The sequence below is a fragment of the Pseudophryne corroboree genome, chromosome 2 (assembly GCF_028390025.1).
Source record: "Pseudophryne corroboree isolate aPseCor3 chromosome 2, aPseCor3.hap2, whole genome shotgun sequence".
Classification (NCBI taxonomy): Eukaryota; Metazoa; Chordata; class Amphibia; order Anura; family Myobatrachidae; genus Pseudophryne; species Pseudophryne corroboree.
The window spans coordinates 558,897,895-559,167,248 of record NC_086445.1 but is presented as its reverse complement, the minus strand read 5'-3'; the positions used below and the strand labels follow the sequence as shown (position 1 = coordinate 559,167,248).

Below are 269,354 nucleotides of genomic sequence, written 5' to 3'. Positions count from 1 at the left end.
TTTTTGTCATGTATTGTACTGTCTATGTATAATGGTATTAGGACCAATAAGCATTATATAAACCATATAAACTATAACTAATATCAAGTTTTTATGCTTTATATCCTAATAAATTGGATTATACCAGATTTTAAAAGCAAACTGCGTCTGTGTGTATATGCTGTGGTGGGGGAGTTTGTGTGTATTTTATGTGTGTGTGTGTGTGTGTGTGTGTGTGTGTGTGTGTGTGTGTGTGTGTGTGTGTGTGTATGTGTGTGTGTAATGTGAACTGTGTTTGTGTATATGTGGTGGTGGGTGGGTACTTTATATGTGTATAGTGTGTACTGTGTGTGTATATGTGGTGGTGGGTGGGTGTATTTTGTGTGTCTAGTGTGTACTGTGTGTGTGTGTAGTGTGTGTGTGTGTGTGTGTGTGTGTGTGTGTGTGTGTGTGTGTGTGTGTGTGTGTGTGTGTGTACTGTGTGTGTGTATATATGTGGTGGTGGGTGGGTGTATTTTGTGTGTCTAGTGTGTACTGTGTGTGTGTGTGTGTGTGTGTGTGTGTGTGTGTGTGTGTGTGTGTGTGTGTGTGTGTGTGTGTGTGTGTGTGTGTGTGTGTGTGTGTGTGTAGGTGAATGTGTTAGTGGTCACTGGGATATTGAAATTGATCAATGAATGGCTTAAGAATGCTAGGTGGGGGTAGTTAACGGGTGCTGCTGGTGTGTGTGTGTGTGTGTGTGTGTGTGTGTGTGTGTGTGTGTGTGTGTGTGTGTGTGTGTAGTAAGGGGTTCTGCCGTGTTTGTGTAGTAAGGAGTGTTGCTGTGTGTGTAGTAAGGAGCACTGCTGTGTGTGTAGTAAAGGGTGCTGCTGTGTATGTAGTAAAAGGTGCTGCTGTAGGTTTGTAGTAAGGGGTGCTCCGGTGTGTGTGTGTGTGTAGTAAGGGCTGCTGTTGTGTGAGTGCCGTAGCGGGTTCTGCTGTATGAGTGCAGAAATGAGTTATGTGGTGTCAGTGTAGACTTTGGTGCTGCAGTGTGAGTGTAGTAATGGGTGCAGCTGTGTGAGTATAGTAACGGGTGCTGTGGTGTGAGTATAGTGATGGGTGCTGTGGTGTGAGTATAGTAATGGGTGCTCCTGTGAATGTAGTGATGGGTGCTACTGGTCATGCCCCTCCACATCACTAGTCACACCCTCGGCGGCCGCATATAATAGGCCCTTTGTAAATTTCAGCTCCAGGCCCATGTAGACCTTAATCTGGCACTGACTGCCTGGAGTGTCCTAAGGACAAAGACTGCAGTTTGCCTGCCTGGAACATCTAAATGACGCTCCAGGCGGTACTGCAGCAGAAATTCTTGTTGCAGTGTGCCATTCTAGGCACTCTGCTGGCCAGGTGCAGGTACTGTGGGGGTAACAATAGTGCCACGCCTAGGTCTATTGGCATTTCTATCATGGGTGCAATGTGTGCGGTGTACATGGGACCCTGGGTTCGGGGGGGCCCACACTGCACAAACTGCACCCATATTTTCAAACTCACATCTCTGAAGTCCACCGCTGGGCGCTACAGCAGCACCCGTCGCAGCAAAGAAACACCTCAAAAATGGCCACTGTGCATGCGCAGTACGACTTTTGTCTCTGAAACATGGCAGACGCTATGTTTCGGGAGTCCTGCGCATGCGCAGTAGACTCCAGCATATTGCCGGAGCCTACGGCGCCATGGTGACGAGGGGGCCCACCCGGAGTGTGCACACGGGACCCCTCCTCTCTTAAGTCGCCCCTGCCTAGGGCCCTGCATTCTGTGCAATGGAACCTCTTGCACACCCCTATTTATGGCACTGTGAAATTAGTATGAATAGATTCAAAACTGACTGTAAAGTTTCTCACATTATTATCTGTTTGTGTTCTAAATAGTCACACTTGCTATCCAGTTTCATTGTGAGTCCCCCAGACTGAGAATGTAATACTATTTTCATGATAAAACACAGTACAGTACTCTATAATGCCTTTTTACTCCATTGTTTGGCAAGACTTCTGGAACTTTTTCAGGCACAGTTAAGACCTCATGCCTCTGCATTCAATAAACACCTATTGATTGTTGTCTTACAACCCTGTAAATCTCAGGCAGCTGCAGTTTCCCACTGATTTTTTATTTTATTTTAATGTTTTTGTTCCATTTGTAGATTAAAGGTGTCACACTTTGAAGTAGGAAGAGGGCTAGCTGCATGTCTTTCTGTATGTCCAGAATATAAGAACTATACAATACTGTATCTCTGGATTGATAACTAGGGTTTTCACCATTAGATGACTTTAATATGCTTGAAAATGCACTCTTGTAACTTTTACCAAATACATGGGCCAGTATTTACTAAAAATCCGAGTTTGGCCGATTTGTGTTTTCTTTTTCTAAGTCCCAATCCGGGAATTCACTAAGCACCAATCTCGGCAGTGTCTGGTCTATTCGTAATGGTTTGAATGACAACGTTCCGAAATACGAATGAATAGACCATCAGTCAAACGCGGCTGTTATTTCATAGAATACGGGAATTCACTATTCATTCGTATTTGGGTGTTAGTCTCTGAGTGCTCAAATGCGGTCGTATTTTTTTGCGATTCGTTAAAAAAAGCGGCAAAAAAATAGACCTGCTTTTTTCAGTCGTGTTGCAAATAAAAAAATCACTCACACCTGAATTAGGATGCCTATAAAAGGATGTTAGGCCCATTTCAATACACCTACACTCAGAAATGGCAGCAGGACTGTGGGCCAGTGATCTTTTGTGTGCTGTGGGATTCCTCAGACTCAGACATCAGCCTGTAAGTACCCAGGACCAAGAAACTGAACATGGTCAGCAGGTTGTACAGGTTCCGCGGAGGCTGCGCAGGCCTCGTTTTTTTAGGGGGCGTTTAAACTTGAACGCATTAGACTGTGTCCTAGGCGCTTAAAAGATAAGTGATGTATACAATACGTTCCTTCTAGAGAGGGATGACCTCGGAATTGGTTCACTCCATAAGGAAGAATCGTAATCTCATCCAGTTATGTTGTGTCGTAGTTATTCGTACATGTAGAATGGAAAATAATAACATACAATGTGTAATATTGCTTATAGTCCAATATTAACAAAAAGTCATAAACAGCTGGTGTATTTAGTGGATAATGATGATTTTATAACATCTTGCGTACCCCACTCACACTAAGATAAATATTGGTGTGCCCATAAAGGTCATAAAGATGTCTTGACAAAGGTCCAATGACCGAAACGCGTCGACATTATCTGGACTGTGAGTAGCAAGATTCCACATTCATTTTTTTGCTAGAACTTTTTTCTTAACAGAAAATAATTTTTTATGTTGCTCAGATTTTTTATGCACTTTTTTTATGTACTTTTTAAATTTATTGTCAAACTCCTTTTTGTTGGAATGGATTAAAAAAACTTTTTGTCTTACGAATGCCATTGCCTACACCTGAATCTTTTTGGGAAAAACCACACATCATCAACAGTGAATATTAGACTTTAACAGATTATTTTCGCTATTATACACTGATTGGTGAATTCTTGGAAGACCGGATAGATAGAATAATCATTCGAGTCCAAAAAGATACCCTGATAGGATTCAGCTATGCCACTTCAACGTGAGTCTGGGTACGCCTATATCTGAGAATCATGGTGTAAAGATACCGTTATAGGAGTATCTGTTATATATCCTGTGTGAGTTCGGGTATGCCTGTGTGTATCAATATATTTCGGATAAACTTCAGTTTATGAGCTGTGAGAGTCTCCATATAAAAGATACCTTTACGGGCATATTACCACCTATCTGTTGATGTGAGTGGGGTACGTGAGACATTAGTTATCTACCACTTCTCACCAAAATATCAATGCCCTATAATTTGTGCACATTCTATTGCCCAAAAACAATACTACACATTGTTTGTTATTGTTCTTCTTTTTCTACACATTTATGAGCTACTGAATCAAACCATCAAAGTCTGCCAACAGCACCACCATAAAGATACCTTGATAGGAGCAGAATATCCAGTTCCAGTGTGAGTTGGGGTACGCCTCATTTATATGAAGAATACTAAGTTTAAAGATACCTTTTAAGGAGTGCCCTCTATATCCTTCGTGTGAGTCTTGGGTACGCCTGTGTATGATTAACCCATTACAATTGGATGTCTGGTTACCTGGATGCTGCTAATACCACTGCATAAAAGATACCTTTATGGGCACACCAATATTTATCTTAGTGTGAGTGGGGTACGCAAGATGTTATAAAATCATCATTATCCACTAAATACACCAGCTGTTTATTACTTTTTGTTAATATTGGACTATAAGCAATATTACACATTGTATGTTATTATTTTCCATTCTACATGTACGAATAACTACAACACAACATAACTGGATGAGATTACGATTCTTCCTTATGGAGTGAACCAATTCCGAGGTCATCCCTCTCTAGAAGGAACGTATTGTATACATCACTTATCTTTTAAGATGCCTAGGACACTGTCTAGTGTCTACTTTTTGTGTATATTTGTGTTCTATAAATGTGGTGACATTTATTTTGACATTAGAAGTGTACAGGCAGCTTTGCGCCTAAAGAACTCGCTTGACGGTTTTTTACACTTTGTTAAACTTGAACGCATTGTCCGATGATAAGGTCATACAGATGTTCCATCTAAATCGTAACAACATTTTCCGTCTGTATGACCTTGTCAAACTGGGCCTAGACCCTGAGACAGCACGCTCTTGCCCTGTCTCAGGCCTGCACAAACTCCTGGCTGTGTTGCACTTTATGGCTACTGGCAGCTTTCAGGCTGTGTCTGGGGATGTCATAGGAATCTCACAGCCCTCATTTTCCAGAATCTTAACACAGGTGATGTATACCTAACGACCTCTTCTGTTTTGTGTTTGTTTTAATTTCTTGGTGGCCAGTTCTGTCCTAAAATCTCATGTTTATTGTTCTTTAAAATGTTCACACAGGTGTTGGCTGTTTTGCAGCCCCACATCGAGAACTCAATCTGCTTCCCTACCCAGGAGTCTCAGTGGCATGCCGTCAGGGTAGATTTCTATGAGCTGGCTGGCATGCCCAATGTGCTTGGAGCCATAGATTGCACACACATTAAGCTGAGACCACCTAGGGGCAGGCAGCACATATATACAAACCGCCATTTCGAACACTCCACAAATGTGCAGGTGGTTTGTGATGCAAATCTCAAAATAATGAGTGTTGTTGCTGGTTACCCTGGAGGCTGCCATGACTCCTTCATCCTCAGTCAGTCATCCCTCTTTGATAAGTTTGAGGACGGACAAATGCCAGATGGATGGCTGCTGGGTATGTAATTTGATATGTGTAGGCCTGCGTATACAGGTGCAGATGTATTAACCTGTAGAAGGCATAAGAAAGTGAGAAACCAGTGATCTATGCAAGGTGATAAAGGCACCAGCCAATCTGCTCCAATATGTAAATTAACATTTAGGAACAGATTGTCTGCTGCCTTTATTACCTTGCACATATCACTGGTTTTTCACTTCCTTATGCCTTCTACGGGTTAATACATCTGCCCCACAGTGTGTTACTTATATGTTGCTGTATCTTAACATGAATCACGTTACTATATCTGTCTTTTAGGTGATGGAGGATATGGCTGTTTCTCTTGGCTTCTAACTCCATTGTCCCGACCAGATACCCCTGCTGAACACAATTACAGTAATGCACATAAGTCCATGCGGAATGTGATAGAAAGATGTTTTGGTGTGCTGAAATCTAGGTTTCGGTGTCTGGATAAGTCTGGTGGCCTTTGGTTGTATAGTCCCTCCAAGGTGACTCAAATTGTGTTCTGCTGCTGCTTTCTTCATAACATGTGTTTGCAACAACATCTGCCACATGTTGAGGAGGAGGAGGAGGAGGAAGAAAGCAGCCAGCAAGCAGAGGAATTAGAGACATCTGGTGATACTTGGAGTACTGATATAGGGAGGCAGGTTAGGCAACAGATCATCAATCGCTATTTCTAAGGTAAGCTTGGTTTGCTTTTTTCATTTGTTGTGTATTCATAAATAGATGTTTTGCCTTTTTTACCAAAATCCATTACTCTGAATGTGTCTGTCTCCTTGACACATACAAACATACCCTCGCTATATGAAAAACAAATGTCGCATGTGTATTGTGTGTATTTTTAATCTCAAAACAACAGATTATGAGTGGCATGCATTAAGTCTGGATAAGTGATCGAAAACTTGCAGTGCTAATTTCTTACAAGCCCACATCATCCATTTAGTATTTCACTTTATCATTGTGTGTAACGTCCTAATGCACAGGTTCACAAACTCGGCCCTCAGGACCACACACAGTGCATGTTTTTCTCTTAACCCAGTAGAAGCACAGGTGTATGAATTACTCACAGACATATGTTAAAAGGTTCACAGGTGGAGCTAATTATGTCACTTGTGATTCTGTGAGTAGACCTGCAAAACATGCACTGTGTGGGTTCCTGAGGGCCGAGTTTGAGAACCTGTGTTCCCAAAAAACACTCCTCAACATATAATATGTTAGCCTTGAGGAATACATGTGTCCCTATGTGTGATGCACCATCATATTTAAGACTCACAAACTTACTGTAATCAGGAAAATTTATTTCCTAATGTTTGATGCTGTAAACTTGATGATGTGTAAGTAAATACACAGTTTGCCACACATATACATTATTATACACAGTTTTTGTTTTTTGTTGTAAAAGTACATATTTGTTTGTTTCAGCATCATGTGTAAAAACATGCTTAATAATTTTTAACACACACAAACATGTCCCAACAATACTGACATTCATTTGGACAATGTTTTTCAAACAAAACAAAGACAACATATTACAAGCTTTTTACGCAACTCAATTGTGTTCTTCTTGTAATGTTGTATAGATAAGATAGCTAAGATATGTATCACTAACATTGTAATTTGGATTGTCTGCAGGCAAAGAGAATGTTTGGAATCTAGAAAGAGTAATGATTAGAAAAAAATCAAGTGGTCAGTTTACTACCTGCTAAAGACATTCTGCCTGGCTGGCAATTATTGTATCTGCAGGCAAAAAGAATGATTGGAATCTAGAAAGAGTAATGATTAGAAAAAAATCAAGTGGTCAGTTTACTTCCTGCTAACATGTATGTGTGGCTCCATCAACATTTCCCTCCTCTGATACCAAAAAAAATGTTAATGAATAAATGTGCGTACTAAATTTATGTTTTTTCTTGGCCCACTTATAATTAATGATGTTGAAAAAAGGGTCAAGGTGCTAAGTGTTATATTTTTTAAGCAACAAAAACACTTGCTAACTATTTTGAGTTACTTATCACAAATGTCTAACTTGTTTTTTTTCACGTTTTTTTTGGGTGGCTGCTTGTCCTGCCCTTTGCCTTTAGCACTGTCATGTTGTCGTGCTCTGGTGGACCGTCTTGGTGGTGATGAGACTGGCGTGATATTTGGAGTAGTCGTACCAGAACTGCTGCTTGTTTGCTGTTGGTGCATGCATCTGAGTGTTTCATGCAGGTTAGTGAGGGTGGCATTGAGTTCACGTGTAGCAGCATTTTGTTTGTCTACTATTCGGAATAAACTTTCATTAATCTTTTGATTGTTTTGAAAAATGCTCATATAACTTTGCTGTTGTCTGTGCTGTTCTTCCATTATGCGCTGTAAGTTGCCCATGACCTGTGTAATGTCTGTACGCATGAGTTCCATGGTATTGCCTATTCTGGTTGTTTGCTTATTTTGTCTACTCAGATTTCTTGATATTCTTCTGAGGTGAGATGGTAGGCTTGCAAACATTTGTGTCTGCTTACACAGGCAATCTTCATTAGTGGCCTGCTGTCTAGCCCAAATAGTCCAAAACACCTGATCAGGGCCTTGTGTTCCTGGTGTTGTTGGGCTGTGTTGTTGTGGTGGTGGTGGTGTGCTTTGCTGTGGTGGTGTACTCACAGGTGCTGGGGGGCTCATTCCTTGCATTAATGGCTGCATTTCTAAGATGTTTGTCTCCTCCATGTCACTGTGTTGGTGTTGTTGCGGAGGGATGCTGTTCCCAGGACTCGAAGCTGAAATGTTAAACAAATCTCCGTTAGCTATCCATATCTTTGTGAAATGTTAAAAAATCACTACACATGGAACACATGTCATTCACTGTTGCTTTCAACTATTCTGGCTAGCAACATCATCACTCATAGCTTAAATACATACATATGCCTGTTTGAGGCAAATGTGTCTGGTTACTTAATTTTGAAAGCAAACACTTTAGTTTTATTGTAGCTCACACATACTCCACCATAAAAACACATTGGAATACATAATGTGTTACCTTATAGCTTTGTTCAAACAAACATAGTAATGTTTTTATATGTATTTTGCAATGTTACCTCAAGCACACATGTGATTTTTGGAAAAACAACCTTGATTTTTGCAAACAAACCAACATGCTTTTTTGTTGCAGCATCTTATACTCAATGTCATACTGTATGGCTCAAGTGGACATACATATCTTTACTGGATGTGGACAAGGCCATTTAGTTTGGATTCCATTTCAGCTTTTACTTACTGCGGTAAGTATTTTAGTTTTGGATGTGTTTTGACTTAATGCGGTTATGACTGATTTTGATTATGTTCTGACATTTTACACATTTTTTTCAGTTTGATACTCACAATAAAGATATGGGGAGTGTGGATGATGTCTTGGAGGTGTGTCCAAAATTTGGAGTGGGGGTACAGAACATACGGACGATAATCTTCGTGGCGGGGTAGCCTGCTGTGTTTGTGCCGGGACATACGACCTTGCTTTCTTTTCGGCCACAGGTTTTTTGTGGTGATGTCTTACAGAAGTGCCACTTCTGCTGCTCCATACTTCTTTTGATGGATCTTTTAATGAAAGTGCAATTTTGTTATGCCCATTCCTTAATAAGCATACCCTATACTACAATGGACACTTTACCTGCTTCCGCAGCGTCATCATCATCAGATGTGATAGGAGTTACTGGCCGACGAGTAGTACTGCTTTTTTCAGACACTGTATAAAATGAATTATATTAAAAAATCATGCTATTGTGTATACATCCACCCATTATGCTTATAAACATTTATTCTTTTAGAAATGCTTGGTTTTTATTTAAAACAAACATAAGGACCAGAAATAAAAAAATAAACAAAAACAATGACCAAAACACATATGCACTATGGCAACATCAACACAGGAAAACATGTACAGGACACTGACATAGGCCACAAGTTCAAGGAAAGGTTTTAAAAAAAAAACACACAACTTCATTTTGTATTGGAAGGAAAAATATTACAGATGCAATATCTAATTTGCTCTGTGATGTGGCACTCCAAAGACACATTACCACTATATGAGCAAAAACAAAATGCAGCAATTTATAAAAAAATTACACTGCAGTGTGGTGTCACGGTACAAATACAAGCAACAAAAAAAAAAATACAAAATATTGTTTTTTTAAATAAAATAATTAACATTATCTAAAGATGACATTACACTTGTAAGTGGTTTCCAAACCACTTTCCAGTACTCCAGCCTCTAACATGACAACCACTTTTTTTTATAAATTCCACATGGATCACTTAAATATAAAACATAGTCACAATTTTTTTTTTAAAAACGCACAAAAGGAAAACATTATTGCAGGACAATTCAGAGACACACCAAGTCCAAACTACACATGCAAAATATCTGTCTGAAAAACACATGACATACAATAAAATAAGATGTTACATTGGCTTTTATATAAAACATTAACCAAAACAATGTATTTGCTGACACACACTTGAAGATGGGAGTAATATGCAACGTCACATGACACACATTACAAAAAAAAAAATTAAATGCAAATACACATGCTCACCATTCTTCCTGGGCCTATCTGAATCCCGGACATGGGTTGCAGAGACAACTTCTGGAGGTATTACACTCCGCATGGGCTCCTCATACTCCAGATAACTTGCAATATAGGGCTGCCCACCACCGGTTTTCTGAGCCGACTTGGCCTTCTTGGCCATTTTTGACTTGACACGTCACTTTATGTCATAGTACCGTTTGCGGCACGTGTCCTCCGTCCGCCTGACCACCCCCTCACTATTGACAGCAGCAACTACTTTCGCCCACAACACCGTCTTCCTCCGTGTTGGCACCTTGGCGGACTCAGGGCCAAATAGCTGCCTCTGATACTTCATCAGCTCACGCACCAATGCCACATTTTCAGCAAAACTAAACTTAACATTCCGCCCAGTCTTAGTAGTGGTGTGTGGTTGCGGAGCACTCTGACTGTCACGATCACTTGAGGCTGCTGCAGCAACCTCACCCACCTCCTCCACCTCACTAACCTCACTAACACTCACCTCCTCCACCTGACCAACCTCCTCCCCCTCACTCACACCCTCCACCTCTGAGTCACACATAATTGTGTGTCTAAACAGTTAACACAGGGAAAAAAAGACAAACAACACACTCCTCCACTACCACTACACAACTCACACACACACACACACACACACACTGACAAGGGACTATAAAGACAAATAACTTGGACTAAAAATGAGACAAAACCACAAAATACAAGACAACAAGAATGATAAGACGACTTTCAAACACAATACCACACTCAGAAATCGCTACCACCACTCCTCTTCAAACCACAAATTCACCTACCTCCACAGCACAACCTACCTCCTCCTCACCACTAACTAAACCCACGAGGTGCGGACGGTTTGGGGCGTATTTATATGGTTGCGCACAGACACTCCTACCATCTGAAACACAACCAATCACGAACGGGGATGAAAATCGAAACTGAAAGTGAAAATGCGGCCGCGGGAAAAAAAAACCCTGCCACGTTTAACTTAGGAAAAAAAACAGCAAATACAACAAAAACACGTACGCAAACGACAATGACGGCCGTAAATGTGCCAAAAAAAAAACGACTGGCATCGACATCGGAAAACACGAAAACAATAAAGTCGACTGCTTCGTAACTTTGCGTATATGGATTCAAAAAGTTGCATGAAAATGCACCCGATACAAAACGAGTTTAAACACTACACAAACCGACTCAAACACGAATATTAGTAAATATTGCCCATAGTGTTTCACGTCTAGCTTCCTTCTGTGATCTTCAGACTTTTCTTTTTAATATAAGGCTTTGTTGAGAGGAGTAAATTCTTGTTGAATCACAGGAAATCAAAAATAAACAATTATGCTGATATAAATACATTATGTAAACTCACAGTACTACTTATGTAAAATTTCTTAAAACCTTAATTACTACTTTTCACTTATGTAACACTCTAGCACTCAGTTGCTATTTCTTATTAATGTAACACTTCCTAACACATAAACTGCCACTTCATGCTAGTGTGATACCTTATGGTGGTTGGGTTGTGCTGATATTGGGGGTCCCACCCTCTAGACTTTAACCGTAGGAAGGTTAGGAACCCACCTGATGGGGTAATGTGTTCTGATTAGCAGTGTTAGTATTTGAAGTGTACACCTGCACTTTCTCTTTTTTTAGCTATTTAAATTGGGCAGGACAGGGCTAGCTGGGACCTGTAGTGCACCAGTAAATACCAATATTATTGCTATATATAAAAAAAAGTATTTAATAAGCCTACATCAAACATACCAGGAATAAGGGGAATCTCATTAGTGCTATCATGGTAAGGTTAGTTCTACTGTACCTAAGGATTCCAGACCTGTGCTAACCAGTATAAGGCTATTTGGCACTATGTTGGGAGACCCCATGCCATGTGTGCAGAATGCTGAGGTCCCACCAGCCGTGCCTAACAAAACCTTGTGCTGCTTAGTGGAGAATTCAGGGTAACCTTACACTCTTTGTCATCCTGATTTTCCACATTTAATCTAAACTTAAAGGTATAGTGCTGTGCAGGGTACCCATTTGTGTTTGTTTTTAATTTCTATCTTTTTAATAAAATCATATAGAGAAGCAGGGCCGTCATCAGGGGGTATTGTCACGACTTTTGTCCAGGGCAGATAGGGGTCCTGAGTGGCGGTGGTGTGCTGCATGGCGCTTAGACAAAAGCAGCCATGTAGCGACAGCGCTGGAGGCATTTCAAATAAGACACTGGCCACCAGCCAATCAGAGCTTGTGGACCGGCAGCCAATCAAGACCTGTGAAATATTTCATATACAGTATATACCTTCACCAACTGATACCCCATATCCACTGTAGCTCCACCTACAATGTCAACACCTTTGCCCATCGGGGCCCTGCCTATTGTGTCAGTCCCTGTCCCCACAATTTCTGATGGCAGCCCTGAAGGGTCTTAGGGATCTGTGAAGCATTTAACACAAAACCCTTCTCAGATGCAACTCATCATTTGTGTGAGTGTTCTGTGCTGCTGTCTGTTTCTAGTGACTTTTTTGTCTGTATTAATTGTTGTGGGGTTTTTTTTGTTTTTTTTGCTTTTAATGGCACATGGGAGGAAAAGGGATGCTGAATTTAGTGAAGCAGAAGATTTGGGGGGACCCCAAGAGTTAGTGGAGAAGAATGGAGAGGTGGCTGAGGAGGTAGTGTGTGAAGAGGAGGGGCAAAGTCAGTGTGCACCTGGCAAAACAGAGCCATAGTGCAATGTTAGATTCAGTCATGTTAGATTTCAGAAGAAAAATTGTGCACTGGTCACTGGTATTGTGCCAGTCTATGAGTGGATCCTGTGCACTCTGGCACATAAAACATCCTTGCTCATGAAGTGAGTAAATGAAGGAGAAGGGACTGGTAGAGGCCAAATTGATTTCTGCTCTTATGTCCTCTGAAGCTGCTCCAGATCATCCCACCAGATACCCTCCCTGCCCTTCATGTGCAGGACACTGATACAACACTGTCAGTGTAAAACACAGCCTGTAACATGGAAGTCAGAAGCTGAGAGCCTGATATTTTATCTCTCTCCACTTTATCTGTCTCCAAGTTTTGATAAATCTCTCCTATAACAAGTTGAGTTTGAGTAATAAACTTTTTTCACATCAAAACATGTTTTTTTACTTTATATTTTGCAAAGGACAATTACTAATGTATATATATATATATATATTAGAGATGTGCACCGGAAATTTTTCGGGGTTTGTGTTTTGGTTTTGGATTCGGTTCCTCGGCCGTGTTTTATATTCGGACGCGTTTTGGCAAAACCTCCCTGAAATTTTTTTGGCGGATTCGGGTGTGTTTTGGATTCGGGTGTTTTTTAAGAAAAAACCCCTCAAAAACAGCTTAAATCATAGAATTTGGGGGTAATTTTGATCCTATAGTATTATTAACCTCAATAACCATAATTTCCACTCATTTCCAGTCTATTCTGAACACCTCACACCTCACAATATTATTTTTAGTCCTAAAATTTGCACCGAGGTCGCTGTATGACTAAGCTAAGCGACCCAAGTGGGCGGCACAAACACCTGCCCAATCTAGGAGTGGCACTGCAGTGTCAGACAGGATGGCACTTTAAAAATTAGCCCCAAACATCACATGATGCAAAGATAAATAATAAAAAAAGAGGTGCAAGATGAAATTGTCCTTGGGGGTATCCGGACTCCAGGTCGACAGCACAAAGGTCGACACACTTTAGGTCGACGTCAATTGGTCGACACACCTTAGGTCGACGTGGACAAAAAGGTCGACAGGAACAAGGTCGACATGGAAAAAGGTCGACATGAGTTTTTCACGATTTTTTTCTTTTTTTGAACCTTTTCATACTTAACGATCCACGTGGACTACGATTGGAACGGTAAAGTGTGCCGAGCGAAGCGGTAGCGGAGCGAAGGCACCATGCCCGAAGCATGGCGAGCAAAGCGAGCCATGCGAGGGGACGTGGTGCACTAATTGGGGTTCCCGGTCACTCTACGAAGAAAACGACACCAAAAAAGCATAAAAAACTCATGTCGACCTTTTTCCATGTCGACCTTGTTCCTGTCGACCTTTTGTCCATGTCGACCTTTTGTCCATGTCGACCTAAGGTGTGTCGACCAATTGGCGTCAACCTAAAGTGTGTCGACCTTTGTGCTGTCGACCCTGAGTCCCAGTCCCGTCCTTGGGCCCTCCCACCCACCCTTATGTTGTATAAACAGGACATGCATACTTTAACAAACCCATCATTTCAGCGACAGGGTCTGCCACACGACTGTGGCTGAAATGACTGGTTGGTTTGGGCGCCCACCAAAAAAGAAGCAATCAATCTCTCCTTGCACAAACTGGCTCTACAGAGGCAAGATGTCCACCTCCTCCTCATCGTCCGATTCATCACCCCTTTCACTGTGTACATCCCCCTCCTCACAGAGTATTAATTCGTCCCCACTGGAATCCACCATCTCAGGTCCCTGTGTACTTTCTGGAGGCAATTGCTGGTGAATGTCTCCACGGAGGAATTGATTATAATTCATTTTGATGAACATCATCTTCTCCACATTTTGTGGAAGTAACCTTGTACGCCGATCGATGACAAGGTGACCGGCTGCACTAAACACTCTTTCAAAGTATACACTGGAGGGGGGGGGGGCAACTTAGGTAAAATAAAGCCAGTTTGTGCAAGGGCCTCCAAATTGCCTCTTTTTCCTGCCAGTATACGTACGGACTGTCTGACGTGCCTACTTGAATGCTGTCACTCATATAATCCTCCACCATTCTTTCAATGGCGAGAGAATCATATGCAGTGACAGTAGACGACATGTCAGTAATCGTTGGCAGGTCCTTCAGTCCGGACCAGATGTCAGCACTCACTCCAGACTGCCCTGCATCCCCGCCAGCGGGTGGGCTCAGAATTCTTAGCCTTTTCCTCGCAGCCCCAGTTGCGGGAGAATGTGAAGGAGGAGCTGTTGACAGGTCACGTTCCGCTTGACTTAACAAGTGTCTCACCAGCAGGTCTTTGAACCTCTGCAGACTTGTGTCTGCCGGAAAGGGAGATACAACGTAGGCTTTAAACCTAGTATCGAGCACGGTGGCCAAGATGTACTGCTCTGATTTCAACAGATTGACCACCCGTGAATCCTGGTTAAGCGAATGAAGGGCTCCATCCACAAGTCGCACATGCCTAGCGGATTCGCTCCGTTTTTGCTCCTCCTTCAATCTCTCCAGCTGCTTCTGCAAAAGCCTGATGAGGGGAATGACCTGACTCAGGCTGGCAGTGTCTGAACTGACTTCACGTGTGGCAAGTTCAAAGGGTTGCAGAACCTTGCACAACATTGAAATCATTCTCCACTGCGCTTGAGTCAGGTGCATTCCCCCTCCTTTGCCTATATCGTAGGCAGATGTATAGGCTTGAATGGCCTTTTGCTGCTCCTCCATCCTCTGAAGCATATAGATGGTTGAATTCCACCTCGTTACCACCTCTTGCTTCAGCTGATGGCGGGGCAGGTTCAGGAGTGTTTGCTGGTGCTCCAGTCTTCGGCATGCGGTGGCTGAATGCCGAAAGTGGCCCGCAATTCTTCAGGCCACCGACAGCATCTCTTGCACGCCCCTGTCATTTTTTAAATAATTCTGAACCACCAAATTCAAGGTTTGTGCAAAACATGGGACGTGCTGGAATTTGCCCAGATGTAATGCACACACAATATTGGTGGCGTTGTCCGATGTCACAAATCCCCAGGAGAGTCCAATTGGGGTAAGGCATTCTGCGATGATGTTCCTCAGTTTCCGTAAGAGGTTGTCAGCTGTGTGCCTCTTATGGAAAGTGGTGATACAAAGCGTAGCCTGCCTAGGAATGAGTTGGCGTTTGCGAGATGCTGCTACTGGTGCCGCTGCTGCTGTTCTTGCTGCGGGAGGCAATACATCTACCCAGTGGGCTGTCACAGTCATATAGTCCTGAGTCTGCCCTGCTTCACTTGTCCACATGTCCGTGGTTAAGTGGACATTGGGTACAACTGCATTTTTTAGGACACTGGTGACTCTTTTTTCAAGGTTTTTGTACTGCCTAGAGAAGTGGAATCTAGATGGTATTTGGTACCGGGGACACACTACCTCAAGAAATTCTCTAATTGCCTGAGAACTAACGCCGGATACCAGATACACGTCTAACACCAACACAGCTGCCAAGGCCTGAGTTATCCACTTTGCAACAAGATGACTGCTGTGATATTTCATCTTCCTTGCAAAGGACTGTTGTACAGTCAATTGCTTACTGGAAATAGTACAAGTGGTCTTCCGACTTCCCCTCTGGGATGATGATTGACTCCCAGCAGCAACAACAGCAGAGCCAGGAGCAGTAGGCATTACACTCAAGGATCCATTGGAAGAATCCCAGGCAGGAGAGGACTTGTCAGACTTGCCAGTGACATGGCCTGCAGGACTATTGGCTTTCGTGTCTAAGGAGGAAATTGACAGTGAGGGAGTTGGTGGTGTGGTTTGCAGGAGCTTGGGTACAAGAGGAACGGATTTAATTTTCAGTGGACTGCTTCCGCTGTCACCCAAAGTTTTTGAACTTGTCAATGACTTCTGATGAATGCACTCCAGGTGACGTATAAGGGAGGATGTTCCTAGGTGGTTAACGTCCTTACCCCTACTTATTACAGCTTGACAAAGGCAACACACGGCTTGACACCTGTTGTCCGCATTTCTGTTAAAATAATTCCACACCGAAGAGGTGATTTTTTTTGTAATTTGACCAGGCATGTCAATGGCCATATTCATCCCATGGACAACAGGTGTCTCCCTGGGTGCCTGACTTAAACAAACCACCTCACCATCAGAATCCTCCTTGTCAATTTCCTCCTCAGCGCCAGCAACACCCATATCCTCTTCCTGGTGTACTTCAACAGTGACATCTTCAATTTGACTATCAGGAACTGGACTGTGGGTGCTCCTTCCAGCACTTGCAGGGGGAGTGAAAATGGTGAAAGACGCCACCTCTTCCCGTCCAGTGTTGGGAAGGTCAGGTATCGCAACTGACACAATTGGACTCTCCTTGGGGATTTGTGATTTAGAAGAACGCACAGTTCTTTGCTGTGCTTTTGCCAGCTTAAGTCTTTTCATTTTTCTAGTGGGAGGATGAGTGCTTCCATCCTCATGTGAAGCTGAACCACTAGCCATGAACAAAGGCCAGGGCCTCATCCGTTCCTTGCCACTCCGTGTCGTAAATGGCATATTGGCAAGTTTACACTTCTCCTCAGACGCTTTTAATTTAGATTTTTGGGTCATTTTACTGAACTTTTGTTTTTTGGATTTTACATGCTCTCTACTATGACATTGGGCATCGGCCTTGGCAGACGACGTTGATGGCATTTCATCGTCTCAGCCATGACTAGTGGCAGCAGCTTCAGCACGAGGTGGAAGTGGATCTTGATCTTTCCCTATTTTACCCTCCACATTTTTGTTCTCCATTTTTTAATGTGTGGAATTATATGCCAGTAATATATCAATAGCAATGGCCTACTGTACTGTCTGTACTACTACTGCTGGTCACCAAAATGCTGCACTGTCCTACTATATACTGTTCACAACAATGCAGCACAGATTATGGATACTTGAAGTGATACGGAGCTGCAAGATACAGCAATGGCCTACTGTACTGTACTACTGTATATGTATACTGCTGGTCACCAAAATGCTGCACTGTCCTACTATATACTGCTCACAACAATGCAGCACATATATGGATACTTGAAGTGATACGGAGCTGCAATATACAGCAATGGCCTACTGTACTGTACTACTGTATATGTATACTGCTGGTCGCCAAAATGCTGCACTGTCTTACTATTATATACTGCTCACAACAACAATGCAGCACAGATATGGATAGTATACTTGACACAGAGCTGCAAGATACAGCAATGGCCTACTGTACTGTACTATATGTATACTGCTGGTCACCAAAATGCTGCACTGTCCTACTATATACTGCTCACAATAATGCAGCACAGATATGGATAGTATACTTGACACAGAGCTGCAAGATACAGCAATGGCCTACTGTACTGTACTATATGTATACTGCTGGTCACCAAAATGCTGCACTGTCCTACTATATACTGCTCACAATAATGCAGCACAGATATGGATAGTATACTTGACACAGAGCTGCAAGATACAGCAATGGCCTACGGTACTGTACTATATGTATACTGCTGGTCACCAACATGCTGCACTGTCCTACTATATACTGCTCACAATAATGCAGCACAGATATGGATAGTATACTTGACACAGAGCTGCAAGATACAGCAATGGCCTACTGTATTGTACTATATGTATACTGCTGGTCACCAAAATGATGCACTGTCCTACTATATACTGCTCACAATAATGCAGCACAGATATGGATAGTATACTTGACACAGAGCTGCAAGATACAGCAATGGCCTACTGTACTGTACTATATGTATACTGCTGGTCACCAAAATGCTGCACTGTCCTACTATATACTGCTCACAATAATGCAGCACACATATGGATAGTATACTTGACACAGAGCTACAAGATACAGCAATGGCCTACTGTACTGTACTATATGTATACTGCTGGTCACCAAAATGCTGCACTGTCCTACTATATACTGCTCACAATAATGCAGTACAGATATATAGTATACTTGACATAGAGCTGCAAGATACAGCAATAGCCTACTGTACTGTACTACTATAATTATAAACTGGTGGTCCCCACAATGCAGCAAACTGAGCACAGATATTTGCAGCACACTGAGCACAGATATGGAGCGTTTTCAGGCAAAGAATGTAGATATTTGCAGCACACTGAGCACAGATATTTGCAGCAGACTGAGCACAGATATTTGCACCACACTGAGCACAGATACGGAGCTTTTAAGGCAGAGAATGCAGTGTCAAAGTCGAAAAATATCATGATGCATATGCCTTGTACTAACCCCTCATGCACATGCCCGCTGCGCGTTCGCACACTCTGCCGTGCGTGCACATATCTGCAATTTGCGTAAAGATCGCTCCGGCGATCACGCGCGTGGTATGCGCATTTACGGTAGAGTTTGTAAGCGTCTAGCGTGTGACTCGATCGTAGCATATTTAACCCATATAGTGTGTTTTGTAGTAAATATTCCCCTAGACAATGTCAGCGAGTATGTTTAGTTTAAACTGTTCCTGGACAGAGGGATTCCTCTTTACATGATAGGAAGGGTCAGACAAAGGTTGAAAGGTGGTGTCTAGTATCCAGCTGTAGGGTATTTTAAGGGTAACATTCCGATGCTAGTTAGGAAAGGATCGCTCGCTCCTGCGTATAGTTATGTACAAATGTAGTTTATGAACATTAACTGTATTTGCTGTAAATTACACATGCGGTGGGAATCCTGAGGATACCTCCCACCAGAGCAGTTGGGGAAAGACACAGCCCACCTGTTCAAATCCACCTATGACCTTTGCTATAATGTAGAGACACATCCCTGTGTCCAATGAACAATGAGATACAGGTACCATTGTATTGTGAATGTATGTTGTGCTATATAAAGACCACCATTGCCTGGCCAGCCTCACTCTCTCTGAAGGCTTTCTCCCTGAATGCTGAGGACTGGATCCAGGTCGCGCATGCGAATCATCCCCACGTATGTATTATTCTCTGTAGCCATTTTGTTCGCCATTTATGTTCTCATTTGTTCGCTCTTGTTTGCAATTATTCGCCATTGTTCACATTATTTTCTGTTATTCTGTTTAGATTTTTCTATGTTAGTTTGTAGTGTATAACTTGTATTGTGTTTCCCTTTTTCTCTAAACCATCCACGGCGGTGTTAGAGCTGCTGTGGTTTTTAAATCCAAACAGGTCTTGTGTTTTCACTGTTTACTGCAAAGGGCTCTCTTAGCGTCTCAATCGCTCAAACAGCATACACATTGTTAAGGTTTTTAAACGTTACATCATTACAGTACTTGGTTATTAAGGTTTAGAGTATAAGTATATTCTCACTGTGTTTTATTAGCAAGGTAAAGGTTATCAACTGTGTGTGCGCCCGCTGTGTGTAATCCATACACTCAGCGCAGCGTGTGTACGCCAAGTGCGTACCACGTGCGGGACTCTGTATGCAAATAGCGTACAAAGTGCGTAGCACGTGCACGTGGTCTAGTGGCCATAGCGGCTCCACGGTAATAGTGTATAGCTTTATGTTTAAAGATAATAATTGACATTATCAGCAGCCACATCCTCTCCGTTCAATCTCCAATGCACGAGTGAAAATGGCAGCGACGCGCGGCTCTTTATAGAGAATACGAATCTCGCGAGAATACGACAGCGGGATGATGATGTCCGGCCGCGTTCGGGTTAACCGAGCAAGGCGGGAAGATCCGAGGCTGCCTCGGACCCATGTAAAATAGGTGAAGTTCGGGGGGGGGTTCGGATCTCGATGAACCGAACCCACTCATCTCTAATATATATATATATATATATATATATATACACTGCTCAAAAAAATAAAGGGAACACTAAAATAACACATCCTAGATCTGAATGAATGAAATATTCTTATTAAATACTTTGTTATTTACATAGTTGAATGTGCTGACAACAAAATCACACAAAAATTATCAATGGAAATCAAATTTATTGACCCATGGAGGTCTGGATTTGGAGTCACACTCACAATTAAAGTGGAAAAACACACTACAGGCTGATCCAACTTTGATGTAATGTCCTTAAAACAAGTCAAAATGAGGCTCAGTAGTGTGTGTGGCCTCCATGTGCCTATATGACTTCCCTACAATGCCTGGGCATGCTCCTGATGAGGCGGCAGATGGTCTCCTGAGGGATCTCCTCCCAGACCTGGACTAAAGCATCCAAATCCTGGACAGTCTGTGGTGCAACGTGGCGTTGGTGGATGGAGCGAGACATGATGTCCCAGATGTGCTCAATTGGATTCAGGTCTGGGGAATGGGCCGGCCAGTCCATAGCATCAATGCCTTCGTCTTGCAGGAACTGCTGACACACTCCAGCCACATGAGGTCTAGCATTGTCTTGCATTAGGAGGAACCCAGGGCCAACCGCACAAGCATATAGTCTCACAAGGGGTCTGAGGATCTCCTCTCGGTACCTAATGGCAGTCAGGCTACCTCTGGCGAGCACATGGAGGGCTGTGCGGCCCCCCAAAGAAATGCCACCCCACACCATTACTGACCCACTGCCAAACCGGTCATGCTGGAGGATGTTGCAGGCAGCAGAATGTTCTCCCTGGCGTCTCCAGACTCTGTCACGTCTGTCACATGTGCTCAGTGAGAACCTGCTTTCATCTGTGAAAAGCACAGGGCGCCAGTGGCGAATTTTCCAATCTTGGTGTTCCCTGGCAAATGCCAAACGTCCTGCACAGTTTTGGGCTGTAAGCACAACCCCCACCTGTGGACGTCGGGCCCTCATACCACCCTCATGGAGTCTGTTTCTGATCGTTTGAGTAGACACATGCACATTTGTAGATTGCTGGAGGTCATTTTGCAGGGCTCTGGTAGTGCTCCTCCTGTTCCTCCTTGCACAAAGGCGGAGGTAGTGGTCCTGCTACTGGGTTGTTGCCCTCCTACGGCCTCCTCCACGTCTTGCCACAGCTCACATTGATGTGCCATCCTGGATGAGCTGCACTACCTGAGCCACTTGTGTGGGTTGTAGGGAGGTCATACATGCACGTGGACACCACACACACTACTGAGCCTCATTTTGACTTGTTTTAAGGACATTACATCAAAGTTGGATCAGCCTGTAGTGTGTTTTTCCACTTTAATTATGAGTGTGACTCCAAATCCAGACCTCCATGGGTTAATAAATTTGATTTCCATTGATAACTATTGTGTGATTTTGTTGTCAGCACATTCAACTATGTAAAGAACAAAGTATTTAATTAGAATATTTCATTCATTCAGATCTAGGATGTGTTATTTTAGTGTTCCCTTTATTTATATAAAATTAATCTCGATTGAGAAAGTTTCTTAGCAAGTTCCATTAAATTAATGTAACTAAATTAAAAATAATGTTGAATTTGTTCCCAAAACACAAAAACACTAGTAATTTCTATGTTGTTTTTTTGTCCCACTGTCCTATCCGTATTGGTTTTGTGGTATGCAATTGTCTAGCATGGTCTTTTAATGATATGTTTCTTCTTTTCACCATCAAAGTGCAAGGTCTCATCTAAATGACCACAACCTCCTCAGGATAATGAGCAAATAGCTGGTGAGTAGTTCTAAAATGAAAATGTGCAAAATATATTGTATAATGTTGCTAAAAAGTTGTGTCATGGCAAATTTTATTCAGATGTATTTCTGCCTAAGTTGCCTTATTCTTTTACATTCCGCGATATGAATCTCGCTGGAAATATGCAGGATTCATTGCAGTTTTCCAAAATCGCAACCTATTACAGAACATCTCCCATATGACATTCCTGTAATTACCCTGCACCTTAAGGAGGGGAAGCCAAGCCACCCCTCCCTACTCTAGCTCCACTTGTTACTCAATTTATTATGCACCCTTATCATTTTACCAAGAAAATAGCAGCTTCTATCACTTTAATTTTTTAAGCTTTCTCTATATGTAGTGTAAATCATTTGCGATGCTCAAGTGAAGACTGCAAAGCTAATATTTTGTGTTCTGTAGAGCAAAGCAGTAACACATGGTGCAGTTTACACTTTTGTACTGTGGTTTTTGTTTTATTTTCTTTTTTTCAATAGAAATCTTTATATCCCTCTAACACTTCTGGGCATATAATCTTCTCACAGCAATTCCTGTTTTACTGGAGGGGTGGGGGCCTGTGAGGGTTGCTGTCATTTGAATATAAAAAAAATGATAGTATAAAAACAGCAAAAACAAAATTGTTAAAAAGTTGGCAAAAGTCAGAAAAAACTAAAACACTTCTATTATGGGAGCATGTGAACAAATATGAACCTCAATTAAAGATGACAGAGCTCACACAAAATGCATCTTCAGCCCTGATTATAATGCCTTCAAGGAAAAAAATAATCCTAAATGCTAACTTCCACCTTTGCATTTTTAATAAGGTCTGTTTTACTAAGGGACTTTGAGATGCGATCAGTGAGAGACCTTCCTGGAAACACCAGCTGTTCTATGTATGAATCTGCACTTCCAAAGCACAACTGGGAATAACTTTCATAAGAAAGATGTGATGCAACAGAAAGGGTGTCTCTATCTCAAGTCATTTATCTCTCTCACATATTCTGACACTCCTGGGGTACCTGATCTTCTCACAGCAATCTGTTGTAGTGTCATTTCTCAATGGCCTGCAGGCATTGTGTCAATGTGTTAATGACAGTAAGTTCAGAATGTGTTAATTCTCATTATCATGTGTTTATTGGGAGAAGGGGAAGGATAGAATGAAAACTATTTTTATTGCACACTATTTCGGATCTTAGATATAGTGTGAGAATTCTAACATGCAGGAGGGAATGTGATTAGTCTAGGACCGTGAAATCCCTTCAACTTCATTGCAGTGGGTGCCCACTGTATAAATGACAGACTGGGAATTTGCACACTGGGGAGTACATTTTCATTGTGCGCAAGTGCAAACAAAATGTACAGATATCTATGCAAACTGGGATGCATCGTCCACTCCTTGTGCCTAGAGAGACAGTTGAAAAGTTTATCCGCACTTGAAAAGGACATTATTGTATGAAACACGTCATACGGACGCCACGCAATATGATAACAGGAGAAATCCGACCCCTAAAAGGACTCTGTTTTATCTGATGGACTGATGGGCTGCTAGGTGAACTAGGTATCCGGAACTTGTTTGCTTTTTGTTGCGCACATTACATCGGTATGAACCTGGGGGTAACCGCTAATTGTTTTATGCTTATATGAATATGTCTCCATACTTCCAGTCTATGTTTTTAAAGTGTAATAAATCTCCATAAAACCCAGTACTTACCTCTACTCAGCCTTATATGTCTATCCCATAATTGGGTAAAAGGTTTAAGGGGGTTGGTTTTAACTGAGAGTAAGTTACAGTATTGTGAGTAATCTATGATGCACTGAGACAAATATGGTTGCATATTGGAAAATTGTATGAGCTCATACTTAGAACCCATACACTCAGTATATATGTACCCACACTAGCTAATAATTGTATATGGCTTAAAGTGACATACCGGTATATTAACTATATTGGAAGCGTCCTTCAGAAAGGAGAGCCAAATAATACCACTCATTTGTGTTTGACATTCTGTTGTGTATCAAGTAAGGTGTTACTTGGATAATGGAAATATAGGCTGCTGGGTTTCCGTTAACTGCGCAAGTTTAGTTTTTGCCAAACAATTCTCACAAATTAGAGAGGCAAAACAAGGTTGGGAAGGTGCAATATGTAATGTCATGCTTATTATATAATTGTGGCAGTCAGAAGGGAGAGCAGCCACAGATAGGCCTACAGGAAGGGGGACCAACTACTGCTGCCAGAGAATGACAATAATTAGCAATGAGCTGACTATTGTTTAAGAATATATATATATATATATATATTCATTGAAATATGTCTTTCCATCTCCTCTTAGGTGCTTTCAGCAACAACCCTCAAAGTCTGGGCTAGCAGCTGATTTGGGAAAAGAAATAAATAGCATGTGGTAGAAAGAGCAATTATGAGGCATTTCCAGCACCAAACTATGACAGTTATCATGAATTTAGCATTTCTACTGCACGATGATATGTGTATTATACTCTTTAAATGTATCATCATTGAGCAGATGCATTTAGGTTTTGGTTCTAATTCATCATCGTATTTTGTTTTGGTTTTGTCAAAATCACCCTCAAAGAGCGATAAAAATAGCTAAAATCATGTAATTTTTGCAATCCATAACACAAAATTTGAATTCTAAAGCTGAAATCCAAACCGTGGAAAGATCTGATACAGGACTCCTCTGCAGATTCGAACTGGGTTTTAGTTCTGTTCAGATCCACAAAATTTGGGTGGATTTGGATTTCTGGAGAACCAAAACCGCACAGCTCTAGTCTGTAGTAGAGAAATATAGTGGAGAGAGAGAAAATACCAGCCAACTGTCATTTTACAGGCTGTGTTTGACAGTTGACAGGAGCTGCTTGGTCTGTACTTTATCTCTTTCCATGTTTTGTCTCTCTCCAAGCTTTGATAAATCTTCCCTTTGTACTGCATGTTTATTGTTGAGTTTATCAAAATAATTTTGACTATCAGTATTTCTAGTGCTTAGAGTATGCACCTGCATTTTCTTTTCCCTGCATGGTACTGCAAGTCTCAACATGGCAGCACCTCTTATTATGTTAAAAATTACGAGGTGTAGTTCAAGCCCCAACCTCTTTTTCAACAGTTCAAATTATGCCTTTTGGTTCACCATCACAGTATGACCAATGGCCTGATTTTATATGGAATGTCTTTTTAAAGCTCCACTGTCCGATCTATTTATGTACTGTATGATGCTCAATGAATGACTTGTCACTGTAACAATAACAGTGTTGGATTTGAATGCATGCAATGTACAGTGTCACATTACACAGAGCCACTACTTCTCTAAGTGATGTAATGTTGCTGAGGCAAAACACTTGTCTGCACTTTAGTAGTTAAGTTGATAAGTAATTAAAATGTCATATGTACTGAATAATACCGCCAAAGTGTCAGTAGGTACATAACAATTCCCTCATCCAGCATTACCTTTCGCGACCTGCTCCTAAGCCATGATTTAACAATTGGACTTCTTTTGTGCTTTGCATAACGTAGTTGTCTCCCTCAATTCTTTTCTTGGACAGCCTACAAAAAAATCTAATGTCTTCCAGATCTAATGGGAACATTCTTTTTTTTTTTTATTCTACGTTCTTAAAAAAAAAACCTATGCATTTAATTCAGAGCTCATTTTCAATCTTTTTCATTTTTCTACTTTATTGTAAACTGTGTAAGTTTTTAATTTAATGTAAAGTTAATACTTTAGTCTAAACCATTTAAGGAAATGATCGACTTACTTTTCTACATAAAGCTAGTGGAAATTAAAATACTGACATTCGGTATAGCAAGCCCTTAGTTACCTGTTCTGTCTTTAGCCTCACTGACCAATGATATAATGTAAAGAACCAAAAGGGTTAACATCTTTGCCACCCCTTAAGGGAGGTGGCACTTGCATGCAACAGATATCTGGCTTAACTTAGGAGGAAAAAAAATCTGGATGCTTTGGTCATTTAAACAAAAGTGAGAGGGAAAGTGAGAGTCAGTCGACTGCATGAAAGTGGTTGGAGCCAGTGTAGCAAACACGCTGGGTTTTTTCACTGCGTGAACACTTGGTTTTGCTGATGGACTACAATGCAGACACAGCCAAACCTCTCTCTCTCTCTTTTTCTCTCTCTCTCTGAAAATCATTTGGAGTTATCACTAGAAGTGTTTTGAGAGCTGAAGTTTTCCTGCCCTTATTTTGTGTATACTTTATTTTTTACTTTGATTAAATAAGAAGAAGCTAATCCACACTTCTGGAGCATTTTATCATTTTTAATTTGCTTGCTTTGGTTGATGCTTTGGGGACTGTTTCTGGAAAGAGAAGCTTGCTTATAGAAAAACCAAATATTCACTCTGTCAAGTGGAATTTATATTGAAGGTAAGAGTTTCTAACATTTCTAATGATCTTTAAAAAAAAAAACAGCATTTCAGATGAATTCTGTACTGATAGTGTGAATTTACATTTTGATTTGGATTAAAGTCTTTCTGTCAGTACTTTAAGATAAAACCACAGGTTTTGGAATTAGGAACATGAAAATAAATTAGTATCTTATTGTTTGTATAAATATTATGTATATATGTACAATGATATGTTATATCCTGATGGTTAAACGAAAACAGTTTAGATAAGCTCCAGAAACAGCGATCTTTAAATGCCAGAAGCAATTGATTTACTGACAACCACTTTTTGAAAAGCATGTGTATAATGAAATGTCATTTACATGGTGCGTAGATACATACCTGAGTGGAGGGTGATAGTAGCTACTTATAAATTACCAAATTGTAAAAGCAAAATATTTTTCTAAAGGTTTCATTTTTGCTGTTGTTCCAAGACTTGTTTAAATGGTTTAGTGCCAGGAAGATCCTACAGTTATCAGATTTGGAAATAAACATTTGTGGGCGTGATTAGAATCAAATTTGTTATTTTTTTTTAACTTTTTTTAAGATTTGTATCACGCAATAGAGAGCATGAGGTCTGCTTTGAGATATGTGCATGCTTTTAGAAAAAGTAGTTTCTGCAAGGTCAAATTTACAATTCCTTTTTAATTTAAAACAGACAATTGTAAGTTATAGTTAGTTATTCCACAATGCAGAACAGAGAGCATGTATGGATTTTTCATTTTAAACATTTTCTTTTCCAGAAACTGTTTCCTTTCTTGCTAGTGGGTTATGAGAAACACTTAGGATTCTTACAAATGAAATATTTTTTTCTGACATTTAGCCTTCACTAACAGTGAGGGATTTCTGACACCTTTTCTGCACAGTTGCCTCTAATTGAAAACAAAGTTTAATGACTAAGTTATGCACCTTTGATTTTGTATGTTTTGTATGTTAGCCAATGATAAAACAGCAGAAAATAAAATAATGCCTCTTATTGGCTAACTATATAGATGTTAGTCACAAGTCCATTCTCAAATGCTTGTAACTAAGACCTATTCAGAAAATTCAACAAAATCATTTTCCATTGGGGTTTAGTAGAGAATTTGCAAAATAAGTAAAGCCATCCAGAACTCATCAATATGGCTGTCATGAATAATGCTGAAAGCTAAACTGATTTTTTTAATTTTATTTTTGAAGAAAGGGTGGAAAATCCATTGATGACCCAGTGTATATGAGGAAGGTCTTAGAAACTTTACCAACAATTAAAAAAATTAACGATCTATAAAAAAAAAACCACAAATTTGGATGTAAAACATCAAAATTTTAAATAGTTTATGAAAAGTGTTTTTTGTGCTTCATTTTTTTTAATTCCAATTTCAACCTTTAATATTCCTTAGAGTACATGTACAAGTTGATGACAGTGGCATATATGCATAAATTGTAAATACGGTTTGCTCAGTGTTTTCTTCTTAACCAATCATTTTGAATATTGTGCCAGTAACATGTGGCTTCACTCCTTGACACACCCACTGATTAAAGGTTTAATTTATGAGCTAACAAATCTGCTAACACCTGATACCTCTGTAGCTCCTGCTGTGAGTTTGCAATAGGAAGGGCCTGACATAGTGTTACAGTGAAAAGTATCATATTCAGCTTTTCAGAGCATCTACAAAGCTCTGATGACTGAGCTGATTAAATCTTTCCTAGCTTAATGGGATGATATTATATAAGGATGGCCTGTTTAACAATAGCATAGGTGTCAATAAAGAAACATTTTCTGGCTTCTAAGAGGACACAGTTGATCTCTTGGTCAACTCAAAGCATGATAGAGAAATAGAAGCCAACATTACACCATACACAAAAATCTTCAACTTTATATACTTCAAATTGCATGTTTAACCACATTCATGGGTAAAAGGCATGTCATTACACCACCAACATGGGATGTTTCTATTCTCTCTTTTTGGATAATATCTGTACATGACAATGGATGAATACTTTCTCAGAGTCTTTAAAGGGGAGCGATAATCTAAGCCAGGGCTGGCCAAACCAGTCCTCGAGATCTACCAACAGTACACATTTTCCAGACCACCTAGCTGGTGCACAGGTGTAGTCATTACTAATTAAGATGTGCTGCATTCATTCCTAACTGACAATTCTACAGATCTCCAGGAGGCCTGGAAAACATGAACTGTTGGTAGATCTCGAGGACCGGTTTGGCCAGCCCTGATCTAAGCAATCTGACTAGATTGCTTAGATTTTCAGCAAGATCGCTCCGTGTGTACCCCCTACAGCGATAGCGATGCACAGCCCCGTGCATCGCTATCGCTGGTGCTAGATTGGCCTGCATGCAGGCCAATCTAGCGGGTCGCTCACTTCACCCGCTGGGTGAAATGAACGGCCCCCCCGTCTCCCCCCGCACGCTCAGCACACATCGCGCTATGCTGAGTGGCGGGAGAGATGTGTGCTGAGAGGTTCGCTCAGAACACATCTCTCCTGCATCGACCCGTCTATATGGGCCATAACACATCAACTTACTGCATACTTTATCTCTTATTCATTATTTTGTCTTGGAATTAGGAATGTACGTAAAAGCAGTCACACACAAATCGCTAGAAATACTATATAGCATAATAAAAATGCTGGACAGCATACATACTCAATACATTTAACTGATAGAACAATAATTCCCACTACTTAAAATGTAATGAGTGATATTAATCTACATATGTATATTTTATCTTTGCTGTTAAGTTTGCCAGGCTAATTTTAGAATAATGATTTTCTTTTAGTCCTTTGGGGAATGGTCCCTTGTAAGATCATGTCAATGACGTGTCCATTTTCAATGGTTTATAAGGAAGCATATACTAATTGTAAAATAAGAACTTGAAACTAAGAGTGCTCTGTAATCTTGAAATATTAAAGCTATCAGTGTTTTTGAATAATAAACAGAACATTACAGCTTCGCAGCAATAAGATAATATTCACAATCATATAGCACTGTTTTTTTCTCTAGAATGCTAAGAAAGTTTTATTACAGTGTTTCTTTAGAAAGAAAAATATTAAAGGTAGTTTTGGGCTGTCCAAGTGCTGCTCAAATTAACTATTAATGGGTTTTCTGTGAAATTGCACAGAATTACTCATAATGTTAGCACAACTTTGAAACATGGAAAAATCCAATAGCCAATCATAAACTCTTAATTAATAACTTATTATATTCTAAACTGCACACAAAAATAATATCTGATTGTGTAGAAGCAGCACAATCTTTTGTCTTGTTGTCTCCCAAAGTTGTTTCATAACCCATAACAGTTCATCAACTTTTACCATTCTAGTATACTCAGACCAATGAAAGTTATGACTGATTGGTTGAAATAGGTAATAGCACATATTTTATTAAATATGTAAAACATAGAAACAGAGAATTGGCAGATAAGAATCAACTGACCCATCTAGTCTGCCCATGTACATTCACACACATACTAGGGTTCATTTTTGTCGGGAGCCAATTAACCTACCAATATATTTTTGGATTGTGGGAGAAAACCAGTTTCTTATATAGTGCAATGGAATATACAGCACTATATAAGAAACGGTTAATAAATAAAAAAATAAAATGGGAACCCGGCAGTCAGGATGCTGGCGGTCAAAATACCCACACCGGCATCCTGACAGCCTGAAATCCTGATGGGGCGCTGGAGAACTTTAACTCTAATCCTAACCTCCCTCCCCGTAGCCTAACCGTAACCCTCTCTCCGTGCAGCCTAACACTGACTTCCCCCACAGCCTAACCCTAATCCTCCCGAGATACTTACATTCAGTATTCTGGATGTAGGGATTCCGGTGTCGGCATTGTGGCAGCTGTTTAAATTCCAGCTCCAGTATTCTGACTGCTGGGATCCTGTATGCCGGGATATCAACTACATCCCAACCCGGAGAAAACCCATGCAAGTATGGGGAGAATATACAAACACCACACAGTTAGGGAAGTGGTGGGAATTGAACCCATGACCTCAGTGCTCGGAGGCAGTAATGCTAACCATTACACCTTCCATACTATTCTTTTCTGGCCTAGTCAGTCATTAGACCACATATATTCCTGACCACACCAAAAGTTATAGAGAATTGAATATATACCCATGTATAGACAGAATTAGGATTAGTGTCTGTCTCCTTAACCAAACATCATTTTACAATTTCTTGTTTTCAGTAATCTGTCTAATCTGCAGCAGTAGGTGTCTGGCAATGGGTGATAAATTATTCACTTAACACAACCAACTGGAAAAATGTGTGTCAAAGAATGGGAATTAAATTAAACACTCAAAACAACAGAAATTACAGCACAGTGAACTAAATAATATCATCCCCTATTGGTACAATTCCAGAATGCATGCTATAGATTAGCCTATGGGTTTAAATGTGCCAATTATGGGACTCATGCCAACTTGAACATAAATGCATCTTCTTGGGGGGGGGGGCTTACCCATAAAATGTGTTTTTTCATACTCTCTAAGTGCAGAAAGGTACGACTTGGAGGTATGTCTCAAAATATCTCCCAGTTGTACCTCTCTGCACTTAGAGAGTAGGAATGAGGTAGTGAAGGTGGGCTGATGTAGCAGGAATATACTGTAGCAAGGGCATGTTAACGCACCTTACACCCAATGTTGGATTGAGAAAACCGCATACAGTATATGGCTCTTAAGGTATGTATCAGTTGCAACAACTTCTCCCTGGGCTAGTGCAAGATCCGTGCTGCTGATTATGATGTTGCAATACCTGTAAAGAAAAAAAATAACTAAAGGAAAGAAACAGTGAAGTACCCACCCTTAAAAGTAAAATCAGGACTACAATTACAGATCACAGTAAGCCACAGCTGCCAGCAAATGCCCATCCTTGTGATGTGTAAAAGCAAAGTGATCGCATTAAAAATCGCTTTACTCTCCACTTTCCGGTGACTTCCAAGCTATTGCGCCTGTGCATACTGCTGAGTGAGCTTGCCCGACTGGAGAGTGCCAGGGAGGGATCCTTAGGATCCCTCTCCCACTGCTTTTTACAGAGTATTGCCTATAGACTACAATAGACATAATTCATGGCTATCGTTTGTAGGTACTTTATGTTGTGATATACCAATAAATTAGAAACTGTGCGCCTACAGGTATTTAAATATATTTTTTTAAATATTCATTAGCAAAATGTTATTTTACCAAGTTTTTGTTTAAGGACTTTAGAACTGCAAAGCTATAATAATCCTTGAAAAGTGATAAAGTGGAGAGTGATAAACTGCAAGACAACAGGTACTAAGGCCCACATTCATCAAGCCTCGGAAAGTGATAAATAGCACGTTGATAAAGTACCAACCAATCAGCTCCTAACTGTCATTTTTTCAATCACAGCCTGCAACATGTCAGTTAGGAGCTGATTGGCTGGGACTTTATCACCATGCTATTTATCACTCTCCACAGCTTGATAAATGGGGGCCTAAATGTCATTTTTCAAACACAGTCGGTAACATGGCGGTTAGGAGCTGACTGGCTGGTACTTTATCACTCTCCACTATATCACTTTTTGAGGCTTAGTACATCTGGCCCTATACCTTAGCTCATAGGTTCTCAAACTCGGTCCTCAGGACCCCACACAGTGCATGTTTTCCAGGTAACCCAGCAGGTGCACAGGTGTATTAATTACTCGCTGACACATTTTAAAAGGTCCACTGGTGGAGCTAATTATTTCACTTGTGATTCTGTGAGGAGACCTGCAAAACATGCACTGTGTGGGGTCCTGAGGACCGAGTTTGAGAACCTGTGCTTTAGCCATTGGCTGCTGTGACATTGGAGCATCTCACAGTTAACATGAAGGCAGAAAACACGCTCAGATGTCAACATATGGAGCTGTATAGAGAAACTAGCCTTTAAACATTAACAAATGGAAGAACAGTTACACTGCAAACAATTGAAAGCACTAAGCTGGATTCATATACAGTTGTTTTATAAGCAGTTGTAGAAATATATTTGTAGAAGCATTGTGATTGTTTAAAAGTGGCTGTCACAAAAAATACAAAAACACAATGCTAGTCTAAAATTACACCCCCCCCCCCTTAACAACCCCTTCCCTCACATACAGACACACACACACACACACACACACACACACACACACACACACACACACATGAACACACAAACACACACACATAAACACACACACATGAACACACACACATGAACACACACACACACACACACACACACACACACACACACACTGGGGAATTTGACTTTTCATGATTGCAAACAAAACATTGTCAAGTAAAAAGATGGGATTCAAGGAACTTTGTCTTTATGTAACTGGCCCACTCGGAGTAATATCTAAATGTCTTTTGTAATTCTGTAGTGATTAGGGAGGCAGAAGTCGCAACTGCTCAGTGTCTAGTGTTTACTGCTCGTCTAGTTCTACATAACAAATGATACCACCCGGAACTGCTTATCAATTGAAGTCTGGTAAAATAATTAGTGTCATCATGTCTGCTTACCAAGTGAGGTCATTTCAGCTTATGATATCCATAGCTGTTTCCAAGTTATGTGATGCTTAGAAATGTCACCCCTAATTGCTTACCAACTAATATAATAAAGGAATGGAAAATGATATCACAGGCAGTGGCTTACAGAGTGATATCATACACAGTTTGAAACACAGTGGGAGTAATATAATATGTTTGTTTGTTTATTTATATAGCACCAAACCTATTACATACATATCTCTGCACAGCACAGATAATATGTAATCATTCACTGAGGCTTATGTTTTGAATTAAATGCTGCAGACACACACTAGAGACCATTTTGTCAGAAGCCAATTTATCTACTAGTATATTTTTAACTGTGGAAGGAAACTGAAGCACTTGAATGAACCCCTTACAAATATGGTGAACACATACAAACTCTACACATAAAGGAACCTGGTTGGAATAAAGCTTATGACCTCAGAACTGTAATGCATTCTTGCTAGTCATTTATGAAGCAAAAAACGAAAACTGTCAGGGAGATTTATCAACTCTTGGAGAGAGATAAAGTACCAACCAATCAGCTATCATCAATTTCTCCACTTTATCTCTCTCCAGATTTGATACATCTTCACCAGTAGCGGATTTCCCACTAGGCACGTGGCTAGGGGCGGCGCTTGCTGGGGGGCAGCACAACTTTATATATATATATCTATATATATATATAGATATATATATATATATAGATATATATAGTATGTATATATATATATATATATATATATATATATGTTGTTTTTTATTTATTTAGCAATAAGACAAATTACAGCAAATTGTGGTCCAGGAGTTGGTAGTAGGGTGAGGTTGGGGCAGCTTTGGATGTCTACAGGCATCAAGCCTGGCACCTGAAATAAAGGGGGCAATGACGTACTGCAAAAAGGGGCAGACAATAATGTGCCTAGGGACGGCCTGACCCCTAAATTCGGCCCTGATCTTCACCTGTATATGCTACAGTATTGTTGTATCACATAACTGTTTTTTTGCTTGTACATGTATTAGTACATACACTAAGATAGTGTTTCAGCAAGAGACTTCTGGACCTGTGTGGAACTGGGCAAATAAAGGCAATCCTTATGGATACTGTAACTATCAATTTGTAATAATCTGCGTCTAAATTGCTAATATTAGGTTTTGTTATACCTACAAGTTAATGAAATGGGCTCAACCTCAAGATGCAAAGAGTCTCTAATCTTTGATATACTGTAGAGATATATTTTATTTATTAATACAAGTCAATTTTGATATTTAACATGCAGGTATTATCTTGCATTCTGAGCTATTTGAAACAATGGCCCTCATTCTGAGTTGATATTTGAAACAATGGCCCTCATTCTGAGTTGATCGCTCGCTAGCTGCTTTTAGCAGCCGTGCAAACGCTAAGCTGCCTCCCTCTGGGAGTGTATCTTAGCTTAGCAGAAGTGTGAACGAAAGGTTAGCATAACAGTGCTGACATTTTTTCTAGCAGTTTCAGAGTGGCTTCAGACCTACTCCTTCCTTGCGATCACTTCAGTCTGTTTAGTTCCTGCTTTGACGTCACAAACACGCCCTGCATTCAGCCAGCCACTCCCCCCGATTCCCCAGGCACGCATGCGTTTTCACCTGACACACCTGCGTTTTTTAGCACACTACCGGAAAACGGTCAATTACCACCCAGAAACACCCACTTCCTGTCAATCACTCACCGATTAACAGAGCGACGGGAAAGAGTCGTTAGACCTTGTGTAAAACTGCATAGTTTTGTGTGAAAGTACGTCACGCGTGCACACTGCGGATAAATTGTAAATAGATTGATAATAGTTGATAAATTGTCTTTCAAGGAGTGACTAAAGAAACTTGCAAACCTCACATATCCAGCAACAATGGCTATAAATGATATATGCAGGATTGCGCTCTTGGCCTGTTTCATGTTTGTAAGTAAAGCAAAAAAGCCAGCAACTAGGAAAACCATGTTGCACTGCAGGTGACGCAGAGGGGTGGGTTATATTGTTTCTATACAGGGTAAATACTGCATGCTTCTGCATGAAGCACACAAACGGTAGGCAGCTTTATTTTTACACTGCAGTTTGGATTTCAGTTTGAACACACCCCACCCAAATCTTCTTCTCTCTGCACATGATTCATCTGCCACACCTGCAGTGCACATGGGCCCTCATTCCGAGTTGTTCGCTCGTTGACGAATTTCGCTATATTGCGATTAGTCGCTTACTGCGCATGCGCAATGTTCGCAGAGCACATGCGCTTAGTTATTTTACTCAAAAGTTAGGTATTTTACTCACGGCATTACAAGGATTTTTCTTCGTTCTGGTGATCGGAGTGTGATTGACAGGAAGTGGGTGTACCTGGGCGGAAACAGGCCGTTTTATGGGTGTGTGTGAAAAAACGCTGCCGTTTCTGGGAAAAACGCGGGAGTGGCTGGAGAAACGGGGGAGTGACTGGGCGAACGCTGGGTGTGTTTGTGACGTCAAACCAGGAACGAAACTGACTGAACTGATCGCAGTGGCAGAGTAAGTGTCGAGCTACTCAGAAACTGCTAAGAAATTTCTATTCGCAATTTTGCGAATCTTTCGCTCGCAATTCTGCTAAGCTAAGATACACTCCCAGAGGGCGGCGGCTTAGTGTGTGCAATGCTGCTAACAGCAGCTAGCGAGCGAACAGCTCGGAATGAGGGCCCTGGTTGTGCCCAGTTGCTTGCTTTTTTGCTTTACTTACAAACCTGAATAAGGACCTGTCATCCAGATTCACTATGCCAACACCAATTAATTACTGCGTGACAGTACAAATTTGTGAAATTATGAATTAAGCTTTCTTGGATTTATGTAACTATGCAAAAAAAATTATACATTTTCATATATAAGCCACGGAGTACATTGCTCAGTTTTAATCTTAATTCCATGGGATCTCATACAAGTTAAAAATCTGAAATTGCATATTGCGGCAATAAATTAATTATTGGCGCAATATATAAAAACACACATGCCTGCCTATGAAAAATGTAAACCGTAAAGCTTATGCAATCACTTTACTTCAGGGCTATGACCCAGCTTTTTCACTGCATGCGCCTTGCGTAACCATTGCATGTGCAGGCAAAAGTTAAACTTTACTGGCTTATAATAAGTACACAGTTAATACAAAGGCTAGATTTAGTAAGTGTCACCTATTGCAAGCCCCAGATAATAAGAACTTGGCACGTTTTACACTTAATATTAGCCCTGTTTAAAAATTCATGGTCAAACCTACCAAAAAGTGGCTCATAAAAGCTGCTGCTCATTAATCTAGGTCAAAATGCAAAAAATAAAATTGATGTGCAAAGTGAGCATCCCTTAGGGTTTGTACAAAATAAGCAACAATTGTTTGTGGTTCCCCATACGTTTGTTATAATCACAGCAGAGCTCAGGAGAACTCAAATCATCCAGTTTAGATAATCAGAAAGGGTAAGATGTATCAAACCTTGGAGTGAGATACAGTACTAACCAATCAGCTGCTAAATGTCATTTTTTTTTCCAAAACATGGCCTGTAAAATGACAGAAGCTGATTGGTAGTTAATTTATCTCTGTCCAAGTCTTGATATATAAGCCCATTAATATTAATTAAATTGTGAGGATTGTCACAACTACCATGTCCCCTTTTCCACATAACTACAAAACTGCAAAATCTGATCCTGTAATGGCAGTCATGACTTTCATCTTTAGTGTTACAGAAAAAGAATAGCTCTCTGCTGCATGAAAGAACAATCTGCTAACTAGATGAGTTGTTTTCTTAGGATGGCTTAGACTGAGCTGACAGAAAGCCCTGCTATGCCTGGTCTACAGTAAAACACTCCCTGGACACAACAGTTTGCAATACAAAATGAAGCATCTGCTAAACATAAACTGGTTACATTAATCCACACTGCAACCATTTTACAGTGTCATCCTGTTTTCCTTTGGAAATTTGAATCTGGCAAGAAGATGCATTCCGGGCACTGTTTTAAAGCAACTTTACTCGGTTGGGAATATAATTTGACCTTACTTTGTTGCACTATACATTGAGACGGTTGGAAAAAAACAACAAATAGAAATGTTTTAGAGGACCTAGCGGTTCGGCCCTGTCCATTTAGACACGATGAGTATGAGTTGAGGACTATTGTTCTGAGCTGCGTGCTTGTTTAGATGAAAAGGGAAGCTTTTCATAGGAAAAATAAAGCAAATATGTGTTGGATTACAGGGAATGAATGCTTTGGATGTATGTCCAAAGGGTGGGGTAAAGTGAAACAGAGATTTGTTTTGCTGACAAATTAGACTGGAGTTCTATAGAAATCATCAAAATATATCATAAGACACTGTGGAAACTTGAACTTACACCAATATGTAACTACATAACTACTGCATATTAGTACTGGTGTGACATTGTGGGTGGGATGTATCACGCATCTCATTTTAAATGTGTTGCATCCCGCCGCTGATCACATGAATAGTGATGTTTAGTAATACTGTATGCATGTACAGTTATGATAAGAGCCGTCCTTTGTGATTATAGGACTTCTGGGTTTAAGACCCAGGAGTTCTTCTGCACATGGGTGGCCATCGGCAAGCTCATGCACGAGCCGCGTGGGACATTCGGAGGGATTACTTTGGATCCCTCTTAGGGAGTAATGTGGAAAGAAGCCCATAGGCTTCTAATAGGCAATGCAATCTACATATGGCTTTGCCTTTCGGGAACAAGCTACGGGAAGATTTTTCACCACATATGGTGAATGCAGTCAAACCTCTGAAAACAGCAGCTTTCAGAGTTTAGACCGCAGTTTGCCGTTGCCCTGTAGGAACTAAACCTGGTTTTGGGTTGTTTTAGGAACAGGGGTGACATTTATCTTTACTTAAAGTACTGATGTTACTGCTAGTCAGTGGTATACCTATAATAGGTGCAGAGGGGGTCACTGCTAACGCATCCACCACCTCCCTGTTCATTAATATGCCTCCACTGTCAGTGCTGTATGATTCAATAGAATAACAATAGAAAGATGACAGGCGTCTCAAGGGGTTCACTATGGTATGCCGGCGGACGGGCTCCCGGCGACCAGCATACCTGCGCCGGGAGCCCGACCGCCGGCTTACTGACAGTGTGGCGAGCGCAAATGAGCCCCTTGCAGGCACGCTATTTTATTCTCCCTCCAGGGGGGTCGTGGACCCCCACGAGGGAGAACAACTGTCAGTATACCGGCTGTCGGGATCCCGGCGCCGGTATACTGTGCGCCGGGATCCCATCAGTCGGCATACTGAAGACCACCCGTCTCAAGGAAGGAGCATATTCACAAAACTACTCTGTTCCTTCTGAGCTAGGTAATGTGGAAAAGAAAGAGCTAAACACTTAATCTATCATAGCCAAAGTAATATACTAATAATCCGCTGTTTAGTGTAACCCTGCACAACATTTTTTTTTCGAACACATTTATGGGCTTGCTTTTTATCATTAATGAACCCATTACACATTTTCTGGTTTCTGCATGTTTTCAGTAATGAGCCCTTTCATTAGTAGAGGCCTGATGTGGCTGCCTAATATTCAGCAAAGTCTGAAAACTCCAGCAGTAGCGCACATGCGGAGAACTCAGGTCACGTATGTGCAAGATCACTGCCAAGTTGTCCCGGAAGTGTAACACCCCTCCAGTCCTAATTAGTTATGGAATAATCTGTGGTAAGTATCACATGATGAGCACCATCCCCACATCAGAGCAATATTGAATAGCTCTGGTATTTTAGCATCCATTGCCACAACCAACAGCGATAATGAATAGGCCTCTAAGTCTTTAAAACTATAGTACATTTTCCATATTAGTAAGCCAAATGATCTCTAAGCTGTACTAAAGCAAGTTATGTGAAGCCATTCTTTTTTTCCCCCTTGATATGTTTTGAATCTTTTGCGGTATGTAAACAAACAAGTGCTATGGACAAAACTAGATATTATGCGCGGAGCCCCGTGTTTTGGTTTTGAATCTAATCCATCATCCTGTTTTGGTTTTGGCAAAACCACCCTCAAGTGTTATGGTTCAGATTCAGATTTTGGTTCGGTTTAAAATCGATAAAAATTTGAGAATCATTGATAAAAATCGATAAAAACAGCTAAAATCATGTCATTTTGTAATTTTAAAATAAGAATTTAGAAGCGTGGGAAGAATCTAACCAGGACTCGGTTCAGATAGGATCTCCACTGGAGATCCAGACAGTGGTTTTGATTCAAATACACAAAATTCCATTGGATTCAGATTTCTGAATCGATCTAAATAGATGTTGTGTTTCAGAGGCTAAAACACACATTTACTAGCATTAAAAAAATCAATATAAAAAATTGTCTGTTAGTCAGTGTTTTGTCTAGCCCCTGAAACACAACATTGATTTAGATTGATTTAAAATCAATTAAAATTGACCTTTAGTAAATATACCCCTTACTGCTACAGTGAATCTCTGAGATGTGCTAATGAACAAACTTCTAACACTCTTTAAGCAAGGTTCTACAAATTCAACTAGTTATGGGGTTCAATAGCCATGTGTTTCTATCATTCTAAACTCTGTGTTTGTTATAGTGCAATTACAGAAAAAAATCAGTAAATTGTTGTAGTATGTTAGAATGTAAAAATAAGGGGCTGGATGTAATGAAGTCTGAGTTGGCCGGATAGTCGGGTTTCCATCCGAACTCGGATGTTTTTTTAAGGCGGCACTCATTTACAAGGCATGGTTTTGCCTTGTACATGACTGCTACTTGAAAAAAACGTCCGAGTTCGGCCGTTAACCTGACCCTCCGGCCAACTTGGACTTCATTACATCCAGCCCAAAATAGCTACGGTGCAAGCAGAAAGATGGGTAGATGCATAAGGAGAAGGAGATGATGAAGTGGATGAGTTTATTTAGAATTAAAGAGGGGTCTAGGAGAGGCGTCACCAGGTGTGGTGACACCCGGTGTGCACTCTGCATTACTACACCCCCGTCCACTCACCCTGCTGGTGCAGCGGCCACCTGAAAAAGAGGTATGGCCTAATTTAAAGGGGTGTGGCCTCACAGGTGGCCTCTTCTTCACTCGAGGGGCATGTCCAGCTTCCCCGGAGATGCTGGCTGCCCCCGGAGACTGGGCAGTGTGCAGTGCCGGATCCTTATCTGTGACAGGAGCCGAGTGCTGGAGAGGATTATCACAATGCAGCACTCGGCTCCTGTCACTGCAGGAGAGTCGGCACTTTGGTGTCACCTGGATGCGGGCCATACCCCCCGCACCTGCCTTCTGAAACCTCTGGGTCTAATCTAACTCTGCTACCCATGATGAAGCTGATCTGTTAATGAAACAACTGGGGTTACGCTGTAGCACTACTGGGGTCAGTGACACCTGGTGCTCAAAAGTCGCCCCCTTGCATGCTGCAGGCGCACGTGACTGGAAAGGGGCGTGGTCTCTCTGCACTGTCCTGTTTGCATCAGTCCAGGCATGTGCCTAGCATTCCTAGAGATACTGGGCTCCCCCTGGAGACTCTGCCTGTGCTGGCGGGTCATTCTCAGTGACAGGAACCAGGCAGCACTCAGCTTCCTGTCACTGAGTAGGATCCAGCATATTGGTGTCACCCCACATATTTGTAGCATGATTGGTTGATTTCAGTGAATAACAGTGACTTTCATGTTTGTGTTTTGGTGTAGTACGTAGGGGTTAGTGTTACTATGCCGGGATATATTTGCCTAAAACTGACGTCAGTGCTTTGAAAAGCAGTTGGTATTGTTTGCCTTTGTTCTTTCTCGTATTAGTGCCTGAAGTGTATATTACACTATGTATCCTGGCTTTGCAGTCTCCTGATTGGCTGTAAAACCCACATGTTTGCACTTAGAAAATAATTTGCATATCTTACATGATACATTTGGCCTATATTAATATACATAATTTCCTAGTCCTAAATGTGGCAAAGATCACTCATTGCTAAAACATAACACCACTGGTAATTATTTCCATGTGTCAACGAGAACATGCATCTTCAGTATGAAACCAGAGTCAGAAAATGACTTACATATTCCTAGTAGAGTTGTAATTCATTATCTGCATGATCATTTTGATGTAAGCCATACAGATGTTATAAAACATAAATACTATTTATACTATTCTGTCTCACACTGTCCATTAATACAACTGCTTATTCTGCGAGGCTATAGATCTCATGTACCTTTCCCTACAACATGACCCCTGTCCTCTAAAACTATATTACTGTACTTTGCTCCTCTTCTATCTTCCTCTTTCCATTTCATTGTTTAGTATAAAGAAGATAAAAAGTCAATGTATAGATATTGATAGACCTGACAGAATATGTACTGTTCTTTACCTTAATTCTGTCTTATATGTATATGAAAAAAGATTCACAATTTTATTTTGTTATATTATACAGCCTATTTAGCTCTGCACATTTGGAAGCTATGAAAGGTTCTACTATGCCATATGATGGCTTCAGGAATAACTTATGTAGAGTACAACTTCCTCACATCTCCCCTGAGCTGTCCACTCAGTGCATGACCTCTTGTTCAAACACATTTCTACAATCTAATTCCTCCTGTGTGTATTTTATTGGTCTCTCACGGATTATAAATTCTATTAAGTGAGGGGGTAATGTGTCTGAATTGTAGAGCGATACTGACCACCAACCATTAACTAACCGCACTCGGTATGACTACTGTATGTCTTCTTTCTTATTTATGTGCATGAATAATTCTGCAGTAATAAACAACATTTGCAGCTCGTCATCAGTTTTTAAAATACCTCTACCGATTTGACATTATTTGGCACATGGTCAGAGTTGTAGTTTGTGCTGTTAGCTCTAGGGAGAATATTTTGGATAATCAATGTAATTTGATAGACCTCAACAATAAAAGATTTCTTACACTAATTATAGTTATTAAGGCCCCTATTTACTACAAACGGCATTTCAAATGTAGTTGTAGTGAAATATTTATGACAAAATTCGCATTTATCACAGGAATTTATTATGATTTGCAAGGTACAGAGCTTGCCAGAAAGCCTTGTCTCTGTGAATCCTCTTCAGACACTTCTCACTGCATTTTTCTCCAAAAATATAGCTTGAAGGTGTCCATACATGCACCACCACCAGTTGAAGCTACCCCCCCCCCCCCCAGCTCCTCCACTTTCACTTACCAGCCCTGTGATCAGTGATCAGTAAGCTCTCTCCTCCAGTCAGCTTGTCGCTGGGCGCCTCCTCTGTGACCCCAGTCAGCTGACCTGAGGGGAGAGCTCACTGGTCACCGAAACCCTGGATGCAGGTACTATAAGTATTTGTTTCAGTTTCTTTAAAACGTAAAAAATGTTTTACAGTGAGTAACTTGTGGTCTATTTAGGGGCCAGGTCTCAGCTCTGTCAGCAGTGTGTGTGGGGGGGGGGGAGCAGGTACTAATTACCCTGGCCTGGGCTTGCTGGAGGGGCCTGGATCTGCTGCCTCTCTCCCTCAGATATGCTTACCTCTGTCTAAGAAACAGGCTCCTCCTCCACAGCCGGTGCCATCTTCCAAGTGACATCTTTGGGAAGATGGCGCCGCACATTGAAAGCAAAGACTGGTACTTTGCTCTCTAGTGCACATGCACCATCTACAAGATGTAGTGCTCCCTCACCCCTCCCCTGCCCCCCCCCCCCCCCCTTTCTCCCCCAGATCCCCCTTGTGGAACATGAAGCATCTCCACAATTGATGTTTGTCAATTATTATTTTTTTCTGGAGGGGGAACAACAACATGGGAACCTCGTGTTTAGGTCATACCCCCTCTGTGGTAGTACCTGGGCCTGTGCTGCTCTCTATGGCCTTACCTGCCAGAGCAGGAGTCAGAGAACCGAGGAGGTAACCCTGCTTAACGCCAACTCCAGATAGCATTGTTATTGCAGGGTACCCTCCCCCCCCATTATATTTTGACAATTCCCCTTAGTACACTTCAAGTACATCACAATTCCCATTACAAGAATGGAAAATATTACAGGGCTTTAGTTAAAATATGCAAATTAAACGGCTTGGAGTAGTTTTTCACAAAAACTGCTCAAAAAGCCCTTTAATACATTCAGGTGATACTAAAATAAAATGCAAGGTGATAATCTGTATTTTATAATTTGTTTGTTGAAAAACAGGATTGATGGGCCCAGAATGTAGAATAGTGTACTTTATGCATTTTCTTTACTAGGTAACAAATAAATAAATAAATAAATAAATAACATTCAGTAAATTATTACACTCTACACTCATACACTCTCATGTCGGTAATAATTTCCCCAATGTTCAGCTGTACTGTAATCCATGAGCGTCTCACGTAAAAGGGAAAATATGGTCACCCTAAGGCCCTCATTCCGAGTTGTTCGCTCGCTAGCTGCTTTTAGCAGAATTGCAAATAGAAATTTTTTAGGAGTTTCTGAGTAGCTCCAGACTTACTCCTACACTGCGATCCGTTCAGTCAGTTTCGTTCCTGGTTTGACGTCACAAACACACCCAGCGTTCGCCAAGACACTCCCCCATTTCTTCAGCCACTCCCGCGTTTTTCCCAGAAACGCCAGCGTTTTTCCGCACACTCCCATCAAACGGCAAGTATCCGCCCAGAAACACCCACTTCCTGTCAATCACACTCCGATCACCAGAACGATGAAAAATCTTCATTAGGCCGTGAGTAAAATACCAAACTTTTGTGCTAATTTACTTGGCGCAGGCGCACTGCGAACATTGCGCATGCGCAGTTTGCGACTAATCGCTCCGTAGCGAAAAAAAATAACGAGCGAACAACTCGGACTGACCCCCTATGTTAGGCCACTTACTTAAGGTAAAGACTGGTTGCATTGTCAGGACTATTATGCTAATAACTTTTTTGTTTATATGCATAACTCATGTTACCACAAAATGGACATAGAAACTGAGGGGAATTAGACCTGCTCTCCTAATTATTTTTGCAATATGATTGTTATACTGGCCCTCATTCCGAGTTGATCGGTCGCAAGGCGAATTTAGCAGAGTTACACACGCTTAGTCTACGCCTACTGGGAGTGTATCTTAGCATCTTAAAAGTGCGAACGAAGTTTACGCAATATTGCGAACAAAAAAAAACTTAGCAGTTTTAGAGTAGCTCCAGACTTACTCTGCCTGTGCGATCAGTTCAGTGCTTGTCGTTCCTGGTTTGACGTCACAAACACTCCCAGCGTTCGCCCAGACACTCCCCCGTTTCTCCGGCCACTCCTGCGTTTTTTCCGGAAACGGTAGCGTTTTCAGCCACACGCCCATAAAACGCCGTGTTTCCGCCCAGTAACACCCATTTCCTGTCAATCACACTACGTTCGCCGGTGCGAACAAAAAGCCGTGAGTAAAAATCCTTTCTTCATAGCAGAATTACTTAGCGCAGTCGCAGTGCGAACATTGCGCATGCGCTCTAAGCTGATTTTCACTGCGATGCGAAAAAAAAGAACGAGCGAACGACTCGGAATGAGGGCCACTATACACGTATAAGATCCTAAACCTATAATTGGCACACAAACAAAAAACTGAATGTTAACCAAACTATACTTAAAATCAATTTTGACATGTGACTCGTGTTACATTTCTGTCCCCAGTCAAAGCGCTCTGATACAAATTACTCAAACCTGTAGAATCCACATGAATTAATCAATGTAGGCCTGTTTTCCTTCCTTCAGAATGGAGTCAGTGGGGACTACGTTAGAACGGGAGGAAAATGTTGAACGATTCTTTGGTGTGTAGGAAAGCTACATAGCTGTGTTTTCTGCTGCCATTAAATCCCAGATCCATAGTTCTCTTTCAAACAGTACATGGTATACAGCATGACCCATATGGTGGATAATGATCTGTGACTGCCACTTTATCTATATGAAAGATGGTGCAGGAGAGAGAGGTTGGTTCAGGCAGGGGGTGGAGGGAGGGAGGCAACTAAGTTTTTAATTTATTTTTAATCTTTGTCTTTAGCTTTGACACAGACAGGAATTCCTACTGTCATATATAGTACTTAACAATGTTTTTTTTAAACAAATATGTGCAATGTCTTATTCAATATGGATTGCATCGGCGTTGCAATCGCATACTGCCGTTTTCCAGCCCAGTGCACACGAACAGGGCCCATTCTGCGCGTGCGCGGACCTGACAATGTGGTCACATCGCATTGATGCGAACACCTCTGTCTGATTGACATGCAGAGGCATTCGCTGTGAGTTGCATTTGCATGGCTGCAACATGCAAATTCACGTGCGTGGTGTCAGAAATGAGGGCGGGTAACATCACAGGCGGCCGCTGCGATGAGGAAAATGGTGGCGGCTCAACTGTCTTCGCAGGCAGGCTGCTCAGGCAGGGGGGCTTACCTTATTCAGCGATGTGATCGCAACTGAATTGCGATCGCATTGTTGGCCACCATTAGTTTGGTGGTGCTAGCAGTTGCAGTTTTGCTAAATTAGCAAAATTGCAACTGAAGCTGAATGGGGTCCAATGTCAAATGTCTATTCTGTGCTCTTTTGAATTTGTGAAAATCTGTGCTGTGTCTTATACAAACTTTATTGTATTGTATATATGATGGCTTTCAAAGCTACTACTTGTCTTTATAAATGATATGGACTACCAGACATTCTGTTGATTCGATTTTGCTCTTTTTTGTAACGCTCGTCGCTTTAATAAAAACATTTATTAAAAAAATAAAGATCCTAATAACGTACATCTAATGCCATCTAATGCCAGTTTATAATTCAACACTAATATTATTATTATTATTATTATTATTATTATTAGTGTTGTCTAATGATGGCGCACCCTAAGTCCTCTATGTCATCATGAGGTACCCAGCACCCAGCTCTGGGAAGTGGAGACTCTCCTTTGGGCATGGCCACAACTATGGGGAGGCTAAGGGGTTATGTGCCCTGGGTGCAGAATCTGAGAGGGCGCAGAGATGGGTACTCAGCCCTAAGTGGCTACCTTCTGCCTGGTCCAAGAACCCTCACTGCAGGTACCAGCACCCCAATGAAACTCCCCCCTCTCCAGTAACTAGAACGCTAATGAATGGGGCAGGATCAGTGTCCAAGGACTCTCCAGCTGCCCCCTTTCATTTCCCAAGCGCTGGTCCATGGCCGCTCACACACTCCTGTGCCTGTGTAAGCAATGTCTGCCCCCCGGCCTGTTCCCCAGCGCCTCTCCCTTCCTGCATGCAGCTCCACCAGAGGAGGACAGGGCCATAAGGGGCTACCTACTGCTCCCCAGTACCACCAATATGGACACCTGGGAAATCAACACCCCCCCCCCCTCCCTCCAGCAACTATAACACTTATGAATGGGGCAGGGGTGGCCGTTCACACTCTCCTGTGCCTGTGTGAACTATGTCTGCCACTGGCCTTTCTGGCATATGCCAGAAATGCCAGTTGGGCTGTCCGGCCCTGACCGTCAGTGTTACTGTCCTTCAGTCCTGCTTGTGTCTTTGTCTGACATGTCAGAGTGCCTGTCTCTTGTGCCAAAGAAAACATGGCTAAAGCAGATTGCCTAAGACTTTCAACCATTGCACTTCCATATTGATGATGCCAAGCAAGCTGCCCTAAACCGATCCCAAGGGCAGGCCCGGCGCTACCCGCTCAGCGAAGGGATGCAGTGCAGGGAGGCGCTGGGAGGGAGAGGTGCTCCCCCTGCTTTGCATCCCTTCCCTGCTGCGCCGTCCTGACCCCACTGCTGCTGCTGTCAGCGGCTGTGCGGCGCTGGCAGCATGAAAAGCCCACTCCCCCCCCTCCCCTCACCCCTCCCCTCACCTGTGTGTCAGTGGCTCGGTACATATCAAAGGAGGGGCGGAGCTACACGGACCGGAATGGGCGGAGCTAAATGGGACAGAAAGGGCGGAGCTACACGGACCAGGCTGCTGCAGTGCTGTACTGAGGGAGACAGTGGCTTATGTAAGTGGAGGGTGACTGAGAAATGTGTGTGTGTGTATATATATGGTGGGTGTGTATGTGTGCGTCTATATGTGTGAATTGTGTGTGTGCGCACGTGCTTTATGGACGCTACTACTGTGCATTACATGTAAGGACGCATTACTGTGCATTACGTGTAAGGCCGCAACTACAGGTGGGGCATTACATATAATGACGCTACTACTACAGGGGCGGCATTACGTATAAGGACGCCACTACAGGGGGGGCATTACGTATAACGACGCTACTACTACTGGGGGGCATTACATATAACAACGCTACTACTAGTGGGGGGGGGCATTACGTATAAGGACGCCACTACAGGGGGGGCATTACGTATAACAACGCTAATACAACTGGGGGGGCATCACATGTAAGGACGCTACTACTACTGGGGGGGCCATTACGTGTAAGGACGCTACTACTACTGGGGGGGCATTATGTATAACGCTACTACTACGGGGGGGCGTTACATGTAAGGACGCTACTACTACTTGGAGTGCACTACGTATAAGGCCGATACTACTACTGGGGGGCATTATGTATAAGGACGCTACTACTGGGGGGGGGGTGCATTACGTGTAAGGACGCTACTACAGGGGGGGGTATTACGTATAAGAACGCAACTACAGGGGGGGCATTACGTATAACGACGCTACTACTACTGGGGGGGCATTACGTATAAGGATGCAACTACAGGGGGGGCATTACGTATAACGACGCTACTACTACTGGGGGGGCATTACGTATAAGGATGCAACTACAGGGGGGGCATTACGTATAACGACGCTACTACTACTGGGGGGGCATTATTACGTATAACGACGCTACTACCACTGGGGGGGGCATTACGTATAACGACGCTACTACTACTGGGGGGGCATCACTTGTAAGGATGCTACTACTACTGGGGGGCATTATGTATAAGGATGTTACTACTACTGGGGGGGCCATTACGTGTAAGGACGCTACTACTACTACTGGGGGGGGCATTACGTATAAGGACGCTAATACTACTGGGGGTGCACTACGTATAAGCACGCTGCTACTACTTGGAGTGCACTACGTATAAGGACGCTACTACTACTGGGGGGCATTACGTATAAGGATGCTACTACTACTGGGGGGCATTACGTATAAGGATGCTACTACTACTTGGAGTGCACTACATATAAGGACGCTACTACTACTGGGGGGCATTACGTATAAGGATGCTACTACTACTGGGGGGGCCATTACGTGTAAGGACGCTACTACTACTGGAAGGGGCATTATGTATAAGGGCGCTACTACTACTTGGAGTGCACTATGTATAAGGACGCTACTACTACTGGTGGAGGCATTACGTATAAGGACGCTACTACTACTGGGGAGGCATTATGTATAAGGACGCTAATACTACTGGGGGGGGGCATTATGCATAAGGACGCTACTACTACTGGTGGGGCATCACGTATAAGATAAATAAGATTGTGCTACATTTTGGCGTAATTTTAAATGGGTGTACTATTGTGTTGCCATGCCCCTTGTGAGACCACACCCCTTTTCCTGGCGCGCGCCAAAGGAATATGGGAGGGCGCAAATTTATAGTTTGCAGGGGGGCGCCGAACACCCTAGCACCGGCCCTGCCCAAGGGCATGCTGGTTATTAGATATTCCCTGCCTTTATCTGTCACAGAAAAATTTGTGGCAGAGTGGCATCACAGGGACAGAGAATTCTAGCAAGCTCTGCCCCTGCATTAGAATATTTATACAGCCATGCAATGTAATCAATAATCGCATTGCAAATTGAATTGATTTTATCACATCACATCCAGATCCTCAGATGTGGATGGTGATAAATCAGCCCCTAAGTATAAAGTCTGTCCCTTAGTCCTTGCTGTGTTTTTGTCCTGAAAGTGTGTATGTATCTCTGACCTGTCAGCCTGTCCTGCCTGTGTTTCTGTCTGTTCTGTCAGTGAGTCTGTGTCTCAGACCTGTTTGTTCTCCTCCAGTCCTATCAGTAGCCCCTGCACATAAACATGGGTATGTTTAATATACTGACACATGTACATGTCTAATTTCACAATATTTTTTTAATGTCTGAAATACACTCAGTAACCAGAAACACATAACAAATAACATTTTAATTGCAGTCCAATCAGCAGCATTGACCACATGGTGGATGCAGCAAATACTATACTGTCTTTATGGTAAGTTAATTTTGCTGTATTTTTACTGCTGTCCTGAACATAATTAAAACACACACTGTGGGGTTTATGTTATAGCTTGCTGGCGAGATTCCAGTGTATTTGGCAGTACATATTTTAAAGCATCAACCAGACAAAAACAACCTGGTGTGTCCTTTTAATATATTGCTGATTTAAAAATAGGCCCAGGCTCGCAGGAATTGCGCCAGTGCCGGTATCTTGCAAGCTACTGTATTACATACGGTAAACTTCTGTGTGTTGGTTGCACCTAACTTCACTGCAGGTAAAATGTTACTTTAAGGTGGGGAAAAAATATGGTACCCTCTTCAATATACTATTACTCTCCCTAAATAAGACTCTGAATAAAGTGTTGGCTGTGTGTATATCCAGTGGTAAAGGTAGAGTAGTGTACACACCAGCTGTATGTTCCTGCCCAAAGAGCAGTCCAGTGACTTAACCAGTAGTATGGTTTATTGAGAGTTGGAGGTACAGCAGTACTCACAGTGGTTTCACTGGATAAGACATGAAGCGGAGCTTGTAGCAGAGTGTTGTAGTAGTTCACCAGCCAGTGACTGTACACAAGGGGCCTATTTCCTATTTGCATACAAATACAAAGTTTTTGTGACTGCGCAGGCGCAAGACCAGTTCTGTGCATGGGCATAACAGATCTTGCAATGTTGCTTGCTGCCCCCTGTTTGGGGGTGGAGCGGGAGTGGCACCCAGCACCATTCTTCAAACAGGGGCATGTTGCCTCCACTTTGAAGGCATGACGGGTCCAGACTCTGCATTTTCAGACATAGACTTCCTGGAACTGGGTGCCCAGATCTGCCGGCCAGCCTGAGTAAGCTTCAGCTTACGCACACTGGCTGGTACCTAAAACCATCACCAATCTCGACCGATGGTCACGATGGTGATCCAAGGCTGCGTCCTTAGACACAGCACTCAGATCCTTGCTAATGCAAGCAGGTGGCATCTATCTCTTACAGAAACCTCCTGCTACATTCTAATTTCAGTGACACGGAATTGCACAGCCACATCCTTGCTGAAGCAGCAGTAACATGGGTAAATCTGGCAGTCCTCTTGAAGCTAAGGGGCTGGAGTCTGTCTCCCATTATGTCACTCTATACAGTAAAAATATGGCACTGCGCATGTGCAGTGGTAAATCTGGTGGTCATCTTGGTCAGGGAACTAAGCATCCTTGGGGGAACCATGGTGAAGTATGCACAGTATCGCTCTCCCTTTATAACATGAGCTTCTTATCCTCTGACATCCTTACCATCATTATGGGCGATTTCAATATCTCTACTGACAGTCCACAATCTCCCCATGCCTCCAAACTACTCTCTCTAATCTCCTCTCATGGCCTCTCCCAATGGACTGACTCCCCTACTCATCAGGAGGGCCACTGCCTTGATCTTGTATTCACCAGACTATGCTCTGTTTCCGAACTCATTAACACTCCTTTCCCTCTCTCAGATCACAACCTTATCACCTGCATGCTCTCCTCCATTACTTCAAACTCAATGTCCATGAAGTCTACCAAGCCTCCTCTAACCCACAGAAATATTAACACTATTAATTTTCAACAACTGTCTACCTCTCTGCAACCACTGCTCTCACCAATTTTTACATTCACCTCTCCTGAGACTGCTGTGTCACACCTTAGCCAAACTCTAGTAACAGCACTTGATGAAATGGCTCCAGCTACCCATTACACTCCACGTAGACTTAGACGTCAACCGTGGCACAAAATACCTACAAATACTCTCATGTAAAGTAGAACGCCAGTGGCATAAATCTCGTAGTTCAAGTGACTTTCTCACATATAAGACCATGTACCACTCTTATCGTAGTGCTCTGGACACTACCAAACAAACATATTTCCAATCTCCCATCTCTGCTCAAGCCTCTAACCCCAAGTGACTTTTTAATACATTTAAATCACTTCTTGTCCCTCCCACACCCAACCCACCAGCCACTATCAGTGCGCAAGATCTTGCATCCTATTTCAAGGACAAGATTGATAAGATCCAAAATAAAATGGTATGCTCTTCCACAGCCAGTGATCTGCTCAATTCCCTTCCTGAATCCTCTAACACTTCTCTTCATTTGATCCCACAAAAGAAGATGAAGTTTCTGCACTCTTTTCATCTGCCTACTCTACTACCTCTCCTCTTGATTCTATACCCTCACAAATTAGTAAAGCTCTGTCTGCTGTGCTCATCCAAACCTTAATTATATCTGTAGTCTCTCTCTGTTTACTGGTTTCTTTCCTTCTCTGTAAAAGCATGCAGTGATTACTCCCATTCTTAAAAACACAATTCTGACCCAAACACTCTCTCAAACTACCATCCCATCTCTCAGCTCCCATGCCCCTCCAAGCTACTTGAGAGACTTGCCTACACTCGCCTCACACACTTTCTTAACTCAAACAGATTACTGGACCCACTTCAGTCAGGATTTCGTGCCCAACACTCCACAGAGGCGGCACTGACTAAGGTAGTGAATGAACTGGTCACTGCAAAATCTAAAGGCCATTACTCACTACTTATTCTCCTTGATCTCTCTGCTGCTTTTGACACCGTTGACCACTCTTTTCTCAAACAAACACTACAATCCCTAGGTCTTCAAGACACAGTCCTTTCTTGGTTCTCATCCCGTTTATCTAATAGCTCCTTCAGTGTTCATTTCTCTGATTTCATCTCCTCTTCGATACCTTTCTCAGTTGGAGTTCCACAAGGCCCAGGCTTAGGTCCTCTGCTTTTCTCTATCTATACCACATCTCTTGGAAAACTAATTAGCTCTTTCGGATTTCAGTACCATCTGTATGCGGATGATACTCAAATCTACCTATCCTCCCCTGATTTGTCACCATCTGTATTGGACCGTGTCACTGAATGCCTTTTTGCCATTTCATCTTGGATGACATCTCGCCACCTCAAACTTAATATTTCCAAAACAGAATTAATTCTATTTCCACCAGCCAACAGTAATTTCCAATCTGATATCTCTATCACTGTTGATAACTCAGCAGTCATCCCTACCTCACAAGCTCGCTGCCTAGGTGTTATTCTTGACTCCGAACTGTCCTGTGTTCCCCACATTCAATCTATCTCAAAATCATGTTACATACATCTAAGAAACATATCCAAAATACGACCATATCTTACACAAGACACAGCAAAAACTCTGATCATTGCTCTCATTATCTCCAGCATTGATTATTGTAATAGCCTCCTGACTGGTCTTCCCAAACATAGGCTCTCACCACTACAATCCATTTTAAATGCAGCTGCGAGGCTAATCTTCCTTGCTAGACGTTCATCGTCTGCAGATCCGCTCTGTCAGTCCCTCCATTGGTTATCGGTATTCTACCTTATTAAATATAAAATACTTTTACTTACATACAAGGCTATTAACCAAACTGCACAAACATACATCTCTTCACTCATCTCAAGATATCTTTCTAACCTACCTCTTCACTCTGCACAAGATCTGCGTCTCTCATCCACACGTATTACTTGTTCCCACTCAAAATTACAAGACTTTATCCAGGCTTCGCCCACTGTGTAATGCCCTCCCACGCACAATAAGAATCACCTCTAGTCTCCAAACCTTTAAACGTTCCCTGAAAACTTACCTCTTCAGACAAGCCTATCAAATTCCAGACCCACCCACATAACCTTCAATGCTTCCCTATCTAATTAGATCCTCTCTATACAGTATGCATAAACTCACATATATTTTGTCTTTCTTTACTATCACACCCTCCTGACCCTTTGCCAACATTGCTGGGTGATCATATCATACAACCCATTAAGAACCTAGCAATCTGGGGGACAATTATGCAATAGGTAGCATCTATCCTTGTGTATCAATGCCTATTTCCCTATAGATTGTAACCTTTTTAGCAAGGCCTTCCTACTTCTATGTCTGTCTGTTTTTACCCAGTTTTGTTCTATTACTGTTCTAATTGTAAAGCGCAATGGAATATGCTGCTCTATATAAGAATAAATAAATAAGCAATACTTTGTGACTCAACCATATATAGTTAAAACAATTTTACAAAGTGTCAGCTTTAGGCTTACTGTGGCAGTTTTTCTTTACTTTGTTCCTAAACCAAGCATTTGTAAACTTCCCTATAGAAATCCTATGTTAGCTCTAGAAATAATTATTATTGCTTGTATTTCAGTGGATTCTCTATATTGTTTGTACTTTTCTGTAGCTCTGGGTTAGCTATTCCTGTTCTTCTCTCGCAATGCTCATGTCACTAGACTGTTTTTTTTAGCTTAGTTTTAGTAGCTCTCAGTGAATGCAAGCTAAATCCAATTCAAAGCCCTATTTTCCGTTTTATTGGCACCATAGGACCCATTACTCCACTATTTTATTTAAGTCTTTAACGTCATGTGCAGGAAACCATTCTAAGTCAGCCATGAACCGTGTGATGCAGCAGTGTTGTTTTTGTAGAGGTCCGATTAGCAATATAAGACATTTAAGTCTCATTTTACACTACATAGCCTCCAGTTGGCCAGACTAATAGGCACAGTGAAATAATCAATTCCTGCCACGCTATTCAGTACACTAGAGTCTGGATGTGGTGCTGTCATAAAACTTCCTTTTTTTATATCCTAATTAAAACTAACAGAAACTTAACAGGAGTAATTGAATTTATTTGGACTCACTCCATACTACCAATACTGTCTTTGATTTGGGGATATATTTACTAAACAATGTTTATTCAAAGCCGCCGATTCTCAGCAGCTTTGAGAGCTGGCTTTTAAAGGGCAATAGTACAATGGTAAAACTCACAAAATCAGGCTTTCCTGTGGAATTTCACTGGCAGAATTTGGACATAAGTGTTCCACGGATAAAGGATTATACAGGGCACATTTGCAGGGGCATCCTTTGATGTGTATTGTCACTCTAAAGGGTTGTGCACAACTATATCAATTCTGCATCAGTTCCCTGCTGGAGATCAGGTAAAGTCATTACATGTTCATCACATTCTCCTCTCCCTTTACTGCTCTTGGAAGTAAAGGGACTCCCATCTGGTACTTCTGGCAAGTGCCAGAAAGGGTCAATGGCTTGATGTTTCAGTACAGCCACACACAGAAATTTGGGCTTTAGCATGCAGCCTCCCGGCACTCTGCTTGGCCGCCCGCATGGTGGCATGCCTTGAGGCCAGGCACCCTTGACTCGTGGTTCAACCCCTTAAGCCATGACCCCATTCCCTTTTTTGTGCATATGAAGTATGCTGCCCAGGCAGATTAAGAGGTCCAGTCCATCCCTGTTTGGGAGCCAGGGTAATAAACAACATTATGACCCCAGCTTGCTAATTTGTAGAGTACTCGCAGTATACTTGATCCCAAACAGTTGTGGCCCCTGAGGTGGAGCTGCAGTGCAGGCAGCAGTGATTGCTGGCAGTGTTTGAGGTGGCAGTTGGTGTGGCTCACCTATTTGAATTTTGGACTGCCCTGCACGCCCACCTCTGTAATTGCCACTGATTCCAAAGATATCTGCCAATAATACAGTAATAATAGAACATTTTCAAATGAACTCCCCCACTGCAGTCCAACTAAGAAATAAAAAATCTTTTTAGCATCATAACTATTCTTCTGGTTGTATTTTTCCATTTGTAAATGGATCAAAGAAAAGAAAAGAGGATTTGTTCTTCTAGTTAATAAAGTAGTGAATAGCGGTTTTGGAGAGTTGTTCATATAATTATTGTTTATTTAAAAATTGTGTTTATTTTTTTGTACACATACAAATGAGTATAATGGAAGGGGGTTGGCACTCCAAATGTTCCCACTATTATTAAATGCCCCAACAGCTCACAAGAGTCCAGTAGAATGTCCACAGCTTTACCCCAGAAGCAGTATATTTTTATTGCCCCCACACAGAGGTACCAGCCCTATGCTGAGTAGTCTTGGGCTGGATTTTTCTATAGCACGGGGGTCCACTCAACCTTTTGTAATGGTATCAACCATGGGGTATCTAACAATGGTCATGGGCTGAATAAAGTGGACAAACTGCCCATTTTTAATGTATGTATTTTTATTATACTGCTCTGTGGGCATATGCATCAAGTGTTTGTAAAGTGATAAAGAGGAGAGAGATGAACTATCAACCAATCAGCTCCTGTCATTTTTCAAACATAACCTGTAACATGGCAGTTAGGAGCTGATTGACTGGTACTTTATCTCTCTTCACTTTATCTCTCTCCATGCGTTGATGTATATGCCCCCTGCTTTGATACTGGCAAAGCAAAAGTGACAGTGTAACACTGTATTGCTGAGACTTCATACATTTGTGAAGTATCCTTTTAAGTCACAAAACTAAAATGTTGCTACTAGGTCACTCACATATAAATCCTCCCATTCACTCTACATAATGTGATACCACATAAGCACTTTTCCTTTCCCTGATCAATCTCCCAACTACGGGGCTGATGCAGAGTCAGCACTACACCAGGTTGGGTAGGGTATGGGTTTTCAGTGGTTTGAAACCATGTTAATGCTTAGTAAATTATGTTCCATGAAAAAGGGGAGTCTCATATGAAAATGTGTGGGCTAGGGTCCATAGATATTTTAAAATAATTGGATTTGAGCAAATAGACGCAATTTACAAAACAAAATCTCAGCTCAGTTATATTATTTGTATGTTTATAATCTGCTACCAGACTGTTATACTGTTTCCTGAAATATTATGGAGAATAATACCAGATTTTTGTTGTTGATTCATGTGGTTATATTTGTAAAGGCAACATAGCCGCCTTTTCTAGCTGAGTTATATCTAATTCAATCAACTTGGAACAAACTTAATTGGATACAACACATTTTAGCAGAACTAAGAAACTCTTGCTTCGTTCATAGTCCTGGGTCATTTTGAGGGGAAAATAATGAAAGATTTTCAAAACAATAAGACAGATTTGGGATAAAGTCAAACATCTGTAATTTTTGGGAAGCCATCCTAGGCTGGCAATGAAACCTGGGATGTAAACAGTGGTACGGCTAGAATCATACATCAGTGAAGTCATACAAATCTAATTATACACACAATAGCTTTCCAATAGTAAGATTTAATAGGTATTCCTGTACAAATCCTTTCTGGTGTTCCATTATAAATCATACAGGCTTTATTACTAGTGCCACCTTTATTCAAAACGTGTTTCTGAAATCCACGTATATTCTAACATTTCCAGACCAGCCACTTGTTAGAACACATTATTTTCTTGAGAAATAGGATGACCAAAGTATCAAATTGTTAATGATGAAGGTTGATGCTTAAGTGAGTTTATCTCCAAAGTACTGTATTTGCTTCTGCAATGCATCTTCTGGATGATTGCAGCACAAGTTCAGACTCCTTACGATATCTCAGAACTATACCATATGTTTCTGTGCTAATAACAGCTGGGCTGATTGATTAATGAGGTGCTAATTATAGTACGTTCAACCCTTTGGATTCATTCTTTTGATAAATATCTGAAATCATCTTTTTGGGATGCCTACTTTTTAAAATTTCACATTTGCTAATTCTGAAGTCTAATTGTCATTATGAGTTAAGTGTAGACCAACTGGCATGAGGACTGAAGGAAGAAAGAATATGTTATTTTGAAGACGACTATGGGAAGATTTATCAAAGCTTGGAGATAGATAAAGTGGAGGGAGATAAAGTACCAACCAATAAGCTTCTGTCATTTTATAGGCTGCGTTTGAAAAATGACAGTAAGGAGCTCATTGGTTGGTACTTTATCTCTCTCCACTTTATCTCTCCAAACTTTCCTAAATTTATTCCTCTATTTACCTTTAGTAACTACTGTTACTTCTAAACTGTACAGTCAGAAAAGGAAAGATCTTTGTAATGTTATTGTTTCCAGATTACTCCTCGGAGAGAGAACTACAAGATGCCTAATAGCTTGCATTGACCACACAGAGAATCTGTCACCTGACAGCTAACATAGATAACTACAGCATTACTCTATACATTTTGTATTAGGGGTGATTCAGAATTGATCGCTGTGGTGATACTTTTGCTGTCCTGCGATCAGGTAGTCGCTGCCCAAGGGGAGTGTAAATTCACCCATGCAAGTGTGCGATTGCATGTGTATGCCGTGCTACAAATATCCCTCAGTCAGAGGACAGCTGCAAATCCGTTCGCACCTCACTCACCATCAGATGTCTTTACCAGTGTGTGCAATGTGTGCTCAGCCCAGGACTTACTCCTACAGTGCAATGAGACCAGGCTGATCAGGTCCGGAGCTGACGTCACACACTCTCCCTGAAAAAGCTTGGGAACGCCTGCGTTTTTCCTGACACTCCCAGAAAGGGGTCATTTGCCACCCACAAACGGCCTGTTTCCTGTCAATCAGCATGCAAATGGCTGTGCGACTGAAATTTTTACACCAGCCTGATGCTGTTCGGCGATCTCCGTTGTTGTTTGGCGATGCACGTGCACATTGCGGAGCATACACATGCGCAGTCTATCAATAATCACCCGCTGTGCAAAAATGCACAGCAGCGATCAGGTCTGAATCGGGCCCATTGTGCATGAGAAATAAATGTGATTATAGCGGGTCATTCCGAGTTGATCGCTCGCTGCCGATTTTCGCAGCGCAGTGATCAGGTGAAAAAAACAGGATTTTAATACCTACCGGTAAATCCTTTTCTCCTAGTCCAAAGAGGATGCTGGGATCTACTTCAGTACCATGGGGTATAGACGGTTCCGCAGGAGCCATGGGCACTTTAAGACTTTTCCAGAGTGTGAACTGGCTCCTCCCTCTATGCCCCTCCTCCAGACCTCAGTATAGGAACTGTGCCCAGGGAAACGGACATTTCGAGAAAAGGATTTACTTTTAAGTTAACGGTGAGATTCGTACCAGCTCACACTTCAACCATGCCGCACAACATGGCATTCAACAGAACACATGCTAATGGGCCTGAACTATTATAGCAACATGCTGAAAAGAATTTGAACACAACACTTGTGTACTATAACAAAATAACAACTGCAGGCAAATTTACGCACTGTGTTGGGTGCCCAGCATCCTCTACGGACTAGGAGAAAAGGATTTACCGGTAGGTATTAAAATCCTGTTTTCTCATACATCCTAGAGGATGATGGGGTCCACTTCAGTACCATGGGGTTATACCAAAGCTCCAGTATGGGTGGGAGAGTGCGGATGACCCTGCAGCACTGATTGACAAAACTGTAGGTCCTCATCGGCCAAGGTGTCAAACTTGTAAAACTTAGCAAACCTGTTTGCCCCTGACCAAGTAGCTGCTCGGCAAAGCTGTAATGCTGAGACCCCCCGGGCAGCCGCCCAGGGTGAGCCCACCTTCTTAGTAGAATGGGCAGTCACCGAATTCGGTACCGGCAATACTGCCATGGAATGAGCGTGCTGAATCGTACCTCTGATCCAGCGCGCAATCGTCTGCTTAGAAGCAGGACACCCAATCTTGTTGGGAGTATACAGGACAAACAGAGCCTCTGTTTTCCGTATCCGAGCTGTTTTTGCGACATAGATTCTCAAAGCCCTGACCACATCCAGAGACTTTGAAGCAGCGAAGGTGTCAGTAGCCACTGGCACCACAATAGGTTGGTTTATATGGAAAGAAGAAATCACCTTTGGAAGAAATTGCTGACGAGTTCTTAACTCAGCCGTATCTTCATGGAAAACCAAGTAAGGGCTCTTGTGCGACAAGGCCCCCAACTCAGACACCCGCCTTGCGGATGCCAAGGCCAACAACATAACCACTTTCCAAGTGAGAAACTTCAACTCTATCTCGTGTAGAGGTTCAAACCAATCCAATTGAAGGAACTACAACACCACGTTAAGATCCCATGGTGCCACAAGAGGCACAAATGGAGGTTGGATGTGCAGAACCCCTTTCACGAATGTCTGAACTTCTGGAAGGAAGGCCAATTGTTTCTGAAAGAAAATGGACAAGGCCGAAATCTGGACCTTGATTGAATCCAATCATAGGCCCGCATCCACACCCGCCTGGAGAAAATGGAGAAAACATCCTAACTGAAACTCTTCCGTTGGAGCCTTCTTGGTTTCACACGAAGATACATATTTTCTCCAAATACGGTGGTAATGTCTAGACGTTACTCCCTTCCTGGCCTGAATAAGAGTGGGAATGACTTCTTTGGGAATACCCTTTCAGGCTAGGATCCGGCGCTCAACAGCCATGCCGTCAAACGTAGCCGCAGTAAGGCTTGATACACGCACGGCCCCTGCTGCAACAGGTCCTCGCGAAGAGGAAGAGGCCAAGGATCTTCTATGAGTAACTCCTAAAGATCTGGATGCCAAGCCCTCCTTGGCCAGTCTGGGACAATGAGGATCACTCGAACGCCTGTTCTTCTTATGAGCTTGAGAACTTTCAGAATGAGTGGAAGTGGAGGGAAGACATATACCGACCGAAACACCCATTGGGTCACTAGTGCATCCACTGCTATTGCTTCAGGGTCTCTCAACCTGGAACAATATCTCTGAAGCTTCTTGTTGAGACAAGATGCCATCATGTCTACTTGAGGAACTCCCCAAACACCTGTCACCTCTGCGAAGACTTCTTGGTGGAGGCCCCATTCTCCTGGATGGAGATCGTATCTGCTGAGGAAGACTGCTTCCCAGTTGTCCACTCCCGGAATGAAAATTGCCGACAGAGCTCTTGCATGCCTTTCTGCCCAGAGGAGGATCTTTGTCACCTCTGCCATTGCCGCTCTGCTTTTCGTTCCACCCTTACGTTTTATGTACGCGACTGCTGTTACATTGTCCAACTGGATCTGTATGGGTTGATCTTGAAGAAGATGGACCGCTTGTAGAAGGCCGTTGTAAATAGCTCTCAATTCCAGAACGTTTATGTGGAGACAAGCTTCTTGACTTGACCACCTTCCTTGGAAGCTTTCCCTCTGTGTGACTGCTCCCCAGCCTCAGAGACTTGCAACCGTGGTCACCAGGATCCAGTCTTGAATCCCGAACCTGCATCCCTCTAGGAGGTGAGAACCGTGTAGCCACCATAGGAGCGAAATCCTGGCTTTGGATGACAGGATTATCCTCTGATGCATGTGTAGATGTGATCCGGACCACTTGTCCAACAGGTCCCACTGGAATACTCTGGCATGGAATCGGCCAAACTGTATGGCCGCGTAGGCCGCAACCATCTTTCCCAACTTCCGAATGCGTTGATAAATCAACACTCTTTTTGGTTTCAGAATTTGTTTGACCATTCTCTGGACTTCCAGAGTCTTTCTACTGGAAGAAATACCCTCTGTACTTCTGTGTCCAGTATCATCCCCAGAAAGGACAATCTTGTCGTCGGTTCCAATTGTGACTTTGGAAAATTTATGATCCAACCGTGGTGTTGAAGTACTGTCAGGGACAGTGCAATGTTCTGCACCAACCTTTTCCTGGACCTTGCCTTTATCAGGAGATCATCCAGGTAAGGAATTATATTGACTCCTTGCTGTCGAAGGAGTACCATCATCTCCGCCATCACCTTGGTGAACACCCTCGGGGCCGTGGAGAGTCTGAATGGCAACTTCTGAAATTGGAAATGACAATCCTGTACTGCAAATCTCAGATAAGCTTTATGCTGAGGATAAATGGGAATATGTAAGTAGGCATCTTTTATGTCCACTGACACCATGAATTCCCCCTCCTCCAGACTGGAAATCACTGCCCTCAGAGATTCCATCTTGAACTTGAAACTTTGCAGGTAGAGATTCAGATTTTTCAGGTTTAGAATCGGTCTGACCGAGCCGTCCGGCTTCGGAACTACAAATAGGCTTGAATAAAACCCATCTCCTTGTTGTAACAAGGGAACCAGGACAATGACTTGATCCTGACAGAATTTTTGTATTGCTGCTGCAACCACTTCCCTGTCCGGGATAGAAGCTGGTAAGGCTGATTTGAAAAATCGGCATGGGGGAATGTCTTGAAACTCCCGTTTCTACCCTTGGGACACTATTTGCACTTCCCACGGGTCCAGGCCAGATTGAACCCAGAAGTGACTGAAGAGTTTCAGATGTGCCCCCACCTGAGCGGACTCCCGCAAGGGAGCCCCAGCATCATGCTGAAGCTTTGGCAGGAACAGAGGTTGATTTCTGCTCCTGTGATCCTGGAGACACTGTGGACTTTTTTCCTTTTCCCCATCCTCTACCCGCAAAGAAAGGGGAACCTTTACCCTTTTTGTATTTATTGGGCCGAAAGGACTGTATCTGAGAGTGATTTGTCTTTTTCGCCAGTGCAGGAGCATAAGGCAAGAATGTCGACTTACCTGCGGTAGCCGCAGAAGCTAAAGCATCCAGCCCATCTCCAAACAAGGCCTCACCTTTGTACGGGAGAGCCCCCATATTCCTTTTGGAATCTGCGTCAGCATTCCATTGGCGAATCCACAATGCCCTCCATGCTGAGATTGCCATGGTAGCGGCTCTTGATCCCAAGAGACCAATATCTTTCATGGCTTCTAGCATATACGCAGCAGCGTCTTTGATATGACCTAACGTTAGGAGTATCTCGTCTCTATCTATTGTGTCAATTTCTGATGACAAGTTTTCTGACCACTTTTCAATAGCACTACTCACACACGCACAGGCAATAGTAGGCCTGAGAAGTGTCCCATTTGCCACATAAATAGATTTCAACGTAATCTCTAACTTGCGGTCTGCCGGCTCTTTTAGTGAAGCCGTTCCAGGTGCAGGGAGAATCACCTTTTTTGTTAACCGTGACAGGGCACTGTCTAAAATGGGTGGGGGGGGGGGTGACTCCCACCTTTTCCTGTCCTCTGTAGGGAAAGGGTAAGCTACCTGAATTCTTTTAGGAATCTGAAATTTCTTTTCAGGGTTTGCCCAGACCCTCAAAGAGACTGTTCAGCTCCTGAGATGGAGGTAAAATTACATTAATCTTTTTTTCTTTATAAAAGTAAGCCTTCTCCTGTGGTAAAGGAGGGGGCTCTGTAACTTCTAACACCTCCTTTGTAGCAATAATCATGTATTGTATGTTTTTTGCTAACTTTGGATCTATTCCCCTGGAATCACTAGTGTCGACACAGGAGTCAGAGTCTATGTCGGTATCAGTTTGTACAATTTGTGCAAATGACCTTTTGTGACCCAGAGGGGTCCCCTTTGGATGAAAAAGCAGAACTCTGAAAAATCACATCTTCGACAGATTTTCTCCAACTTTCTGCATGAGACTCAGACTTATCCAATCTCTTACTGATATGATTCACACTATCACGTAATTCTTTCACCCATTCAGGCTCATGGTGTGCCGGCAGCGCCACCACATTACAACTCTGTGTCCTTAAAATGGCTCCCTCAGGGGAAGAGCTCCCTGTCTCAGACATGTCACACACGTGCACAACCACACCACAGACACTTCGGGGCTTATAGGGGACAGACCCACAGTAAATCTGTCAGAAGGACACAGAAGGGACTTGCCAGTTCACAACTCAGCGCCAATGTAAAAAATCGCTGTGTATCTACAGAGACCTTTTAGCTCTTTTATATGCCAATTTAAGCACCACTTTTCACTCTGCCCCACCTAATATACACCCTGATACTTGATTCAGACGTGGAGGAGGGCCAGCGTGTCTTCCCATGCAGCTTGCCTGGAGAAAATGGTGCTTTTCGCCTCAGAAAACATGAGGTAATATTTATACTGGCGGGGGTGTAGGATTGTGCCACGGCCCAATATGCTACCTTTTTGCCAGTCAGAGTAGGTTTTCATGCTGCCCAGGGTGCCCCTGCCCCCGCGCCCTGCACCCTGCTGTACGCTGTGTATGGATAGCATGTTCGCGCAGCGTTCCCACTCGCTGCGCGGTACCTTGAGCCGTCACGATGACCGGAGGTCCCTCTTGCAGACTTCTGGCTCTGTTAGGGGGGTGACGGCGTGCTGTGGGAGTGAGCGCATAGCCACAGCTAGTGTTCAGTACCCTTCAGGAGCTAATGGTGTCCTGTCAGCAAGAAGTAGAGCCATGAAACTCTTTAGGAAGTTGGTTCCTACTTCTTCCCCCTAAGTCCCACGAAGCAGGGAGACTGTTGCCAGCAGTCTCCCTGAAAATAAAAAACCTAACATAAAGTCTTTTAGTGAAACTCAGTAGAGCTCCACTAGAGTGCGACCAGTCTGCCTGGGCACATTTTCTAAACTGAGGTCTGGAGGAGGGGCATAGAGGGAGGAGCCAGTTCATACTCTGGAAAAGTCTTAAAGTGCCCATGGCTCCTGCGGAACTGTCTATACCCCATGGTACTGAAGTGGACCCCATCATCCTCTAGGACGTATGAGAAATGACATTTATGTGTATGCGTATGGCCCGCAATGCCCGCAATGGGTACAAAGCTCTTTGTGGTTGTGCTCAGGTTCTAGCGAAGTTTTCAGACGCACTGACGGCCGCAAGAAGATTGACAGGAAGGGGACGTTTCTGGGTGTCAACTGACCATTTTCAGGGAGTGTTTGCAAAAATGCAGGCATGTCAGAAAAAATGCAGGCGTGGCTGGGCGTTCGCTGGGCGGGGTGTATGACGACAAATCCAGACACAAATAGGCTGAAGTGATCGCAAGCGCTGAGTAGGTTCAGAGCAACTCAGAAACTGCACAAACTTTGCAGAGTTCGGCTGCACATGCGTTCGCACTTCTGCTAAGCTAAAATACACTCCCCAGTGGGCGGCGGCATAGTGTTTGCACGGCTGGTAAAAACTGCTAGCGAGCGAACAACTCGGAATGAACCCCATAAAGAGATAAAGATGGTCTGATGGCTAGTGCCAGATTAAAGGCATCATTGATTTATTCTACTGGTTTTACTGATAATACTTCATATCATTTATTCCATCTGACTAATATTTTATTTTCCTCCAAAAAATGATCGCATATTCATCTTTTAACAATTATCACATGCAGCCATCCAGGAAAATCATCAGCTTTGCTTTGCTTGATCATTCTGCTGTATGAACTGAAAAACTGAAAGATCCAACTAGTGGTTTTTCTAGTGTCAAGCAATGTGCGAGGTGACTGAGATAATCCCATTACACCATATCATTGATAATGAATAAAGTAAAAAAGGGCAATTTAAATTCATCCATTACAATTGCATATAACTAACCATTTTGGAGAGGGAAAAAACAAAAACAGCATGCAATTATTTGTTAAAATGTAATCTCATTCTTTTATAGTCTTGACTACTTATCAGTAACAATTATAATCTAACTAAATTGCAACATGCAGCAATATGTCAGATTGTTATGCAGCAGTCTATACACTTTATAGATTGTCAACTATCATCGAACTTTCATCCAACCATCTAGTGTGGAATTATTTAGTTGGTCATATACTAGACCAACTTTCATCCTACCATCAAATGAGTTGGTTAGTTGGAATGAATATCTGGTAATGTATGAGCCATCTACTCCTAAACCGAGGAAAATGGACAAAAACCAAACATATTTAACCAACTTGTCTGAATGATGGTTTTCATCTGTTTTCTGATGTTTGGGAGCAAATTGCTGATTGACAATTGCTGCCATACATTACCAGAGTTTCATTCCACCCGAATAACTAGTTGGATGGTTGGATGAAAGTTGGTCTAGTGCAGTGGTTCCCAAAGTCGGTCCTCAAGTCCTCTAATGGTTCACGTTTTCCAGGTCACCCAGCAGTTGCACTGTGTATCCACAAGCCCTGAAAAATGTGAACTGAGGACCGAGTTTGGGAACCACTAGTGTAGTGTATGACCAGGTCAACAATTACACACTTAAATCCAATAAAAGCTATTTAATATAAACCATGTAATTTGCTTTAAGATGTTGGCAAACTGAGTGAATGGTGCATTGGTTCCAACTGAACTTCACTATTAGGACACCAGCATGGTTACCACTGTCAGTAAATTTACTTGAAAAAATATGCATGAATATTATTGTGTCAGTAAATATTTTAGTGCATTTATTTTTACAAAATTGTCAGTCAAAAGTATTTTCAAGAAATCGTAACCCTAGACCTTACAAATTCTGGCTATACTTGAAACTAGTATCAGTCTACTCAAAATGTGATCAATGAATCATGTTGCCTTATGATGATAAACATGGATGCCAGGGAGTGGTCCTAAACTCCAGGCGCTTCAGATCATTCTGCCCCCTCTGGCAATATTGGTTCATACACCCCTGTGATCTAGCAAGTGATTAAAACCAGACTGAACTGGGTAGTTTTATTCAAGTGGAAGTCATTATTTGAAACTTCTAGGCAATCCAATTATATTTTTGTTGACTTTGTTGCTACAATAAACTGTTCTTTTCCCCTTTCTGTACTCTAACTCTGGGAAAAGCAGTTAGCATTGAGGAAACTGGCCAAGCTTATGGTGTTCTGGGTGTGAAGTATTATCATTTCAAATGTACTTGCACTAAACCTTAAAAAGTTTACAAGTTGTAGAAAAATAAGACATACTGTAATTGCAGTAGTAATATCCTGAAGATACGAAGCTAGTGCAGCCATTATTTGTCAGTCATTACAGTGACCCATGCTGTTAAGGGAATATATTTTATAATTGTCATAATTTTACACCATAAACATTGAAAGAATGAATGCTAAACACATTCTTTCAACCAGTGAAATCGAAACCATGTAAAAAATGTGTACAAGACATAATTTGTTCACAAGGTATTATGTGTAAAGCTATTTCATTATACTTTGGTCACAAGGACACTATTTTATAAGACTCTCCAGCTGGTGTGCCATTTGACCTGACCGAGAATGACTGCTCACATTGTTTTTAATAAATTAAATGTGCAAGACTTATACCTATATCGTTCACTGAATATTTACAAAAAATAAAACTCTAAAAAAGTCTATACACCCTTATTGAAATTGCAGGTTTTATGAAAAGCTTGAAAAGCAAGATAAATCTCCCCCTTTAATGTGACCTTGCAACCAACAAAATGCAAGAAATAACAAATAGATAATTTGTAGGAAAAAGAAGTAAAAAAACAAAAACAAAACCTCATTATTCTATATGTGTGTATACTCCTACACTAAGACTTACTGTATAGAAACACGTTTGTTGTTTTTTTTTTTTATTCATTTTTAAAGATAGATAGTGAAACAGAAATTAAAAGGAATGGAAAAATAAGGAATATAGGGGTATATTGACATTATAATAGCAATGCAACTTTTTGAATAAGACTCTATTAAGTTCTTCCATGGGTTTCAAATCTGGGCTCAGACTGGGCCATTCCGAGACTTCAATCTTCCTTTTTAATGCCATCCTTGGTTGGATTGGATGTGTGCTTATAATTATCATACTGAAAGGTGAAGATGAGCAAGTGACATTTCAGGAGGTGACCCATAGGTTGCATGCCAAAATATCTAAATTGAAGCTATTTATTATACTATCCTACTGTAACTGTAGTTCCTGTCCACGCTGAAGAAAAAATGCACCAAAGCATGTATGGAAAGGCATGGTGGTCTTTGGGTGATGAGCTGAGTTGTCTTTGGGCCAAACATGTCTTTAAGATAAAAGGCGAAAAATGTTTGGTCTCATCAGGCCATAACACATTAACACATTATCCCATATGGTTTAATGTATGGTTTTTGTGACAAATAGCTTTAGCATTGCTATATTAGCCCATAGCCCTCACTTGCAGAATATGGGAGATTGTTGCAGGCAGTGACTAGACCTTTCTATGAATTATTTCAAGTTTTCTCTTTGTCTTGTCATCGCGTTTGTATGCCTTGATTTTGGTTTTGTAGCTTTGTCATTAGATGGGCTCTGCATTATATAATGGTTGACACACAGGCTTTTGCATTATACATTTCCAACTTTTTGTTCCGTGACCTTACTATGATCCCGCACACTATAAACAATTTGTCTCCCTAATACTTTTATCTAAATAATAATGTTCAATATAATAATAATATAATAGCAATCTAAACATAAAAATTACTAAGCCATAAATTTACAATCTTACTCTGTAGTTGTGTAGCAAACAACTTTAATCACAAATGGTGACCTAATATTTTATTTCACTAAAAAGTTTGCTGAAGTAAAATACATAAAAAATTAAATGAATACAAATGGGAAAAAAAAGATTAAAACTCCCATAATCTTTTTTTTATTATTATTAATTTGTTCACTTTTGTTGCCTAAAGTCCTTCAGTAAATCAGACTCTATATATGGCCGGTTCTAGACCTTACGGCACCCAGTGCGGAAGTTTTCTTTGGCGCTCCCTCCCCCTCCCCATAGGAAAAAAAAGGTTTAGTGAGTGCCGTAGACGTGCGTTAAAAATAGGGGCGTGGCTTCATAGGGAAGTGGCGTGGTCACAGTTATGCCTAGGGTTGCCACCACATCCCTTTTATCCTGGAGACCTATGAATAATACAGGTTCTGTAGCTGATTAAATTCAAGCCTGCATTCCAACTGATTTTAATCAGCCCCAAAAAACCCTGTGTAAATAATGGGTCTCCAGGATTAAAGGGATGAGGTGGCAACCCTAGTTATGCCCCCTGTAGTTCTGCCCCCAGTAGCTGTGCCCCTGTAGAGTTGTGCACCCTGTAGATGTGCCCCCTGTAGAGTTGTGCCCCCAGTAGCTGTGACCTCAGTAGTTTTGCCCTTGTAGCTGTGCCCCCAGTAGTTTTGCCCGTGTAGCTATGCCCCCAGTAGTTGTGCCCCCTGTAGTTTTGCCCCCTGTAGCTGTACCCTCAGTAGTTATGCCCCCTGTAGCTGTGCCCCCAGTAGTTTTGTCCCAGTAGGTGTGCCCTCAGTAGCTGTGCCCCCAGTAGTTTTGCCCCAGTAGCTGTGCCCACAGTAGTTTTGCCCCTGTAGTTGTATCCCCAGTAGTTTTGCCCCCTGTAGCTGTGCCCCCAGTAGTTTTGCCCCCTGTAGCTGTGCCCCCAGTAGTTTTGCCCCCAGAAGCTGTGCCCCAGTAGTTTTGTCCACAGTAGTTGTGCCCCCTGTAGCTGTGCCCTCAATAGTTGTGCCCCCTGTAGCTGTGCCCCCAGTAGTTTTGCCTGCAGTAGCTGTGCCCCCCCGTAGTTTTGCCCCCAGTAGCTGTGCCCCCAGTAGTTTTGCCCCCAGTAGCTGTGCCCTCAGTAGTTATGCCCCCAGTAGTAGTTTTGCCCCCTGTAGCTGTGCCCCCAGTAGGTTTGCCCCAGTAGCTGTGCACTCCCAGTAGTTGTGCCCTCTGTAGCTGTGCCCTCAGTAGCTGTGCCCCCTGTAGCTGTGCCCCCAGTAGTTTTGCCCCCAGTAGCTGTGCCCCCAGTAGTTTTGCCCCTGTAGCTATGCCCCCAGTAGTTGTGCCCCCTGTAGTTTTGCCCCCTGTAGCTGTACCCTCAGTAGTTATGCCCCCTGTAGCTGTGCCCCCAGTAGTTTTGTCCCAGTAGGTGTGCCCTCAGTAGCTGTGCCCCCAGTAGTTTTGCCCCAGTAGCTGTGCCCACAGTAGTTTTGCCCCTGTAGTTGTATCCCCAGTAGTTTTGCCCCCTGTAGCTGTGCCCCCAGTGGTTTTGCCCCCTGTAGCTGTGCCCCCAGTAGTTTTGCCCCCAGAAGCTGTGCCCCAGTAGTTTTGTCCACAGTAGTTGTGCCCCCTGTAGCTGTGCCCTCAATAGTTGTGCCCCCTGTAGCTGTGCCCCCAGTAGTTTTGCCTGCAGTAGCTGTGCCCCCCCATAGTTTTGCCCCCAGTAGCTGTGCCACCAGTAGTTTTGCCCCCAGTAGCTGTGCCCTCAGTAGTTATGCCCCCAGTAGTAGTTTTGCCCCCTGTAGCTGTGCCCCCAGTAGTAGTTTTGCCCCCTGTAGCTGTGCCCCCAGTAGGTTTGCCCCAGTAGCTGTGCACTCCCAGTAGTTGTGCCCTCTGTAGCTGTGCCCTCAGTAGCTGTGCCCCCTGTAGCTGTGCCCCCAGTAGTTTTGCCCCCAGTAGCTGAGCCCCCAGTAGTTTTGCCCACAGTAGCTGTAACCCCAGTAATTTTGCCTCCTGTAGCTATGCCCCCAGTAGTTTTGCCCCCAGTAGCTGTGTCCCCAGTAGTTTTGCCCCCAGTAGTTTTGCCCCCTGCAGCTGTGCCCTCAGTAGATGTGTCCCCAGTAGTTTTACCCCCTGTAGCTGTGCCCTCAGTAGTTGTGCCCCCTGTAGCTGTGACCCCAGTAGATTTACCCTCAGTAGCTGTGCCCCCAGTAGCTGTGCCCCTAGTAGTTTTGCCCCCTGTAGCTGTGCCCTCAGTAGTTTTGCCTCTGTAGTTTTGCCCCCTGTAGCTCTGCCTCCAGTAGTTTTGCCCCAGTAGCTGTGCCCCCAGTAGTTGTGCCCCCTGTATCTGTGCCCTCAGTAGTTGTGCCCCCTGTAGCTGTGTGCCCAGTAGATTTCCCCCCAGTAGATGTGCCCCCAGTAGTTTTGCCCCAGTAGCTGTGCCCTCAGTAGTTGTGCCCCCAGTAGTTTTGCCCCCTGTAGCTGTGCCCCCAGTAGTTTTGACCTCAGTAGCTGAGCCCTCAGTAGTTGTGCCCCCAGTAGCTGTGCCTCCAGTAGCTGTGCCCCCAGTAGTTTTGCTCCAGTAGCTGTGCCCCCAGTAGTTTTGCCCTCTGTAGCTGTTCCCTCAGTAGCTGTGCCCTCAGTAGTTGTGCCCCCTGTAGCTGTGGCCTTAGTACATGTGTCCCAAGTAGTTATGCCCCCTGTAGCTGTGTCCCTAGTAGATGCTTACTTAATAAAAAAATAATTTAAAAAAATACTCACCAGCCCCGCTCCTGCTTCCCGAACGCTGCTGTCCTCCGTCTCCGGCCGCCACTCCTCGGATTTATGGGAGAGACGTCATGACTTCATAGTGCCGCACAGTGCACAGACACTAGAGGTCAATTATGACCTCTAGCATCTGCTCCCACAATGCCGTGTGGTGCACGATGATGTCAGGCGCACAGCACGGCAACAGTAGCTGCTCTTGCCACGGCGGCGGCGCCCTCCGGACAGTGGCGCCCCGGGCAAAAAGCCTGCATGCCTGTGGCAAGAGCCGCTACTCACTTTATACTTTAATACTATAGGGGGAGATGTACTAAGTCTTGGAGAGAGATAGGGGCATATTCATTATCCTTAAAATGTCACAATTCCTACACTCCCCAGGGGATGTAGAAATTGTGACATTCATCAAACTCCGGAAAATAATTTTATTTGGAGTTTGATCGTGAAACTGTTCACCATCCTGATATGGTGAACAGCCCCCGAAACTCAGCACATGGCAGCTTGTGCAGCAGAGCTAGGAGGGAGGAGGGGGGCACGGCTGCAGAGCGATCTCTGCAGCCAGGCAGCCCAGAGGGTGGGTCGCGGCTGAGCGCTCACCTCCCAGTGCAGTCAGGCAGATACAAACTTGAATGTCCTGGCAGGGAGTGAGTGGGCCGCTGCTTCAGCTGTCCTCTGCTGGGGAAGGGGGCATCCAGGGCCGGCACAAATAACATGCCTGACCGGGAAGGGGGGAGTTGGGAGCAGGGCCGGCAACAGAAATTTTGGGGCCCGGTACACTGATATCTCTGCGGGCCCCCCACCCCCAGGAAACAGGACAGGGACCCATATTATCTACAGGACACAAGTATATTAAAAACAAAATTATAGACTCTCTAACGTCTAGAAAACAAAACTTTAATGGAACAATACAATACCGATATAATGGGATCATCCCTTTCCAAAATTAAGATTCACAGACCCACAATGGTCAGGAATTTTGGAGTCTGTGCTGAGCAGCAACTGAGCCTGAATGACCAGTCACCACTACAGCACGGACATTCTGCTCTGATGAGTCTGATCTCATCTGACACGCACATGCATGCATGCAGATGCATCTATGTGCAGAATGCAGATGCATGCATAATGTGCCTGCCTGCATCCCACCCCAAACTAATCCTAAAGCCCTAAACCAAACCCAAATCCCTTTCCCTATACATAAACATGTATTATGATTTATGAAATGCAAAAGCCTTACCCTGCTGGCTGCTGCAGCAACACACTGACACAGCCGCGCTAATTCACCAGGCTCGCCTCCCCAATTCCCACAGGCCGCAGTACTCTGTCTGTCCTGTGACTGTCTGTCCTGGCAGCTCCTGCTCTGCGCTCCGTGCCTCAGTCCGGCTCCTCACTCACCCAGCAGAGAGAGACAGGGAGGAAGCGTGCGGTGAGGACGCTGGAGGGGCGGTCCTGGCTGGGGACTGGCTGGCAGGATAACAGGTGACCTGTCCGGCCGAGCTTCCTGGCTGGGGACTGGTTGGCAGGATAACAGGTGACCTGGGGGCACTGAGGGGTGAACAGGGCACTGAGGGGTGAGCAGCACACAGGTTCAATCACAGGGCACTGAGGGGTTGAACAGCACACGGGACTCGGGGGGGGGGGGGGGCGCACGCAAACAAACACACACACTTAAATCACAGCGCAGCGGCCGGCTCGCGAATCCGCGATGCCGGGAGCAAACTGTTTTTTTTGACAGTTGTGATGAACTGCAGCCGCTGCTGCCCGCTGCCTGGACCTTGGGGCCCCTAACAACGGCGGGGCCCGGGACGGGTGTCCCCTTTGACCCCCCCTGTCGCCGGGCCTGGTTGGGAGGTGCTGGCCGTAGCTGCACAGCAAATCATGTCACCCAGCAATATGATGCCAAAGAGGGGGGTGCCACAGCGGGTCTGAGCAGAGGAGCAGTTTTCTTTTCTGCAGCTGGGCACCCTGGCAGCCAGAGGGGAGAATTATCACTGAAAGTGATCGTTGTCTCAATGGGGCATAATGGATCATGAAAAAAATAGAGAGAATACAATGGGAATTGAAAACTAAAACTAAAAATTTTAATGATGAATATGCCCCATAAAATACCAGCCAATCAGCACCCAACTGCCATGTTACAAGCTGTGTTTTAAAAATGACAGGAGCTGACTGGTTGGTACTTTATCTCTCTCCACTTTATCACTCTTGAGGGCTTAGTACATCTCCCTCAAAATTCTTAAACATTAGCAGCAACCTACAGTATGACATCACTACTCAGCTAGCCAGGCCATAAACACTGATCCCTAGACATCCTAGAACACTTCTACTACTCTGTACTGCTTTGCTTAAGTCACTTAAAATAATGACAAACAGATTGCTCTTTCCTGTAGGAATTGAAAATCTTTACAATGTACAAGATAATGTGCATATGTAGGCTATGGAACTACAGTTTGTTTTAAACCAGGAAGATTTGACACAGTGTGATTTTTCAATTAACATTACAAGTGTTCTAGGTCGATCTTTTGTATTGCATTATATTATAGATTTACATCTTCTACCTCTCTACTCTGGATTTGTTACTATTCACAGAAAGTTTAATCTTTAACATATTAACCCCTGGAAGCATCATTACATATCATTTATATTATGTGTGTGTGTGTCAAGCAATCTCTTCTTTCTTTTCATTTGTCTTCCACCTCTTCCATCTGGATCTTGTCTTTCCTTTCCACTAATCCTGTGAGATCTGTTTACATTACAGAATACCTTGATATGTCCTAAAAAGTGCAGCACTAGTATATTAGTGCTGTATTTAAAAATAGCTGGGATGCCAGATCTGTATATTTCACAAGCTTGGAACAGGGGATGGGGCAATAATATCTGGTTCACATTACTTCTGCTCAATACTCTTGTGTGTTTGAAATGACTGAAGACAAGACTGTATGTGGTTTGAAAACTGGGATGTTTTAATAAATGCAACTCACAATACAAATCTCCATGGTGCACAAAAGGCTTGTGGTGTTATTAGTGTCATTTTGAGAGATAGTGTGGTTTGTCCTGATATCTCAATTTGACAAGGAAAGTCAACAGAATAGGGAGACACTTCCAACTTTCTGTAGATATTAAATGCTCAGTCAGACACACAGACAGCTGTACAGTCACCAGTGTTATACAGTATAGCTCTGTTCTATTGATGTAACAGTGCTGCAAGCTCTCATGATTTTGCAGCAAATTATATGATATGGGAGAATAGAAACGCACAGGACCTTTACCAGGTATGGAGACTATAGGTCAACCATGAAAAGGTCAACAGTCATTAGGTCGACCACCAATGGCTGACAAGCATATGGTCAAAATGGTCAGTAGGTTCACATAGTCAATAGGCCGCCATGTAAAAGTTCGACAATGCATATGGTCAACAGGTACAAAATGTCAACATGTTCAAATGGTCGACACACATACGGTTGACACAGCTTTTTAGGGTTTTTAGCAATTTAATCAACTTTTTCATACTTACCATCCACATGGACTAATTGGAAATAGTAACCTGTCTGAAGCATGGCGAGTGAGGAGATGCAGTACACTAATTGGGGTTCCATGTGCTTTCACAGTGAAAATGACACCAAAAAAACTTACAAATGTTGTGGCTAACTTTTTTTGTGTCCACTTTTGTCATGATGACCTTTCCTACTGTCTACCTTTTTTCATGTCGACCTAATGACCCTGTCGATCTTTTGACTATCTCGACCTAATGCATTTCGACCATTAGTGGTTGACCTAATGACTGTAGATCTTTTGCTTGTAGTTCTAATGATCCACACCCCTTTCCCATTGGTCTCTTTCCCATTTCCACTCTTTCCCATTGGTCTCATTTGGACTCTAATGACATATACTAATATTCATCATATGAGGGACCTGGCATATGCTGGGTCACCTCAGTGTCTGCCTGGTGCTCTGCCTCCCCCTTTCTATCAGATGTTCCACTCCCCTCTCTGCCTGCTTCTCCCATCCCACCCCGCCCCCTTCTCTGCCTGCTATTTTGTTCTGCAGCACCCCCCTACTTACGGGTTTCCAGCGGCACAGGATTTTCAGGTTGATTCATGACGCAGTGTAAAGAGAGGAGAAGTGAGCTAGTGGAGAAGTTGCCTATGGCAACCAATCAGCTACTACTGTATGTATATTTTTTTAAAGGAACTTGATAAATGTTACTTCAAAGCTGACTGGTTGCCATGGGCAACTTCTCCACTGGCTCACTTCTCAACTCTTTTCACTGATTCATAAATATACAGTATCTTCCTCCTTTACTGTTAATGGTAGGGTCAGTCCTGTCTACCTAGCAGTGGGAGTCATTAGGGTGCAATCCCGTCACCAACTGAACATTCATGATGAAGATGAGACATACTTAGATGATTATCATATAGATCTTACAAGTAACCACATATCTAGTATCTGTTGTAGTCCTGACAGCGACATCATTACTTTTTTTAGACATGAGAGCTACTTTACATTTTTCTTGTTCACAATTGTAAATTCTAATTATGTAAAAAGAAATGCTGATTTACAGTGAAAACTATTTTGTACAAATTTCGCATTTAGAACAAGGAACTTGATCCTAGTTCAAATCAACTTGGTGCCAAAATATAAATTAAAATTTTGCTGACTTATTGCAGCATGATGAGTCAAAACACATTGAAACTCATACATTGTAAAATGTCTGGTACAAATTCTTTGGCTCACTTCACTTCATCAGCTAGCATAAGCACCACATACCTTTTTTCAGGAAGTAGTATGCAGTATACAGAGTTATGTGAGTTGTCACCATGGCCACCAAGAGATTGGTTGGGCTGTGTACTAGAGGGAGTGGGATCAAGCCTGAACTGTTGTGAATAATGGGGCCTTCTGAAGACCCAGTGCACCGTGATGGGGCATAACCATGTCATCTACTCACTGGCATTATGATGATATAACAATACCTGTGCTATCACCAGTTGAAGGGTTATGTACAGTGGCAAATATCCCATTAGGCACGTGAGGCAGATGCCTAGGGGCAGCACTTCTTGGTGGGGGACAGCACTTGGGCTCAGTCTGAAATTACCAGTAACTACAAAAAATGTCCACTCAAATGCACTGTACACTATCTTTAGTTGAATTTGAATGGGCAGGAAATTCATGGTATGGCAACCAAAGCATTCATGCTATTCACAGAAGTTCACTGAAATTATCGCTATACACTTCAACTGGAATGTGTTTAGCATCCCGATGGATGGGATGACGGTGGTCATACCGAACCCTTCATCTACCTGCATTATGTGATTGGTTGAGCTCTATTAAGCCTCTGATCCCGTACTTATCCTACTAACAGTTTCTAAGGGACATTACTATGAAATAATGTAGTCTATGCGCTGATTGCATTGTTATCCACCAACAAAAACTTTTATATGTTAATGTGAAATAAAAAATAATGATAATAATTCTCCAACAGATCGCTGTATTATATTACACTCTCCTATTGGATAGAACTACATTGTAATTAGTTGTAAACAGAATTTAAAGTTCAGTAAAATACTACAATTAGTACATTTAATGGTGTGTTTATTATTATTATTATTATTATTATTATTATTATTATTACAGGTTGAGTATCCCATATCCAAATATTCCGAAATACGGAATATTCTGAAATACGGACTTTTTTGAGTGAGACTGAGATAGTGAAACCTTTGTTTTTTGATGGCTCAATGTACACAAACTTTGTTTAATACTCAAAGTTATTAAAAATATTGTATTAAATGACCTTCAGGCTGTCTGTATAAGGTGTATATGAAACATAAATGAATTGTGGGAATGTACACACACTTTGTTTAATGCACAAAGTTATAAAAAATATTGGCTAAAATTACCTTCAGGCTGTGTGTATAAGCTGTATATGTAACATAAATGCATTCTGTGCTTAGATTTAGGTCCCATCACCATAATATCTCATTATGGTATGCAATTATTCCAAAATACGGAAAAATCCCATATCCAAAATACCTCTGGTCCCATGCATTTTGGATAAGGGATACTCAACCTGTATTATTATTATTATTATTATTATTATTATTTTTTTTGTCCTGATAAGAATTGCATTAATGTACTGACAAACAGTAGACAAAGTGTAAGACCTATATAAGTTCACCAAGTGGATGCTGCATTTGGTATGTACGAAACAGTGACGTATGGTGGGGTGAGGCAGGTGGGCAGAGCCTTTCCTTTCATACTTACGTACACACCAGAGTTTTGACTATATAAAGTATATGAAAAATTCAAAGAATATATAAGAAATATCTTCATTGCATTATTCTAATCATTTTTATAGTCAAAACTCTGAAATAAAAGTATATGACAAGTGAGGCCCTTTGGCTCATATATTGTGTGTAAATATTGCTCTGGTACTAGCCAGTGCCTCCGAAGAAATTTATCTCCCTGCACGTCCCTGATATGAAATCACTAAGAACATAGGGGGTAATTCAGACCTGATCGCACGCTAGCTTTTCTCGCTGCGCTTCGATCAGGTCAGAACTGCGCATGCATATGCACCGCAATGCGCAGGCACGTTACTCGGGTACAAAGCGGATCGTTGCTGTGCGATGGGTTTTACGAAGAATTCATTTGCACAGCCGATCGCAAGAAGATTGACAGAAAGAAGGCGTTTGTGGGTGTCAACTGACCATTTTCTGGGAGTGGTTGGAAAAATGCAGACGTGTCCAAGCGTTTGCAGGGCCGTGTCTGAACTCTGAAATCAATTCCCGTCCCGGACAGGCTGAAGTGATCGCAGCGGCTGAGTAAGTCCTGGGCTACTCAGAAACTGCAAAAGATCTTTTTGTACTGCTCGGCTGCACATGCGTTCGCACACTTGCACAGCTAAAATACACTCCCCTGTAGGCAGCGACTATCTAATCGCAGCGCTGCAAAAACCAGCTAGCGAGCGATCAGGTCTGAATTAGGCCCATAATCAGAAAGAACTAGATTCACCTGATCATTTTCAGTTTAACATCTGCATGAACACTCATTTCCAAAACTCTTCAGATTGCTATGGAAACTTCATATGATTTGCCAAGCTGTTTGAGATGCAATCATTTGTATATTGAATTCTTTTACATAGTTTATCTTTAGAAAAATGTGTTTGGTTTATCCAGCTAAAAATATGGAGAGAAAAAAAAACAACAACAACGGGAATGCTGTGCATGGAATGGAGAAATTTCAAAGTGCAAATAGAATAAGGTGATCAAGAAAAGTTCTTGGAAGCACATTCCCACTTTAGGCAAAATGTCTGCTGAAATCAATCGTCAAAATGTACACTAAGGGGCATATTTTTCACAATCTGCATTTTTAATGTGGATGTGACAAATGTTTTTCGTCCTAATTTGCAATGTGAAAATTAATATGTTCACACAGAATTACTAAAAACATCTTGACAGGATATGGACTCCGATAAGAGCCCCTCCTGGCGAAGAGCTGGAAGCAGTATGATAACATAGTACTATTACACTACTTTCTGTCTTAGAACCCTGCAACCAATGCGCATTAGTGTATGCGTCACCAGGGACAGAGGTATCCTTCTCCGGAAGATTTAGCAGAATAGTAGCCAGTAGGCTTCTATAGGATACCACCATCAGAAGATGGCGTTACCTATTGGGGTCAATCTTGGTAAATCCAGCAGCACAGCAACTCCCATAGAAACCTGTGGAGGGACTGAGGCAGATAACGAAGATATCTGCTGAGATCCCTGCATAGTACATCTGCGGGACCCTTAATACCCCCCGAAAACATCTGTTTTAGCACTATATTCCACAAATATTTAAATATAAATGACCCCTAAAAATATGTGTATTGCCCACAAATTGTTGAATACTAGCAGAGCTTAGCACTTTATTTGCTTAAAGTACTACATCAATATAAAAGTGTGTTTAACATAGAGAGGTGTGCGGACCTCCGTGTTTTGGTTTTGTCAAGTTCACCCTCACTGTTGTGTTTTTGATTTTCAGTTTGTAGCAAAACCTTCCTCGTATGCTTTGATTCAGATTTGAATTTCTTAAAACAGTAATAAAGACACCTAAAATTGTGTAATGTGGACCTGTTTTTGTTCGATAACATCAATAACATTAGTTTTCAGTTATTTCCAGTCAATTTTTACCACCTCACCATACATTCTCCTGTAGGAAATGGCACCTGAAATGCAATCCAAAACACGAGATTCATGTCAGGATGTAATGGCATCCGAGTTTGCCGGAGGTGCGGGATGCCGGGCAGCCATTTACAAGGCAAAACCATATCTTCTAAATGACTGCCGCTTTAAAAAAAGTTGAGTTTGGCCGGCATCCTGCACCTCTGGCAAGCACAGACGCCATAACTTGACACCGCTGGTTTTAAGATCCAAGATCCAACCTTTCTTGATTTTACACCAGAATACCAAGTGATCCAAATTGGGACTCAATTCGAGTCCTCGGGTGTGTTTGGTTGTCAGTAAAACCAAACTGCTCATCTCTAATTTAATATCTGTTCTGACATTAGATACAACTTAGTTATAATCACTGGCCCTGATTCAGAGTTTGCACACAGGTTTGATTCTTAGAACCCCGCTCATGCATCTCAGCACCATCTCCACTTGTGTCTAAGTGGCTGTAACTGTGCCACAACTAGGCATTAGTGTGCCATGGGCATGTTGTGGGTATGTAAATTAAATTGTGGGTGCTGATAGATTAGATGATGTGGTTGCATAAATGCAGCCAACTCTGAATACAGCAATGAAGTACATCAATTGGGAAAATATATTTCACGGTAAGAATACAGCTGAAATGTGGGATGTTTTTACAATTGCGCTCCATAAGTACACTAAAATGTATATTCTCAAGTTCAACAAAAACAGGAGTAGTAAATTTAAACTGATGTGGCTTAATAAGAAGTTCAAGGAACAAATAGATAAAAAAAGGCGTGCTTTCAAGCTTTCAAGTATGACGGGATAGTGGAATCATTCCAGTTCTACAAGGAATGTAACAAAAAAAGCAAAAAAGAAATCAGAGCAGCTAAAATAGAAAACAAAAAACAATCGCAAAGAAGAGTAAAACAAACCCCAAAAAGTTATTTTAAGTATATAAATGGTAAAAGGTTAAAAAAGGAGAATATTGGGCCTTTAATCGGAGAGTTGGATGACTTGATTAATGATGATAGGGAAAAAGCAGATTTATTGAATAAATTCTTTGCATCAGTATTCACAAGAGAGGACAGGTTGACAAGAGTAGAGCACAACATAAGCTATAATAATGACCTATTGCTAGGTACTTGGTTAAATGAGGCAGTAGTCCGGGAGAGACTAAGTAAAATTAAGATAAATAAATCTCCTGGGCCGGAAGGACTTCTTATGGAACTTAACGAAGAGATATCGAGACCCCTGTATCTGATTTTCAGAGAGTAAATTACATCAGGAATGATACCAAAGGACTGGCATATAGCAGAGGTAGTCCCAATATTTAAAAGGGGTATTAAAACTCATCCCAGTAACTATAGACTGGTAAGTTTGACATCTGCAGTGGGGAAAATACTGGAGGGTAAATTAAGGGATACCATACTAGAGTACTTGGCTACATCCAAGGTTATTACAAGTTATCAGCATGGTTTTGTGAAGGACAGGTCATGTCAAACTAACTTAATAAGCTTCTACGAGAAAGTGAGCGATAATATTGATCAGGTTAAAGCAGTGGATGTGGTCTTTCAGGACTTCGCTAAGGCCTTTGACAAAGTCCCACATAAGAGACTAATTTTCAAATTAAGAGAGCTTGGGGTAGGAAACACTATTTGTACTTGGGTGAGTAATTGGCTGTACAATAGGGAACAGCGAGTGGGGATTAATGGGATGTTCTCCGAATGGGCCTCAGTACTCACTGCAATACCGCAGGGATCAGTACTTTGGCCATTGATGGTTAACATATTCATTAATGACCTAGGAGAGGGACTAGAAAGCACAGTGTCAATTTTCGCAGGTACTAAATTATGTAGAATAATTAATTCAGACAAGGATGTTGAATCTCTACAGAATGACTTATCTAGACTTGAGTTCTGGGCAGATAAATGGAGAATAAGGTTCAATATAGACAAATGTAAAGTTATGCACTTTGGGACGAAAAAAAATCAGGCAGCATATAAACTAAATGGGGAAAATGTAGGGATAATGGTAGTAGAAAAAGATTTGGGGTTGCTCATCGATAATAAACTTAGTAGCAGTACGCAATGTCAAAATGCAGCAACAAAAGCAAATAAGGTGTTAGCATGCATAAAACGGGGAATGGAGACAAGGGATGAGAGTGTAATCCTGCCACTGTATAAATCATTGGTGCGGCCACACCTGGAATATTGTGTACAGTTCTGGGCACCTCACTATAAAAAAGATATCTTGGAACTCGAAAGGGTTCAGAGGCGAGCCGCCAAACTGGTTAAGGGGTTAGAGGCACTGAATTATGAGTAAAGACTTAAAAAGTTAGATATGTTTACACTGGAAAAGAGGCGATTGAGAGGGGACATTATTAATATTTATAAATACATAAAGGAACAATACTTTTAAATACTTTTAATACTTATTAAATGATTTGTTTATTAAAAAATCGCTACATAGGACACAAGGACACCCCCTGAGGTTAGAAGAAACAAAATGTCATACACAACAGAGAAAAAGGTTCTTCACAGTAAGAGCAGTAAGGATTTGGAATTCTCTGCCAGAGAAGGTAGTATTGGTGGATTCAATAAATAAGTTTAAAAATGGATTAGATAGATTCCTTCCTAGCTGAAAAAAATATCCAAGGATACAGCATTTAATTATTCTAAAATTATAATACAGCTTGAACTTGATGGACATTTGTCTTTTTTCAACCTCAACAACTATGTAACTATGGTGGTGCAGGCCGTACCCGGGTGTCACCTGCTTTCCATCCTGCTTTCCATCCTGCGGTGCAGCCTGACTTTGCAATCCTCTGTGGCTGATCCAGCTTTCAGCTATTACTTCGTTTGCTTCCAGCTTCCAAGCTTTCAGCTATTAACCCATCTGTTTCCAGCAACCTGCTTCCAACAGAATTCAGCCTCCTTAAAGAGCCGGTGTTCTCCCAGCGGATTTCTACTTACCAGCAGTATCCACTACCACCGGTAACCACTCTTCATTTCATCTGTTTCCACGCACCCTAGCATCTTTCAGTTTTAACTCCGTGTCTCCACCATCTGGCTGGTTCCGTCCAGTGACTCCTACAGTGCATTCCAGTTACCAGCATCATCTCATACACCTACTGGCGTGTTCCTCGGTTGTCTCCACTACTACAGCCTGGCCTGGTAAGATTATTCTACCCAAGGACTATAACATCCGTTCTGCAACCTACCAGTGCCCTGTTATACCTTTTTATGGTTTAGTGATCCAGGAACTGTATTATCTGCCACTGCTAATACTGACTGTGAACGCTGTTGTGATTATACGGAGTCTGTTTAATAAACTTTCATTTGACTTTTAACTTGCTTGTCATGGTCACACCTTCGGGTTTCCTTCCACACTTACATGTCCAGGGGTCTGATTAAACCATCTAAGTTTAACTTCATTCCAGCCCCTACAACTGAGGCTTCCTCCCGTCAGCCTAACCCTCAGTTGTGACAGTAAGCACTGACCCTATGAATCCAGCCGGAGACCAGGATCAAGCGGCTAGACCTATGCAAGAACTGGCAGCCAGACTCGAACATCAGGAGGCTGCACAAGGTCACATCATCCGCTGTCTCCAGGATCTCTCTACTCGGCTGGATGGGATTCAGACGACCCTCCGTGGACCTGGCACGTCTGGTGCGTCCACCACAGTGACTCCAGCTGTAACCCCACCCACCTTGCCCATTTCCATACCACGTCTTCATCTTCCAACGCCAGCAAAATTTGACGGATCTCCAAGGTTCTGCACGGGATTTCTTAACCAATGCGAAATCCATTTTGAGCTTCAATCTGGCAACTTCCCCAGTGACCGTACCAAAGTTGCTTATATTATTTCTCTCCTCAGTGGCTCAGCCCTTGATTGGGCATCACCGTTATGGGAGAAGTCTGATCCCCTGCTGTCCTCCTATACTGACTTTGTAGCATCATTCAGGCGCATCTTCGACGAGCCGGGCCGGGTTTCCTCTGCTTCATCTGAGATTCTCCGTCTACGCCAGGGAACACGTACTGTGGGACAGTATCTTATACAGTTCAAAATCCTGGCATCTGAACTGGCCTGGAACGACGAGGCCCTGTATGCTGCATTCTGGCATGGCTTGTCAGAACGCATTAAAGATGAGTTAGCTACCAGAGACTTGCCTTCTAAGTTGGATGAGCTAATTTCACTATGCACGAAGGTTGATCTACGGTTCAGAGAGAGAGCAACCGAGCGAGGAAGATCATCCGTTCCTAAATATTCTGCTCCTCCTCCTCGTCAACCATCTCCATCCAAGGATGAGCCTATGCAAATTGGTCGTTCCCGTCTATCTCCCGCTGAGCGCCGAAGACGCCTCTCCGAGTCTCTATGTCTCTACTGTGCAGCTCCGTCGCACACTATCAACGCCTGTCCCAAACGTTCGGGACTCCAGATCCTAGCTCGCCAAGGAGAGGGCCGGCTAGGAGTAATGATCTCCTCTCCATCTCCTCATGATTGTAACCTCCCAGTGTCGCTCCAAATTGCTCAACGTTACAGGAACGTCATTGCCCTCCTTGATTCCGGAGCAGCTGGGAATTTCATAACCGAAGCTTATGTTAAATGGTGGTCCCTACCCACCGAGAGACTGTCCTCGTCCATCTCTTTGACTGCCGTGGATGGCAGCAAGATTTTTGACGCAGTCATTTCCTTAAGGACTCTTCCAGTTCGTCTGAGAGTGGGAGTTCTTCATTCTGAGTATATTTCTTTTTTAGTGATTCCAAGAGCCACACATCCAGTGGTTTTAGGCCTTCCATGGCTCCGTCTCCAAAACCCATCGATTGACTGGACGACTACGCAAATACTGGCATGGGGTTCCTCCTGTGCTGAGACTTGTTTAGCCAAAGTTCTTCCTGTTTGTTCTTCCTTCCCCAGATCATCTGATGTTCCGCCTCCTCCATATCAAGACTTCACGGACGTGTTCAGTAAAGCCTCTGCTGATATCCTTCCTCCTCATAGAGAATGGGACTGCCCAATCGACCTCATTCCAGGGAAGGTTCCACCGCGAGGCCGAACTTATCCGTTGTCTCTGCCTGAGACACACTCCATGGAAGAGTACATCAAAGAGAACCTGGCGACGGGTTTCATCCGACCATCTTCTTCTCCAGCCGGCGCAGGCTTCTTCTTCGTTAAGAAGAAAGACGGTGGTCTGCGTCCGTGCATCGACTACAGAGGTCTGAACGACATTACCGTCAAGAACCGATACCCTTTACCCCTAATTACCGAGCTCTTTGATAGAGTTAGTGGTGCAACCATTTTCACAAAGTTGGACTTGAGGGGTGCCTACAATCTCATCCGAATCCGTGAGGGTGACGAGTGGAAGACCGCCTTTAACACCCGTGACGGACATTATGAGTACCTCGTCATGCCCTTCGGATTGAGCAATGCTCCAGCAGTCTTCCAGCACTTCATGAATGAGATCTTCAGGGACATCTTGTACCGCCATGTCGTGGTTTATCTAGATGACATCCTCATCTTTGCTAATAATCTCGAAGATCATCGTTTCTGGGTAAAAGAGGTTCTTTCCCGTCTCCGTGTCAATCACCTCTATTGTAAATTGGAGAAGTGTGTGTTTGAAGTTAAAACCATTCCGTTTCTAGGTTACATTGTGTCCGGTTCCGGACTAGAGATGGATCCTGAGAAACTCCAAGCAATCCAGAATTGGCCTATACCCTTAACCCTCAAAGGGGTCCAGAGGTTCTTAGGGTTCGCCAATTATTATAGAAAATTTATACGAGACTTTTCCACCATTGTGGCACCTATCACTGCATTAACCAAGAAAGGTGCTAATCCGTCCAAGTGGTCCGAGGAAGCTACGCAGGCCTTTCACCTTCTGAAGCAACGGTTCATCTCTGCACCAGTTCTGAAACAGCCCGACACCGACTCTCCTTTTATCTTAGAGGTAGATGCCTCCTCCGTTGGAGTAGGAGCAGTGTTATCCCAGAGGGCCAAAGATGGACATCTACATCCTTGCAGTTTCTTCTCCCGGAAGTTCTCCCCAGCTGAGCGCAACTATGCCATTGGCGATCAGGAGTTGCTGGCCATCAAGCTCGCTCTGGAGGAGTGGAGATACCTGTTGGAGGGAGCTTCCCACTCAATCACCATACTTACCGACCACAAAAATCTTTTATATCTCAAAGGCGCACAATGTCTGAATCCTCGTCAGGCCAGATGGGCACTTTTCTTCTCTAGGTTTGACTTTAAACTCCAGTTCTGTCCGGGTTCTCAGAATCGTAAGGCCGATGCCCTTTCCCGCTCATGGGAGCAAGAAAATGAGTCCGAGTCTGCAGACAAGCATCCTATTATTAATCCGTTGGCATTCTCCACGGTAGGGATGGACTCTACGCCTCCACCAGGGAAAAGTTTTGTTAAGCCAGTTCTAAGGAAGAAGCTCATGCATTGGGCCCATGCTTCCCGTTTTGCTGGACATACAGGCATTCAGAAAACCCTTGAATTTATTTCTAGGTCCTACTGGTGGCCAACTCTGAAGAAGGACGTTATGGAATTTATTGCCTCCTGCCCAAAGTGTGCCCAACACAAAGTCTCCCGCCAGTCGCCTGCGAGGCAACTGGTTCCATTATCTGTTCCCCGTCGACCATGGACCCATTTGTCGATGGACTTTGTTTCCGATCTACCTATCTGCAACAAGTTTAATACCATCTGGGTGGTAGTTGACCGGTTCACCAAGATGGCACATTTCATCCCTCTCACCGGTCTTCCGTCAGCTTCCAAGTTGGCTCAAGTATTTATACAAGAGATCTTCCGACTTCACGGTCTTCCTGAAGAGATCATCTCGGATCGTGGAGTACAATTTGTAGCCAAATTTTGGCGAAGTTTGTGTCAAGGCCTCCAAGTCAAGTTAAAGTTTTCCACGGCTTACCATCCTCAGACCAATGGTCAAACCGAGAGGGTGAATCAGGACTTGGAGGCCTTCCTCCGTATATATGTGTCTTCCTCTCAAGATGACTGGGTTCAACTCCTTCCTTGGGCCGAGTTAAGCCACAACAATCAATACCATTCCTCATCTTCTTCTACACCATTCTTCATTAATTATGGATTCCACCCTAAAGTCCCAGAATTCCAACCGCTTCCCGCAACTTCTGTTCCAGCAGTGGATGTCACCTTGCGTCAGTTTTCAAATAACTGGAGGAACGTCCGCGCAGCCCTGCTTAAAGCCTCATCCAGGTATAAGAAGTTTGCCGATAGGAAGCGTAGAGCGGTTCCTGCTCTCAAGGTGGGTGATCGTGTGTGGTTGTCCACGAAGAATTTGAGGTTGAGAGTTCCCAGCATGAAATTTGCACCTCGCTACATCGGTCCCTTCAAGATTGAACAAGTCATCAATCCTGTTGCCTACAGATTACAGTTACCACCCTTCTTGAAAATACCCAGGACATTTCATGTTTCTTTGTTGAAACCGCTGATCCTAAATCGGTTTCATTCCGCACTTCCTCCAGCTCCCAAAGTTCAGACTCAACGGGGAGTCGAGTACGAGGTGGCCAAGATTTTGGACTCACGTTTCCGTTACGGTCAGCTACAGTATCTCATTGACTGGAAGGGCTATGGTCCTGAAGAACGCTCTTGGACCAATGCCTCAGACGTCCATGCTCCTGCCTTGGTCCGAAATTTCCACTCAAAGTTTCCTTTAAAGCCTAAGAAGTGTCCTGGGGCCACTCCTAAAGGGGGGGGTGCTGTCACGATCCGGGTATCTGGACGCCATTACCTGCCATTTAGGTGTCTTCTGAGACTGGCCCAGCGTTCCAAATCCGGATCTCATCTGTGTCAACACTCTGCACATCCCTCCTGTCATTCTGAGACACTACCACAGCGGAGCCATGTTTGAATCCAACATGGCGTCTCCCATCCTCCGCGGCCTCCGCCTCCGTTACTGTGTTATTGCTGCAGGTTCTCAGAATCATGTATCATGCCTGCCGCGGTCTCTGCTGCCCTCCAAGTGTCTCAGCAGATAACTGTCATCTGGCGTCTCCTGTCCTCCGCGGCCGGCGCCGCCATTATCACTATGTTTGCACATTTCATTCCAAACCAGGTTTTCCCTCCAGGTTCCAGCATGGGCGCAGCCATGTTGGATTTGATCACATGCTCCAATTCCTCCAATCCACCATCTCTGGAATCTGCATAATTGCCCAGCCAATGCCTGCATAGCAGCAGGTATAAGTATCCTGTGTCTGGGCCAGATAGATGTCAGTGCTTTGAATGTCATACCTTGTTCCAGTCTCTCTCTCCTGTGGTTTGTTTCTCCAGGTTCCAGCTCCTGTCTCCAGCATCCACAAAGAGACCCGCACCTGCTTTCCATCCTGCGGTGCAGCCTGACTTTGCAATCCTCTGTGACTGATCCAGCTTTCAGCTATTACTTCGTTTGCTTCCAGCTTCCAAGCTTTCAGCTATTAACCCATCTGTTTCCAGCAACCTGCTTCCAACAGAATTCAGCCTCCTTAAAGAGCCGGTGTTCTCCCAGCGGATTTCTACTTACCAGCAGTATCCACTACCACCGGTAACCACTCTTCATTTCATCTGTTTCCACGCACCCTAGCATCTTTCAGTTTTAACTCCGTGTCTCCACCATCTGGCTGGTTCCGTCCAGTGACTCCTACAGTGCATTCCAGTTACCAGCATCATCTCATACACCTACTGGCGTGTTCCTCGGTTGTCTCCACTACTACAGCCTGGCCTGGTAAGATTATTCTACCCAAGGACTATAACATCCGTTCTGCAACCTACCAGTGCCCTGTTATACCTTTTTATGGTTTAGTGATCCAGGAACTGTATTATCTGCCACTGCTAATACTGACTGTGAACGCTGTTGTGATTATACGGAGTCTGTTTAATAAACTTTCATTTGACTTTTAACTTGCTTGTCATGGTCACACCTTCGGGTTTCCTTCCACACTTACATGTCCAGGGGTCTGATTAAACCATCTAAGTTTAACTTCATTCCAGCCCCTACAACTGAGGCTTCCTCCCGTCAGCCTAAACCCTCAGTTGTGACACCTTTCTGGTTACTCACAGGAGGGGGAGATTGTCAGCGCACCGGGTGTTATTGACTTTAATGATGCCCCTATTTGCTCTCACTTGTAAAGCATTATATGCTGGTGTTATATAAATGAAAGGTAATACAGGGGCGTTTTAAGAGAGGAGGAGACCCTTGTGCACACTCCGTGTGGGCCTCCTCCTCTCCACCGCGCAGTAGGCTCCAGTATTGTGCCGAAGTCTACTGTGCATGCGGAGGTCTCCGGAAACATGGCGTCCATGTGCACGGCACACATTGCACCCATGATAGAAATGCCAATGTGGTAATATTGTAAATAATAATATTACCAAAACTTTGTACTTTTCTATTTATTTCGGGATTTTGGCATATGCCCTCATTGTCAACTCACACAGTTCACTTCATTCTACATACATTGCATCATTTTAAGAAACCCTAAGAAGCACGCAGGCTACTCTCTATATCAGTGGCGTAAGTTCGTCCCAGTTGCTCGGAGGCAAGATAAATATTGGTGCCCTCCTATTTCCTATATCAAGATAAGTGGGTGTGTGTGTAACAGCAGACACTTTACTGATGGAGCTATTTGCTCCTGTAGAGGAAGCATGAGACTGCTAACTATATGAGTTACGTGTAATTGTCAGAGAAGTATCTTCATATAGTTAAAATTCTCATATTTCCTATACAGGAGCAAATAGCTCTATCAGTAAGGTGTCTGCTTCCAGTGTAATAGGTTGTGGTTTCTAATCCTGGGTGTGACACTTGTAAAATGTGTATAATAAAGAGGGTGTGATTTGTAAGGTGCAGGGACCATTGAAGAAGTCGGCCACTGAAAAGATAGTGGCAGCTATCAATTAACTCAATTCACTGGTGTCACAGAATGGGAGGAGAGGTGCCCCCCTTCAGAGCAGGAGCCCGTCAGCAGATGACTCCGTTGCCTCCCAGAGTTCTGCCTCTGCTCTATATACAGTTCATCCAGTGCTATAGTCTGCATAATACCAGCACCTGACAATGGCAGCTTTCAGTGTTTTAAGATCTGTCCTCAGATGATCTTAACAAAGCTTGTGATCCAAAGTGTAAATGCTTAAAAATGTCAGATGATAGTAAACAGTTTAACAATGAAGATGATTCCCTCCAGTTCCCAGAGAACAATAGTTTTAGCTGACTATGGGGGTAATTCCAAGTTGATCGCAGCAGGAATTTGGTTAGCAGTTGGGCAAAACCATGTGCACTGCAGGGGAGGCAGATATAACATGTGCAGAGAGAGTTAGATTTGGGTGTGGTGTGTTCAATTTGCAATCTAAATTGCAGTGTAAAAATAAAGCAGCCAGTATTTACCCTGCACAGAAACAAAATAACCCACCCAAATCTAACTCTCTCTGCACATGTTATATCTGCCTCCCCTACAGTGCACATGGTTTTGCCCAACTGCTAAAAAATTTCCTGCTGCGATCAGCTTGGAATTACCCCCAATGTTCAGAGCTATGGAATAGAGAGAGAGGAAAAGTGGGTAGAAGCACACTTACGTACTTTTTCAACTTTTCCCTCAGAAGACCCTAAAGGGGAGGTTCCAGGGACAAGTTTGTTGGCATGATAACATGAATCATGTCATCATGGCGCCACCCTGTACTGCAATAAGCCACAATCTGCATCATCACTTGTGTCATCAACACCCATCCCACTTCACTAAGGAAGAGGGTGGGATCTGGGAAGGTGGATGCTCTGATGGGTCTGAACTGAAATTCTGTGCCTTCCAGACATTCTGGGAGAATAGACAAGTTGTGGTATATAGCTGTAGTGCTATATAGCTGCCCTTTTTAATTTGTATGCTTATCTGTCATTTAGCTTCATAGAGAAATACACTGAAAGTTAAGCTTGCAAGAAGGTCCCTCTTACTTGTCTGTCTGTCTGTCTATTACCCATAAAATGTCTATCGCTGACTGACTTCATTCATTTGCATACCCATGCATACTCTCATGAAATAAAAGACACAGATAATCAGGTAAATTTGCAAAATAATAATTGTCAGCTTTTATTTAAAACCATAAATAGGTATGGTGGCAAGGAGGGACGACCTATTTATAACCATGTCCTTATTTAATGCAATGCATATGTGTGTGGCTGTAAAACTCCAACCAGTAAACTGAACCACAACAAAGAGGTAAGGGCCCAACTCCAGCCCCGCCTCCATCGCTTACACAAAGGGCAATATAAGGCCATATGCCACCCTTGTGGTAACAAAGTTTATGGAAGACCATGGCCAACTCTCCACTTCTTGTCTTCCCTTCACTCAAACAAGGTGCTCAGGTATCACAAGTCTACACAGGAGGCCAGAGCCCATCTGGTCTGATGGCACTCCCACGTATCCAACGCCTCCATCTTCATTACCCTGAGCACCTATCAACACTATTACCCACAGCCACAGTTCTCAGGCTATCCCAACCCTCCAAGCCGAGACCAAGCATACAGGGCGGTTGGGTGGGTCAACGTCCAAATATGAAAAGAGGGAAAACCAAATCATCCTCCCCACTATACCAACTTAACCATGCCCCTCACCTGATCTACATAAGACCTCATAGGATGACTTGTTGCCATGGAGGTGTAACTCCTCCCATACCCTTTTCCTTCAGTTATTCAGTCATCACATTCAGAATTTTATGACACTATGGACACTTTCTCATTTTATTACTGTTTGTTCCCATCTGTAAAGCACAAAGGAATATGCTGGTAATATATAATAAAGTGTCAATAAATAAACAAAGTTCTCCTGATAATATATTTCTACTCTGGTCTGTCACCCAGTTACAGACTGTTATTTTTGTTAGCATGATGTGCCATGAACCCCAATAATTATTTAGCGGTCGGAACAAATACAGCTAACTGCAAATTTGTACCCGGACAAACTATACTGACATACTGTACAGAGAACGTTTTTTTGTTTTAGTTTTTTTTTTTCATACAGGCAAAAACTGCTGTCTGCTTTTTTATGAGCACACAAATGTTTTTTTTTTTCCTACACTGAATTTTATTGCTGGTCTGTGAAGCATTACCCACCTAAATGTACATCTTTCTTTTTAAATCTGCCCCCAAGCAGAGCCACAGACAGGTTGGGTTTGAAATGCCTGCTGTCGGGAGGCTGGTAGTCATCCAGCAGACCTGCACAGGGGGGTGATATGCAACCCTTAGCCAGGATCAGATTCAGTAGGGGGAAGAATCAGTGCGATCGCTAACCCCCCACTGCAGGAAGAGGATACTGATGCACTCAGTGGCAGCAGCCTCTTTGGACCCACCACAGCCTGGCACACAGGAATGTGTGCTGGGCTGGGATGGGAGGCTATAGTGCTACAGCCTGACAGATAAGAAGGGGGTGTCACAGACACAGGCCCCTCCAACAGGCCTGTACCCGGGTAATTAGTACCCCCTCTCGTCTCGACGCCAATGGCCCCCAGCAGTTCCCCACTCAGTGCAGCATGGTTTGTCAAAGTGCAAAATTGCACCTTCTAGTTAGATCTACTGTTATTGTTAAATTAGTCCCACAATGAAATGAAAGTAGTATTGCCTAATGCTTTTATACCAGTTGGGAACCCAATCATTTAGTGACAGGCTGTCTGACTGACGACCAATCTGTATCATACTCTATAGGCTCTGTTGATATATTGGTAGTAGTGCTCTTGCCAGGTACTTATCAGTTGTGACTCCTCAGTTTCTATCACTAACTTCAAGACAGAAAGATGATTATGACTAGATCCAGGTTTATTCATTTTTAATAGGATGGTTTGAATAGCAAGATCAGGAAAAGGAATTTGAATAGGATTAATGTGAGTACAATCAAAGGCAATCAATAACTAAAAAAAGAACAACAGCAATATCAGCAACAATTCTGCAAGAAATATTTGTATTATGAATGATTATAAAAATTACTTTATTTTAGTGTAGGACCTGCATGAAGGTGGGGTACCTTGGCGAGCGGTATGCAGGCTTCCGTGCATTGGCCAATTCACTAACTAAACCCCCATCATTTATTTATTGATGTTGTGAGGACAAGTGAGCTTGCTATGGTGAGTGCTGAACTTTCTGTTTGTATATATTTGGGTTGGTGGCCATGGGCTGCATGCACCCCACCCTATGAGTGGTGAGTGCAGATATTGCACCCCGCTTCTGCGGTGGCGAGTGCTGTGGTTTTCTAGATTTGTTTATATATATATATATATATATATATATTTATATAAATCACACTTCTGCGGCACTCAGAGTGCTGCAGAAGTGTGATTTTTGTGTAAGTAACACTGCCGCCGTGCAGTATGATACTGAGGCCACCGGAGGTAGTATCTTATTGTGATTCATGCAGAGGGTGAGTGGCGGAATCCAGACTGATATATATATATATATATATATATATATATATATACAGATATATATAGTTCGCAGTAGTGGCACTCAGCGACGATTTCTTTAGAAGATTAAAACACCATCACACTGGATTGTTTCAGTGTTTCAGGATCATTTATTTCGACCCTTTCGTCAGGATACAAAAAAATTAGTATCCTGACGAAAGGGTCGAAATGTGATGGTGTTTTAATCTTCTAAAGAAGTCGTCGCTGAGTGCCGCTACTGCGAACCATATTTGATTTATCCCTTAGGGGATTAGATGGCACCTGGACGCAGATATTAAACATAGCAGAGAAGTGTCGGTCTTTGGAACAATATATATATATATATATATATATATATATATATATACACACACACACAGAAACCCCCCAGGAAAAATCCTGCGTTTGCCCTTGACCCACATATACTACAGACAGCATCCGTGACCCACATATATTACAGACAGCATCAGTGACCCCGTACAGACCAGACAACATCAGTGACCTCCGTACTGTACAGACAGCATTAGTGACCCCCGTACAGTACAGACAGCATCAGTGACCCCCATACAGAACAAACAACATCAGTGACCCCCATATACTACAGACAGCATCAGTGAACCCCGTACAGTACAGGCAGCATCAGTGACACCCGTGCAGTACAGACAACATCGGTGACCCTCATATACTACAGACATCATCAGTGACCTTGTACAGTCCAGGCAACATCAGTGACCCGGGTACAATACAGACAGCATCGGTGACCCTATAAACTATAGAAAACATCAGTGACCCATATATTACAGACAGCATCAGTGACCGCCAGATGCCAGTGACACTCCCATCCTAAATACTGCTGGTGATCACAGGTCATGTATTAATTTCCCATTGTTAATCTGGCCGTACAGCTGCGGCTCCCCCACTGGTACCCCACTCCTGTTGTTGGGCCCCGGCTCCTCTCCTCCAGCATCCTTATACTTTGCAGCCCAGTTTGACTCATTATAATGTTGCCAGCTGTAGGTCCCTTAATTGTGTTGGGCCCCAGTGCAATGCACCAGCTGCTAGTTCTACCTATGATGCGCATGTTTTGTAGTGGATTATCAATGAAAAAAATATATAGCAGGGATTCAGTGTACTGTATATGTCTGGGATTCACAATGTAGACATAAGAATGTCAACATGGTTGTAAAGTTGACATTGACCATGTCAACACTGATCATGTCAACACTGCTATGTCGATATTGTTAGAATGTTGATTTTCTGGGGGGTTTCGTCATTCTGTCCCTAAGATGACTCAGAGACTCAGGACACCTCCTGCATTATCTGCTGTTTAGCACCCCCATTGTTCACTTGGCATCGGCACTTATAGTCCACCCAGCAGCTGCACAGCTACCATCCTCTGTACCTGGAATAAGCAAACACCAAGTTTTCTGCAGCAGGTCTCGTAACCTCTTCAGTGAGCTCCCAGTTACATCCGGAGTTGCTGCTTTTGTGACACACATGAGGTCCTTACCTCAGGAGTTTGCATTCAATGCCAGACTTTCTGCTCGTAATTAATACTTCTCATTAAGGTTGGATTATAAAAATTGCTCACATGCATCCACAGGTGTCAGAATGGGGGGAGGAGTAAGGGGGCACCTCGCTCCCTCCCCCCCCCCAATCATTTGAGAGGCATCAGTCAATGTACTGGGTCATGGGTGCAGTGCAGCCCCCATCTAGGGTTTCCATGACAGGCACTCACACGTTCTTGATAAAAGTCGTGACAACTAAAATGAAGGACAAGTGGACACAGTTTGTCACTTGAATTCTTTCACCGTGGCCACCGTGCACACATGATATATGGGCATTTATTTATCTAGCAAGGCACCAAGTGCCAGCAATTTTGGACTTTACTTGCCAGTACAATTGAACTGGTAGCTGCTATTGACCTTATACGCTTTTTTATGTACAGATATTCAGATCAATTTGATGTTTTATATATGTGGGTACAATGATCTTTTATATTCATTACTAACTTGTTAGGTTTTATTTAATGTATCATATACTGCGAATTAATAAATATTTCATATTGTATCACATTTCTAGTGTCTTGATTGTTCTTTATGCCAAGTCAAAAACTAATTTCGAGCCCAGTATCTTCATTTGTTTCATATTTTTTCTTTCTTTAGTGAACAGGTCAGTGGGCATCCACTAGCCGTATTAGGTTACTGGAGTTATTGGTATTTATTAACACATATTCCATATATCTACTATATAAGTCAGCGCCTGATTATTATTTTTTTCATTCTGTCCCTCACACCAACACTTACCCTAATGGCAACCTTAACCCTAACACTAACCCTCATGAAAATGTTGACATTATGATTATGTTGACATTTTCGATGTTTACATTCTGTTAATTTCGACATTTTGCCGATGTCATAATGTTAATGATGCCAATATTTTAATCCATGTCAAAATCATCAATGTTGGCCTTCTGCTGAGAAGGAGGCCCGTGTGCAGCCTTCTGCTTCAGGGGCCCCCTCCTCTCTGACTGATGCACAGCATTTAATACTTACCTCTCTGGAGTCCCCCGGCGGTGCCATCCTTCTCTGCGGCAGCGGCAATAGAGTCTGTGAGCAGACTCTATTGCACATGCGCAAACCTCCGGGAACACGGCTCGGTGGCCATTTTCCCAAAGATTTTGCAAATGCGCATGCGCAAAACTCCAGAAAAATGGCCGCCGTGCCATCTTTCTGGAGTTTTCAGTAGACGCAATAGAGTTTGTTCCCCCTAGTGTTCAAACTGTATTGTGCTGCCGAAAAGGGATGGCTTCGACGGGGGACTTCAGAGAGGTAAGTATTAAGCAAATGGGTGCAGTGTGTGCGGGGTGGGCCCACCTGGACCTGGGGGCCCGTGTGCCTCGCACACACTGCACCCATTATAGAAACGCCAATGCATAGGGGTAAATGTATGACGCAGTGATAAGAGTGGAGTAATAAGCCAGTGGAGAAGTTGCCCATGGCAACCAATCAGCATTGCAGTAACATTTATAATTTTAATATTATAAAATTATTTGGAGCAGCTGATTGGTTGACATGGACAACTTCTCCACTGGCTCACTTCTCCACTCTTTTCACTGCTTCATACATTTACCCCATAGTGACAGAATAATATTGTTAATATAAACTCCATTCACCCTCCCAATCATTATAACAGTGGCATCACCCTGAAGATAACAAGTGAGCAAGTTTGAACACTATGTAAAGAGGCAGCTACAGTAACTAGTGAAATCACAACTGGCAATTTGCCTTAATCCTGCTCTCTTTCATAATCCTCTGGGCATCAGAAACAGAAATCGTTAGCAAGGAAACTGGGGGATGAGGACGATTAATTAGATCTGTAATGGCAGAAGTCCCAAAGGTGGTTGCTTATGTCTAATGGATTGTAGGTCAGTGATTCGAGGACTCATTTTAATCAGATTATCTTCTGCTTTGCCAATTGTTCAGGTCAGACAGCAGTATCAGACCAATTAGATGATATCAGTACCATTAGCACTGCATAAAAGCTTATTGCAGTACTCACTGAACTAACATGCTCACATTGTTAGATAATTAGTGATACCTGTCATTTTGTAATACAATATACAATTACATATCTTGATAACGTAGGACTGTAAAATAGGAATATTTTTTCTTTTAATAAAGATGGCCACACATGTTGAGATTCATCTGTCTGGCTTGGTTGTCGCATAGGCATCTCTGTATCCAGTTTGGCTGTACACTTGGGTGGCCAAAGTAGACAGATACACTCATTTGAATGATACAATGGAGATCCATTAGCCTGCACAGCAACTGTTCTCCTTGTTGGAAATATTGCTGGATGTTTTACTTCTTGCATTTTACATTTACTGGTTCCAACAACTTTATACAGTAGTCATGAGGGATTAAAAGTGAGTAAGTTTAGATGGCAGAAGAAAAGAGAAATCCCTAGAGTCTGTGTTATACAGTTGCATATTATTGAGAAAATGTTTTACTTAAATGCAACTGGTTTTACTCAGTTCATGGTCAGTGACAGCAGAAAATCATTCTGTTCTGCACTGTTAAATCGCATTTAAAACTTTATTTTACTTGTGCATGCATGCAGAGATAAATTGAGATTTGTGTCTCAGTTTTAAGGCACAATATTGAGACAGAAAACAGTAGCATAGTGTAAAGTGCTATATGCTTTGTCTTGACCTCCAAGATCATACTACTGAGTAGAACAACCAATTTCTGGTCTTTAGAAATATTGTTAAAATATTAATCTTTGCTCAACTTTGCAAGTTAGCAATAGCTGCATAAAATGCGACAAATAAAACAATTAAAACAATAAAAATAGCAAATATATTGAGGCTTAATTTACTGCAACTTTAGCATCACTCCCTCTTTTAAACTTTTTTTTACTTTTTATGAATTTATGTCTTTCATATATCATGAAATTAAGGAAACTTTGTATTGTATTTATTACATGTCTTTTTTGTTTTTGTTAAGCCTAGGAATGCAGCAACAGAATTTTGCAAAACTATAATGATGAAACTCAACCATTGGCACTAGTTTACATTCTTAAGATCTTTTGCATGTAGGAAAAGTCTGTATGCACTCATGCGAAGAAAGGAATGGCGCTATAAATGCACTCTCGCCAACCCTATTTCTTCTATAATTGACCCCTAATGTGTATAAAGAAGCTCTGATGAGGCTTACATTTCTGTGCTGAGTTCCATGATTAGTGAAAAAAAGAAATTAAACAAAAGTACATAAAATATAGTGTTAATAGTACGGTATACACTACAGTTGTTAGAGCTACAGTAAAAAGATAGACAGTCAATAGGCAGTGTCGGACTGGGACATGAAGGGCCTACCGGGGGAATGCAGTGGTAGGGGCCCATGCATAGGGGTGTGGCCAACCACTACATTGGTTTACCTAACCATTAGAGACTGCATGGGCTGGGGCCCTTGATAGATATATATATATATATATATATATATATATATATACAGTCAATATTGCCAGTGCATGCATGATAATATAGCAGATTAATAATAGCAATGCATGATAGAAAATACACCATAGTCCTGTACATTATAATGGAACATATGCATAATGTATAATTTAAGTGCACGGTCTGGAACCTCTTCCCTAGAAAAGGAGGTTGGGCCCCACCAGGCAGTAGGGCCCACCGGTGGTTTCCCCTGTACCCCTGTGGGCCAGTCCAACCCTGTCAATAGGTCAATCACAAATGGTCGTCATGCAAAAGGTAACCTGTGCCGTGCACTGCAGCAATGGAGCAAGGCATCTTGCCTGAAGCGTAGCACGTGAAGCAGGCCCTGTGGGTATGTTTCCGCTAATTTGGCTCAGATATGGTGAAACATACAAAATGGCAAAATAAAACTCGTGTCCACCATTTTTGTGTTGACGATTTTCATGTCAACCTTATGATCCTGTCAACTTTTTGTACCTGTCGGCCTTTTCTACAGTCTACCATTTTTCAAGTTGACCTTTTGACTCTGTCGACCTTTCGAACATCAACCATTTGGAGTCGAACAATTGACTGTCAGTTTAATGTAGATCTATTGAACCACACCCAAACAATACCCAATATATTTTCTAGATATGAAAAGTAAACAACCATAAATATGCGTGTAAAAATGCCATAGCAAATTATTTGCAATTACATATATTTGTTAGCGCGCAAAGTACAACTGTATTTCTTGTAAGTTATTTTATTGGATTCCAAAGCTAGATTCTAAATTTCAGTACAGTAAGCAAAAAGTGATTGTTAAAAATAAATCCCCATAAAAACAAATTTTCAAACAATTTTAGTTCATAGATGTTTTCTAGATATACTGTATATGCACGCTACAAGTAATTTTCTATGCAAATATGTTTTGTTTTTGATATGGGTGTCATCTGGGTTAATGAAAACCAAGATGAAAAGTAGAAACCAAGGGTTAGGTGCCATTTTATGGAGTATGGAGTAGAAAATAGTTTAAGTAAGAGAAGGAAAAGCATATGATGGGATAGGGCCCTGCTTGTGACAGCTTACATTGCAAGGGGATGGGGCAGATAGACAGATAGGGGTAATATAGATGGGATAAACAGTGAGCGTGGAACAGAGGGTTAGGATGAGAGATGGCTACGTTTGAAGAAGTGTGTCTTGAGAGCCTCTTTGAAGTTTTGTGGAGAGTCTGATAGGGAGAGATAGAGAATTCTAGAGATAGGAAGCAGCACATGCATAATCTTGGAGGTGGAAGTGGGAATCAGTAATCAGTCAGTAGGAGTGGCGGTATGTATTTAAGGAGCAAAGAGGGTGAGTGGGAATGTAAAGGGAGAGAAGCTCAGATATGTAAATGGGATAGGAATGGGTGATGGCTTTGTAAGTGAGTGTGAGAAGTTTGAATTGGATTCTGAAAGGAAAGTTAACCAGTGTAGGGCTTTTAAGAGAGGGAAGGTGGATGTATTATGTTCAGAGAGGAAGATAAGCCAGGCAGCAGCATTAAGGATAGAATGGAGTGGAGAGAGGCAGTAGTCAAGGAGGCCAAGTAGCAGGTGATTACAGTAGTCCAATCTGGAGATGACCAGTGAGTGGATGAGTGTCTTACTCGCATTCAATTTTGAAAAGGATCTGGAAATATTTTTTAGATGGAAATGGCAGGAATACAAGAGAAACAGAATGTGTGGTTTGAAGGAGAGGGAGGAGTCAATCACAGAGTACTTGGGTGCTAGAGGAGATAGTAGTGCCATCAACATATATCGAAATTGTGGGAGCTGAGGTTATACGGGAGGGTGGGAAGATGATCAGCTCAGTCTTAAGGTGCATACACATGCTGCGATGTGTGCTTACATTTTTGACTATATAGTTAAAATCGTAAGAAAAGTTAGCACATATTGCACTGTGTGTACACACCTTGCAATATCCATGCACGCTTCCGAGGTCTCGGTATCGAAAAAAAGTAAACTGTGCAGGTAATAATAATAATAATAACAATAATAATATGTGTTTGTGTTATTATTATTATTATTATTAAATTTTATATATATATATATATATATATAAAATACAGGATAGATATATATATATATATATATATATATATGTATATATATGTATATGAATATATATATATATATATATATACAGTATATATACAATTCGTAGTTGGTAGCACTGTTGTGACATTTTTGTTAGGGCATATATACTGTATATAGTAGCAAATCTCTAATTGTAATCCTTAGGAGTGTTTTTTATTTAATTCCATAGCCAGAAAACTATATTCAGAGTGACAAAAAACATATTTTCAAAAAACCTTGGTTCTTAGACATTTTTGAAATGTACATTTTTTAAAGTATATATTTTCTGTGAAAAAGTTTTAGGGCCGGATGTAATGGAGTGCGAGACAGCCGGAGCGCCAGAGATTCCAGCCGAACTCATATGTTTTTTAAATCAGCAACATTAACAAGGTAAAACCAGGTTGGTATTTGTAAATGTTTGCTGCTTTTAAAAAACGTACAAGTTTGTCTGGACTCTAGGAGCTTCTGTTGTTTCGCACTCCATTACATCCGAGTGAGGTTGCAGTGGAATTTCACAGTAAAATAGGCTATCTGTAGATGTACAGTGCTAACAATACAATCTTCCATGCTTCTCTTTGATTCACCGTACCAAACAGTGATTTTGAAATGTTAAAATTATATGGAATGGGCCAATAGATGGGCCAAGTGGTTAATATCTGCCATGAAATTAAATGTTTCTATGTTTCAGTGACGATAGTGCAATCTTGTTTAGCTCTGTGGCATGGTGAAGTTCCAAGTGAAAGAAAATAAAAAGGGGGAATAATATATAAATATATATATATCTATATATGTACAGTACATATAAACATGTATACAGTAATTAAAACAATAAACAAGCAGACAACTTTTCAGCCCTTTTTGTGAGTCCAGTATTAAAATGCCTAGAATAATCCACCGATCTGGGATGGCCAGCTCCTTGTTCGACAGTGCACCAATTCTGTAAACTCTGTAACAAAAGATAAACAAGAGCACCTCCTAGTGCAAATAACGTAATATAAATCACCACAAGTGTGAAAGAGGATATAGATGAACCTGTACCATATAATCAATCCAAAACAGCTTATCTCCCACTCTTTATCTTGAGATCCCCACAGTGTTGCTGACACCATCAGGACTTTCCATGAGTTTAATGAAGATCCAAAAAACATAAAAAACACACACACATAGTGTAAAACCGTATGACAAACTTAGAGCACTACAAGACTGCCAGCAGTTACTCGTACATCAGTTAGAAAATTTATATCGTTTATCTGAATCTTAGCATCCAGCCATGAGCATCCAACGTGTTTCATCCAGGTGGAGCAAGTGTCCTCACCTCCAGACTTCCTCAGGGGTAATGACTGGCCTAATGTCAGACAGCATTTATATAAGGCTAGCAATCAGCATAATTAATTATTCCAATATGGCCGACACAGGATATCCTTTACTGTTGATAAGGTATATTCCTCCTATCATCGTGTTCCTAAACCCAGTCTAAAAACAATTTAACCAACTCTTTCAAGGCTACATATGTATATATATAAGCCTCTTTAACATGATAACGGTATCCACTGCACACAATAATCATATTTTATAGTGGTAATCTGAATCACAGTGAAAACAGGAAGCGGAAGTGATGCTCCGTTATTAGGAGCATGTGATGGTCTAAAATCCAAAGTGAACATGGCCGCCAACCTGGAAGCAAGCGGCCCGGGAGGTCACCACACATGCCTTCTAAGTTAATGTACCACCTCATGTGTGCCGGATGTGATGTGCACATCAGGCGGTGACACGACGCCTCACCAGCCCCGGATGTGACATGCACATGCGACGGTGAGGTGCACCTAGGAGTATGCCTGTGTGTACAGTATGTTTAAGGTGTTTACTGTACACACAGTAAAAAGTACTCTCACCAGCACAATGGTCATCCGCTGGGGTGCACTTTTAAGGGAAATCCCAAAGGAAGTCCACATCAATATAGCTATTGTTCCACAACATGGAATAAAATGCACTCACCAGTCTTGTCCAATTTAGTTCAACAAAAGTCACTGGGTTTGGTGTAAGTCCAGAATATACCAATATTTTGGTCCCTCTAGGGACCTTTCTCAAGGCTGTCACAATTGTAGAGTATATACAACAGGTCAGTGCTGGCAGGATCAAAAAAGTCCACCCCTTTCAGGGCCAACGCAAGGTGGTACCGTTGAATTCTGGCTAGGTTTTAGGGAGGATTAGGGTCCCGGCTGAACCTCACAGTGGAATGTGCCAGGCAGACCTTTAACTCAGAGAGACTGTTCCTTCCACTGTATGGATTTGGAAGAAAAATTCAGAAAGTGGTAACATTGGATACCTGAAGACAGTCTAGGGGGTTAGGGTCCCAGTACGACATCCTGTTGGTGTACACTGGCCAGAACTTTGAACCGGGGAGCCAGTTCTGAGTCTGCCACTAGATGTATTTGGAATAAAACTTCACAGAGTGGAAACATTGTATCCCAGAAGACATACTAGGGGGTTGAGATTGGTCGGACCTCACGGCAGAATGTGCGAGGGAGATCTGTGACCAAGATAGCATGTTCTGGGCCTTCTACTGGATGGATTTGGAAGAAAACTTCACAAAGGTGTAAAATTGGATCACAGAAGACATATTAGGGTGTTGGTGTCCCAGTCAGACCTCCCATTGGTTTATGCTGGTCAGAACTTTGACCCAGAGAGCCTGTTTTGGGCCTTCCAATGTATGGATTTGGATGAAAATACCACAGAGTGGTAACACTGGTCCCATAAAACATATTCTGGGGTTGGGGTCTTGGTCAGGCCTCCCATTGGTGTATGCTTGGGACAACTTTGACACAGGGAGCCTGTTGCGGGCTTTTAACTGAATGGATTAGAAGAAAACTTCACAGAGTGGTAACTATGGGGTCGATTCAATTCAGCAACAGTTGAATAGCGCCGGGAATTAGCTCCCGACGCTATTCAATTCAGCTCCAGTTAAGTCGGCGATGGCCCGTTCTCGCCGACTTAACAGGTCGTTTTGTCGGGAGAACGGGCATTCTCCGACTTAACTACCCACGGCGATGCTGATTCCCGACAGAATCAGCCTCGCGCCGGCCGCGCGGTAGCACTTTTGTCGGGTTTCTTCTCTCATCCCCCGGGGATGAGAGAAGAATTCCCAACAATTGAGGGTCAGTCGTCGCTGTATTGAATAGCGCCGGGAGCAAACTGCCGGCGCTATTCAACTGTTGCCGAATTGAATCGACCCCATTGGATCTCAGAAGACATACTAGGGGTTGGGGTCCCAATCAGACCTCCCGTTGGTGTATGCTGGGCAGAACGTTGACCTGGAGAGCCAGTTCTGGGCCTTTCATTGGATGGATTTTGAGGAAAATTTCCCAGAGTGGTAACGATGGATGCCATAAGACATACTAAGGGATTGTTGTCCCAGTCAGACCTCCTGTTGGTGTATGCTAGGCAGAACTTTGAAACAGGGAGCCTGTTTTAGGTGCTTCAATGGATGGATTTGAATGAAAACTGTAATAACCAACAGAAATATCCATAATTCAATGACCTGACATAACTGACTGAAATAGCAATAAATCAACTAAAATAACTGACAGAAATAGTGGTGGGAAGACATAAATGTTGTGTACCCAAAAGCCTTGGAATAGCAACATTGATAACAGAAGGAAAACTTTAAACCCATCTTGCAATGGAAAAGTGATTATAAAATTAAACAGACAAAAAAGCTGGGGATCAGAGCTACTGGTGATGCCCCAAAATTAAAAACAACACTGGGCAGCCACCTCAAGGGTGTATTGGAAGAGCTACTTAACTACTAATTATTTTTAATATGTTGACAGTTACAACCAACTTAATACGCCAGGTACTTCAGCTAGTAATTTTATAATAATTATTATAATAATATAAAATGTATATACAGTTAGGTCCATATATACTGTATTTGGACACTGACATAATTTTTGTTATTTTAGCCATTTACTAAAACATATTTAACTGATAGATAGATAGATAGATAGATAGATAGATAGATAGATAGATAGATAGATAGATAGATATGTAGTTTTAAAGTGTAGAGAGTACACACATCCAGATTGGAGGAAGAGTTTAGGAATTACACCTGTTTAATATGTAGCCCCATCTTATTCAAGGGACCAAAAGTAATTGGACACTTGATTCATAGCTTTTCTTGGACAGATCTGGACTATTCTTTTATCAATTAAGCAGGCAAAAGGTATTGAGTTTTGGCATTTGCCTTTGGAAGTTGTTGCTGTGAACCCACAACATGCAGTCAAAGGAGCTCTCAATGCAAGTGAACCAAGCCATCCATATGCTGCAAAAACTATTCCACCCTGGGTAATCCTACGCAGTGCGCCTAAGATGGCTGCCGCACCTGGTGCCTTGTGATGGTGGAATACACAACCCCTGGAGGTTATTACTCAAAATGCCTACACCAATCATGCATTATTCTTTCTGTGTCTTTGTCTGTGTGGTTTATCTTTTGATGTAATACTTAAATCTTCTGTATTATGTGCATTGTGTGAGTTCTAGTTGGCGCCGCGGATGGCTGCCTCGGTGCTGCTCTGCCAAGCAGCCTTAGTTTTTAGTCTTAAATGTATAATATGTCTACTGTACAGTTGCATATGTGCAGTATGAACTCATATGTGTAATGTTTGTAATGTATGCTACGTTTTTTCCTCCATGTTGCTGCTTGGCGATGCATTGTACCACAAAGAATTCCTAGTGTACGTGAGTACACCTGGCCAATAAAGCTGATTCTGATTCAGATCAGATAGAAAGTGTGAACCTTAGAAGTGGCCAAATAAACAGTATAGTACATTCTGAAATAAAAGAACGCAACATAAAAAGTCTCGGCTGTCCATAGAAGACAAAAGTGGTAGATGATCGTAGGATCCTTTCCACAGTAACGAAGTCCCCTCTACAACATCCAGCCAAGTGAAGACCACTTTCCAGGAGATAGGCATATCACTATCCAAGTATACTATAAAGATAATATTTCATGAGAGCAAATACAGAGGGTTCCCCACAAGGTTCAAACCATTCATAAGCCTCAAGAGTAGAAAGGTCAGATTTGATTTTGACCAAGACATTTTTTTCAAACACCAACCAAGCTCTGGAACAGTATTCTTTGGACAGATACTAAGATCAACCTGTATAATAATGATGGCAAGAAAAAGTATGGGCTGGGCTTGGAATGGCTCATAATCCAAAGCATATGTAAAACACGGTGAGGGCAGTGTTAGGGCATGAGCTTGCATGGCAGCCAATGGCACTGGGTCACTAGTGTTTATTGATGATGTGACAGAAGCAGGCAGATGAATTCTGAAGTTTATAGGGATATACTCTCTTCACAGATCCAGCCACATTCAACAAAAATGATTGGACGGTGCTTCACAGTACAGTTGGACAATGACCTAAAACTTACTGCGAAAGCAACACAGGAGTTTTTTAAGGCAAAGACTTTGAATATTCTGCAATGGGCGAGTCAATCAGCTAATCTCAATCTGATCAATCATGCATATCACTTGCTGAAGTCAAAGCTGTAAAGGCAAAAATACCCATGAACAAACAAAAATTGAAGACAGCTGCATTAAAGGCCTGGCAAAGCATAACAAAGGAGGAAACCCAGTATTTAGTAATGTCCATCTGTTCTAGACTTACGGTAGGGCAGTTACCGCTGGCAAAAGATTCTCAACAAAGAATTAAAAATTAAAATTTTATTTATGATTATGTTAATTTGTCCAATGACATTTGAGCCCCTTAAAATAGGGGTATGTGTATCAAAAAGTGTGCCCTTTTTACATGTGTCTATCATGATCTTGATAAGAGGCCTCAAACAACCATATTCATTTCATATATCTTTAGGAAGTATTCCATTTATTATCACTATCTTTACTTTTAAAATGCACTTCTGCAATACAGTATACTTTTGTAAAATCTCATATAGGTCTACTATCTTAGAGGTAAAAAACTATAAAATTAATCTCACAAGTAGCCCACTTGGAGAGCTATGTGTACTTCTTAAGCAGGCACAGAGTGTGCTTTTGCAGGGACTTCTGAGCTTTTAAGAATTAAGAGCTGGAGACAAGACACTCGTAAGTCCATTTCTCACAAAGCCTTTCCTAAACATTTAATTGTTCTAGCAGAACACCAGCGTTGTTATGACATCTTAGTCAAACATGTTCGGCATCCCTACTTGCCAAGGCGCTAAGATCATATTCCCTTTTCTATATAATCATTCATTGAGTTTGGTTTAGCTCTTAGACTGGTACTTTTAATAAAACAATAGTGCTAAGAATAGGTTTGAACTTGTGAAGAAATACAGTTCATGCAGGGATGTACATGTAACTTGAAACTACTGGGCCACTAACTAGATCATCCCCCTAAAAGAAAGTTCACCTTCATTGCTTGACCCATCCATACAATTCACAGCTGTACAAAGACAGTAGCTTTATCTTTTGGAATTCTTTTTGATATTTAAAAATATGTTGAAAATTCATTTTATAGTTATGTTACGGTTATGCTTTTCTAAGTACTCACCCCACTCCCCAGCTAAAACCCCACAGTGCTAACACCTAGGGGCGGATTTAGGGGTTAGGGTGCCCCTAGGCACAACAGCAATGCAACCCCCACCCCCACCCACCTTGCCTAACTTTTTATTATTTTCATTGATTGGTTATAAGCTCTCATTTGATGATAGCTAATTTAATAGAATAATAAAAACCCATTATGACATTTGTTTTTAATTTTTAATTACTGTAGGTATACATATTTACTAAGTAGGACAGCTTACAGGGGCAGTATGTGCATGTTCTACCCATTTACACTCCATTCAAGATGGCATATAGTACAGCAGAAATATTTTACAGTTACTGGTACATTTTGGGCTGACAGTGCCAACACAAGCATCCAAGTGCCACCCCTAGGCATGTGCCTCACGTGCCTAATAGGAAATTTGCCACTGTCAACACCATTCATTTCATGAGATTTTACATAATTACCAATATTTTTAATTAACATAAATTATTATATAATAATGCAGCTTTGAAAATACAAATTCGCATTTAACATGGCTCACTATACTAAACACTAAAACATGTAATAGTATACATAGCAAAAACTATTAAACATTTAGGAGTCAAACATAAACTTGTTTGAGTCAGCGAGAAGTAGAAGTATACAGTACATCAGACGAATCATAAAGTAAGAGGTATAAGGATAATTGTTTCTAGGATGTAGTGATATGCTGTTTATTAAACATTTCTAACAATTTTTCTCATGCTTCCCTACCTGACATTTTTCCAACTCTTCTCCCACTGTATATTCACTTTTTAGTTTATCTCATATATATATATATATATATATATATCTCTACTATATAAAAATGAAAATCAGTCATTCTGTCCTTCTATCTTTCTATACAAATCCACAGTTTACAAGTGAAGATCATGAAATTTCACATACAATTTGAAATCCCTAGCACCCCTAGGGGGACAGACAGCAGCACAGAGTATATCAGGAGACAGCATAACTCCAGAATTGCTGGAGCAATGTACTCAAAAATTGGTACACATATGCCTTACAATCTGGCAACAAACACTGTGGGAGGAAGTCACCCCTAGCACCCTTAGGGGTGAAGCAGCAGCACAGAGTATTTCAGGAGACAGAAAAACTATGGAAGGCCTGGAGCAATTTACACCAAACTTGGTACACATTTCACTTACAATCTGGGAATAAACTCTGTGGGGTTTAGACACCCATAGCACCCCTAGGGGTGGGACAGCAGCACAGAGTATTTCAGGAGACAGCATACATCCCGAACGGCTAGACCAATTTACAACAAGCTGGGTACACATATGACTTACACTCGGGAAACAAACAATGTGGGGTTCAGACACCCCTAGCACCCCTAGGGGTTGGACAGCAGCACAGAGTATGTCAGCAGACAACATAACTGTGGAAGGCCTGGAGCAATTTACAACAAACTTGGTACACATCTGACTTACAATCTTGAAAACACCCCTACCACCCCTAGGGGTGGGACAGCGGCACAGAGTATTTCAGGAGACAGCATAACTGCCGAATGGCTAAACCATTTTGCAACAAACTGGGTACACATCTGACTTACAATCTGGGAACAAACTCTGTGGGGGTTAGACACCCCTAGCACCCCTAGGGGTGGGACAGCAGCATAGAGAATTTCAGGAGACAGCATAACTCCAGAATGCCTAGACCAATTTACAACAAACTTGGTACACATATGCCTTACAAGCTAGGAACAAACACTGTGGGGGTAAGGCAGCCCTAGCACCAGCACAGAGTTTTTCAGCAGTCAGCATAACTCTGGAATGCCTGGAGCAATTTACACCAAACTTGCTACACATATGACTTACACTCTGGGAACAAACATTGTGGGGGTAACACACCATTAGCACCCCTAGGGGTGGGCCAGCAGCACAGACTATATCAGGACATGCATGATATGTCAGTGATGACAGGGCTGCATGTATCAGCCTCAGTGACATGATGTTAGGAGGGGAATGGAGGAAGCACAAAGCCACAAACTTAGAGTTATATAGTGGAAGTAGCATGGTCCCCCAGCAGCACATTGGGTTTTCATTTTATTGATGTGTATAACATTTTTACATGCTTTTTTATACTATGTTATTGATACTGTGTGTTTAATATTGAAATACATTTTTGTAAACAAACATTCTTAAAATCCTGGGCAACACCGGGTACTTCAGCTAGTGTATATATAAAACTCACTTCCCTGCACAGTGCGAGAGGCCTTAACTATAGAATTCTTCAAAAGTAAACTCAAGACTTTCCAGTTTATTCAAGCATTTCCATAATGTCCCTTTAGTATCTTCATGCTTCTGATCATTATTTTCTGTACTATAGTATGCTATGTGTCTGTTAAGCGCCTTGAGTCCTATTGGAGAAAGAGCACTATATAAATAAAATTATTATTATTATATTAGCTTATGTACAATTAATTTATAACATGTAACAATAAGTCCATTAGTGTGTCATTTTTATATTACAGGTTGAGTATCCCATATCCAAAATGCTTGGGACCAGAAGTATTTTGGATATCGGATTTTTCCGTATTTTGGAATAATTGTATACCATAAGGTGCTATCATGGCGATGGGACCCAAGTCTAAGCACATTTATGTTTCATATACACCTTATACACACAGCCTGAAGGTAATTTTAGCCAATATTTGTAATAACTTTGTGCATTAAACAAAGTTTGTGTACATACACACAATTCATTTATGTTTCATATACACCTTATACACACAGCCTGAAGGTCATTTAATATAATATTTTTAATAACTTTGTGTATTAAACAAAGTTTGTGTACATTGAACCTTCAGAAAACAAAGGTTTCACTATCTCACTCTCAGAAAATTCCGTATTTTGGAATATTTGGATATGGGATACTCAACCTGTATTATAATTAAACTTGTCTACAGTGTCTGCATCCCAGCAGAAGAATATGCTAATCTGACACCATAGGTACAGTATAGATGGCAAAAACACCATCTTGCTAAAAGAAGCAATATTTAAAAATTGCCACCATAAAAGTATGGGAGGAATCCAATTAACCATGGTTCAAACCATGCCTTCTGTTCAAACTGTTTGGAAAGCCTGGTTGCTTTATTATTAATAATTCTGGATTTTACTCCTATTCCAAGTCCTGATATCCTGTTTTGTTGCATAACTACTGCTGTTCTTATATCACCGTTACCCTCCTGAAATACTCAAATATATTTTTTTATATAGATTTTGTGTGCTCTGTCTGTGATACTCAGCCCGACCTGCCTCTCCCTCTGGGACTACCCCATATATTTTGGTACTGTGCTTTGTGTTTTATAATTAAGCTAGACCATGGTGAAAGGAGGTCAAGCTGCGGGGGCTGCAGAAAAATTGGAAATGTTTGCTAGGTCCTCGCAAACTTCACAATCTGCCAGGCAGGGGGACTCCAACCCATCCTCGCCTGCAATGGAGGGAGACTCCTCTGAGTCTGTTGACCCTGTACATTCTACTCAGCAAATATTGCAGGCTATTTCTGCGTCGGAGCAGAGAGTTGCTGACAAGACTGGACAAGTGCAGGTGGATGTTTCCCTGCTTCGCAAGATTTACAGAAAATTCGGGAGAGAGTGGGTGAGACTGAACCCGGGATCTCGGCAGTTGAGGATGCAGCATCTCCTATGCAAACCAAAGTGGCAGACTTGTCGACTCAGATGGTTACTATGCAAGCTAAACTGTCTGATATTGAAGGGAGACTGCGACGTAATAATGTCAGATTTGTTGGGCTCCCCCAGAAAGGGCGGAAGGATCCTCTCTTGAGACTTAACTCGAAAAATGCCTTATTCAGATGTTTGATAAAGCAGTGTTTACCCCTCAGTTTGCTGTGGAGCGTGCTCACAGACTTCCACCCTGTTCACCTCTGCCTGGTGCTCACGCCAGGACATTTATTGCAGGTCTCTTGCACTCAGGGCTGCCACCAGAAATTGTGGGGCCAGGGACTGAAAAAATAGGCAGCCCCCAGGCCCCCCTCAATTTAGGCAGATATTTTGGCCAATACCTGGTTTGATACCTGTTAATTGCTTGATATAGAAAACAATAATGCGGGCGTTTATTAAGTAAATGTACTGTTGCAGGAGATACTTATATTACCGCTCCGCTGTTACAGTTTTGTGTTTTGATTCATCACATTCACATGACAGCTGAGCCAGCCGCGGGCCCCCTTCTCAGAATCACAAACAAACACACAAAAAACACATACTTACCTTTCCAAATCCGTCTTGAGAGTCCTCCTCTCTTCTCTCTCTCTCTCTCTCTCTCTCTCTCTCTCTCCCATGCTGTTCCTGGCTGTCCTAGCTCTTCACCACCGCGGCTCCTGTTCAATGACGCGGCGTGACGTCATGACGTCACGCTGCGCCGCATCCAGATGAAAAAAAGCTTTATTAAACAGCAAGCTGCTGCTTGCTGATTGTGATCAGTGGCGGGCGGCGGGTGGCAGCAGTGGGTGGGCAGGCAGGCAGCCCGCCACGATGATAGCTGCACAGTGACAGTACACTCTCAGTCTCAGCAGAAGGGGAGTGGCGGGCGGCGGCTGTCTCAATGACAGCGGCCGCCGGGATATGAAGGGCAGTGTAATTAGTAGCACTAGCAGCCGGCCAGCCGTGGTCAGAGCCACCAGCGGCAGCCGGAAATATCCATGGCTGGCTGTTTGAGCAGCCTGGGCCCTCCACTCTGTCAGAGTGGCCGGGCCCGGGACAACTGTACACAGGGCACCCCCTTGATGGCGACCCTGCTTTCACTATAAAGACCGCGATGCTATACTTCAGCTGGCTTGAACAAAGGGCCCCCTGCAGTTTGATGGGCACAATATCTTTTTTGCTGCCAAGGCCTTCGACTCGGTAGAATGGGTGTATCTTTGGGGTGTCCTTCGGAAGTTTGCTTTTGTGCCACGGTTTATTAGCCTTCTTCAAATTTTATACTTCTCCACTATGGCCCGAGTGATTGTGAATGGTTTTACATTAGATATGTTTCCATTGGAGAGGGGAACCCGGCAGGGATGCCCCCTTTCTCCCGAATTGTTTGTAATTGCTATCGAACCCCTAGCTAGCATATTACGTGTCTCTGATAAGTTTCGGGGAATTAAAGTTGGGGAGGTGGTGGATGTGGTGGCACTTTATGCTGACAATATGCTCCTTTTTTTGCAAGACACAATGGGCTCCCTTCAAGTCATGTTTCAAATAATTGAGCGGTTTGGTATTTTTTCTGGGTTATTAATTAATTGGGGGAAGTCACATATTTTCCCTATCTCTGGTCAGATTCCCGAAGCTGAGTATACGGCCCATCCTCTACAGTGGACACTACAATTCAAATACCTTGGTATTTGGATCACGCTCCTAGCCACTGAGTATGTAGTTCAGAATATAGACCCCATTGTTCAGAATTTTAAAGAGAAAGCTCATGCCTGGAGAAAACTGTCATTGTCTGTACTAAGCCGCATTCATTTATTTAAAATTGCCACTCAGCCTAAATTTTTATATGTCCTACAAAATTCCCCGGTTTACATTCCAAAAAAGGTATTTACTGGTATTGAGAGTGTTTTGTCATTGTTTATTTGGGGTAATAAACCGGCTAGGGTTTCCATTAAAACCTTATATAAGTCCCAGTTATCAGGGAGATTGGGCTTTCCTAATCTTAGATTCTATTATATGGCAGTACAGCTGACACACTTATCTGCCTGGAATATGGGCACGGTGGACCTGACTATGGAAGGTTTCTTGGTGGAGCGGGCGGAGTGCTCCTCTACCTTTTCTTTTTCTCCTCTTCAATTTCTACTCTCTGGCCTATCAGTCGCTGGATTATCTCATCTGCTTCGTCAGGCCCTGCTGGTCTGGCGCTTTGTTCATACTCTCTATGATTGGTCAGATCCGGATAGTTGTGCTCCGCTATGGTTTAATAATGCATATTCTGAGATGTATAAACTGTCTGTAGATAATATTTGGATTACCCGGGAAATGCTATCTATGAGTCAACTGTATCATGAAGGGGTGTTTAAGTCCTTCCAACAGGTGAAGGAGGACTCTGGTATCCCTAATACTGCTCTGTTTCGCTACTTCCAACTACAACATGCTGCGACAGCCCAATTTCCCCACGGTCCCCCGGTGATCTCAGATTCACCTGTCAAAGTGTTGTTACTTAATTTAGGCCTGAAGTGGAAAATCTCTTCTATTTATGCTGCTACTAATGATAGATTGACTCCGGAGCAACTGAATAGCCTTCGACTAAAATGGGAATCAGATTTGGGACCTCTATCTAATGAACATTGGATTCAGATTCTGAGGTCCCTTAAATACACCACCCCTTGTATTAGATTTCGACAGGTTTTTTTTAATGTTCTTTATAGGGTCTATCGTACACCTGTGTCCTTACAGAGAGCTGGCCTTAGAGATAATTCCTTTTGCCCTATGTGTTGAGCTGATAAAACTGGGTTTTGGCATATGATTTGGGACTGCCCTTGGATTTGTGGATTTTGGGAAGCTGTATGGAGGGATATATTACTCACTACTGCTTCACTTCCTGCTATTAATCCGAGACTATGCGTGTTCGGCTTAGATCTCGAAGAGACACATTCAATCACAATTTATTTACTATGCTGGCCAAGGTAGTTTTAGCTAGGGTTTGGTTTTCTGCTGATCCACCCAGTATATATAAATGGAAGGCACTGGTTAATGATGTGGCCGGACATGAACGTCATATGTTCAAAATACGTGGCTCTATTTCTACATTTTCTGAGAAGTGGGATGGCTGGTGTAACTCTAGATTGGGCAGCAACGAAGGGATTCTATCAGACATCGAGCCTGCATAATGTGCTACTATGTGATTTTTGTGATATTATTCCACTGTTGCTTCTATTTTTAGCATGTTCTTATTCGCTCTCATGGACACTGTATTTCTATTTGTGAGGGCTTCATGTAGTCTTACTATATTTGCAATGGAAGAAAAACACTCAGACCAACTTCTGTTTATTGCAACTTTTTTTATTGATGCAACTTTTTATTTTTCTTGTTAATGGTATCGCTATATACGGTACTGTTTCTGTTATTATTATGTATTGTACTTTGAAAAACTCAATAAAGAATACATGATTTAAAAAAATACAAAAATTAATTGTATTATTTTCTTTATTATTATTATTATTATTATTATTATTATGCTTGTTAAAAATAATAATAAACTTTATTTATAGGGTGCCACAAGTGTTCTGCAGTGCCATACCTAGGGAAAACAATCATACTGCACCAGGGTGAAACGGTACAAAACAGTAAACAGTACAAACAGATAACAGAAAACGTTACAGTTCTCAATATACAATATAGCTGCAGAGGCAAGAGGTGCAAGGATACTATTTAGGATAGGCAGAAACCTGTTCCCATTAGAAAGGGTGCAACTAATACAGTAGCCACTGACAGAGGTGCAAACAGGATGAAGGAGTGGAGTATGGGGGCCAGAGCCCAAGAAGGATGCATAGAGCATAGCTAGGGTGCAGGAGTAGTTGGCTGTGAGAACAGGAGGGAGAAGGACACTACTCCTTGTGGCTTAAAATCTAAGGGAAGAAGGAGACAAACGGATGATACAAGGCATGAGCTAGTATAAGGGGACCTGAGTGTAAAAAGCTAGGGTGGTAGAAATGGATATACAGGAGGGTTAAGTACTATAAGCTAACTTTAGGAGTGACCAAATCAACAGTTTGGTACATTCTGAGAAAAAAGAATGTACTGGTGAGACCAGCAACACAAAAATGCATGGACATCCATGGAAAACATTATCCCTGGATGATCACAGGATCCTTTCCAGTATAAAGAATTTTTTGTTTTTAACATACAGCCAAGTGAAGAATACTATCCAGGAGGTAGGGATATTATTACCAAGTCTGCCATAAGGAGAAGACTTCACAAGAGCAAATACATAGAGTATACCACCACAAGGCGCAAACCATTCATAAGCCTCAAAAATAGAAAGGACTAATTAAATTTTGCCAAAAAAACATCTAAAATGGCCAGCACCATTCTGGAACAGCATTCTTTGGACAGAAGAAACTAAGCTCAACCTGTACCAGAATGATGGTACGAAAAAAGTATGTAGAATGCTTGGAATGGCTCATGATCACATCTTCTGTAAAACACGGCGGAGGCAGTATTATGGAATGTTTCTGCATGACTTCCACTGGCACTTGGTCAGTAGTGTTTATTGATAATATGACAGAAGAAGACAGAAGCAGCTGGATGAATTGTGAAGTGTATATACTCTCTGCTTAGATTAAGTAAAATTCAACAAAGTTGATTAGACAGTGCTTTACAGAACAGATGGACAATGACCCAAAACATACTCCGAAAGCAACACAGGAGTTTTTAAGACAAAGAAGTTGAATATTCTGCAGTGACCAATAGAGATGAGCGGGTTCGGTTCCTCGGAATCCGAACCCGCCCGAACTTCAGTTTTTTTTACACGGGGCCGAGCGACTCGGATCTTCCCGCCTTGCTCGGTTAACCCGAGCGCGCCCGAACGTCATCATCCCGCTGTCGGATTCTCGCGAGGCTCGGATTCTATCGCGAGACTCGGATTCTATATAAGGAGCCGCGCGTCGCCGCCATTTTCACACGTGCATTGAGATTGATATGGAGAGGACGTGGCTGGCGTCCTCTCCGTTTATAGAGAAGAGAGTGAGACTAGAGTAGAGAGAGACACAGTATTTACTTTAGTAATTTTGGGGAGCATTAGGAGGAGTACTACTACTTGCTGAAGTGATAGTGTGACTGTATATCTGACTTGTGGGGGAGACAGTGGGGAGCAAGTAGAGTCTGAGAGCAGGAGTACATATTTTAACGTACAGTGCACACTTTTGCTGCCAGAGTGCCACACTGCCATTGTGACCACACTGACCACCAGTATATATTGTGATTGTCTGCTTAGGAGTACTACTTCCAAGTTGCTGATAGTGTGACCAGTGACCTGACCACCAGTTTAATTAATCACCACCAGTTTAATATATATATATATATATATATATATATATAATTGTATATAATATATATATAATTGTAAACCACCTACCCGTGTTTTTTTTTTCTTTCTTCTTGATACATACTACTATAGTAGCTTACTGTAGCAGTCTGCGGTGCTGCTGAGCTGACAGTGTCCAGCAGGTCCGTCATCAGTCATTACATAATAAATATATATACCTGTCCGGCTGCAGTACTAGTGATATTATATATATATATATATATATATATATATATATATTAATTTCATCTCATTATCATCCAGTCTATATTAGCAGCAGACACAGTACGGTAGTCCACGGCTGTAGCTACCTCTGTGTCGGCAGTCGCTCGTCCATCCATAATTGTATACCACCTACCCGTGTTTTTTTTTTTTCTTTCTTCTTGATACATACTACTATAGTAGCTTACTGTAGCAGTCTGCGGTGCTGCTGAGCTGACAGTGTCCAGCGGGTCCGTCATCAGTCATTACATAATAAATATATATACCTGTCCGGCTGCAGTACTAGTGATATTATATATATATATATATATATATATATTAATTTCATCTCATTATCATCCAGTCTATATTAGCAGCAGACACAGTACGGTAGTCCACGGCTGTAGCTACCTCTGTGTCGGCAGTCGCTCGTCCATCCATAATTGTATACCACCTACCCGTGGTTTTTTTTTTTCTTTCTTCTTGATACATACTACTATAGTAGCTTACTGTAGCAGTCTGCGGTGCTGCTGAGCTGACAGTGTCCAGCAGGTCCGTCATCAGTCATTACATAATAAATATATATACCTGTCCGGCTGCAGTACTAGTGATATTATATATATATATATATTAATTTCATCTCATTATCATCCAGTCTATATTAGCAGCAGACACAGTACGGTAGTCCACGGCTGTAGCTACCTCTGTGTCGGCAGTCGCTCGTCCATCCATAATTGTATACCACCTACCCGTGGTTTTTTTTTTTCTTTCTTCTTGATACATACTACTATAGTAGCTTACTGTAGCAGTCTGCGGTGCTGCTGAGCTGACAGTGTCCAGCAGGTCCGTCATCAGTCATTACATAATAAATATATATACCTGTCCGGCTGCAGTACTAGTGATATTATATATATATATATATTAATTTCATCTCATTATCATCCAGTCTATATTAGCAGCAGACACAGTACGGTAGTCCACGGCTGTAGCTACCTCTGTGTCGGCAGTCGCTCGTCCATCCATAATTGTATACCACCTACCCGTGGTTTTTTTTTTCTTTTCTTCTTGATACATACTACTATAGTAGCTTACTGTAGCAGTCTGCGGTGCTGCTGAGCTGACAGTGTCCAGCAGGTCCGTCATCAGTCATTACATAATAAATATATATACCTGTCCGGCTGCAGTACTAGTGATATTATATATATATATATTAATTTCATCTCATTATCATCCAGTCTATATTAGCAGCAGACACAGTACGGTAGTCCACGGCTGTAGCTACCTCTGTGTTGGCAGTCGCTCGTCCATCCATAATTGTATACCACCTACCCGTGGTTTTTTTTTTTTCTTTCTTCTTGATACATACTACTATAGTAGCTTACTGTAGCAGTCTGCGGTGCTGCTGAGCTGACAGTGTCCAGCAGGTCCGTCATCAGTCATTACATAATAAATATATATACCTGTCCGGCTGCAGTACTAGTGATATTATATATATATATATATTAATTTCATCTCATTATCATCCAGTCTATATTAGCAGCAGAAACAGTACGGTAGTCCACGGCTGTAGCTACCTCTGTGTCGGCAGTCGCTCGTCCATCCATAAGTATACTAGTATCCATCCATCTCCATTGTTTACCTGAGGTGCCTTTTAGTTGTGCCTATTAAAATATGGAGAACAAAAATGTTGAGGTTCCAAAATTAGGGAAAGATCAAGATCCACTTCCACCTCGTGCTGAAGCTGCTGCCACTAGTCATGGCCGAGACGATGAAATGCCAGCAACGTCGTCTGCCAAGGCCGATGCCCAATGTCATAGTACAGAGAATGTAAAATCCAAAACACCAAATATCAGTAAAAAAAGGACTCCAAAATCTAAAATAAAATTGTCGGAGGAGAAGCGTAAACTTGCCAATATGCCATTTACCACACGGAGTGGCAAGGAACGGCTGAGGCCCTAACCTATGTTCATGGCTAGTGGTTCAGCTTCACATGAGGATGGAAGCACTCAGCCTCTCGCTAGAAAAATGAAAAGACTCAAGCTGGCAAAAGCACCGCAAAGAACTGTGCGTTCTTCGAAATCCCAAATCCACAAGGAGAGTCCAATTGTGTCGGTTGCGATGCCTGACCTTCCCAACACTGGACGTGAAGAGCATGCGCCTTCCACCATTTGCACGCCCCCTGCAAGTGCTGGAAGGAGCACCCGCAGTCCAGTTCCTGATAGTCAGATTGAAGATGTCAGTGTTGAAGTACACCAGGATGAGGAGGATATGGGTGTTGCTGGCGCTGGGGAGGAAATTGACAAGAAGGATTCTGATGGTGAGGTGGTTTGTTTAAGTCAGGCACCCGGGGAGACACCTGTTGTCCGTGGGAGGAATATGGCCGTTGACATGCCTGGTGAAAATACCAAAAAAATCAGCTCTTCGGTGTGGAAGTATTTCAACAGAAATGCGGACAACATTTGTCAAGCCGTGTGTTGCCTTTGTCAAGCTGTAATAAGTAGGGGTAAGGACGTTAACCACCTCGGAACATCCTCCCTTATACGTCACCTGCAGCGCATTCATAATAAGTCAGTGACAAGTTCAAAAACTTTGGGCGACAGCGGAAGCAGTCCACTGACCAGTAAATCCCTTCCTCTTGTAACCAAGCTCACGCAAACCACCCCACCAACTCCCTCAGTGTCAATTTCCTCCTTCCCCAGGAATGCCAATAGTCCTGCAGGCCATGTCACTGGCAATTCTGACGATTCCTCTCCTGCCTGGGATTCCTCCGATGCATCCTTGCGTGTAATGCCTACTGCTGCTGGCGCTGCTGTTGTTGCTGCTGGGAGTCGATGGTCATCCCAGAGGGGAAATCGTAAGACCACTTTTACTACTTCCACCAAGCAATTGACTGTCCAACAGTCCTTTGCGAGGAAGATAAAATATCACAGCAGTCATCCTGCTGCAAAGCGGATAACTGAGGCCTTGACAACTATGTTGGTGTTAGACGTGCGTCCGGTATCCGCCGTTAGTTCACAGGGAACTAGACAATTTCTTGAGGTAGTGTGCCCCCGTTACCAAATACCATCTAGGTTCCACTTCTCTAGGCAGGCGATACCGAGAATGTACACGGACGTCAGAAAAAGACTCACCAGTGTCCTAAAAAATGCAGTTGTACCCAATGTCCACTTAACCACGGACATGTGGACAAGTGGAGCAGGGCAGGGTCAGGACTATATGACTGTGACAGCCCACTGGGTAGATGTATGGACTCCCGCCGCAAGAACAGCAGCGGCGGCACCAGTAGCAGCATCTCGCAAATGCCAACTCTTTCCTAGGCAGGCTACGCTTTGTATCACCGGTTTCCAGAATACGCACACAGCTGAAAACCTCTTACGGCAACTGAGGAAGATCATCGCAGAATGGCTTACCCCAATTGGACTCTCCTGTGGATTTGTGGCATCGGACAACGCCAGCAATATTGTGTGTGCATTAAATATGGGCAAATTCCAGCACGTCCCATGTTTTGCACATACCTTGAATTTGGTGGTGCAGAATTTTTTTAAAAACGACAGGGGCGTGCAAGAGATGCTGTCGGTGGCCAGAAGAATTGCGGGACACTTTCGGCGTACAGGCACCACGTACAGAAGACTGGAGCAACACCAAAAACGCCTGAACCTGCCCTGCCATCATCTGAAGCAAGAAGTGGTAACGAGGTGGAATTCAACCCTATATATGCTTCAGAGGTTGGAGGAGCAGCAAAAGGCCATTCAAGCCTATACAATTCAGCACGATATAGGAGGTGGAATGCACCTGTCTCAAGCGCAGTGGAGAATGATTTCAACGTTGTGCAAGGTTCTGCTGCCCTTTGAACTTGCCACACGTGAAGTCAGTTCAGACACTGCCAGCCTGAGTCAGGTCATTCCCCTCATCAGGCTTTTGCAGAAGAAGCTGGAGACATTGAAGGAGGAGCTAACACGGAGCGATTCCGCTAGGCATGTGGGACTTGTGGATGGAGCCCTTAATTCGCTTAACAAGGATTCACGGGTGGTCAATCTGTTGAAATCAGAGCACTACATTTTGGCCACCGTGCTCGATCCTAGATTTAAAACCTACCTTGGATCTCTCTTTCCGGCAGACACAAGTCTGCTGGGGTTCAAAGACCTGCTGGTGAGAAAATTGTCAAGTCAAGCGGAACGCGACCTGTCAACATCTCCTCCTTCACATTCTCCCGCAACTGGGGGTGCGAGGAAAAGGCTCAGAATTCCGAGCCCACCCGCTGGCGGTGATGCAGGGCAGTCTGGAGCGACTGCTGATGCTGACATCTGGTCCGGACTGAAGGACCTGACAACGATTACGGACATGTCGTCTACTGTCACTGCATATAATTCTCTCCCCATTGAAAGAATGGTGGAGGATTATATGAGTGACCGCATCCAAGTAGGCACGTCACACAGTCCGTACTTATACTGGCAGGAAAAAGAGGCAATTTGGAGGCCCTTGCACAAACTGGCTTTATTCTACCTAAGTTGCCCTCCCACAAGTGTGTACTCCGAAAGAGTGTTTAGTGCCGCCGCTCACCTTGTCAGCAATCGGCGTACGAGGTTACTTCCAGAAAATGTGGAGAAGATGATGTTCATTAAAATGAATTATAATCAATTCCTCCGTGGAGACATTGACCAGCAGCAATTGCCTCCACAAAGTACACAGGGAGCTGAGATGGTGGATTCCAGTGGGGACGAATTGATAATCTGTGAGGAGGGGGATGTACACGGTGATATATCGGAGGATGATGATGAGGTGGACATCTTGCCTCTGTAGAGCCAGTTTGTGCAAGGAGAGATTAATTGCTTCTTTTTTGGTGGGGGTCCAAACCAACCCGTCATTTCAGTCACAGTCGTGTGGCAGACCCTGTCACTGAAATGATGGGTTGGTTAAAGTGTGCATGTCCTGTTTATACAACATAAGGGTGGGTGGGAGGGCCCAAGGACAATTCCATCTTGCACCTCTTTTTTCTTTTTTTCTTCTTTGCGTCATGTGCTGTTTGGGGAGTGTTTTTTGGAAGGGCCATCCTGCGTGACACTGCAGTGCCACTCCTAGATGGGCCAGGTGTTTGTGTCGGCCACTAGGGTCGCTTATCTTACTCACACAGCTACCTCATTGCGCCTCTTTTTTTCTTTGCGTCATGTGCTGTTTGGGGAGTGTTTTTTGGAAGGGCCATCCTGCGTGACACTGCAGTGCCACTCCTAGATGGACCAGGTGTTTGTGTCGGCCACTAGGGTCGCTTATCTTACTCACACAGCTACCTCATTGTGCCTCTTTTTTTCTTTGCGTCATGTGCTGTTTGGGGAGTGTTTTTTGGAAGGGCCATCCTGCGTGACACTGCAGTGCCACTCCTAGATGGGCCAGGTGTTTGTGTCGGCCACTAGGGTCGCTTATCTTACTCACACAGCTACCTCATTGTGCCTCTTTTTTTCTTTGCGTCATGTGCTGTTTGGGGAGTGTTTTTTGGAAGGGCCATCCTGCGTGACACTGCAGTGCCACTCCTAGATGGGCCAGGTGTTTGTGTCGGCCACTAGGGTCGCTTATCTTACTCACACAGCTACCTCATTGCGCCTCTTTTTTTCTTTGCGTCATGTGCTGTTTGGGGAGTGTTTTTTGGAAGGGCCATCCTGCGTGACACTGCAGTGCCACTCCTAGATGGGCCAGGTGTTTGTGTCGGCCACTAGGGTCGCTTAGCTTAGTCATCCAGCGACCTCGGTGCAAATTTTAGGACTAAAAATAATATTGTGAGGTGTGAGGTATTCAGAATAGACTGAAAATGAGTGGAAATTATGGTTTTTGAGGTTAATAATACTTTGGGGTCAAAATGACCCCCAAATTCTATGATTTAAGCTGTTTTTTAGTGTTTTTTGAAAAAAACACCCGAATCCAAAACACACCCGAATCCGACAAAAAAAATTCGGTGAGGTTTTGCCAAAACGCGGTCGAACCCAAAACACGGCCGCGGAACCGAACCCAAAACCAAAACACAAAACCCGAAAAATTTCAAGTGCACATCTCTAGTGACCAAGTCAGTCACCTGATCTCAACCTAATCAGGCATGCATTTCATTTGCTGATACTAAAGGCAGAAAGACCTACTAACAATCAACTGAGGATATTTACAGTAAAGGCCTGGCAGAGCATAACAAAGAGGAAACCCAGCGTTTGGTAATGTCCATGGGTTTCAGACTTAGGGCAATCCTGCAAAGGATTCTCGACAAAGTATTAAAAATTAACATTTTATTTATGATTACATCAATTTGTCCAATAACATTTGAGCCCCTGAAAACAGGGTCTGTGTGAAAATATTACAGCAATTCCAAAAAGTTTCACATAATATTTATGTTTATACCTTTGAATTAAAGCTGAAAGTCTACACTAGTTCAATTGCATTTCCATTGTTTAATATTAGAAACATTGCCGTGGTGTACAGAGCCAAAATTAGAAAAATTGTGTCAATGTTCAAATATATATGAACCTCACCGTATATTTTCAAATGTATTCAGAGTTGCACATATATTTGTGACTAGACTGCCCCTAGCCGTATTCCTGGTTTGATACCCGATTTTTAGTAGTGGTATTTCACTGAGTACTGGCACCTTTTATCTCCTGGAAACAAAAAGTCCTTCTTTTGTCATTGTTAGTATAATTTAACACTCCTTTTGGAACTGGAGGATGTGAGAAAACTGTTTTACCAGGGGCGTCAAGGCGGCAGAGTACTGATTATCGGGCTCGGGCTTTATGGTTGGTCCCAGATCCTCCACACCCCTTCTTACCTGTCAGAATACATTGCCGGGAACTGAGCTGCGGTAAGTCCAGAGAGGCTGGTCTGTCTGCAGGAAGGCAAGAGAGTGAGGGGAAGATTGCACTGCTCCCACTACCCGGATCTACCGCTGGTGTAGGAGCAGACAGCATCTATTGTTTCGTTTGCAGTGCGCAAGCATACACTTCTTAAATATATTTTTAGGGGGTATATTCAATTGAAGTCGAAAGCTGCCGTCTGTCGGAAAGACGGCAGTTTTCAAAATTTTTAGGTCGCAAGGGGTTCCGACTTATTCAATATACCCCAAAATTATCTGACAAGTCGGGGAATTTGACTTGTCGGAAAGCACGTGGATTGGCGGAATAGCTGCTGATCCGCGTTCTTCTGTCGGAAACTTGGCCAAATCCGACAGGTTTTGTCCCCCTTTCCGACCATCTCAATACGACTTTAAAAAAGTCGGATTGAGATGAGGGACATGAGGGAGCTGAGAGGAGGAGACGGGGGAGAGCCGCGGGGAGACGTAGGAGAGCAGCGCTATAGTAGCGGCTCCAGCAAGCATAGCAGGAGGATGTGTCACAGCCGCCGGTCACAGCAGTGTCCACCCGGCTCCAGCAAGTAAGACCTCGCTTGCTGGAGCCGGGTGGACACTGCCATGAGCGGCTGCTGTGACACATCCTCCTGCTACGCTTGCTGGAGCCGCTGCTGAAGCGCTACTCTCCCCCGTCTCCCCGCGGCTCTCCCCCATTACCCCCTCTCCTCCTCTCTGCTCCCTCATCTCAATTCGACTTTTTTAAAAGTCGAATTGAGATGTCCATTTGAATAGCCCTGGTCGGATCCATTCCGACAAATGCATGTCAGAATGGATCCGACTTCAATTGAATATACCCAATGGTCATGCTTCCGTGATTAGGTCATGTCCTGTACCATACGATGGTTTGATCCCACTCTTTACGACCCTGTGTTTTAGAAACCAGTTACACCACTTTTGTTGTAAGCAGCACAGGCCAAATTCAAATAAGGGAGCCACGTCAACTGCCAGTGAGTCCCAGCCGCTGATGTTTGGCAGTGTGTGAGGTGACATTGGTGTCCCCTATTTGAATTTTGGACAGCAATGCGGCCCTGCATCTAGAGCCGCCACTGGTTGTAAGTGGAAATGTGATTAAAAGACATACAACTCTGCAATGCAAAATCACACAAGATATGTCCCTCAAACAGTGTATGTTTAACTCTGCATTAGCTCCTCTAAGTCTTAAGGGCAGATGTACTAAGCCTTGGAGAGTGATAAAGTGGCGAGAGATAAACTACCAACCAATCAGCTCCTAACTGTCATTTTTCAAACCAAATAGCCTGTAACATGGCAGCTGGGAGCTGATTAGCCGGTACTTTATCTCTCACCACTTTATCACTCTCCTAGGCTTAGTACATCTGCCCCTAGTAGTGAGGTCAGTTGCTCTTACTAAGTGAATAGACTGCATTCTTCTGGAATTTGTTTCAGCTAACAGGAACACTTCAAGGCATCTTTTGGAATTACTTGAAAAACTATGAAGTCACTATAAGAATAGTCAATGTTTTCTGCATCTCTAATTGAGTTGTATTAGTTTAAATGATTGGTTAGTTCAGTTTAAAATTGCATTGGTCTTTGCCAATGTTCTGTAGTGTTTGCTCGCTGATTTTATTATTGTGTTTTCCAAAATTTATAGCGTGTCTTCTTTCTCAACACTACGTTTTAAACAGATTTTTTTTGTTTTGTTTTCCACAACTAGGCTCTCAGATTTTATACAGCCTTCACAGTGACATGAAAACTTGAAAATGCTTTAAAACCAGCGGTTCTAAACCTTGTCTTTTTTTTTGTTTTTTGCAATTGACAATTTGGCCTAAAACCAAATTGTCTCTGAATCAACTTTGTAGTCCATCCTTTTTCAGTATTAATGTAAATCTTTTTTATTGTCTACAAATGAAATATATTTATCGTTCAAAACCTAAATGATAGGAAATGAGGAACTTTTACCTGAAACTCCTATTAAAACATTATTCATAATCCATTTCTTAGTTTGAAGCATTTAATGGGATCGCAAAGAGAGAACGATAGAGGCCCGTCCTAAACAGCTTGATAAACCCCATTTTGGGCAATGACTCATAGGATATGAACACCTGATTTAAACAGTACAACACCAAAATCTCAAGTGCACATTCAGATGAATAAATTAATGTTTTATTTTCTTATGATCATATTACAATTATATGACTTGATATAGATGTAAGAAAGATATTGCTTAGTAAAAGAAAAAACATGTATAGCTAGCTCTATAGTTGCTGCTATACTTCTATAAAAGTTTATGTCATATGCTAAGACATTGCTCTAGTGACTTCCTTGCTGGCAGGAATGAACAGTATTCTACTGGAAACATTTTTTTTTCAGTATATAAAACCTTTACCTGCCAACCTGCCACATCAAGTTCATCTTCAGTATACCTGTTGCTTGGTGGCAGATCCATTCTGTGCCAGACAGTGAGTGAGTACAGAGGCGGAGCCAGTGTCAGACTGGGGCATGTAGGGCCCACCGGGGGAATGCAGTGGTAGGGGCCCATGTTTAGGGATGTGGACAGTCTGCAGAGGGGGAGTGGCCTGCCACCTTATTGGTTTGAGTAACCATTAGAGAGTGCAACATCTGGGCCTTTTCATTAAATTCAGTAAATTCAGCTGCTGCTTGCATGATAATGTACCATATTAATCACTGCAATACACTGTAGAAAATACATCATAGTCCAGTATAAGGTAACATATGTATAATGTATAATTCAAGGGCACTGTCTGGAACCTGATCCTTAAGAGCAAGAGGTGGGCCCACAGGCAGTGGGGCCCACCAGTGGTTTCCCCTATAACCCTGTGGGCCAGTCCAAGCCTAGGCGGAGCCTGCTGAGAGCTTGGCCCTGGGTAAGGTTGCAACCGTCCTTAGTGCCCAGGGGCGGATTTAGGGGTGAGTGAACAGTAATAGCCCCCATCCCTGCCTAATTTTATTATTTTCATTGACTGATTATAAGCTCTTATTTGAGGATTGCCAAATTAATAGAATTAAAAAAAAAAAATATGACTTTCTGTGTATTTAATTACTGTATGTATACATATTTATGAAGTAGGATGTCTGGCAGATACTACCTGTTTACACTTCATTCAAGATGGCATATCGTACAGTAAAGTGGAAATATTTAGCAGTTACTGGTACATTTCAGGCTGACAGTGCCAACACAAGCATCCGAGTGCCGCTCCCAAACAAGTGCCGCTCCTAGGCACGTGTCTCATGTGCCTAATGGGATATACGCCACTGTTAGTACCTATGTAGTGTGTGTGTGTTACTCGGGGAACCAAGATTGCCCCCAACCACCCCTGGATCTGCCACTGTTGCTGTGCTCCTTTTGATAGATATCATTATGCAGCTCTGATTCTGGTATGACTAAGATTTTCAGGGGTATATTTATTATGATGTGCCTCTGAAAATTAAGAAACTTTATTACTGCATATCACGACAATAAGGACTCTCTTTTTTTACTTAAATGTATTATTATATTATCAATTTCTGGACACAAGCTCCGAGTCCCACCAGGCCATCAATAAGAAGTAAATTAATTGCATATGCAAACACTTTACATCCACCTTCGGACACCAGGCAGGCTACTGTGCGTGTGTGGTTTTCCAGCAGTGTATGCCCAATGCGGAAAAAGCTGCTATGGACATCAGGATATCCTGTAACCCATCAGAAAGGGATTGTAAGATCACTCTCAGGCACGGCCATCCACCTGTAGATAATGGCTAATGCCATCTGAAGATGTTGTTAGACCACTCATGCAAGACCCGCAAAACTTTGCTTTGTAAATCTTGGTAAATACCATCCTCATAGAATACTATTATACCACTGTATAGGTCATTGGTACGGCCTCATCTAGAATACTGTATTCAGTTCTGGAGGCCATATCTTCAAAAGGATATTAATACATTAGAAACTGTACAAAGGAGGGCAACTAAAATGGTGCATGGCCTACATCACAAAACATACCCAGAAAGACTAAGAAATCTCAATATGTATAGTTTGGAGCAGAGAAGGGAAAGGGGGGACATGATAGAAACTTTCAAATATATGAAGGGTTTTAACAAAGTCCAGGAGGGAAACATTCTCCAAAAGAGAAGCAATAGGACACGAGGACATGCACTGAGACTGGAGGGGGGGAGGTTCAGGGGAAATTTGCGGAAAAATTATTTCACAGAAAGGGTAGTGGACAAGTGGAATAGCCTCCCATCAGAGGTGGTAGAGGCTAAGACAGTAGAGCAATTTAAACATGCATGGGATAGACATAAGGATATCCTTACAAAGAAATAAGGATCAAATAAGGTTAGTGTTAAAAAATAATATAAAAAAAAAAATAAGGGGCAGACTAGATGGGCCAAGTGGTTCTTATCTGCCGACAAATTCTATGTTTCTATGTTACTATGTATACCTACCTTATTAGTCCCAAATTAATTTCCTGAAATCAAAACCTTCATAAACCTTCTCACAGACAAATCATTCTATTGAGACTATGGAGTAAATTTACTAAGGTGGGAGTTTTTTTTGCCCATAGCAACCAATCAGATTTTACTTAATATTTATACAGCTACTTCTAGAAGATAATAGAATCTGGTTGGTTGCTACGAGCAACATCACAGTTATTAAAAAAAAAACTCCCATCTTAGTAAATTTACCCCTAGAAGCACTAATATTTCTATAATTACAAAGTATTTAAAAGCCTAAACACTATTGTTAATCCAAGTTAGTTACTGTAAGATAATTATAGGGATGTTGCCTGTTCCAAAACTGCTACAAAGCGACATACATTATAATCAATTTGATCAAATCTATGAAATAACTAGGGAGTGACATTGTCACGGCTGAATGACACATATATAAGGCATGCCAGGGGCCTGGAACAACACCTTGCAACCTCAAATGCCACCACTCCCGGTGCTCAGCTTCTCTTTTGTCCTTGTTATGATATCAAGACATCACATGTTTGGGTGAAAGGTTAGCACAGGATGCATTTTCGCTATTGCTTTGACCTATAGCATTTGATTATTATCTAATTATTTGGGATCCCAAAGACAGAAGACTTTATTTAGACTTAAGAGTGGGAGCAAGGCCTAAAAGAAGAAAATATGCTTTGGGATAAATCATGTTTCAATGGAAGGGGTGAAAACATGTTTTATTTTTTTTTTCAAATAGGAACAGTATTGGTATAAATATAGATTTATATTTTAAAATGATATTAAAAAAAGTAGTAAATATTTCTGTGTCTTGGTGCCCAGTTGTCATTAATATTGCTGGCTAGCTAGATACCATCATATACACCCAAACATAAGTACAGTATATAGTCATTTATATCAGTCCATGACCTAGAGCACTTGAAGGAAACTTGCGCAAACACAAAAAGGACATGCAAACTCCACTCAAATAGGGTACTGGTCTCAATCTAATCCGTGATCCCAAAACTATAAGACATCACAGCTGGCCATTGAAACTGTCTCCTTAATATAATTTAAATGTATCAGAAAACATGATGTGGAATTGATACCAAATAAAATTCAGTGAAAGCTACAAATGTTTCCCTGTAATACATGTTGCGGTAGCTCTGAAGCTGTCACAGTTAATTGTGTGAATGATTTTCCAATAGATTTACAGAAAAGACCCAGTGTCTAGATCCACAGTCAGGTGTCCAAATGTTAGCATAAAAGAGTCTGTTGTTAAGTCATTTCTTGGAGTGCTGCATGTTAAGATGTTTCCTGGAATTGATTGGGCGGTTGTTCCAGAGGCTGTGCTCTCCTGCTGAGAATGGTTTCCTTCTGATTGTGTTGGATAGGAATCAAGGGACATCAAGGAATAGAAAAATAAGTGCTGTTAGTTGATAACTGGCAAAAACGATGACGATTTGATAGTATCTACTTATCTATGAAAGTAGGATCTATAGTCAACAGATCATGCATCGACACAAGTTTTAACTTATAATACAGTTCCTGTAGAAAATCCTCATACCCTCTCAAAATCCTTAAGTTTTGTTACAATACAATGAAAAATAAAATAAATCAAATATTTTTATCTTTATTTATACATTATAACCCTCAACATGAAAGTTAAAATAACATATACACAAAATCTAAATAATTATTATAATTTAATTACTAAAATAGCTGGTTTGCATAAGCGATCATGCCCTTAAACTTGCATAGGTGCAACCAATTGTCTTCCAGATCACACAACAGGCTAATTTGCCACCACCTGGCATCAATTGTAGTAGTTTGATTATTTCAGAATAAAACCGACTGTTCCATGAGCATTCCACTACTACTGTAGTAGTCATGGCAATGCAAAGAATACATCATGGTTGGAAAGGTACTTTCAAAATGCTCCAAGTTGTGGAAAGGTACAAGTTAAAAGAAGGATAAAAAAAAAAAAGGTTTTCAAGACTTTTACTATCCTCTGAGTACCATTGAAAGCATTCTTAAGAAGAACAAAGTGTACAGTATGTCACCACTACGGCACCACTAACACCTTGCTGTCCCTCCAAACTAGATGACAGAGAATGATATTGAGCGGTGAAGCTACCAAGCGGCCAAAGGCAACTCTGAAGGACTTATAAGTCTTTACAGCTAAAAATCACCAGTCTGCGCATGTGACAACTATTGTATCTCAAAACCTTACACAAAGCTCTCCTGAATGATAGGGTTACAACTAAGAAGCCTTTTTTTAAACACTCAATCTCATTATGCTCAAAAGCAATCTCATTATGCTTTTGCAAAAAAAAAACTTGGAAGATTCTGATACCTTGTGGCAAAATGTTGTCATGTAAGATGAGACCAAGATAACACTTTTGGGGCTGAATTCCAAGTGCTATGTTTGGCAAAAACCAAACACAACATACCACCCAAAACCAGCCATACCTTGTGAAGGGTATCCATTTGGCAGGTCGACACTACTTAGGTCGACAGTCTCTAGGTCAACCACTATTGGTCGACATTGACATGGTTGACATGGACAAATAGTTGACACATGAAAATGGTTGACACAGGACAGGTTGACACATGAAAAGGTCAACTTACCAGTCAGATTTAAAGTGACAATGTCTAGTTAGGTTAGTTTTGCCTTACCAAACTGCCATTTTAATTGTGTGTGGTATAATGTAAAACATTTCATTTAAATCAAATGTACAGTAAATGTAAAAACTCTACTGTAAATTTAGTTTTTGAGATTAATGGTACTAATAGTAAGACTAACGAGGAAACAAATGAAATTAACAGGGATGAAGTAGAAATAACAATGAAAAAACTAGAGTACATTCTCCTTAAAGAAAGTAGGGTGTGGTGGGAGACAACCACACTAGAAAAATACATATCTGAGAAATTAATCCCTAGAGGTTTAAAAATAGAAAAAAAAAACCCTCCTCTGATAATGAAAGCGAAGACTTCTACCTCAAATGGGATAAAATCTTGGAAGAATGTTCTTTGTCCCTTATGAATTTAATTATACAGGAAAGAAAAAACAATCTAAGTGATATAGAAAATCAGGTGGAGAATCTTACTAAGATTCTCTCACCTTATTGGAAATCAGAAGAGTATGAAAGAATAGAGAATGAAATGGAAAGACGGATTATAAGAAAAGAGAAAGAAGTAATCTTAAGAAAAAAAGGAAATATATTAGAGATAAAAATGAGAAAGAAGAAGCATCCCAAGTAATTGAGAATATTATAGAAAGTACGGAAAATTTAGATGGGAAATATAGGGAAGACACACCTTGTGATTGTAATATAGTATCTCCATGGAAAAAATCAAAGAAACCTCGGTATCACCAAAGGAGATCACAAGGAATAAAGAGATACGATTCACCTCAAAGAGAGAGGTTTAGAGGAACACAAATTAGACAAGATAGGAGTGATATCCGTGGACCATATAGAAGTGAGAGACCAAATAGATACAGAACAAGACCGAGGAACACTTTTTATGTAAAAGATGAGTGGCATTTGAACAGGAAAGAGGAAAATATCCAGTGAGAGTGGAGAACAGATACAATGCTTTTAACAACCAGGATTTTTTAGGATGGAACAGGAGGCATCCCAGAAGATTCTAGTTTAACTTTTCAGAAGAAATATTAAGAAAAGAGGAAAACGGGGAAAAGGGATCTCTAAAAAGACGTCGGGGATGGAAGAACAAGAAGACCAGGAAATAGATAAAATTTAAATTTTCAACCTGAGTAAACATCCTCTAACAAAAGAAGAGCAAGGAGTTCTGGAAAAGGGGCTTAAATTTGCTCCAGATAATAAGTTGAATAAATTCGAGACTTATTTGGATATTCAAAAATTTGTTTGTAAGATATCGTTAAAAAAGTACTTCTTAACACAGAAAGGTGAAACTACAAATGCTAGAGATCCGTTTAAACAAAAGTCAACTTTTAATCCAGTTTTTAATAGAGGTTGCTTCATTGAGAGCTTTAACAAAGACGGCAGATTTAGAAAACATGACATATAAGGATAAAAAATTTCAAAATATCAGCAAAAAAGAAAGAGAAGCATTAAAGAGCCTAGGAGAAAATACCAATATTATCATAAAACCTGCTGATAAGGGAGGGGGTATCGTTATTATGGATAGCGATGTTCGAGTGTAGGTGTGGTTTACAGTACATTGGGCGCACATCAAGGGCATTAAAGGATAGATGGGCAGAGCACGTAAGAAATATTGAAAAGGGTTTTGAAAAACACTCGGTATCAAATCATTTCAAAGACACTCACAACAAAAAATGCACAGGTATTAAATATGCAATAGGTATTAATACTGTGCAAAGTCATTGGCGTAAGGAAAATCAGGAAGAAAGACTAGCTCAGATTGAAATGAAATGGATATACGAGATGGGCAGTCTGGCGCCTAAAGTTCTTAACCTGGACTTTGAATTAAAATGGTTTTTATAGCCCTTTTAGAATTATTTTTAGATATGGTTGGTTTCAGCTCATGTATTTTGTTTTTCTTCCCTATTAATCTTTAGAAGTTGTCACTCTTTTCTATTGTATGGTATTTGAAAGGGGAATTCTCTGTGATCTTGGGGGCATATGATGTCACATTTGGATCCCGTCACCTCCCACTCTTTTATATATATATATATATATATATATATATGTTTTCCTCTTTTGCCTCCTATGTTTAAATTGTATGATATTAAGATTTTTAGAAAATGTTTTTTTAGGAATACAAGCTCAGGTATTTTAAGAGTATTTATTGTGTAACATTGATATTTTAATTGTTCACATTTTAATTAGGGTCATTATGTGGATTGTTTTTCAAACAAAAAACATTTCCTAAAAGGTTGTTATTATGAAATAGTGCTGCCGGTCCCTTGTTTGCAATGAAAAATTTTGTGTAAGAATATATGGGATAAAACACCACCAGTTAATAAGAACTTGTTTTGGTACTCTGGAACGCAGTGGATAAAAATGCGCTCCACGGACCAGAAAAGATAAAATGTACAGGAAGAGACCGTGGAACGCAATGCGTTCCATGGATTGTAAACAAGCAAATTTCAACCCACGGAAATGACGAGTAGAGCGCGTAGCTGCGTCACTTCCGGAAACCGTGGAGCGCAGAGCGATCTATGCGTTCCACGGGCCGGAAGTGGCAGGATGGACTTTTGTTAGGACGTTGCGGACGCACTATTAAGAATTTTAGCATACTCCTGGATAAAGGGAGTATGTGGGCATTGTTCCACAAGATGAGATGTGTAAACAGGGATAGATATGCTAATAAATGAGACATAAACCACGTCACTTCCGGTTATATACCCGGAAGTAATGGCTTTTATGAGAATTAAATAGTGTGTTCTTTATTTTATTTGTATTTTGAAATTAAATATGAAGAAGAAAATATATTTAAACATTTATGAACTTAAGACACTTTAATTTTTAGCACCAACAGCAATCTAAAAAGGCGGAGTCTAAAGTACACCAATTAGGAGAGATTTTAGGGTATATAAACCCATTAATTCGTATAGCACCACACACCTTGAAAAAGGCTCCAAGGGGAGCAGAAACGCGTTGGTGACCAGACTGCCTGCCAGTATTCGTGTAGGGGACTCAGGAGTATCCAGCCCAGCATCTGATCCGGTACCCCAATTTAACCCGGGAGGGTAGTGGAATATCTTATGCTGTTTTAGGGTGGGCACGATTGACACCCCACACTATCTGGTACGAATGCTGTATTATTAGTGGTGGATATTTATATTGTCAAGTGTTTTGACCATTTTTAAAATCACTGTGTATGGATTAAAATGAACTTCACTATATTACCCTTTCTTTCATTTTTTGGATGAGTGTGGACTACGTATGTGCAAATTGAGACACACCGCCAGGAAGGAGGATTAAAAACGTCTTTTGGAATATAGAGACATTTCTTGATCCAGTAGTGAAAATTCTCTGGAGATTGGATAAGACATTGCCTGTTAAAAGACGTTTATTGGTTTGATATTCCCCAGTGGTGCGCAAAATCACTAATACCAGATTTTGTGAACTATCCTTTTTGGGTGAGGGTAACCACCCTAGTGTTTTTTAGCTGCACCTTTGTTTGAAGCGCTAATTTTTCAAAATTTCTTGTATTGTCTATAAAAACTCTACTGTTGGCGTTTGGGGCTGCCATCATGATCTTCCAAAATACATAGTGCTGGTAAAGGCGCACCGGTAGGGGCGGATTGCGATTGAAAACCAGCCCGGGAAAACTCTGGAAGCAGCCGCAATGGGGGCACAGTCTGATGAGGGGGTGGTTGATGGGGGCGGGATCACTCCTCATAGGGCCTGATTGTACCCAATTGCAGCTTTCCTTGCATCTTTTGCTGCACTTGTTTCTGAGACCAGATCGTGGATTGGGAACTAAAAGCGGTCCTGTAAAACTTTGTAGGAGTGGCCTGACATGGGCAGCACAAGAGGTATAACATACTGTGTTGCCATGGCAGCATCACTGGATGGCAGATGTACTGCAGAGATGGAATAACAGAATGAATGGGGGCAATGCAGTGTTCTGAGGCCCTCATTCCGAGTTGTTCGCTCGCTAGCTGCTTTTAGCAGCAGTGCAAAAGCTAGGCCGCCTCCCTCTGGGAGTGTATCTTAGCTTAGCAGAATTAGCGTCGCTCTGCCCTGTGTAAACTTGCATAGTTTTGTGTGAAAGTACTTAGCGCGTGCGCCCTGCGGCCCATACGCTTGCGCAGAACTGCTGGTTTTTAGCCTGATCGCAATTCTGCTAAAAACGGCAGAGAGCGAACAACTCGGAATGACCACCTAAGTGCGGTGGGCTGCCTGTCATGTGGGGGGTGGAGCCACATGACAACACACAAATCAGGCCGTACAGACTCGTCAGCCCACCAGGAATCTTCCTAGTGAGCCCTATGGCCAATCCGTCTCTGGGCACCAGTGTGTGATGTATAAATCATATGAGGTTTTAAATAACTTGAACTTCTGAATAAGGGATGCTTTAGAAACCTAGTAAGGTTTACACTTCAGGTAACTACAGGCCTGATTCAGAGTCACAGGTCACAGTTAGCACGCAGCAGCTCTGCTAAAACATGCAAAAGCCACAGGAGGCATTGGATCATCAGCATGACCAGTGGTGGCTCTAAAGGTGAGGCAGCAGTCCAAATTTCAAATAGGGGAGCCACACCAACTACCAGTGAGTCCCGACTGGTGATTGTTTGGCAGCGTTTAGAGTGACAGTTTGTGTGACTCCCCTATTTTAGTTTTAGACTGCGCTGCAGCCTCACCTCTGGAGCCGCCACAGGGTGTAACCATTGGACATCTGAGTAACCCTCAGGTTACTCAGGATTTCCGATGAAATCCCACTGCTGCCCGTAAATCTGCTTTGGAAGATGAAGACTCTGGCCTTACAATGCCTACAAAACAGGTTGACATGCCTCCGTCGCCCACCCCCCAAACCCCACCCCCAGCCCCTGACAGGCTGTAGTATCCAGGGCACCATGAGCAAGATCACAAAACGAGATCAGCACATGCACAGAGCAGAATCTTTGCATGCGCAGATTGCAGACCATTGGAGATTTGTGTTAACACTGAGTTATGGAGGCTCCCGGAAATCATGTGGCACTCTCGGCTTCCCGGGAAAGAGGGCAGCCAGCATCCACTTGTCTGAGTGCCTCCCCTCCCTGCCCCCTGCCCAGCACAGCTGCACAGTTTCACAACAGTACACTCTCCAAACCTTGGAGAGAGATAAAGTACTACTAATAACCAATCAGCGTCCAACATTCATTTTACAGGCTGTGTTTGAAAACATTTTACAGGCTGTGTTTTATCTCTTTCCACTTTATCTCTCTCTCCAATGTTCAATACCACTCTCCCTGGATATCAGTTTCTTTGACTGTCTGAACTAACTAATTCCCCAACTCGGTTTAGTAAAGTGTGTTGTTAATTTCATTAGCACACCCAAACTGGGTCAGGCCTTTCACATTATTATAGCATCGACCAGTGGGCTCAAAATATAAGTTGGTTATTAAAACACACTTGATACAGTGGAGACATGGGGAAAACCATTTGCCTTATAAATTCATGTTACATAGTGTTGTGTATTTATGGTATAAAAGATGCTATATAATATACATATCATTTTTTCAGTTTACTGTGGGCCCTGGTGAACAGATTATTATTATTATTATTATTATTATTATTATTATTATTATTATTAATGGGCTCGCCCGCTAGTATGTATCTCATCAGCAAGTTGTCAGATAAACCTCTTTATATTGGATTGTACCTAGTCACCGTTGGCATTGAAACTCCTCTGCAATCCATGACAGAGAACTTGTATTATTGCCAGGCCTAAAGTGACATCTACTGGTTAAATAAAAAAATGTGCAGATGACAATATGTTACATTTGTTATATATCATAGGCTAACCACATTAATATTTATTTATGTGTTTTACAATTTATGTTTTACAATTTTTATTTACCTTTTCACAAATTTTTCCATTTTTCATACAGTATGTTGCATTCGTTAATATTTGTAACTATGGCCCTCATTCCGAGTTGTTCGCTCGGTATTTTTCATCGCATCGCAGTGAAAATCCGCTTAGTACGCATGCGCAATGTTCGCACTGCGACTGCGCCAAGTAACTTTACTATGAAGAAAGTATTTTTACTCACGGCTTTTTCTTCGCTCCGGCGAACGTAATGTGATTGACAGGAAATGGGTGTTACTGGGCGGAAACACGGCGTTTCAGGGGCGTGTGGCTGAAAACGCTACCGTTTCCGGAAAAAACGCAGGAGTGGCCGGGGAAACGGTGGGAGTGCCTGGGCGAACGCTGGGTGTGTTTGTGACGTCAACCAGGAACGACAAGCACTGAAATGATCGCACAGGCAGAGTAAGTCTGGAGCTACTCTGAAACTGCTAAGTAGTTAGTAATCGCATTATTGCGAATACATCGGTCGCAATTTTATGAAGCTAAGATTCACTCCCAGTAGGCGGCGGCTTAGCGTGTGTAACTCTGCTAAAATCGCCTTGCGACCGATCAACTCGGAATGAGGGCCTATATTTTGCAGAACATTATGGGGGGGAATCAATTGCCAGCAACTTGTTCACCCGGCCGAATTCCTTCGATACCCGTCACACTTTACGGTGGCGGAATCTCACTCGAAAGTGTTCGCTACCCAGTAGGGTGGTGAGCACTTTTGTTAGAAAGGGGTGTGAATCGGCTGGGCAAAGGGTGCGAATAAGGCTGCCGCTGGCGGCTTCTAAACGCTGCGGCAACAGCAATTTGCCCCCTTTTCCCACAGTTCAATCCCCCTATATATACCTTGTTATCAATGTGTCAACATGTGTCTCTTGCGCTGCCTGCAGCAAACCAAAGTGATTAAATGCTGTCTAATCATACATTACTAGGCCCTGCAAAGTGCCATTTTTTGCTTTGTTATTAATTAGAATATTAACTGATTTCTCACAATTTACTTGTTATACTTAAACTGTTCCATATAGAATCTACATAAAGGGGGTCTTTCCGAGTTGTTTGCTCGCTAGCAGTTTTTAACAGCCGTGCAAACGCATTGCCGCCGCCCACTGGGGAGTGTATTTTTGCTTTGCAGAAGTGCGAACGCTTGTGCAGCAGAGCGCCTGCAAAATCTTTTTGTGCAAAACAAGACCAGCCCTGTAGTTACTCTTCGTGTGCGTTGATTCTAACGACAGAAGGACGGCTTTTGACGTCACACACCCGCCCAGCCACGCCTGCGTTTTCCCCGACACGCCTGTGTTTTTCTAAGCCCTCCCTAAGAACGGTCAGTTGACACCCAGAAATGCTCACTTCATGTCAATCTTCTTGCGTTGTGCCGTGCAACTGAAAGCTTCGCTAGAACCTGTGCAAAACCACAAAGGACTTTGTACCCGTACGTTGCGCGTGTGCATTGCGGTGCATACGCATGCACAGATTAGCCGTTTTTTCACTGATCGCTGTGCTGCGAACAACAGCAGCTAGCGTTCAACTCGGAATGACCCCCAGTGTTAAGATTGTGGTTGTTGTACTGAATTCTGGATATCTAGAAACCTAGTAAAGCCAGTGCATATTTATACAGTGGGAACTGGGTTTGCATGTGATCTTAAAAATATTCTTCCTGTCTTTTTTTATTCTATGGTGCAGCGTGAAAAAAATGGGTAACATATATCAATAGTCTGAAATATGTCTAAAGTCAGGGTTAAATCCATGACAATTATTAAAATGTATTTAATTAACAGAAATATGTATGGGTATTGGGTACATGATGCAGTGAATCGCCATTGTGTCATCATGGACCTAACCTCTTCCCCACAGGCACATATACCACTGACCAATCAAAGCCCCCATAGCACCAAATCCACTGGGGAAATGAGCAGATACTGTATGAGAGGCTAGTATACTCACTGGAGGCCAGGAGTGGACCCTGAAGTTTTTGAGTCTCTCTTATATTACAGGAAGTAGGCAAGTAAGACACAAATAATGCATTCGCTCACAGTTTCCCAATCTCGGCTATTACAATAAAGGTTATAAGGATATCCATGCTTGAGTCCAGATGGTTAAATCAAATTAACTGAGGTTCCTATTAAATCACTTGTGCTCAAGTATGGACATCCTTAAAGCTGTACTGTAAACTAAATACCCTCCATTCCAAGACAGGGATGCTCACCATTCATTGTATGATGCAGGGTCCCAGAACACTCACAGTGGGTGTCCTACCAAAGTACTATTATTGGGAAAGGACGGGTTTAACTAGAGATGGGCTGTCCTGATTCTAAGTAATCCGGACTGCTCCTAAAACTGGGGATCTGAGTCCTCCTGAGACGCGGCTTGGGTGTTCCCGCCAGACTCGGATCCCACGTCAAAGCCGCACATCATTCTCCTGGCGTCGGATTCCTGTGGGACTGGCTGTACTGTATAAGTGCCTGTATATAGGGGCACGCTGTTGTATGCTGTGCTATACTCTGCTGTACTGGCTGTGCTGTATAAGTGACTGTGTATAGGGGGCACGCTGCACTCTGCTGTACTGGCTGTACTGTATAAGTGACTGTGTACAGGTGGCACACTGCTGTATGCTGTGCTATACTCTGCTGTACTGGCTGTGCTGTTTAAGTGACTGTGCGCTTTGTTCACATGCAACTATAATCCCAGTGACTCCACGCAGTGATCTGCAAACTGAAAAATGGATAACGATCAGTTTAGAGAAGAGGAACTAAACACTAGCACTGCAGCTGCTGCCACCAGTCATGTTCCACTTTTCATTACTGCCACTGCTGTGTGGCAATGTTTCTTAGATGTGCTAAAAACTGCCGTGTGTTTGTGCCGCTGCTCTGTCGTTTAGGGGTAAATTTACTAAGATGGGAGTTCTATTTAAGATGGGATGTTACCCATAGCAACCCGTCAAATTCCAGGTATTATCTTCTAGAAGGTGCTAGATAAATGAGAAGTAGAATCAGATTGGTTGCTATGGGCAACATCCCATCTTAAATAGAAGTCCCATCTTAGTAAATTTACCCCCTAGTAACCAACCAGCTCACTGCAGCCTTTGGCCAATATGGTGAAAACGGTATCCGTTTACATGGTCGACCATGTTATGGTCGACAGTCATTAGGTCGACCACTATTGGTCGACATTGACATGGTCGACATCGACACATGGTCGACACGTGAAAATAGTCGACACGTGAAAGGTCGACACATGAAAAGGTCGACATGAGTTTTTTTACTTTTTTTCTTTTGGGGAACTTTTCCATACTTTACGATCTACATGGACTACGATTGGAACGGTAAAGTGTGCCGAGCGAAGCGGTAGCGGAGCGAAGGCACCATGCCCGAAGCATGGCGAGCGAAGCGAGCCATGCGAGGGGATGCGGTGCACTAATTGGGGTTCCCAGTCACTTTACACAAAAAACGACACCAAAAAAAGTAAAAAAAACTCATGTCGACCTTTTCATGTCGACCTTTTATGTGTCGTCAATTTTCATGTGTCGACCATGTGTCCATGTCGACCATGTCAATGTCGACCAATAGTGGTCGACCTAATGACTGTCGACCATAACATGGTCGACCATTCATACCGGAACCGGTGAAAACAATATTGTGTGCTGTGAGGTGGTCAAAATTGACTGGACATGGACATGTCTGGAAATGAATGTTATTGAGGTTAATAATACACTAGGAACCAAAAAGGGCCAAATTATGTGATTTTAGTTTTTGGGTTTTTTGTCAATGTTTGAAAAAAAATCCAATTGCAAACCAAATCCAAATCCAAAAGCAGTCACTGCGGTTTGGCAAATCCAAATCCAAAACTGGATGACAAGTCAGGGCCAAATCCAGCAAAAATGTTCTGACACACATCTCTAGTTTTGGCAGTGTGATTTTAAAGTAAAAACCATTTAATTGAGTACAGCGGTTATAATGAGCTTGTCTTCCTTTAGTTCTTAGACTATTGTATATACTAATTGTGTGCTGTGGTACAAGGATCAACATTGCATGGCTCTTTTATCTAGCTTGGCTCTGACCTGGATGGCTGCCAAAATGATAACTCCCTTACACAAACTATCATAAACATGTGTATTTGTGTAAAGAACAAACATTGCGAGATTAGTCAGCATTACATACCACCAAAAGGGGTCTATTGCCAGAGACAAATGATCATTTTTAAAACATAGCTACCCCCTTAACACCTGCTACATGTCCTCATTATAGATACATCCCGTCTGTTATGCCTTTTTTATTAATACTGTTACTTATTCCAGGAGCAAACGCAGGATTTTCAGAGGGGGGTTTCAAAATGCAATCCACAATATCCCTGTGGAAAATTGGAGCAAGCATGGGAGTCTGGGGGAGCGGTAGAAGATCCTAGTTCCGACCCCAGACATTAATGTACACTGAATACTGTATGGAATACAGTATTAATATTTAACACTATAGATGGTCTATAGTTTAGGCTGTATTAAACATATTTAACTAATATAAATGCAATAAGTGGTCAGTAAAAGGTTAAACACCAAGATAAACAATTAAATAAATATAGAAACTATAGAACCAGTAGGAGACAGAAATGCACTTTGTAATCACACATTCTTCCACCTCATGGTAAGACTCCTGTCTCTTCTTGCTGGGAGCTACTCTCTGGTCCAGTGCACTGATTGATGGCTCAGAGCCAGACACACAGCAAACTTGGTAGAAGAAACTGCTGCCAATGGGTATGTTGTGGTGGCAGCTCTAATAATCATATTACATACTATTGCTATTGTGCTCATAATTTGATCTGCTTGCGAAAAGGAGGGGGGTTTCCGGGCAACCAGTAACCCCCCCCCCCCCCCCCCTGCGTTTGCCTATGTATTCCACAGTGTCTTATTATAGTAGCACCATCCATTACTCTGTGGTACAATATGTGAGTAAAGCCCCAACCTAAGCAAAAAGTTCTGTTTAGGATGAATCAGAGTGTGCAACTTATCCATGTTCTTAAATGGCATTCAAGGATGCTAAAGTCTAATGACATGAAACTTTTTATGCCAACACAAAAGTTTTTGTAAATATTGATTTTAATAGAAGTTTAGCCTCTGTTCAAAAGAATAGCACTTTAGTACTGTAACAATGTGTCTATGTTTTCTCCTATTCAGGTAGCCCTAGAAGACTCTCTGTAGACTTTAATCCATGTAGCACATTCAGCACCAACCCCAGTGGGACTCTGTCCAAGCTCAGGATGTCAGAAGAATCATGTCACCAGCCACCTGAATTTTATACAGCTGATGATATGGTTTACAGAGATGGTCCTGTACCAGGCATGTACAGACTTGTATTTGTGATCAGACCCAGCATATACTGAAACAACCACAAGGGTGGCAGAGACTCCCTCCAATCAGCTGGCTTTGCATGCACTCAGTGCTGGAGAGTTACTATGCAGTTTGGACTGTTCACTGTGCTTGTCTTGATCTTGATGGATATTGCAGACAGCAGCAAGGTTGTGAAGGGGAGGAGACACAAGAGAAGTAAGTACAACACCCATACGTCACTGACAGATGTCTGCCCTAAACCATCAACACTACACAGGCAGGTCTATATATAAAGCAGTACAGTCATACACTTTCCAATGAGGCTCTGAGCATGTAATAAGCATTCAGAACACCATCTGATTATGTTTATACACAATTATATTAGCATTTATTAATGTGCACATCATTTGTGGTGGAACTGAGGGTATATTTCTAATTCAATTAACATATATGTCTACCTCTTACTTATAATCTGCACTTCATCCATTTCCAGTGTAAAGAATACATGTTATTTTGTTGTGTATTGTTCATGAACTATTTATTCCAAATAACTGTGTGATGTTGTATTGCTGATGGCTAATTCTGTTTATTGATTTCCTGTGGACAGATAGGATCACTAAAAAGCAATAGGTGTCTGATAAAAAAATCTCAACATATTATTTGTGTCTGGTGTGGGGAAAATGGTATCCGGACTCTAGGTCGACACTGTCTAGGTCGACACACATTCGGTTGACACCTATTGGTCGACACACATTAGGTCGACATGTGAAATAGGTCGACACGGCCATTAGGTCGACGTGGAAAAATGTCAACATGAGTTTTTCACATTTGTTTTTTCATTTTTTTAACTTTTTCATACTTTACGATCCACGTGGACTACAATTGGGAACGGTACCCTGTGCCGAGCGCAGCGGTAGCAGAGTGAGGCACCTTGCCCAAAGCATGGCGAGGGGACACGGTGCAGTAATTGGGGTTCCCCATCACTTCACGAAGAAAACGACACCAACATTTTTTTTAAACGTATGTCGACCTTTTCCATGTCGACCTAGTCACTGTCGGCCAATAGGTGTCAACCTAATGTGTGTACTCCTAGACACTGTTGACCCTGAGTCCAATAACCGGGGAAAACACACTGTAAGAGTATTGGAAAAGCCATCCAGCAATGCACTGTATGTACAGATCATGCTTTATATATAAACAAAAGGCACTGCTGAACTGAAAAATACTTATTTGTGGTAAAATAAATGTTGAAATGTTACAAGAGAGATATTTACATGGTTTTCAGTTTTAGAAGCAACTGAACAAACCTAGCAGCAGAAAACTGCTGAAATGACAGAGAATATATCAGACCATTTTTTATTGCAAACCACTTGGCTCTTAAAGTACATTGTCAAACTCATAATATGTCGGCTAATGTAAAATATAGAAAGAAGGAACTGATAAAGAACTGAAAAATGATACTTGCACAAATATTCAACCACTGTAGACTAGTACTTGGTAGAACCACCTTTTGCATTAGTAACAGCTTTAAATCTGTTTGCCCATTCTTCCTTGTAGATTTGCTCCAGGTATTTCAAGTTGGTTTGGATGGGTTATGTATGGGATACCGGCAGTCAGGAGGCCAGTGATCAGAATACCGACACAGGCAACCCAACTGCCTCTAATAGGTGCCAAACTAACCCTAACCCTTACCCTACTTCTAACCCTCTCTTCCCACAGCCTGAACCCAATCCTCCCTTCCCGCAGCATAACCATGCCCCCCCTCCCTCCAGCCTAACCCTAACCCTCCCCCTAGTGCCTAACTCTAACCCTCCCTCCACAGCCTAACCCTAACCCTCCCCAGAATATTGAAGTTCGGGATTCTGGCTGCTCGTATTCCAGAGTTAGCATTCTGACAGGTGTCGGGATACCAGCACCTGGCTTCTGTCTGGCAGCATGCTGTCTATCAGGATGCCAACTACATCCTGGTTGGATGATGCTTGTGTACTGTAATTTTCAAATAGTGTGACAGATTATCAATTATCTTGAGATTGGCCTGGATTTGACCATTGTAGAAGTAGTATAATTTTTACCTTGTAAAATTACAAAACATTATCCCTCATTTTAGTAGGGTTGTTCTAATGTTTTTAGGCAGACTACTGTGCTTTGTTGTATGCAGACCTCTTATGGTTGAAATGTGCACCTTTACTTCAGTCTCAGCCACTGAACTCTGTAGCTCATTTCAAAGTGATAAGTTGACTCTCTGTGGCTTTCCTCACAAGTTTCCTTCTTGACCTGACAATGAAGTTGAGGGACGGCCTTGTCTAAGAAAGAAGTCAACTGCTGACTTGTAAGAGCAGGCATTTCCAACCATGGTCCTAAAGGCATGTTAACAGTCCAGGTTTTAGTGATATCCATTCATGACGACAGTTGACTTAATTAGTACCTCAGGTATTTTAATTTAACCATCTGTGCTGAAGCCTGGCTATCACTAAAACCTGCTCTTTTAGTGTGCATTAACCATCTGTGCTGAAGCCTGGCTATCACTAAAACCTGCTCTTTTAGTGTGCATTAAGAACTGAGGTTGGTAAGGCCTGGTTTAGAGGGTTGAAACCTTTTGCAAGCCATGGTATATAAAGTTTAATTTGTAGTTATTCCAATAGATTGTACACTTGCGAGCAAGGCCTTATTGCCTCTTTGTCTCTCTGTTATTACACAGTCTTATTTTATTACTGTTCTATTACAGTTGTGTTCCCAGTTATAAAGTGCAGTGTAATATGCTGGCACTATATAAGTAATTGGTAGTAATAGTAATAATAATAATAGTGATAATAAGTTGACAATGACAGTATATACTAACAAAAACAGTAAATGGCTGCCCTGCTCATTGCCCTGTGATAATATTGCTGGGATTGCTGCCCACTTGGCCCATTGCTTGTATATTTTGCAAACCCTGGATGCTGGCATGTGCATGATGCTGTGTAATCTGCAGGAAGTGCTTGTCTAAGGGATGCAATGAAGTGAGCATTACCCTGGAATTATCCAGCTATTTGTTTGGATAATCATCAGATCAGAAAAGGAAACACAAACAGACTGACTAAGCTCTCTGAATTATTATTATTATTATTTTTATTATATTATTATGACTTTTTGGTAAGATGTCTCTTTTGTTGCGTATTGTATTACATTGTGTATTAACTAAAGCATGGAAAAGCTGTGCTTTGTCAAGATTTTATGCAACATTACTCAAGTTTAAAAAGCATATGTGTTCTGCAGTGTGCCATTTAAATAAATACCCAGACCATCTATTATTTTGATACGTGTGAGGTCATTGTACAGGGTGTGCAATTAAGTCTGTTCCATCTGCAGTAATGTTTCAGGGATTGAAAAAGTACACAACCATCAAACACAACATTTTAGCTACTGTATTCTGTATTTGTTTCCTGATGTTAACAATAGGAAATAGTATTGATGTCTTCACATGAATGATTACAGCTTTCCCAACATAAAACTACATTTGGAGGTTCCAACCATCATTTTAGCCAAGATTTGCTTTTGATGTGGGCATGTCTACCGTGGAAGAGTCTATCTATCTTGGTACAAGAATGTCCCTTGTACCTCTCTTTCATTTCGCCTCAAATAATGCTTGAGGGGAACATTAAATATCGGAGAAAAGATATTATACTGTAGCTAATTAAGAGTTGCACGCATTAAAACCACCTCCTTACATATGCTTGTGAAAGTAGCCATCCCCATTATCAGTTTGCATTACACCAGGCCTATACTCGGTGACAGAGAGCCGTCTGAGATCAGAAGCTCTCTGTGTGTGCACCATTTCTGAATCACCCACACTTTGCTCATAGTTGTGTATACAAAGTCTATTGCATGTACAGGTAATAATCCCACTTGTAATACTACAGATGTGTCCACATAGACATATCAGCAAATCGCACCAGAGATAATGTGACTAAACTGCCATGCGATGCGTCCTGCCACATAGATCTGTACCAAATTTGCATCTTGTCGGCATCTCTAATATGACAAAAGTACAAGACATGAGAACTCTGAACATTGCATTTGCATAGCATGTGGCAGCAGTGTGCAACTTGGATGCAGACCTAGGGAAAAAGACAAAACACCTAGGAATGATATGGATAGCTGCACCATGCATCCAACCACACACACAGTGTTTTCCCTAATAATATACAAATTTATTCCAACGGCATAAAAAATACTAATCCTAGGTACCCAATACACTAAAAGCAACTTTGGATGCAGCTATGATTTAACACAGATGCTAAATTAAGAAAGAGGTACGAAAGTGAACTTCTACTATTGGCAGGACATCTAAGTCATACCATGGGGTATATTTACTAAAATTTGATTTTGAAAAGCACTTTATAAAGCTGCAAAACCAATTCCTTTTGAGTTTCTAAATTTTTTAAAATGCTCTTTATTTACTAAAAAACGATTTTGCATTCGATAATCAAATCGAATTTGATGTTGATCGATTTTGGGAAGGGATTTAGAGTTGAATTTATGAAATCCCTTACCAAATTGAACCTCAAAGCCAGCAAAATTTAATGCAAAATTGAACAGAACTTCTTCATTGCTTCCTATTGGTCCAAATGTATCACATGCACACTAATTAAAGGGGAAGCTCTCTCTTTACACTGCTTTATGCATGAAAACCTAAGTGATATATTTTTTTTTGAATACTTACAGCTGAAATAGTTGACAATAATCTTAGCCCTAATCTGCCTTCCTGCCTGCTTTCCACTTTCTGTGCACACATTGGGTCCTATTCAGGTTGGATCGCAAAACGCTATCCAACCGCAAAAATGACAAAGGCAGTGCAGGCGCATGAGCAGGGCACCGCAGTAAATGTGAACGCCTCTGTCTGTCAATGAGGCTGAGGCATTTGCGGGGCGGGAAGGGAACGACAATGCTCCGTTTCCAAGGCGGAGATAGAGCGTTGCGAGGGCGGCAATGGGGAAATGGAGGCATGGCGGTGTGAACGAGGGGTGTAGCATGGGCATTATTGGAGCGGATGCGTGAGGTCACATGCAGCCGCTGCAATCACAAACATGGTGGCGTGCCACCTGCTGTCGCAGCCAGACGTCGCCGGCAGCAGGCTTCCCTACTTTCTGCGATCACACTGAATTTGCGGTGCGACCGCAATTTAAGTGTGGTCCTAGGGGGGAGGCGGCAGGTAGCATGTTGGGCCACCTTGCCCTGCGATGGGCGGCCCCCAGCATGCGTTTAAAAGGATTGCAAATCCTGCTAATAAGCAGAATTTGCAATCCTTATTGAAGGAAGTCCATAGTCAGTTTCTCCTTGTTTATTGCATAATCTTGGGGGAATGGTTTATTTAGTGCGCAAGCAGATCACAATATCGCATATTTTTGCCAAATCATATAATAATATGCCTTCCGAATTTTACTTTATTTAAAAAAAACACAAAGTGGCTATATGTGCCTCTTTATACTTATGCTCAGCAGGAGTATGTGGATTTCACAATGGAGTCAGAAGCCAAGAGTAACAGCCATAGCCTAAATGACTTTTTTTGGTGGTAGGGGAACAAATTACAACAATATAGTATCAATTACTATTAGCTGCTTTATAAGCACATACTGGTATCTTACACAACAATAAAGGGATGAATTGCTGAGGATGTAGGCATTATGGGTTGAATCAGGATAGCCAGTTACAACAGTTATGATTTTACATTTCGATATATTTTCCAGCCAAATTGCCCAATATTGTGCTCTGGCGCTATCTATTGCACATTAATGGAATAAGTATAATGACTATAAGTATAAATATGTGCACTATTCAACTCATTAAGCTGCTGATGGTGCTCTGATTGATCCTCCAGGGTTATCGCAGTCAGGTGGTGATTTGCATTGTGCAGGTAGGTGCACAACATACCATAACCTTGGACATCCATTATTATGACTTCCTCACTGCCCTACATGCTTTTGGCTACTTAAAAAGTCATCACTATCAATTTCCTAACATTAGAATGGGTTTAGAAGCCAAAATGTCTAACATCATTCTAAACATTTTGGGGATTTAAGGTTCGATTTGGAGTTCGATTTAGGGCTTGATTTCAAATCGAAATTTAGAAATTAGGGGATTTTATGTTGGGCTTTGGGAAAACAGTGTTTTTCAGAAATTTGATTTCTATTGGGATGTGAGTTGAACTTGGCAAAATAAATGATTTGACATTCAATTTGGTCTTTAGTAAATTTATTCAACCCAAATCAAATGGAAATCGAATGGAAACAGAATGCCAAATCCCTGGAATGCCCAAATTCAAACGTTAGTAAATTGTGTGGACAAATCAGTACAGTACAGTACTGTATGTATCATTTGAACCTGACTCCCAAAAATTAGGTGGTGTCAGTGCCGTAACTAGGGGGCACAATGCGTAGAGCCTTATGCCACTTATCATGCTCCTCACCCCCCCTGTATCTGCCCAGCAGTGTTCCTGGAACAGCACCCTACATCCAGATTTGCTGCAACAGTCCCACTGTTACAGCACCACAACTCTTACAGCACCCACAGAGCATCCCGCGGATGCTCCGGTCAGTGCTGTAATTAACGGTGCTGCTGGTTGCACCCCCTCCACATGATGTCATGACATTCATGGGCTTGTGGGGAGTGGTCAACATAGGGAGCAGAAAAGCCCTATTACGGCAGTGTATGGTGTATATTATAACAAACAGTACTCCTTGGAAACAGATCCATATTAAAAGATTCATAGCCAGATGTAATGACGCCCAAGTTCAGCGGCCAAAACCATGCCTTGTACATGATTGCCACTTAAAAAAAAAAGCTCAGAGCTCGACCGGCATCCCGTGCTGCTGCCAAACTCGGGTGTCATTACCTCCAGTGTGATACGTAAAACTTAATTACATCTTAACTTAGATTATGGGACAGTACTAGTTAAGCAGGGACAGAGTAAGGGCTACATGGGCCTGGGGCTGAAAATGTTCAAGGGCCTATACTGAGAAGGGTTGGAAGTGTGACCACTGCAGTGTGGGTGTGGTCAGTGCCACATGGGTGTCTACACCATCTACACCATCAGCCCCAATGTCTCCATAAATACATAAACAATAAATTGCATCATTTTGTGAAAAATTTAGAAATGTAACAATTAATATTTATAGTCGACTGTGCTGTCATTATGATGGGTCTATTTTTATGTGGCAGCTTGGTGCTGTAGCTCCATCCACCCCATTGTTATTCTGGCCTGTAGTTAAGGTTGCCTTATGATGTGCAGAAGTTTAATTTAAGCAATATATTTTATTGCCCCGTGTGCAGTGTCTGTCAGGGCCCCATCCTCTTTAGTCGGCAGCGGTGTGCGTAGTAGATTCTAGTGCTGTGCTAGAATCTACTAGAAGAAGCACAGGTCGCTGGGAAAATGGTGTGGTGACCATTTTCCTGGTGATTTCCCTACTACATATATGCAAAATGCAGGGGAAAAAAGACCATGCCATTTTCCCTGTGATTTTGCAGCATTGATGCTGCCGTCACGGGACTCTGGAGAGGGAAGTATAGAAGAAATTGGTATAGCATGTACGGCGTGGTCCCCATGTGGCCCCTGGGGGCCCGTGTGCACTGCACACAGTGCACCCATTATAGATATGTCATTGAAACCGGTATTTAATGAAACAGTTATATGCCTTGTTCTATTTATGTCTGTGATGTCATTGTGGGGATCTCCAGTTTGTATAATTAATCAATGATTAACTCACGGTCAAGGAAACATGCAGTTTCATAGTTAGTAGATGACAAATGCTTTAAAAAAGAGATATCTTTCATCTTTTTTTTCTCTAGGTCTTAAATAAAGCTTGGAAATGTACTTTGTGCTCATGATTCAGCTTGAATTAATGAACTTTGCATGGGGATGCTATAACATGAGACCCCTTGCGATGGGTACTGCTGGCAATACATAAAGAGATGGCCCCCACATCCTGTTGGTAATGTTAAATATGGAGAGTTCTTAATCCAGTGGAAATGCCAGTTTTTGCCCCTTTGATAAAAAACCACTAAGTGCTATTGTCATCACTGATGGCACTAGTTTAGTCTGCCCAGAAAATTACCATGTTGGTGTCTAGGCAACAGGTCACTTTAACTACATACTCATAATTGTCAATGAAATTAAATATGCGAGTGCTTACATAACTGATGCTTAGTATATTATAGTATAGTATAGTATGGTATAGTTTAATGTAATGGTAATTTAGCACGTTGGTATAAATAATAAAAGTTATCAAGAGTTCTAACATTTAAAAACATTATTGAATGAACTTTGTTTAATGTTGATTTAGCCTTTTACTGTATTAATTGCAAGTCCATTAATTACACATACTGTACTTAGAAAATAATACATACAGTAGATAATATCACTTTTGTGAGTTATGTTTATTGTCATCAAAATCAACTATAATTTACTGTATTCTAAAATGTAAACATCACATGAGATAGTAAATAATTTAAAAAGTCTTTAAAATGTTTCATACAATTTTGAATAAGTTTCCAGATTTTTATTGCATATCTTTCCCTTTACAGTGGCATAATAATCAGTCTGGATTGTTTATGACTTTTCCATGTTCTGCAAACAGTACTTATACCAAACATATCAATGAATATCGCTTTAGCGTCAACCATTTAATTTGCTTTATTGTGTCTGGTAAAGAGGAAAACCTATGTTAGACATTCCTTTATACTGTTGCCTTGCTCTCTGCAAACTTAGGTGCCTATTTATAAACCTAGAAATTGCATTCAAATCTCTGAAAATATTTTCTGGAGATATCTGCAGATGACAGTCTCTTAACAATTGCTGCCAAATGCTGTGGGGACTGCAATACATGGGTGTAAATACAGGAGACAATGGAAGGCAGTCGCTTCCAAGCTCCTGCCCTGAAGAGGGCACCATGATCTTCTCCATTGCTCCAGGGTCTGTTTTATGCGCCAAGAGCAGGAATAAGCAGGGAGTCCAGGGAGAATGTGCCGCAGTACTCCCTCTCCCTGTTAGGGTGATTCTGGGTGGTGAAAATGAATCTGGAGATGGGAGGGTGAATGTGATGATCTACAGGAAGCAGGGCCCCATCCACAGCAGCTGGTACCTATGCGGAGAGACTTCCTTTTTAGTGCACACTCCCACCCCCATCCTAAAGTCCCCTCACACCAGCAGCTGTTCAGGGGGCACAGGTACCCGCACAGGGAGACCATAACCTCCATAGCAGATGACCAGGACTGGACCCATCTAACAAGCCCGATCCCAGGTGATTAGTACCCCCACAACCACCACCACCATCTCAGAACCCCTGGAGAGAGTGAGTTTCTGGGTGCTGCTGGGATGGGGTGTTGGTAGTGAATGTGTGTAGAGGCGGAGTGGGGCCACCAACAACTATCTCACCTCTGATCTCCTAGTATAAACTTACACCACTGCTGCGATAGACTGTCATAAAATCCTATTTGCCTGATTAGCTAACACCATCTTTATAAGACTATGGGCCTAATTCAGCATAGATCGCTTTTGTGCAGAAATCAATATTTGACGATTTCTTAAGAACGCAGTCTAAGGGCCTAACTCAGACCTGATCGCTGCTGTGCATTCTCTCACAGCTGCCAATCAGGTCTGAACTGCACATGCGCCAGCGCAGCATGCCAGACAGCCGAAGGCCATCTCAACCCAGCGATCGCGTCTGCCTGATTGACAGAAAGAGGTGGTCGCTTGGCGGGAAGGGGCGGGCCAGCTGCGTTTGGCCTCCGTTTTGGGGGTGCAGTCCGAGCAATGCAGGCATTCCCGGATCGCGCAGGAAGCGGGCCGCGGTGGCTTCGTGACGTTACACGCAGCCGCTGCAACCCAGGCAGCGATGGGTAGCTCGATGCTAGTGCACAGGAGCTGTGCAGGTAGGGAGCTACTCGTCAAGTACAAAAGCATCGCCGCTGTGTGATGCTTTTGTACTTGTGGGAGGGGGGATAAGGCGTCCCCCCGCATGTCTGAGTAACTGATCGCAGCCGTGCAAAATTTTGCATGGCTACGATCAGGTCTGAATTAGGCCCTAAGTCCTGGCGGAGGGCAGTGGTTGGGCGTCAATGCACCGTTTGGGGGGAGCAGTTTGTGGGGTGGGCATGGGCGTCTGCCTACGCAGTTGGGCTGCGTAGGCCGGGGTCTACCCTCATCATGTGAGCGCTTCGATGCTTCACATGTTAGTGGGGAGGGAGAATCCGACATGCGGGGTGGCCCTGCCCTGTGCTGGGTGAACCCCTACATGTTAGTGTAATTAGTTGTAGCTGTGCGAACAGTTGCACAACTACAACTCATGCTGACTTAGGCCCTATAGCCGTTGTAGCCTAGAGGCTACATTAATACATGTGCATTAAGTAAACCAGGTTCTAAGCCTGAAAGTAATGTGATAGTGGCACCTTATCTTATCACTATAAAATTATTAGCCATGAATCATTAATAACAAGTAGGTCTATTCATTTTTAATAATGGGCTCATTACACATGCATAAACATTAATTTCCACATATTTTATATAATGGCACATTTATTTTTAGGGGCCATATAGGACTGTCTAGTCATTAGAGGGGGTGATAAACTGCACTTCTTGGGTTTGGTGGAGTGAAGTATCATCCACTCAGGTGGGGGCTGGCTGGCTCAGTACTGTAGGAGTACCTGTGCCTACTGGCAACATAAGCATATAAAGAGAATGGTATGAGCGCTAACTCTTTAGTGTGGGTGCAAATGAGAGGGGATGTTGTATTTTTGTTGAAAAGGCTGTGTGTGTAGGTATATGGGCTATGGGGTGGGGGAAAAGGGGATTAATGCAGTTCTGGACCAGTGCTTAAGGGAGTATGTACTGGATGCAATACAGTTCAAGAACAGTAGTAGTGCTCTGCACTGTAGGGAAACTGGAAATAGCCCTACTGGTAGATGGACAGTTGGTATGCTGTGCCTTCTGTTCCATCCCTTACAGTAAGTACTCCCACTTCTCATCTGTCAGAAGTGTTGTCTTTCAACTGGGGGTAGCCTCACTGCCACTTGTGGACAGAGAGATGTTTTTTTTTGAAGAGGTGACCCCAAGGGTGTCCCCATTTTACACATTACGGCAGGAAAGTGTCCCCATTTTACACATTACAGCAGGCAAGTGTCCCCATTTTACACATTACGGCAGGCAAGTGTCCCCATTTTACACATTACGGCAGGCAAGTGTCCCCATTTTACACATTAGGCAGGCAAGTGTCCCCATTTTACACATTACGGCAGGCAAGTGTCCCCATTTTACACAGTACAGCAGGCAGGTGTCCCCATTTTACACATTACGGCAGGCAAGTGTCCCCATTTTACATATTACGGCAGGCAAGTGTCCCCATTTTACATATTATGGCAGGCAAGTGTCCCCATTTTACACATTACGGCAGGCAAGTGTCCCCATTCTATACAGTACCGCAGGCAAGTGTCAAGTGGGGGGGGGGGAGAGGAAGGGAGGGGCGGAGGGAGAGAGATATAAAACTTACATATCAAGAGGCTCTTCCCGCTCCTCTGGGCGGGCCACCTCTCCTTCCTCGCGCCGACACCTCCTCTTTCCAGCTTGGCTCCCCCTCCTCTTCCCGGGTACTCCTGCTCAGGGGGTGGAGTTTCGCGGAATGACGCGGTTGCATCGTGATGTCACGACGCAACCGCGTCATTCCACGAAACTCCGCCTCCCGAGCAGGAGTACTCGGGAAGAGGGAGGAGGGGGGAATCAGGGATCCGCAAAGTGCCGCGGCAGGCGCCCCGTGCGGTTGCACGGCTCGCCCGCCGCAAGAAACGGCACTGTCTGCGGTGGTGTGTCAGGTGGGTAGTGTCTCTGATACATTTCAGCTTTGCAAGCCTTCTTTAAGGAGCTACTGATTTCTCCCGCAGCCGTGTATTGTACGGCTTCTTGGTATGTGGCTGTGTCATGTGAAGACTCTGCAGCCAATCAGAATGCTGCCATGTGACTAGTCTATCTGGTGGGGATTACCCATGTGATGCTGCCATGGCCAACTGCAGCACCTCATGAGTGAGCATGTGTTGTGGCTGGCCATGTGAAGCCATCTCTGCCAATCGGATGGATTCTGGATTCTGCAGGGGCGTCTTAAGCAAGGAGGAGGCCCGTGTGCAGACTCTGGGTGGGCCCCCTCCTCTCCACAATGCCGTAGGCTCCAACATTGTATCAGAGCCTATTGCGCATGCACAGGTCTCCGGAAACATGGCGCTCGCCATGTTCCGGAGACAAAATTCAAAGTGCACATGCACAGTGGCCATTTTGGAAGGGATTTTTTGTGCTACAGCTGTGGCTGCAGTGCCCGGCGCTGGACTCTGGAGAGGTGAGTACTAAAATATGGGTGCAATGTGTGCAATGTGGGCCCCCCTTGGACCCAGGGGCACGTGTGATAGAAACGCCTATGGGTGTGTGTATGGGCATGTAATGTGACTTGATTCAATTACTGGTTGCAGCACAGATCCCCTGCATTATATAGCTTTATCAAGGCTGCCATAAGACAGCGAAACGCATCAGATGACCCTCCTCTGGTCAGTGTGCCTTGTGATCCATGTCCTGGGAGTTCACACAGTCAGGCTTTGCTGTCTGGGAGCTCTAGCAAAACATCTGTGGACAAAAGGACTCCATATTCTTTGCGTTGGACTCCATTGCTGCATTCTTGGACCATCGCTAATTGGGAAATTCAAGCCAGCACTATGTGGCAAAACTTAAATGTTTAACTAATCAGTAAAGTGCTGTATAATTTTCCATTATATATACACAAAAAATATGCAACATGCACCCTTAACAAACTGCACATGCGTGAACATACCATAAAGAATGTGCTAAGGTAGCATTCACTATCACATGCCGTTATGATTGTCATTGCTTGATGAGTTTCCTGCACGCTTCACCACCATAGCTGGCTGTATCAAGTGTTTATTAGGAGAAAACAAAGGCACCACTGGCAAAATCTCTGATTACGGCCTTTTAATTAGAGATGTGTGCAGACCCCATGTTTTGGTTTGGTCTGGTTTTAAATCAATGTTGTGTTTTGGTTTTGTAAAAATCTTAAAGTGTTTTGGGTTCAGTTTTGGGTTTGGTTTTGGATCTGTGTTTCTTTAAAAATCAATAAAAATCTGGGGGGAATGGTAAATTCATGTAATTTGGGCCTGTGGGCCTAATTCTGTCCTGATCGCAGCAGCACATTTGTTCTCTAATGGGCAAAACCATGTCCACTGCAGGTGGGGCAGATATAACATGTGCAGAGAGTTACATTTGGGTGGGGTTGTTTTCAAACTGAAATCTAAATTGCAGTGTGAAAACAAAGCAGACAGTATTTATTTACCCTGCACAGAAACATTATAATCCACCCAAATCTAACTCTCTCTGCACATGTTAGATCTCCCCCCCTCCCTCCCCCTGCAGTGCACATGGTGTTTCCCATTAGAGAACAAATTTGCTGCTACGATCAGGTCTGAATTAGGCCCTGTATTTGTTCCTATAGTATTATTATCAATCATCAATGGTTCTATATCTCATTCTATAAGGTTTTTTACTGCGAGACCTATTTTGAGAGAACGGCTGAACATAAAAATATGGTTGAGGTATGAAAATAAAGGTCTTATTATGTAAATGTGCCAGTCGAAGTGAAAAATTAGATTGGGGTGAAGTTTCGGACATTGCTGAGCAGCAATGTTCCCATGTAAAGTCTACAGGAGAAACGTGCATGAGCAATATAAACATTTGCTCTACCGCCAAAGGTATGAAAATAAAGGTCTAACCATGTAAATGTGCCATGTGTTGCTTGACATGAGTTTATTCTTTAAAGAAAAAACTAACCATCAATTTCGACGGGTTTCCACTAGTAACATTATTTTTCAGCCATTTCCAGTCAGTTTTGCCCATTTCACCATACACTCTCCTGATTGAAATATCACCTGAAATCATGAGGCAGGGACTTACATGCAATCCAAAAACAGTTATTCTGTTTTTAAATCCGAGTTCCATACTCAAGGGAAGACCCGACTCGGATCCCCAAAGTTAGGCTGTGCTCTGTTCTCAACAAGACTACTTTTTATGTAGATGCAGAGATGACCCTTGATTTGCGAAAATGGAGAAAAAAACTGATCACTGCTTGATACATGGACACCTTGGTCTTTGCTGAATTTGCCACCGCCGATGGCACAGGAAAGCAGATGGTGCTGTCCACACTAGATTAGCTGCAGTTTCTATACAAAAGACACAACAAATATGGCAAATTCAGGAGCAGTGATTTTTTTTATTTTGCTGCCAATTTCACCATAAACATTGACATTATTTGAGAATAAGATTTATATTACTCAGTATCATTCTTATTTGGAAAGTAACGATAGATCCCTTTATGTATGGGGAAAAGGTCAGTTAAAGCCACTTTATAAGGAGTGTGGATAATTATTCCCTCTCAGGGGCTCAGTGAAGATCATTTGTAATTGTAGAAAGAGCCAGGGCATGGTGTTTTGCAGAAGGTACAACAAAGATTAATTATTTACTTCTCCTGATCATATGTCACTTACATGCTTTCTCTGCAAGGACATGAGCTCATCTTTTCCATCAAATATTTACAACTTTGTACGAATCAGTATTTGTCTTTTGTGATGTTAGTGATTGGTTACAAAGGGTTTCATTGTCATTAAAGTGTAAGAGCTTGAAAGCAGTTTAGCTGTAGCCTTATCCGCTTAATGATGAAAATTGGGGATTGCGGCATACATGTGAGTTCAAACAAGCTTTTTAACAGCACTGACATAGAAGACCTAATTCACGGTTGATCGCTAAAGAAAAACTTCCTCTAATGGGCAAAACCATGTGCACTGCAGGTGGGGCAGATATAACATGTGCAGAGTAAGTTACAGTGCATCCAGAAAGTATTCACAGCACTTCACTTTTTCCACATTTTGTTATGTTACAGCCTTATTCCAAAATGGAATAAATTAATTTTTTCCCTCAAAACTCTACACACAATACACTATATTGACAACGAGAAAAAAAGTATTTTTTAGATTATTGCAAATTAATAAAAAATTAAAAATGAAGAAATCACATGTACTTGTATTTCACAGCCTTTGCTCAATATGTTGTTGATGCACTTTTGGCAGCAATTACAGCCTCAAGTATTCTTGAATATGATGCCACAAGCTTGGCACACCTATCTTTGGGCAGTATAGCCTATTCCTCTTTGCAGTACATCTCAAACTCCATCAGGTTGGATGGAAAGCGTCGGTGCACAGCCATTTTCAGATCTCTCCAGAGACGTTCAATCAGATTCAAGTCTCGGCTCTGGCTGGGCCACTCAAGGACATTCACAGAGTTGTCCTGAAGCCACTCCTTTGATATCTTGGCTGTGTGGTTAGTGTCGTTGTCCTGCTGAAAGATGAACCGTTGGCCCAGTCTGAAGTCATGAGCACTCTGGAGCAGGTTTTCATCCAGGATGTCTCTGTACATTGCTGCATTCATCTTTCCATCTATCCTGACTAGTCTCCCAGTTCCTGCTGAAAAACATACCCACACCATGATGCTGCCACCACCATGCTTCACTGTAAGGATGGTATTGGCCTTGTGATAAGCGGTGCCTAGTTTCCTCCAAACACGACGCCTGGCATTCACACCAAAGAGTTCAATCTTTGTCTCATCAGACCAGAAAATTTTGTTTCTCATGGTCTGAGAGTCCTTCAGGTGAATTTTGGCAAACTCTAGGCGGGCTGCCATGAGCTTTTTACTAAGGAGTGGTTTCCGTCTGGCCATTCTACCATACAGGGCTGATTGGTGGATTGCTGCAGAGATGGTTGTCCTTCTGGACGTTTCTCCTCTCTCCACAAAGGAATGCTGAAGCTCTAACAGAGTGACTAGGACGGCCAGCTCTCGGAAAAGTCCTCGCGGTTCCGAACTTCTTCCATTTATGGATGATGGAGGCCACTGTGCTCATTGGGACCTTAAAAGCAGCAGATATTTTTCTGTACCCTTCCCCAGATTTTTGCCTCGAGACAATCCTGCCTCAGAGGTCTACAGACAATTCCTTTGACTTTATGCTTGGTTTGTGCTCAGACATGGATGCACGCACCTGAGCTCAATTTTGAGCTTCCTGACAAAGGCTGTGAATACTTTTGTACATGTGATTTCTTAGTTTTTATTTTTAATACATTTGCAAATATCTAAAAAAAAACTTTTTTCACGTTATCATTATGGGGTATTGTGTGTAGAATTTTGAGGGGAAAAAAATTATTTATTCCATTTTGGAATAAGGCTGTAACATAACAAAATGTGTAAAAATTGAAGCGCTGTGAATACTTTCCGTATGCACTGTAGATTTGGGTGGGGTATATTCAAACTGAAATCTAAATTGCATTGTAAAAATAAAGCAGCCAGTATTTACCCTGCACAGAAACAATATAACCCACCCAAATCTAACTCTCTCTGCACATGTTACATCTGCCCCACCTGGTTTTGCCCATTAGCGGAATATATTGCTTTTGCAATCAACCTTGAATTAGGCCCAGAGTATCTTGATTTTTTGTGAAATGATTTTTACAATAAAATACAATGCATAGGCATACTGTACGTATTAGAAACAGCCAACATAATAATGTATATTTAAAATGTTTTCTAGTGTATTATTATCCATTAGGGGTTTTATTTCATCTGTTGCTCTGATATGTTCTTAAGTCAATTGTCTTGGCTTTCCCTATCATGGAACCACCCCTTTGTGCAAAATAAGAGAATGTTGGCATTTTTTTACTAAATGTGATTGAATTTCAGAGTAATAAAAATGGGGGCTAATTGATAGTACGAGCATTGTACGGTTACTAGTGGATAACACACACCCAGCAGTACTGAAAGCGGAAGTGGGCAGAAAGTGCCCATGCTCCAGCCTGTCCAGGGGCAGGGGGTGAGAAGCTGAAGCCACACACCCCAAGACACGCCTTCAGTGGGTGCTGCAGCATTTAAAGAGGATATCCCCAACTATAACCACACATCAGGGATGTGCAGTGAAGTAAATGGCTGAGGAGGCACTGCCTAGTACCAGAGCCAGATTTACACACAATATATGTGCCCATGTTGGCATTATACACAAGTGCAGCAGTATATACTGCTGGAAATTGAGTGAGTTTTGATCAGAGATGTGCGGAAAAGTTAGGCAGGGGAGGCACTGCCCCACCTGTTATAGACTTTTTACACCAGAATTTTGGCTATAAAAATTATTAGAATAATACATAGAAGATATTTCTAATATATTCTTTTTATTTTTCAGATACTTATATAGTCAAAACTCTGACGTATACATTAGTATGACAGGAAAGCCTCTGCCTCACCTGCCTCACCTCACCGCACATCACTGCCATATGATTGGTGACTCTCCCTAGTACCGAGGCCCACAGGTCTCACAGATGTCTTGCACAGACCCACATTTTGTGGTGGCTAGTTGACAATTAAAGCCCATTCTCTGGTGACTTGAACAAGAGAGCTAATTTTCTTGTGGCTAGTGAACAATAAACTTTTATATACCATTGTCTGTGGATTGTGGTCAATACGAATCATATTCACTAGATGATAGTGGACAATACAAATACTATTCTCTGTTATCTTTGTGAACAATACAGACCATTCTGCCTTTTCTCTGGTGACTAATACCCCTTTTCCATTAAAAGCACGGGTCGCAGACGTGTCGCCTGACACGGCTGCGACCCGTGCTACAGCCCCTTTTGAAAAGCGCTCACCAACCCAGCATATTTCCGGGTTGGTGACGCTACTACTGACGCGGCACCCTCCCTATACACTGTGAACGGGAGCCGTGTCGCCTCGACACGGCTCCCGTGTCGCCTCGACACGGCACCCGTTCACACTAGACAGCTAGCCGGTTTGAACACGTGTTCAACCCGGCTAGCTACCCGGGTAGGATTCCCGGATCACTTGATCTGGGAATTTGCCGGGGAACCCTTTTCCACTAGGGCAAAACACGGGTAAATGCACGCCCCCGCGCATCTACTCGTGTTTCTAAGAGCTAGTGGAAAAGGGGTATTAAGGACCATGTAAAACCCATTTTCTGACTAGTGCTAAATATATTCTGTTCTTTAATACAGAGAGGGGGCCCAACCCTAGTTCCTTCTGCCAATACCTGTAGAGCTGCACCAGTCTGTGAAGCAACAGAAGTCTGATGCGCAAGGAGGACTTCTTAAAACAAGACGCTCTCTGTAAACAATTCCTGTAGGTCTGCAACACTTCACCTATATGTAACGTCACAATGTATGATATCACATAGGGGTAGAGCATTAAGGCAGAATTTTTTGGGGGGGAGGGGCCCTTTCGATTTTGTCAGTCCCGGGCCCCATAATTTCTGATGGCAGCCCTGAACCCTGGTACGGGGTCCGTTATGTAATACCAGCGGTCAGGAGACCGACGCCAGAATCCTGACAGCCGGATTCCCAGTGGTGAGTGCAGTGAGTCCCCTTGTGGACTCACGCTTCAGGCCCGGTGGCGAGCTTAGGTCGCTGCACTATTATATTTCCCCTTGGGTGAGGTGGTGGTGGCGTGGACCACCACCCGAGGGGCAACTCAGGGCTTTGGTCAGGATTCCGACCGGCGTCATTTCGCCAGCTGTTGGGATTCTGGCATCGGTCTCCCGACTGCTGGGATCCCGACAGCCGGTACATTATCTGCATCCCTTGGTACCCAGTATGAGCGCTCTGTCAGTCTGTGTTTCTGTGGGGTACTGATTTAAATGCAATGGTGTGCCACAGGGATTCAATAGAAGTTGAAAACATATTGAATTTCCCATATAAATGCAGGGGGGGGGGGGGGGGGCAGGGACACAGCTATGAACCCTTTCCCCTTCCATTATTTAACTATAAATTTACCAATGTGAACATCTTACTGACTGCAATATAACGTGACAGTGCACGAGTCTCGTTGCATGATATACTGTACATGTACATGTTCTGTAAGGCCATTAAAATTTGAAAAGAACAGTATTTAGAACACGGTAACCACAAACCAAAAGTACTATTATAATGTCCAAGATCCCTGGAATAAATGGATGTAATTTGCTTTGGTTGTTTACAGGATATAACAAGCTATTACGGGATGAGAATAAAATCATACGTTCCTTTAAGAAATAAGATTTAAACACTCCTAGAATGGAAAGGGTTAGGCATTTTTGCAAAACCATTGTCACCACAGACTTAAAATGCAAATTGCTATTTATAATAACAAACACTAACACTGCTGAATATGATATATATTTGTGCTTTGGGTATCACGCTCAGTCCAAGTCTGAATCCTTCATTCATTGGTGGTTTCTAGTTAAAGATTTACACATCCAAGTATTTATTATCAGATATTTGATTACAATGATATTTTTAGGGGGTATTAAGAATAGCATACATTAAAAATGGATTGCTGTTCTGTTTGTTTTCCTATGATTCTTCTAAATGTAATTGTGGAAGGTGAGCTTTCAAGTATTTATAGGTCATGATTTCATGAATCTCTTAGGGGCCGATTGCCTACTTTTGAAAAAGCATTTCAGGGAGAATGCGAAAGCAACACCTATGAGCAGGGCACAGAGGAAAGTGTGTAATGCTCTCCACACAGAGGCATGCCACAGAATTGACTACTTACATCCATCTATAAATGAGCCCCAAAGCAGTAAAAATACAGCCACTCATGTAACCATCAGTGTAAGGGAGAGCAGCAGCCATTTTCTTGTAGCGCACATCCTTATTTTTCTCCCCAAGATTTCCTCTAGGAAAGTGTGATGGCATCATCAATGTGTTTTTCTCACCCAGCCAGGTCTCAGGTAGATTTCTAGAATCTTCAAGAAGTCATGGAGATTACCACTATTTCATGTAGCCTCCCTGACATTCACGGAGAGTTGGCATGTATGGCCAATTAATCAATTAATATTTATGAGGTATCCCCTAAAAATACAAATTTTAAAGGTAGTGGGGGTAACTGCAAATATTTAGGGTCCCCTGGATTTAACATTATGGCACAACAGAAGATATCTATACCGCAAAGGTTTTTTATGGGTCTGCTATGCAGTAAGACTTAAGGGGTTCTTCAGAGTTAGTCACAGACAGGTGAAAATCACATTATGATTGAAAGGCACTGGGCATTCAGGGGCAGTGACGCAGAATTGGGAGGAGTGGAGCAGGAAATGCAGGTGTGTCACGGCCATATTCATGGTGGCCCGATGACATCACCTGTGTTTCCTGCGATTGGAAACATGGCGACAGTGCGCCTGCATACACAGCCTGGTTGCGTATGCAGCAGGGGGTCGTCCTCTGCGATCGCAATTGAATTGTGGTAGCATCGCAGGGTGGTGCCATACATGCTGACCAGCCTTGCCCTGTGCCATTAGCATGCTGTTTCATCCTTAGCAGTTCGGTAATCTGTATTATAACTTTATAGAGTTTATTACTACTTTATGTATTTCCTTTACTTATTTTTTTCCTTTATGTTGTCAAAACTTAACATTTCCATAGTGGCTAACTGTCCCTAATTTCCAGTAGGGTCTACCGTCAGAATGTCACCAATCATTATTAATATCCACATTCACATTATCAATAGCAAAAGGGTTACATTGGTGATGTCAGCATGGTCAAAATGTGCACATCATTAAAGTAAGCACCTATCAACATCAGATTTCCATTAGGGTTATGGTTAGGCTTGGAGTTAGGGTTAGGACTAAGCTTACTGTTAGAAGTTAGGGTTACGGTTAGTCTTGGAGTTAGGGTTAGGACTAAGCTTACTGAAAGAAGTTAGGGTTGGGTTATGGTTCGTCTTGGAGTTAGGGTTAGGGTTAGGACTAAGCTTACTGTTAGAAGTTAGGGTTACGGTTAGGCTTGGAGTTAGGGTTAGGGTTAGGAGGACTAAGCTTACTGTTAGAAGTTAGGGTTACGGTTAGTCTTGGAGTTAGGGTTAGAGTTAGGACTAAGTTTACTGTTAGAAGTTAGGGTTACCGTTAGGCTTGGAGTTAGGGTTAGGGTTAGGACTAAGTTTACTGTTAAAAGTTAGGGTTACCGTTAGGCTTGGAGTTAGGGTTAGGGTTATGACTAAGTTTACTGTTAGAAGTTAGGGTTACGGTTAGTCTTGGAGTTAGGGTTAGGACTAAGCTTGCTGTTAGAAGTTAGGGTTACGGTTAGTCTTGGAGTTAGGGTTAGGACTAAGCTTACTGTTAGAAGTTAGGGTTACAGTTAGTCTTGGAGTTAGGGTTAGGACTAAGCTTACTGTTAGAAGTTAGGGTTACCGTTAGGCTTGGAGTTAGGGTAAAGGTTAGGACTAAGTTTACTGTTAGAAGGTAGGGTTACCCTTAGTGTTACAAAGTTATAAAATGACACTAATCAGATTGTCAACATTACATCACTGTCGACATGCTGAATAATGTTGACATTATGAACACGTTAATATGTTCAATGACAATATTACAACCATGTAGACATTCACACGTGGACCTAATGAATGTCAACTTTGTGAATGTCAACATAATAGACCAAACCCTCTTGAACAGTGGTTCCCAAACTCGGCCCTCAAAGAGCACTGACAGTACAGTGTTTAATCGTATCCATGCTTGGCCACAGGTGACTTCATTAATACCTCAGTCAGTTTGTGCTAAGCCATGGATGTCTGTAAAATCTGCACTTTTAGTGCTCCTTGAGGACCAAGTTTAGGAACCACTGCTCTAGAAAAATCACTGTTATAAGCTTCTGTTCCTGAAATTTACCCTATATTGGTATTAACAAGCTATCCAATAAGCTTAATCTTTCCGGTTGTGACATTTAATTTGTGCATGATGTTTTATACTCATTTAAACAAAGTATTACTAGAGACCATTTTGACATGGTGGCAACTATGCTTTTCTCTTTGTTTTTTTTTTTTGTTTTTTTGGCATATGTGGTACATTTTAAGAATTACATCATTAAGCAAATTATTTTATGTACATTGCATGCAGAGTCAGCTCTACCATCAGGCAGCTTTACGCAGCTGCCTAGGGTGCCAGGATCTGGGGGCAGTCTGCTTATGACAATATTAAGGATAACTCCGAGAGATGCATCCTTGTTAAACTCAATGCAGGTGACGGCTGTTGAACTTCTAAGATGTTACCTCCACACTTTCACCTGAGGGGCTGGAAAGTGGGTACTGGTGTGTGGTTTGGGGCAGCGGAGCAGCAGCCTGAAGTTTTGCCTAGGATGTTAAGAAATCTTGCACCGGCCCTGACTGCATGTTTTTGAAACAGATAAAACATAGGGCCTAATACGTACGCAGGCTGAAGCCCAGTGAAGTGTGTGCATGCGCAGCAGCCGCCGCACTGCGTGTGCGCACACAGTGAGATGCAATGACATCTCACTTGTGCGATCACCTCTGCCTGATTGACAGGCAGATACGGTTGCGGGGCGTGTCGGCGGCATTGCGGCAGTGTTTGGGGGGTGCAGTCTAAACAACACAGGCGTGTCCAGACCGTTTGTGGGGTGGGCCATGGCGCATCACACGTAGCTGCTGTCACCCTAAACATGGTAGTTAGCCATCTGCCTTGGCAGCTAGGCTCTGTAGGCAGAGAGCCACTCGGCAGTTGTACGGGGGGAGGATGGGGGACACGGCATGCGGGGGCGGATTTGCCCTGTGTTGGGCAAAGATTTTGATTGTAGATGTGCGTTTCTTCACACATCTACGGTCAGGTCTGAATTAGGCCCATAATCCAGGTTACAAAACAAAAACTATTTAAATAGGAAAATAAAAAGCATAATTATAGTAACATATTTTTTAACTGATGCTTCCAAAAGTTTGTTTTATGCCATCAACATAAGCCAGCCAACAAGCACTTAGAAAGTATAATTTTCTCTTACCAACGCTAATATAAATTTGCCTTCTTCTAAAGGGGTTTAGAAGGCAGACAGCCCACCACCATTTCTTTAATGCTATCACATTGGCTGGACCGCATAAGCGCAGTGCAGTGGTGAGCGCAAACAGGGTTATTGCGGTCACATCACTTAACGATTCGACCTCAATAACTCCATATATTAGCAAAACTGATGAGGGACGAAGCTACATGATGCAATGCCAGTCATTTAGTCCCACCCCCTTACTGCAGCCCCGCGATCACGGGTGTTTATTACACCACTAGGAAGCGGGCAGGATGCGGGGGACCACCCTACTCTCTACGGGCTGCGTAAGACTACCACAGAAATCATGAGTCTCGAGCAGCTTCGCGGAGAGTAGGCAAGTATGAATTACATACATATTTTCATAGTCAATCCATCCATGACACATGTTTGCATAGTCAAAGTATAACCAGTATGTTTTTTCCAGATGATACACATATATACTTTTACTTTTATACATACAGTACCATCTATTTAAACTTTGTTTCAGACCAAGCAAAGCCCTTCATGGCAATGGTGTTCCCTGTTGGCAGTGGCCTCTTTCAGCAGGAAAATGGTCCCTGCCACACTGAAAAATTGTTCAACCATGGTTTGAGGAACATGACAAAAAGTTCAAGGTATTGACTTCGCCTTCAAATTCCCCAGATGTCAATCCAATATGTTTGATATGGTAAACAAAAAAGCCCAAGCCATGGAGGCCCCACCTCAAAATTTACAGGACTTAAAGGATCTGCTGCTAACTTCTTGGTGCCATATACCACAGAACACCTTCAGAGGTTTTGTGGTGGACAACACCTCCATGTGTCAGATCTGCTTTGGCGGCACAAGGGGAACCTACACAATATTAGACAGGTGGTTTTAATTTTATGGGTGATGGGTGTATATTGTATGTGATGCACATACTGTATATGGAACCCTATATATGCATACGTATACTGCTATGAAGCTGTCAACTTTCTACTGTATGTACATTGCATAACAGGACATAGCTCTTCCACAGTCATCTCCTCCTATGCAATGCTGAAAGAGCTCTGCCTATCAGAGCACTCTCTCTCTATGAGGAACTATGAACAGCCTTACACTGCAGCTCCGATGTTGGAAGTCAGTGCAGAGACCTAGGTACATCTGTCTCTGTTTCCATGAAACCACCTTCCCACACTCCCCTGCGTGCACCATTGTGCTTGGCTGCAAAATTGTGGTTGCAACTTAGTTACTGACTAGATGTGTTTGAAAATGATAGATTGATTTTATCTGCCATGAACATTACACATTATATATTGAAATGCTCTTCTATGAAAATGTCCCTAGTGTTTAATATTGACAGTGCAGTGTAGCCTTTCTTATTCTCTGAGCTATAGAAGTGATTATTTATTGAATTGGAGCCTTTACAAAAAAAATATTGTCAACATCAATGTGGTTAGATGCAACATCTTAACAGCAAAGTGACCCTGAAAATTGTTTTACAATGTTGGCAACTATGCATATGGATATGAGACATGCACAACTAAGTCTGGTCCAATCAAAAACATCTGCTAGCAATTTCCAACAATAAGCCGCTGTTCAGAAACTGAATCCATGCACAAGAATGGTTTATGCAGATGTACTGTAAGATGCTAGACTTGCTGACAAGAAATTACAACTGGATATGACCATAATACATCTCCCTTGCATTTTAAACCCTCTTTAATAAATCTCACCTTACACAGCAGCCAGAATACAAATAGAGGCGTATGTCAGGCATACGATAGAACAACAAAAGGGGATTTCTATACATGACCAGCCTACAAGAAATTAAATAGTGATATCATCAGGATGAATAGTCAAACAATGAGAATGTCCAAGTAAGTGATGGACATCTGGCAACTATACCTTGTGACATGTTCAACTAACCCCATTTAAACTTCTGATTGGGCCGATAACTGAACAGTGTATTGCCACAACCTATCAGTCGTGCAGCATGTCCAATAGATCCATTAATTGGGCAGCTGCATTTGGTAGTGTGGGCCTGATTCATGTGCGGACACTAATGCAATCGCAACTGTAATTCCGTACGCAGTTCATGTGCGAAAACATGCTAATGGTGCTGCTGCCTGTAAATGTATTGAGATGCCCACCGGTGGCCTTGTTAATATCAGTAACTGTGTACACACACACAGCGGTGGTCACAGATAAGGGATCAACTGAGTGACTCTATTGTCATGCAGACTGGCTGCAGGAACTGAAACGCTTTCTGAGTACAAGTTTACAGATGTAGGCAGGCATGCTCTGCAAACAGGCACAATACACTTGTTTTTGCCACCGCTTGCCGTTACCTCTGACAAAATGGCCTCCTGGTGTCAATCACTTGCTGCGTGCTCATTGCGTTAACAAAGCATGCACAGTCAGCCAATAATTGCTCCACTGTGTTAATATCGGCTTTGAGCCCACATCTGAATCAGGCTCTGTGGGGGTAATTCCAAGTTGATCGCAGCAGGAAATTTTTTAGCAGTTGGGCAAAACCATGTGCACTGCAGGGGGGGCAGATATAACATTTGCAGAGAGAGTTAGATTTGGGTGGGTTATATTGTTTCTGTGCAGGGTAAATACTGGCTGCTTTATTTTTACACTGCAATTTAGATTGCAGATTGAACACACCACACCCAAATCTCTCTCTCTCTGCACATGTTATATCTGTCCCCCCTGCAGTGCACATGGTTTTGCCTAATTGCTAACAAACTTGAAGCTGCGATCAACTCAGAATTACCCCCTGTATGCGCTGCAACAGCCGATCGGCAGACATTACCCCTTTTCCTTCACAGCGGAGAAATAGGGAACTATCTCCTCCCCAGGAAAGGAGCACAGATACAGATGGAGCCACGCTAATCGTGGCTCCGTCTGTGCCTGGGCACACCCACCTAGGCATGCGCATCGCAGCGTCTGGGCCATGCGCATATCCGTGATGCGCACGCGCCCCATTCACGGTAATGGAAGCGTCTCTGTGCACTCCCGTAGCGGGGCTAGGCGCCGGGTCGCCTAGTCCTGCCAGGAGTGCACGTCTGCGATGGAGCCGCACTAAATGTGTGCAGCTCCACCTGTATTGTGTGGTCATACACTGTGAGAGATTTCTCAGTGTATGGCCATGATATCTGATGGGTTCATGATGTCAGACAAAATGTTGGTCTGACTGACATTTCATCTTGTATGCTTAGCAAGGAGTTGGTGCTGGCTACAATCCAGATTGTTATGGGTAATCAGAAACTTTATAGCTGAAATCATTCTACAATGTATTGTTTTTCGAAGTTTAAGATTAAAACAGCATTTGACTGTGAAGCTATAGAAGGGACTTTAATATTGTATTATTTGCATGTCATAAAAGCAGAAAAACACCTGTTCAGCTTTTTCCTTAATATGCAGAAGCACTGTTGTCCTGAAGAAGCGAGTACATGAAACTGAATTACTGTAGCATAAAATATCAACATTCCATTTACATGTTTTAGGAATTTTATTAAACTCATGTGTACAGTGCAGGTTTATCTTCTTTACTTCACATCACAGTGACAATTAGCTACAAGTGCAGTGTTTCATGCAAATATGGCAAAGACCAAATAATGATATAGTTATGGCATACCTCACTATTTGAGGGATCTGTCCTGCTGTCTTGACTGGGACTGTATGGTCCTGATCTCTGTACAGTTGGGGAGATATCTACTGTATTTCTCTTGCTGCTTTGCATTACAGAGCAGCAGTGAATGGGTACTGTGCGCTTGTACCACTGATATGTGTAGTAGTTAAAGATTGAAAGTCATGGTATTGGACAAAGAATAGGGGCAGCCTAGTGTGCATGGAGTCCTCAGTTAAAGAAACATGAACCCTCCCCAATGTGGCTATGCCCCCTGTCCCGATGTTGGGAGGTATGGTCCTGGCCACATCTTGGATAAGATCAAATACCTGCAACTTGAGACAGAAAACAGAAAAGTATAATATTGTGCTTGACACAGTGGTTTGCTAAGCTTTCCCATTCACATGGTTGGTTTGCGTAAGCGATTATCTGTTAATGATGGTTTTAGGCTTCTGTTGTCTAAACCAATTAACCTTTACTATCTTAAATTTAACTTTAAAATAACAGGTTTGGGCTGTGAGACCGGCGGTGGGGATCCTGGAGGTAAGCATACCGACCCCAGGATCCCGACCGCAGAATGCCAGCTGGGGGGGGGGTGCAACAGAGCCCCTTGCAGGCTTGGCGGCTCGCTGCACTCGCCACAGGTTCTATTTCCACTCTATGGGTGTCGTGGATACCCACGAGTGGGAATACTGCCTGTTAGTCGGCATGCCGACTGTCAGGCGTTTGATCGCTCTGGATCCCAGCGTCAGCATGACCGCATCACTAAAATAATGGCAAAGAAGGTAATCATTATTGCTAACAATGCTAACTCTTGTGGCAAAGAATAGGTTGATTAGAACCAGAAGTGACAAAGCAATGAGTCAATGCAAATATCACATGTCAAAGGTGGAGTTAAAAAAGGAGAGGTAATAGCCGTCACCCTCTAACCAATGCCACTACCTCATGAAGTTGGGGCCAAGGTGAGGGGAATAAACAGCCCTCCCAAAGGTGCTTATTATCAGGTTTCCCACATCTCCTTTATACAATGATAAGTGTGTGCTCCACCTTGACTGGCGATGTGGCTGACCTCCAGCAGGGTAGTATCACCCAAGCCCTTATTGGACGAAGATCGTACCAAATTAATACACCATTATGCCACTGCCCAGCTATTCATTCTGCCAGACAAAGACCCCAATAAGCACACAGAAACCAAAAATGGAAGAAGGTGGGAAGATAAATTGTAAAGAGGCTAATCCACTGCAAGACGTAACAATTAAAAACTTCAAACACTCAACTTCACATAAACTACAACCCTGTTGGCCCACACACTGCCCATAACCCCAACAATAACATGAAACACTCCCCCAAGTAATTCCATGAGGTGCAATCCATAATAGCCTCATTGCATAACCCCCTGCAGGCTTATGAACAGGCTTCTGTGAGCAAAAGAGCTGGGAAATGTTTATATTCAGTGGGGTAGATGCAGAGCCGGCCTTAGGCATAGGCAAACTAGGCAAATGCCTAGGGCATTTGGTATGCTTAGGGGCACCAGCAGCTTCTGCTGATTAAAATGATATGTGGCATGCCTATATTCTGTGTGTGACTGCGGATGTATCTGCATACGAAATGCTATGTTGCAGTGTATTCATGGAAATCACTGTAACATAGCATTTCGTATGCAGATACAGCCACAGTCGCACACAGAATATAGGCATGCAACATATCATTTTAATCAGCAGAAGCTGCTTGTGCATCCTAGCCACATAGTAATGCAAATAATATGATGCATTTTCATAAACAAAAGGCTCCCGACGTTAGCAGAGCTGCCAGCTGACTCATGCCAGGCATCTCCTGCAGAACTAGCGGCGGTGCTAGGGGGCACCAGCCAAAATCTTGCCTAGGGCATCATATTGGTTAGGGCCAGCTCTGGGTAGATGTATTAACCTGAAGAAGGCATAAGGAAGTGATAAAGCAGTGATAAGTGCAAGCTGATAAACGCACCAGTCAGTCAGCTCCTATATGTCAATTTGCATATTGGAGCTGATTGGCTGGTGCGTTTATCACCTTGCACTTATCACTGGTTTATCACTTTCAATATATCAAATCACTGCAAATTAAAATTGTTTAAAAAATGTGAAACTATCGTAGATAAAAATAATATTCAGTTATTGTTGGATGTGATTTTGCTTACATTATTTTCAATGAACCTACATTTCTGTTACAAAGTGATTTTCTCCTAAACTCTATCTACATACAGGAAGTACAGAGGTGAGCCTAGGCTGCGCTAAAGGATGTGAGGCTTGTTCTGAGTTTAATGGATGCATCAAGTGCTTACCAAAGCTTTTTATCCTTTTGGAAAGAAATGATATTCGACAGACTGGGGTCTGCTTACTATCCTGTCCTTCAGGATACTATGGCGATCGTAATCGGGAAATTAACAAGTGTATGAGTAAGTCAACCAACATACCACATACAATCTAGATTTGTAATTATACTCATTATATTTTTATTCTCTAGCGGTTTCTCTCCAGTGAGTTCACAACCCTAAGAAACCACCAGTATGTGAACAAAGGACCCAATGCGCTGTCAAATAAGCAGCTGGTGTGTGTGTGTGTGTGTGTGTGTGTGGGGGGGGGGGGGGGTGTCACGTGATGCTGTGGTTTCTGTTTGCAACAGTAGATTCATGAATAATAAATAATGAAACCACTTGCTGCCTTAAAGGGAATATTGATGTAAAATGGTGAGTGAGAGCGCTTGGCTCCACAGTGTCATTGGTGCCAGCACTAAGGAGTCTGTTTGTGAAGCACTGATGACCCTTTTCCCTATATGCTTTGCTGGAGAAAGGAGTTATCACTTCTTCCTCTTTTCAAGAAGAGGGATGCTGAAAAAAAATGACTGAATTCACTTACAGTCCCACTATTTTCATAATGTACTGAACTCCATGGCTTGCTATGGAGACTGTGGTTTTTGTTCAAAATCCACCGTTGATAGCAAAATGGCATCATCCTGTACCACTCCATTGGTACCTGCAAAGCTGGAAAGGCTTTGCAGTATCCTTTCCAAGTCTTTAGCTCATGTCTATGGATTTAAAAAACACATACGTTAATATTCCATATCGCTGCAATATGCAGCAAAATGGAAAGTTCATTTGGGTAGGGATACTGCAATTATTAATAAACCGATCCCTAAGCATCGTACCAAAGACCGCTGGAGGTAATATGTTAGGCTACACTAGATCAGAAGGTCACCAGATGTCCAGAATCTATCTTCAGTATTTCAAAATCTATGAAAATCTTGTTTCGAACATACTCAGTTACCTAACATAGGGCCTGATTCAGCATGTGGGGTGTGTTCAAACTGATTTCTCATACCCCTTTCACATCGCACTAAAAACCCGGTATCGACACGGCATATTGCCGTGTCGAAACGGGTCCGTGTGCGATGTGAAAGGTCCTTTGGTGAATTAGCGGGTCGCCTGACCCGGTAATTCAACCCGGTAAAAAAGAAGGGTTATTACCGGGTTGATTACCGGGTCAGGCGCAGTGTGAATGGGAGCCGTTCCGATGCGACACGGCTCCCATTCACAGCATAGGCAGAGGCGGCGCAGGAGATGAGCTCATCTCCCGGCGCCGCCTCCACCCCCGCCCCTGCTGCTGCTGCGCCCTCCGCTGCTATGGCAACCGACCCGGTATATTGCCCGGTCGGAAAGCCAGCAACGGAGCGCAAATGCCGGATCCCACCCGGTAAGTACACGTTTCTCTTACCGGGTAGGATCCGGCATTTGCGATCTGAATGCAGCATAAATTGCAGTGTCAAAATTAAGCAGCCAGTATTTACCCTGCACAGAAACAAAAACAAAAAACACCCAAACTCTGTCTGCACATGTTATATCTGCCCCACCTGCAGTGCACATGGTTTTGCTCATTAAAGATTTTGCTTTTGCGATCCATGCTGAATTAGGCCCATAGTGTAAATATTGGGGTGTGGCTAATTGATCAAACTTTGTAATGCAGTAGTGGAAACTAATGTAACAATTTATTATAGAATAGATTTTATTTAATCACGACAGTATTTATAATGTCACTTATATAGATTAAAATGCAGTTAGGTGTCCTCTTAGAGTTCCTTGATCACATAGAGGTATCTTCATATAATGCCCCAGAACTCTTAGGTTATTTATTATAAGAGAGTTTTGCAGTTTCAAAAACATGTCATTTATTGGTTTGCATATGCCATACAGCAAATATTACTAGATGCATAGCTCGTTCTTCATTGATTCTGTGCTTTTAGTCATGTTTTTAAATCAGCATTTTAACTGTTTATTTTATTGTCATGGGATAAAAGTTGTTCAGAAACATTTATTTACAATAGTACCACACTATGGGGGAGATGTGTTAAGCCTTAGAAAGTAATAAAGTGGAGAGAGATAAACTACCAGCCAATCAACTCATAACTGTAATTTTTTTAAACACAGCCTGAAACATGGCAGTTAGGCACTGAATGGCTGGTACTGTTTCTCTCTCCACTTATCACTTTCTGAGGCTTAGTACATCTTCCCCTAACTGTATCACACTAGTAATGTTATTTATGTGTCATGGCATTAGAATCTACAGTATAGGATACTTAAGGGGGTATTCAATTCAAGTCGGTACTGCCGTTTTGTCAGAAAGACAGCAGTTTCTGACTTTTTTAGGTCGGATACTGTACCGACCTATTCAATTGGGCTGCCGTTTTTCCGACAGGTCGGCAATTCCGACTCGTCTGAAAACACGTGGATCGGCGGATTAGCCGTGGATCCACGTGTTTTGCCAGATTTGCAGCCAAATCCAACAAGTTTTAGCTCCGTTTCCGACAATGTCAATCCAACATTAAAAAAGTCGGATTGATATTGTCGAGAAAAGCCAAATCCTGTCGGATTTGGCCGCTAATTGAATACTGAAATGTTGGATCCTTTCCGTTGGAAAGGATCCGTCATCAATGGAGTACCCCCATTAGGGGGAGATGTATCAAACCATCGAAATAAAAAAATGGAGAAGTTGTCCAATGTCCATAGCAGCCAATTTTGTGTCTAACTATCATTTATTTAGCACAATCTATAAAATGAAAAGCTTATACATATTTTCTCTTCAGAAGGTTTACTAAATCTCCACATAATGCTCTTATATACACGATATGCAAATAAAATACCTCTATTTTTCTATTCTTTAGAATGTAAAATGAATAACTGTGAGGACTGCTTCAGCAAGACGTTTTGCACAAAGTGTAATGATGGTTTCTACTTACACAAAGGAGGTTGTTACTCCACTTGTCCGGAGGGGTTCGTCATAGCAAATGGCACAATGGAATGCAGTTCCGGTAAGTTGAATATGTTGAAATAACAGTGTGTGGAGGGATAGGAATGTTATCACCCTTGATAAAGGCACAGCAGGATTATTAAATATATTTGTCTGTCTAAAATTAGATCAAATTTGAATGTGGGGTTCAGTTTTCAGTACCTATATATAAGAGACAAAGGAGAACATCAGAGAGATGAGGGTCCAACTACCTTATTCATAGTAGATTGTTAACATGACTTAAATTAAGAAGGGGTGATGGACTGATGATTAAGAAGGGATGATGGAGCTTTCTTAAACCGTCTATATAACTATAAATGTAATTGAAAAATAGACATACAGTATATTATCCCATACTTTTTCATGAGCTATTAAATGCCATAATAGCCAATGAGTTATCATGACTCATTTCTGTCAGCCTATAAATCTTAAACAATATATAAAATAAATAATCACAGACAACCAAGGCTATCATGAAAAAGGTCACATTTTATTGTCAAGATGATAAACCGAAATAAAGATATGGCGGTGATGCAAAGAACAGCCAAATAAATAACACAAAATAACTCAATCACTGGTTAACAAACCCTCCTTCATAACTTTATATGGTGGGTCCACCTAGCAGGATGTTACCACTGATGTCCCATAGGCATACTTGTCTACTCTCCTGGCACTCCTGACACCCCGGGGAAGTGGGCAAGCTTCCCGCTCCCCCCAACCGCACCCCCGCTCAACGCCGCCTGCTCCCTGCTGACATCCAGTCAAAGGAGAAGGAGGCGGAGCTATGATGCAATTCACGTTAAATAGTGTCATCCTAGCCCCGCCCCCGCTTTACAATGCCGGTAATGTGGGCATTGTAAAGCAGTGGGCAGGGTTACAATGATACAACCATAGCGCCTCCTCCACACACACCCCTTTGTGACTTGGCTGCTCCCTCCCAGAGGGAGCAGACAAAAAGTAGGAAAGTATGCTCATAGGGTGTCATTAGCATTGTCTAATTAAAGGAGAATACTCCTAAAATGAATAAATGACTTGAACAGCTAACACCGGATGATCTGTACAGCTATCTAAACAGTAGGCAAACAATGAAAGACAACACAACTAGTGAGGGAGGTGGGATTACAATTGTCAACAAAGAAGCCTGTGACCAAATAATTCTGCCTTACGTAAATTGTGTTAATTAATACCCACACCTGACTTAAAATTGGTTTAAATGCCTTTAGGCTTAAATGCAGCCTTGTTATCTAAAATGGCTGCCGTTTTATTATGTTACAGCACAATGTGAAATGAGTGAGTGGGGGTCTTGGAGCCCATGTACAGCAAAACAGTGTGGGAAAAAAAAAGGAAATGAAGAAAGACGTCGGACGGTCCTGAAGGCACCACCTGGTGGTGCATCATTGTGTCCACCCACCAAAGAGAGGAGGAAATGCACAATGCCCAAAATCCCATGCCCAAAAGGTAAGTATCTCTGCGTAGTTATATTACATCTTCTGTCGTTTTGGTTGGAATATTTGACATGTCTAAAGGAGCATGGAAAACAAACACTTGGGGGGTGTAATAAGGTGTAAGAATCAGGGTATGAGAGAGTTTGTGAGAGTCTTCCTGTTTTTATAAAGCGGAAATCATTTACATGGCGAAATCAACCTGATTTTGCCATGTAAATGATTGGCACTGTAAAAAAACAGGAAAACTTTCACAAATTCTCTCAAGTCCTGATTCTCACACCCTATTACACCCCTCATGAACTAGATATGACATAAGAGAATTGCAGTTATCTTCTTAGGGGTATTTAATAAACCAGAAAAATACTATTCTAATGTTATTGCTGTATTAATTAAATCTTCTGTGTTATGTGCATTATTTTTGATGTCTGTAAAGCGCCTTGTGTCCTGTTGGAGAAAGAGTGCTATGTAAATAAAATAATAATAATAATTATTATTATTATTATTATTTGAATAAAGCATTTTCCTTCCCAGTGGTTAATAGTTTGAAACAGTTAAACTTTATAATTTTTACTCTGTTTATAGCTTACAGTTCTACTGCAGACACAAAATATAATGCTATTGCCCATGTTCCAAGAAAGGTGCAGCTATAATTTAAATGTGGTAACCAGTGCCGTAACTACCTATGGGCGAGCGGGGCTTTGCACACAGCGCAATGCGCTGTGAGGCGGAAAATCTCCGCACGCACCTGCCGGGTCTCGCCGCACTACCGCCAGCCAGCCATCACCAGTTATCTGCAGCGCTGCGACTGCCCGAGGAGGAGAGCATCCAAGCCCCGGCTCCCTCTCTGACTGATATCATGGGCAGCGGCGCGCTGCAGCTGAATGCCTGAATGCTCCGCCCCCTCTGTCCCAACTCCCGAGACCTGGTGCCAGGCATAACGAGCCGGAATCTGTGCTGCGCTGTGCACTTCTCCCTGTCCCCCACCGCAGCACACTCTATTGAGACCAGCAATTCTATTGCCCAGCCTCCCGCCGGCGCCAGTCTATGGGGGACATAAAAAGCACAGCAACAACCCGCAGCCCCCATCCCCCGCCGTCCATATCGACACAGGGACTGGCTGTGGTGAATCCCTCCTTCTTCATAACTTATGTCTGGCTCACAGTTTATATATGAGACTCTGCTGCCGTAATGTGTAAAAAGGGGGACGCTGTCTGCCGTAATGTGTAAAAAGGGGGGCTCTGCTGCCGTAATGTGTAAAAAGGGGACGCTGTCTGCCGTAATGTGTAAAAAGGGGGCTCTGCTGCCGTAATGTGTAAAAAGGGGATGCTGTCTGCCGTAATGTGTAAAAAGGGGGATGCTGTCTGCCGTAATGTACAAAAAGGGGGGCTCTGCTGCCATAATGTGTAAAAAGGGGGGCTCTGCTGCCATAATGTGTAAAAGGGAGCTCTGTGGCTACGCCCCTTCCCCATGAAGCCACGCACCTACATTTTTTGTACACGCCTAGAGCGCACACTGGCCATGTCTTGTATATGGGGGGGAGAGAGGGCGCCGATGCTGTTTCTTGCACACAGCGCTAAAATGTCTAGTTACAGCACTGGTGGTAACCACCAACCACCCAAAACACAATGACAGAGACAAAAATTAGATCAGCGCTCCTAATTGGGAATAGTAAACATATAAGGGAACCGTATACTTTATCTATGTAGGTATCCAATAATAGTCCCACTTGAAGTGAGGATAGTCATCGAAAGATCATACGTGATACTTCTCCTTTATCAAAATAACCTTTATATTAGTCATTACCTCAAAGACAAAAACAATCCTACCTCATAGTGTAGGTCAATCAAAAATAAGTTATCAAACAATTGATACAGTAAGCGAAATCACTTTATACCCTGTTTTCAGCATTCTAAATACAGGTTTACCCTTGATATTCTGCGTTTCAAAACTCAGGTCTTCCTCAGGGTATGTATAGATGGTCTCCCAGAGGCTCCATTTATAACTCTAAATCAACCCTCCCCCTTTATCAACTTCCTAGGTGCAGGGTGCATACATATTATAAAAAACAAATGTTTACATTTACTCATTTACATTTGGATGTAAGTAATTTTTAGAAGTACACACCCGTGCTGATAGGTGTTACTTTCACAATCTCCCTGAAATTATTTTTTAAAAGTAGGCAAGTGTGCTTCTATAGGCTATCAACATCTAAAGATGGCGTTGCCCACCGTGTCCATATTCTGGAATGTAATGCACACTGCTACGGAAAGTACCCTCTGAAAATTGTATTGTCGGAGGTTGGACGCATTTTTAACTTTGCTGCATCCCATACTAAGTGACATGGCAATATAAAGGAAGTAACTACTTATCTAAACACTAACACTAACATTCAGAGTATATATTAAATAATTAGTGGTCAGACATGATAAAATCTGATTGGCTGGTACAGTAGCGGATCTTGCCACGGGCAAGCAGGACTTTTGCCCGGGGCGCCGCCTTCCGGAGGGCGCAGGGCGCCATCCGGAGGGCGCCGCACCAGGGCGAGATCCGCTACTGCTGTGCCCCCCGCTGCCCGCTGCCCCCCGCTGCCGCTGTTAAGGGAAACTAGACGCGTACGCGTCTAGTTTCCCTTTGTGGAGAGGTCCTTTACTGTGCGGTGCGCGATGACGTCATCACGCACCGCACAGCAAAGGTCCTCTCTACGAAGGGAACTAGACGCTACGCGTCTAGTTTCCCTCCGTGGAGAGGACCTTTGCTGTGCGGTGCGCGATGACATCATCGCGCACCACACATCATTTCAGTCTGTACAGGGGGCGTAAATGACCACGCCCCCTGTACGAAGCCATGCCCCCTAATGCCGCCCGGGGCGCACAGAGCCCCAGAACCGGCAATGGGCTGGTAGTTTATCTGTCTCCACTTCATCTTCTCCAGAGTGAGCATTGTACAGGGGGTATGTAGTTACATTCAGAATGTCTACATATTCAGTCAGAATGTCCACACATGCAACACTGACAATATGTCAACATAATCAAAATGTTGACATTATACATTGGGGGTCATTATGAGTTGTTCGCTAAGAATTTTCTATTCGCAATTCTGCTAATCTTTCATTCGCAATTCTGCTATGCTAAGATACACTCCCAGAGGGTGGCAGCCTAGCATGTGCAATGCTGCTAAAATCTGCTAGCGAGCGAACAACTCGGAATGACCCCCACAGTGACATATTGATGTGTCCACATACACTGAGTGGCTGAGTCGCCCATTACCTGGTGCACAGAGGGATTGTTTGGTACGACTGAATCATAGTGTATGATGACACATCTGCATGAGCGTGTTAGGGTTAGGTTGCGATAAGGGTTAGGGTAAAATACTTTCTCTTACGTCCTAGAGGATGCTGGGGACTTCGTAAGGACCATGGGGATAGACGGGCTTCGCAGGAGACATGGGCACTAAAAAAGAACTTTAGGTATGGGTGTGCACTGGCTCCTCCCTCTATGCCCCTCCTCCAGACCTCAGTTTGATACTGTGCCCAGAGGAGACTGGGTGCATTACAGGGAGCTCTCCTGAGTTTCCTGAAAGAAAGAAATTTTGTTAGGTTTTTTTATTTTCAGGGAGCCTGCTGGCAATAGACTCCCTGCATCGAGGGACCGAGGGGAGAGAAGCAGACCTACTTTAATGCTAGGCTCTGCTTCTTAGGCTACTGGACACCATTAGCTACAGAGGGAACGGAACGCAGGTCTCACCCTCGCCGTTCGTCCCGGAGCCTCGCCGCCGTCCTCCTCACAGAGCCGGAAGATAGCAGCCAGGTGAGTATGAGAAGAAAGAAGACTTCAGAGGCGGCAGAAGACTTCGGATCTTCACTGAGGTAACGCGCAGCGGTAACACTGTGCGCCATTGCTCCCACACAAAACACACATGGAAGGCACTGTAAGGGTGCAGGGCACAGGGAGGGCGCCCTGGGCAGCAATTTAGACCTTCGATCTGGCTAAAAGGAATATATACAGCTCTCCACTGTATATAATAGATCCCCCGCCAGTTTTTTGAAGGATTTCAGCGGGACCGAAGCCTGCCGCTGAGGGAGCAGAGCTTGTTCCTCAGCACTCACCAGCGCCATTTTCTCCACAGCACACCGCTGAGAGGAAGCTCCCCGGACTCTCCCTTGCTGATCACGGTGAAAGAGGGTTGAAAAGAAGGGGGGGGGGCACATAATTTGGCGCAGATATATATAATAGCGCTATCTGGGTAAAAAGGATATTGTTTTTTCCCTGGGTCAAATTGGTGCTGGGTGTGTGCTGGCATACTCTCTCTCTGTCTCTCCAAAGGGCCTTGTGGGGGAACTGTCTTCAGATAAGAGGATTCCCTGAGTGTGTGGTGTGTCGGTACGCGTGTGTCGGCATGTCTGAGGAAGAAGACTCTCCTAGGGAGGAGGTGGAGCAAATGACTGTGGTGTCTCCGTCGGCAACACCAACACCTGACTGGTTGGATATGTGGAATGTTTTAAGTGCTAATGTAAATCTATTGCACAAAAGGTTGGACAAAGCTGAGTCCAGGGAGTGTACAGGGAGTCAAGCCCTGCCTGCCCCTATGTCGCAAGGACCTTCGGGGTCTCAAAAGCGCCCACTATACCAAATAGTAGACACTAATACCGACACGGATTCTGACTCCAGTGTCGACTACGATGATGCAAAGTTACAGCCAAAATTGGCTAAAAGTATTCAATATATGATTATTGCAATAAAGGATGTACTGCATATCACAGATGACCCCTCTGTCCCTGACACGAGGGTACACATGTTTAAGGAAAAGAAACCTGAGGTAACCTTTCCCCCATCTCATGAGCTGAACGAGTTATTTGAAAAGGCTTGGGAATCTCCAGACAATAAACTGCAGATTCCCAAAAGGATTCTTATGGCGTATCCTTTCCCGACTAAGGACAGGATACGGTGGGAATCCTCCCCAAGGGTGGACAAGCGTTGACACGCTTATCCAAAAAGGTAGCACTGCCATCCCAAGATATGGCAACCCTCAGGGATCCTGCTGATCGCAAGCTGGAGGCTACCTTGAAGTCCATTTACATACATTCTGGTACTTTACTCAGACCGGCGATAGCGTCGGCTTGGGTTTGTAGCGCTGTAGCAGCGTGGACAGATACCTTATCGGCGGAAATGGATACCCTGGATAAGGGTACCATTTTATTGACCCTGGGTCATATTAAAGATGCTGTCTTATATATGAGAGATGCTCAGAGAGACATTGGCCTACTGGGTTCTAGAGTCAACGCTACGGCGATTTCTGCTAGACGAGTCCTATGGACCCGACAATGGACGGGTGATGCCGACTCGAAGAGGCATATGGAGGTTTTACCTTACAAGGGTGAGGAATTGTTTGGGGAAGGTCTCTCGGACCTAGTTTCCACAGTTACGGCAGGTAAATCAACTTTTTTGCCTTATATTTCCTCACAGCCTAAGAAAGCGCCACATTATCAGATGCAGTCCTTTCGGTGACATAGAAACAAGAGAGTACGGGGATCGTCCTTTCTTGCCAGAGGTAAGGGCAGGGGGAAAAAGCTGCCAACCACAGCTAGTTCCCAGGAGCAGAAGTCCTCCCCGGCCTCTACAAAATCCACCGGATGACGCTGGGGCTCCGCTGAGGGAGTCCGCCCCAGTGGGGGCACGTCTTCGACTTTTCAGCCACATCTGGGTTCACTCACAGGTGGATCCCTGGGCAATAGAAATTGTTTCCCAGGGTTACAAGCTGGAATTCGAAGAGGTGCCTCCTCGACGCTTTTTCAAATCGGCCCTACCAGCTTCTCCCCCAGAGAGGGAGATAGTTTTAAATGCAATTCAAAAATTGTGTCTTTAACAAGTGGTGGTCAAAGTTCCCCTGCTTCAACAAGGGAAGGGGTATTACTCAACCCTGTTTGTGGTCCCGAAACCGGACGGTTCGGTCAGACCCATTTTAAATGTAAAATCCTTAAACCAGTACTTGAAAAGGTTCAAGTTCAAGATGGAATCGCTCAGAGCGGTCATCGCCAGCCTAGAAGGGGGGGATTTTATGGTATCCCTGGACATAAAGGATGGATACCTTCATGTTCCCATATATCCACCTCATCAGGCATACCTGAGATTTGCGGTACAGGTTTGTCATTACCAATTTCAGACGTTGCCGTTTGGGCTTTCCACGGCCCCGAGGATTTTCACCAAGGTAATGGCGGAAATGATGGTGCTCCTGCGCAAGCAGGGTGTCACAATTATCCCATACTTGGACGATCTCCTCATAAAAGCGAGATCACGAGAGCAGTTGTTGAACAGCGTATCACTTTCACTGAAGGTGTTACAACAACACGGCTGGATCCTCAATATCCCGAAGTCACAGTTGGTTCCTACGACTCGTTTGACCTTCTTAGGCATGATTCTGGATACGGACCAGAAAAGGGTTTATCTTCCGATAGAAAAGGCCCAGGAACTCATGACTCTGGTCAGGGACCTATTGAAGCCAAAAAGGGTGTCAGTGCATCACTGCACTCGAGTCCTGGGGAAGATGGTGGCGTCTTACGTGGCCTTTCCCTTCGGCAGGTTCCATGCGAGGACTTTCCAATGGGACCTACTGGACAAGTGGTCCGGGTCACATCTACAGATTCATCAGATGATCACCCTGTCCCCGAGGGCCACGGTATCTCTCCTGTGGTGGCTGCAGAGTGCTCACCTTCTAGAGGGTCACAGATTCGGCATTCGGGACTGGGTTCTGGTAACCACGGATGCGAGCCTCCGAGGTTGGGGAGCAGTCACACAGGGAAGAAACTTCCAAGGTCTCTGGTCAAGCCAGGAGGCTTGTCTTCACATCAACGTCCTGGAGCTAAGGGCCATATACAACGCCCTTCGTCAAGCGGAGAATTTGCTTCGCGACATACCAATTCTGATTCAGTCAGACAACATCACCGCAGTGGCTCATGTAAACCGCCAAGGCGGCACAAAGAGCAGAGTGGCAATGGCGGAAGCCACCAGGTTTCTTCGCTGGGTGGAGAATCATGTAAGCGCACTGACAGCAGTGTTCATTCCAGGTGTGGACAACTGGGAAGCAGACTTCCTCAGCAGACACAATCTACATTCAGGAGAGTGGGGACTTCATCAGGAAGTCTTCGCTCAGATTGCAAGTCAGTGGGGACTGCCCCAGATAGACATGATGGCGTCCCGCCTCAACAAGAAACTACAGAGGTATTGCACCAGGTCAAGAGACCCTCAGGCGGTGGCAGTGGACGCCCTGGTGACACCGTGGGTGTTCCAGTCGGTCTATGTGTTTCCTCCTCTTCCTCTCATCCCCAAGGTGTTGAGAATAATAAGAAAAAGAGGAGTACAGACAATTCTCATTGTTCCAGATTGGCTGCGAAGGGCCTGGTATCCGGATATGCAGGAAATGCTCACAGAAGATCTGTGGTCTCTTCCTCTAAGACAGGACCTGTTACAACAGGGGCCCTGTCTGTTCCAAGACTTACCGCGGCTGCCTTTGACGGCATGGCGGTTGAACGCCGGATCCTAGCGGAAAAAGGCATGCCGGATAAGGTCATTCCTACTCTGATAAAGGCTAGGAAGGATGTGACAGCTAAACATTATCACCATATATGGCGGAAGTATGTTTCTTGGTGGCCAGGAATGCTCCTGCAGAAGAATTCCATCTGGGCCGTTTCCTTCACTTCCTACAAACTGGAGTGAATTTGGGCCTAAAATTAGGCTCCATTAAGGTTCAGATTTCGGCCCTATCCATTTTCTTTCAGAAGGAATTGGCTTCTCTCCCAGAAGTACAGACTTTTGTGAAGGGAGTGCTGCATATTCAGCCTGCTTTTGTACCTCCAGTGGCACCTTGGGACCTTAACGTGGTGTTGCGGTTCCTTAAGTCTCACTGGTTTGAACCACTTAAAACGGTGGAATTAAAATATCTCACTTGGAAAGTGGTCATGTTGTTAGCCTTGGCTTTGGCTAGACGAGTGTCGGAGTTGGCGGCTTTGTCTCACAAAAGCCCCTATCTGGTTTTCCATGTGGATAGAGTGGAATTGCGGACCCGTCCTCAATTCTTGCCCAAGGTGGTTTCATCTTTTCATATGAACCAACCTATTGTGGTGCCTGTGGCTACGCGAGACTTGGAGGATTCCGAGTCCCTTGATGTGGTCAGGGCTTTGAAAATTTACGTGGCCAGAACGGCTCGGGTCAGAAAAACAGAGGCACTGTTTGTCCTGTATGCAGCCAACAAGGTTGGCGCTCCTGCTTCGAAGCAGACTATTGCTCGCTGGATCTGTAACGCGATTCAGCAGGCTCATTCTACGGCTGGATTGCCGTTACCAAAATCGGTAAAGGCCCATTCCACTAAGAAGGTGGGCCCTTCTTGGGCGGCTGCCCGAGGGGTCTCAGCATTACAGCTGTGCCGAGCTGCTACTTGGTCAGGTTCAAACACCTTTGCAAAGTTCTACAAGTTTGATACCTTGGCTGAGGAGGACCTCCTGTTTGCTCAGTCGGTGCTGCAGAGTCATCCGCACTCTCCCGCCCATTTGGGAGCTTTGGTATAATCCCCATGGTCCTTATGGAGTCCCCAGCATCCTCTAGGACGTAAGAGAAAATAAGATTTTAAACCTACCGGTAAATCTTTTTCTCCTAGTCTCCTAGTCCGTAGAGGATGCTGGGCGCCCGTCCCGGTGCGGACTACATCTGCAAGACTTGTATATAGTTTTTGCTTACATAAGGGTTATGTTACAGTTAAGATCAGTCTCGGACTGATGCTGTGTTGTTTCATACTGTTAACTGGTTCGTATTTCCCAAGTTATACGGTGTGGATGGTGTGGGCTGGTATGAATCTTGCCCTTAGATTAACAAAAATCCTTTCCTCGTACTGTCCGTCTCCTTTGGGCACAGTTTCTCTAACTGAGGTCTAGAGGAGGGGCATAGAGGGAGGAGCCAGTGCACACCCATACCTAAAGTTCTTTTTTAGTGCCCATGTCTCCTGCGGAGCCTGTCTATCCCCATGGTCCCTACGGAGTCCCCAGCATCCTCTACGGACTAGGAGAAAAAGATTTACCGGTAGGTTTAAAATCTTATTATTGTCGACATGCTGAACATGTTGACATTGTGGTAGTGTTGGCATTGTGAATGTTTGACGTGTAAAATCTCTACATCGGGACCCTGTCAACATTCTGAATGCCAACATTCTTAGCGTGTCGACATACTCTTGTCAACATTCTGAACGTCGTCTTTATATACCAATGATGTGCGGTGCGGTGGGGTGAGGTGAGGCAGGTGAGGCAGAGCCTTTCCTGTCATACTAACATGTAAGCCAGAGTTTTTACTTTATAAAGTTTTTGAAAAATACAAAGAATATATTAGAAATTTTTTTTTCGTATTATTCTAATCATTTCTATAGTCAAAACTCTGGAGTAAAAGGTCTATGGCAGGTGAGGCAATGTCTCCCCTGTCTATCTTTTCCCCACATCTCTGATGAAAACTCACCAAATTTCCATGAGTTTATACTGCTGCACCTGTGTATAATGGCCAGATGTATGCTTTGGCTCATATATTGTGTGTAAATCTGGCTCTGGTACTAGCCGGTGCCTCCTGAGCCATTTACCTCACCACACGTCCCTGTGATATACCACTTCCACATAGGGTTCACAGCAGTTTTAATTAGTGACTGATTTTGTCCCAGCCCAGATTTCCCACTTAATAGAATGACCGTGTACAGTACATAGGGGTCTAATGTATTTACTAAGCCTTGGATGGAGATAAAGAGGATGGAGATAAAGTGCCAACCAATCAGCTCCTAACTGCCATGTCTCAGTCTGCTGGCGGGATGTAATGGAGTCCGAGATTGCCGGAGGTGCTTTTAAAGTGACAGTCACAATGCATGATGTTGCCCTGTAAGTGATTGTCCCTATTGGTTGGGACTTTGGGGTCTATTTACTAAACCATTGATGGAGTTAAAGTGCACAGATATAAAGTACCAGCCAACCAGCTCCTAACTGTCATTTTAAAACCCAGCCTGTGACATGGCAGTTAGGAGCTGATTGGCTGATACTTTATCTCCGTCCACGTTAACTCCATCCAAGGCTTAGTAAAAAGACCCCATAATCTCCAAACTAAGCAACTGAAGACTCAGGAAACAGCACAATCATTATGGTACGCCCAGAATTTAATTGAAAACAGACTTAAAATATAGTTTTAAATATTTCCAATTCCAAATGGATTTGCATTCCTTTATTCCTATTTTCTTCCTTAATTCCCCACTTTGCTTTTGGTATAGAGTAATTCAGCTCCCACCAAAAAATTGTGGAAGTCCGTGTAGCTTCATGGATGCACTCCTACATGGACTCCCACAATTATTGGTCTGTATCTAAACAGACCTACACCTCCCTATTATTGTGCTTTTGTGGTTTTATCTGGTACACTGTTTTTATGTTCATTTGTAATCTGGAAATGTGTGCAAGGATGTCTGTGGTCTTATGCACACAAGTGAAAGTGTGTCTGTTTACATTAATCTCAAGTGTCCTTCTTTGTTCACTGAAATGGTAGTACGGTTGAAATAGATAATAATTCACATATCTGTTTCTAAAACAATTTAGCCTGGGTTTAGAAGAGAAAATGTTAATTGCAGCAGATGTTTTTTTGTTCTTTTTTTTTGTTTCTTTTATTCAAGTGTTTCCAGTGAAAACATATTACCGTAACCCAACAAAAACAAAAATAAAGCCTTTATGTTCTCATTCACCACTGATGCTTTCAGATTATGTAGGAACACAGATAACCACTGAAACTCAGGAATCTTCCAGATAGCCAAATTGGCAGAGCAATATCATTTTTTTGATTGGCTGCCAGCCTTGGTGTGCTATCCTAAATGAAGGGATTTGATTAACATAAACGTTTCGCTAGTAACATGTATTAGACTCCCAGGGTTTGTTCCATGGGTGAGGATAAAAGAGTGGTGTGTGCAGCTGTCTGCCCTCTGCTCTTTAGTAACCTACAGATTGTGCCACAGGCGTCTTAGTGGCTGAGCTTACAGATGTGGACTTCTGTTTACGATACCTAACTGCTCCAGGAATTTCTCTGGAGTGAACTTCTAGACTCTGGTTTAGTCTGATAACGTATCATTTGTTAAAAGGGCATTAATTAAAAGGGGCCAGCTTACATTCTTCCTGTATAAACTTGGCTGGCCCCCCGGATGCTATCTCCAAAACAAAACCTCAAGCTGTAGAGCTGCAAAACATCAACACAGCGAGAAAAACTGCAGAAATAAATCTATCTACAATATGCCTGCTCCTTCTCAACACCCACAGGCTGCAAAGAAACCAGCACAGCTGAATCTGAAGCATTAGTATGGTCATAGACGTAATACTGACACCATGTACAAGTGCTGTTAATGACTGGGGTGCTCAGTTCTGAACAATTTTTTGGTTATACTTAACACGTTTTACTGTACATTCTGTGCTTCTGTCTTACTTGTTTGGACCTGACACATCCACTGTTCATTAATATTGTACTTTCATGTCACCTCTTACTTAAGGCAGCACTACACTGGTATTAAAGTGGTTAGTGCTTCTTTTTGTCTTTAGCGTTTGTGATTGCAATTAGAAAGCTCAATTTTAGATTTCATTAGAATCTGGAAATCTGCTTATCTGCGTATATGCATGTTTATATATATGATTTATAGCTGCAAACTTTTCAATTCAAAATTGTGACAATTTAGTCTAGGCCATGCCCCCTATGTGACCATAGCATGCCCTAATTTGCCCAGCCGATGCCCAAACTTACTTTCAGCAGAATTTCAGGTCTGTTGTCTGGTATGTTGGAAATTACTTTTATTTACAATAATATTAAGTATCCCTCTAAATATCTCTGTAAATGGAGATAGCACAGACCAGATTTTATTTTGCGTATTATTCAAACAAAATACCAAAAAAACATACCTAATAGTATATTTCTATAGAACAGTTACCATCATACCTCCCAACTGTCCTGATTTGTTGCAGGACAGACCCGTTTTTTGGACGCTGTCCCATCTGCGAGCCACAGCGTTCCATGGTGGGCGGGGGCAGTTGGGCAGTTTAGCAGAGCAGCATTGGATAGATGCTGTGCCCATGCGCACAGAGTCTATTCATGGGAGACAGAGGGGCTGGAGGCATGCCACCAGCTCACAGAGATGAAATGGGAGGGATGGCTTACGGTCACGGCATTCTCATGAAGCCACGCCCACTTTTACAGAGGCCACATCCCAGCTTTCTGAACATGAATGATGGAAGGTATGTACCCTTTAAAAAGTGGTCTGCATTAAATAATGACTCCCTAGATACTTGGTAACTGATTATCCCCTAGTGACCTCTAAAGTTTGGTGCCTGGCTTACAGATGAGAGAAATCATAGTAAATTAGAATCACAGTGGAACAGCTCATTGTTGCTGGTGCAAAGTTCTAATTTTGCTTTGCAAATCAGTAAATTGATCGTACGTGTATTGGTGAATTCACATTTCATGGAATTTATAGGCTTTGAACAGAGCTGAGATGATGACAAGAGTCAATTTGTTCTGGTGTATGTTGTGGTTGGGTAAGACAAGAAACACAGCCAAACTACACAAGTGAAATATGAAACACTTTGTGGTCAAATGCAGTATTTCACAGGGCAGTTTTGGACTTCAGGACACACCTCACATGGCTTTCTGTAAAAATAGACACGCCTACCCTTATCTTCTCCATCTTCCACATTTTAAAGGCATAACCAAAGTTGACATTCCCTGCTTAGTAAAGCATTCACTGTTGGTGTCATTCATAAACCAGGCAAAGGGCCTAATTCAGACCTGGTCGCACGCAGGCTATTTTTTGCACCAGGTAATCGTCACCCACAGGTGAGGGGGATTCGCTGTGCAGGGCTGCGCAGCTCAGGACTTACTCACCCTCTGCGATGAACCAAGATGGAGCTGACATCAGAATTCCTCCCTGGAAATGGCCGGGCACGCCTGCGTTCGCATGGACACTCCCTGAAAACAGTCAGTTGACGCCCACGAATGGCCTCTTCCTGTCAATCTTCTAGCGATCCTGATCGCACCGCTGCGACAAATGGCAGCATGCGATCAGGTCTGAATGACTCCCAATGTACTGGTTAGTGGTGTAGATAATTTTCCCACTTTTCCCACACCAAGGCGAATGGCCTCTCTTTTGGGAACTTCCACCACAAAGTACTCTTGATCATTGGTGGAAAGAGTAAATACATGACTTTGAAGTCCAGCCTACTAATACTTTACCCCCACCATTTTCATGACTTTAAACTTTAGATTTTGCTGCTTAACTTTTTGTTGGCTGAGCATAATTTTTGTCTTAAACAAGTCATGAGAGTGGGATTAGATTGGGGCATTACTACAGGTGTTAATAGGTTAAAAGCAGAGCCGGTCCTAATCAATATGATGCACTAGGCAAGATTTTGGCTGGTGCCCCCTATATCCGCCGCTAGTTCTGCCTCTGACCCTGCACCCCTTTCCCAGCACGATCACCCCTCACCCATAGCAGTCCTCATTTTGGTGCTCCTTCCCCCAATAATTTAAATAGGAACAATGCATATATTCGGTGCACAGCCAAAAAAGGGGCGTGTTCTTGCTGGGAAGGGACATGGCCACACAATAGTACCCCTAATTCAAATTACGCCACACAGTAGTGCAACTTTATTCACATATTATCATGTGATAGTGTCCCTTATTCACAGTAGTACCACTTTAGCTTATATATGTTACTCCTCACAGTAGTGCCCCTTATTCACATTACATCACACTGAATTGCTCCTTATTCACATTACACCACACCACACCGTACTGCTCTTTATTCACATTAGTCCACACAGTAGTGCCCTTTCTATACGTTACACCACACATTAGAGCACCTTATACACATAATGCCACACATTTGTAATGCCTTTATACACATAATACCATACAGTAAAATGCCCCTTACACATATACTGCAGATTATTAATGCCCTTATACACATAATGACAAACATAATGCGCCTTACACATATGCTGCACATTATTAATGCCCTTATACACAGAATGACACACATAGTGCCCTTACACATGTGCCGCACATTATTAATGCATTTCTATACATGACACACACATGGCCCCCTGACACACATAATGCCCCTTATGCCAAACACTATTGCACAATCAAACCACCGGCACACAGCACTCACATGGCCACTAACACTGTGACCTCTGCCTCTGCTTGGATACAGATATATCCTCATACATCTTGCCTCAATATGCCATGCAGCAGGAGATGCCTGGCGTGAGTCAGCTGGCAGCTCTGCCAACGTCGGGTGCCTTTCTTGCCAAAAATGCATCATATTTGCATTGCAATGTGGCTAGGATGCACAAGCAGATTCTGCTGATTAAAAGGATATGTGGCATGCTTATATTCTGTGTGTGATTGCGGCTGTATCTGCATACGAAGTGCTATGTTACAGTGATTTCCAGGAATACACTATAACACAGCATTTCGTATGCAGGTACAGCCGCAGTCACACACAGGCATATAGGCATGCCACATATCATTTTAATCAGCAGAAGCTGCTTATGCCCCTTGGCATTCCAAATGCCCTAGGCATTTGCCTAGTTTGCCTATGCATAGGGCCAATTCTGGTTAAAAGTATGAAGCAGTGATAAAAGTGGAGAAGTGAGCCAGTGGAGAAGTTGCCCATGACAACCAATCATCTGCTCTGTATAATTTTATTTTATGCAAAATATAAATGTTACTTCAATGCTGATTGGTTGCCATGGGCAACTTCTCCACTCTTATCAATGCTTCATACATTTACCAAATGATTTCATATTTATTTATATATGAATGGTTTACATAGGTAAAATATCACTTACAATAATTGAAAAAAAAAAGAGCTAAAAAGGAAAAATGGTTAAGACTACACTAGAACAGCTGATTTAGCTCACTCTTTACTATTTTTCTTAGTATATTTTATATAGAGCTACCAAACCTGTGGTTTTCAGACCCTGGTGGTAAGTAAGCACATGTGTACAGAAACAAACCCCTTGATTCTCATTTGCTGCAACAAAATGAAATCCTGTTTGTGGACAGAATATGAGGTAAATGAGTGAACCTAGTCTATTCCTGTCAGGGAATTCTCTAAGTTGACCCATAAAGCTATGCAGTTATCCATAAGAACAGGCACATTAGCAAAAAGATAGGGTGATGTCATCAGAGAATGGCTCTGTGACCCTACATTTTCTTTAGTTCGGATATTACTTTTACTGGCACGTAACAACTTTGGCGTGAGGACAGAAGCTGAATTTTCTATTACCCAGCCTGTACACAATAGCAAATCTCGTCTCATAGAAGTCTATGTAACTGCTATATGGTAAAAAAAAAAAAAACCTGTATACTACTGTATACAAGGTACACTTTCCTACTGTCTTTTAGTCTTTGAATCAAAAACTGACCATAGACTATGAAACATTTTATCCAATTAACCAATTGAACAATTATCTGACTAACTAAAGGATCATAAACTCGCCAACTAAACAACTTCTAGCACTCAATCATATCAGAGAAGTAGGCTAACAGTATATAAACAACTTTGGAATATGTTTGACAACTGATGGTAGCTATGGTACACACAAGCAAATACCCTGAGCCAATAAACAGCCCAGTACTTAACCAGTGGGGTGCTTTGTTCAGCAGTAATGTGATTTGCACAGTCTAAAGCCCAGTACCCACGGGCCGACGCTGGAGAGATGTGTGCTGAGCGAACCGCTCAGCACACATCTCTCCTGCCGCTCAGCACAGCGCGATCTGTGCTGAGCGTGCGGGGGGAGACGGGGGGCCGCTCACTTCACCCAGCGGGTGAAGTGAGCGACCCGCTAGATTGGCCTGCATGCAGGCCAATCTAGCAGCGGCGATAGCGATGTGCGGGGCCGCGCATCGCTATCGCCGAGGGGGCTACACACGGAGCGATCCTGCCGATATTCTAAGCAATCTAGTCAGATTGCTTAGAATATCGCTCCGTGAGTACCCCCCTTTACTCACAGTTATGCATATACAGATTTTTAGCATGGAGCAGAACTTGAGCGGAGGCTATGGAGCATACAGGTCACGAGCTGGTGACTGTATATGGGTAGCAGTGCAGGGTACAAGCAATTGTAGCAGTATGGATAAACAGTAATTAGCATGTCTACGGAGCTAAGTGGAACAAATCTGTGTCTCACTTTGGTGCTCTAACATGGTGACAAAATGTTGCCACATATGTACAGAAGTACAGATGATAGCCATCTTGGGTAAGGAATGACTCCTCCCTAAAAGAGACAATATAGCATATGTGCAGTATCGCTCTCAGAAGCAAAGAAATGTATGGCGGTCCACAACACTTTTTAACCAACTCTTTCAACCTAGTACTAGTTACCCTAAAAGTAGGGGAAAAACCACCATGTAGGGGTCCCACAACCAAAATTCCGGTCAGCCTTAGTAGACCAGTTGTCACCAGGGCCCCCACTCAGAAACTTTAATTAATAAATAGCTACATCACCGGCATGTGGGGCACTGTGGCATATTTGAACTAGGGGTTTCTGTGTGACGTAGTCTGAACACATTGTGATGTTGTGTAAAATGTGTTTAACACATTGTGATGTTGAGAATACTGACATATTATTTTTTTTAATAACATCATAGAGACTTTTATTGGTACGGTCCCCCCAAAATTATTTTCCCACAGGGCCCCCACAAACCTTAATCCAGCCCTGGGTACAATTATTGTGCTTGTATTCATAATGCTACAGCTGTAGTGAGGTTCAGCTGTGCTTGGTATCATGTAAGAGTAACTGGTTGTTTCAGTAGGAATTTGGCAAAACCCCAAAGCTATTAATTCCTCTGCATTAAAGGTGTGACAGGATAAAGCAGCTTCTGTTCAGTTACACAATAATATGGTATGTTATTTGCTATATGGAAAGTATTCTGTCCATGTTAAATATGCTTAAAATGAATAATTACAATTATGTATCTTAAGTGTGGTTGTTAAGATAATGTACTTTTATTTCCGTACATCTGAATATACTGTAGTTTGAAGGAAAATTATTGCTACAATAAAAATGTGGAACCACAGCACATACTGTATTATGTTTAATATATGATACTACAGTTACTACAGTGTTCTGCTTTTTTATGTATTAGAAAAATATTTGCGGATTTACTTTAGCGATACAGTTACATCAAATTGATATGGATTTAATAATCATAATGGCAAAATCTTCTAAATTGTACAGAATATACACTATAGAGCTGTGGATGCAGAATCATCCAATATCTAATAGGTACCATTTTGGTTACTTTGCAAGTGGCCCGGTGATGGCCCTTCCTTCGGGCTGTTCCTACATGGGTGAACGTATGGATCCCAGTAGTTGAAAATAATTAGGGCTAAGCACCTAGCTTAATTAATTTAATGAGTAGTTAATAAAGAGTTGAAGGCTTCAATCAACAACAGAGTCCGCATGGCTTGCTCTAGATCTATCACTGGGACTGTGTCATAAAGGCTAATCGGATAGCGTTGCCTCTCAGTCATAAATCTCCCCATTTATGTTTTGCAAGCAAGCTGAGCAGTGTGCGGAGTAAGGAGTGAACCGTGGAACAGTGAAAACACTCAGGGACCGAACAGGCAAAAAATATAGTTTTGGGTGTAATTATCATTTAATTGAGAGGAGAGATGTCTCCACATACCAGCCAGAATAAGTGGAAATAATTAAACCTACTGTAGCTGTGTGAAGTAAAACCTCTAAGAAGACTACAGGCTATCCATGCTAGGGCACAGGTGACTTAAATAGTACATCAGTCAATTTGATTTAACTATATGTAGACCTGGTGGTGAAGATCTGAAGAGAGAGAACACCAACAAGTGTAGTATATTATAGTAGTTTGTTTCTATGGGGGTAATTCTAAGTTGATCGCAGCAGGAAATATCTCTCTCTGCACATGTTATATCTGCCCCCCCTGCAGTGCACATGGTTTTGCCCAACTGCTAAAAAATTTCCTGCTGCGATCAACTTGGAATTACCCCCTATATCAGAGGTTCTTAGTCAGTTAAATCAAATTGACTAAGGTGCTTATTAAGGGGTCTATTTAATAAGCCTTGGATAGAGATAAAGTGGAGAGAGATAAAGTACCAACCAATCAGGTCCCAACTGCCATGTTACAGGCTGGGTTTGAAAAATGACAGTTAGAAGCTGGTTGACTGGTACTTTATCTCCATCCACTTTATATCCAACCAAGGCTTAGTAAATAGACCCCTTAGTTAGGCACCTGTGGCCAAGCAAGGATAAACTTGGAACCTAGACTATTGGGGTGCCTTGAGGACCGAGTTTGAGAACCTCTGCTCTATGTTCTTTGATGACGAACATTTGGCCATCATTACGTGATCATCACTTGAAAGTAAAAATTTCAGATAAGCTGTTTTTTTCCTTTTGGTATGCACAATTTATTAAGCAGAAGCAACTAATAATAATTTTATTTATATAGCGCTTTTCTCCCATGGAACTCAAAGTCACTGCACAAACATCAGAAACATGACACATTGTACAAGGATTTGTTATTAGAAAAAGTAGGAGAACATAAAGATAATTAACCACTTGCCCGGCATGGTCGCATCAGATGCGACCATGCCTGCAAGCAAGGCCGGACTGGCCATCTGGCACTTCTGGCACATGCCAGAAGGGTCGATGGGCAGGTGGGCCGATCCGGTCCCTCAGAGAGCCGGGAAGGCCGTGCGCAGTGCAGCCTCTGGCTCAGCCACCCCCACCGGTTTCCATGGAAATGGGTGCGTGCCGTGAGTCCACGCCCCCGGACTCGCAACGCGTCCCCACCCGCAGCAAGCGACACCATGGTAATGGGGCGTGCCACGAGTCCATGCCCCCATGACTCACAACAAGCCCCGTACATCGTGACGTGCGCATGCGCCCCCCCCCCCCCCGTGCCAAATTAGAGCTGCAGTCCGTCGCTGCCTGCAAGTGCTTTATCTGACTTGGTCGCACAGGATGCGACCAGTCAAATAGAGAGTGTTAGCAGCGGCAGGGATGGTAAACTTCCCTCCGCTGCTGCTGTCAGAGGGACCGGAAGGTCCCTCTGCCTCCCTGCACTCTCCCCTACTGATTGCCGTGCTGCCGATTACTGCTGATCTGTCAACATAACAGGATCCCGCCCTCCAGTGGCGGCAGACAATAGCAGCCGCTGGGGAGTGTAAATTAACCCTCCCAAGCCCCTCCTGTGTACCTGGAGGCTGTCCCAGCTTTCAAAATGAAAGTCACGATGGTTGCGATGATTCCGATGTTCCAATGGTCACGATGTTCCCATTCGATGTTTCTATGTGTAAAAAAAATATTATTATTATTATCATGATAGTTACCAGGTGAGGCAGACACTGTAGGCGCACAATGTAGGATTACCCTGGGTGGAATAGTCTACCCCTAGAAGAGATGACACAAAATGGGTAGTTGCAGCGACCTAACACTAGGAGTAGGGTCCCAACATAACCATCAGGTCCATGTATTTTTCATGCCATCCACAAGAGTACCAGATGAGGCAACCATGTTGGGCGCACTATGAAGGTTACACTGTGGGAAATAAACCATACAAGGACCCAAAGCATACATGAGAAAACAGACACCTGTGGCAGTATGATATACCCTGTATAAAAGATAGACATGAATCCATCCTGCCCACAGAGAGTGCACTTCAGTGAATGTATAGCACACAGGCACAGCATACAGTGGTGTGAAAGTCCATGGTACAAAGCGAAGAACAGTTAATACAGCAAACAGAGAAGCAGTTCAGGTAAATTTGTAGTGGAACCATGTGCTGACTGATGGAGAGTGCAGGGCCATGGATGGCAAGAGCAAGACTGCCTGGCATGGTGGGGACAGTCTGTAAGTACGTTTGGTATAGAGTCCAGAATCTACCAGTGACGAGCATGGTCCAAGGGTGATGGTGGCGGTCTGGGCAGCGGGGTGCAGTGTGTTCAGGTATAGGATGAGCATGATGGTGGCTCCAGATGTAGCTGCTGTGGCCATCGGTTGATAGCTATAGAGGGCGCCAGTGATTGAGCAGGTGGAGTGGCCCTGGGAAGGTGGGAGCAGCAGAGAGATACCATGCTGATTCCCTTCCTCCTGACACAGGGTGACCAGCAGCTGATATGTGTGGGGGTGCAAGATAGCAACTGCAGGCAGGTCTCAGTGCTCCCCCCTCTCCTCCTGAGCAGGTGGCAGCAGGCCAAGCTTGGACTCGGGCAGGGAGCCCGAGGCTCTGGGGTCCGGGATCCAGTTGGCAACAGCAGGCTGAGCAGCAGTTGGAGTGGTGAACCCGGAGCATAGCCAGGCCACCGGATGCAGATGAAGTGGCGGGGGGACACATCCTGGTCCCAGGAGTCCCAAGAGGTGCCGAAGCACTCCAAGATGGCGCCACCAGAGGAGCATCACATGGAGCCAGAGTACAGGGCAGCCGTCAGGAGAGGAGGACCCCGGAGGCCGTGGGGAGAAGCCGCGTGATGCCAGGGCTGAAAAGATGAGGCAGCGTGCCATAGAGCAGGAGCAAAGTGCTGCCACCGGCTTTAGGGGGCAGGCAGGGGCCAGGGCACAACGGTCAGTGCGCAGCCCGCCAGGTCACAGTAGTGGGTGGAGGCAGCCCCAACCAGCTCCGATGGGTGCAGGGAGCGGTGGCCCCAATCATAACAGCTGGGTGCTGCGAACGGCGATCGACACGGCACAGGGACCTCTCTCCTAGGGGTGGATGGAAGGCTGGTCCATTCAGGTTAGCAGCCGTAACTAGAATCTGGATAAATATATGCTAGAGACGTGGTTGGACCCCCGTATTTTGGTTTTGGTACTAATTCATCATTGTGTATTGATTTTGGAAAAACCACCCTCAAGTGTTTTGGCTCAGATTTGGTTTTCAATATGGTTTTGGACTCATTTTAAAATCAATACAATTCTATAAACATTGATTAAAAAAATGATAAAAATAGCTAAAATCATGTAATTTGGTCCTGTTTAAATGCAATCCAAAATCAGAGTTCTGAACTGATAGCATATCCGAGACGAGACTCGGTTCCACTCGGAACCCCAAAGTGATTCTCAGCTGGGACTTTATTCAACTCGGAACCCCTTAGTCCAGAAACTGAACTGCACACCTCTAATAGATACTATACAAAAGATAAAGCAATAATTCTACAAATGAACCACAGAGAGATGGAGAGAGAACCTAAGGCCTTATGCTCCAGTTTGTGTGTGTATAAATACCGTATATTCGCACAAATACAGAGTTGTACTAATCTGTGTGGTCCATCTACCACTATAATTAGCGCATCTACGATCAGATTCTCTGACATGCGGGGGGACGCTCAGGACAGGGCAAGTCCACCCCGCATGTCAGGCCCTACCCCCACACAGGTGTGAAAGCATCGCACGGCAGCGATGCTTTCGCACCCGGCGAGTAGCTCCCTGCTTGCGCAACCTAGCTGCGCTGGCAGATGGCTACCCGCCATGTTTTTGCTTGCAGCGGCTGCATGTGACGTCCCAGCAAAGATCTGGACGCGCCTGCATTGTCCGGACCGCGTCCCCCTCCCACCCCATCCCACCCCGCGACCACCCCTGCCTGTCAGAGCCGATTGTACCAATGAGCCTGCTGCGCGTGTGCACTCCACAAAGGGCTTCAGAGTGTGATCGCAGTTGCAGCGATCACCTCTGAATTAGGCCCAGTGTTTGCTACTCATCATGATTATGGCGTACTTGCACCAATCTGTATTTGGTGCAAGTGTTATGCCTGGAAAGGCATGTATATGCCACTCTCTAACTCTGCATAGGATGCAGTTGCACTCACTGGCCCTTACCTATGTGGGAATAACCTATCACAGGTTATGTTATGCCTCTTCAGTCATTAGTGTAGATGAGCTGAAATGCATATGACTCTGCTCTCCCTGTACTTTCCCAGCGTACAGTATGTGAAGTGCAACAATGTACAAGATATGCTACACATACAGGCATATGCAGGACAATGGATAAGGTGTTAAAAGCGACCAATGGTGTCACATACAATATAGGGAGACCAACTTACGTAAAAAAGATATACAAAAATGTATTCATAAACAAATCACACCAATAAAAAAATGAAATGTCAAAGCCACAGATAAATAGTAAAAAGTAAAAAATCAAAAGTAAAAAATCTCTGGAGCTGGTTAAAAATACAGTTTCTACCTCTGAAAATACATGAGTGATAAAAAGGACAACGAAAGAGAAGGAATGCACAATACTGTTTATACCAGTATCAGAACAAGTAAAAATGATAAAAAAGGATAATATATCTTAACTTAAGAGGATGGGTTAAATCTGGTAGCACCCGACGCGTTTCGTCCTATCTGGACTTCATCAATGACTCATGTATTTTCAGAGGTAGAAACTGTATTTTTAACCAGCTCCAGAGATTTTTTACTTTTGATTTTTTACTTTTTACTATTTATCTGTGGCTTTGACATATCATTTTTTTATTGGTGTGATTTGTTTATGAATAAATTTTTGTATATCTTTTTTACGTAAGTTGGTCTCCATATATTGTATGTGACACCATTGGTCGCTTTTAACACCTTATCCATTGTCCTGCATACGTAATCTACCTAGCACTTTACCACTGCTTTCTCTTAAGGTGAAGCAGACGCCCTATTATTTTCTAGGGAGTGTCCTCATAGGGATTCTAAAATATTTGTATTTATGGTATTATTTTTGGTCTAACCACTAGTGTAGGTTGGTAATCGCGTATTGGCGCTGTCCGCTCTCTCCCTATATACAACATACAGGCATATATTCATCTTAGCATCAGGCCCATAATATGCCCCGGAAAGTATTTTGCAGGGGATTTATTGTTGAAGAAGGATTTCCAGAATCCATTGTGAATAGAGTCAGCAATAGTGCACCATGCCAATCTGCCAGACTGCACTGCAGGTTTGATGATAAGTGGATTTGAAAATACTGTCCAGTAACTAAAATGTTAAAGAAACTAGCATAAGCTTGCTCTGTTTTATGAAGGGTATGAAAAAAAGATCCTCCTTAACTGCACCTTCTTCCATTGGACATAAATAATAGGAATTGTTATGCATTCGCATCCCTATGGGCTCTGAACAATTGCCATTTAAGGAACTGAAGGAATACATTTCCCGTAACACTGTGGCATGGTTGGGATATAATTTACCACACAGAATGCTTTATGTAAAAAGGAGTATTAAAATACATGCAACAACTATGGCAACGTTTACACATTAAATAACTGTAATTTAATGTAATCAAGATCAGTTGTAGCAAACCTGATGTAATATAAGCCAGAGTTGTTATTCAGGTAAAGAAATAATACAATGAGATGCATTTATATTGGACAGATGTAGTGCATTTAGTGTGCATGCTATTTCAGGTAGTACCCACTTGTGTACAACCTGATTACATTTTCCCTTGGCTGCTGCTAGTCTCAGATGGTTTTGCATGCCCTTTACACTATAGACATAGGCACGTGCCATGCACTGCTATTTCCTAGCTATAAAGTAACTATTATGGCCAGTCAGCTCATTAAGTCATCATTTATGTAGGACTGAACTTTTACAGCAGGTCTAGCTCGAGATATGAGGCAAGCTGGTTGCAGTGTGGGAGGGAGAGCGAAACAGATATACAAACCAAGCATCTTTGTAGTTAGGAGATCTTGATTGGTTCCCCAGGGGCTGCTAGGCTGCAGGTACACTCCATTTATTCCAGCACTGATGTAGTGGGAAGGGAGAAATTAACCTGATGTGTAGCCAAGGTGGAATGGGACCCTTGATTGTGGAATAGCCAGAATATAGGAGAGGTATGTCATGTCTAACCAGGATATCATCTTGATTTACACAGTCTAATAGGAACTAGCCTGGATAAGTTTAACATAATCCAATAATTAGGAACCAATAATGATCGTAAAGGTGGTTAAAGATTGATATGTTTCTTCAAACAATCTTCTCATTAACCTGCTCTATGTGTTCTCACTGGCCACAGCAATGCTCCTGGCATTGTATACTAGAATATCTTTCCTTTACGTATTGATCAGAATGGGCTGGTTGGTACAAAGTACCTCAGTTCCACACAATCAATTTTGTCCAAGTAGAATTGTTGAAATGTCATTTGAATACAAAACTAAATATTTTGATAAGCAGAGTAAGCCAGCATCTACAGGCGCCCATACAACTAGCAGCAGCTCAGCCAAATCCCTGACCTGACTGGCTATCAATGATCGGCAATCCATCAGGGAATTGGGGAAATACTTCATGATAAAAATCCTAGATTTGCTGATACTGAGGGCGGGATGTACTAAACGGAAAATGCGGTAACCCCCCTGTTTACTGCATTTTGCTAATGTACTATTCCCAGGCCGCCAGGTCAGCACAGCGGAGAGGTTCGCCAGCTTTTGCTGCCGATACCCCATAGAAGCCAATGCGCTTCTCTCCGCAGCACTGTGTGAGGGATCCGATCGGATCACTCCCAGCATGCCTCACGCCCGCCCCCGTCACACCGCACATGCGCAAAATGACTCCCAGGGACGAATCCCGGAAGTCAGGCTTCCGCTGCGCATCGCGGTGGACAGCTTTTATCGGAAGGGCTGTCCTCTACAATGCTGATCGCATATGTAAGTACATATGCGATCAGCATTGTGGCGCTGGGCGGCGATGTACATTAGTAAATCCCGCCCTGACTGGTTTCATTTGAGAACGGGGGAATCAAGATTTTGAAACTTGTTGAATATTCACTTTTCTCCGACCCAGGCATGGGGGGATCGGGAAATTGCAACAATTTGTCGCAGATGTATGGGGCCTTTTAGATGAAGGTACAGAGATGGATGTTTATGAAGTGTGATAGCAGTAGAACACATATGCCTACCTTGTTTATACAACTAGAAGCCAGTATGTACAGACTTCTTTATGATAAGAGGATGATGAGGACCAACCATTGCATACCATTGCAAGGCTAAAGAATGTCTTGGCAGTTCTGATTCTTACTTCAATCTTCAATGTGCCATTTACTAAAAGAACACAGCATTCCTTAGTAAGAGGAGAAATCAATTAGCTGTGGTAAACTACCATGGATTGTTGATCCCCCAAGGGCTATCCAATTAGCCCCAAAAGCCGGCATTGTTGGGGATTTTTTTTCCACCTGCATGGAGGCAGGTCTTCAAGAGTGATAAAGGGGAAAAAGATAAAGTACCAACCAATCAGCTCTTGTCATTTATAGAACACAGCCAGTAACATGGCAGTTAAAAGCTGATTGGCTGGACAGTACTTTACCTCTATCCACTTTATCACTTTCCAAGGCTTAGTACATCTCCCCCTATACAGTATATCATAAAGGTTCCCTAGATCCATGTGCAGGAGAAAAACATAACAAAGTCTGTATCCCAGTGATCATATTTAGAAATATTCCAGAAGGACAATGGAATGGGAGAACTTATATCTATACCTATTGATATTTTTTAATGAGGCTAAATAATGTGTCTAGAAATTGATCATATGTTGTTTATTTTTATTTTAATAAAACATAATATTTCCATTACTTCTTATATTGGTAAAATGCCTACTATGCAAGTATTATGGGGTCTATTTACTAAGCCTTGGAGATAAAGTGGAGACATGGCAGTTAAGAGCTGATTGGCTGGTACTTTATCTCCTACCACTTTATCTCCATCCAAGGCTTAGTAAATAGACCCCTAAGTCTCTTATAATCCATTACAATTCTATGACCCTTGATAATTGCATACTTACATATTTTCAAATATATTCACTAACAAAATACCCATTTACTTATTGCAGGACAAGTAAAGACGAACAAGAATAAGAACAAAAACCAAAACAAGGCAGTTGGAACAGGAAACAGGAAAAAGAAAAAACAACAGCGAGTGACCTCCATTCCTATCACTCCTTCTATCCCAGCAAAGTAACTATAGGGTCCAGCCACAAACAAGAGATTAATGCTGCTACGTATCTTAGACGCTTTCTTGAACTGGAGCACTGCTACAAATTAAGCACCTACACGATCGGCGAATGCAAAACTTTATGGTTAGAAAAACGAGTTTATATTGCCATGAGTTTGGGACTTTTTTGCCCAGAACTTTTTCTAAGGAAAAACAGGGTAAAGCATCATTTCATGGACAATGCAGAGAAAGCATTATATTCTAGTAAAACTTTAACACCTTTGGAGGTGATACTAAGTATATTTCAACTTCGATAGAAGTTACAATGGCTGGAAAAGGACATAAGAATCACCAGTAAACCGTGGGTATTCATGTCGCCAAGAAGATTCCCCACCGTTGCTTCCCCCCCCCCTCCCTTTTAATCTGTATTTTCAGATGTCTGTATGACTTATTCTTTGGAGAGTATATGTTAAACCCTCATGAAACCATATTTGTGGTCATCACCATGAAACTACAGTACTTTAAAGAAAACACTTATTTTAAAATGTTACAAAACAACAAGCTTCTAAAGGAGAACATTAAAAAGATACATCACTGAGAATGGGACAGTGAAAATGAACTAAAAAAAAAGTTTTATTTTCAAATGGATTTGTAAGTGTTTTATTGTTATAAAAGATGGTAATTAAATAACATAAGGAAAATATTGTATGAGTGAGAACACATTGGTTTCAAGTTTGTTTAATTATAGATTGCACACTTTAAGTAAATTGGTTGGATTATCATAAAAAATAGGTACCCAAAAAATAATGTATACAGAAATCTCGGTAACCAATTTTTAATTGGAGGAGACCGTCTAGTTTCAATCTTGCTACAATAGAAAATGTATGTGTGTTTACGCTGAATATAATACAGCTACAGTACTACTTTCCTTTGTGGAAAGCAGAGGTGTCACTAGGAGGGTGCTGGGGTGCGGACCTCACTCGTGTGTCATCCTCTGAGGATTGACCTCAAAATGGCAGATTCTCCTCAGTGACTAGGAACTGGATGCTGCACTGTGACATTATCATGCAGCGCCAGGCTCATGTCACTGAGAACAAGCCGGCAGTTCAGGTGGAGTATCTGGAGGTAGTCCAGATCTCTGGAAATTGTAGGCATGCCCCCAGAGTGATAAAAACAGGGTCATGCTACGAGGTCACACCCCTTTTTGGTCTATTTGGTCACTGATCCCAGTTACACCCCTGGTGGAAAGATAAACAAAAAGCTATATTTCACACTTAATTAATTAAACCACCACATGGTTTTTTTGGTGAACACAGTGTCATCAATGATGCTGTTTTTGTTCTAGTCAGCAAATTCCTGCCAGACAATACCCAACATCATATTGCACCATTCAATTGACTACAAGATCATGCTCAGAAATTTACAAGCATATTATACTCAGCAAATACATTTGTTATACCTAGAAAATGGCTAGCATATCACACCCAGCAGATCCTACATAACACATGTACAAAATCTCTTACAAAACAAATGAAATTAAAGGTGGGTAGTACGGTACACACTGATAGATATATCTGCAGATTAATTGATCTGCAGATATATCTATGGACGGATTGGGCAGTGTGCTGTGCATAAACACTGCCCGAACCATCAGGGACTGACTTCATGAACTGGGCGGGCGTGTACACACAGTTCAGCTGTCAATCATCGCCGGCTGCCGCAGTATGTGTATGGGCGGTCGGCTGGTCGCCCGTACACACAGCGATGCACCAATATATCGGTAGATATATTGGCCGTCGGCTGTGCTGCAGGGCTGACGCGATATGTTTGTGAACGACAGAGTTCACAGACATATCGCCCGTACACACTGGCCGACGGACCCGCATTATATCGACCGTTCAATAGAACAGCCGATATATCGGTCAGTGTTTACGGACCATACGTCTAAAACTAGTATACCATCATCATCATCATACTGTTCCAAGCAAAGGGAATGACCTGTAAAGAATCATACCTAGCATATGACCTTCAGAATGTTATACCCAGTTAATGATCTAAATTTGTCACCAAAGAACTGGCTAGCATATGATTTCAAGGGTTTTCTTTCATACCAAACATATGGTTCTAAAACCTGGTGCTTTTGAATGTGTTTGTGTCTGAAATTAAAAAGGGCAATGCCTTTACTAGCAAAACACGGCTAGTAAAAGCATTGCCCTTTTAAATTTTGTCCTGAAACACTCAGAAGCACTGGGTTTTAGAACTTGAGGCTTGGTAAACAAACCGACACAACACATTTGGAAGAAGAAACTTATTGTATAAATGTTTTATAGTAAAGGCGCAGTGCGCTTTGTGTATATTATTGTAAATGAAGAAAATCTATTGAGGTAATGCTATTTCTGATGTAGTGCATGTTGTGTGGCACGGGCTATTGTATATTTAGTATCTGATCTGAGCACTGGTAAGAGGAAAGCATCACCTTGACAACCACATTCATTTATTGAAATTACAGGGTAATAAACACCAGAGAGTCTTAGGGGTATATTTACGAAAGTGTGTGTTTTATAGACGTGAAGATGTTGTCCATAGCAAACCAATAAGATTCTACTTATCATTTATCTAGCACCTTCTAGAAGATAATAGTTTCTGACTGGCTGCTATGGACAACATTTCCACTTCTATAAACCCGTACTTTAGTAAATATTGGGCCTTATTCAGCTAGATAGAAATTGTGATTTTTACAGAACTGCTCCTGCTAAAAAATGCATGTGAAGAGCCGCACAGAAAGGTAAAAAACGCCCACCGATGCACTGGCAAACTTGTGTATGCATTCAAATGATTGCAGTGCCTATGCAGAAATCGAGTATCATTGACAATTGCAGTTGACCCTTGCATACTCAGGGTATACGCTGCTGCAGTCGAAGCAATCGCAGCTGATGCGGTTGCAGCAATCGCAGCTGACGTCAGATGCACGCCCCAAAATACTGCCATGACACGCCTAAATTTTCTCAAGTAGTCCCCCACAATTGCCATGTAACCTCCCACAAATGATCACTTCCTGGCAATCGCTATGCGATTGCACTTTGCTGGACCCGCGATCGCACTGCAAGCACATTTCGGCCTTTGTGCATGTGCAATGCGGCCGCAGTGCATGCACAGTCATCTGATAATAGGCCAATTTGCGAATTTACATTTTTGCAGCTGAAGGTGAATAAGGCTCATAGTCCTCCCAGTGTACGTTAGGAATAGTAGCAAAGACAGTGTGAATTAGAAAATAAACCTTTTTTAGGCATGTGCAGAAAATCACTGATTAGCGTAAATTGTATTTAAATAATCATATATCATATATTTTTTATGTACAGAGCTACACCCCAATGCCTAAAAGTCATGCTATGTTGAAAGCTTTTTTTTTTGTTTTCAAGAGGATAGATCTGTCCTTATGACTGAACATGGAGAAATAAACTGCAAAAAACATAAAGTCCAAGAAAAAAGAGGATCCTCAAGGTACCGCTACTAGTGGAGTTAATAAGCTGCTGATCAGAAACAGTGTCAGTGTTACCAAGTTACCAAGTAAAGAGGTGATCAACGTTAATTGTACATATAGAAAATGAACAAAACAAATGACACGTGGATAAGTGGAGAACTAAACAATTTTAATATTGCACATAAAATATACATAATACACATAATAATAAAAAAAAAAGAGCATAATAATATGAAATAAATAGTAAATAATAAAAACTAAAATAGTACCCAGGACTATTAATGTATCCACATTCCTCAATAAGCTGGAATTGGCTTAATAATGCACTAATAACATACATGATACTGATGTATATTACCATAGATAGCCCAGCAAGGTGGTAAGTCAGCCGGAAGGTGTGCTCTGTGCAGCTGCTTTGAAAGACAGACTTTGCAATTGGTTAGGTACCACATGGTCTTCCTGGCTTGTAAATGTTTCCCAAAGCACTTGTTAGAATGGATGAGCTCACAGCTGTAAGAACTCTGGCCCTCATTCCGAGTTGTTCGCTCGGTATTTTTCATCGCATCGCAGTGAAAATCCGCTTAGTACGCATGCGCAATGTTCGCACTGCGACTGCGCCAAGTAACTTTACTATGAAGAAAGTATTTTTACTCACGGCTTTTTCTTCGCTCCGGCGATCGTAATGTGATTGACAGGAAATGGGTGTTACTGGGCGGATACACGGCGTTTCAGGGGCGTGTGGCTGAAAACGCTACCGTTTCCGGAAAAAACGCAGGAGTGGCCGGGGAAACGGTGGGAGTGCCTGGGCGAACGCTGGGTGTGTTTGTGACGTCAACCAGGAACGACAAGCACTGAAATGATCGCACAGGCAGAGTAAGTCTGGAGCTACTCTGAAACTGCTAACTCGTTTGTAATCGCAATATTGCGCGTACGTCGGTCGCAATTTTAAGAAGCTAAGATTCACTCCCAGTAGGCGGCGGCTTAGCGTGTGTAACTCTGCTACATTCGCCTTGCGAGCGAACAACTCGGAATGAGGGCCTCTGTAATTATGTGATAGGTCAGCCAGTCGACATTTCTTCCACTGCTTACAGCAGACACATAGTACAGGTACAAATTTAGTTTTAATTATTTACTATTTATTTTCTATAATTACCCCCTTTTCTGTTATCATGTGTGTTATGTATGTTATGTTTTATGTATAATATTAAAATAGTGTTTTGATTCACTCATTGCATGCTATTTGTTTTCATAATTTTATATATGTAAAATTAACACTGATAAAGATATTTTATATTAGCCCAGTTAATTCTAGTCCTGACAGGTTGGGTAACTGCAGTCTACCCCTCTTCCATATTGATAACCAATCCTCCTGTGTTCCTGCAAAATGAGTATCATCTACTGAAATCTGTGACCTAAAAATTATAAACCTTCTATCATATGAAGTGTGTCATGCGTGTAAATCACTTATACAACTAAAATACAAGAATAACTAAAGACACATAGATGCTATTTATTAATTTAGCTTTATATTTAATGAAGGGAAACTATGGTGGCATAGAAAGGACAGCCAGTCAAACGTCAACGCAGTCTACAATACCCAATCAAAACCAATGGTGACCTCCTGCTCTTTCCTGCCACAAAAAAAGCCAATACAAAACCACCAAACCAAACATGTACAAAGGTAAGGGAGGGTGGGAAGACTTGAAACAAAGAGGCTTTGGCCTGTAGTACCAGCCACTTAAATAAACGCTCACACAAACCATGGCCTTTCACTACCATAGACTACCATGCCTCCCAACATGACCCTGGAGAGGGACACAATGCTCTACTTCTGGACTTTTCTCTTAATTTATGATTGCTGGCACCAGTTTTGAACAGGTTAGTTGAGAAGAAAGGTGTTTCACCACAAGTGAGGGCAATCATAAATTAAGAGGAAAAACCAGGAGCAGAGCATTCTGTCCCTCCTGGAGAGGGTCATGTTGGGAAGTATGGACTACCAGTATTGGAATAGTAATCAGCACACATGCCACCCCCATCCTACAGGTTTAAAACACTTCTTTTCTTATGGCAATCATTTGGTTTCTCTAGTAACCATTTACTCATCTCAGCAAAAGGAAAAAAGACCAAGAATTAGACTATAAACCTGGATTGCTGGGAATATTATTTGGTCATCTAAGGTTATAACACAAACAAATTATTGTGGCATAAATGCTTATGTAATTAACATCCGTAGTCTATACTCATTTGTTTCCAAGAAACATTTATTTCTAAATTTAAAAGAACATATACTATGTATGAATATATGAGGTGCTACATGTCTGGTTTTAACCAGGACAATCCATTTTTAAGCCAATCTACATGCAAACAAGATATTCTTACTGTTGAGTGTTTGATGCTTTGTTGAAGCATATTTGATGCTTTGCTCAAGTTTTAAACATGCAGGGAAAGATTTTGTAGAATAAAGGTTACGTATAAACTTTATAACATGGATGATTAACAGGAATAAACTAGAAGAGTGTAAACTATAGCAAAAAGAGACTACATAGTGATAACTTCAATACTTAGGGGCTGCTTCTCAGTCAGATTCAACAGTGATATCGGACACAATAGATTAATGTTTTTCACCTGCACATGTGTCTGAGTCTTACTGCACGAGTCCTGATTTTGTATGTACAGAGTCATAGGGGTATATGCAATAGCGGTCGAATTGCCACAAATGTCGATAAACGGGGCTTTTTCTACACAAAAAAAATATTCGACAATGCAATACAGTACTTTTCGACAAAAAAACGGACGTTTCAGATTCGACTTTTTAAAATTCGACAGTTGTCAAATTCGACATGTCTGCAATGGTAAAAATGCGGCTTTTCGACAAAAGTATATTCAATTGAAGAATGTCGATTCGACAACAGTGCTTTTCGACAGTAATTTCGTCAATTTCATTCCGCCTCACTTTGCTGGCGGAATCTAATAAAAGATTTTAAAAACATGTTTTTTTTGTGTGCTTTTTTTTATTGATAATAGCATATCTATTTATATTAGAAGGGATTATGTACTTGGTTTGTCTATTAGGAGACACAAGCATTATAAATATATTTTTTAAAAGAATATTTTTTTTTTTAACTGACTAAAATAGAGAGAGCATGGTTTTCAGTGGGAAGGGGTGGGAATGGGTTAAAATCAAGAAAAAAAAAATGCGTGGGCTCCCCCCTCCTAAGCATAACCAGCCTCGGGCTCTTTGAGCCGGTCCTGGTTGTAAAAATACGGGGGGGAAATTGACAGGGGATCCCTCTTATTTTTAGAACCAGCGACGGGCTCTGCATCCGGTCCTGGTGCAAAAAATACGGGGGACAAAAGACGTAGGGGTCCCCCGTATTTTTAACACCAGCACCGGGCTCCACTAGCTGGAGAGATAATGCCACAGCTGGGGGACACTTTTATATCAGTCCCTGCGGCCGTGGAATTAAATCCCCAACTAGTCACCCCTGGCCGGGGTACCCCTTAAATCAAGGGGTCCCCATCCTCCAGCCACCCAAGGGCCAGGGGTGAAGCCCGAGGCTGTCCCCCAGATCCAAGGGCTGCGGATGGGGGGCTGATAGCCTTGTGTCAAATAAAAGAATATTGTTTTTTGCAGCAGAACTACAAGTCCCAGCAAGCCTCCCCCGCAAGCTGGTACTTGGAGAATCACAAGTACCAGCATGCGGGGGGGAAACGGGCCCGCTGGCACCTGTAGTTATACTACAAAAAAAATACCCAAATAAAAACAGTATACGCACACCGTGATAGTAAAACTTTATTACATACATTTTTATTGAATATGTCGAATTCGGGTCCCGGCGGAAGGGTATGTGACTGTCAAATTGTGTCGAATTTAAAAACGATCGAATTCCGGCTGGAATTGCATATACCCCATAGTATAAACTTGAACGCATGGGAATAAAAATGTAAGCAGTTGGGTGGTGACTGGGAGTTAACAGGGATGGCTAGAAAGGCACACTAAGATGTACTAAGCTTTGGAGAGAGATAAAGTGGAGAGCAATAAACTGTCAGCCAATTAGCTCCTAATGTTCATTTTTTTAAACACCTTGGGCCAAATGTAATAGAGTGAAAGTTTCAGAAAGTGAGAGATTTGGTAAGGTTTTTCAGTTTTTTTTTAAAGTGGCAATCATTTACCAGGTTGATCTTGCTGTGTAAATGATTGTCACTTTAAAAAAAACTGCAAAACCTTACCAAATCCCTCACTTTTTGAAATTCTCATTCTATTACATTTGGCCCTGTCTGTAACATGGCAGTTAGCAGATGATTGGATGGTACTTTATCACTCTCCACTTTATCTCTCTCCAAGGCTTAGAACATCTCCCCTGATATCATGTGAGTGTCAGAGGCATGTTGCAGGTGTGTTATGGTAAGTGGCTCTATACAAGGAAGCTGAACTGCTCACATAGGAGGTCTCACATCAAGAAACTGCACCTGTCAGAGGGTTGGAGCAAGTTGTGATGGTGCAACCAAAGATATTTCAGTGAAAAACAACAATGTGGGAGGTATACAACCCTGGGCGCTTAAGTTTAATGATAAAAAAAGTGTAATATACAATACGTTCCTTTAAGGAAAATTCTCTGGTGTCCGTCTTCAAATCCATCAAATACTTGACTCCCATTCAAAGTGACATGGTGCGTATAAAGAAAAAAATAAAGATACAAAATAGTCTAACACAGTTTTTAAACACAGTGTTACAGTTCATGTGAAACCTTTCTTCCTTGTGAAGGTAACCGATAAATGGTGTTTGATGTGTTGAAAGCGTACCGAGACTCACACAGTGAATACCAAGATGTACAAAAAACGGTTTCTTTATACTTGAAATATTCACGGTACTTCTAAACCGGTGGAATAGATAGTATATTTAAACAAAAGGGCGTACCCCACTCACTATAGTTGTAACATGGAGAAAGCTCATAAAGGTATCTTTAGCTTCTGTGATGAGACAGTAAAGGGCGTACCCCACTCACAGTGACATGGAGAATTTGAAGCACATCAAGATATCCTTTGAATATCCCATAGAAAAAAACATCAATCTGATTAATTCAATGCACCAGTGCGTACTTATTAGTTTTAGGTGTCGCCCCTATGTGATATCATAGCCCAGGACGATTTGGGATCCTGTCAGGCTTCGGAGCCTTACCTCCGGCGGGTGCTCCCACGGGTTACCGTCCCGCTGGTTGGCGCGGCTACGGTGGCAGGGAGCTACTGACGGTGGGTCCTCCTGGACGGATGTGCGACTGCCAAGGGCCGGGGGCCTAGGGTCTGGAGAGCCGGGCGCTGCGGCGGGGATCGCTGCGGTAAGGTCCTCTAGTGGTGACACAGTATAGTGTGTCAGAGACAGAAGCTGGCTAAAGCTGTGTGCTAACAGCTAGGTATGTCTCCTGTGCTGGGGGCAGCCATGTTGGAGACCAGAGTATTACCAATGAAGTTCTCAAATTGTGTCCAGCCAATCCTGTGTGTTCTCCCCTTACAAAAGGGAGCTGGCTCAGAGGGAGAGTGCCAGTGCTTCATGTTACCTCCTTGTTAAAGGTTCTCCAGCTCTGTGCTCCCAGGTTACTTCTGGTTCCCTGGTCCTGGTTGCTCTCATCCATCGGTTACCTAAACGCTGCTGCAGTCCTGCTGTCTAAGTCCGTTGCCACTCGTGGAAGCGCTCACGGGGTCCCAGGTTGTAGAGGAGCTCCAGGTGCTAACGGCGGTTCACGCAGATGTCTTCATTTCTTCAAAGTCCAAGTTCTTCAGCCTCGTCTTTCAATCACAAACCACAGTCTTCATCTCTTCAAAGTCCAAGTTCTTCAGCCTTGTCTTTCAATCACAAACCACAGTCTTTATTTCTTCAAAGTCCAAGTTCTTCAGCCTCGTCTTTCAATCACAAACCACAGTCTTCATTTCTTCAAAGTCCAAGTTCTTCAGCCTCATCTTTCAATCACAAACCACGTCTTCATTTCTTCAAAGTCCAAGTACTTCAGCCTCGTCTTTTAATCATAAAACACAGTCTTCATTTCTTCTTTACCGGGGTTCTTCAGCTTCACTGTTAAAGTCATTTAACCATAGACTCTAATTCTTCCAGTTTCTTCTATTTCTCCAATATTCGTGTACAGCCTGATTATTCATTAAAACTACAGTTATCTTCCTACAAAGTCCTCCTTTTCTTTACGCCCTCTGGCCAACGTTAACACTTAGTTTGGCTTCCACCCCATGAGGAGGAATTACATTCAGCCACCTCGTTTACTCTCCTCACAGGTAGCTGTCCCTTCAGCCAAAACTCAGTTGTCAGAACCCCAACTTACGCCGAGGATCCACAGGAAAATGTAAAATCCATTAAAAAATTTATTGTACACAACTCCCCAAACAGAATGGGCAAAATCCAATAAACAAGTTAATAAATACAATTCTTTAAAACACAATACTTTTTTTAGGGATTTTACATTTCACTGTGGCTCTCACAGCATCCCGGGCTATCATATTTCACACACAAACTGAAATCAGTGTGAGAATTACCTTACGAAGATTAAAGTGAAAGATACCTTGATGTGCTTTGAAACCTCTCCAATACTGTGAGTGGGGTACGCTTACCATATCTGCAATTAATGAATATGTAAAGATACCTTGATGTGTTTATAATCCACTTATTAATAGTGAGTCGGGTACGCATATACTTTATCCAATAGGGGCGACAACTAAAACTAATAAGTACGCACCAGATGTTTTTCTAAGAATATAATTTCGCATTTTTTTGGATAAATAGTTATACACATTGGTTGTTCCTTTTCTTCCACACGCACATTAGACTGGTACGTTGAATGAATCAGATTGACGGCTTTTCTATGGGATTTTCAAAAGATACCTTGATGTGTTTCAAATTCTCCATGTCACTGTGAGTGGGGTACACCCTTTACTGTCTCATCATAGATGCTAAAGATACCTTTATGGCAGAGGTTCCCAAACGCGGTCCTCAAGGCACCCCAACGATCCAGGTTTTAGGTATATCCATGGATCAGCACAGATGGTTACATCAAATAGACTGGGATGCTAATTAAGTCACCTGTGGCCAAACATGGATAAACCTAAAACCAGGACCATTGGGATACCTTGAGGACCGCGTTTGGGAACCTCTGCTTTATGAGCTTTCTCCATGTTAAAACTATAGTGAGTGGGGTACGCCCTATTGTTTAAATATACTATCTATTCCACCGGTTTAGAAGTACCGTGAATATTTCAAGTATAAAGAAACCGTTTTTTGTACATCTTGGTATTCACTGTGTGAGTCTCTGTACGCTTTAAACACATCAAACACCATTTATCAGTTACCTTCACAAGAAAGAAAAGTTTCACATGAACTGTAACACTGTGTTTAAAAACTGTGTTAGACTATTTTGTATCTTTATTTTTTTCTTTATACGCACCATGTCACTTTGAATGGGAGTCAAGTATTTGATGGATTTGAAGACGGACACCAGAGAATTTTCCTTAAAGGAACGTATTGTATATTACACTTTTTTTTTCTCACTAAACTTAAGCGCCCAGGGTTGTATACCTCCCACATTGTTTTTCTCTGTATGGTATTTTGATGTATGGTGACATCTTAGGGAGGCAAGCGATCTAAGGCAGCTACATTCAGCGCCACTGTAACAGGAATTCTCTAACCCTTTTTGCAAAGATATTTCAGTGTCTATGGACGTTGACAGTGGGTGTCTCAGTCCTCGAACTCAGAGAATCATTCACTCAAATAAAAGACCCATCTAGTTGTCCTTCCCAAGAGAACATTATAAAACATATAAAAAATCTTTATGAAAAAAAAAACCAGTGGAAGACAAACTGGTGTGCAATTTACATAAATATGCTCTTATACACTTTTATTAATATTCTTTGCAGGTCTCCTCACAGAATCACAAGTGAAATAATTAGCTCCACCTGTGGACCTTTTAAAATGTGTCTGTGAGTAATTAATACACCTGTGAACCTGATGAGTTACCTGCAAAACATGCACTGTGTGAGGCCCTGAGGACCGAGTTTGAGAACTTGTGCCATGTTCCATATTCCTGACCGTATTGCTTACACTTTAAGAAAAACGTACCTTCTAATGGCTGCCAAAACTGCCTTATACATACCTTGGGAAAGCAGGGGGCTGTTTTGGATGCTAGTTGGATGCTTCTCAAGCATCACTTATACTTTGTTAGCAACTTAGCACATGTAACAACTACTGACAAATCTAAATATTACTTTCTGAATGTTATGTATAAATTAGTTTTAATTATATAACTATATGGCCAACTCACAGCTACAGTTTCCATAGTATTTCTTTGAAAGTAATTTCTGTTCTCAAACCTAGTCTCAACCTTATACACTGTGAGACTCACTTACAAAGCAAAGGGCATATGCTCAGCTGAACTAGAGAGTAAGCAAAATAATCATCCAAGTGGGTCTGGGAAAATCATGTGACTTTATGTGCTTACTGTACATCCAAGCAAGCACATAACTCTTAGGGACAGATTCAGGGGTGGACACTAACTGCCAATGTTTGCGAAGCTGAACGATAATGTGCCACTGTGATTTCACAAATTATTCTGAACACCCCTTCCACACGTGTTACATTGACTGTACGCACAAATGAACGGTTGTGTACGTTGGTGCTGGCATCAGAAATGGAGTAGTCAAGTGATGGTTGTTCCTGGGTGGTGTCTACGAGGTGGCTTGAAGCAAGTGCAAAAAAAGCCCTTTTCGTGGGCATGTAATGGGTGGTTGAGTATTAAACCTTGACATTCAGTACCCCGATGGTCAGGAATGCAACAGTGGCATCCCGACATTCAAATTCCTGACAGATCCCGTTAAGTAACCCTACTCCTCCCTCAACCAGACCCTAATCATCCCCTCTCGCAGCCTAGCCCTAACTGACCCCCTCCCCACAGTCTAACCCTACCTCTATTAACTCATGTTATACACACAGTTTAGTTATATTTTAGATTTTTGGGAAAATATACAGACAGTAGTGTATTTATCATATGTATATTGTGTACCTCATTAAATGAAAACATCTATGCTTGAAATTTGGTTGTGAGATATCTAGACAGGCATTTAGTACTACAGCATGCTGTACTCTAAAAATGCTAATCAAAAGGTCATGTGAGCACAGTATCAACAAATGATGAGATCTGTGACATGGAATTCCAAAATATACATTTTACATGAATTTTGTATAACCGATACTCAGCCCGGTTCCATTGTGTGTTACCAGTCTCATTGGTATCCAGCCCGGTTCCATTGTGCGTTACCAGTCTCATCGGTATCCAGCCCGGTTCCATTGTGCGTTACCAGTCTCATTGGTATCCAGCCCGGTTCCATTGTGCGTTACCAGTCTCATTGGTATCCAGCCCGGTTCCATTGTGTGTTACCAGTCTCACTGGTACCCAGCCCGGTTCCATTGTGCGTTACCAGTCTCACTGGTACCCAGCCCGGTTCCATTGAGCGTTACCAGTCTCACTGGTACCCAACCCGGTTCCATTGAGCGTTACCAGTCTCACCGGTACCCAGCCCGGTTCCATTGTGCGTTACCAGTCTCATTGGTATCCAGCCCGGTTCCATTGTGCGTTACCAGTCTCATTGGTATCCAGCCCGGTTCCATTGTGCGTTACCAGTCTCATTGGTATCCAGCCCGGTTCCATTGTGCGTTACCAGTCTCATTGGTATCCAGCCCGGTTCCATTGTGTGTTACCAGTCTCACTGGTACCCAGCCTGGTTCCATTGAGCGTTACCAGTCTCACTGGTATCCAGCCCGGTTCCATTGTGCGTTACCAGTCTCATCGGTACCCAGCCCAGTTCCATTGTGCGTTACCAGTCTCCTTGGTATCAGCCCGGTTCCATTGTGCGTTACCAGTCTCATTGGTATCCAGCCCGGTTCCATTGTGTGTTACCAGTCTCATCGGTACCCAGCCCGGTTCCATTGTGCGTCACCAGTCTAACTGGTACCCAGCCCGGTTCCATTGTGCGTTACCAGTCTCATTGGTATCCAGCCCGGTTCCATTGTGCGTTACCAGTCTCATTGGTATCCAGCCCGGTTCCATTGTGCGTTACCAGTCTCATCGGTACCCAGCCCGGTTCCATTGTGCGCTACCAGTCTCATTGGTATCCAGCCCGGTTCCATTGTGCGTTACCAGTCTCATTGGTATCCAGCCCGGTTCCATTGTGTGTTACCAGTCTCATCGGTACCCAGCCCGGTTTCATTGTGCGTTACCAGTCTCACTGGTACCCAGCCCAGTTCCATTGTGCGTTACCAGTCTCATTGGTATCCAGCCCGGTTCCATTGTGCGTTACCAGTCTCATTGGTATCCAGCCCGGTTCCATTGTGCGTTACCAGTCTCATTGGTATCCAGCCCGGTTCCATTGTGTGTTACCAGTCTCATCGGTACCCAGCCCGGTTCCATTGTGCGTTACCAGTCTCACTGGTACCCAGCCCGGTTCCATTGTGCGTTACCAGTCTCATCGGTATCCAGCCCGGTTCCATTGTGCGTTACCAGTCTCATTGGTATCCAGCCCGGTTCCATTGTGCGTTACCAGTCTCATCGGTACCCAGCCCGGTTCCATTGTGCGCTACCAGTCTCATTGGTATCCAGCCCGGTTCCATTGTGCGTTACCAGTCTCATTGGTATCCAGCCCGGTTCCATTGTGCGTTACCAGTCTCATTGGTATCCAGCCCAGTTCCATTGTGTGTTACCAGTCTCATCGGTACCCAGCCCGGTTCCATTGTGCGTTACCAGTCTCACTGGTACCCAGCCCGGTTCCATTGTGCGTTACCAGTCTCATCGGTATCCAGCCCGGTTCCATTGTGCGTTACCAGTCTCATTGGTATCCAGCCCGGTTCCATTGTGCGTTACCAGTCTCATTGGTATCCAGCCCGGTTCCATTGTGTGTTACCAGTCTCATCGGTACCCAGCCCGGTTCCATTGTGCGTTACCAGTCTCACTGGTACCCAGCCCGGTTCCATTGTGCGTTACCAGTCTCATCGGTATCCAGCCCGGTTCCATTGTGCGTTACCAGTCTCATTGGTATCCAGCCCGGTTCCATTGTGCGTTACCAGTCTCATCGGTACCCAGCCCGGTTCCATTGTGCGCTAGCAGTCTCATTGGTATCCAGCCCGGTTCCATTGTGCGTTACCAGTCTCATCGGTACCCAGCCCGGTTCCATTGTGCGCTACCAGTCTCATTGGTATCCAGCCCGGTTCCATTGTGCGTTACCAGTCTCATTGGTATCCAGCCCGGTTCCATTGTGTGTTACCAGTCTCATCGGTACCGAGCCCGGTTCCATTGTGCGTTACCAGTCTCACTGGTACCCAGCCCGGTTCCATTGTGTGTTACCAGTCTCATTGGTATCCAGCCCGGTTCCATTGTGCATTACCAGTCTCACTGGTACCCAGCCCGGTTTCCAGTACGCTACCAGTTTAACCGGTACCCAGTCCGGATCTTAGCCCTGTTAGCTATAATGTCCTACGACCATATGCTACAGATTCATTAGTAGGTCTGCATGAGGAGAACTTACACCCGGCCCTCTTACTCAGGCCAAGCACTAGCTGCTCTCCTCAACCATCCGAGGGATCCCCGAGTGCACAAACACCCAGTGTTGTGACAAGGTCATATTCCCAGAATCACACAAATGTGTACTTATTCTTTGCAGGAAATTATTTATTACTGTATACATTGTAACTAGTCCAAGATACAGTTTCACAATACAGAGAAAAACTATGTCATGGATCATATCCAGAAGTGGATTGGAAACGGAGAGTGGTTCTGGGAAAATTTGTGGCCTCACATGGGCAGCACCAAAGGTATACCGTGTAACCACCACCCCTCACATGTCAACAGACAAAAAAGGCCTCACATGCATCTCAGCCCACCAGGAATCTTCCCTGTGAACCCTTTGGCCAAACCGCCCCTGACTGGAACAGCTTTGCACACATCAACATCACGCTTAGTCGCTCAAAAGATACTGTAGATGCCACTGCCTGTTGTATCATATAACTAATGGATACGTTGAGTTAGATAATAAAGGTGTCCTTCATCTGATGAACCCCTTTAGAGCACAGGATAGTGCACACGAGCTTCATATATTTTGGGAATTTTCTTGCTTATTAGGATTCTATAGCTCATGTATACACATTAACCAGCAACAAAAGTTTTGACTTGTAGATACAATATATCTTTTCTTACACCATAATATGCAAATGTTTCAATATGTACTACTGTAAGACAGTCCATAAGACTTTTACAAGTGTCACAAACTTACTGTTGTGTACTGACCAAATTGATTACATTGGATCTATTAACAATTCTGATTTTTCTAATTGGTGATACATTTCTAGCAAGTCATAAGGGGGTATTCAATTAGTGCTGAATTTTCCGATAGTCGGACAATCGTCAGGGCAAATTACATTTGCCCTATTCAATGCCAGTGCCGATTTTTCGACTGGTCGAAAAATCTGGCACTGGTGAAAACTATGTGGATCGGCGAATTTGCAGCTGATACACGCATTTTGTCAAATTTGCGTGCGTTTTTGCCTGTTTTTGGGTCCGTTTTCGCCCCATGCCGATTAGACAAAAAAAAAAAGAAGCAAAAAGGCATGGTGAAAATGGATTAAAAACGGGTGAAAACGCCCGTTATTGAATACACCTAAGTCAAATTAGTGACGATTGTTGGAAAATTCAACACTAATTGAATACCCTACATAGTTTCCATTGTGCGTTACCAGTCTCATTGGTATCCAGCCCGGTTCCATTGTGCGTTACCAGTCTCATTGGTATCCAGCCCGGTTCCATTGTGCGTTACCAGTCTCATTGGTATCCAGCCCGGTTCCATTGTGCGTTACCAGTCTCATTGGTATCCAGCCCGGTTCCATTGTGTGTTACCAGTCTCACTGGTACCCAGCCTGGTTCCATTGAGCGTTACCAGTCTCACTGGTATCCAGCCCGGTTCCATTGTGCGTTACCAGTCTCATCGGTACCCAGCCCAGTTCCATTGTGCGTTACCAGTCTCCTTGGTATCAGCCCGGTTCCATTGTGCGTTACCAGTCTCATTGGTATCCAGCCCGGTTCCATTGTGTGTTACCAGTCTCATCGGTACCCAGCCCGGTTCCATTGTGCATCACCAGTCTAACTGGTACCCAGCCCGGTTCCATTGTGCGTTACCAGTCTCATTGGTATCCAGCCCGGTTCCATTGTGCGTTACCAGTCTCATTGGTATCCAGCCCGGTTCCATTGTGCGTTACCAGTCTCATCGGTACCCAGCCCGGTTCCATTGTGCGCTACCAGTCTCATTGGTATCCAGCCCGGTTCCATTGTGCGTTACCAGTCTCATTGGTATCCAGCCCGGTTCCATTGTGTGTTACCAGTCTCATCGGTACCCAGCCCGGTTTCATTGTGCGTTACCAGTCTCATTGGTATCCAGCCCGGTTCCATTGTGCGTTACCAGTCTCATTGGTATCCAGCCCGGTTCCATTGTGTGTTACCAGTCTCATCGGTACCCAGCCCGGTTCCATTGTGCGTTACCAGTCTCACTGGTACCCAGCCCGGTTCCATTGTGCGTTACCAGTCTCATCGGTATCCAGCCCGGTTCCATTGGTTGTTCCTTTTCTTCCACACGCACATTAGACTGGTACGTTGAATGAATCAGATTGACGGTTTTTCTATGGGATTTTCAAAAGATACCTTGATGTGTTTCAAATTCTCCATGTCACTGTGAGTGGGGTACACCCTTTACTGTCTCATCATAGATGCTAAAGATACCTTTATGGCAGAGGTTCCCAAACGCGGTCCTCAAGGCACCCCAACGATCCAGGTTTTAGGTATATCCATGGATCAGCACAGATGGTTACATCAAATAGACTGGGATGCTAATTAAGTCACCTGTGGCCAAACATGGATAAACCTAAAACCTGGACCATTGGGATACCTTGAGGACCGCGTTTGGGAACCTCTGCTTTATGAGCTTTCTCCATGTTAAAACTATAGTGAGTGGGGTACGCCCTATTGTTTAAATATACTATCTATTCCACCGGTTTAGAAGTACCGTGAATATTTCAAGTATAAAGAAACCGTTTTTTGTACATCTTGGTATTCACTGTGTGAGTCTCTGTACGCTTTAAACACATCAAACACCATTTATCAGTTACCTTCACAAGAAAGAAAAGTTTCACATGAACTGTAACACTGTGTTTAAAAACTGTGTTAGACTATTTTGTATCTTTATTTTTTTCTTTATACGCACCATGTCACTTTGAATGGGAGTCAAGTATTTGATGTATTTGAAGACGGACACCAGGGAATTTTCCTTAAAGGAACGTATTGTATATTACACTTTTTTTTTCTCACTAAACTTAAGCGCCCAGGGTTGTATACCTCCCACATTGTTTTTCTCTGTATGGTATTTTGATGTATGGTGACATCTTAGGGAGGCAAGCGATCTAAAGCAGCTACATTCAGCGCCACTGTAACAGGAATTCTCTAACCCTTTTTGCAAAGATATTTCAGTGTCTATGGACGTTGACAGTGGGTGTCTCAGTCCTCGAACTCAGAGAATCATTCACTCAAATAAAAGACCCATCTAGTTGTCCTTCCCAAGAGAACATTATAAAACATATAAAAAATCTTTATGAAAAAAAAAAACCAGTGGAAGACAAACTGGTGTGCAATTTACATAAATATGCTCTTATACACTTTTATTAATATTCTTTGCAGGTCTCCTCACAGAATCACAAGTGAAATAATTAGCTCCACCTGTGGACCTTTTAAAATGTGTCTGTGAGTAATTAATACACCTGTGAACCTGATGAGTTACCTGCAAAACATGCACTGTGTGAGGCCCTGAGGACCGAGTTTGAGAACTTGTGCCATGTTCCATATTCCTGACCGTATTGCTTACACTTTAAGAAAAACGTACCTTCTAATGGCTGCCAAAACTGCCTTATACATACCTTGGGAAAGCAGGGGGCTGTTTTGGATGCTAGTTGGATGCTTCTCAAGAATCACTTATACTTTGTTAGCAACTTAGCACATGTAACAACTACTGACAAATCTAAATATTACTTTCTGAATGTTATGTATAAATTAGTTCCATTGTGCGTTACCAGTCTCATCGGTATCCAGCCCGGTTCCATTGTGCGTTACCAGTCTCATTGGTATCCAGCCCGGTTCCATTGTGCGTTACCAGTCTCATTGGTATCCAGCCCGGTTCCATTGTGTGTTACCAGTCTCACTGGTACCCAGCCCGGTTCCATTGTGCGTTACCAGTCTCACTGGTACCCAGCCCGGTTCCATTGAGCGTTACCAGTCTCACTGGTACCCAACCCGGTTCCATTGAGCGTTACCAGTCTCACCGGTACCCAGCCCGGTTCCATTGACAAAACAAAAGCATTTTTTCTAGAAGTTTTCATTTTCTAAAACATGTAAGACAAGAACCTGGGACAAACATACCTGCCCTCAAACACTATCCCAGTGTTCTTGTCACATATCCCCCTCCCCTGTTTCGACCTAGGGGCCGGAACACTTGTAGCCCCCAAACAGAAGATGCGAGACAATGCATCTGCGTTGGCCAATTGTGTTCCTGGTCTATGTTCGACCGTAAACTTAAAGTCCTGCAACGCTAGAAACCATCTAGTTACACGAGCATTCTTGCCTCTATTTACATACATCCATTTTAAAGGGGCATGGTCTGTCACTAGTCTGAATTGTCTACCCAAGAGGTAATATCTCAAGGTATCTAGTGCCCACTTAATGGCCAAAGCCTCCTTTTCCACAATGGCATACCTTTTTTTCATGCTCATTGAGTTTCCTACTCAAATAAATGATAGGGTGTTCGTCCCCATCTCTGGTTTGGGACAGCACAGCACCTATCCCTACCTCTGAGGCATCTGTCTGTACCACAAATTCTTTTGAAAAATCTGGTGTTATCAACACCGGTTGTGAACACAAGGCCACTTTTAACGCTTGGAACACTTTTTCTGCATCAGGGTTCCATTTCACCATATTTGACTGCTTCCCTTTGGTAAGGTCTGACAACGGCACCGCTGTGGTCGCAAAATTGGGAATAAACCGTCTATAGTACCCAGTAATTCCCAAAAAAGCCCTTACCTGTTTTTTATTCACTGGACGAGGCCAGTTTTGAATAGCATCAATTTTATTCAATTGGGGCCTAATCAGACCTCTGCCTATGGTGAAGCCCAAGTATTTGACCTCCTCCATTGCGAGGCAGCACTTCTTTGGGTTAGCAGTTAACCCTGCCTCTCTGATTGAGTCCAGTACTGCTTGTACTTTAACCAAATGGGACCCCCAGTCTGTACTGTGAATTACCACATCATCCAAATAGGCAGCTGCATATTTTCTATGGGGCCTCAAAATTTTATCCATCGCCCGTTGAAAGGTTGCTGGAGCCCCATGCAACCCAAAGGGTAACATCTTATACTGGTACAGCCCCTCCGGAACTGAAAAGGCTGTTTTTTCTTTGGCGCTTTCAGATAAAGGTATTTGCCAGTAACCTTTGGTCAGGTCCAACGTGGTGAGAAACCTGGCTGTTCCCAGTCTTTCTACAAGCTCATCCACACAGGGCATGGGGTATGCGTCAAACTTGGACACCTCATTTAACTTACGAAAGTCATTACAGAAGCGTATGCTACCGTCGGGCTTCGGGATGAGCACTATGGGACTGGACCACTCACTGTTAGACTCCTCTATGACTCCAAGTTCTAACATGGTTTTAACTTCTTTAGAAATAGCTTCTCGCTGAGCTTCAGGTATCCTATATGGCTTTAAATGAACCCTGACCCCTGGTTCTGTGACAATGTCATGTTTTATTATGGTCGTTCGGCCAGGCAGCTCTGAAAATATCTCCCTATTTTGGATGATAAATTCTTTAACCTGATTGTTCTGATCAGCTGATAATGTCTCTGACACCTTCACTGCGGGAAGCAACCGGGGTGAAGACACCGAAGGGCAAGGCTCCGCTGACAGAGACAACCTATCTTTCCAGGGTTTGATTAAGTTAACATGGTAGATCTGCTCTGGTTTTCTCTTTCCCGGCTGGTATACTTTGTAATTAACCTCATTCACTTTTTCCCTAATCTCAAATGGACCCTGCCATTTAGCTAGGAATTTGCTTTCCACAGTGGGTACCAAAACAAGAACTCTATCTCCAGGAACAAATTCCCGTATCTTGGCACTCCGGTTATAGACCCTCTGTTGAGCACTTTGGGCCTGTTCCATGTGCTCTCTGACAACAGGTACCACGGCTGCAATCCTATCCTGCATTTGTGTTATATGTTCAATAACGCTCCTATAAGGAGTGGGCTGTCCTTCCCACGTCTCTTTGGCAATGTCCAACAGCCCTCTGGGGTGTCTACCATACAACAAATCAAATGGAGAAAACTCCGTAGAGGACTGGGGAACTTCTCTGATGGCCATTAACAAGTAGGGCAACAAACAATCCCAGTTTTTCCCATCTCTCTCAACAACCTTTTTTAACATACTTTTTAATGTTTTATTAAACCTTTCCACCAACCCGTCAGTTTGGGGATGGTAGATGGACGTCGTGAGGTGAGTCACCTTAAATAATTTGCACAATTCTTTCATGATCCTTGACATAAATGGAGTACCTTGGTCAGTCAGAATTTCTTTTGGTATTCCCACTCTACTAAATACCTGCACCAGCTCCCTAGCTATCGCCTTGGTTGTGATAGTGCGTAAAGGGACAGCCTCAGGATATCGAGTGGCATAGTCCATAATTACCAGAATATACTGATGGCCCCGAGCAGACTTTAACAAGGGCCCCACGAGATCCATGGCTATTCTGTCAAACGGGACCTCTATAATAGGCATGGGAACTAGTGGGCTCCTAAAATGGGGTCTAGGGGCATGATACTGGCATTCAGGACAGGAAGAACAATATTCAGACACTTCTTTATAAACCCCTGGCCAAAAGAACCTTTGTAAAACTCTTTCAGTAGTTTTTTCTGCCCCTAAATGTCCTGCGGTAACGTGACTATGAGCTAAATCTAGTACCGTTCTCCGATAAGGCTGGGGAACTACCAGCTGTTCCACCACATCCTCACCCCTTTTGACAATGTGGTACAAGAGCTCATTACAGATGGCCATGTGGAGATATGTAACCCTGTCACCTGGTACCACAGGTTCCCCATTAACAATCTTAACATTCTCTCTAGCCTTTATTAAGGTAGGATCCTTTAACTGTTCAGACGCAAACAGATCCTTCTTTACCTCCAGGTCAGGCACGCTTTCAGTTCTAACTACTATGTCTCTGTTCCCAGCAAGAGGGTCCTCACTGGACTCCCCATCTGTCACTTCCCCAGCCAAACTAGCAAAAGGCAAAGGGTCAGAAAGTTCCGAAGACACACGTACATCCCTACAATCACCGGTATGATCAACTGGCTCTTTACTTCTCACATCTGTTGATAACCGTGCTTCCCACAGTTTCCAAAAATGAGGAAAATCCCTCCCTATTATGGCCTCATGCACCAAGGTGGGGACCAGTCCCACTTTAACCATTGCTGACCCACAACAAGTTTCTATATTCACTTCAGCAGTGACATAATGTTGGGTATCCCCATGTATGCAAGTTACCCCAATAGGTATTTGCTGGACCTTTAAGGGGTTCACTAACCCAGCTTTCACGAGGGTAACTAAACTTCCTGAATCTAGCAAGGCCTCTACCCGGTTACCCTCTAAGAACACATCGCACATTTGTTTTTCCGGCTCAGGTGAAGGTACCACAGTACAGGCTAACCTAGCAAAGAAAGACATTCTGCGACATTCAAAGGCAATATCACATTGCATGGGTTCTTGCGTGACTGGGCAATTGGCAATAACATGACCTGGCATACCACACCTAAAACATTTAACCACACGATTATCAACCCGTTTGGGCAGCATAGACCGTTCTAGCCCCATTGGCCTGTCTCCAGGGCCAGTGTTTACAGTCTCTCCAGCCTTGCGTTCTCTTAACCGCCCAGCAACGTTTTCCCACGGAACAGTCTTACCAGTCTTTACTGAAGGGCGCTGTCGAGGATCTATGGGTTGCTGGGTGGTCATCAGTAGTTCCTCTGCTGCCAAATACCTCTCTACCATGTCCACTAATTGGCCAGCAGTACCCGGGTTTCCATGGCTCACCCACTTGCGCAGGACCATGGGCAAAGATCTCAAGTAGCGGTCCATGACGACTCTTTCAACCATCTGGGGACCAGTTAATGCCTCTGGCTGTAACCATTTTTTTGTTAGCTGAATAAGGTCGTGCATCTGGGAGCGCGGAGGCTTCTCCATGGCGTACACCCAACGGTGCACCCGTTGTGCTCGTACTGACAGCGTGACTCCCAGGCGGGCCAGGATCTCAGTACTTAGTTTATCATAGTCCCGAGCCTCAGCAGGGCTTAAATCAAAGTAAGCTTTTTGGGGCTCACCTGACAGGAAAGGTGCCAGCAGACTGGCCCACTGTGCTTTCGGCCAGTTCTCACGCTCGGCAGTCCTTTCAAACGTGGTCAGATAGGCCTCCACATCATCAGCCTCTGTCATTTTCTGCAGGAAGTGACTGGCCCGTATAGAACTAGAGCTGGTCGGAGCACTGACGGCCACATCTCCAACCCGAGCTGCAAGTCTCTGCACCACTTCTGCTAAGGCCTCTCTATCCTGACACTGTTGCCTGTAAAGTTCGTCAACAGCTGTCTGCTGTTGTCTCCTATTTTCCTCCATTGCCACCTGCTGCTGTCTGTTGGCCTCCTGCTGTAGTCTCCAATTTTCCTCCATTGCCACCTGCTGCTGTCTGTTGGCCTCCTGCTGAGCCACTGTAGCTTGCAGCAAGGCTTTAAGCAGTTCCTCCATGTCGACAGATTTTTCAGGCGCCTTTGTAGCTGCTTTCACCCAGGACATATATCAAACCCTCGGGGTGAGTCTCAGCAACTTCACACTGTGCTGTATCTGCATAAACCACCGTTTTCTGCAGGCCTCATAAAGCTGCTGCTTTCACTTATGCGCAGAGCGGCATGCTCGCATTCTCCACCAAGTTGTAACGCTGTAAGGGTACAAGGTGCCGTTTCCTGGGATAAATGGCAGCCTGCAGCAGCTGAGGAACCACACAAGTCCAGTTTCCGGTACAACTGGCCCCAGCCAGTTGTTTATTAGACAGAAAATAAAACAAACAGCAAAAGTAAATACCTTGCCTGTCCGGCACTAACTAAACACAAGATGTTCCTAACTATCACTAAACAAAAAAACACAGAGTTCTCCAGTACCCTGTATAGCTCACTTGTATCAGGAAGCGTGTCTCTCACACAGAGATCCTGCAGTCTTCCCAGGCAGTCTGCCCATACTAATCAGGCTAGCAGCCCTATAACACTCTTACACAGCTGAAACCCTGATTAGCCCTCTGTGAGGCCAAAGACCCGAACTGGGCCCAATGTCTAGAACTCGCCTTATCTCTCTCTCAGAGCCTTTACCCAGCTTTTACAGCAAACTGAAAAGGTTATGACAAAACAAAAGCATTTTTCCTAGAAGTTTTCATTTTCTAAAACATGTAAGACAAGAACCTGGAACAAACATACCTGCCCTCAAACACTATCCCAGTGTTCTTGTCACACCGTTTACATAAATATTAGCATAACTTTGACAGTTCAGTTGAATTTCAGGGAAACTATAACTGCCTGATTCTTATATCATTATAATGTTGCTATATTATTATAGTGTTGCTATGATAAGGGTGTCTACTGAGTTATGTGGTGCTGGAGTATACATCTGTAGTAATTCTACAGTAAATGATTTCAGCAATAAGATATACCGGGCCTGATTCAAGGGTGCATGCAGTTGCATGCACAGTTGCGATTTTATACACAGAGGTCTTGACTCAGTCACCGTCTTGCACATATAGACACCCACTGCCGGCATTTCACATCCATCATTTACATACAAAAGTGGAAACATTGGCAGCACATTGGTTGAACCATCACACCTTTTTCGCAATCCTATGCCGTCTCTCATTGGCCCTCAGTCCGAGTTGATCGCTCGCTGCCGTTTTTCACAGCGCAGCGATCAGGTAAAAAAATGGCTGAACTGCGCATGCGTACGGGCCGCAGTACGCATGCGCAAAGTACTTTCACACAAAACTATGCAGTTTTACATAAGGTCGAGCTACGCTTTTCTGTCGCTCTGTTGATCGGTGAGTGATTGACAGGAAGTGGGTGTTTCTGGGTGGTAACTGGCCGTTTTCAGGGAGTGTGCTAAAAAACGCAGGCGTGACAGGTAAAACCGCAGGCGTGCCTGGGGAAACGGGGGAGTGGCTGGCTGAATGCAGGGCATGTTTGTGACGTCAAAGCAGGAACTAAACTGAGTGAGGTGATCGCAAGCTAGGAGTAGGTTTGGAGCTGCTCCGAAACTGCATGAAAATTTTTACGAGCAGTTCTGCTAAGCTTTCGTTCGCACTTCTGCTAAGCTAAGATACACTCCCAGAGGGCGGCGGCCTATCGTGTGCGCTGCTGCTAAAAGCAGCTAGCGAGCGATCAACTCGGAATGAGGGCCATAATGAGCTTCTCATCTAAGATGTCTGGGCCTCTCCAGCTGTTTACAAATTTGAAGTGGCTAACTATTGCATAAAATGGTCCCGACTCACCTGTGTTTTTCCAGCCAGCCACTGTCATTTCTCGCGGCGGACGTGCCGTGTGATCGCATGCTGTGCCTGCCGCGGCACATCGTGGGTCATTTCTGCTACCACTCCTCCCTCTAGCATTGTGCTACACTCGGGGGAGGGGGGCAGAGTAGTATTAGGGAAGAGGGAGGATGGGGAGCAGGAAATCTATGCCCACCAGCCAATATACTTACACCCCATTAACAATGAGCATTACCCTTGACAACGAGCATGGATCCCAGAGCATGAAACCCCTGGAAACGAGCATGACATCCAGCACATGAAACTCCTGGCAACGAGCATGACACCCAGCGCATGAAACTCCTGGCAACGAGCATGACACCCAGCGCATGAAACTCCTGGCAACGAACATGACACCCAGCGCATGAAACTCCTGGCAACGAGCATGACACCCAGCGCATGAAACCCCTGGCAACAAGCATGACACCCAGCACATGAAACTCCTGGCAACGAGCATGACACCCAGCGCATGAAACCCCTGGCAACGAGCATGACACCCAGTGCATGAAACTCCTGGCAACAAGCATGACACCCGGCGCATGAAACTCCTGGCAACAAGCATGACACCCAGTGCATGAAACTCCTGGCAACAAGCATGACACTCGGCGCATGAAACCCCTGGCAACAAGCATGACACCCAGCACATGAAACTCCTGGCAACGAGCATGACACCCAGCGCATGAAACCCCTGGCAACGAGCATGACACCCAGTGCATGAAACTCCTGGCAACAAGCATGACACCCAGTGCATGAAACTCCTGGCAACAAGCATGACACTCGGCGCATGAAACCCCTGGCAACAAGCATGACACCCAGCAGGTGAAACCCCTGGCAATGAGCGTGACACGCAGCACATGAAACCCCTTGCAACAAGCAGGCAATTTAAAAGTCATTAGAAGCTTTACTGTAGGGTATAATGTATCATGGGCATTGCGGTGTATGGCATAATATAGTGCAAGGGGCATTACTGTTTAGGGCTTAATATAGTGGAATATTTATTTTTTCCTAGTGGTGGCCAAGGTCTGTTGTTGCAGGGTCAAAAACTGGGGTGTAAGGTCGTCTTTTCCTGCAGTGGCCACGCCCATTTTTGAGACCATGCTCATTTTAGAGAGGTCACGTCCCCTCACCGGAATGTTTGTGGGGGGAGGGTGTGTGCATTTTTTTAATTCTCGCTCTGGGAGACAAATTGTCTAGAAACAGCCCTGTAGCCACCAACCATTACCTCCCCGAGGCCGACCACCTGTCACTCACTTTGTGATAAAATCCTCTGTGCACATGCTGTCACTAAACAATTACCACACGTGCACATCATGGCCTTGGTTCTTGCACTGTAGCAATAAATCACTCCACTGCTTCTGCAGTCGACACTGCATCCATCTCTGAATTAGCTTCATAATTACTAACTAGATATTTATTCTCGTGGATAGGTTACACCCTTGCTACCGTTTTAATCTATATTTAACGTTGTAATACTGAGTCTATTATCTTCTATGTATGTTTATACCTATTTTGTACAACCCATAATTGTTTCCCCATTTCGTTTGATGCTTTGCCATCTTTAGAAAGACAGTAATGGAAAAGTAATTTCCCTTTTTTAATATAGAAATAAAAGTTAAGTATTATTATTCTCAAAGCCTCATTTAAGTGCGGCCACACAGGATCTAGGTGCATTTTCTCTTTCTCCCTTTTACATCACTGCATTTGACTGAATTTTGCAGCGATTTTCCTCATCTGTAAAATGACAAAGACAAATTGCACTGACAACTAGAATTGTAAAAATGTATTTGTGCAGGGTGGCTCTAAATACAAAAGTGATGAAAGGCTATGTATTTAGTAAAATAGGCTATTACTATAAATGTTATTACATATTAAGTGCAATGTCCAAATGTGAACAAATTGGCAAAAGAAGAAAGCAAAGTATTATTAAGCTTTGAAGTTGTTCTTTATGAGAATTATAGTACTGTACTGCTGCCATCTGCTGGTAAGTTAAGTAACTGCGTATCATGCAGGAAGTAAATGTAAATTTGCAACATTTGAGAAATTGAACCATCACAACTCTTCTAATTACATATACTTCATCAAATTTCAATTGAATGTTTAAAGTCCTAGTACAATCACTCTACAAAACAGAATGAACTGACCATTGTCATCCTATCTTTATTCATAAAATATAAATACAAATTGACAAATATAGAAGGTATCTACAGTTGGACACATGTGAGCCAAAATACACCGTGCAAAGTGAATATATGTGTTTATTTGAAATAATGAACAAAAATGTTGTGTTCTAGCACCCGCCTCCCTATCCAAAAATAAAAAAAGAAGAAAAAACTAGAGATGAGCGGATTCGGTTTTACTCGGATTTACTCAGTTCTCAAAACGGCATCTGATTGGCTATCCAAAACACGTGACATCCATGAGCCAATAAGATGCTGTTTTGAGAACCGAGTAAATCCGAGTAAAACCGAATCCGCTCATCTCTAGAAAAAACAAGTTCTAACAGCGCTGTCTAGTTGTGGCTATTGCAGAACAGTGCAAAAGCAGCAACCTGCATTAGGCTATAAAAGGCTTGGCTGGTGACCCTAAAACAGGGATATATGCAGTTTGGAGTCCCTTGTTGTTGTTGTTGTTGTTGTTGTTGTTGTTGTTGTTATTATTATCCTTTATTTTTATGGTGCCACAAGGTGTCCGCAGCACATTACAAAATACAGAAACAGAATGAACAAAACAAGAAGAAAGTTACTTCCAGTGCAGAATATTTGAGATGTAGTCAGGTGACCGGCGGTCAGCATACCGACGCCTGGATCTTGACCACCAAGATGCCGGCATGGGGCCCAGGACTATTCCCACTTGTGGATGTCCATGACACTCATAGAGTGTGAATAGAACCTGCGGCACTCGCCACCCAGCTGGCATCCTGGCGGCCGGGATCCTGACTGCCGGTCACTGACTCCAACCTGAATATTGCAGGACAAGGACATGGTTTAAAAACATTCCTGCATCAGCAGTTATAATATTAAAATTAGCAGCACGGCGGCAGAACCCACGGGAAAGGTGCCACTGTAGGCAATAAATAATGTATATGTAAGGGAAGGAATAGCACATGAGGAAAGAGATCTCTGCTTGGGAGAGCTTATATTCTAAAAGGAATGGTCAGACAGACAAGGGTGACACAGAGGGGAAAGACAGTGAGCAAGGAGCATTGAGCAGTTGGTTAGGATACGAGCTGGAAGGCTTTGAAAATAAAGTGAGCATTGGGATCCCGTTTGAAATTTTAGAGTGGGAGGTAGAGAGTTCCAGTGGTAGGGAGCAGCATGGGCAAAATCTTGGAGGCAGGTGTGGGAGGAAGTAATCAGCAGGGAGGAGAGGTGGCATTCATTTGGGGAGTGAAGTGAACAGGTGTAAGTGTTAAGGGAGATAAGTTCAGAGATGCAAACAGAAGAGGATTGGGTGAGGACTTTGTCAGTGTGAGAAGTTTAAATTAGGGGTCTGATGGGTAAAGGGAAACAGTGTAGTGCTTGTAGGAGAGGGGAGGCAGATGTAGTACTTTTGAAGAGAAAGATGAGCCGTGCAGCAGCACTGAGGACAGACTGAAGTGGCGAGAGGTGGGAGGCAGAGAGGTCAAATAAGATGAGGTTATAGTAGTCCAATTTGGATATGACCTGCAATTCTATTTACACAAACATATAACACATATCCTATATGTGAACAAGCTGTTGTTCAATTAAATCAATTTAGCCGCAAATGGAGAAATGTACTACTCTGAATTGCCTGTTATTGCTTACAGTTGGGTATTGCATTTACTAAAAAATGCTTAAAACTAACTCCTGTATGTCTTTACTCCCATTTTACTCAGCAAGACAGACACATTCTTTTCATCATTAACTTTATATGACAATAAGTTTCCATTCATTCTAAATATTTGAACCAATCTTCTATAGCATCCTCAAGGGCTGACACCATGTCAAACTGTCCTCACATGTCTGGAAATTTTCAAATATTGTAGGGAGCCATGCTACATGCACTGTACACTTGAGTAATGCTTTATTTGAATCACAAGCACAAACTGTGCTCCATCCATTTATTACACATTGCTGTCCACTTTGGATGATTCACCACTGGCTTCCTGGTGTGCAATGATGAATGTGGTTTTATTGTCACCAATCATTGTGTTTTTATTTGAAAATAAGCACTTTATAATGTGAAGAGAGCAGTAGCTGAAAACGTCTTAAGCACATACATATACTGTAACAATATGACAATTGTCAGGAAACAGCACACGCAACAAAAATGGTTGATTACCTGCACCTGGCATAATAACCACTGACTCTCAGATATGTAACACAAGAGGTAGTGAGATGAGGCTTGCATTTCTAAAATGGCAGATGCATCTCTGGAGTGCCCCGTCTATCCCTTTCAATTACACCGGGGAACAGTCAATATGTTAGGGATTAAAGAGTCGATTTTGTTTAATTTTTTGCTCCTTATCATGAATGTGCCATGCTTATTTTTCAATTGACTCTAGTTTTTGAGATATGCATATGTCTTTAATATTTATGAAAAATTAAACAGTGTTTAAAATAGTTAAAAATATATATATATTTTATTCTGATTAAATTTGATTTGTAAAATATTATAAAAAGACACAGGATAATTACATACAGTATATAAGTGTTAGGAAGGTATGAGAAACATTTTTTGTAGGATTTTCTTTTGTATTCTTGTTGCGGGCCGTCCCTCTGCAGACTCCAACAGTAATTGGCCATCATGTGACGATCTCACCTTCCGTGATATATTTCTTCCATTACCTGAATATCCTGGTGGAACCATTTACCCTGTTCTTCGCTTAAATCTCCTAGATTGGATGGGGAGTGATCTAAATGGCTGTACAAAAAATACTCATGTTGTCACCTACTTTGTCAAAACATTTTAGCATGTTGTGGACTAATTCCTTATAGTTGTCTGCCTTGTGATTGCCTAAAAAATTTTGAATGACAGACACATAACTCAGCCATGCTTCAGATTCGGTTTCAGTATCGACACAAGTTTATTCCCATTGTGCAGTAATACGCCTTTTAAGCTCCTTTTAGTACTGTCAAAGAAGAGCCGCCCGTCTTCTGATCGATATTCTGATAAGCCCATCATCAGGAGAAGTTCAGGAATATTGTTGCAATACACAAGATTGTTACCTTGGCGAAAGAACGGCAGTATGACTTGCTCTCTATTTCGATATGATGTTATAGTAACATCCGGCTCAAGACAGTGATTTTCTTAAAAGTCTGGATGCTAATAGCTCAGCTCCTTTTTTCGATAAATTCAAGTCAAATTAAATTGTTTAGTTCCTTTTGAGAATATTTGTTTGGAATAGAGGAACTTTCTTCAAACTCTCATCTGTGTTGTCACTTGCACTGGATAAAATTAACATTTCCACATCATCACATTCAACTTTGCACAAAGAGCCTAGTTCAGACCTGGACGCTGCTGCGGCAGAATTTGCAGCCGCACTGCGTGTGCGCACACAGTGAGATGCGGCGGCATCTCACTTCTGTGATGGCCTCTGCCTGATTAACAGGCAGAGGCGTTCGCATGGCGTGAGGGGGTGTCACAGCAGTGTTAAAGGGGTGTTGACTCATCATTGGGGGGCGCAGTCCGAACAACGCAGGCGTGACTGGACCATTTGCGGGGCAGGCCGTGGTGACTGCATGTGAGGCTACGTAGGCAGAGGGCTACTCAAAACATGCAAAAGCATCGCCACCATGCGATGCTTTCGCATGTGTGTCGGGGGGGGGAAGGGGGCTGGATCCAGCATGCGGGGCGGACTTGCCCTGTGCTGGGCGTCCTTCCACATGTCTAAGATTTTGATCGTAGATGTGCGTTTTTTCACACATCTATGACCAGGTCTGAATTACCCCCAAATCATAGCCAGATTAAGGGGGGGATGCAGGGCATACTGTTCCCTGGGCTCCCCTTTGTCAGGGGGCCCCTAGGCCAGAGCACACAGAGATCACTTTCCCTCTTAAGCAGCAGCAGAACCAGCAGCCAGAATGTGAGCAGGACAGTATGCAGTGCAGGCAGAGACACAGGAATATCATATTTCATGAGCTACTGATAGAGCTTTCTGACCAGAGGAGAGATAGGAGGGTGAAGAGAGCTGTAAGTGACACAGGGATCCCAGCTTCTCCTCCTCCCTGCTTGAGTGTCTGAGTCCTGTATAAACTGTTATGTAACTAAACCATTTGGGTCTAGAGATACAGACACACACACAGAGTCCTCCTGAGTCCTGTCCCAGTGTTTAAGTAGTACAGAGGCAGCTACTATTTTTGCATGTGACAAGATAAAATATTTTCTTTTTCTATGTGTATTGTAAGGTTAAGTTGTCTTTGTTACTCTACAAGAAAATTTTATAAAATAGTTGTCTTTCAATTAGGTGGAGCTATAAACAGTTCCCAAGCATTATTAAACTGTTAGTTTAAAACTAATATACACCATTGGTTTAAATTTAATACACACAATCCATACCTCCCACCATGACCCATTCCAGGAGGGGAAAAATGCTCTCTACCTGGACTTCTTTCCTAATTTATGATTGCAATTACCTGTGTTGAAATACCTTTCTTAATCAATTAAATAGTTCAACACAGGTGATGCCAATCATATATTAAGTGGGAAGTCCAGGTAGAGAGCATTTTGTCCCCCCTGGAATGGGACATGTTGGGAGGTATGCACAATCTAGTATACACCCCTACCTTCCACCAGGGCCCCCCCCCCCCCATTTTATTTGCCCCGGGCACCCCCAAGGCTTAATCCGGCCCTGAACTGAAAGATGGTACAGGTAACTCTTCGCTATGTGGTATCAGTTGCTTTGTAGAATTCATGCTTGTGTATTCCTATTTCTGTTTTTTTTAATTGATTCATACCAGAAATTAAGTCCTTTTCGATCACCTTTAGTCCAATTGTGGAGTGATTCCACGCAGGTTCTACAAACTTTGTGGGGCACCTATATATCTTGTCTTGCTGGCTTATGTGATGTCCAAAATAAGCCTCCTACGCTTGTTTTATGAATACAGCTATATATTTTCTTTCTTTAGCAACACTATATTTGCCACAAATATAACAGAAAACATCAGGGTTGTGAGTACACTGTCTCCGAGAAGAACAAATTTTGACAACAAAAACGTTTTGATTCACACATTTAGTGCTAACCTAACAAAAACCGAGGACGTACTGTACAAAACAAGCCCAACTGGCGGGAAATCGGTTGTGGTGGGACAGATCCTCTTTCAATTTGCCCAATTCTGAATAAATAGATCCTGCTGTCTATCTGTTAACTTATACTCTCTTCAACATAGACAAATATATTTGGTGCTCCCTTATCTACTGAGAAATGTGTTACCTTATGATAAAGGATTCAATCCTGAGGAGGACTGTTAATACTCTGTTTCTTCTCAAAATCACACTACATGTAATGTCATCCAAGTTAGCCGGAGGTGCGGGTTGCCGGACGAACTCAGACATTTTTCTAAAGGGGCATTAATTTACAAAAAAGTCAGAGCTAAGCTGACAAATCAAACCTCCTGCGAACTCAGACGCCATTATATCCCACCCCCTGAATGGAGAATTTGGCAAGATACTTAGACAATTTAAAACAATCGGTTCTTTTATATGTTGACCACACATGTAAAAGTGTACTATTTAATAATTAACACCTTATATAATGGTTTAATATTTTTAGTCCATTATAAGTGGGGACCAGTGCACCAGTCGAGCCCCCGTGAAACAGAGAATAAAGAACAATATGGAATTCCAAATCTCTGCCTTCTAATCTTAACTCACACATGTGGAGACAAGACTTGCTGCTTGGAAAAATTAAGAGATAACTCACACCTGTTAGCCTCTAAGGTCCGCTGGGGTTTCCCTCTCAGTAAACAGGTCTTACATGATGGCAAGATAGTCACTCTCCATTCCTGAGTGTCACGACCTGGTCCCTGGTGGTCTCAGCTGGTGTGCTGAGAGGAGGAGTTACTGACTGGGAAGGCAACAGCAGATGAAGTGGGCGTATGTAGAACTTCTTCATACACTAGCTAACCCTGGATGTTGGCGAGACAGAGGTGTGGGGTCTAACCCGCCTTGTAGCATTCACCAGTGACCTCCTCCCAATGGTATATGGGCTTTGTGGCGCCCAGCAAGCTGATCACAACCCTCTGGTCAGGTATTTGGTAGTTAGTAGAAATACAAGAGATGATAATTGATACAGTAGGTACTAGAGAATGCTTGAAGCCAAACGTTAATCAATGCTGTAGATTACTGGAGATAAACGATGGCAGTCGGTATTGATGAATACTCGAGGGCAATCAATGTTAATTGATTACTGGAGCTCACTGAAGATAACCGATGGCAATCGGTACAGGAGAATACTTGAAGACAATCGATGTTGGAAATCTCTGAAGATAACCAATGGCAATCAGTACTGGAGAATAATTAAAAACACTCACTGATTAATCAATGCTGGGAAGCACTGGAGATCCTAGTGGGGACACAGTATGGAGCCTGGGAACAGCAAACAGGAGCTTGCAGTCATTAGAGGAAGAAGTTGTTAAGGCGACTTCCTGTTCCCAGAATCCTGCTTATATACCCTGAGGTAACTTGCCATTGGTAGAAAGAGTCAGCTAAGAGACATCATTGGTGGACTGTCCGGCCAGCTGACAGAGCAACATGGCCACCTCCATGCGTGCATCCACATGGAACCCTGTGACAGAGTACTCCACAGAAGTCCCGCTAAACTCTGGAGGGTGTAACCAGCGCTGCCAACCGCCGTTGCTCCTGGCATCTAATCGCACGACCGATCGGAGGAAGTCGGCGCTGCAGTGAGTAATGGTTGATCCCAGGCCTGATCCTGACACCCAGGAGGTTTAGATTCATTCTGTGACACCATGAGAATTCAGAAAGTGTTGGTTACTATTGACTTGCATTGTATGGAATCCCAGCTATAGACATTGAGGTGTAATTGGAGGATATCAGGTGACAACCAGGGATTACCTCTGCTGCATAACTTTAACGGTGTCAGGATTCACGTGGTATTTTCCCTGTATGGACATACAGGAAACAAACTGTGTTCAAGGTGCAACAGATGATTTATTTCATACAGGGTAATGCAGTATTCAGAAGGCAAATAACAGCAGGTATCAGAGTCTTTGTACTAAGCCTTGAAGAGAGATGGGGGAACGTTTGCTAATGTTCGATTTTTGCTTTTTGGTGATTTTGCATTTGATTTGCATTTGGAGATTTGCTAAAGGCAAAATCTAATGTAAAATCGAATATAAAACCAAATCCCGCTCAAAATCGAATATCAGCAAAAGATTGCTACTCTTACATAGACTAATATAGGATCTCCTGTTTTACTAACATTTGAATTGAAAATCAAACAAAAATCGAGTACAAAATGGAACTACAAATCCCCAAAGTAACAGACTAATAACAGACAGGTGATTTTAGCTTCTAGACAAAATTCTGTTCCTTAAACCTTCATTATTATGCCTATAAAAGTAGAGATGACGGACGCTATGCCGCTGTTTTTGCAATTAGGCGCATGTGCTAAAGTCTAATAACGATGCCACTTGCAGCGTTTACCTTCATCCAGAGTGGGTGACAGTCAGGCACCGCTTGTAAGCGTTGATGAGGAAGTGGTAGCAAAAACGTTGCTGTGTCACGGTCATTTTGGGGGAGTGTCACTGGGTGTGCCTGTGAATCCGTTCTCCAGCAGTGTGCATCTGACATCTCTGTGCAGATAGAGATGACGGACGCTATGCCGCTGTTTTTGCAATTAGGCGCATGTGCTAAAGTCTAATAACGATGCCACTTGCAGCGTTTACCTTCATCCAGAGTGGGTAGCAGTCAGGCACCGCTTGTAAGTGTTGACGAGGAAGTGGTAGCAAAAACGTTGGTGTGTCACGCCCATTTTGGGGGCGTGTCACTGGGTATGCCTGTGAATCCGTTCTCTAGCAGTGTGCATCTGACATCTCTGTACAGATTGTCACTGGGTGTGCCTGTGAATCCGTGTGACCACAGATTTAATTGAGCTGGCAATTATTGAAGGATGTGCGTGTGCGCTGGGAATGTGTACTCGGTTGCTGTGCCTTTGCGATGGCTTTGCTGCGGGTCTCTGTACTTTTCAGGGCTGCTGGGTTTTTTAAATAATTTCACACATCCTCAATGTACACAATTGCAGCTGCAATCGCCATAACGTCTGTCAATGAATCAGGCCAGATTTAGAGATGTGCGGCGGGCACTTTTTCGAGTTTTGTGTTTTGGTTTTGGATCTGGATCCTCGCTCGTGTTTTGGATCTGGATTGGTTTTGCCAAAACCACCCTTTTGGGTTTTGGTTTTGGATCTGGATGAATTTTGGGGGGAAAAACACAAAAAACAGCTAAAATCACTGAATTTGGGGGTAATTTTGATCCTACGATATTATAAAACCGCAATAGCATTCATTTCCACTCATTTCCAGTCTATTCTGAACACCTCACAATGGGGGTCGTTCCAAATTGTTCGCTTGTTGCCGATTTTCGCTATGCTGCGATTTGTTGCTAAATGCGCATGCGCATGGTACGCAGCGCGCATGCGCTAAGTTATTTAACTAAAAACTTAGCAGTTTTGCTGTAGTTCGTGCGGCGCTTTTCAGTCACACTGCTGATCGGTGAGTGATTGACAGGAAAGGGTGTTTCTGGGTGGTAACTGAGCGTTTTCCAGGAGTGTGCTAAAAAAACGTAGGTGTGTCAGGGAAAAACGCGGGAGTGTCTGGAGAAACGGGGCAGTGTCTGGCCGAACGCAGGGCATGTTTGTGACGTCAAAGCATGAACTAAACGGACTGAGGTGATCGCAATCTAGGAGTAGGTCTGGAGCTGCTCAGAAACTGCAAAGAATTATTTAGTAGCAATTCTGCTAATCTTTCGTTCGCTATTCTGCTAAGCTAAGATACACTCCCAGAGGGCGGCGGCCTAGCGTTTGCAATGCTGCTAAAAGCAGCTAGCGAGCGAACAACTCAGAATGACCACCAATGGGGGTAATTCTGAGTTGATCGCAGCAGGAACTTTGTTAGCAGTTGGGAAAAACCCAGGGCTGTCTTTTCGTATGGGATCAATGGGCTCTTGGCCAAAGATCCCAGTAGTTTAAGGGTCCTGATAGCTGAGGGTATCCTCTTTCCAGTGGTACCAGATTTTTGAAAATCGGCCCTAGGGAACCGGAGATATTTGACTTCTAAGCAGTGGTCCCCATCCAAGCCTGTTAATTGCTCTCCCCAGCCAGATATCTCAGGTTCTGTCTGACTCAGAGTTTTTCTGAGGGTATAATCCAAAAGCTGGGACTCTCCCCTTTCAGTAGGCACTGGAAGCTTGTCTCTACTCTGCCCAGAACAAGAAATATCAGCCTTCCAGCAGCTGGTCCCTGCTCCAGCTCCACACGCCTGGTATGCAGTTTTATATTTTTGTTGGTGGATTGCTCTGGCTCCTGAGCTTTTATCCACAAGTCCTCAGTACCCCCTGAAAGGTGGGACTCTTTAGTATTTTACCTTATTGAAAGCTAAGAAATCTATTTTCAGGAACTGGAGATATCTGCAGTTAAGCAGGCTGTCCTCCCACCGGAAAATTATGAATATTAAGCCCACTCCCCTATCCATCCCTCCCGTGTGTATTAAACCCTGACCTACCCCCCTGTAAGTCATGTACCAGGGCCCCTTCATTCAGCCCAATGCTCCCTTCTACAGTTTAGTTTCTCCCTCCTGCCCCATCTCCCACCATCGGTGCAGTAAAGGAGCAATTAGCAGAAATTACTGCTTCAGGAACTACATGCTGAGAGGAAAATAGAACACCCCCTACCACCCGGGGGACATCAAAGCTGCCACTGATAGCACCTCCCACCCCTACCACTGCAGGATGGGTAGGGGCCCCAGTACATTGCTTTGCCCAGGGGCCTACACTGCTGTTAAGACAGCCCTGGAAAAACCATGTGCACTGCAGGGGAGGCAGATATAACATGTGCAGAGAGAGTTAGATTAGGGTGGGTTATTTTGTTTCTGTGCAGGATAAATACTGGCTGCTTTATTTTTACACTGCAATTGAGATTGCAGATTGAACACACCACACCCAAATCTAACTCTCTCTGCACATGTTATATCTGCCCCCCTGCAGTGCACATGGTTTTGCCCAACTGCTAACAAAGTTCCTGCTGCGATCAACTCAGAATTACCCCCCATATTGTTTTTAGGCCAAAAGGTTGAACCGAGGTAGCTGGATGACTTTGCTAAGCGACACAAGTGTGCGGCACAAACACCTGGCCCATCTAGGAGTGGCTCTGCAGTGTCAGACAGGATGGCACTTTTAAAAACTAGGCCCCAAACAGCTTATCATGCAAAGAAGAAAAAGAGGTGCAATAAGCTGGATGACTTTGCTAAGCGAGTCAAGTGTGCGGCACAAACACCTGGCCCATCTAGGAGTGGCACTGCAGTGTCAGACAGGATGGCACTTTTAAAAACTAGGCCCCAAACAGCTCATCATGCAAAGTAGAAAAAGAGGTGCAAAGAGGCAGCTGAATGACTTTGCTAAGTGACACAAGTGTGCGGCACAAACACCTGGCCCATCTAGGAGCAGCACGCAGTGGCTGAATGTCGAAAGTGGCCTGCAATTTTTCAGGCCACTGACAGCATCTCCTGCATTCCCCTGTCATTTTTCAAAAAATTCTGCACCACCAAATTAATTTTATGTGTAAAACATAGGAAATGCTGGAATTTGCCCATATGTAATGCACGCACAATATTGGTGGACTTATACAGCAGTACCCCTGGACCTATACGGCAGTACCCCTGGACTTATACAGCTGCACCACTGGACTGGACATATACGGCAGTACCACTGGACTTATACGGCTGTACCCCTGGACTTATACGGCAGTACCCCTGGACTTATACGGCTGCACCACTGGACTGAACTTATACATCAGTACCACTGGACTTATACAGCAGTACCACTGGACTTATACGGCAGTACCCCATGACTTATATGGCAGTACCACTGGACTTATATGGCAGTACCTCTGGACTTATACGGCAGTACCACTGGACTTATACAGCAGTACCACTGGACTTATACGGCAGTACCACAGGACTTATACGGCTGCACCACTGGACTGGACTTATACGGCAGTGCCACTGGACATATACGGCAGTATCCCTGAACTTATATGGCAGTACCCCTGGACTTATACGGCTGCACCACTGAACCAGACATATACAGCAGTACCCCTGGACTTATACAGCAGCACCATTGGACTTATGGCAGCACAGGACACCACCACTGGATTTATGGCAGCACAGGACACCACCACTGGACTGATGCAGCACAAGACAGCACCACTGCACTGGACTTATACAGCAGCACTGGACTTATGGCAGCACAGGACACCACCACTGTGACTGGACTGATGCAGCACAAGACACCACCACTGTACTGATGCAGCACAAGACAGCACTGGAATGACACAAAAGAGCAGGTTCGCCACTCCACGCGATACACCACTTTCTCACACAGACACTGAGGAGACATGTCCTCTCGCTACACTCTCCAGGACTGGAGTGAAAATGGCGGCGCCGCGCGTCTTCTTATATAGAATCCTAAACCTGCGAGAATCCGACAGCGGGATGATTACTTTTTTTGTCTTGTTCTGGTTTCCGAGTCTGGCGGGAAGTCCCGAGCCGGACTAGGATCTGGGCTTGGGACGTGATGTTCGGTAGGGTTTGGTTCTCAGGGAGCCGAACCCGCTCATCCCTAATATTAATAATACTGTAAAACCTCTATGTGACAGGTCAAAAATTCATGATTTTTGATTTGTTGTTATCAGTTTTAAAAGAAATTAAGAAACATTTGAGGATTTGCCACATCTCTAATAAACAAGGACCCAAACATATGCAAAGAAAAATGAATAGGGGACTGCTGCGCCTCTGAGAGCTGTGGTGGGGAAGTCTACAGGACGTCACTCAACAACCCTACCTTAATAGACAGAGAAAAAAAAGTGTAGATTTCCCTTCTGCGCTCATCAGTTCTCAAAAAAATATGGAACGAATAGGTGTAAAGCGAAGAAATTAATATACAACATAAAAAGTCTAATAGTCCAAAATCTTAGAAACAGTTCCAATATGTTCCCTCCTTATTTTCCAAGTGATCTTCTTATTACAACATGATGAGAGGTAGTAGGGTGCGTACCATACTCACGTGACAACGTGATGTAGTCATCACATAAAGGTATCTTTAATAATTGTCGACCTTGATTGAAGGTCTGACTTTCTTTCTTTAAGTGGGAGATGGTTGACTCTTTTCCTCAAAAGTGAAAATAGGACGGGGGAAGGCAGAAGGACGAACAATGGTGTAGTATGTATATATTGCAGCTGTAAATTTATATGTTCTTGCTCCCCTTATTCTCTTTAGAACAGTGGTGTGCGTACCATACTCACATCCACACAGGCAAGTGAACACATATAAAGGTATCTTTCACCCGACAAGGATACACTATTCTCGATCTCGTATCCCCCAACCAAAATCACCAGACGTATGGTTCACTGTGGCTGTAGGAATGATTATTTATTTATTTATTTATTAACAGTTTCTTATATAGCGCAGCATATTCCGTTGCGCTTTACAATTAGAACAACAGTAATAGAACAAAACTGGGTAAAAACAGACAGACAGAGGTAGGAAGGCCCTGCTCGCAAGCTTACAATCTATAGATAAGCCTCATTCAGATATGGAAGCACTGCAGCTTATGCAACTTTGGACTCCCACCCCCCAAACGGTGACAGGTTGCGACTTAGGGGCACTGTGTACGACAATGCAGGACCCATTCTGCACATTCACAGAACGAGTCCTGTGCATGCTCAGGTGCCCCTTCATCGGAGATGTACGCAAACCAGAATAAGCAGATCTATAGCAGCTTCTTGCATGTGATACATTTGGACCGATCGGAATACTTGAGGCAGTTTTTCTTTATTTTGCATTCTATTTTATATCCTAATCCGAACACAAAATCGCTAGTCGAAATCGAACATCAAATTCGATTTTGAAATCAATTTCAAAATCGAAGCTTAGTAAATGTGGGATTTGACGAGTGATTAAGAATATTGATTTCATTCGATTTCACTCAATTTAAATTGAACTTAAAATCGAATACAGTAATAATAATTTTATTTATATAGCACTCTTTCGCCAACAGCACTCAAGGCGCTTGAGGAAGCCCACGATAACACCATGATGGTCAAAATCGAACTTTAATAAATATACCCCACAAAGTGGACGGAAATAAAGTACCGGCCAAACAGCTACTAACTATAATTTTTTCAAACACAGTCTGTAACATGACAGTTAGGAGCTAATTGGTTGATACTTTATCTCTCTCCACTTTATCACTCTCCAAGGCTTAATACATAGACCCCTAAAAATTCAGAGTTCTATTACTTATATTCTTTCCATCAAAGACATCAATGCAGAAATATAAAAGTTTCCACAATTTCTACCCAAGCTTTTAACCATGGTGTAGTTTCAGTCCAGGCATGACTTATATTTCAGTACTGTGATTGTGGCTTTGTCCAGCTCTCAAAAGATGCACAAGTTTTCTTGGATTGTACATTTACAAAATAAGCAATTGACAACAATATCAAGTCCTCTCTAAATGTTAAGAGTTCTGGGGGCTAATTCAGACCTGATCGCTGCTGTGCGTTTTCGCACAGCGGGTGATCAGGTCTGAGCTGCGCATGTGCCGCAGTGTGCATGTGCATGCTAGAGACGCTATCGGCATCCCAGCCCATCGATCTCCTCTGCCTGACTGACAGGCAGAGGCGTTCGCTGTGCGGGAGGGGGCGGGCTGGTGGCGTTTGGCCACCATTTTGGGGGCGCTGTACAGGCAACGCAGGCATGCCCAGACCATGCAGGGGGGCGGGGCGCAGCCGCTGCGACCTGGGATGCGGCAAGTAGCTACTCTACTTGTCATTGTCAAGTACAAAAGCATCGCCGCTGTGCAATGCACTGTGCTGGGCGTCCCCCCGCATATCGGAGTAACTGATAAATTTAGCACATCTACGATCAACTCTGAATTACCCCCCTGGTGAACCTTTAAAGATAGACTCATCCCCATCATGCTTAATGCTTTCATTAAAACCAAAAATTACAGTTCCTCTAAAGTAAGGAAAGGACCTCTCCCTCTGCTCTAGTTAGCACCTTACATCTCTCAAAAAACTGATATACAATTTTTTGGCAATTGCCTGAAATGTATTTATTTATTATTTATTTATTACCAGTTATTTATATAGTGCACACATATTCCGCAGCACTTTACAGAGACTATTTTCCCATTCACATCAGTCCCTGCCCCAGTGGAGCTTACAATCTATATTCCCTATCACATGTACACACAGACACATTCATACTAGGGTTAATTTGTGTTGGGATCCAATTGACCTACCAGTATATTTTTGGATTGTGGGAGGAGTACCCGGAGGAAACCCACGCAAGTACAGGGAGAATATACAAACTCCACACAGTTAGGGCCATGGTGGGAATCGAACCCATGACCTCAGTGCTGTGAGGCAGTAATGCTAACCATTACCGCATCCGTACTGCCCCAATTTGTATCTACCCAACTGAATTCATTCTGAGTCTGACAAGGTTGACTTTGTACCCGAATGCGATGCCCATGATAACACCATGATGGTCATTGATCTTATTCATAGGGGTCTATTCATTAAGCAGTGATATGCCCTGTTTAGCTGAAAACATTTATTTTCACAGCTTCTTTCCATTCAGGAAGGGGGTTACCGTGGAAAAGTTCATAACTTCTCCTGCGGTGCCCCCACTCCATGCCTGAATCGCTCCCCATACAGTAGTATGGGAAAAAGCGATTTATAGAGGAACGGAAAGTTCTGTTCTCCATTCCACTGCTGAGCACAGATTCATCATTCAGGATGGCTGGTTTAAAATGTACTTTCAAACAAAAGTTGAATACTTCCATTCTCTCTGCCCGGCATCCACTAAAGCCCCATCCCCTTTCCTAGACCAGCATATTTTGCAGTAGCTATGTAATGACTGGCTGCTGCTTACAGATCAAATGGGTTATTTTGGACAGTGCCCCCCCCCCACCGCCCAAACCCACTGCCGACAAGACCCTGTGGAACCCATGCAGCCACCGACCACCCGTGTGCCCCCCCTCTGCTGACACCCCCAATCTTTCCCTACACACCCTTGCCGTCTAATGACTGTAGCCAGGAGCCGATTGGCCCTTTAGGACACCATGACAGATTCCGATGGGCTGGTCCCATATCCCCCCCCAGCCAGGCCGATTCACACTCAGGCTGGGCTGGCTCACACTGCTTCCAGTACTTGTGGTTCATTGGAATGCAATCCAGAAGTTAGGCTAGCGGGCACTTCCAGGTGTTGCTAGCCGTGAAAAGTGGTGATGCTGTTCTACCAATGGGGGACCTCGAGAAAGTTAACCAGCCCAGCAGCATCCTCTCCCTGGCCCCGGCCAAAGGTCTCTTCAACGAGCCCGGCCCAGGAGCAGCAGCAAAGCGATGGTAGGAGCCGTGTTCACTACACCCGCTGCCACCTCAGCTCCCGCACTCTCACTGAACTGGCCAGAGCGGCAACTGAGCACTGAAGGGGACCCGGCAGAGAGGTTATTTTTAATTACATTATTTGCATTATCATGTTAGTGTAAGGGTTAGGGCGTCCCCGGTCACAGTGTATGGTTTGGGGACTGGACAGGAGCAGGATGTACTTTGTTCTCAGGATGCCAGCTGAACAGGCAGCACTCACATCCAGCCCTGGGACAATCTCTAATGCAACGTCCTTCAGCCCTATAGCTGCACAATGTCTGTCCATGATGATGGGCCTATTTATGTGGTGTCTACGTATGTAATGCGGTGGCTACGTATGTAATGCGGTGGCTACGTATGCAATGTGGTGCTAGTCGTATAATGCAGTGCTATACGTGTAGTGCAGTGCTATACCTGTAATGTTGTGCTATTCGTGTTATGTGGTGCTATTTGTGTAATGCAGTGCTATACGTGTAGTGCTATACATGTAGGGGGTCATTCTGTGTTGATCGTAGCTATACTAAGTTTAGCACAGCTATGATCAGGCACTCAGACATGCGGGGGGACACCCAGCACAGAGCAAGTCCACCCCAAATGTCAGTGCCCCCCCTTCCCCAGAAATGCATTAGCATAGCACAGCGGTGATGCTTTTGCATTTCAGGAGTAACTCCTGGCCAGAGCAGCTCCTACGGCTGGCGAGGAGAACCTCTTCGCTGCCCGGGTTGCAGCAGCTGCGTGTGACGCCACGCAGCCGCCGCGGCCCGCCCCTCCAATGGTCCAGCCACGCCTGCGTTGGCCGGACTGTGCCCCCTAAATGGCGGCTAACGCCGTCGTCCAGCCTCCTCCCGCCCAGCGACCACCTCTGCCTGTCAATCAGGCAGAGGCGATCGCTGGGCAACGACGGCCTTCAGTGCACCGGCGCATGTGCAGTACTGACCAAATAGCACTGCTGTGATAAACTGCAGCGTGCAATCGGGGTCAGAATGACCCCCGTAATGCGGTGCTATACGTGTAATGCAGTGCTATTTGTATAATGCGGTGCTATTCATGTAATAATGTGGTGGCTACATATGTAATATGGTGGTTATGTACGTAATTAGGGGCGGATTGACCACTGAGACAGATTCTGCTGCACTGGTCCCCTGTGTCTGTGTTTCACTACTTGTGTGTGCTCCCTCCCTGTACTGTGCTGTATATAGTGTGTGCTCCTCATCCCTGTACTGTGCTGTATGTAGTGTGTGCTCCCTCCCTGTACTGTGCTGTATGTAGTGTGTGCTCCCTCCCTGTATTGTGCTGTATGTAGTGTGTGCTCCCTCCCTGTACTGTGCTGTATGTAGTGTGTGCTCCTCCTCTCTGTACTGTGCTGTATGTAGTGTGTGCTCCCTCCCTGTACTGTGCTGTACGTAGTGTGTGCTCCCTCCCTGTACTGTGCTGTATGTAGTGTGTGCTCCCTCCCTGTACTGTGCTGTATGTAGTGTGTGCTCCCTCCCTGTACTGTGCTGTATGTAGTGTGTGGTCCTCCTCCCTGTACTGTGCTGTATGTAGTGTGTGCTCCCTCCCTGTACTGTGCTGTATGTAGTGTGTGCTCCTCCTCTCTGTACTGTGCTGTATGTAGTGTGTGCTCCCTCCCTGTACTGTGCTGTATGTAGTGTGTGCTCCCTCCCTGTACTGTGCTGTATGTAGTGTGTGCTCCCTCCCTGTACTGTGCTGTATGTAGTGTGTGCTTCCTCTCTGTACTGTGCTGTATGTAGTGTGTGCTCCTCCTACCTGTACTGTGCTGTATGTAGTGTGTGCTCCCTCCCTGTACTGTGCTGTATGTAGTGTGTGCTCCCTCCCTGTACTGTGCTGTATGTAGTGTGTGCTCCTCCTCTCTGTACTGTGCTGTATGTAGTGTGTGCTCCTCCTCCCTGTGCTGTGCTGTATGTAGTGTGTGCTCCTCCTCCCTGTACTGTGCTGTATGTAGTGTGTGCTCCTCCTCCCTGTACTGTGCTGTATGTAGTGTGTGCTCCTCCTCTCTGTACTGTGCTGTATGTAGTGTGTGCTCCCTCCCTGTACTGTGCTCTATGTAGTGTGTGCTCCCTCCCTATACTGTGCTGTATGTAGTGTGTGCTCCCTCCCTGTATTGTGCTGTATGTAGTGTGTGCTCCCTCCCTGTACTGTGCTGTATGTAGTGTGTGCTCCCTCCCTGTACTGTGCTGTATGTAGTGTGTGCTCCTCCTCTCTGTACTGTGCTGTATGTAGTGTGTGCTCCTCCTCCCTGTGCTGTGCTGTATGTAGTGTATGCTCCTCCTCCCTGTACTGTGCTGTATGTAGTGTGTGCTCCTCCTCCCTGTACTGTGCTGTATGTAGTGTGTGCTCCTCCTCTCTGTGCTGTGCTGTATGTAGTGTGTGCTCCTCCTCCCTGTGCTGTGCTGTATGTAGTGTGTGCTCCTCCTCCCTGTACTGTGCTGTATGTAGTGTGTGCTCCTCCTCCCTGTACTGTGCTGTATGTAGTGTGTGTGCTCCTCCTCTCTGTACTGTACTGTGCTGTATGTAGTGTGTGCTCCCTCCCTGTACTGTGCTGTATGTAGTGTGTGCTCCTCCCTGTACTGTGCTTTATGTAGTGTGTGCTCCCTCCCTGTACTGTGCTGTATGTAGTGTGTGCTCCCTCCCTGTACTGTGCTGTATGTAGTGTGTGCTCCTCCTCCCTGTACTGTGCTGTATGTAGTGTGTGCTCCTCCTCTCTGTACTGTGCTGTATGTAGTGTGTGCTCCCTCCCTGTACTGTGCTGTATGTAGTGTGTGCTCCCTCCTTGTACTGTGCTGTATGTAGTGTGTGCTCCCTCCCTGTACTGTGCTGTATGTAGTGTGTGCTCCCTCCCTGTACTGTGCTGTATGTAGTGTGTGCTCCTCCTCTCTGTACTGTGCTGTATGTAGTGTGTGCTCCTCCTCCCTGTGCTGTGCTGTATGTAGTGTGTGCTCCTCCTCCCTGTACTGTGCTGTATGTAGTGTGTGCTCCCTCCCTGTACTGTGCTGTATGTAGTGTGTGCTCCTCCTCTCTGTACTGTGCTGTATGTAGTGTGTGCTCCCTCCCTGTACTGTGCTGTACGTAGTGTGTGCTCCCTCCCTGTACTGTGCTGTATGTAGTGTGTGCTCCCTCCCTGTACTGTGCTGTATGTAGTGTGTGCTCCCTCCCTGTACTGTGCTGTATGTAGTGTGTGGTCCTCCTCCCTGTACTGTGCTGTATGTAGTGTGTGCTCCCTCCCTGTACTGTGCTGTATGTAGTGTGTGCTCCTCCTCTCTGTACTGTGCTGTATGTAGTGTGTGCTCCCTCCCTGTACTGTGCTGTATGTAGTGTGTGCTCCCTCCCTGTACTGTGCTGTATGTAGTGTGTGCTCCCTCCCTGTACTGTGCTGTATGTAGTGTGTGCTTCCTCTCTGTACTGTGCTGTATGTAGTGTGTGCTCCTCCTACCTGTACTGTGCTGTATGTAGTGTGTGCTCCCTCCCTGTACTGTGCTGTATGTAGTGTGTGCTCCCTCCCTGTACTGTGCTGTATGTAGTGTGTGCTCCTCCTCTCTGTACTGTGCTGTATGTAGTGTGTGCTCCTCCTCCCTGTGCTGTGCTGTATGTAGTGTGTGCTCCTCCTCCCTGTACTGTGCTGTATGTAGTGTGTGCTCCTCCTCCCTGTACTGTGCTGTATGTAGTGTGTGCTCCTCCTCTCTGTACTGTGCTGTATGTAGTGTGTGCTCCCTCCCTGTACTGTGCTCTATGTAGTGTGTGCTCCCTCCCTATACTGTGCTGTATGTAGTGTGTGCTCCCTCCCTGTATTGTGCTGTATGTAGTGTGTGCTCCCTCCCTGTACTGTGCTGTATGTAGTGTGTGCTCCCTCCCTGTACTGTGCTGTATGTAGTGTGTGCTCCTCCTCTCTGTACTGTGCTGTATGTAGTGTGTGCTCCTCCTCCCTGTGCTGTGCTGTATGTAGTGTATGCTCCTCCTCCCTGTACTGTGCTGTATGTAGTGTGTGCTCCTCCTCCCTGTACTGTGCTGTATGTAGTGTGTGCTCCTCCTCTCTGTGCTGTGCTGTATGTAGTGTGTGCTCCTCCTCCCTGTGCTGTACTGTATGTAGTGTGTGCTCCTCCTCCCTGTACTGTGCTGTATGTAGTGTGTGCTCCTCCTCCCTGTACTGTGCTGTATGTAGTGTGTGTGCTCCTCCTCTCTGTACTGTACTGTGCTGTATGTAGTGTGTGCTCCCTCCCTGTACTGTGCTGTATGTAGTGTGTGCTCCTCCCTGTACTGTGCTTTATGTAGTGTGTGCTCCCTCCCTGTACTGTGCTGTATGTAGTGTGTGCTCCCTCCCTGTACTGTGCTGTATGTAGTGTGTGCTCCTCCTCCCTGTACTGTGCTGTATGTAGTGTGTGCTCCTCCTCTCTGTACTGTGCTGTATGTAGTGTGTGCTCCCTCCCTGTACTGTGCTGTATGTAGTGTGTGCTCCCTCCTTGTACTGTGCTGTATGTAGTGTGTGCTCCCTCCCTGTACTGTGCTGTATGTAGTGTGTGCTCCCTCCCTGTACTGTGCTGTATGTAGTGTGTGCTCCTCCTCTCTGTACTGTGCTGTATGTAGTGTGTGCTCCTCCTCCCTGTGCTGTGCTGTATGTAGTGTGTGCTCCTCCTCCCTGTACTGTGCTGTATGTAGTGTGTGCTCCCTCCCTGTACTGTGCTGTATGTAGTGTGTGCTCCCTCCCTGTACTGTGCTGTATGTAGTGTGTGCTCCTCCTCCCTGTACTGTGCTGTATGTAGTGTGTGCTCCCTCCCTGTACTGTGCTGTATGTAGTGTGTGCTCCCTCCCTGTACTGTGCTGTATGTAGTGTGTGCTCCTCCTCTCTGTACTGTGCTGTATGTAGTGTGTGCTCCTCCTCCCTGTGCTGTGCTGTATGTAGTGTGTGCTCCTCCTCCCTGTACTGTGCTGTATGTAGTGTGTGCTACTCCTCCCTGTACTGTGCTGTATGTAGTGTGTGCTCCTCCTCTCTGTACTGTGCTGTATGTAGTGTGTGCTCCCTCCCTGTACTGTGCTGTATGTAGTGTGTGCTCCCTCCCTATACTGTGCTGTATGTAGTGTGTGCTCCCTCCCTGTACTGTGCTGTATGTAGTGTGTGCTTCTCCTCCCTGTACTGTGCTGTATGTAGTGTGTGCTCCTCCTCCCTGTGCTGTGCTGTATGTAGTGTGTGCTCCTCCTCCCTGTACTGTGCTGTATGTAGTGTGTGCTCCCTCCCTGTACTGTGCTGTATGTAGTGTGTGCTCCCTCTCTGTACTGTGCTGTATGTAGTGTGTGCTCCTCCTCCCTGTACTGTGCTGTATGTAGTGTGTGCTCCCTCCCTGTACTGTGCTGTATGTAGTGTGTGCTCCCTCCCTGTACTGTGCTGTATGTAGTGTGTGCTCCTCCTCTCTGTACTGTGCTGTATGTAGTGTGTGCTCCTCCTCCCTGTGCGGTGCTGTATGTAGTGTATGCTCCTCCTCCCTGTACTGTGCTGTATGTAGTGTGTGCTCCTCCTCCCTGTACTGTGCTGTATGTAGTGTGTGCTCCTCCTCTCTGTGCTGTGCTGTATATAGTGTGTGCTCCTCCTCCCTGTGCTGTGCTGTATGTAGTGTGTGCTCCTCCTCCCTGTACTGTGCTGTATGTAGTGTGTGTGTACTCCTCCTCCCTGTACTGTGCTGTATGTAGTGTGTGCTCCTCCTCTCTGTACTGTGCTGTATGTAGTGTGTGCTCCCTCCCTGTACTGTGCTGTATGTAGTGGGTGCTCCCTCCCTGTACTGTGCTGTATGTAGTGTGTGCTCCCTCCCTGTACTGTGCTGTATGTAGTGTGTGCTCCCTCCCTGTACTGTGCTGTATGTAGTGTGTGCTCCTCCTCCCTGTACTGTGCTGTATGTAGTGTGTGCTCCTCCTCTCTGTACTGTGCTGTATGTAGTGTGTGCTCCCTCCCTGTACTGTGCTGTATGTAGTGTGTGCTCCCTCCTTGTACTGTGCTGTATGTAGTGTGTGCTCCCTCCCTGTACTGTGCTGTATGTAGTGTGTGCTCCCTCCCTGTACTGTGCTGTATGTAGTGTGTGCTCCTCCTCCCTGTACTGTATGTAGTGTGTGCTCCCTCCCTGTACTGTGCTGTATGTAGTGTGTGCTCCTCCTCCCTGTGCTGTGGTGTATGTAGTGTGTGCTCCTCCTCCCTGTACTGTGCTGTATGTAGTGTGTGCTCCCTCCCTGTACTGTGCTGTATGTAGTGTGTGCTCCCTCCCTGTACTGTGCTGTATGTAGTGTGTGCTCCTCCTCCCTGTACTGTGCTGTGTGTAGTGTGTGCTCCCTCCCTGTACTGTGCTGTATGTAGTGTGTGCTCCCTCCCTGTACTGTGCTGTATGTAGTGTGTACTCCTCCTCTCTGTACTGTGCTGTATGTAGTGTGTGCTCCTCCTCCCTGTGCTGTGCTGTATGTAGTGTGTGCTCCTCCTCCCTGTACTGTGCTGTATGTAGTGTGTGCTACTCCTCCCTGTACTGTGCTGTATGTAGTGTGTGCTCCTCCTCTCTGTACTGTGCTGTATGTAGTGTGTGTTCCCTCCCTGTACTGTGCTGTATGTAGTGTGTGCTCCCTCCCTATACTGTGCTGTATGTAGTGTGTGCTCCCTCCCTGTACTGTGCTGTATGTAGTGTGTGCTCCTCCTCCCTGTACTGTGCTGTATGTAGTGTGTGCTCCCTCCCTGTACTATGCTGTATGTAGTGTGTGCTCCCTGCCTGTGCTGTGCTGTATGTAGTGTGTGCTCCTCCTCTCTGTACTGTGCTGTATGTAGTGTGTGCTCCTCCTCCCTGTGCTGTGCTGTATGTAGTGTATGCTCCTCCTCCCTGTACTGTGCTGTATGTAGTGTGTGCTCCTCCTCCCTGTACTGTGCTGTATGTAGTGTGTGCTCCTCCTCTCTGTGCTGTGCTGTATGTAGTGTGTGCTCCTCCTCCCTGTGCTGTGCTGTATGTAGTGTGTGCTCCTCCTCCCTGTACTGTGCTGTATGTAGTGTGTGCTCCTCCTCCCTGTACTGTGCTGTATGTAGTGTGTGCTCCTCCTCTCTGTACTGTGCTGTATGTAGTGTGTGCTCCCTCCCTGTACTGTGCTGTATGTAGTGTGTGCTCCCTCCCTGTACTGTGCTGTATGTAGTGTGTGCTCCCTCCCTGTACTGTGCTGTATGTAGTGTGTGCTCCCTCCCTGTACTATGCTGTATGTAGTGTGTGCTCCTCCTCCCTGTACTGTGCTGTATGTAGTGTGTGCTCCTCCTCTCTGTACTGTGCTGTATGTAGTGTGTGCTCCCTCCCTGTACTGTGCTGTATGTAGTGTGTGCTCCCTCCTTGTACTGTGCTGTATGTAGTGTGTGCTCCCTCCCTGTACTGTGCTGTATGTAGTGTGTGCTCCCTCCCTGTACTGTGCTGTATGTAGTGTGTGCTCCTCCTCCCTGTACTGTGCTGTATGTAGTGTGTGCTCCCTCCCTGTACTGTGCTGTATGTAGTGTGTGCTCCCTCCCTGTACTGTGCTGTATGTAGTGTGTGCTCCTCCTCTCTGTACTGTGTTGTATGTAGTGTGTGCTCCTCCTCCCTGTGCTGTGCTGTATGTAGTGTGTGCTCCTCCTCCCTGTACTGTGCTGTATGTAGTGTGTGCTCCTCCTCCCTGTACTGTGCTGTATGTAGTGTGTGCTCCTCCTCCCTGTTCTGTGCTGTATGTAGTGTGTGCTCCTCCTCCCTGTACTGTGCTGTATGTAGAGATGTGCACTTGAAATTTTTCGGGTTTTGTGTTTTGGTTTTGGGTTCGGTTCCGCGGCCGTGTTTTGGGTTCGACCGCGTTTTGGCAAAACCTCACCGAATTTTTTTTGTCGGATTCGGTTGTGTTTTGGATTCGGGTGTTTTTTTCAAAAAACACTAAAAAACAGCTTAAATCATAGAATTTGGGGGTCATTTTGATCCCAAAGTATTATTAACCTCAAAAACCATAATTTCCACTCATGTTCAGTCTATTCTGAACACCTCACACCTCACAATATTATTTTTAGTCCTAAAATTTGCACCGAGGTCGCTGGATGACTAAGCTAAGCGACCCTAGTGGCCGACACAAACACCTGGCCCATCTTGGAGTGGCACTGCAGTGTCAGACAGGATGGCAGATTAATAAAATTGTCCCCAAACACCACATGATGCAAAGAAAAAAAGAGGCGCAATGAGGTAGCTGTGTGACTAAGTTAAGCGACCCAAGTGGCCGACACAAACACTTGGCCCATCTAGGAGTGGCACTGCAGTGTCAGACAGGATGGCACTTCAAAAAAATAGTCCCCAAACAGCGCATGATGGAAAGAAAAAAAGAGGCGCAATGAGGTAGCTGTGTGACTAAGCTAAGCGACCCAAGTGGCCAACACAAACACCTGGCCCATCTAAGAGTGGCACTGCACTGTCAGACAGGATGGCACTTCAAAAAAATAGTCCCCAAACAGCACATGATGCAAAGAAAAAAAGAGGCGCAATGAGGTAGCTGTGTGACTAAGCTAAGCGACCCAAGTGGCCGACACAAACACTTGGCCCATCTAGGAGTGGCACTGCAGTGTCAGACAGGATGGCAGATTAATAAAATTGTCCCCAAACAGCACACGATGCAAAGAAAAAAAGAGGCGCAATGAGGTAGCTGTGTGACTAAGCTAAGCGACCCAAGTGGCCGACACAAACACCTGGCCCATCTAGGAGTGGCACTGCAGTGTCAGACAGGATGGCACTTCAAAAAATTGTCCCCAAACAGCACATGATGCAAAGAAAAAAAGAGGCGCAATGAGGTAGCTGTGTGACTAAGCTAAGCGACCCAAGTGGCCGACACAAACACCTGGCCCATCTAGGAGTGGCACTGCAGTGTCAGACAGGATGGCAGATTAAAAAAATAGTCCCCAAACAGCACATGATGCAAAGAAAAAAAGAGGCGCAATGAGGAAGCTGTGTGACTAAGCTAAGCGACCCAAGTGGCCGACACAAACACCTGGCCCATCTAGGAGTGGCACTGCAGTGTCAGACAGGATGGCACTTCAAAAAATAGTCCCCAAACAGCACATGATGCAAAGAAAAATGAAAGAAAAAAGAGGTGCAAGATGGAATTGTCCTTGGGCCCTCCCACCCACCCTTATGTTGTATAAACAGGACATGCACACTTTAACAAACCCATCACTTCAGCGACAGGGTCTGCCACACAACTGTGACTGAAATGACTGGTTGGTTTGGGCCCCCACCAAAAAAGAAGCAATCAATCTCTCCTTGCACAAACTGGCTCTACAGAGGCAAGATGTCCACCTCCTCCTCATCGTCCGAATCCTCACCCCTTTCACTGTGTACATCCCCCTCCTCACAGATTATTAATTCGTCCCCACTGGAATCCACCATCTCAGGTCCCTGTGTACTTTCTGGAGGCAATTGCTGGTGAATGTCTCCACGGAGGAATTGATTATAATTCATTTTGATGAACATCATCTTCTCCACATTTTCTGGAAGTAACCTCGTACGCCGACTGCTGACACGGTGAGTGGCTGCACTAAACACTCTTTCGGAGTACACACTGGAGGGGGGGCAACTTAGGTAAAATAAAGCCAGTTTGTGCAAGGGCCTCAAAATTGCCTGTTTTTCCTGCCAGTATACGTACGGACTGTCTGACGTGCCTACTTGGATGCGGTCACTCATATAATCCTCCACCATTCTTTCAATGGTGAGAGAATCATATGCAGTGACAGTAGACGACATGTCAGTAATCGTTGGCAGGTCCTTCAGTCCGGACCAGATGTCAGCACTCGCTCCAGACTGCCCTGCATCACCGCTAGCTGGTGGACTCTGAATTCTTAGCCTTTTCCTCGCAGTCCCAGTTGCGGGAGAATGTGAAGGAGGAGCTGTTGACGGGTCACGTTCCGCTTGACTTGACAATTTTCTCACCAGCAGGTCTTTTAACCTCTGCAGATTTGTGTCTGCCGTAAAGAGAGATACAACGTAGGTTTTAAATCTAGGATCGAGAACGGTGGCCTAAATATAGTGCTCTGATTTCAACAGATTGACCACCCGTGAATCCTGGTTAATCGAATTAAGGGCTCCATCCACAAGTCCCACATGCCTAGCGGCATCGCTCTGTTTTAGCTCCTCCTTCAATCTCTCCAACTTCTTCTGCAAAAGCCTGATGAGGGGAATGACCTGACTCAGGCTGGCAGTGTCTGAACTGACTTCACGTGTGGCAAGTTCAAAGGGTTGCAGAACCTTGCACAACGTTGAAATCATTCTCCACTGCGCTTGAGTCAGGTGCATTCCCCCTCCTTTGCCTATATCGTAGGTAGCTGTATAGGCTTGAATGGCCTTTTGCTGCTCCTCCATTCTCTGAAGCATATAGAGGGTTGAATTCCACCTCGTTACCACCTCTTGCTTCAGATGATGGCAGGGCAGGTTCAGGAGTGTTTGCTGGTGCTCCAGTCTTCGGCACGCGGTGGCTGAATGCCGAAAGTGGCCCGAAATTTTTCGAGCCACCGACAGCATCTCTTGCACGCCCCTGTCATTTTTTAGATAATTCTGCACCACCAAATTCAATGTATGTGCAAAACATGGGACGTGCTGGAATTTGCCCAGATGTAATGCACGCACAAAATTGCTGGCGTTGTCCGATGTCACAAATCCCCAGGAGAGTCCAATTGGGGTAAGCCATTCTGCAATGATGTTCCTCAGTTTCCGTAAGAGGTTGTCAGCTGTGTGCCTTTTCTGGAAAGCGGTGATACAAAGCGTAGCCTGCCTAGGAACGAGTTGGCGTTTGCGAGATGCTGCTACTGGTGCCGCCGCTGCTGTTCTTGCTGCGGGAGGCAATACATCTACCCAGTGGGCTGTCACAGTCATCTAGTCCTGAGTCTGCCCTGCTCCACTTGTCCACATGTCCGTGGTTAAGTGGACATTGGGTACAACTGCATTTTTTAGGACACTGGTGACTCTTTTTCTGACGTCTGTGTACATTTTCGGTATCGCCTGCCTAGAGAAATGGAACCTAGATGGTATTTGGTACCGGGGACACAGTACCTCAAGCAATTCTCTAGTTCCCTGTAAATTAACGGTGGATACCGGAAACACGTTTTTCACCACCCAGGCTGCCAAGGCCTGAGTTATCCGCTTTGCAGCAGGATGACTGCTGTGATATTTCATCTTCCTCGCAAAGGACTGTTGGACAGTCAATTGCTTACTGGAAGTAGTACAAGTGGTCTTCCGACTTCCCCTCTGGGATGACGATCGACTCCCAGCAGCAACAACAGCAGCGCCAGCAGCAGTAGGCGTTACACTCGAGGATGCATCGGAGGAATCCCAGGCAGGAGAGGACTCGTCAGACTTGACAGTGACATGGCCTGCAGGACTATTGGCTTTCCTGTGTAAGGAGGAAATTGACACTGAGGGAGTTGGTGGTGTGGTTTGCAGGAGCTTGGTTACAAGAGGAAGGGATTTAGTTGGCAGTGGACTGCTTCCGCTGTCACCCAAAGTTTTTGAACTTGTCAATAACTTATGATGAATGCGCTCCAGGTGACGTATAAGGGAGGATGTTCCTAGGTGGTTAACGTCCTTACCCTTACTTATTACAGCTTGACAAAGGCAACACATGGCTTGACACCAGTTGTCCGCATTTCTGTTGAAATAATTCCACACCGAAGAGGTGATTTTTTTTGTATTTTGACCAGGCATGTCAATGGCCATATTCGTCCCATGAACAACAGGTGTCTCCCCGGGTGCCTGACTTAAACAAACCACCTCACCATCAGAATCCTCCTTGTCAATTTCTTCCCCAGCGCCAGCAACACCCATATCCTCATCCTGGTGTACTTCAACAGTGACATCTTCAATTTGACTATCAGGAACTGGACTGCGAGTGCTCCTTCCAGCACTTGCAGGGGGCATGCAAATGGTGGAAGGCGCAAGCTCTTCCCGTCCAGTGTTGGGAAGGTCAGGCATCGCAACCGACACAATTGGACTCTCCTTGGGGATTTGTGATTTAGAAGAACGCACAGTTCTTTGCTGTGCTTTTGCCAGCTTAAGTCTTTTAAGTTTTCTAGCAGGAGGATGAGTGCTTCCATCCTCATGTGAAGCTGACCCACTTGTCATGAGGAACATAGGAGAAGGCCTCAGCCGTTCCTTGCCACTCCGTGTCGTAAATGGCATATTGGCAAGTTTATGCTTCTCCTCAGACGATTTTAATTTTGATTTTTGGGTCATTTTACTGAAATTTTGTTTTTTGGATTTTACATGCTCTCTACTATGACATTAGGCATCGGCCTTGGCAGACAACGTTGATGGTATTTCATTGCCTCGGCCATGACTAGTGGCAGCAGCTTCAGCATGAGGTGGAAGTGGATCTTGATCTTTCCCTATTTTACCCTCCACATTTTTGTTCTCCATTTTTTAATGTGTGGAATTAAATGCCAGTAATATATTTATCAATAGCAATGGCCTACTACTATATATACTGCGCACAAAAACTTAAATGCACCACAGGTATGGATGGATAGTATACTTGACGACACAGAGGTAGGTAGAGCAGTGGCCTACTGTACCGTACTGCTATATATTATATACACTGATGGTCAGCAAACTGTGCAAAACTGAAATGCACCACAGGTATGGATGGATAGTATACTTGACGACACAGAGGTAGGTAGAGCAGTGGCCTTCTGTATCGTACTGCTATATATTATATACTGGTGGTCAGCAAACTGTGCAAAACTGAAATGCACCACAGGTATGGATGGATAGTATACTTGACGACACAGAGGTAGGTAGAGCAGTGGCCTTCTGTACCGTACTGCTATATATTATATACTGGTGGTCAGCAAACTGTGCAAAACTGAAATGCACCACAGGTATGGATGGATAGTATACTTGACGACACAGAGGTAGGTAGAGCACTGGCCTTCTGTACCATACTGCTATATATTATATACTGGTGGTCAGCAACCGGTGCAAAACTGAAATGCACCACAGGTATGGATGGATAGTATACTTGACGACACAGAGGAAGGTAGAGCAGTGGCCTTCTGTACCATACTGCTATATATTATATACTGGTGGTCAGCAAACTGTGCAAAACTGAAATGCACCACAGGTATGGATGGATAGTAAACTTGACCACACAGAGGTAGGTAGAACAGTGGCCTTCTGTACCGTACTGCTATATATTATATACTGGTGGTCAGCAAACTGTGCAAAACTGAAATGCACCACAGGTATGGATGGATAGTATACTTGACGACACAGAGGTAGGTAGAGCAGTGGCCTACTGTACCGTACTGCTATATATTATATACGGGTGGTCAGCAAACTGTGCAAAACTGAAATGCACCACAGGTATGGCTGGATAGTATACTTGACGACACAGAGGTAGGTAGAGCAGTGGCCTTCTGTACCGTACTGCTATATATTATATACTGGTGGTCAGCAAACTGTGCAAAACTGAAATGCACCACAGGTATGGATGGATAGTATACTTGACGACACTGAGGTAGGTAGAGCAGTGGCCTACTGTATCGTACTGCTATATATTATATACTGGTGGTCAGCAAACTGTGCAAAACTTAAATGCACCACAGGTATGGATGGATAGTATACTTGACGACACAGAGATAGATAGAGCAGTGGCCTACTGTACCGTACTGCTATATATTATATACTGGTGGTCAGCAAACTGTGCAAAACTGAAATGCACCACAGGTATGGATGGATAGTATACTTGAGGACACAGAGGTAGGTAGAGCAGTGGCCTACTGTACCGCACTACTATATATTATATACTGGTGGTCAGCAAACTGTGCAAAACTGAAATGCACCACAGGTATGGATGGATAGTATACTTGACGACACAGCGGTAGGTAGAGCAGTGGCCTTCTGTACCGTACTGCTATATATTATATACTGGTGGTCAGCAAACTGTGCAAAACTGAAATGCACCACAGGTATGGATGGATAGTATACTTGACGACACAGAGGTAGATAGAGCAGTGGCCTACTGTACCGTACTGCTATATATTATATACTGGTGGTCAGCAAACTGTGCAATACTGAAATGCACCACAGGTATGAATGGGATAGTGTACTTGACGACACAGAGGTAGAGCAGTGGACTACTGTACCATACTGCTATATATATCGTTATACTGGTGGTCAGCAAAATTCTGCACTGTCCTCCTACTATATACTACAATGCAGCACAGATATGGAGCGTTTTTCAGGCAGAGAACGTATAATACTGGTGGTCACTGGTCAGCAAAACTCTGCACTGTCCTCCTACTATATAATACTGCTGGTCCCCAGTCCCCACAATAAAGCAATTAGCACACTGAGCACAGATATTTGTAGCACACTGAGCACAGAGATGGAGCGTTTTTCAGGCAGAGAACGTAGATATTTGCACTTGCAGCACACTGAGCACAGATATTTGCAGCACACTGAGCACAGATATTTGCAGCACACTGAGCACAGATATTTGCAGCCCACTGAACATAGAAACTGAGAGGACGCCAGCCACGTCCTCTCACGATCATCTCCAATGCACGAGTGAAAAATGGCGGCGACGCGTGGCTCCTTATATAGAATACGAATCTCGCGAGAATCCAACCGCGGGATGATGACGTTCGGGCGCGCTCGGGTTAACCGAGCAAGGCGGGAGGATCCGAGTTGCTCGGACCCGTGCAAAAAAAGGTGAAGTTCGGGCGGCTCATCACTAGAAGAAATGTGAATAATAAATCAATGTAAATGTACCAGGAGGTATTGACAAGCCTTTATAACATTATCTTATACTGTGACTTTCTTACCCTGTTTCCAAGACAATTAATTAATTAATTTAATTTGTTAATTAAGTGAAAGGAAGACATTAAATTTTCCGGGAGATATATCAAGCCATGGAGAGAGATAAAGTTGAGTATTTGCCCAAATCAAATGAAGATTCTAACTACAGGTATTATTTCATGTACTGTGCTAGATAAGTGACAGAAGACGATTGAGTGGTTTGGACATCTGCACTTTATCTCTCTCCAACGCTTGATACATCTCCCCAAGAGTGCTGTATATAAAATATATGTCTGGCTGCTATACAGCAGGCCAGGAGCACCAGCAGGACAGTAGAGTAACAGTCATATCAGTAATAATTTGCGGACCCTGTGAAATTAGCATTCAGTAAAGACGGGAGACTCAGTCAATTAATACATAAAACATTTTTTAGTTTATGTTAAAATATAAAAAGTTTATTAAGTGGAATATTTAATAAATAATATTTGCGAGACATCTCCAAAAACAGTTGGTTTTGGGGGCTGCCCACAAATATTATCCAGCCCCTGAATGTGTGTATTGGGGACTGCAATGGATATTTGAGATATCTATTGCGTTCCTCCTATTTTGAACACAAAAGCAGCCACCAAACGTTTCTACGGCAGATGGTAAACTGTGAAACTCACCAAGCTCCAGAATGCAAACATTTCTGAGCTTGGCCCGGCAGCTAATGCCATTTCTAAATGGCTTTTGTAGCCTGTGGTCTACATTATGCAATAATTCCCAGGAGAAGGATCCTTGGGATCCCTCTGCATTACTGTCTGCTCTCACATATGCAGTCTGAAGATTGCACATGTGAACTAGCGCAGCTGGGGTCTAAACCCAGAAGTAAAGTGATTGCATTAGCAATTATTTTACTTCTTATACATTGCAGGGGCGGGCATGAGATTGGTACTCATTATGGCATAAAAGCTACACCTCTGGACTCACAAAGAGTCATCCTTCAGCACTCAGGAGAGGAAAAACCCCTTGGGGGGAAACCTCTGGGGAACCATGGCCTCAGGGATCGCCCTTCCCTCTGAGCTTTAAGAGGTGTACTAACAGAGGGGTCATGATAACCCAGCACATGGGATCCTGGTGGTTGTCATACCGATGCCGGGATCCTAGTACAGAAAAGACATACAGCGGTGAGTATGGGGAGTTCTCCCCCCTAACCCTGCCTGTCCGCAGTCTAACTCTAACCTCCCCCTTTGTGCCTAAGCCTCCCACGGAGGTGCCTAATCCTAACCTCCATCCCTGCTTCCTAAACCTAACCCTCCCTTCTCCGCAGCCTAACCACTCCCGGGAGTACCTAACCCACCCAAACCACAGCCTAACCCTAACTTCCCCCCACCCACAGCCTAATCCTATCCTCCCCCCACCCACAGACTAATCCTAACCCCCCGCCTGATGCCTAAACCTAAACCCCCACCTGATGCCTAAACCTAACCCTCCCTTCCCCGCAGCCTAACCACCCCCGTGGGTGCCTAACCCTAAACCACCCTACCCGCAGCCTAACCCTATCCTCCCCCCACCCGCAGCCTAACCCTAACCCCTCCGCCTGATGTCTCTCCCTCTCCTTACCCCCCTAAACCTGCCTGTCCGCAGTCTAACCCTAACCTCCCCCTTTGTGCCTAACCCTCCGGCGGAGGTGCCTAACCATATCCTCCGTCCCTGCTGCCTAAACCTAGCCCTCCCTCTCCCGCTGCCTAACCACTCCCCCCTCTGTCCCTGCTGCCTAAACCTAACCCTCCCTCCCTTGCAGCCTAACCACTCCCTGGGGTGCATAATCCACCCTACCCACAGCCTAACGCTAACCTCCACCCACACGCAGCCTAAACTTAACCCAACCCCGCATAACGCCTAAACCTAACCCTCCCGTTTGATGCCTATACCTAACCCTCCATCCCATGCAGCCTAACCTCCCCCCAGGGGTGCCTTACCTACCCTATCCACAGCCTAACCCTAACATCCCCCCACCTGCAGCCTAACCCTAACCCCCCGCCTGATGCCTAAACCTAACCCACCCACCTGACACCTAATCCTAACGCTCCCTCCCCCCACCTAACGCCTAAACCTAACCCTTCCGTCTGATGCCTAAACCTAACCCTCCCTCCCACGCAGCCTAACCTCCCCTGGGGGTGCCTAACCCACCCTATCCGTAGCCTTACCCTAACATCCTCCCACCTGCAGCCTAACCCTAACCCCCTGCCTGACACATAAACCTAACGCTCCCTCCCCCGCAGCATAACCACACCCCCTCCCCCCGTGCCTGATGCCTAAACCTAACCCCCCTTGCCCAGCCCTAAACCTATGATCGTGGGGATACGGGTGTCGGTATCCTTGCGCATTCTGAGTTCCAACGTCGGGATTCTGAAGAGTGTCGGGATCCCAGTGTCAGTATTCTGACTGCCGTAAACCCGGCATCTATACCGCATCTCCTAATAGGTAATGCATATGTCCCAACATTTGGAGCATGTGTCCGCAGCTCTCCTCCCAGGGCAGCTATTCAGGGATCACCCACTGCATGTAGTCGAAGAGGAAGAGATGAAAAATCATTGTTAGTGGATGAACAAGCAGAGAGACAAGCTGCAAACAGTGGTGTGGTTGTGTAGAGAGAAAAATCTCTCTATGTAAATACTGTATGTTACGCTAACTACTGAGGACATGGAAAATGCCTTACATAAGGACAATTATCCTGCCCCCAGTTCATTGATATACTGTAAATGTCAGCCATTTCACTATCTCCCCTGATCTGTATTGTTCTGTATCATGCTCTCCCCACCCTTCCTGTTTTTCTGTATTACAGTATGTTCTACATCTCGCAACCTCCAAAAGTGTATGTCCTTCCTCTATATGTCCTATAGAGTACGCCACAATTTCTATTTTTTTTGTATTGTGCCCCCACACCATCTGTATGTGCTATACCAAGTTGCCCCCATCTGCATGTTCTGTATTGTCCGCTCTCCCCCACCATAAACCCTATGGGGTCATTCTGACCCGATCACAGCATACTTTCGTTCGCACAGCTGCGACCAGGTCACTACTGTGCATGCGCGGGGGCTGTCATGCACACGCGCATCGTTGCCCCGCGACAGTCGTCGTGGGGCAATGACGTTGACTACGAAGAAAGCGGTTGCAGTGGCGAACGCAAGAAGATTGACTGCAGGAAGGCGTTCCGGGGCGGCAACTCACCGTTTGGAGCCATTTTCGGGGAGTGGTAAGGAAAACGCAGGCGTGTCCAGGTGAACGGAGGGCGGATGTCTGACGTCATCGCTGGATCCGTCGCACAGGGTAAGTACGTCCAGGGCTGGTCTTGTTTTACAGGAAACTTTTTTAGCATAGCAGGGCTGCACAAGCGTTCGCAGCCCTGCTATGCTAAAATACACTCCCCCATAGGCGGAGATTAGTTGATCGAACCAGCAGCAAAAAGTTGCTTGGTGCGATCAACTCGGAATGAGGGCCTATGTTTTGACTGTGCTCTCAATACCCCCCCACCACACACACAATTACACAAGTATGGTAACTTACCTCCTGCATGTTATTCTCCAGTCACTAATTCCTCTGCGACCCCTCCCGTCGTCTTCAACTGACACTTTGCAGATCTCTTTGCTGGTCACCCGACACTCTGCAAATCTCTTTGCCAGAACTTTGCCAAATGATGATCTAAATAACTAGAATTCCTGGTCAGACATACTATGTGTATAATTATACTACTACATTTTGTTACGTACTTTCATTTTTATTCATTTGCAATTTATCTATTTTATTGACTATTTATCCAAAACCCAAGATCCTTTCTCATAGAGACCAAGTTATCTGCTCCAGGTTTTATCTTCCATAGTGCTAGGACCATGTTAGTATCATACACTGGGCCTAGGGGGTCATTCCGAGTTGTTCGCTCGTTGCCGATTTTCGCAACGGAGCAATTAAGGCAAAAATGCGCATGCGCATGGTACGCAGTGCGCATGCGCTAAGTATTTTAGCACAAAACTTAGTAGATTTACTCACGTCCGAACGAAGAATTTTCATCGTTGAAGTGATCGGAGTATGATTGACAGGAAGTGGGTGTTTCTGGGCGGAAACTGACCGTTTGTTGGGAGTGTGCGGAAAAACGCAGGCGTGCCAGGATAAAATGCGGGAGTGTCTGGCCGAACGCAGGGCGTGTTTGTGACGTCAAACCAGGAACGAAACGGGCTGAGCTGATCGCAGTGTATGAGTAAGTCTCAAGCTACTCAGAAACTGCTAAGAAATTTCTATTTGCAATTCTGCTAATATTTCGTTCGCAATTCTGCTAAGCTAAGATACACTCCCAGAGGGCGGCGGCCTAGCGTGTGCAATGCTGCTAAAATCTGCTAGCGAGCGAACAACTCGGAATGACCCCCCTAATTCAGACCTGATTGCAGCAGCAAATTTGTTCTCTAATGGACAAAACCAAGGGCCTAATTCTGAGTTGATCGCAGCAGGAATTTTGTTAGCAGTTGGGCAAAACCATGTGCACTTCAGGGGGGGGGGGCAGATATAACAGGTGCAGAGAGAGTTAGATTTGGGTGGGTTATTTTGTTTCTGTGCAGGGTAAATACTGGCTGCTTTATTTTTACACTGCAATTTAGATTGCAGATTGAACATACCCCACCCAAATCTATCTCTCTCTGCACATGTTATATCTGCCTCCCCTGCAGTGCACATGATTTTGTCCAACTGCTAACAAAATTCCTGTTGCGATCAACTCGGAATTACCCCCCATGTGCGCTGCAGGTGGGGCAGATGTAACATGTGCAGAGAGAGTATGGTAACTTACCTCCTGCATGTTATACTCCAGTCGTTGCTACCTCTGCGATCCCTTCCATCATCTTCAACTGACACTTTGCAGATCTCTTTGCCGGTCACCCGACACGCTGCAAATTTCTTTGCCAGATGATCTAAAAAAACACAAAAGACTATCATTAAGCATAGTACTAGTTTAAGTACAATAAAATGTCCATGAGTCAATCAGTTTCCCAATTTTTCTTAAACCAAACAAGATACTTTCAAAGTTATCAATATCCCATTTATCTATTTTATTAACTTTTTCATCCCAAAGCCACGATCCTGCCTCATAGAGACCCAGGTTATCTGAATCCCCTGTATGTGTGCTTGGGTGTAGTATGATAAGCCGGTGGCCGGGCTCCCGGCGACTACCATACCGGCGCCGGGAGCCCAACCACCAGCATACCGACAGCGTGGCGAGCGCAAATGAGCCCCTTGCAGGCACGGTGGTGCGCTAAGCGCGCCACGCTATTTATTCTCCCTCCAGGGGGGTCGTGGACCCCCATGAAGGACAATATGTGTCGGTATGCCGGGTATCGGGATTCCGGCGCCTGTATACTTTGCGCCGGGATCCCGACATTCGGCATACTGAAGACCACCCTGTGTGCTTATCCTCCATACTGCTCTCTTTATTCCTGTAACGCTACATTTTTATTCCTAAATATGTCGTTCCTTCCTGCACTTCTCCTATTATTGTGTCCTTGTACCTGTATTCCCTGTTCTGTCTATCTTTCTGCCTTTCAGCTGACTATACTGCACTCTGTCTTCCTTACCCCTCTCCATCATACACAGCTATGTAGGACTCACCTCCGCCTACCTTTCTTTCTGCATGGAAACTGGAAACGTCAGCAGCTGTAGATAGGATGTTACAGGAAGAAGCATTGTGATGTCACGGGCTAGTGATGTCACAGGCTAGGTGTGATGTCACAGTAACCAGCAGCAAAGCTACAGAGTTACAGCTATCTTACATATACATTTTCTACATTAATTACAACTGGATATACATGAGTTTCTAGTTTAAAAAAAATGAGACTAGTGTAGAAAATGAAGTATAAAACAATGTTGTATATAGTGCCTCAATATATAGGTAAAGGGAAATCATAAGTGACAGGAATTTCTAGACTAAATCACCGCTTATATTTTATAAGGAAATAAAGCTCTTTATCTAAGAGGCTGAATTAATCATTTTCCATTGTGTGTGTGTGTGTGTGTGTGTGTGTGTGTATGTATATATATATATATATATATAGACAGGAGCAGGTGGCACTCAAGCAGACTCGTAGGTGAAGAAAAATGGTTAGTTTAATCAGACATGTTTCGGGGAAATCCCCGTCCTCAGGGCCTTACTACATGTCAGATTAAACTAACCATTTTTCTTCACCTACGAGTCTGCTTGAGTGCCGCCTGCTCCTAACTGTCTACATTGAGAAAGTGCACACCTTCTCGAGGAGGGCACCGCAGCCAGTTGTTAAGGGAGTGCCGGGACTTTTGTTTGGATATATATATATATATATATATATATATATAGTCAATTGTAAAGGAGGGCACTTACCAGTTTTTTGTAAAATAATAGCTGTAGTTTCAATATTGAATCATCAAGTCGACGTTTCGATCACATCCCAGTGATCTTTGTCAAGACACCAAACAATATTCCAGGCAACAGGACACCACAAGTAGCATGCTTGATGATTCAATATTAAAACTACAGCCATTATTTTACAAAAAACTGGTAAGTGCCCTCCTTTACAATTGACTGTCTATTGGAATTAACTGTTCCGTGGAATTGAGCACCATCTTATGTGGATTCTGATGAGCAGCACAGTGCGGATATTCCCTTCCATATATATATATATATATATATATATATATTAGTGATGAGCGGGTTTGGTTCCTCGGAATCCGAACCCCCCCGAACTTCACCCATTTTACACGGGTCCGAGGCAGACTCGGATCCTCCCGCCTTGCTCGGTTAACCCGAGCGCGCCCGAACGTCATCATCCCGCTGTCGGATTCTCGCGAGATTTGTATCCTATATAAGGAGCCGCGCGACACCGCCATTTTCACTTGTGCATTGGAGATGATAGGGAGAGGACATGCAGCGTCCTCTCAGATGTGTTCAGTGTGCTGCAAATATCTGTGCTCAGTGTGCTGCAAATATCTGTGCTCAGTGTGCTTGCAAATATCTGTGCTCAGTGTGCTGAAAATATCTACGTTCTCTGCCTGAAAAATGCTCCATATCTGTGCTGCATTGTAATATAGGAGGACAGGACAGTGCAGAATTTTGCTGACCAGTGACCACCAATATAGCAGTATGGTACAGTAGTTCACTGCTCTATTATTATTATTATTATTATTATTATCCTTTATTTTTATGGCGCCACAAGGGTTCCGCAGCGCCCAAGTACATAAGCACATAATCAAAACAGGAAAACAGTGACTTACAGTTGAAGACAATATAGGACAAGTACAGGGTAACTAAGCATAACTACACCAGTAAATGACAGAGATAAGTTCCAGGTGGCCAAAAACTATGAGATTTGGGCAGTTCAGGATTATTAAAGTAAGAAAAGGATAAGCACATGAGGGAAGAGGGCCCTACTCTTCAGAGCTTACATTCTAAGGGGAGGGGTAGACAGACAGGGGTGACACAGATGGGGTACATAGAGAGCGTGGAACAGAGGGTTAGGATGAGATTTGGCTGGGTTTGGTAAAGAAATGGGTCTTAAGAGCCCGTTTGAAGTTTTGTAGAGAGGTGGAGAGTCTGAGGGGGAGAGGTAAAGAATTCCAGTGGAAGGGAGCAGCACGTGAAAAATCTTGGAGATAGATGTGGGAGGAAGTAATCAGAAGACAGGAGAGTCGGCATGCATTAGCAGAGTGAAGAGGACGGGTGGGAGAGTAAAGGGAGATAAGGTCAGAGATGTAAATGGGAGAGGAGTGGGTGAGTGCTTTGTAAGTGAGTGTGAGAAGTTTGAATTGGATTCTTAAAGGGAAGGGAAGCCAGTGAAGGGCTTGTAGGAGAGGGGAGGTGGACATAGTGCGTTTGGTGAGGAATATAAGCCGGGCAGCAGCACTGAGGATAGATTGGAGTGGAGAGAGGTAATTGTCAGGGAGGCCAGTTAGGTGGAGATTACAGTAGTCCAGTCTGGAAATAATCAGTGAGTGAATAATGATCTTAGTGGCATCCTGGGTGAGAAAAGGTCTGATCCTGGAAATGTTTTAGAGATGAAAATGACAGGTTTGTGAGAGGTGCTGAATGTGTAGTTTGAAGGAGAGGGAGGAGTCAAGGATTACACCAAGACAGCGTACTTGGGGGCTAGAGGAGATAGTCGTGCCATCAATGGATAGTGAGATTGTGGGAGGTGAGGTTGTGCGGGAGGGTGGGAAGATGATCAGCTCAGTCTTAGACATGTTGAGTTTAAGAAAGCGCTGGGACATCCAGGAAGAGAAAGCAGAAAGACAGATAGAGGTATGAGTGAGGAGAGCTGTGGAGAGATCAGGGGAGGAGAGGTAGATTTGAGTGTCATCAGCATAGAGGTGATACTGGAAGTAAAAAGAACTAATGAGTTCACCTAAAGAGGACGTATAGAGAGAGAAAAGGAGAGGACCAAGAACAGAACCTTGGGGGACACCAACAGTTAGTGGAAGTGGGGGTGAGGTAGCATCATGAGAGGAGACAGAGAAGGAACGATCAGAGAGGTAGGAGGACAGCCAGGAGAGGGCAGTATCGCGTAGTAGACCAAGAGAGTGAAGGATTTGCAGAAGGAGAGGGTGGTCCACAGTGTCAAAAGCAGCAGAGAGGTCAAGAAGAATAAGCAGAGAGTAGTGGCCCTTAGATTTGGCTGCATGGAGGTCATTGCAGACTTTTGTGAGGGCAGTTTCAGTGGAGTGGAGAGAGCGGAAACCAGACTGGAATATGTCAAGCAGTGAGTGAGAGGAAAGAAAGGCAGTGAGGCGATTATAGACAATACGCTCAAGAAGTTTGGAGGCAAAGGGGAGGAGAGAGATGGGTCAATAGTTGGAGAGAGTGTTAGGATCAAGGGTAGGTTTTTTAAGAATAGGGGAGACAATAGCATGCTTGAAGGCAGAGGGACAGTGCCTGATGAGAGGGACAGATTGAGAAGGTGGGCAAGATGGGAACAGGCAGAAGGAGAGAGGAAGCGGAGGAGGTGGGAGGGGATAGGGTAGAGTGGGGAGGTTGTGGGGGGGGGGAGGAATGTATGAGGGCCATGACTTCATCGCCAGATATATGGGAGAAAGATGTCAGAGTGGGTAAGAGGGAAGGGGAGGGGTGGCAAAGGATGGGTGGTGGCTGGTTGCTGGTCTGGTGGGATGTGATGTCCTGACGTATGGAGTCAATCTTGGATGTGAAATAAGTGGCAAAGTCAAGAGCAGACAATGAGGAAGGGAGAGGAGGTGGTGGTGGGCAGAGGAGGGAGTTAACAGTGGCAAAGAGGCGCCGGGGGTTGGAAGACTGGGTAGAGATGAGGATTTTGAAGTATGATTGTTTAGCGAGGGAAAGGGCAGCACTGAAGGATGAGAGCATGAATTTGAAATGGAGGAAGTCTGCTTTAGAGCGTGATTTCCTCCACTGTCGCTCGGCAGTACATGAGCATTTTTGTAGATATCTGGTGCATTTGGTGTGCCAGGGTTGAGGTGTTGATCTGCGAAGGTGAATAGTGGTTGGCGGAGCAACAGAGTCAAGGGCTGAAGTAAGAGATGCATTGTATAGGGATGTGGCTTGTTCAGGGCATGTGAGAGAGGGAAGAGGAGAGAGAAGCGAGTCAAACAGGGAGGATAGGGATGAGGTGTCAATAGCCTCAATGTTACGCTTAGTGATGGTAGCCTTAGGAGGGAGAGATGGGGGAGCAGAGATAGATAAGTTGAATGAGAGCAAGTGGTGGTCAGAGAGGGGAAAAGGGGAATTGGATAAATCAGAAATATCACAGTGGTGAGTGAAAACCAGATCCAGTGAGCTCCCGTTCACATGGGAGGGTGAGGTGGTCCACTGGGAGAGACCAAGTGAAGAGGTGAGGTTAAGGAGTTTAGAGGGTTCCGGTATGAATGGTCGACCATGTTATGGTCGACAGTCATTAGGTCGACCACTATTGGTCGACATTGACATGGTCGACATGGACACATGGTCGACACATGAAAATGGTCGACACATGAAAGGTCGACATATGAAAAGGTCGACATGAGTATTTTTTCTTTTTTTGTTGTCGTTTTTTGCGTAAAGTGACTGGGAACCCCGATTAGTGCACCGCGTCCCCACGCATGGTGCCTTCGCTTCGCTCGGCACAGATTACCGTTCCAATCATAGTCCACGTGGATCGTAAAGTATGGAAAAGTTCCCCAACAGAAAAAGAAGTTAAAAAACTCATGTCGACCTTTTCATGTGTCACCCTTTCATGTGTCGACCATTTCCACGTGTCGACCATGTGTCCATGTCGACCATGTCAATGTCGACCAATAGTGGTCGACCTAATGACTGTCGACCATAACATGGTCGACCATGTGAACGGATAACAGTTTAGAGGCAGGTGGTTTTGTGGGGTTATCGATAGGGATGTTGAAATCACCTAGGATAATGGAGGGAATGTCAGAAGAGAGGAAGTGAGGTAGCCAGGAAGCAAAGTTGTCGAGGAATTTGGAGGAAATGCCAGGTGGACGGTAAATGACAGCAACTCGAAGATTAGTAGGTTGGTAGAGGCGTAGTGCATGGACCTCAAATCTAGAGAATGTAAGAGATGGTTCTGGAGGTATAAGTTGGTATGTGTAGCTTGAGGGTAAAAGGATCCCAACACCACCCCCATGACGACCCCCAGGTCGGGATGTGTGTGAGAATGTGAGGCCCCCAGCAGATAGAGAAGCAGGAAAAGCAGTGTCATAGGGAGTAATCCAGGTTTCAGTAATGGCCAGGAGGTGCAGGGAGTTGGAAATGAAAAGGTCGTGAGTGGGGGCCAGTTTGTTACAAACAGATCTGGCATTCCAGAGTACACAGGATAGGGGGTAGGAGTTTGTGGGAGAGATGTGAATGAGATTATCAGGATTGCTATAGCGTTGAGGTAAGACTAATGTGGAAGGAAGGCAGAGCTAGCCGTAGGCATAGGCAAACTAGGCAATTGCCTAGGGCATTTGATATGCCTAGGGGCATCAGCAGCTTCTGCTGATTAAAATGATATGCGGCATGCCTGTATTCTGTGTGTAGCATTTCATATGCAGATACAGCCAGTCTCACACATGCTGCATATCATTTTTATCAACAGAAGCTGCTTGTGCATCCTAGCCACATAGCAATGTAAATAAGATGCATTTTTATAAAAAAAAAAGGTGTCTAACGTTAGCATTGAGGCAAGATTTATGAGGACACATCTGTATCCAAGCAAAGGCAGAGGTCACAGTGTTAGTGGCAGTGTGAGTGCTGTGTGCATGTGAGTGGGTTGGTTGTGCAGTAGTGGTCAGAATATGTGTAAGGAGCATTATGTGTGTCATGTAAAAATGCATTAACAATGTGCAACATATGTGTAAGGGGCACTATGTGTGTCATTATGTGTATAAGGGCATTAATAATGTGCAGGATATGTGTAACAGGGTACTACTGTATGTGTATCAAAAATGTGTAGGGGGCACAATGTGTATAAGGGCATTAATAATGTGTGGCATATGTGTAAGAGGCATTATGTGTGTCATTATGTGTATAAGGGCATTAATAATGTGCGGCATATGTGTAAGGGACATTATGTGTAAAAGGGTATTAATAAAGGTTGTCATAATGTGTAAGGCGCATTATGTTTATAAGGACATTAATAATGTGTGTCATATGTGTAAGGGGCATTATTGTGTGGTATTGTGTATAAATGCATTACTAATGTGTGGCATTATGTATATAAGGTGCTCTACTATGTGGCGTTGCGTATAGAAAGGGCATTACTGTGTCGTCTAATTTGAATAAAGAGCAATAGGGTGGGGTGTAATGTGAGTAAGGAGCAATTCAGTATGATGTTATGTGAATGAGGGGCACTACTGTGAGGAGTAACGTTTATAAGGTAAAGTGATACTACTGTGGGATGTAATGTGAATTATAGACACTATCGCATGATCAAATGTGAATAAAGTTGCAGTACTGTGTGGCGTAATTTGAATTGGATGTACTATTGTGTGGCCATGCCCCTTGCCAGCAAAAACACACACCTTTTTGTGCTTTGCACCAAATGTGCGACCTGTTCCTATTTAAAATATAGGGGTACAAACACCAAAATAAGGACTCTTATAGGTGACTAGTGATGGTGCTGGGAAAGAGGTGCAAGGTCAGAGGCGGTACCAGCAGTGGTGCTAGGGGGCACCAGCCAAAATCTTGCCTAGGGCAGCATATTGGTTAGGGCCGGCTCTGAAGGAAGGGATAAAGAGGGTGTATTGATGGTGCTGGGGCCTTGGCTAGGAAGGGAGACTGCAGGAGTGAGGCAGGGAGGGAGTGCAGTATGATACTGGTGGAGGAGAGGTGAGGAGACAGGCAGTGGAGGGAGAGAGCAGGGTTGAGTGGTGGGATATAAATGGTGTGAAGTGGCAGAAGTGAATTGCAAAGGGGAAACAGAAGAGGAGGGGAAGGGAGGCAGACAGAGGAGAGGAGAGAGCATGAGATGTAGATGACTGGGAGAGAGGGATAGAGGTGGTAGCAGGGGGCAGAAAAAAGGAAAAGGAAGACAAGGATTAATGGGGGATGTTGCCAGCTTGGCCATAGTGTGGATGGGGTAAATAGTAGTGATGAGCGGGTTCGGTTTCTCGGAAACCGAACCCCCCCGAACTTCACCCTTTTTACACGGGTCCGAGCCATACTCGGATTCTCCCGTATGGCTCGGTTAACCCGAGCGCGCCCGAACGTCATCATCCCGCTGTCGGATTCTCGCGAGATTCGGATTCTATATAAGCAGCCGCGCGTCGCCGCCATTTTCACTTGTGCATTGGAAATGTTAGGGAGAGGACGTTGCTGGCGTCCTCTCCGTTATTGTTGAACTTGATTGTGCTTTATTGCTTAATTGTGGAGAGGACTGGGGAGCAGCTGTATAATATAGGAGGAGTACAGTGCAGAGTTTTGCTGATCAGTGACCACCAGTTTTATCCGTTCTCTGCCTGAAAAAAACGCTCCTTATCTGTGCTCAGTGTGCTGCATATATCTGTGCTCACACTGCTTAATTGTGGGGACTGGGGAGTAG

General features: G+C 43.5%; 1 protein-coding gene across 1 annotated transcript; it reads left to right on the top strand.

Annotated features, from left to right (window-relative positions):
* The first annotated feature begins 26,068 nt into the window (after positions 1–26,068).
* RSPO1 (R-spondin 1) lies at positions 26,069–200,831 on the top strand. The gene is made up of 6 exons (XM_063954347.1): positions 26,069–26,499; positions 139,285–139,653; positions 168,189–168,380; positions 171,140–171,286; positions 172,540–172,722; positions 198,579–200,831. The coding sequence occupies exons 2-6, from the start codon at positions 139,563–139,565 to the stop codon at positions 198,704–198,706; spliced, it is 741 nt and encodes a 246-aa protein (XP_063810417.1). The 5' UTR covers positions 26,069–26,499; positions 139,285–139,562; the 3' UTR covers positions 198,707–200,831.
* Positions 200,832–269,354: the final 68,523 nt, after the last annotated feature.

Excerpts from the sequence above, each read along its gene's own strand:
- RSPO1 (XM_063954347.1), top strand. The coding sequence starts at position 139,563 with ATGCAGTTTGGACTGTTCACTGTGCTTGTCTTGATCTTGATGGATATT. Across the intron at positions 139,654-168,188 it reads GGGGAGGAGACACAAGAGAA|GAAGTACAGAGGTGAGCCTA; the intron begins GTAAGTACAACA and ends ATCTACATACAG. Across the intron at positions 171,287-172,539 it reads CACAATGGAATGCAGTTCCG|CACAATGTGAAATGAGTGAG; the intron begins GTAAGTTGAATA and ends ATTATGTTACAG.